The sequence below is a fragment of the Patiria miniata genome, unplaced genomic scaffold (genome assembly GCF_015706575.1).
Source record: "Patiria miniata isolate m_02_andy unplaced genomic scaffold, ASM1570657v1 HiC_scaffold_5, whole genome shotgun sequence".
Classification (NCBI taxonomy): Eukaryota; Metazoa; Echinodermata; class Asteroidea; order Valvatida; family Asterinidae; genus Patiria; species Patiria miniata.
The window spans coordinates 40,490,614-40,703,827 of NW_024037072.1; the positions used below are offsets into that span (position 1 = coordinate 40,490,614).

Here is a 213,214-nt window from a genome sequence, read left to right on the forward strand (position 1 = left end):
CCACATCGCCCCATCCCCACTTCGCCCCATCCCCACTTCGCCCCATCCCCACTTCGCCCCAGCCGTTACATGTAAAAAAAAAATCTCATCTATTTTTTTGGCTTAAAAAAACACTATTTCAATAGATTCACTAATTGCTAACCAACGGAAAGAATTAGCCCATCACCAAATGAACAATTCATAACCAACCTCTCAAGCTAGGCTCTCCCCTACCGAGAAAAAAGCTTGAAGTAAAAGATCCAACTTTGTTCCCAACCCGGCTATACCAACCCGTCTCCCACTTATCTGAGAACGACAATACCTTTGACATCCTAATTTCACTCTTGGAGGAACCAATCTCATCAATGAAGTTGTAAGTCTCACATATCAGACAAATTTTGACGGAACATTTTCCTCAAGGCAGTGAGTTCCTTTGAACTCACTGACCCATACCTACGGGATTCTTTTGAATCCAGCGGCTGATGATTTTATTTAAGCCATCATTTCTCTCATCTGTGTCTCGAGCACCTCATCAGAGAGTTTGTATTTTTCCTGAGTTTCTAGAATTGGGAGCATTTATTATCTGGGGTCTTTGGCAGTTTATTTGGTCTGCACCCCTAGCCTTCCCTTTTTTATACTACATGGGGCGAAGTGGGGATGGGGCGAAGTGGGGATGGGGCAAAGCGGGGATGGGGCGAAGTGGGGATGGGGCGAAGCGGAGATGGGGCGATGTGGGGATGGGGCGAAGTGGGGATGGGGCGAAGTGGTTAGGGGCGAAGTGACATGGGGCGACGTGGAAATGGGGCGAAGCGTCCGACACCCGCTTCAAATTAGTCATGAGGAATTTTTCTTCAAGATAGACCTTGTCTGAATGAGATATTTTGCAGCTCAGTCTTTGGTTTTGGCTGTTGGCTTGCTTTTATATAGCCATTGCGTAGACAATACATTTTAAGGACATCCATGGCCTAAATACTGTGTTGTGTCTCTAGCTGTTTTCGTTGAACAGGGAACATTTTGTCACGGTGAAGAGTCTCCACAGAACACGTTATACTGGTGATGTTTTTTTTTTTACAGTCCGAAGCTATCATTTTTGAAAGACTCTCACTTCGTCCAGTGTTGTCGTAGAGTCCATCACAAGTCCCTGCAAGTCCTCACAAGTCCATCACGAGTCCTCCAAGCTCACAAAGAGTATTTAAAGGAATTGCGACAAAAGCATTCCTTTGTAATTGGTCATCAACTGTTACTTGTGAGTGGACTTGTGAACGCCAATGGATTTGTAATTTGCAGTGGTGTGAAATCTCAGCTTTAAAGCTGATTTCAGCTTTTTATTTGTTTTGGATTTCAGCTTTTTTTTCAGCTTTTGCCCTAGCTTTTTCCCTCACCTGCTGTGTACAAAAGTATGGGAGATTTCCAAAATTCAGGTGTTTTTTTACACCTTTTCAGCTGTTTCTCAGCTATTTCTATCAGTGGTCACGCACACCCGTTTGCTTGTGATGAAACTGGTGATGGGTTGGACTACTTCACGGACTTCATATCAATTATTTTTGTTGAAATAAAGAGGAATACTCATATCTGTACTTGTGTTTTTGTCCGACAGCAGACTGTTTGGTATTGTGTCATTTTGTGTGATGTGTTGCCCTTGAAAGAAATCCAGGTTTCTGTTCTTACGTAACATTACTGTAGTTAGTTGGGGTTTTCTAGAAGTGCTGTGGTGGAGTCCATCCTCGGTCAATTCAAAACTCCAGTGACAGAAGATAAACGGTAACAAAGGAAAGCGGCCTGGGAGGGGTGGGGGTTGAGACCCCGTAACCCCCCCCCCCCCCCCCCCCCCCCCCCCCCCCCCCCCCCCCCCCCGTAGATCCGCTACTGCTTTGTCACTGTTCATTTGAAATGCTTGTGACTTCGGAATGGATGACTACTGATGGACTTGTGATGGACTTGACTAGAACACTAGTCTTCAAACACGAGTCTGTTGTGGCAGTTATGCTGTCCGAGGTTGCTAAGCCAAACAACTTTATGCAAGAGGTTTCAAAAGCAAGTGCAAAACACACAATCAGTGGATATTTCCATTTCAGATGCCAAAATGAGCAAAACATTTGTGTGCTTAGCACATTTTTACTTTGATATTGGCCATTGTTTAAACAGTAGACAAATTGCATACAAGCAGGGTCGTAACGGGTGCGATTACCGAGGGGGGGGGGGGTTCACTAATAAGGGTCTTGTTTTCAGGAGGTGACACTCGATGCATATGTTCATAAAAACAAATCGCGTTTGCCTTCCGCAAATTATGGTGGGGGGGGGGATGGACCTCCCTCCCTTATAGTTGGGCCACTATGTTTAGTCGCCCCAGGAAAGTGTACAGGCCACTCATTCTTAGCCAGTTACAAGTTAGGTGAGCTTGCAAAATCCCTTTTTTCATTATTGCATTTAAATGTCACACCATACACTTGTAAATGACTGAGTACTCGGAAGAAATAACACTTTCCAAAAAATATATTCACTAAATTGTATGCTAATCACCAATACAGTTCATTCAGTATGTGATGTGATATTTAGCGTACTTGTTGAATGCCAAGGGGACGAGGTTGGCGTTCCGATCCGGTGCATGGATAATGTTGACGGCTAATCTCTCATTGGCTAATCTCTCATTGGATAATTGTTTAATTGTAACTTGGAAGTCCACGCGTGCGCACAAAAGGTGCATATATGCCTTTACATTGCGGTCAGCTAGTTACCCACAATGGATTGCAATTCATTCAGAATATTTTGTAAATCGATTAGCGAACACCATACCAGCGCGCGATGTTGGAGACTGTGCGGTGGGCTCCTCACCGCACAGTCTAGTCCTTTGGTCTACTCTTTGGTCTACTAGTCCAACGTCGTAGGAGTAAATGCCAAAGAGTTACCGTCACCAGGCCAACGAACGTTTTTCATATGAAGTACGTGAGTCCGTATCTAGACTGATGTACATTATGCGTAGCTCAATTTATTACGTTTCATACATGTACGGACGCGACCTGCGGTACGTGCATTATGCGTGAATACAGAGCATGCACATTATGGTGACCGTTTTAGCCGATTTTCAGCTAACTTTGACATTATTTTTGTTAAAAAAAAAACGAGTTTGACAGAAATTTGACAATATATTTTTTGGCAGATTTCTGGCAGAATTCTGTATGTGTTTTTGAAAAAAAGTGGTACATATGTACATTTGTTTAAAAAAAGTTTCAATCTTTTCAAACTCTTGCATAATGGGACAGGTTGGCTGGTCTAGGTGCTGAGGTTTACTGGGAATTGGACTTCGTCGTGACGCAACCGCGTTTTGCCTGAAATTTACGCAATTTCATAACATCTTTATGTGACTATAGATTGTTAATAATGTAATTTGAACCTTAATAAAGCAATACTACAACATCTGCATGTGATTTAAGTGTTTTTATAGTGTATTTCGAGTAATTCTGGGGAATTGGCAGATTTTTGAAGTGCATTTAGCAGAGTTTGGCCATGACTTTACGGTCACCCTTACACACACGCTTTAGGATCTTTGATGAACGAACGTAAAAAAAGCATACTGTACTAGCATAAAGTACAATCGAATCACGCATAATCACGCAAGACGGATAGACGGACGCGACGAACTAGGACCGAAATTCAAGCAGAAACATTGCAAATGCTGACGCAAGCGAACATTGTGACTGGGGTTACACTCAAAGGACACCGACCTGACTGATCCGTACGTCAGATGTCCCGAAAAAGGGAGTGAAAACAGCTTGCAGGACGGATCCCACAAGGTGAGTTGCCTCGTTGCTGAAGACATTTTGTGTGCACTAGTGCTGGATGTGCGGCCCACGCCGGCCGGTCAGACGCACCGCGGCGCCACGGCGCAGTGGCCGTCGCAATAGTTGACTACTCGACAAATTCTGTAGGATAGTGTTAGACTTCGCCTGTAGGCCGTAGGCATTTTACCAAATTGTCATACTCATAGTCATACAGTCATGGAAAGAATGCAGTAACCTGATGCCAATTTTTACACATAATTTCCACATTTATGGGGGTCAGTAATATTGCAAAAATATCCCTGAATTTGGGACTAAAAATAACAGTGAGAAACATTTTCAATTCAATTTTATAGGCCTACCTTTGAAAAAAGTATAACCTTATCTGGAAAAAAAATGTTGCAACCTGATGATGTCTCTTTTTTCTTCAGATTATCATCTCAATGAACTTGAAGGTCAGCCATTGCAAAAATGATGATAAGACATGAATCTGGGACTTGGAAACATTTCCAATTTTGTTAGGAAATACTCCAAAAAAAATCTTGACTCTCCATAGACTTGTAGTTTGTACACAACCGCTGAAGTGGCGTCAGGTTGCAACACTTTTCCCCCTTGTCTTTACCTAAAGAAAAAGGTCCCAGTCTAGTCTGAATCTACAGTTAACATTCTGTAATTGATCCATACCCATTTCATTCTACTGTATTCTCTGGTAGCAGTGGAATAAAATGGGTATGGGTTCATCGTGAACACGCGTGTTCAAGATTTCCTGACATTGATATGCACGCTTTTGTACAATTTTGGGTTGTTGTTTCAGTGTATTCTTAAACTTCAGGAGTCCTTGAAATCTAGCCGCCTGGAATCCAGGAAAAATAAGCGTTTCATCAAATCTCTATTCAAGTGAAATTGTCTCATTTTTGAATAATTGTTTTAATTCCAGAGTTCCTACAAAACCTACCTTATATCAAATAAAATAGTCCAAGTTTGATGTCAAAATCATGATTTTAGACCCACATTTGATGCGATATCCTCATCAAACACACATGTTCAGTTGTGTTTGCAAATTTGATTTAATAAACTTGTAAAAGTTTAACAAATAAAAGTTTATCAAAAGTAAACTTAAGGTCAAAAGTTGTTGTGATATTCTTGAGTGAATTTTACCAACTCAAGCAAAACCAGAACCTGTGTAAAAGTTTATCAGTGGACAGTGACGTTACAAAAAATGAGAAACCATACACATACAAAATGTCCCACATACATTCATGTAATTAATGACCCACACACTGAAGCATTTGTTCACATTTACCGGTACATGTAGTACATGTAGGTTGAAATAAGATGTGGACATCACAAACTAAGTGCAGTATGTAGACTACTCTGAAACTCTTTGGCAGTAAAAGTGAAACTTCACGTTAAATACTATTACTATAGTTAAATTACTATAGGATAGTAAATCACTAAATGCCAATACACACAAAGCCATCTCAGCAATACTTGGTGAGCTATGACTTCAGGAATTTTCCAGCTATTTAACTAACAATGCCAGTGTGATGTAACACCAATGGGGGTGGGATGTTACATGCGTACACGTACGTAGTCTTTTACTCTGCCTAGAATAGATACCTGAATTTTACAGTACAGTGCGCATTCATGTTTATTTTATAACTACATGTAAGTGTGAAATTCAGAAGTTGAGAGTTAAGTCTGGAAAATACAATCTGCTACAATACAGTAGCCAATGGGCAGCATAAGCAGAAGATTTTTAGATTTGAGAATTTGTTTTCACATTTATTTAGCACAGTTATTATTTTAGTAGGCATCTATAGTGGAATCCGGCGACCAGAATGAGAAGCTTTTACTGCTGTGGTGTGACGCTCATGCGCATGCTGCGCGCGTTCTTAAATATGAGGCGCACACGCATTTTGGTATTCTTATCAATCGAAGGAGCCCGGAGTGCGTGTGTCCTACCTAAGCGTGACTCCGCGAGCCTTGCGCCACCGAAGAAAGTGGCTCCCGCCAGATTTTTAGAAAAATACAATTCAGTTGCAGAAAAACACAATTTAGTTGCATACCGTACCGGTACATGTATACAGTGTACAACATGTGTATGTATCACAAGTCATACATGCGTGTACGGTATATTGCAGTCTACGTGTGCATTACGCAGGGGTGTGAAATCTCAGCTTTAAAGCTGATGTCAGCTTTTTTTTGTTTCGGATTTCAGCCTTTTTTCAGCTTTTTTCATCTTTTTCCCAGCTTTTTTCATCTTTTTCCCTCACTTGCTGTGTACAAAAGTATAGGAGATTTCCAAAGTTCAGCTTCTTTACACTTTTTTCAGCTATTTTCAGCTATTTGTATAAGTGGTCACTCACACCCCTGATTACAGTATCATGATCGTGTTAACGCTGAATGTATACTTAAACATGTACATGTACTTTGTTTTACATGTAACATGGGTTACATTGTAAAACAATTTATTTTTGTCTGGTTCAATTATTTCCAATGGTTTGCATTTTTGGGAAGTCAAAAGACAGATTTTAAGAAAAAAACAGGGTGTGTGGATAAAATCGTCTCTTTATTTGGGGGGGGGGGGGGGGGCTGTAAATTTAAGCCCAAAAAAATAGGCCTTTTATTATTTGTAAGCATGCATTCGTAGCAGTTAACATGTGAATTTACGTCATTCTGCATGTGCTGTGCTGTTTGCTTTGCTGCACGGTGCAACAAGACCGAACTGCCGACCAATTTACAAAAAAATGAAATAAGAATTTTCAAAAATGCAGTGACGATGTCTGCAGTAACCAGGGTGGGGTGGCACCATTATTAAGGAAAAAAAAAAAAATATTCGGTCTCTGGTCAGACCAAAGTTCCGGAATTGACGCGGCGACGCAGGCTTTTTTTTCTTTTTTTTCAAGCTTGGATTGTACAGACAAGGTGGGTTACTATTTTGCTTTTTTGGTGTCCTCATGTACATTGGTGTCCTCCATAATTTGCTTTGGTGCTCTCGATCATTTGCCTTGGTGCAATTTCCCATTCCTTGGTGCTCTTTGGTAAAAAAAAATTGAGGAGGTGCGGCAATAGAGGGCGCTGTTGGAGCTACCGCGGAACATTTTTGAAAAAAAAAAGATTGACGCGCATGATTCAAATTGACGCGCGCACTGACCAGAGACCAACTTATTATTTTTTTTGGCCTAAGTTTCAATTTTATTTTATTGAAGGGATTTAGGTTACTGCTTTATTGTCCAGGTTGGGGGGGGGGGTAACCATAAACATAGGCCTTATCATGCAACTGTTTTTAATTGTGGAAGGTCAAGCAACCTGTAGAACATGTCACAAAATTGTGTTTATTTTTATGCAGATTTACTTATTGCATTATTATGGAATCAAGGGGGAAAATAACAGCCATTGTTCACCTTCAGGGGTTATTTTCATTGTGCGTAATAAGCAGGGAAAATTGTGATTACAGCAGACTTGCCTGGTTGCCAGTTTACAAAATGATTTCTACTGTTGCATCATGTGACATGATGCAACAGTACAATTTTGTGTATGTATTGGCAACATTTGACTTCTGAGAACGTGCTCAGCGGCAAAATTGGGCCTCACCAGATAAACACAGGTGACACAACTGATAGTGCAATTTGCTGACGTAAACTATACTTGTATCACCATGGTACTGTGCATTTGTGTACACGTACATGTACATGGTACATGTACCGGTACATGTACGTACAGTGAACGTAAATTGGTGTTCGGGTACATTGTACATGTCATACAAAGTTGTGTTATCAAACTCTTCTCTGCTGATGTGTAATTCCCCAAAGTTGTTGACTGAAGTCCATATTTGATGGAAGATCCCATGATGTATGTTTGATTGTACAGTACGTGTATTTTGTTCTGCAAGTACTGTGGCAAAGTACATATTGTACATGTACATACATGTACACATTGTACAAGAAATTGTTTTAAAGTTTAAGACTTGATTTTTCCTCGGTGTGGTTTCAATTTTTCATGTTTTAGCTTACATGAACTGAAGGTATTTTTTCCACTGATAAGTTCCGTGTCTTCAATTGTCTTGCAATGTACACGTGTACGTATACATGTAAATGTACCGGTAAATACATGTTCAATTTTAAAGTAATATGCCCTATAGGCCTAAAGATACATTACAAATGTGCAACATTTGCTTTTGTTGTAATTTTCAGAAACGGATGGATTTAGGGGTAAATATTATAGCAAATATTGTTACATTGACCTGTTTGTGTTTCATAGATGCTGAAAAAAACCAAGGCAAAAATGCTGTTCTTGTAGTCTGGTTTCCTGACCCTACTTCAGGCGAAACGGAGTAATGTATATGTCTGGGAATTGTCAGGTCAGGAAACCAGACTAGCTGGCTTGCACCCGTTTACGAATGTGTAACCGATTGCAAACAAAATGTGGACTAATTAAAGTTGGGGCAGTTTTTAAAAAACGTTAGTTTTTTCAAACGATGGTTAGCCGACCATCGTTGGAAATCGATACAAAAATTCCACTTTTCTTGAAAATGACAGCATTCCAGGTGCCGTGATTTCACAGGATGCTTGAGACTATTATTCACTTACAGTCAAGTGAGGTACATGTCAAACCTCAGGGGAATGGGCTCAAATTTTGAGTTAAAGGGAATATACAACATTTGCAAACATCGAAAAACAAAACTAACACATTTTTACAAAATGCCTTACTAGGATGTTCATAAATGACAGTCTAAAGCATCCTGTAAAATTATGGCACCTGGTGTGAAGTCATTTTCAAGAAAAGTGGTATTTTGTATAAATTTCCAACGGTGGTCAGCCGACCACCGTTGGAAAATCCTAACTATTTTTCAACTACTGCTCCAAATTTACAATTTTTTCAGTCCAAATTTTGTTTGCTATTGGTTACATGTTCATGAACGGGTGCAAGCCAGCTAGACTGGTTCCCTTACCTTACAATTTCCGGCATCTATAAATTGATCCATTTCATCTTGAGTGGAGTCAGGGAACCAGACTACTCGAACATTTTTGTTTTCTTGGTTTTTCCAGCATTTTTGAACACAAAACTTCAAACCTGTCAGTGTAGCAATATTTGATCTATTATACTAGCCCCTCAAATAGTTCATTTCTGAAAACTACAGCAAAAGCCAATGATGTACATTCCCTTTAAGCAGAGTTTTGAGTGAGCAAATGGAGTTTGTTTTCAACAACAATTGACGGGACTAAGTTCTTACTTAGAATTTAGAAGGGTTTTCGAGTTACCATGTTTTGACGTATCGAGATTTCACTGTAGATCGTAATAATTTGGTAGTTTTGTTTTAATTCCCCTGGCTTTTAGGCTTTTAAGCCAAGAAAGGGGGATCTTGAGATAGTGTATTCCTTCTGTGTGTCTGTGTGTTCCATTCTGGTTTAGGTTAACTGTTTAGTGTTGTCATATGAAAAGTCAGACTTCAATCTCAACCAAACTTGGCGACAATAATCTTTAGGTAAGGCATGGCTTGAGACATTTGAAGTCAAAGGTCATCTAGGGGTCAAATTAGGTCATTGTTGTTTTTGGTTAGGTAAACTGAAAAGTGCTGCCATATGAAAAGTCAGATTTTCACTCTCCACCAAACTTGGTGACAATAATCTTTGGGTAGGGGGACTTAAGATGACTTGAGACATTTGAGGGCAAAAGTCATCCAGGGGTCAAATGAGGTCATTGTTGATTTTTGTTAGGTCAACTAAAAAGTGTGCTTAAATACTAACTGACTATATAAATACTGCCAGCATGCCGGGGGATCGCGCAAGTTTAACTTCCAGTATTTTGCTGTTTGCAAATGTCATGTACCGGTATTACCTTCAAAATTTCCTGATCCTGTGAATATTGGTGCAACCTGTTTTTGTGCAGGATTCATTTGAGACAAGAGACAAAGTTCTTGTACATGTAGGTATTTGTATTCAGTTGTGTCTTTCATTTTATTGAACATTTATCTTATAAAAAGGAAGAAAGAAAGAAAACAAATGTACACACATTTTCTTGTATTTATTAACGCAAATTGGAATTTTTACATGTAACGTTGTACAGTTAATTTCAATTGGACAACTGCATCTTGTAAACAGTGTGTACAATGAATGTCCAAGTAAACTTTCAACTTTCTGGTGACTCCGTTTCTATGAATCACATCATAGCTATGACTCACAAAGCGTAGCCTCACAAATAGCCAGACAACCATTAGTAATACTCCACGTACCCCCCTTACCCTGCCGCACTCACACACACACTGGCACGCACAACCGCCTCATGATTGGTAACGGAAACCGGGCATGAGCTGGAAAGTTTTCCCACCCATTCACTGATAGGGAGTCATCATCGCACAGATTTTTTTTTTTTTTTTAACACACATGTAGTCCTTGAGGGCTGTGCTGTCTTCCACTGGAGTGGGGTTAGCTTTAAAGAACAGCCGATGACTTCAAGTAATACCGAAGGCTTAATGTAGTTGGGTGGCATTGAAGCGCAGGATCCTCGAGTGGCTGGGTACAAAAGGTGGGTTTATCGTTTTGTGACTGAGGGACTTGCGTTGAAGGACTGTGAGCTCAATACTGCACATGTGTCCGCGTGTTGCTCAGTTGGCCATGGTGTGGCCCACTGGAGTTCTTTGTCACTTGACTGTCGCACATTGAGCACACAAGAAATGCATGGTTCGTGTTCAGTACTTGCAGTAGTGTTGGGTGATGTGGTTATAGTGTACTACATGTACATTTGTATGCACATGGAAATATGCAAGTGTGAAATATGCACACTGCTTATGACTACATGTATAGATGCAGAATGAAATATTCCGCTTGTTGACTTTTTAAGTTGTAAACATGGATACATTTTGCTTTCTTACTTTTGTTGGTGCCCCTGTTAAATTAATCACACAGTGTGTATTCACAGGAACTACAAAACTTAGGCCTATCCCATTGGAAATACATGTAGGAAGCATGATATGAATCTTTGGGTGTGGTTTTCATACGTACATTGTACTTTGTAGCCTAGGAATGAACAAAGCAAGTGGAATTAGTACAGCCTACAGGGCACATTTTTCATGTACGTGGTTTCATAAAGAAATTTCCATATTTACTGCAAGTGTCTTAAATATTCACCATAACTTTTTTTTTCTATGTGTGCTGTTACATCGTGTATGTACCGGTATGTGTGCCATGTAAATGTATTGTAAGTCTGTAAATTCTAGAATTAAAAACAGTTTTGTACACGAGCTACGGTAATAAATTTCCATAATAAATAGTGCAACCCTCAAATTGGCAATTGATTCTGAAAACAAAAATTCATTCATTAGTTACTTGGGTCAGTATTGGTCAAGACCCCCATTGGTGTGTACACAGTACGCCAGGAGGTGAGATAGAAAAATTTTGACCCTTGGTGACCTCTTAAATAGTGGGAGGGTTAAAAAAAACATCTACAAAGTACAAAGTTCCGTATCTATTGGCTCATTATGTGTACGTGTACCGGTACATGTACACAATATAATGTACCTAAATGTAATGTTTTATCCGAGTTTCTTAAATTTATGTGTACAATTCATGTACAAAAAAAATAAGGACTTGCTGTGAACTTTTTGTGTTCCCGTACATGTTGGACATTGTGTGTTAATCCTTGGGATCAAAAAATGTCATAAGAAACATCACTTAGGGGCCGTTCACAATTATCAACATTTTCACAAGTGTACAAAGAGTACACTTTTTCAAGACCCCCCTCCCCCCTCCCCCCTAAAAGTGTACGAAAAAAATATTGATTTTTTTTCACACGTCTATATATAGACACTTGCATGTGATTTAAAGAGTTTTCGTAACTTTTGTAGATCAAGTTTTTGGCCATGACATGAACCCCTATTCAGTGTGAATGAAGATGTATGTATTATAATTTACCTGTAGAAGTTTCAGCTTCATACAATGTAAGTCGTGAAGTTTTTGAAAAAAAAGTGAAAATCACAGAGCAATTTTTTCCAGGAGAGTCGCGTAAATCCGTTGTACATAATTTTCTTCTCATGAGACGAAAATTATTTGCGTGAAATTGTTTTACTTGTTTCTCAAAAACTACAGCACCTCAGCAAGTAATATTTTAAGGGAAGCTTTCTACCATTATTATCTATTAGGATCGTTTGGGGGAGAGTGACCTGTCACGTGCGAGGGATTAACCAATAAAAGGGAAAAAGGGGTCCCATTTTCATAGGAGTCGGATTTTCATGTGACACCGGCCGTTAAAAACACGCAGTGGATACGGACTATACATGTACATACAATACATTTTCATGTACGTGTGTAGGACAATGCCGCGCATGCTGTACACAATACGTTCATGGGATGCAATGCGGGGCCTGGCGCGGGGCGCGACCGGCTCGGCAAGTGCTCGATCGGCATCGGTTGCGGCTGTGGCGACGGGCGAGAAAACAGATCGACATTTAAAAAAAAAAAAAGCGTTAGGCGGGCATTAACGGGCGAGAAAACATATCGACATTTAAAAGAAAAAAAGAAGCGTACGGCGGCCATTAACCCCCTCCCCCCAGCGTACGGTTTGTACGCTCGTGAAAATGTTGATAATTGTGAACGGCCCCTTACATGTAAAGCTTTAAAGATCCGTTTCCCGTGCTATTTTCGAGGTTTACTGCGGAAATTTGTTGGATTTTTTCCTATTGCTATTTTCCTAGCAATCTGAATTTTTGTTCACTTTTGAACATGACATTGAACGAAAAAAAATCCCCCAATGTTTAGTTACTGAATTTTGAATATTAGCTGCTAGACAATAATTCGGCTCTTGCAGGGCAAAATGAATTGTGTGCAAAATGAAGCCAATATCAGAATAAAGTAGTTTTTTCTGTTAAAACAAAACATCCAAATAAAATTTGTCGTTAAAGTTTTAAAAAAATCCATTTATTGAAGGGCACGGGGCATTTTGAGCTTTTTAATATTAAGATCAGCTAACAATTAAGTTGTGCTCTGAAAAAAGTTATTAGTTAATGAGCTCATCACATCAGGACATGAAGACAACTTAATATGCACGTGCCTGTATCAGGCATGCAACTTTTCCTCGGATCAGCTGATTTCCTCTTTTTTTACTTCCCATGTGTGCCATTGAAAATAGAAAAACGCTGTACAAAGTCTTGGAAAGATTTGAATTTCCTCTTTTTTGTGACTTCTTAGTTGCATGCCTGCTGTATGTGTACATGTACCCGGGTACGTCAACAAACTTTCATTACCAACTGCTGTATTTCCAAAATGTAGATGTACATGTACTCCAATGTATTTCTGTGGATTTGAAAAAAAAAAATAGGTTGGAACAAGCAAATTATTAGAAGCTCACTGTCATTAATGTTACAAGCTTATATAGAGTTTGATAGAAAAATACAGACAGCAAAATCGAATAAACAGAAGACACGGTAGTACTCATATGTGTACATGTACTGAAGCTAGCCTTGATCCAGTGTCGTACTTGCCGGTATAGGATCAATTTGCTTTTCAGGCATTTTGTTACATGTACATTGTAGTTTCCAATTTACACCACTCAAAATCCAAAGAAGAATGTTCAAAACCTAACCTGTTTTGAACTTTCAGCTCAGTGCCTATTGATTAAACCATGCACAACCTTTTGATTACGAAACCTATTTTCGTCTGTAGCACTCTTTATTTCCAAATATCATTCAACTGACTGATCATTGGAGATCACCTACATTTTCTTGATATCTTCCAAATGACAGCACACCCAGACGGAATAATTTCATGGGGTGTTTAGTACCAGTGCAATCTTGAATCCAAACTTGTCCTTTTTTTGATAGGTTACTTTTGCGATAAATGCAAATGATCAAAAGCCTTTAACAATAACAGACATACCGGTACTTTAATGTTTGTGTCACTGGCTCAGACTTTTGTCCTTCAAGGTTTCGGATTCAAAGTTATGTTCAGTGTAAATAACTCTTCATGTTGGACTACTTGTCCAAGAACCGGTACTCTGGTATGATTTCTGTCTTGCTTGAAATTCCATGCCCAGGTGTAAGTACATGACATTGAAAATAATGCAGGAACGATGACACATTTCCGTGCAAACAGGTGTACTGAATCCAGTCGCAATATTTCAAAAACATTTCCTTTGCTTTAAGTGAAATTCTTCACGATGTAAAAAGAAATTGTGTAGAATGAAAAAAGATCAAGTCAATAAACTCAATGCCTTTTAAAAAAGAAAGTACTGGTACAAAGAAAATGGAAAAGGACAACACTACAAATGTACACCCACCCACATTGTTTGGAAGAAATGGTCATTTGGCATACTATGACATTTCAAACTGAAAGCCTTGCTCTTTGCGGTGTTGTCAGAGAAAGAGAAAGGAGCTATATCAATGGCAAATGACGTCTGCATGAATAGCAGAGTACAGCGTGTGCTGTACCATAGAGCTAGCAGGTACCGTCACAGTGGAGCATGGCACAGACCATTTTCACAGAGAGTATCCGGGTATACCCAAGTCAAAATAATTGCATAGGCCCTACCGGTACTTCTTGTCAAGGCATCATTATAACATAGTCACTTAGCTACAAATGTAACTGGTTGTATGTGTACTGCATCAACAACTTTGAACTGGTCAGTTGTGAATATTAATTCATTGAAAGTACAACAATGTAGCTATCAAAACAGGGTAGTACATGTACCTGTTTCTTATGCTCTGATTTGACTAGAAGGAAAGTATGCAGTTTAAAATTATAAGAATGGAATGTTGACCTGTTATTAAAGCTATAGTCCGTCATTTGCAGCCATCTGAAAAAGTAACTGATGTATTATTGTTGAAAAACATACCTGGTTGAAAGATAGTAAGTGGACTAAACTCCCTGTGAAATTAATCTTTGTGGCAAGCTATCATTTTGAAGTAATCAACGAAAGAAGGCCTTTCCAATGGTGTGTCTTAAGACGCACCATAGGAAAATTTAAATTAGTAGTTCGTTTTGTTATTCGGCGCAGCGCGCACAAGCATTGGCACGACGCACAGGCGCGCGCGGTTGCTATAATTCGTCGGATCAGTGTGCGACATCGCGTATAGCTGCAATTCAAAACAATTCAAAACATGATTTAGCAACTTTTGATTTGAAATTGAGATCATCGAATGCTGTTTTTTTCGGAATATACAGCTGAAGCTGAGCCGGAACTTCATCAGGTTAGTTGTTCAGTATCCTTCATTAGATTTTGAACACTTTTGTTGCTTCAAACAAACAAAATGCACAAATTTCAAATGATGGACTATATCTTTAAGTTGTATTCACCCTCAAGACTTTGCCTGCATTGTACTTTGCAGGTAACCATTTCAGGTAAGTTTCACATTCCTGTACCTTCATTGTGGCTGAGCATTCTTCAAATTTTTGTTCAGCTATAAGTACAGGTATTACACATGTACCTGCTTTTATGCCCATGTTCATGTACGGGGATATGGACAAGTACTGTACCTGAACTATTGGGTAGTACAGGATTTGTCTCAGTCGGTGGAGCTCTGATGGCCCAAGGGGGCTTCTTTTGAGCATGTATGGGAGGGGCATTTTTACCGTGTTTGTGGACCATACATGTACATGTACATGCACATGTGTTTCCTTGTTTATTTGGGGGTTTGGGGTACTAAATTGCTTTTTGCAATATAGCGTTACGATGGTAACCCATGGTAGTTGACATGGGTTTTATGAGGGTAGGGGACACAGGCATGGGTTGGTACAAGCCATGTACATGTACATGTATGTACATGTACACGTACACTGTCTCCACCATAATTTTTGTGTCTGTGAACATGTGCATTTGACATACATTTAAAGAAATTTGTCTGTGCATCAGATGCACTTGTACATCAGCTGTGCAACACTTTGTTTTAGAAATTGGGAATGCAGTAGTGCATCGGGTACCCGAGCACCCGACCGCTGATGTCAGGAACCGGTTCCAGATTATGGGATCGGGTACCCGTAACCAACCTTACAAATTACTAAGTAACTTCTCAGACAATGAAAAAGAAAGGTTTTGAATGCCATTTGTCGGGAATTTTCAAATGAAAACCAGGCTACCAGTACATATGGAAAAGCAATACAGATTTCACATTTATGTGCATTTAACATACGACAGATGATGTTCGCGAAAGTTGCAGTTTATACCGTAATGCCATATAAAGCCCTTCAGACAACTTCCGGGATTTGAATTTTGGGGTTGGGTTTCTTTTACGGGTACCTGGGTACCCGCGTTTTACTTCAGTAGGGTACCTGGTTCCCGTACTACCTGTAAACTGTAAATGCACACCACTAGAATGAAAGTTCAAAGTCATATTTGGGGAAAATTCATCGACACTGAATACGGTACATTTTTGAAAGTTGGGAGAATGCACCAATTATGTGTATGAAAATTCCATTGTAGTGCGTCAGGTGTGTCAAACCATTGTACATTCCTTGCAACAGAAAAAAACATCTTGTTTACTTAAAAATATGTCTGGTATCTCTAATGAATGTTCAGGCATGTACAGTATTATGCGGGCTACACTGTACATAAATATGGCTCAATTCTTATTATGGCTGCATGTTCACTAGTGCATAGTAACAGAACATTTATTTTTATGATTTGTATGAATTGGTTGCCGAACCGGATATTCATTCATAGTCAGTCACTCTGTTTCCTGATTTGTGGGGTGTATGTTGCTGTTTTCTTCCTGCTGCAAGTGTTTGGTTGTCACTCCCACTTGAAAAGTTGGAGATGTCACCATGGAGGATTCCTACCTCCATGATGTCACCAACTAGTCAATTCAAAGTTTGTTCACATCCCCGAATGACATGGCTTTTAAAGTCATGTTATATTTTTTAAGACTTGTATGCACCTGTATCAAATGGGGATTTACAGGTCTGTTAAACTTAAAGCACGGTCAGAAGTATTTTAGTCAGTACACATAAGGTGCCTCACAGGACCAGTTATGAGCAAGTTGTGCTTTATGATATCCGCGGCTCATGGTTACCAGTGATGCAACCCTGCCCCGTGCTCTGGTTCTCGACGAGAGTCATCCAGCCATCCCTCGTTCGAGTAAAGTTAGTCCAACTATGGTTAACAATATTGTTCGCGCCCGAACATGCTCTAGGCTGTGGTTTATATGATTTCAAACTTTCTTAAATATTTGAAACACCCTTAGACAAATATTATGTTAAGCAATTGTTTAGAATGCATTGATACTTTTAATAATATAACCAAATATATGGATGTAACATGCACTGCTTCCCAACCCGATGGAATGACCCATGTACAACATGTAAGCGGTATACTTCTGTACTCCTACATTCAGTACAGTACACCATAAATGAAACCAAGTCAACACTCACACGTAACCAATGCACGTCACTCTTGTGCAACATTTTCCAACATCAGGAAGTGGGACGGGATTTCTGTGACTGAGCAATATGCATTGACTCATGGTTAAACTAGGGGAAAATAGTAAACAGGGAAATTCCCTTCCACATGAGGACAGACGCCAGTGGTATTTCCCTGTGTAACGCGGTCACCGTTAGTATGAGATCAGCTTTCTAAACTTAACCCATTCATTGTCATCGGCCGTTCCGGGTAGAGCTGCTGGAGTAGTTCCTGTTCATTCACGATCAGTACTATAGACGTGTGTGTGCAGTTTGGACGGACTATATGCCAGTGTTGCCTTGTGATTGATTTATTACTGCATTTTAGTGTTTCTATCTTATTTTGGGTGAGTTTTTGTTAGATATTGTTTACTCTTAGTTGCTTGCATTTTAGCATATGTAGTGTGCCATCTTGTGATTTTTTTTTTTTTAATTTAGACTACCCTGCACAAAATGTACGTTACATCTAAGCCAAATGTGGCAGTATTTCCTGCACTGATTCATCAGATGAATCAGTATGATGGCATGTTGTTTGTATTTTATATTTTGGAGTACATGTAATTTTACATGTACATGTTGTTTGTACATGGTATTTTGTAAAAAACAAAGTTTGTTTGACAATGATGTCAAGCAGTGTTATTTTGGAGTACACGTACTGACCAGTACATGTACAATGTACAAGTACAATGTGTTCATGCATGGTTCATGGTATTTTGACGATAAAATTTTGCAGCAGGGGAATGTCAAATGGACAGTTGTGTATACTTTAATTAATTTTGTTTGTTTATACTAGAATTACCAACCTGACTTTATTCTTTTGTATACGTTTACAATGTACACTTGTACTACGCTGCACAATTTGTACATGCATGTACATTTGTAAACCCACGCAAGTTACTTTACACATACTTGTACTGCACATGTACATGTACACTTTGTACAGGTAGCTGTCAACCCATTCAATTTTAGTTTCACAGTCGTAACCAGATTCTGTTGGGGGGAAATAAAACTCTTAGCTCACAAAAAAGTAAAGTAAATTGGTATAAAACTTGCATGCACTAAAAAGTGAACACACATACAACATGTACACCCACACGGCTTATGTACTGTACCTGTACAAAAAAGTACACTGCATGTAAAACATGTACATGTACATGTACATGTACCAGGGGGGATGCACTAGTTGATGTACATTTGTACTCTGGTTCACCCTGACCATGCTCTGACAAGGTTGAAGGTCAGGGTTTTGTACGTACATTTGTACAAGGTCCTCTTTGCTGTCAAGGCTCTTGTTGAACCAAATGGCAGAAACTCCCTAATACTAGACCTAATAAGTGGAATTTGCATTAAAGGGAATATACAACATTTGCAAACATCGAAAAAAAAAACTACCAAGTTTTTGCGAAATACCTTAATAGCATGTTGGTAAATGACAGCCTGAGCATCCTGTAAAATTATGGCACCTGGTATACTGTCATTTTCAAGAAAAGTGGTATTTTTGTATCAATTTCCAACGCTGATCGGCCGATCAGCGTTGGAAACAACTGGCTTTTTTTCAAATACTGGCCCCAATTGACCATTGCCCTTGTTTGCAATCGATTACAAACCTATGAACGGGTACGAGCCAGCTAGACTGGTTCCCTGACCTTACAATTCCCCAATGTATGTAAACTGCTCTGTTTCTTCTTATATGGAGTCAGGGAACCAGACTACAGGAAAATGATCGTTTTTCTTGGTTTTTATAGCATTTTCGAACCCAAAACCTCCAAAAAGTCAGTGCAACTATATTTGCTTTATATTTCCAACCCCCCAATTCCATCCAATTCCAATTCCCTTTAATGTACCCGTACATGTATGTACACACATGTGTTCTAGTTCATTTCCAATATTTATATAATATTTAATGGCTTTGGGGGGGATATACCGGTATGTATGCAACAATGTACGGTACTGCACGAGCTATAACAGTATTGCACAAATCGCTTTGTTCACTGGTTAACAACTGCGAGTTTCACTACTCTTGGTTGAGCGGGAAAACCTGGATGACTACAATTAAAAACATACAATATGCTGATTGAGATTTACCTCTTTAAAGCCTGATATACATGAACAATGATGAGTTATTTGTGTACTACTAATACATACATGTACCGGTACATGTACATGTACAAATAAATATACAGAGTGGAATTATATATGTAGACTAGTCCACTCTGTTAGATACATGAGGTTTACTTGTACACATTTATTAATACTCAAATGTTCTTAATAAGATGCTAGTGGTTTCGATTCCACCTTTTGAGAAACAAAAAAATCAAAGGTTAGTAGTCAGTACATTAATTATCATATTCATGTCGCATTAGGTGCAAACTACCGTATAAAAAGTTCTGTGCTTAAAACTTGCAATTTACACTTCTACTCAGGTTTTGAATCTGATTAAGAATTCACATGTTATATATAAAGTTTTCAATTTTACTGAATTTTCCTCATGATAATATACACGTATGTATGTGAACAGGTCACACGTTTGTTCTTGTAGTTGGTGTTCATTTGTGCCAGTGTTTAATATGTGCACAGTAAGCTGCTAATTAGTGCTTTATCTGCTACACAGGTACATGTACATGGCTTTAGCCATGTGTAAATATTGTAACCACACATGTGTATGTCTCTCAACTTAAGCCAGAAGGCCACCAAATACATGCAATGTACATGTACATGTACTGAGTGTGCAATTAAGGTCTGACCTAGGGCAATACCAACCATTTACAATGTACCTTATCTGTCTGAATACATGTTGTCAGGTTTGTTTTGAAGGGGATACAGTGCATACGGTATGTACATACATGTACCATGTTAATGCTATGCAATTTTGCACTTCCAATGTGGCAGCTCAAAAGGTCATTTTTTGTCAAAGAAGTTTATGTGTGCAAGTGTAATTTCATCTTTCTGTACTGTACATGTACGTGTGTGTAAAACTTGTGCGATACAGTACAGTACGTGTGTGACGTACGGTACATGTTTAGTGTACAATGCACCGGTACATAATATATGTAATACATTGTTATCAACTTCATTCACACTCATCATAAATACAGCCTTTGCTGTAATGTTGGTTTCTTTCTTGGGACGTGCACGTGCCCACTCACAAAGAGGGCCACTAGTGCATGTTCACCGTGACTAGCATAATGCTCGGCTACCGACTACCGGTAGCTGCATTTCTATATTTGGTGGGTGAGCTTGACTCCAGGAAGCATTATGAGAGTATTCACGTCACAAAGTATTTGTCCATTTTTAGTGTTATTTTTTTTACAACTGTTTGTTAAAAATAGGGTGACTTTGCATCGCTCTGTTTCCTTTTTGAAGATGACGTGTTGCTGCATTCATTTTACATTATAGCCCAAACTACAGAGCTGACAAGTTTGTTGGTTTATTTTGTCCTTTTTTTTTTTTGAAACAGGGTAACTGAAATGTTTACATGTACTTCTGTTTCTTCCCCATGTTTATCTACAGATCCATGCCGGGCCTAGTAAGCATAGGTGTCAAGCGCAAACACCATGCGCTGGACGAAGGTGGAGGGAGTGATGCCAAGGACTGCATCCCTGGTTGCCATGGCGACCCTCCTCCCCCGTCTCAAGACAAGTGGTCTTCCTATACTATGCAACGCAAATGCGTGATGAATGCCTCCATTTGTAAACTCCAAGCCACCTGCAACCTCATTGACCCCTCGCTGCGTCGCTCGGTGCTCATCCGCAACACCCTGTTGCACATTGACCATGAACTCCGCGCGGAGGGTCGACATCAGGACTCGTACCAACTCTCCACCTTTATAGCAAGCACGCAATCCACGTGCACGGACACCGCCGACAAGGACCGACTCCCGGGCGCCGACACGAACAGCGCCCTCAACTCGCCTAAGGACAACAACAGTAACCACTACAAAGATGTACACTCGCGTGACAGCGCCAAGCTGTTCAACGCACATCTTGAAAACAGTGGTCTCCTGAACAGAACTTCCATCCATTCATGTGCTAACTCTTCGTTGCTGTCGTTATCGACTGCAACAACGTTGTCAACGAGTATTTCAAACTCGAGTACAGGACAATCGAATGTACACATTACAACGAATACGGTGCTGCTAAATTCAGGAATTCATCCTGTGCCCTCGACGGCCAACTCGGAACTCATGAGACTTCCAGGAACCAACTCTGAGATACTGGACTTTGGCGACGAACTCTTCAGCAACATCGACATAGATCTCTACGACTTTGATACATGCATCGCCCCGCCTTTTGTGTCCAGTCATAAAGCATCTCCCGTCATGCCTCTCAGTAGCAGCAACAGCAGCTCGGAAGACTGGCTGAGGCCTGTCTCTGGGGAATACTCCTTCAGCTCTGATGTGAGCTCAACAACAACTAGCCAGGGTAACAATTGCCGTAGCGACATCACTTGCGACGAGCTCGATCAAATTATGCATGTATTAGTAGATGTGGGAATGTGAGAGAGAAAAAAATGTGCTTATATATCACAGCAAGAACATCACCAGTATGTCAATAATGAACCTCGCCAATTTTAGGTATAACAAATAAATTTGCATTATTAAAACAAATTACGTTGTTTTCAACACCATCTCTGTTCCAAAACCATGTGAACAGGGAAAGACTTATCGCCACGATTTTGAATACCTATGCAAGTTCTGCATATGATTGCAATAATTCAAGTCTGCAATGCAATACCTTGACATTTTGATAAAAGAGATATGATATTGTGCAAAAGAATGCACACCTGCAGAAAAAAAATGTAAAGTTCAGATTAGAGTCATGAATTTTTCAGTAAATAGATCTCATTAGACAGCTTGTTAGTGTTTGAGGTTTGATATCCTGGGTGTTACACTCAACAGCTTCTGGGTTTGTGACGCAGCAGTACTGCTGGAGCAACAGAACTCAGGCACCACCCATCGCACCTAGCCCCGACATCACAACTGTATGACTCAGGACTATGATCTGGCAACAACACATGCCACGCCAGTGTGTGCGATTTCTTGACCCTGCCACAGCGCATACGCACAGGTACACACATGTACCCTGCACAAAAAGAAAGAGTCTGGATGTATGCCAAGGCTTTTTGTTTTTTGACAAAGGCTGCGTGGCACACTGGTTGCATTACACGAAAATGCCACTCAAAAACCCGGCTGAAGATCTTTGAATACAATAGGGCTAACCGTTTGACCCGAAGATTGGGTTCTGTGTACTAAGTTGATCACAACAATCCACAGAGTCCTTGGGGGTTTCTTGTTGAGTAAAAAGTCGTTGGGTGTGCAGTGAAAAAGATAAAAACAGGCTACATTGCACTGATGTCAGTTGTTCCAAATGGTGCTGTACATATGTATACATGTAGGATACAAATAAAAACACAGAGGCCTTGTACTGCACTTTTTTATGCATCTATCGGTAGTGGTATAATCCCTATTCTGCATGTTTAATAACTCAATTATCTTTGATCTAATTGATTCCCTCCCATCAACCACTTCGAAGATCAGTCTTTCTGATGTTTGAATTGCTGGTGTTTCATGTACCGAATGACATACTGGTGATGTTCTGTTATGATTGGTTAATGTACGTACATGTAGGCCTACACTATACATACGTGCCACAGTTTTATGTCATCAACTCACAGTTGTTTTTAAAAGATCAATTAACCCTAACTCCCCAGTGTCTCTTACTAAGTACTGGACCAAGTCTGCCAAAATCCATCACTGACCCTGCTTCACATAATGCTTTAGGACCAAATCCGCTGAAATCCACCACAAGACTACCACTACTATAGGTGGATTTTGAGGGACTTGGTACTCGTGGCTTGCCTACCGAAATCCCCACAATGGGGGAATGGATTTTGATGGATTTGGGAAGGTTAGGGTTAAAGGTGAATCGTTGACAATGCTGTTGAGTCAAGTTTTCATATCTTTAATCTGATCAAAAAGTTTGGACTTGCTGAATGAACAACTTGACTAACAAATCAAAATGTGTCATTATCATTACGTCAAAACCTGGAAAAGGTTTAACTCAATTAACTCAAGATGAAGTGTCTTTTTTTGGATTGTTGGAAAAAAAACTTAGGTGCAACATGCAGACAAGACCACAATGTACAACATGCATTGACAACTGTACCATTCATTGCCTTTAATGACCATTGTAATTAAAGGAATATTCCTGAACGCTGGCATTTGTTTGGAAAGAAAAATGCAATGACATTTTTCTATGAAACAAAATTATCAACAATTTATCATTTTTTTTGCAAATCTGTGGTAAAACTTGATATACACTGTACGTGATTGTATAGTAAATTCATGTGTTCATGCATGTATTTGTACATGTACTGTATCATGTACATGTACATGTTCATGTTCACGTACATGTGTGTGCATGTGTAGGCCTCACATCTATGTATCTACATGTGTACGTATTGTGATCTAGAACTTATGTACGAACTGTATGTACATGATGTACATGTACATGCATGAGTAAAAGGACAAAACTTCCAAGTATTTTAACAAAGGATTTAGAGGAGCCAACAGTCATGTTGTCATGAGCATGCAGAGAGGAATGTTTGAGTGATTCTTTCAAAGAGTAATACAAAACGTTGTAAATATCTTTTAAAAAAAGTAAATGTAAGGTCATATTTTTATTACGGTATGCAACAGTATCTTCCGAGTCCCACTCAAATTGGCGACTCGCAGTCGGAAAAAAACAAATAATTTTATGAACTATAGTAAATTATGTAAGATACAGTAATATATTTCTCAGATAATTTAACTTATAAAAAATACAAATGTCTTTTTGTTTATTCTGTGTAGAAACAAGTTTGTGCTGCGGATCAAATAATAATCACTGATCAGTCTCTTACCATAACAGGATTTCAGTTTGAAGAAAAAAAAATAATCCACAAAAAAAAGAAATTGCCGGACAAATGTCCAGATAAATGCACATTTTAGTGTTCATTTTTAGAGGCAGAGCATTGTGATGAAAAGCTTGGTGATTTTGTTGTACATATCGTCAATGCAGTGCACGGACAATTTACATGGAACCGTGCATGTACTGTTATGTACATGTAGATTGTATTTTCCCATCACGTCAAGCTGAAGCCTTAAAGCCATCCATAACTGAAATCTGTGACCAAATTGACAAATTGTATTCTGATGACGTATATATTACGAAAAACTTAACGAACAAATTAACGTACCTAAATTTTATCAATTCAGACTGTGTCAAAGTGTCTGAATATTTTATACAGAAATGGCTGCATATCGGAAAGAGGTTGAAGGAAATGTTGAAGGTTGTTCTTTTTTTTTTTAAATTCCTTGATTTCTGAGAAAGCAAAAGTAACAATGACTTTTTATACTTCTAACCCACCACAAAAAAAGTTAAACTTAAAAATATGCAATACAGCATTTTATATCTAAAGGCTACGAATAAACTGACTTTTTTATTTTTAATTTACAGACTTCAATACCTTTCAATTATAAAACTTTTCTTTACAACATGTGAACATTAGTTTGAGACTTCCTTATAGTTTTTGTCTCAATTGTGAGCACAAATGCATTCCTTCCTTATCAATTACTAATGCACAATTGCACGTTTAGCTATTCTGATTTTGGCACAAGGAAAAAGCACAAAAATCTTTTCTGACAAAACAGTGATAGTAGGAAGTAAATAAAACTGATTTTCTGCTTTGAAACATCTGAAGCTACCTATGTGAGCATTGGTCGGGGAAGTCAAATTCAGTCTACTTGAATTTAAGCTCTTTTCCAGTGCTCCTTTGGTTCTTCCTTTGAACCATAAAGGCAAAAATTCACAAGTTTCTCTCTTTCGCCTGTGACAAAACTCACCGTGTGAATATTTGTGGATCGTGTTTACTATACACGTGCACCATTACCGGATCAACATTTCACATGCTTTGAAAATTTGTCACAAAACTCACATACAGATTGTATTCAGGACAGAAGCATCTAGAATGAAATGTAGCTGATCACTTTTAAAAAGCAGTTTGAAAATTGCTGACGTTCAATCTTCCAACCAAATGAACCAATGACTTTCAAATCCGTTCATTTAAAAAAAAAATTTTTATCTTGTTTTAGCATTCATGCACATTCATTAAATATTACAAGTGCAAACAAAAGTTTCATAAACAGCAGACAAATCAAATATAAGTAAGTGATGGATACATTTCTTTCAAAATTGTATCAATTTGTCATTATCTGGAGGGGGATTTAGCACTCCTTTTCCCGTCCTCGCAACTCGACAAGGAAGAAGCAATCATATTTTTTTTCTTCAGGAATTGAGGGACTTGTGACCCCAGAGTTAGCTGGCTTCCGCTTGTTGTCACCCCTCAAACTAAGCCCGAGGAAATTGGAATTGGCATGGCAACCTGTACACCGCTAAGCTTATTGAATACCCAAGCTTCAGAGGGTTTTTCCTGCCTTAAAACCCAGTCTGAATGTAGTTCCCTTTTGGGATCGTTATAAAGTTGGTAAATTATTTCACGTTATGACTTCCTCTATCGCGGCAATTTCATCAACAAACTTGTAGTTTTTATTTTACGTCGTCGTCACAATTTTTTGGAATTCCAAGGTGCTTTTCCTTTTTCCCAGCTTCCAATTATGGGTGAACATTGTTGCTTTTCCTTTTTCCCAGCTTCCAATTATGGGTGAACATTGTTGTAGTACTTGTCGTGTCTAGTTCTTCGTCTCATCAAGGAAGAAAAGATGAATTCGTATGAAATAGTTGTTCTCCAAAAGTTCCAATTGTAGTTGTACATATGTGTTGATTTTTAAAACCAGTGACAATTCATGTATAGATTTTCAGATAACTAACTTTTAATTTGTTTTTACCTAGGAAAAAAAACGGGTTGAGCACAATATTTTTTTTTTCTAAGACTGAAGACAAATCAGTGAATAAGTGCCTGGGAAATCTGCTCCAACTCCAAGTTAGTTTCCCCGGTGACCTTTTTGACCTGAAGGAATGTTTAGACATTCTTAGCCAATGACCAACACACAGACACACATGCAGAATTTACCCTGCATGTATGTACATGTACTTAACAATTTACACACAAGGGTTCGCACATTAAAAATTCATGGACCATAAACCCTCACCTCGCACTGAACTGTCAGAAGACTTGTTATACAATATACACATGAAGTGTATTGAATTAACAGACGGCTACTGTAACTGTACCTGTGTGTAAATTATGAAAAGAAAAGAAATAAATCATCCACTCCATTAACATGCAGAAAAATGCAGGTGCACACCACTTGGTATTCTATGCAAATTGTGTTGGAGCAGTTTCTCCCCGGTACATTGTATTTCATGAGGTCAACATGCTGATTGCCGTTTCACATATGAACTTCAAATCCTGTCTTTTAATTGATTATATAAATTCCCCTTTATCAATATTAACGGCTTTCATTGCTGTTTATTTCTGTTGAAGGGGGATACAGATTAGTTGTGGTCAGTCACTGTGATTGGGATTCGGCTGAATTTAATCAACTCCTTTGGCTTAGTAGTATAAATTCATACGCAGTGCCTGCCATTGCTCCAGGCCTCCTAATTATAATTTATGTGTGTGGACCTGTCCACGCACTGTGCATACATTTGCCTGTGGGCTGTGCCGTTGAGTGGCTTGACTAGCACAGGTTTTGCACAGTACCTGGAAAATTGCGCATCGTGTTGGTTGGAGGTGGTGGGGCAAGCAAGGCTGAATTCTTAGAATTGAATCTGGCTTTGTATTACAATCAGAAAAATCCTTACATTTTTGTCACATTTGCATATTCCAAACTATTTTGATGACCACTGATGATTTTTACCCCTCAGCCGAGAGGCTCGAGGGGTATTGTCATCGCCTAGGGCGTCCGTCCGTCCGGATGTATGTCCGTCCGTCCGTCCGTCCGTCCGGGTAGCTTGGTTTCCGGATGATAACTTGAGTTTAAAATGTCGTTTGGGGTTGTAACTTCGGTAGGGGGTTGCCCTTGGGAGTAGGCAAGTTGGGATTGGTTTTGAGGTCAAAAGGTCAAAGGTCAAGGTCACCGTGGTGAGTTAAAGGTAAATGGTTTCCGGATGATAACTTGAGTTAGAAATGATATTTTGGTGTCTAACTTTGGTAGAGGGTTGCCCTTGGGAGTAGGCAAGTTGGGATTGGTTTTGGGGTCAAAAGGTCAAAGGTCAAGGTCACCATGGTGAGTTAAAGGTAAATGGTTTCCGGATGATAACTTGAGTTAGAAATGAGATTTTGGTGTCTAACTTTGGTACAGGGTTACCCTTGGGAGTAGGCAAGTTGGGATTGGTTTTGAGGTCAAAAGGTCAAAGGTCAAGGTCACCGTGGTGAGTTAAAGGTAAATGGTTTCCTGATGATAACTTGAGTTAGAAATGAGATTTTGGTGTCTAACTTTGGTAGAGGGTTGCCCTTGGTGTTAGGCAAGTTGGGATTGGTTTTGGGGTCAAAAGGTCAAAGGTCAAGGTCACCATGGTGAGTTAAAGATAAATGGTTACAGGATGATAATTGAGTTAGAAATGAGATTTTGGGGTCTAACTTTTGTAGAGGGTTACTCTTGGGAGTAGGCAAGTTGGGATTGGTTTTGGGGTCACAAGGTCAAAGGTCAAGGTCAGCATGGTGAATTCAAGGTAAATGGTTTCCGGATGATAACTTGAGTTAGAAATAAGATTTTTATGTCTAACTTTGGTAGGGTGTTGCCCTTGGGAGTAGGCAAGTTGGGATTGGTTTTGGGGTCAAAAGGTCAAAGGTCAAGGTCACCGTGGTGAGTTAAATGTTAATGGTTCCCGGATGATAACCTGACTCTGGCTGAGGGGTTTCAACAGCAACGCTGTTATTTTTTTTTCTTAACGTACTCTTACCAGTGGTATATGAGCTGGTATTACTACCATGGGTGTGCCAATTGCCAAAAATTCTAATAATATGTTCAACAACAGACTCTGAAGTTAAACCGGGGGTGGGGGGATCAATACTGGAATGTTTTGTTACTGACACACTACGGTGGAAATCTGCATACCCATAAATTGAATTCCTGCAGAGTTGGCCTTGAAAATGCGACTAATCGCAAAGATCAGTGCGAACACAGACATGGCAATACGGTGCATCAAACAATACAGAGCTGAAATATTGATAATGAGATCCCCCTTCAACATACATTAAAAAAAATGAAAGTTATTCTCTTTACATTGTTAAGTCGACAGGTCATGATTGTTTTTTTTGGGGGGGGGAGGGGGGTTCTTTTTTTTAATCGATATACTTCAATGTATTTTATTTGAGAAGTTCCTAAGAATACATGAAATGTTACCTTCAATGTGTTATTGGTATTGATGTTTGTGATACCGGTATGCAAGGTTCGCATACAAACATGTACAAGTATGTAATGATACTTCTTTTGAAAAAGTCATCCAAATATGTGTTTTCCTGTTATTTATTGTAAAAAAAAGGCTGCAGGTTGAATCTTTGTTTGTGTTTGTTCGTAATGTAATTGGTTAGGGGTTAAAGGGAGGGGCATGGCATGCCGTGCTGATGCCGACTTGAGATTTTTGCCCTTTCTCAGGGAAAATTTCTGCTTCTCCCTTTCCTTCGTCCCTGACACGTTCCATGAATTACAAACTTGTGATTTAATAGATACAACTTTTAAAGAAAACTCTTCTGTACAGTTCTGTAGGACATATTTTCTACGTTGTTTCCACTTCTTTTTTTTGTACAACTGATGCCATTTTTGATGACTATTTATCGTCCAATTAATTTATGATTCCCCGCTTTAAAAAAGAATTTTAAAATCCAATCGTTAATTTATTTTGTTAAAGGCTACAGTGCTTTTTATGTGTAAATTATTTTAATGTAAATACGATGTTGGTGTTTCTTTTAGCAATTTTGATAGCTGCTACTTATTTTGTATTTATAAATGTTTGTGTGAGAAAAGAACAAGTGCTGAACAGTTGCTGAAGGGATGGACAAGTGACTTTGTTGTTGATTTGTAAACTGCACACATACTAGTGTATTTTGTTAGGAAGTGCTGAATAAGGGTCTGTTAGGTAGCCGAAGGCACATTGTCAAGATTGTACACAGAAGACAGTGTTGTGCTTTGGGGGCTAGTTCACTGTGTGTGGAGCAGCCAGCAACAACAGGCTTTTCATAATGACCTTGCCTGTGACATACTTGACCTTTGCCCTCTACAGTCAATTCGTTTGACCCTGACCTGTGTGCATTTACACATTTTGAGCGTGGTATCTCATGAAAAAAAAAAAATCAGAAGCACACAGTGAAGCAATCAGTCTGTGCATATGTACCTACACATTGTAACTCAACAAAAGATAAGCTGATGTCATAAAAATAAAAATTCTGATGACGCAAACTATCCCACTGTGCAGGGCAGTATACTTTTCCTTGTGTGCACTTTTGGTCTATCCTAGGGATTCCGGTATAATCAGTCCTTACATATGTGCATGCTTGCCTTTTCCTTGAATGCAAAAACAGAGTGAATTCACAGAATTGGTAGATGCCAATATTATATCGAAGGTTGTGGGACCACAGTTTCCATGATGCATTACGATGAAAATCCCTGGAGTCGACCCATAGTCATTTCCATGAATTTGCCAAGGGGAACTCAGTACAAGCATGGAGGACTATTCCTTCCTCCATGGTACAAGGGAAATCAATATACTGCTCCACACACCCGGCACATCAGAAGGGGAGATCTGTACATGCCATGAAGAGTTCAGAGATTTCTAGTAATTGCTATTGCTGAATCATGGATCGGAGGTGTTGCCTAACACAGTTTACTCACGAAATGTGCAACATTCCCTAAAATGATATGGTAAACGTGGGTTTGCGCACGTATGCTTGCCAATTGTACATGTTACTTTATTTACAAGTACAATACTATGTACATGTTTGTACAACATGGAGAGTGTCTGTTGTTTGAGTTGGTGTATGATTTTGAGAGTAGAAAACCCACTGGATGGGATTTCTTATCAGAAAATAATGAGGTTGATGTTAGGGGCATAGATGAAGTGCATCAACGACTACTGGTCTTTTGTTAACATGGCAGTGGACACAAATGATGGGAACTTGAAAAAAAGTGACTAGCTAAACTAAAATCCCAAGTTTATAATGTGAACACATCTCTCAACATGATAAAAATGTCCAAAACTAAATGTAATTGGTCTTTTGTGATTTTCAATACACGCACAATCCTACATTCAGCAATTGTGCATGTGATGTTGGTGGTTGGAAAATGGAGGTCATTTTCTGTGATGAGTGAACATCTTCATTTTAAAAACTAAAAAAAAAGAAGATGAAAAACGTCTCGTGTTGGGAGATTTCGTATTGTGCTCAACGTGCATTATCCTTATTAATTAGAGAAGTGATGGTGTAAGGGGTTGTAAATCCATAGATCATGGAACAAGCATATCACCTCTGGTGGATACTTATCTTCTGATCTGACTTGATTCGTGATTCATGTCAACTTGACACCAGAAAATGCTGCTCTACCTAGAATAACCTAAGATTAAGATTGCCAGGAAAAAAAACTATTTCCCTTTCATTTGTGTTCTCGTTATTTATTGCTTGGCTGAGTTACTGGAAATGCATTGCACTGTTGTAGTTTTGAACCTGTGGAGTGTAGAAGTACATGTATAAGGCATCTCTTTGAGATATTTGCATATTTGGATATTTATGAGATCTGTGGAAACTTGTTACAGAGAGATAAGCGCTTTCTTATTCATACTACCATTGTGGATCATGTAGCCATAAAAACAACTCTAACCCACAGGCTGACAAAATGTATTGTTCCGGTTCAGGTTTAAACACATTGGCTGTTAATTGTTTCCTTTTTTTTTTTAAATATTGAGTGCTACATTTTTATGGAACTGTTGAACTGCTTTATGGAACTGTGAAATTTCTCTAGATGTTGTACTTTGTTAAATGATTGTTAAATGAGGTACATGTATTTTATATTTACATCAAAACCTGGTCATGTTTGCATGGAACAGTGTGAATTTGTTGTATTAAAAATGCAAAGTCACCTAAAGTTGAAAAATCGGATATAAATTGGTATCAAAAGGTGCACTTTTGTAAACTTTTAAAATGCTTCATGTATTTCCTGACAACTGAGGGCGCTTTTGCTGTGATGTCACTATAGGAACACACAACTCAGATTAGTGTTTTTCTCTTCAAATTGCAAAACTCACAATTCTGCTTATTGAAAGCATTTGTGCAAAACGTGTTCCCATTGTCTAAAAGTCATGAAATGAGTCAATGAACCACTGAAAGCAGAAGCGCTAGAAACTGAAATTTCTGCCTCGAATGACATCACAGTTTTGTTCATGAATAAATTGTGCATTTGCTTAAAAATCAACAAGGCGTCCAAAACGCCCTTACAAGATTACAAAAAAGTTAAAGGCAACACACAGGTACATTTCTAGGACTACATATTTTGTTTAATCCTTTACATGGGCCCTTAAGTATTCGTTTGCTAAGTTCTTTGGGAGAAATTTTGTCTTGGGTGTGAAATAAACCAAAGCAGAACAATGTATGCCAAAGTTAGACGTCCGTTCACTCCGCAAGGTAGTTCATAAAACCATTCATTGCAATCTCCTGATATTTTGGTGTTGCCTAGTACTTCGACATGACAGTTAGTTTTGTGGTATCAATTCTGTGTCCATAGTTTACATCACTACCACACAGTATTTTTGGTCGAGAAATCGAAAAAGACAAGATACCCCAATTTTGAGGCGAGAATGTGCGGGAATAAAGGATATCCAATTTTTGTACCGTAGGCCTTTTGCATTGTAACTTATTTATTAAAACGAAGTGCCAGACAAAATTAATTTATTGATGATTTACTGTCATGTAAAGATACCGACTGTGTTTTTTCGTCTCCTAAATTTACAGTATTTCACGTGATACTTAAGTTGTAAGATGAGTTGACTGTATTGAAGCACCGCGCGTGCTTGGTCGCATTGACGTATTATCTTTGTACAGTAATAAACGCTTTGTATAATAATAATGCATAGGAATGTATACGTGACTGCCATTTTGGTGGGAAATATTATAATAAATTTTCGAAATTGAAAGTGTGTTTTGAGTGAGTTTGTTGGTGCTGGGGAATTGTGTTGTACAGGGCGAGTAAAAAAAGCGGAACCCAAACCTAAAAAAGATATTTCATATTTTGAAAATATGTACATGTAGCACCAAAAATAATAATGACTGGAAAGCCAATTTCATAAATTACTTTAAGAACTTAAATTGCTCAATTCGTTCAAAGTATATCACCATTTTAACACAATGACCCCATAGCCACTTTCGTCCGAAAATGCGATTTCAAGAATCGTCGTCACAATGTCTCCAAACGTCACCAGCATGAAACCTCAGTTTTAAAAGTTAAAAATATTCAACAAATTCTTTTTGAAGGCCCATCTTTTGAAAAAAAAATTTTGGATATTGTTGTATACCCACACTGACGACCACCAATTCAACATTTTTTGAATGATTTTGCTGTTATTGTTGTATTAAATACATATAAAGAGCTCATGAGTAATGAGCTTCTCTCCTTCCATTTCCGATGAAAAGGATCTTTTAAGACAGAAGATTGTCATTTACATGTGCTTTATCCATGTGTACTGTTTGTTTCGAAAAACACCATATGTACATGTACAGACTTAATATGGATGAAGCAACCATATTGTTAAGTTTTATTACTTCTCCTTAAGCGTGTATGGTTAAAGTTATTGTTGACCTGTAGTTACGTCTTTTCTCCTTTTCCAAGTTATAAAAGTTGTTAAACTGTTGAAGTGTTTTAATATCAACACGGATTATACGGAGATAATGATCAACGTTTTGCTTCAGGGCCATACTCGTAGTATAATTGATATCAGTTATTTGATCTTAAAGTAACTATGTAAATGTATGATTATTTGCTTGGATGTTAATGCACATTTTCACCTGGAGTTTGGGAACAGTGATAATATCCACCCGGGACGTGTGGATTCAAAGCAGGGAAGTTGTGAGGATCCCACTTTAAGTGTCAACCAAGAGGGCGCCCTTTTTAGAAAGTGCTCACTCGACTCTGCATGAAACAAGTGCAGGATGATCAGAAACGATCCGGTAAATATCCCGTCTTTATGTTGCTTTTAAATCATGATTTGGGTGTAATGAATGAACAGTGGGTATCGTAAAGGATCACAGAAGTATCTGAAACAGGAGATTGATCTTGGATTAGACCAATTTGCATTGATTTTGGATAACTTTTGTTGCCTAAACTTTGATTCACAGAACCCGCGTGTGACAACTTTCACACGTAGATTTTGTATTCAATTTGTACTTGTACTGTTGTACACTGTGAAGCGTCGCTTAGCTTTCTACACAGCATTACGCTCACGTCGTGCGCGCTGTACGTGTGGGAAGTTTTGGTCACCTTTGGGCCGGGCTCATATCCATGACAACCGCGCACGGTACATGTATGGTAGCAGACCAGTAAATAAACTTCCATAGACCCCAATGGTAAATGCTCCCACTTCAAAAATTCGGGAGAAATACTCACAACTCTCCAAGGTGTTCGAGACACACATCAAATTAAAGCTTATTTCATCATCTTTCATTTTCTTTTCAATTTTCGGGAGGTCAACTGATGACTTTTAGGAGAAATTTCCATCTGAAGATGATCACCCCTTAAAATAGTCCTGAAGCCCATCGCCATTTTGAAAAACGATGCCTACACTCCATTGCAAAATAGAGCACTTTTAGGGTCCAAATTACATCCAAATTACACAGAACTGCAAGCTCCCAGTCCTGTGCACGGCTTCCACCCATATTTTCTACAAACCCTCAAGTTCATGGCCCACAGCATGCTCAAATACCGAAGATTTTGAGGGCATGCAAATCGTGATTTGGCCTGCGCAGGCAATTTCGGACCGATTTACTGGTCTGCACCCGTATTATTTTACTATTTGAAGCTGCGCGCTGTGAAACACATGATTTTACAGGGAAGTTTGTTTATAAATGTAAACTATATTTTCATTACTTTCATGTATGCTAGGTACATTGCACACGATGATGGCACAGGCTTATAATCCATGATTGTAAACCCACAAGAGTTGGGTGAGTCAAGGTTTTATTTTGATTGTGTTTATTTAGGGCCTACTCTTATTATGTTATAGAGATTTAATTATTGAATGTCGTAGAAATTGTATGATTAACTATTTTATCAAATATTTATTTATGTTGTCATATTTCAGGGATTTGATACACGAGAGTTTTTATACACCAAGGATTTTATACATGAAGGATTTTAATAAACTAAGACCTGAATTAATTTCTTGTGTTGGGAGTCCTCTTGCCGTGAGGGCACACGCCCTCCAATCCGAAGGATCGTCAGCTCTTCAAACCCAGGGACGCTGCCGCCGGGCGTCGCCTACCCTCACAGTATAAATGACATTGTTTGCCTAAGCAGGGTTGTTAATAAAGATATTGTGTACAACAGGTGGTGACAGTTGTTAAAACAAGTATTCTGTGTCATTTTCTTTGTTGTTCCAAACAGCTAGAACACACAATCAATTGCATTTTGTTTTGACGGAACAGGTTTTTGGGTCATTGCGTTTTCAATAGTAAATGGCAATTTCAGTAATTTTGTCATCTAAAAGTAGTTTATTAAATTGGCTTTCCAGTCATTATTATTTTTGGTGCTAAATTTTTTTTTTTAAATATGAAATATATTGTTTGGGGTTTGGGTTTCTCCTTTTTGACTCGCCCTGTACATGTACAACGAGAAATATTATAGGCCTACTATATTTACATGAAATGGCGTTTCCAATTTTTGGGCCGGTGTGCAAACATAAAGTAATTTTAAATTGTTCAAGATTGAGGAGGGTATTACTACATGTACTAGTACCGCTTGTCAGGTACTGACGGCTTCATTTCCTTTTTAAAACTTAGCAAAATTTCGCCAAAGGGGAAGTTCCCCCCCCCCCCGAAAATTGCCATACCTTTGTTTGAACTGTGACACTTCAATGAGATAGCGTTTTCGAAAATCCCGCGCGGAGGAGCACCCCCACCCCAACTTCGTCCCTAGTGCTTACTTTATTTCCAACCTCGTTTCCGATAGTAAGCCCTAGATAGGAAACTTTCTTCCTGTATACTGATTCGATACCGTAATTTTCTTAAAATGGATTTATATCGTGTAGTTGGTGTTATTTCCAACGTGCATTACGTTTTTTTCGCGATCATTGTAATCATAACGTCTACACCTCAATAATACTCCTTTTCTTTCCAGTTTGCTCATATTAATATGAAATGTGATACTGCATATTGGCGGGCCAGATTGTAGCATTTTAACTTAAAAAATCGTGTTTTCATAACTCACGGTGCGACGAATTGATGTTGTTTTTACCCCAGACACCGCATACAAAAACAAACGCCAATGTAACGCACATGCAGGCACCAGACTATTCCACATTTGCATACGTGTTCAAATTCTTGCACATGCAATTTGATCCAATACCAGGGTGAGAGAGCAGGTAGTGGTGGGCGCGTACTGCTCAACACCTTGGGGACGAGGTTGACCCCACCCCAATCCTACCCGCTCCAGGCTTAACCTTCCCCCCCCCCTTTTGTACACCCATACACAGGCAGAATTTGGTGAAGGCAAAATTAGCTATTTATTGTGTAAAACGTAAAGAGTGTTCCCCCTCCAGAAAATAAACTCCCCCCCCCCGCCGCAAATTGGACACAAAATACCCCCAACCTTCATAAGCACACACTCGTTTGAGTAAAAGTACTTTCACTTTCAACTTCGGTGAACGGCTTTGTTTGAAATTTCAACCATAAGCTAACTGTCGGGATCATTTATGGATTTTTTTTACAACATCAAAACCACTCGATGCCATGTTTTCTTACCCTTTAGGGGGGGGGGGGCATGACCAAGTGGGGGGCTTCGCCCGCCAAAATAGATCGCGAAAATTTAGCTTTTCTTTTTCGCATTTGGACAGCTCGCCCATGAGCTAGGCCTACATCATGAGAATAAAACAATTCCAGGATTTTGCCTCTGTTGGGGGTGGGGCCACATTAAAAAAACAAAAAAGTGACGTCAAAAGGCTAAACAATCTAGCTGTAACGGGCAAGCTTGGTGCGTGTTTTTTTTTTTTTTTTTTTTCCATTCCAGTGTAGTGAACGGGTGGGAAATGTTTGTTCCCCTTTGGGGCGTATCACATGTTGTCACTTAAAAGGGGCATACCTTGAACAATATGAACAAAAAACAACAATCTAACCCAACCTTTACTTTTTAAGACAATAAATAGGCAAACCTATAAGGTTCGTTAATGTTTCTTTTAAATTTTAGCTGGTATGTCTTCGTTTTTTGGCGCAAAACTACGTCCAAAAGTGGTAGGAAAAGTCGGAGCGATTTTGCAAGAAAGGGCAATTTTGTCGGTTGTTTGGGTCTGAAATCAGCGAAATAAATGCTTTTTCCACTATACATCTCTAAACGTGTCTTAAAATTGCTATATGTTCATTATTTTGACTGAAACTAAAATTGACACACAATTTGATTGTTAACTAAAATTTACTAATGTCCTGTTCCTCCCCCTTCCTTATAATAATGTTTTAAAAATACTTTGTAATCCATCCGAACTTTAATTTGCCGGATTTGTTCCCCCCCCCCCCCAAAAAAAGACGTTCTAGCTCTGTTTTCTAATTTTAGTTAAACAAAATATTGTATGTCCCCTTTAAGAACAAAATTGTACCGTTATTTTTAATCATTGTCCGTTAAAAAAAAATAATGCACTTCATCTGGCATAAAACTACTGCAAAAAGTCTTGATAAATGACCCTCCTTTGGGGCTTATTTCGCCAGATTTGTTCCAAACGGACGCCCAGCCCACAAGCAAGACATTGTAAAATGGATATTTATTTTTTTGCACATTCTTCATTTTGGCTCAACTTGAAAACAACGCCGGACACAATCTCCTAGGGCAGAAAAAATGGCATCAAGTGGATTAGGGCTAGATATATTATTTCACTAATAATCGATACAATTTTCAATAATAATGGACCCGAAATTTTGACCATAAGCCAACGGACTTATAACAGGTTTGAAAGCTGTACGTACGGCTATGACGTACAAAAGGAAGGCCCATTGAGGGCGGGAAACAGTCTAAACGGCGGGGTTGGTTCAACCTCGTCCCCGCAGTGTCGAGCAGTGCGCGTCCACCCCTTACTATTGAAAACGAGATTGGAAATAAAGTCCGCACTGGGGACGACGTTGGGGTCGGTTGGAATCATCAAGCACACGAAGGAGGGCGCTGTTAACAAAATAATATTATCCTTTCTAAGGAGCGTGAGTGTTAAGCTCTCATTCGATGATTTTTACGTGTGCACTAATGCATTAATGACCGATTTTCAGAAGTGAAAGAACATTTCAGGAAATCGGCCTGGAAAACCGATACATGTATATGCTTAACAGGGAAAAGGAAGCCCTTTAACACCACCATGCATTAATCGGGTCCCTGCGATGAACTGCGCTGCGCATGCCCGGAGTTGCAAGACGAAGCCAAAGAAGCAGTCAGTCGGCCCACGAGCCAAATCGTTTTCCGTTCCGGCGGGCCTCCAAACAGTGCTAACACTCAGCAGCTAGTTAACAGCGATCGTTATTTGTGTCTAAAAAATAAAAGCACCACAGTTCATATTCGGTTGAAGAGTGTGCTGCTTCTCCTCAAGGTGACCTGGACGCCTAGAAACAGATGAAGAATTATGTGAGTTTACAGGTTGTTTAGAACAACAAAGAAAATGACACAGAATACTTGTTTCAACAACTGTCACCAACTGTAGTACACAATATTTCGATTAACATTCCTGGTTTAGGCAAACAATATGATTTATAAAATCTACTTTTTGAAAAGACGGGCCTTCAAAAGGACTTTGTTGCATATTGTTAACGTTTAAACTAAGATTTCATCGTTGGTGATGTTTGAAGACGATTGTGACGACGATTGTTCAAATCGCATTTTTGGACGAGACGGGTTTTAGGGCCATTGTGTTTAAATGGTGATATTCTTTGAACGGATCGACCAATTTCAGTACTTTTTCCATCTAAAAGTAGCTTATGAAATAGGGTTTCCAGTTATTATTTTTGGTGCTACATATGTTCTTAAATATGAAATATACTATATAGGGTTTGGGTTCCGCTTTTTTTGACTCGCCCTTTAACAATAAAGGTTGAACCGTTAAAGTCACATCTAGCGGATCTACGTGGGGTGAGGGTTGGGGGATGGTAAACACCCTTAGGCCGCAAAAACGATTAATCAAAAAAACGATTAATCAACAAAGAACTAACCCCCCCCCCCCCCCCCCTCTCTTGAGCCAAACCTTGATCCGCCCACGCATACTGGATTCTACAACAGACTGACAAACTTGCTTCGGGTTTTTCCCGTTGGATATTGTTACGTCCCCCAACTAGACACCCGGTCCCAACTTAAGCTGGGACCGTCCCAACGTACATGTTCCAGTTGGAACGCTTCAGTTGGGACGGAAACAGCTGAAGTTGGGCCGTCCCAACTAGTTGAGACCGAGGGTCTAGTGGCTCGCGCGCGCCAGATATCTCGCGACGGGCATCGCTCCGTCTGAGCTGTATTGTGCAGACAACCATGACATCAGTTGTTTGTGTGCCAGCGTTATAACGAATTCAGACAAACATGAAACGTTTCTTTATTATTAATATATTATATATTTTCTTTAAAGATACTTTTTAACATGGATGCCTTTAAGACAGCGCAGCTTTATCAGATCACACTTATTTATATGATGGCAACTAAATAATCATGTTGACAAGTAATGTTTGCAGCTATGAACTTTGGAATCTTTTGATAACAAAAAACAAAGTTTTGATAAATATCTCACATAAAACATTTGTCGACTCTCAATGTTCCACAATCTGTGGCTGCGATATTGGACATTGTCCTTTGCAAGTTGAGACCACACAGTGTTGGACTAAATCTCGCAGTTACAAGAGCTCAGCTGTTACGATCAGAATATATCCTAAAAAGGTGAGTAGTATTAACCAACATGAACGAAAACGCTTTGTTTCAAACCACGGAAAATCACTCAGTGCAACCTTGACAAACAAGCTCAAAGATCATGTTGTCAGTTATGATGAGATATATTAATCATACCAATTCAATCCTTCAAAACTCCGATGTATAAGGCACGTTTGTCCATATCCATTGGAATATTATACCTTTTGGACATTTCTGTATATGAGAAGACGATCTGTTTAGAGCGACATGCAGGTTGATATCAAAAAGCTGCGAAATTTCACGAGAATACAGCCAAAAGACAGTGCCGTGCCGAGCCAAATGGTTCTAAACACCGTGGTATCGTCCTGCCGAATTCAATAAAGTGGTGCGATGGCACGGTGAGGACTTGGCTAAGCCAGGACAATCCCGTGCTACTTCAGCGCCGAATTTAATGGAAGTGAAAGCACTTACTGCAGTTGTTACTCTAAACCTAGAGTGGAGTATGATGCCTAATGGGCCAAACTTTCAGACGTTCAACGCGATCAAACTATACATGCCAATAAACTTCTCTCCGCACGAACGACAGAAGTATACGAAAGCCCATTAGCACCACTAAAAACATAATTATGTTTGTACCGATTATTAATTCCATCCTTCCTTGTGCCGTACAAGTGGTTATGGGGAATTTTTTCAAAACCTCGCTTCTTTATAGGTTGCAGACCAGTAAATCGGTCCGGAATTGCCGGCCTACGCCGGCCAAATCACGATTTGCATGCCCTCAAAATCTTCAGTATTTGAACATGCTGTGCCCCATGAACCCTGAGGGTTTGTAAAAAAAAACTTTATAGGTGGAAGCCGTGCACAGGACTGTGAGCTTGTAGTTCCGTTCAATTTGGATGAAATTGGGGCCTTAAAGCGCTCTATTTTGCAATGGAGTGTAGGCATCGTTTTTCAAAATGGCGATGGGCTTCTGGACTATTTTCAGGGGTGATCATCTTCGCAGGGTAATTTCTCCTAAAAGTCGTTAGTTGACCCCCAAAAATTGAAAAGAAAATGAAAGATGATGAAATAAGCTATAATTTGATGTGTGATTCGAACACCTTGGAGAGTTGTGAGTATTTTCCCCGAATTTCCAAAGTGGGGGCATTTACCATTAGGGTCTATGGAAGTTTATTTACTGGTCTGTAACCTATAAGTTGCAGACGGACCAGTAAATCGGTCCGAAATTGCTGGCCTGCGCCGGCCACATCACGATTTGCATGCCCTCAAAATCTTCAGTATCATGAGCATGCTGCGCCCCATGAACTTGAGGGTTTGTAAAAAATATGGGTGAAAGCCGTGCACAGGACTGTGAGCTTGTAGTTCCGTTCAATTTGGATGAAATTGGGGCCCTTAAAGCGCTCTATTTTGCAATGGAGTGTAGGCATCGTTTTTCAGGTCTATTTTCAGGGGTGATTATCTTCGGATGGATATTTCTCCTAAAAAGTCATTACTGTCTTGACTCCCCGAAAATTGAAAAGAAAATTAAAGATGATGAAATAAGCTTTAATTTGATGTGTGTCTCGAACACCTTTGAGAGTTGTGAGAATTTTTCCCGACTTTCTGAAGTGGGAGCATTTACCATTGGGGTCTATGGAAGTTTATTTACTGGTCTGTAACCTTTCGTGAACAATAGCTGTAAAAGTCGTCCAAATTCATCGGTAGCGTCAGTATCACACTGGGAGGAAGTACACTTATCATAATTGATGCTTACGTCACCATTTCGCTCTGGAGGTCATTTCGCATCACTTTGAAGCGTGTATGATGTATAGTAGAAGTAAATTTAAGTTGCGGGTTTTTTTGTATGTAAAGTCTATTAGAACATGTACAGTGAATAGGAGTAGCACCCCTGAGTTGCCCAGCAGAAACTGCATTGTGTGTGCCCCTGTAATTGATTACATAATGGATTAAGGACCATGCAGCTTGACCAGGCGCTGAAGGCATGCATTGAGCCTGTGTCCCTTCCTCCATAAGCAAGTTAGCAGTCAGTGAGTGAACATAATACATTCTGGCTGGTGTCCAAGGCTTATTAAAAAACCAGACCTCCTGGACTTGGTGAGTTTCTTAATCTGGCAGTTGTTCTTTTATTTCGGATCTTTTGGCTACTTGTATGTTCCCTTTTGGGGGGCACAATAATATTGCAGATCGCGAATACCCCGCCACTCAATCTATCCACCTCGTAGCCGCGGCTACGGAGTCACGGTTGATTGCCCTCAATAAACCTTGCGTCCTGCTCCACTGCGCTCCCATTCCGTATCCGCGTAGGTTAGTTGGTTTGGTTGTATCTTCAATCTTGCGTAAGAATTTTCCTTTGTTCAGTCTTCCTATACTATGCCTTACTTGCCTTGTATCATGTATGCACTGAATGGTGTCTTTGTTGTAACTTTAGCTTTAACCATGGAGGTAGGAACATTTTTATTTTCTTGTTGCAGGTTTTTAGTTCATTTCTGTATCTTTAAGAGTCCTTTTCCTCTATTGCTGTGTGGGTTTCCTTTTTTCCCCGTTTTTTTCCATTGATTTTTATTCTTTTTTTAAAATCATCCCTGAATTTTATCAAATTGTTTATATTTTTATGCTTGGCAAATTCTTTTGAGTGTTTTATTCGTTGTTGATCCTGATTGTGATTTTTTGCCGTGAAATATTTCTGGAAACTAGTTTTTTGTGCTAAAGGAGAGAAGTTAGGTTTTTTTGCTGGGAGAATTTTTTTGGAGACTGAATTGAATTTATGAGAAGTGTATTTTTGTTTCCTTGATTCCTTTTCTTCTTCTTTTTTGTCCCAGCTTAATTAATAACTAAATCGCGACTTATCATTCGAACCAGGTTTTTTCTTTAAGGAACCATTTTTTTACGCTACACTTTCTGTTCAACTTTGCCCGTGGCTGTAATAATTTTTGAGTCGCCAAACGGGCTAGTTCGACCATGGAGGAATAAACCCTGCACTGGTTCGACTTGCCCGCTGCTAACTTGACGAGCAGCTTTCGGTACAAGTGCATTCATGATCTGGCACATGTCCAAACCAACAACCCTGTTGGCGGCTTCGCGGATACGCGGTGGGAGTCCCCTTGAATATGCTTGAGAATGAGAACGAAGCAACACAAAACATGCAAAAGGAATGGGAGTTGCCGGAAAAAATTTTTTAAGTCCAAACCAACTACCTGTTTGCGGATACGGAGTGGGAGTGCAATAGAGCATGACGCATCTATATATATACAAGCTGGTTTACCCGATCATAGATCGGGTAAGGCGTATAGTGTTGGGGATGAAAATGCGGGGGATATAGTTGGGGAGACATGCAGTTAAAGAATAGCAATTTCTGTGGTGTGATCTGAGGCAATTTTTGATCACTAAAACCAATTTGAGCAAAAGATCATCTGTGAAAGTTTGGAGTTTTGAGTAATTGAATCAGCTACATGTATTCTGAGCAATAGAATCATTATTGTAGGCTACAATATTTTTATTCGGGGAAGAAATAGTGTGTGGGGGGGGGGGGGGAGACCAAACAATGTCCCCCCTCAAAATGTGTGGGTGTGTGTGGGGGGGGGGGGGTTCCCCTGTCCCCCGTTGATTTACGCACATGATAATTATGTACCATGGCAACTGTCTGTAAATGTTGCCGTTGGTCTGTTAAATTGGCTTTTTGTGAGGCAGTCGCATTTGGAAAACGTAGTGAAAAGGTTACTGTAGTACACAGGCGAAGGCTGGTTGTACAGTTTGACAATAAATCATAATGCAATAAAACGTGAAGGTGTCATTTAAAATGAAAATGTTGTTACCAAAAATTGGAATCATGGAGGAAGGTCATAATTAAGTTTCAGTATTGGACTCTTCAACAAACGTAAACTTGAACTTCTTACAATTTGCGAGACCGTCTGCGATTCAACTTTTATTCAACTTCAAGTTGGTTCAACCATCTATATATAAGAGCAAGTTTTACTCGGCCTCCGAGAAATGTTTGCTTCTGAAAGGATCCGAGACCGCGGCTTCACGTCCGTGTAAAAAATGTTGGTGTCTTCCGCCGGGTCGGACACTTTTTCGTCGATTTTTTTTGTGACTTCGTTGAAGATCGCGATATTTGAAGCAATGCATCGATCCTTCGTTGACCCCAAACAGGCCCCGAAATTATAACGCGACACTGAACGCTCAGCCTTGGTGGTGGTGGAAGCATGGAGCTGTAAATACATTATGGAAGCAACAGCACTCTATCACGCGACGTCACATGCTTGCGCGTCAAATAGCGAGCACCGTAGACCCAACCTCGTTTCCAGGGTGTGGAGCAGGCTGCAGTACGCGTTGCCATCGACAGTTTTGCATAGCCCGGAAATACTACGCAGTGTAGACTTTCGATTGGTCAGACCGCGCAAGGCATACTTAATGTGTAGTCCTTCTGAGTATTCGTTGCACTCGGCGCAGGGGCGGCAAGCGAAGCATATGAAAGAATAGGGGCACTTGGTGGCCACGCACCATGGAGAAAAAATATTTTACCAAGGTCACCCCATCCACAATTTGGTGAACGCTTTTGCAGAACGGCTGAGTAGAACACGTAAACGAAACCCCTACGTTGACCTCGCTGACCTCGCACAGTCTAGACAAGCAGAAAAAGCCAGCACAGGGGGCGGCCAGGCAGTCAACGTGAAAGCGCACACGACGGCAAATTCCTGCGCAAAATGCAGTCATGAAAAATAGACGAAAAGGATCGCCGGTCCGTACGGGAAAATCAGGACGACCCGAAGTGTCCGACCCGGCGGAAGACACCCTCCGTATTTTTCCACGGACGTGGAGCGATTTTGGCGCAGCGGGAGCCCGCGGTCTCGGATCCTTTCAGGAGCAAACATCGTCTCGGAGGCCGAGTTAAACTCTCTCTTATATATATAGATATAAGAGAGAAGTTTACTCGCCCCCGAGACGATGTTTGCTCCTGAAAGGATCCGAGACCGCGGGCTCACGCGGCGCCAAAATCGCTCCGCGTCCGTGGAAAAATACGGAGGGTGTCTTCCGCCGGGTCGGACACTTCGGGTCGTCCTGATTTTCCCGTACGGACCGGCGATCCTTTTCGTCTATTTTTCGTGACTGCATTTTGCGCAGGAATTTGCCGTCGTGTGCGCTTTCACGTTGACTGCCTGGCCGCCCCCTGTGCTGGCTTTTCTGCGTGTCTAGACTGTGCGAGGTCAGCGAGGTCAACGTAGGGGTTTCGTTTACGTGTTCTATCCTACTACATGTACTCGGCCGTTCTGCAAAAGTGTCCACCAAATGGTAGATGGGGTGACCTTGGCAAAATATTTTTTCTCCATGGTGCGTGGCCATCAAGTGTCCCTATTGTTTCATGTGCTTTGCTTGCCGCCCCTGCGCCGAGTGCAACGAATACTCAGAAGGACTATACATTAGTATGCCTTGCGCGGTCTGACCAATCGAAAGTCTACACTGCATAGTATTTCCGGGCTATGCAAAACTGTCGATGGCAACGCATACTGCAGCCTGCTCCACACCCTGCAAACGAGGTTGGGTCTACGGTGCTCGCTTTTTGAAGGGCAAGCATGTGACGTCGCGTGATAGAGTGCTGTTGCTTCCATAATGTGTTTACAGCTCCACGCTTCCACCACCAAGGCTGAGCGTTGTGAGTTCGCTGCCCACCACGTATAATTCAGTGTCGCGTTATAATTTCGGGGGCCTGTTTGGGGTCAACGAAGGATCGATGCATTGCTTCAAATATCGCGATCTTAAACGAAGTCACACAAAAATCGACGAAAAAGTGTCCGACCCGGCGGAAGACACCCACATTTTTCCACGGACGTGAAGCTGCGGTCTCGGATCCTTTCAGAAGCAAACATTTCTCGGAGGCCGACTAAAACTTGCTCTTATATATAGATGGTTGAACCAACTTGAATAAAAGTTGAATCGCAGACGGTCTCGCAAATTGTAAGAAGTTCAAGTTTACGTTTGTTGAAGAGTCCAATACTGAAACTTAATTATGACCTTCCTCCATGATTCAGACCGTTTGTAATTTTATGGTAACACTCAACATTTTCATTTTAAATGACACCTTCACGCTGTTTTGCATTATGATTTATTGACAAACTGTACAACCAGCCTTCGCCTGTGTACTACAGTAACCTTTTCACTACGTTTTCCAAATGCGACTGCCTCACAAAAAGCCAATTTAACAGACCAACGGCAACATTTACAGACAGTTGCCATGGTACATAATTATCATGTGCGTAAATCGACGGGGGACAGGGGAACCCCCCCCCCCCCCCCCCCCCCACACACACACACACACACACACCCACACACACACATTTTGAGGGGGGACATTATTTGGTCCCCCCCCCCCACTTTTTCTTCCCCGAATAAAAATTGTAGCCTACAATAATGATTCTATTGCTCAAAATACATGTAGCTAATTCAATTACTCAAAACTCAAAACTTTCACAGATGATCTTTTGCTCAAATTGGTTTTAGTGATCAAAAATTGCCTCAGATCACACCACAGAAATTGCTATTCTTTAACTGCATGTCTCCCCAACTATATCCCACATTTACATTTAACTCCCCACATTTTCATCCCAAACACTACGCCCTACCCGATCTATGATCGGGTAAACCAGCTTGTACTACATACAAGTAGAGCTGAGAATGTTTATTGAGGTCAATCAACCGTGAATCCGTAGCCGGCTTCGAGGTGGATAGATTGAGTGGCGGGATATTCTGCAACTGTCCCTACCTTCCTCCCAGTCCCAGTGTGATACTGACGCTACCGAATTCATCTCGAAATTACAAGATAACTAGACCTCTGAAGGTGCCGAATTAAACGTTTTGTTGATATTAACCAGTTGCAGTGTGTGAGTACAAAGTCACAACAAATTGTGATTTCAAATGGATTTTCGGCTCCCTTAGCAACGGACTCTCCGTCCAAATAATGCACGTAGATTTGTGACGGTTAATACGGAGGTAGACCAGTATTACCGTCACATTAGGTCCTGTTTTGAGTTTTACGCACTCGCGAATTGGACAACGCACACGCATTGTCCTTCCTCCATGCTGCGCCTGCGCAAATTATGATGACTCGAGGATATAAGGACGAAAAATTCCAGTTGTGTCTTCACATTGCAACATAAAGAGAAAAAAAATGTGCAAAACAGGGTGACGAAGGGTGGAAAGATAATCAGAAATTTCCCTTAACAATACTTTCTTCAACGGTCACGTAGCAGTTTGTCTTGGAAAACGGGGGGGGGGGGGGGGGGGGGGGGTTCTGCGTGGTGTAAAGCAAACGTTGTATGCAAAGATCCTCAAGGTAGCGCCACCTAGCGGCGCTATATACATAGACCCCTGGTCACGTGGTCTCCGCGTGTGAGAATCAGAGTTAATTCGTAATAACGAATTAAATAATCCGTAATAACGAATTATAATTCGTTATAACGAGTTAATCTCTAATAACGAATTAAATAATTCATAATAACGAATTAAATAATCCGTAATAACGAATTAAATAATCCGTAATAACGAATTAAATAATCCGTAATAACGAATTAAATAATCCGTAATAACGAATTAATAACTTCCGTAATGATAAAATTTCTACTAATGCTATACATGTAATAGGGCGACTTTCCTATAGACTTGTGCACAGACCTAAAATGTCACCTAACCCAAGTTTACCTTATCCTTTCTTTACGAAATTCGGTATTTTTACTAATTGGACCACGAGGAATCGATCTAGATGGGTTGCGACGATGGAATTCATTGTTCTAAGGGTCGTTTTGACAAAAGGGCGACACCAATTTTTCATCCCAATAAGGCGTGTCGCCCTAATCCAGACGCGACTTGCAAAATCTGTCAACCGTACACGGCATTCAGTAATATAACGAATTAAAAAAATCTGTAATAACGAATTAATAATCCGTAATAACGAACTAAATAATCCGTAATAACGAATGAATAATCCGTAATAACGAATGCAATAATCTGTAACATATGTATTTGCAATGGCGCTAATGGGCTTTCGTAGGAGTATGACCCGCGGGTACGGTTAGCAAGAGTATAATGCTCTCCGTCATAATTATCCGGAGTATACTCCTTCACCGAGAGTAATGCGCACGAAACCATTTTTCTGCACGCGCGATCGCGAACGCACCCTAATTTCGCCGAGCCAAATAGTTAACCGCCGTTCACTATTATGCTTTGGTTCTGTGTGTAAGTTCTGCATATTATTTTCGGTTACTTCCAGGGAGTTCCAGCCATACCAAAGTTGAACTTATTATTTTTCTTTCAAGTTAAGTATCTCGTATAAATTATAATGTTTCTTGTGCATTTCAGTGTGAGTCGACACTCTCACTATGAACGCAACCGACATCGTCACCGGAGCCAGGTACGCACTGACGGGGTGTGCCGCGGTGGCAACGGTGGAGAATCTCTTGGTGTTAGTGGTGTTTGCTTGTACCAGCCGTCTCAGAATGAAGTACTACGGTTTCCTCATCAACCTGACGCTGGCTGACTTGTTCTACGCCGTCATGGCCATCGCATTCACTTGGGGAGGACCCGATTATTCCGGTATTCTGTTCTCTATCTTTTTCTCGGGTTACTTCGTCGGCATTTGGACGATCCTTGCCGAAGGCATCAACCGTTACCTGGCAGTGTCCTTTGTAGACACGGCTCGCTACGATGAGTTGGTCACCAGGAACCGCTTGTTGGCAGTCTGCGTTCTCATTTGGATCGTCTCACTCACGATTCAGATCGTTCCGGAATTCTCCGCGGGCGAATCCCTCTTTGAAGGAGTGATCAAGCCCACGATCGTGTACTTATTTTGGTTGATAACCGCCGGTCTTTACGTCGCTGTGTTCTGGAAGATGAAGAGTTTCACACATCAGCTTGTCACCAACCCGGCGTTGCAGCCCAGCCAGCCTGAGGATGAATTCATCGACCGAGCGCGTCAGACCCGCCGCTTGCTGGTCACTTTCACTGTCATTCTAGTCACGTCGTTCATCTGCTGGATGCCGTTCAGCGTGATGCAGATGGTGGCATACGTTCACAGAGACTTGAAGTACCAGAACGAAGTCTACTGGCTGACTGGCGTGCTCTACTGTCTGGCACCGGTGATCAACCCTTGGATCTACTGGATGCGGCTTGATAGTTTCAGAGAGGGTTGCCGCAAAGTTCTCTGCGGCTGCTTCACACGGGACTCCACTGAACTCCTCGAGTCCGTTGAAGACCCAGACGTCTTGTAGAAGAATCTTTGCCGTGGTCTTAGTCCTTGGGCGGATGAGCAGCGGCGTCGCCAGGACTTGTCTTGTTTGTAGAGGATGACAAAGGGTGAAAACTGTAAAGCGCGGAGGGAAGGCGGGGGTGGACTTCGCTTGACGCTAAATTGCCTTGTGGGCGCTCAAAATTGAATACATACATTATATACAGTCAACAAACATGGTGTGGCCTCTTTCTCGTCTGGCCGGTTTTTCGTTATCGTCACAAACCGTTTGGGGTGATGGCAGTGGCGTAGCCAGGAATTTTTCAGTGGGGGGTGCTGGGGGGGGGGGGCTGGAACATTTCATGGGGGGGGGCCGTCATGTAGATCAATGATAATTTTTTTTAGAAACTCAAATCTCAGTGGGGGGGCCGACAGGGGGAGACAAGGTTTCAAGGTTTCATGGCTGTCGCCCCCCCCACCCCCCCCCCCCCCCCCCCCCGTGGCTACGCCACTGGGGGATATCAGAGGAATGAGTGTCCACCTGGACTGGATATTCTATCCCCCTTCAGAATTGTTCCCCTGTGTGTTATGTAAAAACAGGCCATGCCCGACTGTTGCTCGACATTTTACAATGACCCTTGTTTTTTTTTCAAAAAAACGAATTAACGAATGAAAGGTTTGCGGAAACACCATGTGTGAATAATTTCTCAACTTAGATAATGGTTCCGAAAAGAACCAGAGGTCTAAACTGGACGTTCCGGTCAGTATGCTCTGATTGTCTTCAGGAGAATTTTTGCGACTGGTCTGTAATACTATTTGTGAATGTGTGGTCATGATTTCTGTTGGTTCCGAGACATTATTTCTTAAGAGAGAACAGTTTGGGCGGGGGGGGGGGGGCAATAATCCGGGAAAAACCATGAAAATCAGTCAGGGGGACGGAATATTCTGGGGGATTTTCTTCCACACCAGCAGCTTCTATTGGTAACAATACGAAAAAATATAACAGTGATAAAAAAAACACTGCTAACGAAATCGTGTTTTGTGATCTTGACCAAAGGTTGCGCATGGGTTTTCAATGTTTTCTTTAAAAGTGTTCTCGAAATCAGAAACTTGAACAGGTTAGGTTTTGAATATTCTTATGTGCATTTTGAGTGATGTTGCTGGTATGTATATAGTGCTACTTAAAACTTAACTTCTAAAGGATTTCTATATGGCAGTTACGCTATAAAAGGAATCCTATATGGCATTTACGCTAAAGGAGTTCTATATGGCAGTCAGTAACGCTATGTTGCCAGTGATGATAGATGACAATGTTTCTCAGAACTTAACCAATTTGTACCTCTCAAGCTTTACAATAATTATGTGTCACGATAGATGACCATTTGATTCATTTCCTCTGTAAACCAGAAGAAAAACAGTCGAGGATATTAAGTAAAGAGATTTAGGGTTCTCTCAAAACCTGTTAAATTAATTCAACTTAAGTTAATGGGGGATGACATATCCTGATCTTAAAACGATGGTGTGGGATTAATTTCAAGATTACAACTTTATTTTAACCCTTGGCTATAGGCTACGGGTACGGGTTGTTGAGGAGTCCACAACTTTTCCCAAAATAACAACGGAACGCAAACCTTAGCAGAACCACATGAACAGGTGATCATACTTCAAAAGAGCAAGGTTCACAAAATAGTCGGGAAAAATCTGCTGAAGTAGACTTTGGAACTAGATGAGTTAAACTGACAGAAGTAAAGTGTGAATGACATTTAGTTGCGGGGTCAGCCATATTCCCAGACTTTTCTGTGAGTTTGTTCTGAGGAAGGGAATCGAAGCAGTGTTGTAGTACTCGTACTCGAAATGACGGTACTCGTACTCGGGCAGCAAAGTACTCGTACTCGACATGTCGAAATTGTACTCGATCATTAAAATACTCGTACTCGAATAGCAGTACTCGGGGGGGGGGGGGTGTTATAGCTTCACTTACCATGGCCTTATTTGATCGATTCTTTCAGTTGGAGATTGTTGATTGGCTTGTTGAGAAATCGAGATTTCCTGATTTTCCTCTGTGCAAGTCCGGACAAACACATCTAACAGCTAGCCGTGAGTGGGTCTGTTTATCGGTGTTACTGGGCCTGGGCCAATTACGCACAATAACCATTTGCCGTATGGCCGTATTCGGAAATGCGAGTACTCGTATACTCGTAGTAGCACGTACAAGTACTCGTACTCGTACTCGTACTCGTACTCGGAGATCTGATCTTGTACTCGGAGGTACAAATACTCGTACTCGTACTCGGCAACCTAAGTACTCGGCAGTACTCGGTACTCGGAAACACGTACTCGACTACAACACTGCCAATCGAAGTCAACTATACACGTTTAGGCAGCTGTGAAATAATGAATGGAAGGACGCAACTATTTTCATCAGTTCATAGAGACATTTAATTCATTGAACTAAGTTATCACAGACACTGACGCCGAGATCCAGACTAAAACCCTGCACATTTTACAATGTAAAATCATTATAGTAAAATAAGTAAAATCGATGACCCATAAACATTAAGTGAATAGCAATAATTACTATACTTTTCTGCTATTGTTTATTCTTGAAATTAAACTAATCCACGTAATCTAATACTAATGCCCCATGGTTGAAAATTTTCTAATATTATTGTATAGCAAAAACCGTGATAAAATTATAGTACGTATAAAGGATCATTATTTTCCTTTGTGAGCATCTTTTTTTCATGTGACACTGGAAACGATGTCAAGACCAGCCAGCCATGTCTTTATCATCCGTTTAAGACCGGCCACGTGACGGGCTCTCGACCAATAGGAATGGGTAAACTGTCATAGGGAGTTTATGACTATAAAGTTTATTCACAAATTGTTAGAACTATCAAGTAAAAATACCAACTCTTTAAAGCCAAGTTAATAAACAACCATCGCAATGGCCCCGGGCGTCGGTTAGTTCAGAATGTATAGTCTGAAAACTTCGATCAGCTTAGTACAAACTCTCCGTAAATGTATGTGTAAAGGTATTGCCAACTCTCATTACAAATTTTCCCGCCATTAAGTTAGCCCGAGACTAAGTCCTCGAAAGTCGAAACATATACAAGCTTTAAACAAATTCCGTTAAATCGTTAAGAAAAAAAATATGTTTCCCGAATTTAAAACAAACAAATTTTAAATGAATCATAACCAGTGTATACTGAAGCAAGTTTGCAAGATTTGAGTCGTAAGCCACCGAAATAAGACGTCTCAACATGCACTTGACAGCAAATCCCTGCAGGATTCCATGATATTCCTGTAAACCTTTAAACTACTATGTGCAAATTCTTCAAATATTACAACTGACAATAACAACTTTGTAAACGTTTGCATCAAAGTATCCGGTTCGTTGGTAAAAACCTCGTACACGCGCACGCACCATGAATTACTAGCGCTCATTGGATAAACACTACAGTTGCGTTAGCTAGTCCGGTTCCAACTTTGGCCAGGGGGCGTTTATGGCCAGGGAACTGACGTCACACTAACGAATCGGATAGTATTAGATGATTACTACACCTCATAAACATCAGGATCAAATTGGAGCACGTCATTGGCCGATTCCGCCGCGCGTCTGGGAAGTAGAAATGAGACGCTCGCAGCTGACGTCATCCAGGTTTTTTTTCTGGTAGCACCAACAATTCCCTCTGGAACCCGCCTCGTAGACATGAAGTCTAGGGCATGTAATCCTTACGGAACCAGTCTGTTTTTGTAGTCTTTGAACTGCAGTAAAGACACATTAAAGAGTGTTGGTGTGGCAGAGCCAAGTTTGACTTGTAGTTTTTCATTGTATTTTTTTTGTGTTTTAGTATAGGAGTATCTCCCCTGAATTAATCCAGCTTTTTTTATTAGCATCTCCCATCCTTTCATAGTAGTGTATCTTCCTGATTAACTTTTCCCTCTTCCCCAGTAACATGACCCCTTAGAACAATAACCCCTTAGATAAGACCATGTGCTCTGCCACCCTATAAGTCCACAGACCCTTCACTTAGCAGACCAGCGGCATAGAAGAGTGTTGTATTATATTCGTGAGCTTCCTCTCTTTCCCCTTTTCTTGGGAGCACCTGCCCTGTGTTGTGTTTGATCTGCTTACAGTCAACTGGTGAGATTCTTGTTTATTTTATATTGTATAATCATGTTTTGAGTTTTAGTGCAGTTTTTTGAAGGTTTTTACTTAGATATGGTTTAAAGTGTGTTTTTGTCTTTGGAAAGTTTTTGTGAAAGTTTAAGTTTAAAGCATTGAGATTTTCCTTTCACATGATGGTCAGTGATTTCGGATTCTGCACAATTATGATTTCTTTCTTACCATTTTGATATTTTTGGATTAGGGAACGAGTACTGTTTTTATAGGAATTCGGTTTTCTTTGATTAGTTTTACAGGCTGGACGAATGTTTTTCATGAGTTTAATATGTTGATCAAGTTTTGTTTTATAAGTAATGGTTTCTCTTTGAAAGATGACATGATTTGCTCGGAGGAATGATTTCTGTCGAGAAAGATTCATATTTTACCCCTAGAACATGTAGATTGATTGACTTTTTTTAGTGTATCTCTACCATTGTTTAAGTTAGGAGGTTTGACTTTCCCACAGATCTAGAGACCCAAGTGTATAAATTCCTTTCTTAGAAGATCACAACAATGTGTGTTCATGAAATTAGACTTGTCTTAGTCCCATTTCCTTCACTGCATTTTCCTTTATGTTAATCTCCACTTTTACCACCTGTTTGAAACCTTGAGGCATAGTTTGATTGTCTTAGACTTGGTGAAGTCTACTTAGAAGTTATGTGGAACTGAGGATGCAACAGTGCAAATAAATTCCCACAGACACAAGTGCTAAATGCCCATACTTCAAAATTCTTTTAAAAATACTCAGAACTCTCACAGGTATTCAAGCTGCACAGAAAAATGATGATCAACATGTCGTCTTCTTTTTCTTTTCATTTTTGGGTGGGGGTTGACCATTGACTTTTCGAGATATTCTCACCCAAAGAAGACCACCCCTATTTTCCCCAAAGCGGAAAAGTAGCCATCTTGAAAAACGATCCCTCCACAACATGGCAAAATAGCGCCACTTTCGAGCCTAATAGCATCCAAAATGCTCAGAATTGGAAGCCCCAAGTCCGGGCCAGAGGTTCATTACCATATCTCTTCAATTTCCCAACTTTACGGCGCTCAGAACTCTCTAATATAGAATATTTTGTCGGTATAACTTTTATTCATGAGCTTGGCGGATTTACGGGTGTGCACCCATAAGGTACATGGATTAGTACTCATTAGATATTCAACCAGAAACTTGTGTTGCCATTGTGTATATGTTGGGTATTAGTGACCTTGTGTATAAACATGCTGTACATAATAGAGTTAGACTGTACTATATAACCAATTTAACTTTCTTTTGATAAATTTCTTAATTGTATTCTTTTCTTTTCTTAATTGCCTTTTCTTTATTCTTAGGTTTCAGTCAGAGTGCATTTATGGTCCATTATATTGATGCTCTGTGTTGGTTATAGTTTATGCTATGGGTTTTGCTCTTTTCGTTTCAGTTTTTGGTCATCAGCTTTTCATGGTTAGTTTGGTCTCAAGTTTGTTTCATTTTAAAATCCTTTAATTAATAAAATAGTTCGCGACTTGTTCTTAGATCCTGGTCTTGTATTAAATTCTTTGTGTCGAGTTGAATCCCCAAGTGTGTCATTTTTCCAGGTTACATTAGCACCAGATTATTTCATTGACTGACGACGAACTTGAATATCTTGTGCTGAATAAAGATGCAAAACTACGAAGGCCGTTTAAAATCGACAAGTCAGGAGGCTACTTAAAAGGCAGCGAGGCCGCACTAAATATTTATGAGGATAAGTAAAAGAAATACATCAGCATGGTATATTTCTGGAGGATAGTTGGAATTACTGTGTAGGTCAGCTGGATTACCTCCCGACGCGAAGCTGACCTACACTGGCTCGGAACCAGTAATTCCCACTTTTCCCCATCAAACCATGCTGTATTTGCATGTTCTACGTAGGCCTATGCCACAAATGTTTCTTTACAGGCCAGTTTCTGAGACAGTTTCATCCACTGGAAGGAACTCCCGATTGAAACACCCACAGAAAATGTGGCGGGAGCCCTCTCTGAAACCATCCAGTCGCATCCAGTAGATCCAAGGGTTGATCATCGGGGCCAGGCAGTAGACCGTTGCAGTGATCCAGAAGACCGCATCTTGATACTCCAAATCTCTGTGAAGGTGGGCCACCACCTGCATCACGCTAAACGGCATCCAGCAGATGAATGACGTGATTAGAATCAGAGTGAAAGTGACCAGCAAGCGGCGGGTCTGACGCACTCGGGTGCGGACCTGATCCTCGATGCATGAAGCTTGCAATGGCGGGCTGGATGCGAGAGGAGTAGTATAACCCTTGATCTTACGGAAAACGACGATGTAAAGACCGGCGGTTATCAGCCAAAAGATGAACACAGTCAGGGGCTTGATCACTCCGTCAAAGAGGGATTCAAAGTCAGAGTCCGGCAGGACAGCCAGCAGGATGTGGACCGCGACTGAGACGACCCAAATGAGAACGCAAACTGCCACCAAGCGGTTCCTGGTGACCAACACGTCGTAGCGAGCAGTGTCCACAAAGGACACTGCCAGGTAGCGGTTGATGCCTTCGGCAAGGATCGTCCAAACGCCGACGAAGTAGCCTGAGATGAAGATAGAGAAGAGTATTTCAGATCCTCCCCAAGTGAATGCGATGGCCATGACGGCGTAGAACAAGTCAGCCAGCGTCAGGTTGATGAGGAAGCCGTAGTACTTCATTCTGAGACGGCTGGTACAAGCAAACACCACTAACACCAAGAGATTCTCCACCGTGGCCACCGCGGCACACCCCGTCAACGCGTACTTGGCCCCAGTGATGATGTCGATGGCGCTCATGGTTTCAACGTACGTCGTTCCCTTACTATAGATGAACTATCTGGAATAACAAAAACGTAAACGCCCAATTTCAAATTAGTGTTTGTTTAATTAATTCACGGATTCTACACAGGAGGATTGAACGACTGTTCTGAGCTGTAGTACCAAATGCACTGAACGGATTTGCCTTAATTGGTTGGATGCGTGATAACGGGCCTTATAGTACATGTACATAAACCGCTTAACCAAACGAAATCATCCATGGTACAGGGCCAGTATTGGGTTCAATGCTCTGTAACCCGGTTCTCGAAAAGATTGGACTCGCGGTTCCGGTTCTCATATTGGAACCGGGTAGAACCGGGGAAGCGAGGGAATTACCTCGCAATACTACCCTAGACCCGTTGGCATGTTAATCGCCAACACCTGGCGCCCTACATGAAATCTCGTTAAAACCCGCCAGATCTCGCGACAATCCTCGAGCTCGTTAATAGAAAGATCGTAAGAAAAGTCACAATTTTGAGTTGGGCACATGCCGCACATAATTTCTTAAAAAAAGGCTGTAAGAAGGAGAACATACGTGATTTTCAAGGTATAGGGTAAATGAACATACCCAGGTAGCAAGCCCATATGGGTGGCATATGGGCCCCATCGGGGCCAAGATATGGGTCCCATATGGGAGGACCCAGATGGGCCCCAGAAAATTTTGCACCCAAGATTCTTATGGGACCCACATGGGCCAGCCAAGATAACCCATATGGGTTATGTCTGGGGCCCACCTGGGCCAACATACGGGTACAATATGGTGAGCTGTTATGGGTCCCATCTGGGCTAAGATATGGGTCCCATATGGGCGGACCCATATGGGCCCCAGATAACTTTGCACCAAAGATCCTTATGGGACTCACATGGGCCAGCCCAAATAACCCATATGGGTTAGCTTTAGGGCCCACCTGGGCAAACATACGGGTACAATATGGGGTAGCTGTTATGGGTCCCATCTGGGCCAGGATATGGGCCCCATATGAGTGGACCCATATGGGCCCCAAATAATTTTGTACCCAAGATCCTTATGGGACCCACATGCACCCAAGATTCTTATGGGACCCACATGGGCCAGCCAAGATAACCCATATGGGTTATGTCTGGGGCCCACCTGGGCAAACATCTGGGTAACATATGGGGAAGCTCTTATGGGTCTTAATTAACTTATTAATTCCCTACTTTTAATTAATCCCTACAAATAACATCTACAACCATATACCCCGTAATCACATCCCCTATACCCATAATCACATCCCCCATAACCATCCCTCTCGCTGTCCTCACATCTTTAGTGTGCACACTTCCTATATATATGCCCAATAATTACAATTTCCCTAAATCACTGTTAGCAATTCTCAAGCTCTTCCCAAATTATTGTTTCACAAGTGAGAATGCTCAGTTACGTTATAAATATTCATGACCTATTTGCATGCCAACTCTACCATGTTCAACAAGGCATTTTTCTAAACAACTTATAGCTCTTGACCAACACCGTCGATCTTGTTCATACTTTCCCATTCCATAGAAAATTCATTGAACAACAACTTGGCAGTATACACGACTTCGTTTGACCTTAACTTCTGGCTCTACCGGATGTTCGAAATATGATCAATTATTTCTCTTACAACTCTTCAACAATATCACCAATCGTGTTCATACTTTGCAATTACCTCCTTTGACATTTACTTCCGGCTCGACCGGAAGTTCAAACTTAGATCAGGTTTTTTCCCATGTAACACCCATATGGGCCAGCCCATATTTTGCCCACATGAGTTTGCCCAGGTTTTTCCATGTGACACCCACATGAGCCCGCCCGCATTCCACCCACAGTGGATTGCCGCTTTTCCCCATATGACATCCATAATGGGCCAGGCGGTGTTCTGCCCACTTGGCTTTGCCCACGGTTTTCCCATTTGATACCCTCATGGGCCAGCCAGTATTCCGCCCACATGGGTTTGCCCAGCTTTTTCCCTAATGACACTCATGAGCCAGCCCGTATTCTGCCCACATACCCGGTTTTTACCCATATACCGCCATATGGGTCAGTCTGTATTCTGCGCACATGGAGTTGCCCAGATTATGACACCCATATGGGCCAGCCCGTATTCTGCCCACACGGGCTTGCCCAGTTTTTACCCATATGATACCCATATGGGACAGCCGTATGCTGCCCATATGGGTTTGCCCAGGTTTTTCCCTAATGACACCCATATGGGCCAGCCCGTAATCTGCCCACATGGGCTTGCCCAGTTTCTACCCATATGACACTCATATGGGCCAGCCCGTATTCTGCCCATATGGGCTTGCCCAGGATGTTTCCATATGACACCCATATGGAAAAGCCCAGGTAGACCCCCACATGGTATAACCCATGTGGGTCCCATATGGGATACATAGAGGTTAGCCCGTTCCCAGGTTCCCCAGGTATTTCCCATATGGGCCCCACATGGGCTTGCTACCTTGGATATGTCATCATTTTGGATGACTTTTATTTCGACACTTGGACATCGCAAATGTTCCACGTGTGCCATTTTGTTTGTTTTTCGCATGACATCTGAAACGTGAATGTTCATTAAAAAATCAGTAAAACCTCTACTTTGGAAAGATATACTTGCTACATTTGTTTAAAAAAAACAAATACTCCAGGATAAAACAGATGGTATTGTGTAGTTTTGGTCGTCATGGATGAAGTATTTACCCGAGGAAAAAAGTCCAACGTGACACCTAGCTTTTTCGATGTTTCTTTTAAAGATTCTATTCGTATTACATTGTCTTTGTTGATACAAAATGCCTCTTTTTTTTTCTTTTTCTTTTTAGATTTTGTGTGTATACGAAAACAAGTGTTTGTTGGAATTAAGTTTTTGATGATTTTTTTTACTGTGGTTATTCATATGTTTTTATTAAAAATTTTATTCCTCCTTTATTTTTTATAAGATTCACAATGAGAACACCGTTTACCCAAATCTCGTTTCATTAAAAGTACTTCATGACACTAATGTTACAATAATGTCCACCTCAACCCGCAATATTTTTTCTTTCAAGTTAAGCCCTTCTATAGAACGGGGTTGGCTTATATGATACCGTGTCCTTCATTTTCACGTTCAGGCAACTTTCAAAATAGAGAGGTTAAGTTACGCGTTCTCGCAAGAACGCGTACGCCTACGACACTCGCTGCCATAGTTGTTCCCGTACGAACACGTACTTCAGCAGGGTCTCGGACAACTTAAACTCTTTATCGCGTCCTCGAACGGCAACGCGTACTGGACATACTGGAAGAAGCTTCCAGTATGCGTTGCCGTACGCGTTCAGTAAAAACGCTTAACTTAATCTCTCTATTATTGAATTTGTCTTGCCTTGTTGGTGCCAAACATGCATACATGTATTCGCGGTAGACAGACGGGGAGGCACAATGTGTCCCATAATGTTGACTTGAAATGCAAATCTGAAGTATAAATAAAGAACACGCGTTCTTTATAGTGCGATTTTAAGCACTATAGGCCCAATTTATAGTCGGTTTAACATTGATATGAATGCAAAAATATGAATGCCTACGGTATAACTTAAGTAAATAATTTATGAGCTAGCGTATAGGCCTACAATTAGTGGAGCTGCTAAGCGAAAAATCGTGCACTTTGTGGTAAAAGCATGAAATTTGGCATGTGGGGTCAAAATGGGCTAAAAATCATTTTAAGATCGGGACCCATCCTGGATCTTGCCCATTTTGGGGGCGGAGCTTGATTTTTCAAAAAAAGGGGGTGCAAACAATACAAACTCATGAAAACTGTATTTAAAATCAAATTTCCTTGTTTTTTTACGCTTTGAAATAAACTTAAACATGAAATAAGACATTTTAGCATTCTAACACCTGTTAATTTTCCACCCATTTTGTGGGCGTGGTCTAAATGGTAAAAGAGGCGGTATATATTAGCAGTTTGGTTCTAATATGGAAAACATCATTCAGTTTGGTGGTAAAATTCTGAAATTGGCATGTCAAATTGAAATGGGCGAACATAATTTTTAGAGGTGAACGCATCTTGGATCTTGCCCATTTGGGGGGCGGAGCTTGATTTTTCAAAAAGGGGAGTGCAAAAAAAAGAAAACTCAGAAAACTGTTTTTTACATTCACTTTGTAAATTCTAACATTCTAACGTGTTATTTTCACCCTTTTGCGGGCGTGGCCTAAATATGTAAAGAGGCGGTACATTAGAGCAGCTTGATTCAAACGAGGGAAAATCATCATTTTTGCTGGTAAATCACAACTTTTCCATCGGTTAACTATGTTTACCATACACTGTAAAGATAAGTTTAAACGGTTGCAAAACTAATTAAAAAATCATATCTAAATTGTTATGATTGTCTACAAGTAACTTACACAGGGTGAGTCAAAAAAAGGAAACCCAAATGGCAAGACAAATTTTTTTAATGAAGTTCTGCATGTAGCACTATCAAAATCAAGATATGAAAGCCCAATTTATAAGCTTTGTTTTAGTACAAGAGTCATTCAAATCACTTATGTACTTTGCAAGTTACAGAATTTTAAACACAAACACCGTCTTAAAAGTTCTGTCAGCAAAACGAAAACAATTCACATATAGGGGGATGCGCTGGAATTGTTTTCGTTTTGCTGAAAGAACACACACCATTTTTTGTGATACGTGGACAGAACTTTAAAACAGTGGTTGTGTTTAAAATTCCGTAACTTGAAAAGTACATATGAGTGATTTGAATGATTCTTGTACTAAAAGAAAGCTTATGAATCGGCTTTCATATCCTAGATTTTGAAAGTACTACATGCAAAACGTTATTAAGAAAATGGTCCCGCCATTTGGGTTTCCTTTTTTGTTCACTCACCCTGTATACTTACAATGGTGGCATGTCCTAATTGTGCATGTATTATAAACACTATGGGGATCACAAGGAGAGGGAGGGGAATTAGGGGCGGCCCAATGAAGGATTTCTTGAAAGTGCTCTTCTAACTTTCTTGGACGTGCTAGGGGGTGCCCTTTCAGGTGCTTTTATGCCCCGCGGCGAAGCCGAAGGGGCATACTGTTTCCGCCTTGTCCTTCCGTGGGTGGGATTCCCTATGTGGACTTGTGAACAAAAGATGTCCACATAATGCAGGTTGTGTTAACGTTATGTGGACTAAGCCGTGTCCACATAACGTTTTGCCCTTTCTGGAAAACAGGTTTAGAGGCATTTTTGGGTTAGGTTTATCTGTAGCAGAATGAAGAGAAACACTATAGGGAATCATAGAAAAAAATTGGGTTGAAAGAGTTTTCACAGTTTAAGTGAAGTTATTTTTTGTACCGAGTTTTCTTAACTACACGAAAACAAAGGAATGTCCACACAAGGTATGTAACGTAAACCTGGGTGTGTGTGTGTCCGGACAAATCTTGTCAGCGCGATAACTTGAGAAATACTTAAACATATGAACTTCAAATTTGGTTCGTGTATTGTTCTTGGTAATCCTAAAAAGCCTTTTGCATTTGGGACCGAAAGGTCAAGGGTCAATGTCACAGTGGCTGAAACAATAGAAATGTTGTCAGCGCGATAACTTGAGAAAAACTTTACATATGAACTTCAAATTTGGTTTGTGGATTGTCCTTGGCAATCCTAAGACGCCTTTGCATTTGGGGCCAAAAGGTCAAGGGTCAAGGTCACAGTGGCTAAAACAAAAGAAATTTTGTCAGCGCGATAACTTGAGAAATACTTTACATGTGAACTTCAAATTTGGTTTGTGGATCGTTCTTGGTCATAGGCCTATCGCATTGGGGGTCGAAAGGTCAAGGGTCAAGGTCACAGTGGCTAAAACAATAGAAATCTTGTATTTATTCTGAGATCATAGAGTTTAGGGATTAATTCATATAAAACCTACACGAACGTGTTTGCCTAATTTTCATTCATACAGATGCGAGTAAATGCTTCAAAATTGGAAGTACCAGTAAAAGCAAATGCCATGTTTTATTCATACGAACATGGTATCATTTGTACTTTATGAACTTTGTTAATATTAATTTTTCGCGATTAACATATAATAAATGCTGTAGCTTTGCGCAGAATTATTTGCTTTTTAATTTCAAGGTTGCCCCAACCCAGCCCTGTGAATGACAAGTGCAAATTTGAAATCTGAAGCATTTACTCCTTTATATTCATACGAAACGTACAGATGGGAATAATGCAAATGCCAGTTTTTAGTCATACGAACTACCGTATGGTATTATTTGTACTTTTTCGCGATTAACATTAATAAATGCAGTAATTTTTGCGCATAATTATATGCTTTCATATTTTCGAGGTAGCCCCAACCCAACCTTGAAATATGACAAGTAAATATTTAAAATTTGTAGCATTTACTCCTTTTTATTCATAAGAAACGAAGTAAACGCTTATAGTGTAGCAAAAGCTAAAAGGTAAAAGTAATTATTTTCAGAATTTAGCAAATGGTTTTTAGTAAAAGTGTTTGCTTAATTTTCATTCATACAGATGCGAGTAAATGCTTTAAAATGGTAGCAAAAGCATGTGCCATGTTTTATTCATACGAACATGGTATCATTTGTACTTTATGAACTTTAATAAATGCAATATTTTTGGCGCAGAAGTATTTTACTTTATAATTTCAAGGTTGCCCCAACCCAGCCTAGTAAATGACAAGTGCATATTTGAAATCTGAAGCATTTACTCCTTTATATTCATACGAAACGAAGTAAACGATAAATAATTTTTTTCTGGTAATGAAACCAAGGATCCTCAAAAGTGCATGCCCCAGGCACTGTAGCTCGCAAACCCCGAAAAAAAACGTAGAGAGAAGACAATGAGAAGAAATTACAGTTTTAGAGGTGGGAGGAAAACCCCAGAAGAATAGTCTGGGGAAAACCCACGGAATCAGGTAGGGACTGAAAATTGAATGCGCAATTACCCACTGCAGCGATAACCCGCCACCGCGAGAGAGCGCCGCATAACGACCGCACCGCTGCGTTGAGCGCGAATCACGTGTTGCCGGGGCACCCTATACGAAGTTGTTTGCTTGGAGTTCATGCATACATGACTGGTCGTCAGCCAATTGCGAATATTCTTCATGTTGCGGTCAGGCGCGGATATCCGGGGAAAGGGAGCGGGGGTATGTAGGGTTCGTCAAAACAGCGTCAAAATGCTCGTCAAAACAGCGGGGATCCTCATACTATTTGGTAAGGAGCCCTGTTGGCGAGTCAAAAATTATTGGGATATGGCAAAGATGAAAGTACAGGAAGAAAGAAATCATAACATTCAGAAAGCAAACCGGTATAAATTTGTGTATAGTAAACGGTTGAAATGATTAGATGGGGTTATTTGAAACAATGACAAATTTTCTTCAGGATGTATGTTTTTACATGTATGCCCAACCTTGGGTTATGGTTAGCCTGAACATGAATTATAAAAGATGAGTGAAATAAAAGAGAGAGCCTTGAGTCATGATAAAAAGCACTACAAGGTAGACGCCCAAGTTAAGTGACATTAAACAGCCGTCAGATTGAAACTCCATCATAACTGGTTGTCTAACTATAGGGCTTGGCAAGGACTTCGTACTTTTTAGAATGCATGATTCACATTGCGAAGGAGGACGGTTCAACAATGATATTTACAAGATGCAAGGTCAAACGTTCACAATGCGAAGGTATATGGTTCATATTGCGAAGAAGCAAGGTGCAACGTTGATATCAATGGTGTACATTGATAAGATCCAACGTGAATTTTAACAAGTTGGAACATTCACATTAAGAAGGAACAACTTCCAAAATGCGATATTAAGCCACGTGCAACGTGCATATTGCGAAGGTATAACGTCAATATTAAAAGGTTACAAGGTTCACATTAAAAAGGTCAATATTAAAATGTCGTTCCAGGGCCACCGTAGAAAACCCAATCCACATGTAGATCATGGGTACCGGGTGCCGATGCACAGCGCATTGTGCACGTAAACGGCATTACGTTCGTCGCGTTTGATGCGCTTTTTTTGTATCCGTCCTCCAGCACGTGACCCTCCCCGGTGCCGCTTTCCGTTTCGGTTATGATAGTGTTATTTTCTGCAAACTTATAAACATGTAAAGCTTTACATTTTGCAGGCCATTTACTCAAGAGCAAATGGTATTTAGTAAAAGTGTTTGCTTAATTTTCATTCATACTGATGCGAGTAAATGCTTCGAAAGTGGTAGAAAAAGCAAATGCCATGCTTTATTCATACAAACATATGGTATAATGAACTTTAATAAATGCAGTAGTTTTTGCGCAGAATTATTTTGCTTTATAATTTCAAGGTTGCCCTAACCCAGCCTTGTAAATGACAAGTGCATATTTGAAATCTGAAGCATTTACTCCTTTTTATTCATACAAAACGAAGAAAACGATTATTAGGCCAAAAAACGCTCTGGTTTCTGGTATGCGCGCGCGTCGCCATAGCCATGCACGTCGGCAATGTAAGATGATGTCTTTCAATGTAAGATGATGTCTCAAACCACCAAACTCACTGGTTCGATGATCCTGCTGCTGCACAATTTTAACGTGTTATTTCTCATAAAGTTATTTTTCATGTCTAAGTTTATTTCAAGCATGAAGAACAAAGGAAAATGGATGTTAAATACAGTTTTTTGAGTTTTTTATTTTTTGCACTCCCCTTTTTGAAAAATCAAGCTCCGCCCCCCAAAATTGTGCAAGATCCAAGATGTGTTCACCTCTTATAATAATTTTCAGCCCATTTTAACTAGACCTGCCAATTTTCAGGATTTTACTACCAAACCGAATAATGTTTTCTATATTAGAACCAAACTGCTAATATATACCGCCTCTTTTGTACATTTAGGCCACGCCCACAAAATGGGTGGAAATTAACTGGTGTTCGAAAGCAAGAATGTTATATTTTATGTTTAAGTTTATTTCAAACAATAGAAAAACAAGGAAAATGGATGTTAAATACAGTTTTCATGAGTTTGTATTGTTTGCACCCCCTTTAAAAAAAATCAAGCTCCGCCCCCAAAATGGGCAAGATCCAGGATGGGTCCCGATCTTAAAATGAATTCTAGCCCATTGGGACCCCACCTGCCAAATTTCATGCTTTTACCACAAAGTGCACGATTTGGGCCAAAAATGGACCTAAGCAGCTCCACTAAATATGGTAAACTTGAAATTATGTGTAGTAGTCCAGCGGATAAGTGACTTTTTTTTCTCATGAGTATTAATGTCTGTGGGAATTAGCTTCATTCGTTTATGAGATGTGGACACATTTTTTTCCATGTTGGGCATAATAAGAACCCCGCCCCCTTTTTTTCAATATGGCTGCCACGCCCCTAAAACGGTGTGTTCGAGATGGCTCCACATCTGGAATTGTTTTTCTCATGAATGTCAATGACTGTGGAAAGTTCCATTTCTCTATGAATGTGGGCACATTTTTCCCATGTTGGGCAGTATGAGAACCCGCCCCCCTTTTTTTCAATATGGCTGCCACGCGATGGCTCCACATCTGGAATTGTTTTTCTCATGAATGTCAATGTTTGTGGAAAGTTCCATTTCTCTATGAGTGTGGGAACAATATTTCCAGGGTGGGCATAATGAAAACCCCGCCCCCTTTTTTTTTCTGATACGGTTGCCACGACCCTAAAAGGGTGTGTTCGATATGGCTCCACATCTGGAATTTTTTTCCTCATAAATATAAACGTCTGTGGGACGTTTTATTCGTTCATGAAATATGGGCACAATGTTTTCCAAAGTGGGCATAATAATTAAACCCCCCTTTTCTTTTAATGGCTGCCACGCCCCCAAAAAGGTACTATTGTGGTGGCTCCGAATCTGGAAAACACTAATAATCTATATAATTATGTCTTTGTGAAGTTTCCTGCTTTTGTAACAAGTGGGAAAAACCATTTTCACTGCGGGCACAAGTCCCGCCCCCCTTTTTTAAATGGATGCCACGCCCCTAAAAGGGTAAATTTGCGATGGCTTCACATCTAAAACATTTTCTCGCATGAATATAAACATCTATGCCAAGTTTCAGGCTTTTATGCAAAAGTGCACAATTTTTTCACATATCCGCTGGACTAGGTCAGTGCGGCACGGGATTAAGAATAAATGAATTAATGAATAAAACTAGAAATGTGTTTGTGGACAAACACAAGCTGTTTCGGATATTTAAAATACTCTGTGCACATGATGAACACTTGATGAAGTCACTTCGAATGTCATCTGCCAAGTGAAAAGTCAATCAGACATATAGTGCCAAAGTATGACTTGAAGAAAAACGTGTACAAAACCTACGGGGAAAAATGCATCTTTAATGTGAAGTAACCTTACACCTGATGATGTCACGATCACGAATTTCTTCTAGGACCATCTGTGGGTGGTAGTCTAAGTGTGCACCAAGTCTAACGTGGATCGGATTTACAAAAGTGCCAAAGTAGAATGTTTTAAAACGTGTACAAACCCTATGGGGAAAAATGCTTCTTTAATGTGACGTAACCCAACACCTGATGACGTCACGATCACAAATTTCTTCTAGGACCATCTGTGGGTGGTGGTCTAAGTATGTATCAAGTCTGAGGTCGATCGGATTTACAAAAGTGCCAAAGTGGAGTGTTTTATAACGTGTACAAACCCTATGGGGAAAAATGCATCTTTAATGTGACGTAACCCAACACCTGATGACGTCACGATCACAAATTTCTTCTAGGACCATCTGTGGGTGGTGGTCTAAGTATGTATCAAGTCTGAGGTCGATCGGATTTACAAAAGTGCCAAAGTAGAATGTTTTAAAACGTGTACAAACCCTATGGGGAAAAATGCATCTTTAATGTGACGTAACCCAACACCTGATGACGTCACGATCACAAATTTCTTCTAGGACCATCTGTGGGTGGTGGTCTAAGTATGTATCAAGTCTGAGGTCGATCGGATTTACAAAAGTGCCAAAGTAGAATGTTTTAAAACGTGTACAGACCCTATGGGGAAAAATGCATCTTTAATGTGACGTAACCCAACACCTGATGACGTCACGATCACAAATTTCTTCTAGGACCATCTGTGGGTGGTGGTCTAAGTATGTATCAAGTCTGAGGTCGATCGGATTTACGAAGAGGCCAAAGTGGAGTGTTTTAAATCGTGTACAAAACATATGGGGAAAAATGCATCTTTAATGTGACGTAACCCGACACCTGATGACGTCACGGTCACGAATTTCTTCTAGGACCATCTGTGGGTGGTGGTCTAAGTATGTATCAAGTCTGAAATCAATCGGATTTGAAAAAGTGGCAAAGTGGACTGGTGGAAGAAACGTGTGTTAAACCTATGGAGAAAAAGTCTGAAAAAGGAGAGAAAAAAAAAAAAGAAAAAAAAAAATCTTAACGAAAACAAGAGCTGTTTCGGTGTGTCACCGAAACAGCTAATGAATACCTAAGGTAGCTATAAAATGAGACAGAGTAATTCATAGTGCAAGAGTTCGTGTCACGTGGTGTTTTTTTGCCATAGTATTGTACTTGCACTGCAAGTATTATCATCAGAACATAGTGCAGCTGCAATGTGAATTCATACCTACTCGTTTAAATTAAAACACCGTAAGACAACCCTCATCGTGTAAACATAATTTAACACAAGGAACACTTTAGTCCATAGTGGTACCACAAATTAACCAACTGTCCTCAGCTACGTTATTTAACATTTCTTATTATGAACGACTGCTAACGCACATATAAATATAACTGTGCCCACGGGCAGACTTTCTGAAACCACGTGCAATGATTGTTTTCTTCCGAATGAATGATACCACTTCAGGCGCAATCATCTCACAGGGTAGGCCCTCCCTATTTGGTACCAGTCCTATCTTCACTTTGCGTAAGGATTTTCTCGTTAAAACGATACGGTACGGTTGCGGGTGATTGCAAATGTTCCTACCTGCCTCTAAAACATCAATTCAGTGGAGCATCACTGAGATTGTCACCTGGAATGATACTGATCACCCCCCTCAAAAAAGAAAAGAAGTTAGTTTCGTTTTGGTAACTCACCTTCCAATTAAGCCGATCCTTAACTGATCTAATTGCGCCAAAAGTTCGTGTGTAGTTTCCTAAACCGACGTCGGTGGATGAGTGATTACAGTTGTGGTTCTGTTTCACAGTAACATCTATCTAGTGCTTATGTTTTATTCAACATGTGGGAGGGGGATAGGAAAGAGATAAATAAGGTTCGCTCGTGCGAAGGCGCTCCTGACCTGTAAATCCTAGTCTGGTTCCCAGACCAAAAGATTCTGACTATTCCTGATGAATCTAAGGTCAGGCAGCCTCCGTGGCTAAAAATAAACATGACGACATTGATCGCCCTTTTTTAAAGCTCGGCTTCGTTTCCGATTTCGAATTATCAATTTTAGCTTTTAATGTTCTGATCAAATTTTTAAATAAATCTGTTGCTTCTATAATATCATACATTTATGATAATACAGTTTGATGTTTCTGTAAGATAACATTGACTAATAATGATCTGGAATCTTCAAAATTATTGGCACCCAAATAGCACTGTTTGTAGGCGTACCGAATGAAGACCGAGTTTTGGAAAATCTCGGTAACGGTCGTCAAATTCAAAATTGTACATGACGCAGCAAAAAGTTCGCCCATTCGATCCGAGTATATTTGATGCAAAAATCGTCGTTGAATTTCAAGTTTTCTAAATGAAAACAATGAATATTAATTATCAACTCATTTAAAAAAAAATTAATAAGCAATTTGCAGTTAATTAAACCTATACATGTATTATACTCGGAAATACTCGAGCGCTATCCGATTGTCGACGAAACGAATTCGGCAAACTTCGGAAATTTTCGGAAAAAGGAGGAATTTCTCCCGTTTCAGTCACGTTATGTAAATTGTAATACAATGTATTACCGGAGGCTACCAGACCTAAGATTCATCATTTAAAATGTTTCAAAGGTGTGGAGATGATTTTTGAATGTGGGCGCTCTGTTGTATTACCGGTTGAAATCACATGGAGATCAGAGGTGGACGTTATAGACAAATCAAGAGTTGGCCAACAGAGTTATGTTGTCAAATGAAATTTGGACTCCTAAAAATCCAGTGCTTCTTACTGTTTTATTGGTTGAACGTTCACAATCCTCACGTTGGTGCGCAACGGGCTCCGTGCGCCAACAAAGAGGGCGCCCTTTTACTTTTTGAACTTATTACAAATACCGACGCTTAAACATCTAGACCATATAACCCCGCACATTTATAATGCAAAATCATTATAGTAAAATCCAAGACCCACTGATTTTTAATTGAATTACAATAATTACTATAGCTTTCTGCTATTGTATATCCTTGAAATTAATCTAATCCACGTAATCCAATAATACCCCATGGTTAAATATTTTCTAATTGTATAGCAAAAACCGTGTTAAAATTAAAAGAACGTATAAAAGATCATTATTTTCTTTCATGTGCATTTTTTTCCTTTGATTGAAACAACACTAGTGCTAACAATCTTAACTAATCAGTAGAAGTTTTAAACTCAGTGGATGCTATAAATTTTGAGAAAACGGAGAAAACTGAGGCATGAAAAAGTTAAACAATTATTTATTGTTTGTTAGTTTAAATACATATGATTGTATAGATGTATAATAATAACGTAAACACTACGAAGTTTTAATAAGGGAATAAATGTGTGCTTCGGAGGTTTTAATCACTCTGTTTAAGACCGCTTGGAGTCCGAGTGCTTATAATTACCCGAGCCGAAGGTAATTATCAGCACCCAGACTCCAAGCGGTCTTATAAACAGAGTGATTAATACCGACCAAGCACATATTAATTTATTATAGGGACACGGGAAACGACCTGCCCGCCATCTATGACGATCTGCTCTCACGTGACCGCCCCAAAGGTGTGTTGCATTCATAATCGGTCTGTGCACTAAATCCACTCACAGCGCATATCGCAAACGTCCTTACAGTACATAACGCGCGCCCCCATGCGTCGAATCCGGACCATCATGTTAAAAACGTACATGTACATGTACGTGTTATTTTCAAGTGATGCAGCATGGAGGGGGGGGGTTGCTGATGGCAAATTGATCAAGTCGGAATTGCTAACTTTTGTACCACATGTATATACATGCTCTGCAATACATGCACACACATGTACGTGTAATCGCGTGCTGTACAATGTACATGCAGTGTGTGCGCATTGTTATACGGCACTGAAGTGGAATGCGCGCTGAAGTGTACCTTAATTGTCGGGCGTCTGAAAAGACGTAACCTAAATGATTTTTGCTACTTTTATTTAAGATACCGACTTAAAGGGAATATACATCATTTGCTTTTGCTGTAATTTTCAGAAATGGATGGAATTGGGGGGTTGGAAATATAAAGCAAATATAGTTTCACTGACTTTTTGGAGGTTTTGGGTTCGAAAATGCTATAAAACCAAGAAAAACGATCATTTTCCTGTAGTCTGGTTCCCTGACTCCATATAGGAAGAAACAGAGCAGTTTACATACATTGGGGAATTGTAAGGTCAGGGAACCAGTCTAGCTGGCCCGTACCCGTTCATAGGTTTGTAATCGATTGCAAACAAGTGCAATGGTCAATTGGGGCCTGTATTTGAAAAAAAAGCCAGTTGTTTCCAACGCTGATCGGCCGATCAGCGTTGGAAATTGATACAAAAATACCACTTTTCTTGAAAATGACAGTGTACCAGGTGCCATAATTTTACAGGATGCTTTAGACTGTCATTTACCAACATCCTATTAAGGTATTTCGCAAAAACTTGGTAGTTTTATTTTTCGATGTTTGCAAATGTTGTATATTCCCTTTAAAGCAATTCCAACTTGAGTCAAGTCTAGCTGAAGAACGGACGCAAACTCCGTTCTCTCTTCATTTTTTAAGTGCACTGAGGCAGGGCATGAGTTACGAAAATACGATTTTGTTTTAAACTGTTACGATTTTAACGAGACAACATGCATTATCAAATGTCATATTAATAGGAACAAATTTGAAAGGAAATGAATATCTTAAAGAAGGCGTGGACGAATGATCGCGAAAACACGTACTGCACGTTGTGAATAACAACACCAAGTACACGATATATCCATTTCTAGCCAATTGCGGGTATCGAATCAGGATACAGGAAGAAAGTTGCAGGGCTTACTTTTGGAAACGAAGTTGGAAATAAAGTAAGCACTGGGGACGAGGTTGCATTCATAAATACCCTTTCGGTCATCTTAGTACAAACTCTTCGTAAATGTATGTGTAAATGTATTGCCAACGGAAAGATTTCCATATACGAAGTTCACTCAACACCCTGTGTACAAACCCTATGAGATTGGACTGAAAAAAATCTAAGTGTTTTCTAAGAAAATGCTTGTATTTTCTCACTGCTCAAATTGACTTTGATGACATGAAATTGCTGTCTGGGGGCTTGTTATTCAATACAGAGGAAAATTATAGAACTTCGTATATGGAAATCTTTCCATTGCCAACTCTCATTACAAATTTTCCCGCCATAATTGAACCGAGACTCAGTCCTCGAAAGTCGAAACCTGTACACGCTTTAAACAAATTCCGTTAAATCGCTAAGAAAAACTCCCTGTTTTCCCGAATTTGTGCGACAACAAAAATTTCATACGAATCATAACTGTATATAAACTGAAGCAAGCTTGCAAGTTTGAAGAGGTAAGAAGCCGTCTCACCATGCACTCGACAGCGAATTCCTTGATTCCATTGTATTCGTGTCACCTTAATACACTACTAAATATGCAAAACCTTCAAATAATACAACTGAAAATAACAACAGTGTAAACGTTTGAATCAAAGTAAAGTATTGGAATCTCTTTTGTCAGCTACGTATTCCACAATGTAATGTTCTTTTACAGGCCAGTTTCTGAGACAGTCTCATCGACTGGAAGAGACTCCCGATTACAGAACACTTGGCGTGCTCCCTCTCTGAAACCAGGCACCAGCATCCAGTAGATCCAAGGGTTGATAATCGGGGCCAGACAGTAGACCGTTCCAGTGATCCAGAAGACCGCATTTTGATACTCCAAATCTCTGTGAAGGTAGGACACCACCTGCATCACGCTAAACGGCATCCAGCAGATGAATGACGTGATTAGAATCAGAGTGAAAGTGACCAGCAAGCGGCGGGTCTGACGCACTCGGGTGCGGACCTGATCCTTCCTGCATGATGTTTGCAATGGCGGGCTGGATGCGAGACGAGTAGTATAGTATGCCTTGATCTTACGGAAAACGACGATGTAAAGACCGGCGGTTATCAGCCAAAAGACAAACACAGTCAGGGGCTTGATCACTCCGTCAAAGAGGGATTCAAAGTCAGAGTCCGGCAGGACAGCCAGCAGGATGTGGACCGCGACTGAGACGACCCAAATGAGAACGCAAACTGCCACCAAGCGGTTCCTGGTGACCAACACGTCGTAGCGAGCAGTGTCCACAAAGGACACAAGCAGGTAGCGGTTGATGCCTTCGGCAAGGATCGTCCAAATGCCGACGAAGTAACCTGAGATGAAGATAGAGAAGAGAATATCGGAATAATCGGGTCCTCCCCAAGTGAATGCGTTGGCCATGACGGCGTAGAACAGGTCAGCCAGCGTCAGATTGATGAGGAAGCCGTAGTACTTCATTCTGAGACGGCTGGTACAAGCAAACACCACTAACACCAAGAGATTCTCCACCGTGGCCACCGCGGCACACCCCGTCAGTGCGTACCTGGCTCCAGTGATGATGTCGCTGGCGTTCATGGTTTCAACGTACGTCGTTCCCTTACTAGATGAATATCTGGAATGACAAACACATAGACGCCCAATTGCAAATGAGTGTTTGTGTAAATAGCGTTCATGCGTTTTGATCGAACGTGCGTTGGTACGTACACATGGCAGGCAAAGGGATACAAGTATTTACTGACCCCGCCCTCAACTCCGCTCAAACAGAACGGCCACAAAGCAAGAGAACTGAACTGACATAAAGATTGCTACATTCCTTCGATCATTGAACGACTTCTTGTGCGGATTAACAATTACCACTCTGCCCCCAGATAGACTCCACTCAACTAGAACGATGACAACAAAAATGAGTTGTTAGGGTCTGCTTTTAATCTGAGTAGATCAAGAGGAAAGGATTTTCAATCAGTTTGCTCACGGTTGATAAAGCCATCTCCCGCATGCTAGGCTACATTCTTTGAAAGGATTATTGTCCTTCAAAGCTCATTTAAAGCTCATTCTTCCTCACCATTATGACGTCACTCCAGAGATTACGTGAGATAGCGCTCACCAGCCAGCCTTTATTGTGCGAGATCTAACCAGCTGAAGAATAGACTTTGCCAAGTCTGGGTTGCGCTCGGTCTGTGCCTATATACTAAACCCACTCACAGCGCATATTGCAAACGTCCTTACAGTACATAACGCGCGCCTCCATGCGTCGAATCCGGACCATCATGTTAAAAACGTACATGTACATGTACATGTTATTTTCAAGTGATGCAGCAAGGGGGGGGGGTGCTGATGGCAAATTGATCAAGTCAGAATTGGTAACTTTTGCACCACATGTATATATACATGCACGTGTAATACGCGTGCTGTACAATGTACATGCAGTGTGTGCGCATTGTTATACGGCCTGAAGTGGAATGCGCGCTGAAGTGTACCTTGTCGGGCGTCTGGATTCTGGAAAGACTTAACCTAAGTGATTTTTGCTACTTTATTTTAAGATACCGACTTCAACGATTATTAACACTCATTACAGAATGGCGTACAGTATTTTGAACAGGCGGACATTAGACCAGTATAATTTTTGGGGTGGTGTCACGGGGGGGGGGGGGGTTCGACTTATTTTTTAGGAATTTGTATGAGATTTTTTTGGGACAGAGCTGGGGGGTGACACCCCCCCCCCCCCCTCTGGATCCGCGCCTGTTTCTGCACCTAAAGACATGATTGAAGATGGCTTAATAGCCGAATTCCGAACCTTCCGAAACAGAAGTTCAAAAACCATTGAACACTGCAAGGGAAAAGTCTTTGAAGGGTAAAGGTAGGCGAAATTGTCTAAACATGCGCACACTTCCCCTTATGCAACCTCAGTCAGTCAGCCCTTACAGGGCGTAGCCGAGCAAGCCTCGATGTCCGCATCCACTCAACCGTGGCAGGAGTTAAATACATGTAATACCTTAACACATGCAATTCAAGCGGGCTTTGAACAACTTCCCAACTGAATTCCTGGAGGCAGCTCACAAAGGATATAATGCAAGCAAAGCTCCTCGAGCGCCAATGTGCCCGAGCCGAAACTCAAACGACTGAAATCAGTCGTGGTTGTTCCTGACTCCGTCACCAACTCAGAGTCTTCTTTCGGAAGGTGAACCAAATTGCTCGTCAAATGACGACCTATTGGGTGACATTCAATTCAATGGCGAAGCCATGGGATCCCCATGGGACACCCATGGGACACCATGGCGTTTCTTTAGCTGTCCATGGTGTTCCCATGGGACACCATGGTGTTTTAAGAGATCTCCATGGTGTTTTAAAGACCACCATGTGTATCCCTTTGATTCCCATGGGTTCCCCATGGGGTCCCATGGGGATTCCATGGCTTCACCGTGGGACATTTTTGTAAGGGTGATGACCTACTAGTACGGCTCATCAAAGAATTTGCAACTGAACTGGCAGATCCTTTGACGCGTATACAGCCCGTCTAAAAAAAAATGGTACAATCGAAAACGATTTTGTTTTCAATATTAAATCCCAACATAAGTAAGTCATTTTGAGCATCACATTAAAGAAAAAAGACCAGGCTTTCCAATACTTTTTGTTTCATCTCATTTGCTTTTGTCAATCCAGAGATAACTCCAGTTTACTGCGGAACACAAAAATCGAGTTTGTGCCACTTTCTGGTTGCAATCTTTTGTGAGCTTCAAGACAGCATGGCACATTACTCGAAACAACTCTGCCCATGCATAAAAGTGGCACAAAATCGATTTTGGTGTATCGCACTAAATTGATTATATCTCTGAATTGACAAAAGCAAATAAGATCAAACAAACACTATTGGAAAGCCCAGTCTTTGTTCTTTAATATTATGCTAAGTAAGAATGACTTATTTTGAAATTTCATATTTAACCAATTTTTTTCTGATTGTACCATTTTTTTTTAGACGGGCTGTATTCAATTCTTGCATTGCTGATGGTATTTTCCCTGATCATAAACAATGGAAAACTGCTACGGTTGTTCCAGTCGCCAAAAAAAAGAATATAACATCTCTTGATCAGCTTCGCCCTATCTCACTAACTCCAACATTCGCACGTATTTTTGAATCCTTTTTAGCAAATTGGATCCAAAAGGATATTTCCGCAAAGTTAGACTCGCAACAGTATGGTAACATGATGGAAGGCTGTTCCACCACGCATTATCTTGTTGACTGTTAGATCATTATGCTCGACTTTGCACAATTGATTTCACCTAGGCATTCGACCCTGTTAACCGCACTATTCTGATACAAAAGCTTGTTAATCTTGGTGTCAGACGATCAATAGTTCCCATAGTCTGCAGCTTTCTCTCAGGTCGCACACAAAATGCAAAGCTCAATCATCATCTCTCCACAACCCAGTCAATATCCTGTGGTGTCCCTCAGGTAACAAAATAAGGTCCAATTCCTTTTCTTGCACTTGTCAACGATGTGTCTGAGGATTGCTGCAGACGATGGAAATATGTGGACGATCTGACTTTGGCTGAAATTGTTAAATATGACGAAGGGCCAAAACTTCAAACTCACCTTGATAATCTCTCTGTCTGCTGTAATAACAATTAACGATGTTTTGCCTAAACCTCTAAATGTCAATCCATAATAGTTAGTTTGAAACGTGAAATACCTAGAGAATCACTTTCAATTAACTCGGTCAATTTGAATGATGTGTCGCTTATGAAATTATTAGGTATTAGCATACAGAAGGATTTGAAGTGGAATTTACACATTACTGACATTGTTTCTAGAGCCTCTCGTAGATTATATACGTTGTGCATCCTTAAGAAGGCTAAAGTTGCTGTAGATGCCATGCTTACAGTATTTATTTGCTACATCAGACCTATCCTGGAATATGCCGGTCAAGTTTGGCACACATCAATCAGTATTGAGCTAAGTAATTCTGTTGAACGTGTCCAGAAGCGTGCCTGTCGCATCATTTTAGGCAGTGAATATAATACTTATTCCCATGCTCTTGCCAGACTTGACATTCAAAACAGACAGAAGATCCAGAAGAGTTTGGACTTGTTGCACAACTTTGGAAGCAAACTTTTGTACTCGACCAGATTTTGACATATGCTCCCACCAGAAAATAATAACAAGCAAGGTAGAAAACTAAGGTCCACAACCGTTTCTGGTCTTGTCATACCCAGATTTTAAGAGAATTTTAAAATAATAAGTGTAATATGCGTCTGTGATCCACGTCTTTTAATAAGGGAATAAATGTGTGCTCCGGAGGTTTTTATCACTCTGTTTAAGACCGCTCGAGAATGGGTGCTGATAATTACCCGAGCCGGAGGCGAGGGTAATTATCAGCACCCAGAAGCGGTCTTAAACAGAGTGATAAATACCGACCGAGCACATATTTATTCCCATTCATAAATACCTTTTCAGTAAAAAATATCAAATATTTCGTTCAAAAAATCACGATTTTGTTCAACAAGTTCACTTTATGCTTTTTGAAACATCCCTCTAGCAAAATAATGGAGTGTTCAGCTGGCGAGTAAGATGTAAATAACCCTTTTATGGAGATTGACGCGCGCGTAGCATGTTCTGCATGATGTCGCGCAGAAGGCACCTGGGGCGTTGCGTTTTGAATTGAGAACTATAAAATTCTGACTCGCTGGTAGTGTTGCGCATGCCTAAGTGAGGATTGTGAACGTTCAACCAATGAAACAGTAAGAGGCACTGGATTTTTAGGAGTCCACATTTTATTGTGACACTGGAAAAATGTTTAAGACCAGCTAGCCATGTCTTTATCATCCGTTTATTGAGACCGGCCACGTGACGGGGTCTCGACCAATAGGAATAGCTAAACTGTCTGAGGTATTTATGAATGATAATTTTAAATAAATTTTCACTCCAGTTTTAATAAGCAATTTCTTGTCTAGCTTAGCAAGTCTTTAGTGATCTGTCCTCTGTGATCCACTCTCTTTTTTATGATTTTTTAAAATAGTTTTACCATGGTTTTACACTCAGTCTTAGAAGTCTGTTAATAATAATGAATAATTTCTCCCGTTATGATTCGTACCTTTTAATTTACAATTCATAAATAGATCAGACAGTTTAGCTATTCCTATTGGTCGACAGCACGTCACGTGGCCGGTCTTAAACGGATGATAAGAACATGGCTAGGTGGACACCTAAAAATCCAGTGCCTCTTACCGTTTTATTGGTTGAACGTTCACAGTCCCCACGTAGGCATGCGCAACACTACCAGCGAGTCAGAATTTTATAGTTCTCAATTCAAAACGCAACGCCCCAGGTGCCTTCTGCGCGACATCACGCAGAAAATGCTACGCGCGCGTCAATCTCCATAAAAGGGTTGTTTACTTCTTACTCTCCAGCTAAACATTCCATTATTTTGCTAGAGGGATGTTTCAAAAAGCATGAAGTGAACTTCTTGACCAAACTCAGGATTTTTGAACGAATTGTTTGATTTTTTTACCGAAAAGGTATTTATGAATGGGAATAAATGTGTGCTCGGTCGGTATTTATCACTCTGTTTAAGACCGCTTAGAGTCTGGGTGCTGATAATTACCCTCGCCTCCGGCTCGGGTAATTATCAGCACCCATTCTCGAGCGGTCTTAAACAGAGTGATTAAAACCTCCGGAGCACACATTTATTACCTTATTCATAAATACCTCAGACAGTTTTGCTATTCCTATTGGTCGAGAGTCCGTCACGTGGCCGGTCTTAAACGGATGATAAAAAGTTCACAATCCTCACATAGTAGGCATGTGCAAGGCATGATGGGAAACAACATGGCGCAGCAAGATCGTACCCACGGGGCACGAGGTTGTTCAAGGGGTTAAGATCGCGCAAGGCATGATGGGAAACAACATGGCGCAGCAAGATCTCGTACCCATGGGAACGAGGTTGTGAATTCAGCGTCCGATCCGACACACGTTCCCACTGAGCCGATATAGACATATAATAATGGCCGATTGCAGCTACGCGATGTCGCGCTCTTATCCGACGAATTATGAGCTCCGTGCGCGACCAAAAGACTGCGCATTTTTACCGCTTTTGAGAGCTCCGTGGACGGGGGACACAGCGTGCGCGTACTTTACTGTACTGTACTGGTTCGTGCGCAAAGTACGCACGACTTCCTGAGTGTGCAAAAGCTATAGCAACCGCGTCTTCGCGTGAGCGTCAGGCGTCGTCGGCGCGCGAATACATTCGAATTCAACTTGCAATGGTCTCCGAGACTAATTTCCGCCTCCAATAACTTTGGAGACATTCGAAATACGCAGTGGATGGATCGGGAACCAGTCTAGATCACCCCAACTCTTCTTTTCTGGCCGTTGATGGGGTACTTGTGCACGGAGCGGATAGCAACCGCGCGCATCGTTTGAAGGTCTTCTTTCGTGGATTACTTCAACATGACAGCATGCCAGAAAGAATTATTTCATAAGGAGTTTAGTCCCCTTTAAAAGGAATGTACATCATTGGCTTTTGCTGTAATTTTCAGAAATGAACTAGTTGAGGGGTTAGTATAATAGATCAAAATATTGTTACACTGACATGTTTGAAGTTTTGTGTTCGAAAATGCTGGAAAAACCAAGAAAAACAAAAATGTTCAAGTAGTCTGGTTCCCTGACTCCACTATTATGAAATATATCAATTTATGGATGCCGGAAAATTGTACAGTAAGGGAACCAGTCTAGCTGGCCTGCACCCGTTCATGAACATGTAACCAATAGCAAACAAAATTTGGACTGAAAAAAGAGGTAAATTTGGAGCAGTAGTTAAAAAATGGTTAGGTTTTTCCAACGGTGGTTGGCCGACCAACGTTGGAAATTTATACAAAAATACAAATTTTCTTGAAAATGACTTCACACCAGGTGCCATAATTTTACAGGATGCTTTAGACTGTCATTTACCAACATCCTAGTAAGGTATTTCGTAAAAATTTGGTAGTTTTGTTTTTCGATGTTTGCAAATGTTGTATATTCCCTTTAATACCATCTTTCAACCAAGCTTGTTTTTCAACAAAAAATACGTCAGTTACTTTTTGGAAAGCTGCAAATGATGGACTGTAGCTTTAAACAGAATTCATAAATACCTAAGACAGTTAACCCATTCCTATTGGTCGAGAGTCCGTCACGTGGCAGGTCTTAAACGGATGATAAAGACATGGCTGGCTGGTCTGAAATACTTTTCCAGCGTCACATGAAATTTGGACTCCTAAAAGTCCAGTGCGCTCACCGTTTTATTGGTTGAACGTTCACAATCATCACGTTGGTGCGCAATGGGCTCCGTGCGCCAACAACCAAGAGGGCGCCCTTTTACCTTGCAACGACGTCCCATGGGCGGGACATTTAGTAGTCTGGTTCCCAGACCTGACAATTTCCCCCGCCGTCCACACGTTTAAAAGATTCATCTGGTTGCAGACAAGTAAATAGGCCCCAAATCGCCTACGCCGGCCAAATCACGATTTACATGCCCTCAAAATCTTCAGTATTTGAGATTATTGTGGGCCATGATCTTAAGGGTTTGTAAAAGATGTGGGTGGAAGCCGTGCACAGGACTGGGAGCTTGCAGTTCTGTGTAATTTTGATGTAATTTGAACCCTAAAAGCGCTCTATTTTGCAATGGAGTGTAGGCATCGTTTTTCAAAATGGCGATGGGCTTCAGGACTATTTGAAGGGGTGATAATATTCGGATGGAAATTTCTCCTAAAAGTCATCAGTTGACCCCCCGACAATTGAAAAGAAAATGAAAGGTGATGAAATAAGCTTTAATTTGATGTGTGTTTCGAACACCTTGGAGAGTTGTGAATATTTTTCCCGAATTTACCAATGGGGTCTATGGAAGTTTATTTACTTGTATGGAACTATCAGGAATAGTCAGAATCTTTTGGTCTGGGAACCAGACTAGACATTTAGCTGGTTGCCACGCACCGTTCCTTGTGTGTGGCCAATGTGTGTGACACACGTGCACCAGGGGATTTGTACTATGTAGACGCAGTTGTACGGCCGCGCCTATGGGCCGCGAGTCGCGGCATAGACCTTTCTGCGCTTGGTGTCTGGGCGCTGATAATTACCCTCCCCTTCAGTTTAGGCAACTTATCAACACCCAGACTCCAAGTGAAAAACAGAGTGATTAAAACCTTCCAAGCACACATTTATTCCCTTAGTAAAGTTTGAATGGCACTTGCGGGGTTATGTTCACAGGCTATTCCATGAGTGTGTTCTGGGAAAAGGAATCGAAGTCAACTATACATGTGTAGGCAGTGAAATTACGTATGAATGGAAGGACGCAACTATTTTTTCATCAGTAAATAAAGACATTTAATTCAAATAAACTTGCTGAGATACTGACGCTTAAAAATCTAGACCATTATAACCCTGCACAATATTTCCTAATTGTATAGCAAAAACCGTGTTAAAATTAAAAGTAGGTATAAAAGATCATTATTTTCCTTCATGTGCATTTTTTCCTTTGTTTGAAGCAACAAAACTGCTAAAAATCTTAACTAATCAGTAGAACGGTTATACACCTCAGTGGATGCTATACATTTTGGAAAAAAATGAGGCATGAAAAAGTTAAACATTATTAAACATGTTGTTTGTTAGTTTAAATACATATGATTGTACATATATAATAACGTAAACACTACGAAGTTTTAATAAGGGAATAAATGTGTGCTTCGGAGGTTTTAATCACTCTGATTAAGACCGCTTGGAGTCTGAGTGCTTATAATTACCCGAGCCGAAGGCGAGGGTAATTATCAGCACCCAGACTCCAAGCGGTCTTATAAACAGAGTGGTTAATACTGACCAACAAGCACACATGAATTTATTATAGAGACACGGGATACGACCTGCCCGTCATCTATGACGATCTGCTCTCACGTGACCGCCCCAAAGTTGGTCACGTGAGCGGAAGGATTTGGCCACAACACTGAATGAAGAGGTCATGCTGACCTCGCAAGCTACGTCATGCAGTCATGCTTAACAAAATCAGACTCTGAAACAGATAACTATTATTTCTATATCAATATGACAGAGTCCAATATCAGTATCCATGCTGCTAAGTTCACTCTGTGTTTTTTTTTGTGTATTACATTTGCATTTGTTTTTATAAGCGGTGTCTGGGGTAAAAACAGATTCAATTCGTCGCAGCCGCAAACGCGGGCAGGGCATGAGTTACGAAAATACGATTTTATTTTAATTAAACTGTTACGATCTTAACGAGACAACATGCATTATTAAATTTCATATTAATATTAACAAATTTGAAAGGAAATGAATATTTTAAGGAAGGCGTGGACGAATGATCGCGAAAACACGTACTGCACGTTGTGAATAACAACACCAAGTACACGATATAGCCTATATCCATTTCTAGCCAATTGCGGTATCGAATCAGGATACAGGAAGAAGGTTGCAGGGCTTACTTTTGGAAACGAAGTTGGAAATAAAGTAAGCACTGGGGACGAGGTTGCATTCATAAATACCTTTTCGGTCATCTTAGTACAAACTCTTGGTAAATGTATGTGTAAATGTATTGCCAACTCTCATTACAAATTTTCCCGCCATAATTTGCCCGAGACTCAGTCCTGGAAAGTCGAAACCGATACACGCTTTAAACAAATTCCGTTAAATCGCTAAGAAAAACTCCCTGTTTTCCCGAATTTGTGCGACAACAAAAAATTCATATGAATCATAACTGTATATATACTGAAGCAAGCTTGCAAGATTGGAGAGGTACGAAGCCGTCTCGCCATGCACTCGACAGCGAATTCCTTGATTCTATTGTATTCATGTAACCTTTACACTACTAAATATGTAGCCCCATAAATGTGGCCAATTTACTGGACTACCTCCGTAAACATAGGCCACACTTCCACGTGTACAAAAACGTGTCGAGCTTGATTTTCACATTAAGGCTTAGTTTGTGGGGTTTTTCTGCTTTAGAAGCATGCTCACCCTCTTTATAGGCTAATGAGAAAGTGCTGCCTTTTTCAGATGTCTATTTTTTGTGAAATTTCATGTTGAAATTTTGATACGCAAACGTGTGCAAATGAATCTGGAAATTTCACGAAAAATAGACATCTGAAAAAGGCAGCACTTTCTGATTAGCCTATAAAGAGGATGAGTATGCTTCTACAGCAAAAAACTGTACAAACTAAGCCTAAATGTGAAAAACAAAATTTGACACAGTTGGACACGTTTTTGTACATGTGGAAGTGTGGCCTAGGTAGTCCAGCAAAAAGGCCACATTTACGGGGCTACTAAATATGCAAAACCTTCAAATATTACAACTGACGATAACAACAGCGTAAACCTTTAAATCAAAGTATAGTATTGGAAACTCTTTTGTCAACTACGTATACCACAATTTAATGTTCTTTTACATGCCAGTTTCTAAGACAGTCTCATCGCCTGCAGGAACCTCACGATTGAAACACCTGCAGAACATTTGGCGTGATCCCTCTCTGAAACCAGGCACCAGCATCCAGTAGATCCAAGGGTTGATCATCGGTGCCACACAGTAGACCGTTCCAGTGAGCCAGAAGACTGCATTTTGATACTCCAAATCTCTGTGAATGTGGGCCACCATATTCATCACGCTTAACGGCATCCAGCAGATGAATGACGTGATTAGAATCAGAGTGAAAGTGACCAGCAAGCGGCGGGTCTGACGCACTCGGGTGCTGACCTGCTCTTCGATGCATGATGTCTCCAATGACGGGCTGGATTCGAGACGAGTAGTGTAACCCTTGATCTTACGGAAAACGACGATGTAAAGAACGGCGGTTATCAGCCAAAAGACGAACACAGTCACTGGCTTGATCACTCCGTCAAAGTTGGATTCAAAGTCAGAGTCCGGCAGGATAGCCAGCAGGACATGGATCGCGACTGAGACGACCCAAATGAGGACGCAAACTGCCACCAAGCGGTTCCTGGTGACCAACACGTCGTAGCGAGCCGTGTCCACAAAGGACACAGCCAGGTAGCGGTTGATGCCTTCGGCAAGGATCGTCCAAACGCCGACAAAGTAGCCCGAGATGAAGATAGAGAAGAGAATTTCAGATCCTCCCCAAGTGAATGCGATGGCCATGACGGCGTAAAACAGGTCAGCCAACGTCAGGTTGATGAGGAAGCCGTAGTACTTCATTCTGAGACGGCTGGTACAAGCAAACACCACTAACACCAAGAGATTCTCCACCGTGGCCACCGCGGCAATCCCCGTCAGTGCGTACCTTGCTCCAGTGATGATGTCGCTGGCGTTCATGGTTTCAACGTACGTCGTTCCCTTACTAGATGAATATCTGGAATGACAAACACATAGACGCCCAATTGCAAATTGAGTGCTTGTGTAAATAGTGTTCATGCGTTTTTGACGAACGTGCGTTGGTACGTACACATGGCAGGCAATGGGATACAAGTATTTACTGACCCCGCCCTCAACTCCGCTCAAACAGAACGGCCACAAAGCAAGAGAACTGAACTGACAATAGGCCGTAGGAAGCGGTACGGCAGGTACGGCTATGGCCGTACCAATAATAACAGGCATATCTGTAAAGGATAATGCCCGAGGTACGCGACATTCGTGGGTAAGAATGGCCCGAGGGCGAAGCCCGAGGGCCATTCTTACCCACGAATGGCGCGGTACCGAGCGGCATTATTCGACTTAAACTCCACCCGTGACGTCACCCTATTGTCCTAGCGCTCCATTATTTTGCACGAATGGAGCGACTTTGTTTCATACAAAGACACACGTTTTGTCTTATTGCGTAACTGTAAAATGCATTCAAAGGAATTGTACAGAATTGGACTGCGAATAGTATGTTAGCATAATGTTCTTACGTAACCAATACAATGCTGGATTCTAGGCGCGCTTGGTATAAATGCTAAACCCCACCAAGGCACCATGCATTCGTTCTTGACTAGCGTGTCTGACACGCAGTTTTCAATCTCAAGACGTTAGGACTGTTATGATAAAAATACGTGAGATACAGTGGAATTAAAGCGTGCCAGGGAACTGTCTTTGATACGGTGCTGATACTAGCTCCATGGATATATCGGATAATAATTTGCCGGCCGCTTCAAATTTTGCCTGGAAGATATGAAAGACCATTTCGACACTCCAAATGAATATGAAGATTGCATGAATGAGTATAAAGGTAAGAAGTACCCTTTTTGTTAAGTAGAAATAACAGCTAATAAAATCAGAAAAATTTAAATGTTGTATTTTGAGCACGATAATGTCAGATACATTAAGCTCTTCTTTAATTTGCTATCTGATAAAGTTTATTCAGACATCGTGTTTGCACTAAAACTGTTCTAATTCGAAGCTTTCTGTGTCGTCACTTTGTAATTGTAAAAGGTACCTGTGCTTTTAACGGCTTTGTGAGACTTAAGTAGATTTACAGGAATATGAACTTATGCTTCCGTCTTATTGTTTGACCCCAAAAACTAATTTTCTGATTTTGTTTTCTCCTAGTTCTGCCTGTGGATAGTGTCACGAAGAAGGTCAAAACTAGCGGGCAGTCTCCAGTCGGACTACTTCGTCGACGGCATTACCAACGTAACTCGAGACTAGTAAAACTACTCATCGTTGGACAAGGAAGGACGAGCTAAAACCACTCAAAATTGCAAGACTAAGATTTTGGTGGTTTTTTTTTTGTGTGCAAAATGGCTACAAGTGTTCCAGGCCGGATTTACATTGCACGAACTTGTGATTTTCCTTCAACTTTTCTTGGACACCATGGAAAAGACCTACACATTTCTTCAGGATGTTGAGTTCTTGCCGATCAAGAATTTCTAGGACTGCATGCTAGGCATTGAAACCCAGGAACAAGATTGAGAAATAAATTGCACTGCGAACCTTGTCAAAACATTTGCTTTCAATGTGAAACATATCACTGAAACGTTTATATTGTTACATGTAACATTACTTTGTGCAAACATTATGAACAAGAAAAAAATGGTTCTTGACTTTCGCCTCAACACTAAGAAATTGTATACGAGAATGCATAACATTCTATTTGCAAAACGGTGTAGCATACTGTATAAAAAATATGGTTATATTGACTTTCACGTAAAGAATGATGCCTAAAATTCCATTTAAGAAACGGTGTAGGGCCTACGAAAAAAATCTGTATGAGAAAAAAAATGGTTCTCGACTAACGTAAGCATTGTACGAAATGTATAAGAAAATGCATAAAATCATCATTGAGAAACGGTGTAAGACTATAACTGTGTCATTTTTGGTGTTTCTTTATTTCCCGCTCCATTATTTTGTAGGAATGGAGTGATGGAGGCTTTATTACCTTCCAAAAGAATGGAGAGGTATCGCCTCCAACGCTCCATTCGGGCAAAATAATGGAGCGCTAGGACAATAGGGTGACGTCACGGGTGGAGTTTAATTGTTTTTAATGTATACAAGGCCTTGCATGGCCCCAAGGGTGAATTTTTTTTTTTTTGGTTTCTAGATGCTTTGTTGTGCGATCTGAGGCAATTTCGGACCACTTTAACCATTTTTTTTTTAAAGGAAAAGATGGTGGTGTATGCAGTACCTGCCTCGATTGCGACGACACTGAAAAAAAAAATGGGTTCCATTTTTTTTTTGGGGGGGGGGGGCATGGCCCCCGTTGCCCTCCCCCAAATTTTTCTTGTGTTGTTTTTGTGTTTTGTTTTGTTTTTGTGTTTGTGTTTAAAGGGAAAGGGCGTAATCATACATGTCGCCACTAGGCCTACATGTTAAGTTAAACGGAATGGCGATTGGCCGCCACCATGAATTTTAGTTGTCCTCAGACTAGTACTTGTGTTTTCTTAGAAAGAAGTGGTTTTCTAAATGAAAAAATAGCAAGGTAGAACCGGTTTTGTGCAAGCAAAATTCAGGGAATAATCCGTTGAAGTTAATATCTTGTTGGAAAATTCCAAAATCATTCAAAGAAAGTAATTACCGCTGTGAATCAGAGTTTATGAAGGGACGGAAAGTGGGATTTGCTATCAACAAGACCGTTCGTCATTCTTTACCTGATGGGATGTGAATCAATTGGAGGATGAGAGACTCTGCGAGCTGATGTATTTTTTTTTTATAAAAAAAAAATGCTCGGCAGTTCAATCATGTACGTACACTGGTATCCATACCGGTGAATTAAATTTCTAAAAAATACATCAGCCCGCAGAGCCTCTCGTCCTCCAATTTGATTCACATCCCATAAAAGGTAAATAATAAGGAACGGCCCTGTTGATGCTGATAGCAAATCCCACTTTCCGTCCCTTCTTAAACTCTGATTCACGGCGGCAATTTTCTTGAAATGATTTTGGAATTTTCCAACAAGATATTAGTATCAACGGATTATTCCCTGAATTTTGCTTGCACAATACCGGTTCTTCCTTGCTATTTAAAACCACTTCTTTTAAAGAAAACACAAGTACAAGTCTGAGGAAATCTAAAATTCATGGTTAAATTCCATTTAACTTAACGTGTAGTGCATGGCGACATGTATGATTACGCCCTTTCCCTGTAAACACAATCATGGATCAAGCTAGAAACAAATCTAGAAAGAGAGTCAAGCTACAGTTTTGATGTGATGCTTGTGATGTAATTTATCATCTTTGATGACCCACCCACTAAAACACGAATACATTTCATTCAAAAAGTCAGGGGAAAGTGGCCAAGAAATGCCTCAGATTGCACTACAGAGCATCTAGATCCAAAAAAGTTTTGCGATGAGCAAATGTCCAAAACTTTTTACTACGATAGGCTAAATTGTGACGAATTAATTTTGACGATTTATGTAAAGTTCATCAAGTGATATATACTGGTTAAACTTGCAGATGTGCAGTGCTCCAAAATGTGTCTTGTACAAATTACGAAGAATAAAATTCCCTGTATACATGCATAGTGTTGGGGGGGGGGGGACTGGCTTTTGTTCAGATTGCGCAATCACGAAACTCTCACTAGTTACTGGCTTGTGTGGGATTATACTTTTGTTCCCCAGTATCGCCTCAGTACGAATGGGCTTTCGTACCTCAGTACTAGTGTTCTCATACCATTGAGGGTTGGACTGGCTACGGTCTTGTATGTGTGGCGGTAGTGGTGGGGCTTCAATGACTTTTAGTGTTGCATCAATCATTTTGGTCCCCAGTGGTTTGCTGGTCTTTTTCAAAGCAAGGACTTTCTGCCCATTCTCGAAAGAGGGTGGGGTTGGATTTGTAGATTCTTTAGCATCCAACTTCTGGCCGAGTTCTTGAATGGCAGTGATAGTTTTTGTTGTGTTCATTTCAACTGATTGCATGAACATTTGCATTTGGTTTGCGAGCATAGTGATTGCTTTAGCGGTTTCATTTGTGTCTGTGCTGCTTTGGCTGTTTTCGCCATTTTGGTCAGGCAGGTTATCGGCGTATTTCAGGATTAGGCAAAAAAAAAAAAAATATTCGGTCTCTGGTCAGACCAAAGTTCCGGAATTGACGCGGCCACGCGGCTTTTTTTTTTTCTTCTTCAAGCTTGGATTGTACAGACAAGGTAGGTACTATTTTGCTATTTTGGTGTCCTCATGTACATTGGTGTCCTCCATAATTTGCCTTGGTGCTTTCGATCATTTGCCTTGGTGCAATTTCCCATTGCTTGGTGCTCTTTGGTAAAAAAAAATTGAGGAGGTGCGGAAATAGAGGGCGCTGTTGGAGTTACCGTGGAACATTTTGGGGGAAAAAAAAGATCGACGCGCATGATTAAAATCGACGCGCGCGCTGACCAGAGACCGACTTATTTTTATTTTGTTTGCCTTATCGATTGGTTGTCAGTGTCACAAGATCCCCTTCAACCAGGAGGACCCCGGAATGGTACTTTAGATCAAACTCTGATGGTAAAGACTCAACTCAGACAAAATGAAAGAAGGACAGATCTGTATATAATTTCAAGATTAATTTAATTCACAATATCACCAATATTAACATACACTTAAATTTCATCCTACAAAGAAACTAAATAAATACATCATTATTAATACATTACAAAACAATCAACGAAAGTGGGCCCAAATCAACGGTCCGTGTGAAGTGTTCGGATTGGTGTGGTTGTGGTGCACCGGTGCCTGCATGCCCTGGTAGTATACCGTCTGTGTCCGTAGCGTCCTCTGCCCACGTGTGACCTTGCTGACAATCCTGCTGGTATGGTCGACTTGAGTTCGGCCCGCCGAGGATGTCTATCTCACAGTGTGCGGAGATCCCAAAACCAGACGTTACGTCCCAAAAACCCTGGTTTAGATCTGGATTTTATACCCAAGACTGATGGTCTAAAAGTATTTCAAAACCTCAAAACATGTTAAGTTAATCTACTGACAGGCACGGACTGCTCAGTTAAATCCCACCATTGTAAAATACTTATAGGATTAACAGCTTATACATTGTAATGCCAAAGTGTTCAACTGGAGTCAAGTCATGATAAGATTACCCCAATTCCAACTTCGTGGACTTCTAATACATCAAAAAAATTAGGTTGGGTCTCTCCCTTAATACAATCACACAAAACAGTTTCACAGTATGTGAATAAGCCACTTGCGTGTTAGATTTGAATAAAATCTGGAACGCTGACTTAATACAATGCTTTGCACGTTTTAACCTAGCATTCTCCCGACCAAAGAGACTGTTACTATATCACGTCATTCAATGAGCAACCCCCAGCTCCGGCATGGTCTGGTGTCTTTGTGCCATTCTCACCCATTGTGAACGATGTATTGGTGCTGAGCGTCTCTTACGTAACTATGCAAGAGCTTGCCCCGAATCATGTGATTAGCAACAGTGTCTTTGGTCTGGAGAATTCACAGTTAAAATGTGCCAAGCATTCTGAGCAAGTCATTGTACCAGACGTTTTTCAAATGTAAATCCCAAAGGGTATAGGTTACACGCAAATGGCTTATTAGGTTGAGGTCTCTCCCGTAAGACAATCACAAAAAGTTTCACAGTATATATATCAATTAGGTTGGGGTCGCTTCCCCGTAATACAATCACAAAAAGAAAAAGCTATACAGTATAAGTCTGGAAATTAAATATTCACAAGACCTTTTAAAATCAACTTGTGACAGTCAGCTAGTCCGTTTAGTTTGGATTGCAAGGTGGGGGTCTCATGAAAGCCGTCTATGGTTACGAAGTTACGAACCCTTTTTCTTCCCTGAAGGATATTATGGCTTGATCCCAATCTCTGGCAAGGTAGTGAGTTCCTTAACAGAGGCCTTATTGATGTTTATACTCATGATGAATCATAGCCCCATAAATGTGACCAATTTACTGTACTTCCTCCGTAAACATAGGCCACACGTCCACATGTACAAAAACATGTCGAACTTTGTCAAATCTTGATTTTCACATTTAGGCCTAATTTGTAGGATTTTTTGCTTTAGAAGCATACTTACTCTCTTTAAAGGCTAATCAGAAAGTGCTGCCTTTTTAGATGTCTATTTTTTGTGAAACTTTAAGATTTGTTTTCCCACGTTTTCGTATCAAAATTTCAACATGAAATTTCACAAAAATTAGACATCTGAAAAGGGCAGCACTTTCTGATTAGCCTATAAAGAGGGTGAGTATGCTTCTAGAGCAAAAATAAACTACAAACTAAGCCTAAATGTGAAAATGAAAATTTGACAAAGTTCGACATGTTTTTGTACATGGTGGACGTGTGGCCTATGTTTACGGAGGTAGTCCAGTAAACTGGCCACATTTATGGGGCTAACCAAAACTATGTCCTGAAAGGTATTAAATTTACTTGACAATATTAGGGAATAAAACTGCTCAGCAATGTCCGTCTATGGACAGTCACTCGCTTTTACTGTTAACGCCTTCTGTTGGGAGTGACGCACAGCAGTTTGACCAGATTAACAGTAATTACGTTGGTTTGGAAATTGTTTGCTCGGTAAATGTCCCGGTAATGCGGAAAAACGCACTACGCAAAGCAGCGGTTTAAGCAGTTTTATTATTTATACAATAATAAAGGTATTCATACAACACATTAATAAGTACATATATACACAAATGGTATCGACAATAATTGGTACTTCCAACAAATGCAGAAAATACCGGCACTTTTGTTTTATTTATCGCTTGTTCTGAAACACAGAAATAGCGAACCTTAAATCGCTAACTTTAACAACAAGAATTGATTAATTTATACTATGAATTCTTTTCTTGTTGAAAAATTTGTGTCTTGAATTTTCAAGACGACCCAAAAAGAATCCTAAACCGTACTTACATAACCGAAACGTAATGTTGCAATGCACGCACTGAATTATCCCCGTCGCCAATGTTGTATTGGCCGCAAGCGTCGCTTAGGCCAAAAAAAAAGTCTCCGGTTTCTGGTATGGAGCTTGCCCAAAAAGTGGTGCGGCGACGCGGCTTTTTTTTTTTTTACCTGATTTTTTTGCTTCAAATGTGTGCTGATGACTGCAAATGGTGCCCGACTAAACTTAGTGCAAATATATGGGAGTCTAGAGAGGCCACATAAAGCTTATTCTCGACCATAACCCAATCTAAAAACACGTTAAAATTGTGCAGCAGCAGAATTCCAGTCAAACCAGTGAGTTTGGCGGTTTTGAGACATCATCTTTCATTGAAAAAAAAACTTTTTTATTTTGCCGACGCGCATGGCTACGGCGACGCGCGCGCATACCAGAAACCGGAGACTTTTTTTTGGCCTTACCTAGTAGCTGGCTGGCGGCGTGTTGAGTCTCGTACACAGGACAGAACAACCATGAACGTCTTTACTCAAGTGTGCTATGTTTCGGACTGCCCTCGTGTCTGTGTGGGTGAACCGCACAGCCACGGACACGCGGGTGGTTTATTACGTAACTCAGCTCACTACATTACGGAAATGTCTGTGAAATGGCTTGACTGTTAATCCTCGGGATGAACAATCTGATCTTGAATTTAAAGTCGTTAAATCGACATGTGAATTACCACCATTTTAAGATGGAAACATTGCAATCGGCGATAAATGTAACGACAAATGGCTGTTTCATTGCATCGATCGGTCTGAGAGACGCATAGTATTCAGTGCCAATTGCAACTGAACATAGAACATTTCTGAAATGTCAGTGGGGTGATAAAATGTATCAGTACAGCTGTCTCCCAAACGGGCTTGCTTCAGCTCCACGTTTATTTACCCAACTAGTGAAACCCATCTACTCGGCTCTCAGAAGCCAAGGTTTTCAATCAGTTGCGTACATTGATGATTCTTTATTGTTTGGGAAAACATACGAAGAATGTTATGAGAATGTGATGGCGACAAAACAACTCATGGCCCAAGCAGGCTTTGTAGTTCACGACAAAATTCGGGATTTATTCCCGAACAGGAAATAACTTTCCTAGGTTTCATGTTTAAATCCAAAGATATGTTGATTTCCCCAACATCACATAAAGCAGAAAAACAACTCATGGCCCAAGCAGGCTTTGTAGTTCACGACAAAACTCGGGATTTATTCCCGAACAGGAAATAACTTTCCTAGGTTTCATGTTTAAATCCAAAGATATGTTGATTTCCCCAACATCACATAAAGCAGAAAAAACTTCAGGGAAAATGTCAACATTTGATTGCAAAAGAGTCTGTGCTTATACGAGAAGTGGCTCAGGTTGTTGGCACTATCCAATTTCCCAGGTGTAATGTTTGGCCAACTGTATTACCGGCATGTCGAAAAAGACAAAATAAGAGCATTACAACAAAGTGACGGACATTTCGATACTCAAATGAGTTTGTCACAAGAGGCATTAAACGACCTCAACTGGTGGATTGAAAATACTCCACTGAAGCCAGTAGAAGTTTACGTGTAATAAACTCAAAGCCAAATGTTTTCATTACTTCAGATGCATCCCTTTCAGGATGGGGCGCTGTTTGTAATGGCATACGAACAGGGGGTCATTGGACACCTCAAGAAGGTAATAAGGCTCACATAAACACTCTGGAAATTCTTGCCTCTTTCTTTGCATTAAAGTCTTTTGCAAAGAAATGCAGGAATGTACATGTGCGTTTATAATTGATAACATACGAAAGCCCGTTAGTGCCAACTTTTTTCTTTTTTTTAAATTTTTTTCCTACCTGCCGTCAGCGGCGCCCTTCCCCTGAGTAGTCTGGTTCCCAGACCAAAAGATTCTGACTATTCCTGATGAATCTAAGATTCTGACTACGGAAGCGTATTTAGGACATGACCGAAAATATTTTTTTAGGCCCACTTTTTCGCCCGGGCGGATTACTATTTCGCCCGGGCGGATTACTATTTCGCCCGGGCGGATTACTATTTCGCCCGGGCGGATTACTATTTCGCCCGGGCGGATTACTATTTCGCCCGGGCGGATTACTATTTCGCCCGGGCGGATTACTATTTCGCCCGGCTTCCTCATCAACCTGACGCTGGCTGACTTGTTCTTCGCCGTCATGGCCATCGCATTCACTTGGGGAAGATCCTTTTGTTTACATTATAAAAAAAATATTATATAATGATATTTAACAGAAGAAAAAATAAATTTCTGTTTTATTTTGCAAACTTTTTCTTTTTCTCCAAATGTATATTTTATCCACAGAGCTGCAATTTCAACATATTGGTTGTTTCGCACGCTACTCGGTGACTGTTTTGGTCGAGATCTTGAGAAATATTGTTTCTTCAAATCAAAGAAATGCAAATGAGGGCAAATAATTATCATATACATGTTAACGCACTTCCAATTGAAATCGGCTTTTGGTATACATTAAAAAGTATTCAATTGTGGGGTATTATTACATGACCTGCATTAGAATGAATTAAATTTAAAAAAAACAATAGCAGAAAGGTATACTAATTATTGTAATTCACCTTATATAGTTAGTGGGTCTTGGATTTAACTTATCAATGTGCAGGGTTTTAGTTCAGATCGTAGCGTCAGCAGCTGTATACTATGTTCAATTGAATTAAATGTCTTTATTATCTAATGTCAATACTTGCGTCCTTCAATATCACTGCCGTATAGTTGACATCATATCCTTTCACTCATGGAATAGCCTGTGAACATAACCCCGCAAGTACCATTCAAACTTTACTTTCACTCATCTTGTTCTTCCAAAGTCTATTTTACAGATTCTTCCCTATTATTCACTTAATTTGTGAATATATACTGCAGGTTTTTTTAAAAAGTATGTTCAGTTGTTCATCTTGTTCTGCGAATGTTTGTGTTCAGTTTCTTATTTGAAGGAAAGTTGTGGAGGATGACAAAAGAGGTGACAAGAAACTTAACTTTCTTCTGCTGTTGTTAATTCTGTCTCTGACTAGTACGAAATTCCTGAAGTTAGTTTGTTTTCTAACGTGAAAATTAAAGAAACGGGCAAAAATCGTATGTTGTATATAAATCTAAGTAAATTCATAAACTATAGACGTTAAAAAATATGATTTTATAAAAATTAATGAAGTTTTAATCATGACATTTAATCCGACGCCATCATTTTAGATCAGGATATGTCATCCACCATTATGTCCAACCCCCTCCGCCTCCCCGCTTTACAATAATGCCATCATCCTCTACAAACATGACAAGTCCTGGCGACGCCCATGCTCATCCACCAAGGACTAAGACCACGGCAAAGATTCTTCTACAAGACGTCTGTGTCTACGACGGACTCGAGGACTGCACTAGAGTCCCGTGTGAAGCAACCGCAGAAAACTTTGCGGCAACCCTCTCTGAAACTATCCAGTCGTATCCAGTAGATCCAAGGGTTGATCACCGGGGCCAGACAGTAGAACACGCCAGTCAGCCAGTAGACTTCCTCCTGGTACTTCAAGTCTTCGTGAAAGTGTGTTACCATCTGCATCACGCTGAACGGCATCCAGCAGAAGAACGACGTGACTAGAATGACAGTGAAAGTGACCAGCAAGCGGCGGGTCTGACGCGCTCGGTCGATGAATTCATCCTGGCTGGGCTGCAATGCCGGGCTGGTGACACGTTGTGTGAAACTCTTGATCTTCCAGAACACAGCGACGTAAAGACCGGCGGTTATCAACCAAAATAAGTACACAATCGTGGGCTTGATCACTCCTTCAAAGAGGGCTTCACCTGGGCCGTGCGGCACGAATTCCGGAACGATCTGGATCGTGAGTGACACGATCCAAATGAGAACGCAGACTGCCACCAAGCGGTTCCTGGTGACCAACACATCGTAGCGAGCCGTGTCCACAAAGGACACAGCCAGGTAGCGGTTGATGCCTTCGGCAAGGATCGTCCAAATGCCGACGAAATAACCTGAGAAGAAGATAGAGAAGAGAATTTCGGTTCCTCCCCAAGTGAATGCGATGGCCATGACGGCGTAGAACAAGTCAGCCAGCGTCAGGTTGATGAGGAAGCCGTAATACTTCATTCTGAGACGGCTGGTACAAGCAAACAAGAGATTCTCCACCGTGGCCACCGCGGCACACCCCGTCAATGCGTACCTGCAGGGCTCCGGTGACAATGTCGGTTGCGTTCATAGTGAGAGTGTTGACGCACAACTGAAATGCACAAGAACCATAATACGAGATACAGAAAGACAAATAATAAGATAAACTTTGGAATGACTGGAAGGAACCGAAAATAAAATGCAGAACTTCATGCAGAACCAAAGCATAAACTGTAGCCCGTTGTACATTATCTAGACATGATTGTATATAACCCTGCATGTACCCGCGTGCGTGTCCCAGTCACAAGTATCTCAATAAAATTCAGTCCACCAAGATTTTTGGCTGGCAAAACAAAACACCAACAGTGACCCAGAAATCTAATCCGCTAAGACTAAACCAAGAAAATTACAATTGGGTAGAATTTAGAAAATGCCAGTTAAACAAAGTGCCAAGTTCCATTTAACTACTCCATTTAACAAAACTCAGGCCTGTTCTATATACGCCGTGCCACTTATTTGAATTCGGCATGGATAGCATGTAATGGCGTAGTTTTAAAATAATACCATTTGGCTTGTTGAGTATTTCGCTCGTTCCCCCCGCCCTGCAAACAGGACGCTGGGATACTCTGATGAATTCACGCTCTGATTGGTTGGATTTTGCGTGACCAGTGACCTGCGCGTCATCAAGGTCATGACTCTGCAAGGTTTGAAACGGCCGTTTAGACTGATTCATTTCTCTTTTATTCCAGTTGAGAGATGTTTTTCTCGTTGAAAAGCGTAATAATGTGGGAAATTCTGTAAAACTTATCTGTGTTGTAAATTTACAATTCCCGTCACTTGCTCAGGATCCGTTTAAATCACGAACGGTCGGATTGCATTATACGACGCTCATAATGTTGTCCACATGGTCCGCAATGAAACAGAAATCACATCCGGTATGGAATGTGCGCATTTTTATGGGAAGTTTTCGGATAGTATTTGCGCACATTGTCCAACTGCGGTCTTGAACAGCTAGCTGCAGCCAGATGCTTTTTACATAGGTCATAGGCCACTTCCTTCACAAGATTTTGTGAAGCTCATCAGAGTATCCCAGCGTCCTGTTTGCAGGGCGGGGGGGGGGGGGGGTACGAGCGAAGTTAGGTATTCGAGGTCAGCTTGTCTTCTTGTAGTCATAATGTGTACAAGGTATAATATTCCACACGCGGCTAGTACTAAGGCCTACATCGGAAGTTTTCAAACGGTTGCATTGGCATAATGAATATCTCACCAATCGTAGCTGGAAAATGATCTTTGCCGCTTGTTTGTCTAGGTTACACTGAGTGATTTAGCGTAGTTTTTCACATGGAGAAAACAAATTGTTTTCGTCGATGTTGTTTATACTACTCACCTTAGACCCTATTGCATGATATTAAAATTAACAGCTGAGCTCTTGTAGCATACTGCGCGATTTACTCCAAACGCTTTATGTGTGGTCTCAAAACCAACGACAGTGCCACTGATCGCAGCCATAGATTTTGGACAAACCGAGAATCAACCAATGCTTAACGTTCAATTTATATCTTAAGTTCGTAATTCCAAAGTTCATTGATGTTAACAACGTGACAATATTGGCCTGTGCAGTCGAGCAAGGTCCAAGGGACATCGGCTGTACCCTTGTGTATTTGAACATTATAAAGTTGCGCTGTTATAGGCCCGTAGGCCTACATATTAAAAAGAATTAAAGACATTTGATATCAAATTCTATAATAAAGAAAGGTTCGTGAGTTTGTCTAAATTCTTTATACCGTTGGAACACAAACAGTTCCTGATGTCTGAACAGACGAAGCGATGCCCGTCGCAGTGCTCTGGCGCGGCATGCAGTCACAGTGTTATTTTGTTCCGCTCCAGCCAGTAGACTAAGCTTCGGTTCCAACTTTAGGACGGCCCAACGTACCTAAGCTGGATCGATTCGTCCCAACTAAGGGGCCATTCAGAATTTTCAATGTTTTAAAATTTCGACTTTTTTTCCAAATTATTTTGACCCACCCACCCACCCCTAATTTCGATTAATAAAAAACTGAACATGTACATGTACATGCACTTGCATGTACATGTACTTGAACACCATGTACATGTGTGTCTAGTTCAGTGACGGCGTGAAGTTGTCGGTCTTCCTCTTTTGCACTGGTGACCTTCAGTTTTCTTGTGTCTTGCCAGCTGATATGCTGTTGGAAATGACAGGTTGCAGTTTTGGAAGCCACAAAGATGACCGTGGTTTTGTCGTTTTCTGGATGAGGTGGATGACATGTGACATACGAGGTTGTGCCTGTCACGTGAGATAGCTGAGAAAAACATTCGCTCGTACCCCCCCCCCCCCCCCCCCCCCCCCACAGGCTGCGGTCCTCGTAGTCGTGGAGTCCAGTGGTTGAATAGTCCATTTTTTTATAGCGATTGGATACACGTAGGCCTACATGACGTACATGTACAGTACACAGTGGCGTAGCCACAGGGGGGGGGGGGGGGGCATGGGGGGGGGGCGACAGCGACAGCATGAAACCTTGTCGCCACCCAGTCGCCCCCCCCCCCCCACTGAGATTTTGAGTTTCTAAAAAGATTATCATTGATCTACATGACGCCCCCCCCCCCCATGAAATGTTCCAGTGTGGGTTAGTGTTAGTGTGGGTATTTAATGTGAGTGTAGACCTATGTATGTCAACTAGGTTGTTTGTTTTTATGGTTTGCATTTTTCTCTCTGGGGAATGGGATTGCTTTTGTTTCTCGGTTTTGTTTTGTTTTGTTTGTAATAATCTTTTTAGCCCGTTTGTCATTCATTCCCGTTATTGAGTCTGGTTGTTTGTTTTGTTTGTTTGTTTGTTTGTTTGTTGGGTTGTAAGAGTATTTATTTATTAGTTCGTATTTATTTATTAGATCTGGAAGGCTCATGTCACGGAATGTCCCATTAAATTGTTTAGAAATTATGTTGAAAATAACATCTTCATGGATTCCCAGCACAACTCCTCACAATAAGCCCAGTGTTAACAATATTTCTCGTTGTGGGTCTGAACATGAAAATTGTCGGTTTGTGTATTATGAATATGATCAAGTGAAATTATTTATGCACTATTTTGCCCATTTCCCTCAAAATTGCATATTGCAATATTGTACATTTTTATCAATTTGCTAGAATATGTGATACCTCACCAACAAGTATCTTTTAACGAAATTCAATCAGAATATTTATCAATTTTTTTTTTAATTTTTTAGTTGTTGTGTAACTTGTTGGTGTCCCTGCCACACTGTACGATGGTGTAGCCATGCGTTGTGCACGTTGATTACTTTCGTTTTGACGGAGACTTTACTGAATAAAGTCTGGTGACTGTACAAAGAAATTTCTTTGAATAAAAGTCGAATCGTTCATTCATGTGTACTTGTTATGCAAAGCAGGGGCAGTGGTTCAAGGATATCTATGTCGACTTGCAGAAAGTGTGCAAGAACGCGACTTGAATGCTTTTATGTGTTCACAATACAACGACGCTGTTTAGTTATTTCACTGTGTGACCCAGTGAAAAATTTTGGAATCATAATGGCGTCAGCGATACTTGCTGGGGAGCTCTTGCGTACGACGTTCTGTACTTTGGTACTGTTGTTTCCAGGACAATTGTTTGTACGGTAACCCGACGTACCCAGATTTTTAAAGACGAAATTGCCGACCTCAAACTTGTTAGTGCCATATTTGGCAACTATATGTGCGTTATTAGTTTAATTAAACAAATGAACAGGTTAATTAAACATAGTACCATTGAAGGTAAACAGTAAACATAACAGCATAGAAGACCGACAGACGACCATAAAATGTTACCAAATAAACATATTTGTATGGATAATTTGTTAGGGCGTTACCGGCAAGTTAACACAAACTTGGTGTCAAATAGATGACTTTTCATACAAGTTTACATTAACTTTAACTGTATGACCTGCAGTGACGTAGCCACGGGCGGGGGGGGGGGGGCCGTGGGGGGCGACAGCCCCCCCCCCCCCCCATGAAACCTTGTCCCCCCCAGTCGCCTCCCCCACTGAGATTTTGAGTTTCTAAAAAAATTATCATTGATCTACATGACGCCCCCCCCCCCATGAAATGTTCCAGCCCCCCGAGCCCCCCCCCCTGAAAAATTCCTGGCTACACCACTGACAGTACATACAGGGGACGAAGTTGGAAAAGAAACACGCATCGCGATATCGGAACGCTTGTGCGTAGTTCAGGCAAGTCAAAAGATCTATCTTTCTTTGTTTTTTTATCTTTTTTTTCCATGGAAAGTGAATTTCGATTTTCAATTATTTAGCTTGACCCACCCACCCACAATTTGGAAAAAAGATCGAAATTGTAAAACATTGAAAATTCTGAATAGCCCCTAAAGTGTTCCAACAGGGACACATTATGTTGGTACAGTCCCAGCTTAACTTGGTTGAGACCATGACCTATGACGAAACAATATAAATCTGACCATTCAAACCCGAAGCAAGTTTGCAGATCAGGTTTGGCTGGGGGCGCCAGGAGGGGAAAGGGTTAGCATTAATTCCCGTGCTATTTTTTTTATTATTATTATTTTGCGGCCTAAGGGGGGGGGGGTGTAAACGTTTCTGTTTAACTCTCGGGTCGTGACTATATAGCGGGTGGATAGGATGCCACTGTAATAAGTCTCGGTTCCTGTGTTTACCGACATTATTGTCCCAAACCGATCATTGCATTATTCTCCATCTTCTGCAGTGTCTGCTCAACCGGACCTGCGCCTTGCCCGGCGCGGCGGGGCCGTGAGGCCACACCATCGGCCCCAGCATCTGTATCAATGGCTACATTTAACGTTCGCACCGTCACCAACTTACGAATTTCTGCAAAGAACAACATATTGACATATCATGCATCCAGGAACATCGACGAGTTTTAACAGACGAAACATCCGCAATTGACGTTGGCAAGGGCTGGAACTCCTATCTGGCCTCAGCTCGAACTGGAGGACACGGAGGTGTAGCATTTGAAATTTCCCACGGCCCGTCAATTATTTTGATTTTCAGAGTCATCCCCCATCACCACCCCCCCCCCCCCTTTCAGCCCCGGCACAGATATACGCCACTGCATGTGGGCGGAACTAGACTATGCCGGAATACATTTTTCTATAGTTAGTCAATTGTAGGCCTACGTTATTTTTATAATGTTACAAAATCCATTCCATGTTATTAGCTGTTTCGGTGTACACACCGAAACAGCTCTTGTTTTTGTTATTGGCTTTTCCGCAAAGTTGCGGAAAAGCCTTTGTTTTTGTTCTCATTTTTTTTTTTTTTTTTGGCTTCTTCTTTTTGTCGCCTAAATGCCATAGACTTTGTGCACGTTTTTTCTCAACGCCACTTTTGGCATTAATCTTTGTCCTACATCATTCAAAGTTAGCATAAGCATAGTCCCTATAGCAAAGATGTGTCCCGAAGATTGACGTCATGGTGACGTCATCGACTAATTTATTATAGATTTTTGAATATTTAATTTTTCCCATAGACTTTGTACACAGAAGATTAAAAAAAATTGTCGATTTGCAAAGGGCATTTTTGACTCTTTGCCAGTAATTCATTTACACCAATCTTTGTCTAAGCAAAGACCCTAATTTAAACAACATTGTGTAATGATGACGTCATGATGACGTCATCAGGTGTGTATTTATAGGCAATTAAATTGTGACGCTTTTAATATTCAAAAATGCATAAGAAATCAACCGTACGCGTCCGCAGCATTTTGTTGCCGGCAAGTGGTAGAATAGGTTGAGGTCTTTATTTTATTCAGTGTGCGTGAAATCACGTGACCCTTGCTTCCGGTCGAAAAAGGCCCAAACCGGAAGTGGCTTATCATTTGAAAGTGGTAATAGATATAAACTTGCTTTTAACGGTGTTAGTCTCTTGGCCAATAGTATTCTTCAAATCATCTACCGATGACGTCATGCAATCTTCGAGCGCCCTCTAGCGACGGGTTGAAAATTAGCAAAAATGTATTTTGAATAGATGTCTGTGGCGAAGTTTGTCGTAATCGCCTAAATATTGGTGTATATGATGACCTTGACCCACTTAAGACGTGTGCGAAGTTTTAGGCAAATGACGTCATCAGACCAGAAGTTACAATAAAAAGACCCTTTTTTATTTGAAAATTCCTGAAAAATCAACCATGGCAGTTTTTATATTTGTTTTTACTTTAATTGTCGATTGAAGGGTAGGTCTAAAACATTTCAAAGTTTCGAGGCGATAAGCAAACTTGAACATACCCTGTGCACGCTTAAAACTTCACGTTGACAACACCTCTGCTTCAAAACATGCACAGGACAGGACGTCCACAATGTACATGTACATGTACATGCACGTACGTTGTACATAGGCACGTACATCGTATGTCAGTCAGCCTGCAGCGCACGTGTTGCTGAGGTCAAATCCTGTCCACAGTGACCGTTTTAGCCGATTTTCGGCTAACTTTGACAGATTTTATGTTCATGCATGCGCATAGACATGGACGTATTATAGCACTTTTGGCATTAATCTTTTTAGGATATCATTGAAAGTTGCCATAAGCATAGTCCCTATAGCCAAGACGTGTCCCGAAGAGTGACGTCATGGTGACGTCATCAAGTGATTTATTATGGATTTATGAATAATTAATTTTTCTCATAGACTTTGTACACAGCTTTCTCCACAAGTCTTTCCCTATACAACACTGATATATCTTACTGAGTAGTTCTGAATTTCGGCTGAGAATTACTATGAGAAGGAAAAAGAAATCGTATTTTTTTACGCCTTTCATTTGATTGAAAATATTCCCAAGAGTTAGAATAGCAAGTAATATTTTATAAAAATGTTTCAGTTTAAAGGAAAATCACGCATTTAAAGGTGCAGTTTTTCTGCTGTGGGATTTTTAACCTATTGACTTTGTACACGTTTTCAAGCCACCATTTTCGTATTTTGGCGATCTGGAATCGTCATCAAAGTTACAGCCAAGAAAGACCCTCATACAAAAATTATGCCAAGACTATGACTCACGATGACGTCATCACCTAATTCTTTATTGATTTTTGAAAATTTACGTACATATTGTGAAGTCTTATATCTACAGAAATGTAAGTCCGATTGGGTTGAAACTTGGTATGTGGCTATACCAGGATGTGTTATAGATTAAAAATGAGGTGACGTCATGATGACGTCATCCTGAGATTTTATATGAATATTTATTTGTTTGGACTTTTAGCCATATCTCCCGAACGCAACATGCAAAATGCAAAATTCTTTTTTGCATTTGGTCTGTTATGTAATAGCTATTTGCACAAAACTTGAAAAAAAATGTGTGACGTCATCATGACGTCATCAAAATGCGATTTTGCAAAACTCATATAAGGAAAGGTCCAATTGTCATGAAACTTGGTGGGTAGGTAGTTAATCATACTAGTATGCAAAGTTCGAAGTGACGTCACGATGACGTCATCAACAAATTTAAAAATATTTGTCGATTTTCAAAGTGCGTTTTCGACTCTTTGCCAGTAATTTATTTAGATCACTCTTTGTCCAAGCAAAGACCTTGTGCACACGCACATACATCGTATTGCCGAGGTCAAATCCTGTCCACAGTGACCGTTTTAGCCGATTTTTCGGCTAACTTTGACAGATTTTATGTTCATGCATATTCAGGGCATATTATTGATTAAAAAAAATCATAATGCGGAAAAGCCCTATGTTCTGTTGCAAACAGACATAGATCTCTAGTCTTCTTCTTCTTCTTCTTCTTTTTTCCCCAAAACCCCATAGACTTTGTACACGTTTATTCTACACGCCACTTTTGGCATTAATCTTTGTCATACATCATTCAAAGTTAGCATAAGCATAGCCCCTATAGCAAAGATGTGTCCCGAAGATTGACGTCATGGTGACGTCATCGACTAATTTATTATAGATTTTTGAATATTTAATTTTTCCCATAGACTTTGTACACAGAAATTAAAAAGTAATTGTCGATTTTCAAAGGGCATTTTTGACTCTTTGCCAGTAATTCATTTACACCAATCTTTGTCCAAGCAAAGACCCTAATTCAAACAACATTGTGGAATGATGACGTCATGATGACGTCATCCTGTGTTTATTTATAGGCAATTAAATTGTGACACTTTTAATATTTAAAAATGCATAAGAAATCAACCGTACACGTCCGCAGCATTCTGTTGCCGGCAAGTTGTAGAGCAGGTTAAGGTCTTCATTTTATTCAGTGTGCGTGCAATCACGTGACCCTTGCTTCCGGTCGAAAAAGGCCCAAACCGGAAGTGGCTTATTATTTGAAAATGGTAATAGAAATGAACTTGCTTTTAACGGTGTTAGTCTCTTGGCCAATAGAATTCTTCAAATCATCTATCGATGACGTCATGCAATCTTCGAGCGCCCTCTAGCGACAGGTTGAAAATTAGCAAAAATGTATTTTGAATAGATGTCTGTGGCGAAGTTTGTCGGAATCGCCTAAATATTGGTGTATATAATGACCTTGACCCACTTAAGACGTGTGCGAAGTTTTGGGCTAATGACGTCATTAGACCGGAAGTTATAATAAAAAGACCCTTTTTCATTTGAAAATTCCTGAAAAATCAACCATGGCAGTTTTTATATTTGTTTTTACTTTAATTGTCGATTGAAGGGTAGGTCTAAAACATTTCAAAGTTTCGAGGCGATAAGCGAACTCGAACATACCCTGCGCACGCTTAAAACTTCACGTTGACAATACCTCTGCTTCAAAACATGCACAGGACAGGACGTCCACAATGTACATGTACATGTACATGCTCGTACGTTGTACATAGGTACATACATCGTATGTCAGTCAGCCTGCAGCGCACGTGTTGCTGAGGTCAAATCCTGTCCACAGTGACCGTTTTAGCCGATTTTCAGCTATCTTTGACAGATTTTATGTTCATGCATGCGCGTAGACAGGGACGTATTATATCACTTTTGGCATTAATCTTTGTCAGACATCATTGAAAGTTGGCATAAGCATAGTCCCTATAGCCAAGATGTGTCCCGAAAAGTGACGTCATGATGACATCATCAAGTGATTTATTATGGATTTATGAAAAATTAATTTTTCTCATAGACTTTGTACCCAGCTTTCTCCACAAGTCTTTCCCTATACAACACTGATATATCTTACTGAGTAGTTCTGAACTTCGGCTGAGAATTACTATGAGAAGGAAAAAGAAATCGTATTTTTTTGACGTCTGTCATTTGATTGAAAATATTCCCAAGATTTAGAATAGCAAGTAATATTTGATAAAAATGTTTCAGTTTAAAGGAAAATCACTAATTTAAAGGTGCAGTTTTTTAACCTATTGACTTTGTACACGTTTTCTAGCCACCATTTTCATAACTTGGCGATCTGGAATCGTCATCAAAGTTACAGCCAAGAAAGACCCTCATACAAAAATTAGGCCAAGACTATGACATCATGATGATGTCATCATCAAATGATTTATTATGGATTCATGAATAATTAATTTTTCTCATAGACTTTGTACACAGCTTTCTCCACAAGTCTTTTCCTATACAACACTGATATATCTTACTGAGTAGTTCTGAACTTCGGCTGAGAATAACTATGAGAAGGAAAAAGAAATCGTATTTTTTTACGCCTGTCATTTGATTGAAAATATTCCCAAGAGTCAGAATATCAAGTAATATTTGATAAAAATGTTTCAGTTTAAAGGCAAATCACTAATTTAAAGGTGCAGTTTCTCTGCTGTGGGATTTTTAACCTATTGACTTTGTACACGTTTTCAAGCCACCATTTTTATAACTTGGCGATCTGGAATCGTCATCAAAGTTACAGCCAAGGAAGACCCTCGTAAAAAATTCTGCCTAGACTATGACGTCACGATGACGTCATCACCTAATTTTTTATTGATTTTTGAAAATTCACGTTCATATTGTGAAGTCTTAAATCTACAGAAATGTAAGTCCGATTGGGTTGAAACTTGTTATTTGGCTATACCAGGATGTGTTATAGATTAAAAATGAGGTGACGTCATGATGACGTCATCCTGAGATTTTATATGAATATTTATTTGTTTGGACCTTTTAGCCATATCTCCCGAACGCAACATGCAAAATGCAAAATTCTTTTGACAGATTTTATGTTCATGAATATTCAGGGCATATTATTGATTAAAAAAAATCATAATGCGGAAAAGCCCTATGTTCTGTTGCAAACAGACATAGACCTCTAGTTTTTTTTCTCTTTTTTTTCTTCCACTTTTTTTCCCATAGGATAACACATGTTTTCGTTCTACAACGCACTTTTGGACTTTTTTCAAATCCGATCGACTTCAAACCTGGCACACATTTAGACCACCATCTGAAGATGTATGCCGAAACTTTTCGTCATGCTGACGTCATCACGTGTCACGTGACGTCATCCTCAAAGAGCATACTTTAAGGCCCTATATCTACAGAACCGGAAGTCCGATTTGGTTCAAACTTGGTATGCAAGTATTCCGGGACGTGTTATAGACGAAAATTGCAGTGACGTCGTGATGACGTCATCATGTGATTTTATATGAATTATTCAATTTTTGGACCTTTTACTCATATCTCATAAACGGAATGTGGTAAAATCGAAATTCTTTTTGTAACAGGTTTGTTAGGTCATAGATAGATGCACACAATTTCGTAAAATGTGTGACGTCATCATGACGTCATCAAAAACGTGATTTTTTGATTCACATATAAGGGTATGTCCGATCGTTATGAAACTTGGTGGGTAGGTAGGTATAGATAACAGCATTCAAAATCTGAAGTGACGTCATCATGACGTCATCATCTGATTTTTTATGAATTTTTCAAATTTTAATATTTTCTTCAAATTTTGCAAAAAATGTATAAAATACGGTCCGATCGACTTCAAACCTGGCACACACTTAGACCACCATCTGAAGATTCAGGTCGAAACATGACGGCATCATGACGTCATCACGTGTCACTTGACATCATCCTAAATCTGCATAGTTTAAGTCACTATATCTAGAGAACCTGAGGTCCGATTGGGTTCAATCTCGGTATGCAGATATTCCAGGAAGTGTTATAGACAAAAATTGCAGTGACGTCACGATGACGTCATCTTTTGAATTTATATGAATTGTTCAATTTTTGGACCTTTTACTCATATCTCACCAATGGAACGTGGTTAATTCGAAATTCTTTTTTGCAAAAAGTTTGTTAGGTCGTAGATAGTTACAGAATTTTTTTTTAAATGTGTGCCGTCATCATGACGTCATAAAAAATGTTTGTTTGTTTTTACATAGGATGGACACTTTTTGTATAGAATACGCATGTACATGTTCATTCGACCTGGATGAAACTCCTTTACAGCAGTCATTAATAAAACGGTCGAAACAGCTCAGTGTTTGTCCACAAACACATTTCTAGTTTCTCTTTTTTTTTTCTTCCACTTTTTTTCCCATAGGATAACACGTGTTTTCGTTCTACAACGCACTTTTGGACTTTTTTCAAATCCGATCGACTTCAAACCTGGCACACATTTAGACCACCATCTGAAGATGTATGCCGAAACTTTTCGTCATGCTGACGTCATCACGTGTCACGTGACGTCATCCTCAAAGAGCATACTTTAAGGCCCTATATCTACAGAACCGGAAGTCCGATTTGGTTCAAACTTGGTATGCAAGTATTCCGGGACGTGTTATAGACGAAAATTGCAGTGACGTCATGATGACGTCATCATGTGATTTTATATGAATTATTCAATTTTTGGACCTTTTACTCATATCTCATAAACGGAATGTGGTAAAATCGAAATTCTTTTTGTAACAGGTTTGTTAGGTCATAGATAGATGCACAAAATTTCGTAAAATGTGCGACGTCATCATGACGTCATCAAAAACGTGATTTTTTAATTCACATATAAGGGTATGTCCGATCGTTATGAAACTTGGTGGGTAGGTAGGTATAGATAACAGCATTCAAAATCTGAAGTGACGTCATCATGACGTCATCATCTGATTTTTTATGAATTTTTCAAATTTTAATATTTTCTTCAAATTTTGCAAAAAATGTATAAAATACGGTCCGATCGACTTCAAACCTGGCACACACTTAGACCACCATCTGAAGATTCAGGTCGAATCATGACGGCATCATGACGTCATCACGTGTCACTTGACATCATCCTAAATCTGCATAGTTTAAGTCACTATATCTAGAGAACCTGAGGTCCGATTGGGTTCAATCTCGGTATGCAGATATTCCAGGAAGTGTTATAGACAAAAATTGCAGTGACGTCACGATGACGTCATCATGTGATTTTATATGAATTATTCAATTTTTGGACCTTTTACTCATATCTCACCAATGGAACGTGGTTAATTCGAAATTCTTTTTTGCAAAAAGTTTGTTAGGTCGTAAATAGTTACAGAATTTTTTTTTAAATGTGTGCCGTCATCATGACGTCATAAAAAATGTTTGTTTTTACATAAGATGGACACTTTTTGTATAGAATACGCATGTACATGTTCATTCGACCTGGATGAAACTCCTTTACGGCAGTCATTAATAAAACGGTCGAAACAGCTCAGTGTTTGTCCACAAACACATTTCTAGTATTAATTGTGTTCTTATCATTATTTTTTAATAATGCGGAAGACGTCGCAGAGAAAAACAACCACTGCGTACACGTACACCACCACCTTTTGTTTGAAAAATAAATGGTTAAAAGTGGTGAGAATTAGAACTTGCCCGAGCAGATTGCGCCACACAGCATCTAGAATCCAACTTTTTGGGGGGCTCTTCAGCGGGCCCCGATTCCCACGCCATAAATTTGTGTACCCACTTTTTGGGGGGGAAAACTTATTTTTTGCCCCCCCCCCCCCCACACACACACACACACACACACACACTCACCCACATACTTGTTTCACATGACTAGTGTGGACTTTCCATTGCTTTCGTGTAGTTAAGAAAAACCAGTGAAAAAAATCATTTTTCTCAAACTGTGAAAACTCTTTCAACCCAATTTTTTTTCTATGATTCCCTTTAGTGTTTCTCTTCATTCTGCTACAGATAAACCTAACCCAAAAATGCCTCTAAACCTGTTTTCCAGAAATGGGGAAACACTGTGTGGACGTGGGGTAAGTCCACACAACGTCGGTGCTACCTACATTATGTGGACGTCTTTTGTTCGGAAGTCCACACTGCGTATGTAAGACAAGCTCACACCCACACACACACAAAATTGGGTTCTGGATCCGCCCTTGCTAACCGCGCGCGCTGTAAGCAAAGGATCTGCCTCTTGGTGGCGCTAGCTCAACAAACAGAAGTTGTGCTTATGAAATAACGCACTAGAATTACGTGTGGACGCGACTTCACTGTTTATAATTAAAGTGGAAATTCATTTGTATTCGTCATGTCTATCGGTTGAACAGGCCGTGCAGGAACGTGTCGAGCCTTCTGTCCTCAATACCGGCTCATCAGTGACTCAGTCATCACCACTCTCACTGTCATGTCAGTGTCACGTACTGAGCACATCACGTCAGACCACCAAGGCCCAAGCCGTTTTTCAACTGCCTCCATATTTATAGCTCCAAACTCAAGTTGAAAGTGGTCGGCACCTACATAGTCCTAGTTCTTAATCCTATGGCGTAACGCGTTAATACTACAGTAGGCCTACATTCATCTGTAGCCCTAACTGCCGTAGGAAACTTTTGGAAACAACCCGGCATCATTTCAGTTATTGGGCAAAAGAAGTCGCAATGTATGCCTGGCCACTTTTGCAGAGTGCCCATTGCAAACGGGGCATCATGAGATTTTTAAAAATTCGGATGCTTGTTCCAAGCGGATCCAGATGTCAGGCCGCCACCAGACAACTCCATTCCTCAATCTTGTTTTCAAAACCGCAATCGGTAACCAAACAGCTACCAAAGTGTTTAAGTTTACCCTACACTAAACGGTTACCCTTGGCAACCTGTTTGGGGTCATGGAGGACGTATTCATCTTCCGATGAGAAATCGGACTTGGATTCGTCAGTTGCTACCAAGGAGGAGACTGCAAAAGCTGTGGTGCCTAAACTATCAGAAATGACAAGGCTCATGTCTCTGGCTAAACCAGAGGCATCACGATTAGGCGGTATGTAGCAGTTTGTGCATTTATTAATTGTCATTGTTTACTCTAAACTTAAGTCTAAAGAGGTCTGGGATGTAGATGAGGCATTACATAAAGCCCCCCCCCCCCCCCACAAAAAATTCTGCTTCTGATTACATGGCATTTGAAAAAAGGGTAGGTAGGTTGGGATATATTTGTTTTTTGGCCTTTTTTTTTTGTATGATCAAATGGAGGTGTCGCGCGTGTAGTCAAGGGTAAAAGTTAATGCTGGTAATCCTTACTTTTAGGACCCCATTCCTATTATAAGGTCAAAACAGCTGACTAAATCAGTAAATGACACTCAAAAGTGACATTCTGATATTTCTTGACACATGATTTGAACAGTTGGCAAGACACCTTGAATAACAGCAGGTTTAATTTTGTGGAAAGAGGGCAAGGCTTTGATTTGTGAGAGGTAAAGACGATGGTGACAAACAGAAAATATATTTAAAAAGCAAGATGGCGAACTGCAAAACAAAAGGTAGGAAAGTCACATTTTCTTTGAAAGTGCTTTCAAAATTACAACTAAAATCAATTTACCTGAAGAAAAAAGACTGATTTAGCGTGCAAAAGTCACTTTGGTACTGGACAGTCAACTGCAAAAGTCAGTTTTGAACAGAAGTCGTAAAAATAGAGGTGTCCTAAAGATAAGGATTACCGTGTCCGTAATGCTAATAATTGATGATTTTCGGGGTTTTTTCCACACAAAAAAAACAATTAGGGTAGAGGCTGTCAAAATAGGGTACCTAGGTAGGGTAACCAGAAGCAGAGCTGTTATTTTGTTCTTGCCTAAGAAGTTACCAAATTTCCACACCCATCGATACTTGAAGAGACCCTATGGGCAATTCCGGCGTTATGACAGGAAGTGTAACATGTCGTAGTCCGAAAATTTGGGACTCTCAATACTGTGTAAGAGAGTCCCAAAACTTATCACCTAGGGATGTGTGTGAATTGTTTTCGTTTTGCTGAAAGAACGCACACCTTTTTTGTGATCCATGGACAGAACTTTAAAATGGTGGGTGTGTTTAAAAAATCTGTTACATGAAAAGCACATGAGTGATTCTTGCACTAAAAGAAAGATTAAGAATTGGGCTGTCATATCCTAGATTTTGAAAGGGCTACATGCAGAACTTCACTAGAACAATAATCCTGACATTTGGCATGTTTGGGTTTTGTTTGTTTTTTTACTCGCCCTGTCACAGCCTGTGACCTGACTTTGGACTGGGTTACTTGTGATTGACTGGTGAGGACCTGTGATGGACCTGACACTGATATGTAGCGTAACCAGCACATGATTCACTACATGTAGATGTGTTGTAAACTTTCTCCCATTTCTTGATCAGTTGCCATAGCCCTGTTGGCTTTCTCCAGTGGTGTGACCATGTTGGTGCCCTTTGCCCTCGGCAAGGTGATCGATGTCATCTACAGTGGGTCTTACGATAGCCTTGGTAGCGGTGTCATGATGACTAATCTCACCTATCTGTGCGGTGTCCTGTCTGCTGTGTTCCTGCTGGGAGCTGGCGCCAACTTTGGCCGTGTGTACCTGATGTACACCTCTGGTACGAGAAACTTTCTCTCTTTTTTTTTGGGGGGGGGGGGTTGCCATTTAACAATTGTTGACTGCTGTGATGTGGATATGACATTTTGAACACCCGAGGGGCGCATAGCACCCGAGGCGAAGCAAGTGGTCTGTTCATCTTTCAGAATTATAGCTTACATACCCTTAGGCCCCCAAAAAAGTCTCCGGTTTCTGGTATGCGCGCGCGTCGCCGTAGCCATGCGCGTCGGCAAAATTAAAAAGTTTTTTTTTCAATAAAAGATGATGTCTCAAAACCGCCAAACTCACTGGTTTGACTGGAATCATGCTGCTGCACAATTTTAACGTGTTTTTAGATTGGGTTATGGTCGAGAATAAGCTTTATGTGGCCTCTCTGGACTCCCATATATTTGCACTAAGTTTAGTCGGGCACCATTTGCAGTCATCAGCCGACATTTGAAGCAAAAAAATCAGGTAAAAAAAAAAAAAAAAAGCCGCGTCGCCACACTACTTTTTGGGCAAGCTCCATACCAGAAACCAGAGACTTTTTTTTGGCCTTAGAAGACAAACGAAGGACGCTCACAGGGGGAACGGAATGATAGAAACGCGTTAAAGGGAATGAAACGAACTCCAGTGATGTGCACTGAATGAGACACAATAGCATGAATCTGGCAAAGGGACAGAGACAATGAGCATACAGGATGGAATAATACTTTATTTATTCAGATTAATTGGTAAAAACACCTGTCTCCCAAAAATACAACTATCCAATTAAAAGTAGTATACCAAATTTGATTAAAAACCGTCCAACAGAGTAAAAATACATTAACAACAATAATTCCCTTAATTACAATAATTCCCTGAATAATATGAAAAATCTGTGCGACAATTACATGTAGTCGTGTATATTATAATTATTTTGAGTTGCATTATAACAGTGTGTTAATTATCTCAAATTTCTGAAAGATTAACGAAATACAAAGTCAATTGCAAGACTGAGCGGGAAAATATATACTAGAAAAACTGCATAGTTATATTTCTACAGAAATTCTATTGATAGAGGATAGTCGTTGTGTTTTCCAAGCTTTTGATAGCATTTTTGAATACAACCGTTGAATGTCAATGAATCGAAAAATAAAAGTTTTGAATTTATGGGACAGAGCAGCGTTTTGTGCATTTTCACTTTGACGTAGGCCATGATGACATTTCATGCCAGATTGACTTATTCCTTAAACTTGAGCACCCTTCGTATTTCTTAGACCTCATGGGTAGACTTTATGAATATAGCGGCCGTCTTATAGGGCATCCTTCGTTATTTTAATTCAGTAACAATGAGTGCTTAAAAGGTTTATTTCTGGTATGTCACAGCAAGACAAATGTATTGCCTTGATGACTGCTACCTATAAGGTCCATATACGCCTTTTTTGAAATATTGTGGGCAAGAGAGAGCGCTTTTTTTTCAGTGGGTGACCTCTCTTGTATATTCACCCCGCAAATGTATTATATTATGTTATTCATTTTTTAAAAACTATTTCATTGAAAATAAAACATGACAGAAAATAATTCTGGTATGCGCGCGCGTCGCCGTTGCCATGCGCGTCGGCGAAATGAAACAAAAAATTTTTCAATGAAAGATGATGTCTCAAAACCGCCAAACTCACTGGTTTGACTGGAATCATGCTGCTGCACAATTTTAACGTGTTTTTAGATTGGGTTATGGTCGAGAATAAGCTTTATGTGGCCTCTCTGGACTCCCATATATTTGCACTAAGTTTAGTCGGGCACCATTTGCAGTCATCAGCCGACATTTTAAGCAAAAAAATCAGGTAAAAAAAAAAAAAAGCCGCGTCGCCGCACCACTTTTTGGGCAAGCTCCATACCAGAAACCGGAGACTTTTTTGGGGGGCCTTAACTAGCCTCATAAATGTGGCCTAAGTACTGGACATCCAGTAAGCCATACAGCCGTTAAATGCGTGGAAAGGTCCGTTGTTAGGGTAGCAGAAAATAAAATCAACATTGGAATTCTTTTGTCAGTTGATAATCGCCCATATCGTTACTTAACTGCAAAAAAAACCTGTTGAATTCAGTATCTTCAGAGGTCTAGTTATCCTGTAATTTCAGGCAGATTTTAGACAGCTTTCGGCCACACACAAACACGATGGCGTCCATAGTCCTGTAATCTGCTTGAGGTCATCATCTTCATCATCTTCCTATACTGTGCAGAAACCTCCGCTGGAGTATACTCGCACATTGGTTGAAGTGCAAACAATCAGGTGCAGACATAACTCGAGGCATAAAAAGGCAAATAAGTGCAATTAAAAACAGCTATTTTCGGACAGGCTGGTTATCTGAAGGTGACACCGTTCACTCTGGTCTTGAAGACATCCAGGGTTGGTGACTCAACAACTTGCTGGGGCAGTGAGTTCCACAGGCGGATGGTGTCTGGGAAGAAGGAGCCCTCCAGTAAGGTTGTACGGGTGGGTGGGATGAGGAATTTCTGGCTGTTGCCTCTGGTAGATGAGTCGACCGGGATAAGGTGGTTGTCTGGGATGTCGATGAGTTTGTTGGTGATCCGGTACATCATTGCAACTTTGGAGATGGCTCTTCGGTGTTGTAGAGACTCCCAACCCAGTTTACTCAGTATGGTGTTGACACTGCTGTCTCTGGAGTAGTTATTCATAATGTACTGGGCAGCACTATCATGGGTCATGATAATCGTGCTTTCCACTGAGCGTGCGTCAACTTTGCCAAAGTGCATCGACGGCTGTTGCCTGTCATTCAATTCTAGTCAACAGCGCACTTCAAACCAATGATAACTGAACGACAGGCAACAGCCACTGATGAGGATGTCCAGTACTTAGGCCACATTAGCCCCATAAATGTGGCCTATTTACTGGACTGCCTCCTTAAACATAGGCCACACATCCACATGTACAAAAACGTGTCACACTTTGCCAAATTTTGATTTTCACATTTAGGCTTAGTTTGTAGGATTTTTTTGCTTTAGAAGCATTTTCACCCTCTTTATAGGCTAATCAGAAAGTGCTGCCTTTTTCAGATGTATATTTTTCGTGAAATTTCCAGATTCATTTTTACACGTTTGCGTATCAAAATTTCAACATGAAATTTCACAAAAATTAGACATCTGAAAAAGGCAGCACTTTCTGACTAGCCTATAAAGAGGATGAGTATGCTTCTAAAGCAAAAAAATCCTACAAACTAAGCCTAAATGTGAAAATCAAAATTTGGCAAAGTGCGACACGTTTTTGTACATGTGGATGTGTGGCCTGTGTTTACGGAGGCAGTCCAGTAAATAGGCCACATTTATGGGGCTAAGGCCACATTTATAAGGCTACATATAGCTATAGGGGCATGTTACAAGCCATAATTCTGAAAGATAAAGAGACCACTTGCTTATTAAATCCCCTCCTTATTTGAGTTGAAGAAGACAAGTTTGCATCTTTTCTCAGGCGAGCGTGTGATCAAACGTTTGCGGGAGTCCATCTTCAACTCCATCATGAAGCAAGAGATTGCCTTCTTTGATAAGACGCGGACCGGGGAGCTGGTCAACAGGCTGTCCACTGACACCACGGTCATCGGCAATGCGGTCACAACCAACATCTCAGACGGACTGAGGGCTCTGGCCCAGGCCATAGGAGGAGTGGGCATGATGGTACATTGAAAACCAGCAAAATTCATTAATCAGTTTAGTCCATTGATCTATCCACACAATTTGCTTACCACAAAATTCCACGCCTGCGATCACTATTGTATGTTATACAACACCTGAATACATCCCCGTCATCTGATTGATGGATCATTGATCACATGTTATTGAATTATTCTTCCCAACACACGGCGCGCTAATGGCGCGCAGCGCACAGTGCAATGGAAGTTCCATTGCACAGTGAATAGAACTTCCATTGCACGGTGTCATCGCTGGTGGCTGTGGCACTGTTTTAAATCGGGATTACTTGTATATGATGGTTCTCTACCTGTTGAACAGTTTGCATAAATTAAATATGAAGAACTTCCTTGTCAGACATTCAAACAGTTTTTAATCTGAATAAATTGGCAGTTAAAAGTCAACCAATCAGATGACAAGGATTTATTCAGGTATTAAATAAAACAAATAATGAATGTTTCACGTTCGTGCAATGGAAAGAATAATTTTCATGAGGTGACAGATGAAATGTTCCATTCCACAAGGCGAAGCCGAGTGGAATGGAACATTTCATGAAATTATTCTTACCATTGCACTCACAAACATTCAATATTTGTATACTATCTGCACAAGCAGAAAATTCTGTGCTAACCCTGTAAGCACAGAATCTTCAGTTATGGGAGTTACGCATACACAAAAGCCAAAATTCCTTGCAAACCTGTGAAATACGCTAACCCTAAGCACGGAATTGTAATAAGGAGGGGGTTTTTTTGCCCTCAAATTGGGCCCAACTTTCCAACCCCTTATTGTTAACCCTTTCAAATATTTGAATAACATTTTCCCCTTATTTTGTCTTTATTGCTGTGACAGTTCTATACTTCAGTTAAACTTGCTACCATTGTCATCAGCATAGTGCCCCCAGTGGCCGTCATTGCCGTTGTCTATGGGAGATTCCTTCGTAGTATCTCCAAGCAAGTGCAGGACGCACTGGCCAAGTCTACCGAAGTAAGAAGTGATTCAATGTTGCATTCATCCCTGTATTAGAGTAGTGAACATAGACCCACAAAACGATCTACAAATGAAATCAAAATTGCCTTTTTTCCAATCTGTTTTCATTAGATATAACTTTTGTCCAATAATCTTACCCAAAAATTTGATTTTTTTTTTTTTTTGATTTTTATTATTATTACATGTATACGTGTAATGGTACCATTAAGGAGACACGGTATCGTAATTTCTTCACACGATGGGAGACATCGGTCATTAGGGAGACATTTTCATGTCTCCCTAATGTCACAGCCACCCTTTAGAGGCAAGACTTTATCGTCGCAATTAGGTTATTTTTGTGGCTCGTGGTCTAATTAGTAAACATACCGAAATTCATGGGAAAAGGACAAAGGAATATTGGGTTAGGGCACATTTCAGTTTAAAAAAATTTGTGCACAAGTCTATGGGAATGTCTCCCAAATGTCCAATCCAAGGTAATTATTATTATTTTTATTATTATTATTTACATCTGGTAAAGAAACCAAGGAATCCTCAAAAGAGCCCTAGGCACTGTAGCTTGCAAGCAATAAGAAACATGTAGAGAGAAGACAATGAGAAGAAATTACAGTTTTAGAGGTGGGAGGAAAAAGCCCAGAAGAATATTCTGAGGAAAACCCACGGAATCAGGTAGGGACTGAGAACCCAATCCACATGTGGACCAGGGCAGGAATCGAACCACTTTTAGGTAGAAGGCGAGGAAAGGACCACTTCACCATCCTGACTCCCCATAGTGAGCCATTTACAGCACTTTTATCAACTTTGCTGTTCACTTACCTGTACATGTACTGTAAAGTCGTCAACATCGTTGTGTGAGAAACCTTTAGGTTATGATGTGCTATCAACTCATGCAGCTATTAAGAGTGCAGGCGCGGTTCTAGAGCCAATATTTGGGGGGGGGGGAGGGGCTAGCAGGGCGGATCCAGAATTTTTTTCAGGGAGGCGTGCGGAAATGTAGACCGGTTATTTTTTCCGGACACTTAGGCCTCCGAAAATCAATAGGTGTGTGTGGGGAGGAGGGGGGGCTTGTGCCATATTTTCAATGGGGAGTGCCAATAAAATCCTACAATCAGGCACAATATATTAACTACAAATGCACCCTTGTCACGACTATTTCTTTAGGGGGAGACCGTTCACATACTATGTCAAATTCCTTCTTTTTGCTAATGCAATTTTTTTTATGGAATTTTTTTTTGGGGGGGGGCTAAAACTAGTGCTTTATATTCTTTGGAGTCGGGCGCATTTGCTATTGGCACAAGGACTAGCTGCACTGAACTTACTGCTTCGCGTCACTAGATACCGTCCCTTCTCAAATTGAAGCGATACCACAACTAATTCAGTGCTGAATAAGTGTGTATTGCCTGTGTGTTCAGGTCGCTGAAGAGAAGATCAGCAGCGTCCGGACTGTGAGGGCGTTTGCGCAGGAAAACCGTGAGAAACGGGCGTACTCTAGCAGCGTACAACACGTTCTGGATCTAGCGACGAAGGAGTCCTTGCTTTGGGGCGCCTTCTATGCTGCGGTAAGTACCCAGGATAAACCTGGTCGCGTTTCTTTCCCGTCTTCAGATTCCACACCAGGAATGTTTTAACAGAACTGATGCATGTGTTATCTCTCACTCTTTGGAGTTCTCGCATGGAACACGTACCCCTCGTCACGCAGGTCCATCCTCTTGCAAAGGCGGTGCTAGTTTGCGTGGTTGCATTCTTCATGCCAATCTGTGACGGGATGCACCTGTGCCCTTCATTTACTGGCATTGTTGAGTAGGCCACGCATCCAGGGCGAAATTTGTCAGGATTTATCCTGATTTCAGGGTTTCTTGTCAGGATTTTTTTCCCCTTATTTCAGGATTTTTAAAGACTCCCTTTAATAGATAAATAGTAAAACAATTGTTCGCAACACATGCAACATGTGAGCTCTTTTCCAATGACCCGATAGATGTTCACCATACATCTTGACCTTTGACTTGTTGACCTTTGACCTATGTAGATGGGGCTGTCCAGCAACTTGATCATCCTAGCTGTGTTGTATAATGGCGGTGCCATGATGACTGACGCACAGATCACTGTTGGGAGCCTGTCGGCATTCCTGCTATACGCTGCCTATGTTGGTATATCTGTAGGAGGTATGTAAAGACTTTATCCAGTCAGTGTTATCTGGCTGATTTGTTCAATCTGGCTGATTTGTTCGGCTGGCTGGTCTTAAACACTTTTCCAGTGTCACATGAAATTTGGAGCCCTATGAAATTTGGTGCCTTTTACCGTTTTAATGGTTGAACGTTCACAATCCTTACGTAGGCAAGCGCAACACTACCAGTGAGTCAGCATTTCATAGTCCTAAATTCACAACACCGGCACAGCTGCATTCTGCGCCACATCCCGCAGGACGGCAATGCGTGTGCCAATCTCCATATAAAGAAGTTGTTTACCACTACTCGCGAGACCGGACATACCATAATATAGCTAGAGGGGTGTCCCGAAAAACATGACGTAAACTTGTTGAACAAAATCGTTGGAAATTTATAATGTTTGACTTGCTTATATTTTTAGACCGAAAAGTTTTGATTTTTTTTGACCGAAATGGTATTTATGAATGGGAATAAATATTAGTTGGGCCGGTATTATACACTATGTTTAAGACCAGTTGAAGTCTGGATGCTGATAATTCCCCTCGCTTTCAGCTCAGGTAATTATCAGCATCCAGACTCCAACCGGTATTAAACATAGTGTTTAAAAGGTACATGAAGCACACATTTATTCCCTCATTTAAGACATTGCTTTCCTAACAACTTAAATAGGTGTCACTGCCTTGTATAAATACAGCGTGAGTAAAATAGGAATTGAGCTAACACATCCCCCCCCCCCAGATATCTCAAATGAATTCCTGAGATTCTGGTAACACAATGACCAACACAAAAGGGGGGGGGTTCCCTCTGTCACATATCGTGCTACATGTTATGTTTTCTTATACAGGACTAACATCACAGTAATTTGATTTCCTGTTTTATACAGGCATAAGCTCTTTCTATTCTGAGATGATGAAAGGTCTTGGGGCCAGCACTCGGCTCTGGGAAATCCTGGACAGAACACCGACAATTCCTCTCACAGGTAAACAAATGCAGCATTTTCTTTCACCAGTGATTCCCAAAGAATGTCGGTGTGTTGTAGTAACTGAAGTAGAAAAATTAAAGGGACATTACGGCCTTGAATGCGCCCAATTGGGCTGCAAAACACGTTGTAAATGAAATGATATTAAAGGGAATGTACATCATTAGCTTATGCTTTAATTTTCAGAAATGAACTATTTGAGGGGTTAGTATAATAGATCAAATTATTGTTACACTGACATGTTTGAAGTTTTGTTTTCGAAAATGCTGGAAAAACCAAGAAAAACAAAAATGTTCAAGTAGTCTGATTCCCTGACTCCACTGAAGATGAAATGGATCAATTTACAGATGCCGGAAAATTGTACGCAAAGGGAACCAGTCTAGCTGACCTGCACCCATTCATGAACATAAAACCAATTAGCAAACAAAATTGGACTGAAAAAAATGGTAAATTTGGAGCAGTAGTGAAAAATAGTTAGGTTTTTCCTACAGTGGTCGGCCGACCACCGTTGGAAATGTAAACAAAAATATAATTTTTCAAAATGACTTCACACCAGGTGCCATAATTTTACAGGATGCTTTAGACTGTCATTTACCAACATCCTGTAAGGTATTTCGTAAAAACTTGGTCATTTTTTTTTCGATGTTTGCAAATGTTGTATTTTCCCTATTGAAAGAGCATTTAAAAGTAGAATATATACGTCCCCACAACCATCCTTTAAAAACTGGGCATTTTTGTGTTATTCTTGCGAGAATCATGCAAGAACGAATATCGGGGGTCAAAATTTTGTTCCACGAAAAATAGAGCTGTTCGGTGCTAGTTGTGATCCAGCCAAACAGTGGTTCGCACTCTGCGGACGTGTAAAGAAACCTTTTTTGTATTTGTAATGTGTGTATTGTGTACCACGCTCACAATAGACACGACTTGAACTACGTATGGGTATGCCACAAAATGTCCGTCGCGTCCGATGTAAACAACTGTTTATTTTCGTCTTCTCTCAGGAACGGTAAGACATTAGGTTAGTTTCCTTTCAACCAGACCTTTGAAATGGTATAAGTAAACAATCCAAACCACAAACTTTTCAGGGATTCCAGGTTGTAATGGCCCTTTAAAGGGAATATACATCATTGGCTTTTGCTGTAATTTTCAGAAATGAACTATTTGAGGGGTTAGTATAATAGATCAAATATTGTTACACTGACGTGTTTGAAGGTTTGTGTTCGAAAATGCTGGAGAAATCAAGAAAAACAAAAATGTTTAAGTGGTCTGGTTCCCTGACTCCACTAAAGATAAAATGGATCAATTTATAGATGTCGGAAAATTGTAAGGTAAGGGAACCAGTCTAGCTGGCCTGCACCCGTTCATAAACATGTAACCAATAGCAAACAACATTTGGACTGAAAAAAAGTTTGTAAATTATGAGCAGTAGTTGAAAAATAGTTAGGTTTTTCCAACGGTGGTCGGCCGACCACCGTTGCAAATGTATACAAAAATACCATTTTCTTGAAAATGACTTGACACCAGGTGCCATAATTTTACAGGTTGCTTGAGACTGTCATTTACCAACATCCTAGTAAGGTATTTCGTAAAAACTTGGTAGTTTTATTCTTCGAGGTTTGCAAATGTTGTATTTTCCCTTTAAGCTTACTACCTGTACACCTTGCAAAATAACTTTTTTTAAAATGTCTACACCTCTTTACCTTCAGACGGTCTTGTCCCAAATACCTCCGCTCTTCAGGGGCACATTGATTTCAAGAACCTCCATTTTGCCTACCCACTGAGGATAGACCAGCCCATCTTTAAGGAGCTGAGTCTCACAGTGCCTGCAGGCTCAGTCACGGCTGTCGTTGGATCCAGCGGGTCGGGGAAATCTACACTTGGGTCGCTTTTACTACGATACTATGACGCAGATCAAGGTACTGGCAAGGTTTTACTATGGTTAATTTGTATAATTAGTTTTGTTACACCTCTGTCTTGACTACTGTAATTTCATTGGCTGAGAACGATCACGTGTAAAGTTGATAAAAAGTCATGGCACACTCCCTGTGGGATATCACGTGATATCCCACAGGGAGTGTGCTATGATTTTGTACTTACAGTAAGTGTACTAGGTGTAAAACACTTGTTTCCTTGGTACCCACGCTATTTTCACCATGTTTTCACACATGAGTGGGAGCAGGGAACTAGCAGACAATCACTGAGCTGTTTCGAACATGTGACGGCGACATGATGTGAGTTGGCGTTTGATTGTCATGATTAATTGCGTTTTCTGCTGTTTGCTTTCGTGATTTTTACATCAAAATCCAAAGAAACCAAGACAGAGGTATAACAAAACAATTGTTGACTGCTTCGCCTCGGGTGCTATGCGCCCCTTGGGTGTTCGAAACGTCACATCCCACATCACAGCGGTCAACAATTGTTAATTATACAATAAGTGTAATATTACTGTTTAATAAAATATATATCATATGAGATATTGTTAGTTGTCCTACGAACAAAGAACATGGGCTAATGTAGTGCGTCTATTTCCCACATGACACTGGGCTGAAGGCCGAGTGGTATAGCGGACACAGTCACATTTTATTTTCCTTGTTCCACGAGCATGAGTAGTCTATTATTATGCGCGAACAGATTTGCTGATTAATTAGGCAAGACCCCGCCTCTTGACTTCCTAGATTTTGACCAATCAGCAGGCGCTTTCTACAGGTGTATCGCGTCTTCGGTCATTCACCCGTTGTGCATCATAGACATGGATTTTAAAAAAAATGTCGCGGCGCTCGGTATCATGCAGGTATCATGTTACCATGTTACGCGAATGCGCTTCCGGCTGTTGTTGTATTACAAAACGCTGCATTCGAATTGACCAATCACAGCGTTAGTCCTGATTTTGGGATGAAATGACGTCACGATTTATAGTAAAGTCGACTCTGATTGGCTGTCGCGCTGCTTGCATAAATCTGCATGCTTTGACATATCAGACGTTAGACAGGAGATGGCTCCGTGGATAACGGGTGATACTCAGACTAGAGCATGAGTGGGATAACAAATTTGTCTTCAAGCAAGCTTGACAAACGGAAAAGTTGGAACTTTGTAGCAGCCTCCTTTTTATTCCCCTGGCTTCAGCCATAAAGGGGCATATTTCAATAGTGTATTCCTTCTGTGTGTATGTGTGTGTGTCCGTCCGTCTGTCCATGTGTTCCATTTTGGTAAGGTCAACTGCAGGCATGCAACTTTTCCTCGGATCAGCTGATTTCCTCTTTTTTACCTTCCATGTGTGCCATTAAAATTTGAAAAACACTGCACAAAGTCTTCGAAAGATTTGAATTTCCTCTTTTTTTGTGACTTCCCAGTTGCATGCCTGCAACTGTTCAGTGCTGTCATATGAAAAGTCAGACTTCAATCTCAACCAAACTTGGTGACAATAATCTTTGGGTAGTGGGACTTCAGATGACTTGAGACATTTGAGGTCAAAGGTCGTCTAGGGATCAAATGAGGTCATTGTTGATTTTGGTCAGGTACACTGAAAAGTGTGCTTACTAACTGATTGTATAAATAATGCCAGGGGGATCGCGCAAGTTTAAATTGCCATATTTGTTTCCTCTAAATTCATTAATATAAAGCTTTTAACCCTATATATATCAATATAAAACCTCTGATTGTTTGTGTGTAATCAAGGTCAAATTTTGCTGGACGGAACGGACGTCAGAACACTGAGCCCTGAGTGGCTGAGATGCCAAATAGGAACAGTCAGCCAGGTAAATCTCTCATTAGGATGTCTTTCATTTTGTCTTGGTCTTGATGATGGCTTCAAAAGGAAGTTTATTTCCCTAAAATGTAGGTTATGGCCAAGTCATATTCCAGACTGGGAACTGACCTTCAGAAAAAAAAACTCTATATAAAAATTTAGGCTTCTGCAATTTGCTTCTTCATAATTTTAGTACCAAGATCTCTTTGTGACAGGCAATTCAAGTGAACAGTGCCGAAAGCATTTCTTAGCAGTGGTCTTGTGGCCTGACTTGTGATCAACTTGAATTGTGATTGACTTGTCATTGAATTGCCACTGGCTTGTCATTGACTTGTCACTGAATTTGTCACTGACTTGTCCTTGATTGACATGTCATTTACTTGTCATTGCCTTGCCATTGAATTATCATTGGCTTGTCATTGACTTGTCATTGGATTGTCACTAACTTGTCATTGACTTCTCATTGACTTGATTGACTCGTCACTGACTTGTCCTTGACATGTCATTTACTTGTCATTGCCTTGTCATTGGCTTGCCATTGATTTATCATTGGCTTGTCATTGGCTTGTTATTGACTTGTCAACAACTTGTCATTGACTCGTCATTGACTTGTCATTGATTTGTCCTTGCCTCAGCATTGACTTGTCATTGACTTGTCATTGATTTGACCGTAATTCTGGCATCTGTTGGTTGGCAGGAACCGATTCTATTCTCAACAACCATCGGTGAGAACATTGCCTATGGTGCCAACAATCCAGAATCAGTCACATCGGAGGAATTAGTGGCAGCAGCACGGACGGCCAACGCGCTTGGTTTCATCCAGGCTTTCCCGGACAAGTTTGACACCTTGGTCGGGGAACGAGGTCTCATGCTTTCAGGTATGTGCTGTAGTTTCAAGCCCCAGAGATTCACTTGCAATTTGATGTTAACATAAGCCTAGCTCAACTGAGATTATGTTTACAACTTACCAAAGTGCATGTGCATCTTAAATTTAAAGGTGTGCTTTAGTCCGAAGATCGCCAAAAGTTTGCATTTCATATTGTTTACTAGCCATATTTTAAAGTTCCTTGTCACAGAAAGAAACTTGTGTGAATGGAATGACCACTAGCGTTGTAACAACTCCAATTTTGAAGGACTAAAACTTTGTACCTCAAATTCGTCCACGTGATGATTACATGAAAACCGCAAATCTTTGGAATGTAGTTGTTTGAACGTTTGTATTCTACTTTAAAATATCTTTCATATCCATAGATGCAATGTGTTAGGACCCAATTTGATGCATTCAGATCGTGAGGTTGTGGGTTCGAGCCCCAACGTGGACATGCGTGTTGTGCCCTTGAGTAAGGGGCTTTACCTCAATTACTCCTCTCAACCCAGGTGTTGAATGGGTATCGGCATTATTCAATGCTGGGAAGGTAACAGACTCGCTGTGGAGGAGGTGTGGCGATCCCCCCACAGCAGCATAATGAGTCTGGCCCAATCGCTAATGAAAGAGAGATGGGCACTCCATTCCTGTGAACGCAGGTTCACAGGTGACGGCTCCTTAGGACACAAAAGTATTGGCAAAAGAGTCAAGGAGATGGAAGAATCCATCTTGGAAAAATCCGCCATCTTGAGGAGAAAAAAATGGGCCGCTCCTCCCTTTTAAAAAAAATCCCAGACGAGAAACCTGTTTTTTTTTTTACTTGGCCAAATGTCTGCTAATGGTTGCTGGATTCATCTTTGCTTCATATTTATGTATCACATCAGAATTGTTTTTCCAAAAAGAAGCTTTGTAAAAGTTGTGGTTGGTGAGTGAAAGTTTCTTTTGAATAGGTTTTTTTTTTCCCTTCTCTTGAAAGGGGGTCAGAAGCAGCGCATTGCCCTGGCCAGAGCAATACTCAAGAACCCCAAGATTCTCATACTGGATGAAGCCACAAGGTATGAAATGTTGACGCTTTGAGCACAGCGAGTCTATGTATTGATGGTGTTCCCTAACGTGATGCGGCCCCCTAACGTGGCGCACGTGCTTGGGCTCTGTTGCGGGAAAGACAATACATACATATACCTAGGGTACCCGAGTGTACCCATGAAGGCAACAGCTGGCTCGTGGTCATTTAACGGATGTTGTATTTTAGAAAAATGTTTGCTCTCAGCAATGGTTAGGTCTTAACACTCTTTAGTACTGATACAAAATTCCTCTTTTTCTTGAGAATGACAGCAAACCAGGCTGAACGATTTTACAGGATTGTTTATACTATTATTTACTTAAATGAGACTTGAGGGTTTGCGTGGTGCAAAGATCAATATAAACACCAGCAGTCTACCCCAGTATTCAGGATCCTACTTAGCATCCAGTCAGAATTGTCCACCTGTATGGTTCACCGAACACACAGCACCCTGGCAGTACTTAAACCAATATTCCAGCTAGAGTCCGGCATTCTCCTGATGATGAACAGAGCATACTTTTTGAAACGTCGAGTTAAACCAACAGGCTCTCTTCAGAACCACACATACTCACAAAAGAGAGAGTTCCACATGGTGTTACCGCAAACCTCTCACTTATTATTTACTTACAATCAAGTGGGCTTTTTATGCCCCGCGGCGAAGCTGAAGGGGCATACTGTTTCCGCCTTGTCCTTCCGTGGGTGGGTGTGTGTGTCCGGATAAATCTTGTCAGTGCGATAACTTGAGAAATACTTTACATGTGAACTTCAAATTTGGTTTGTGGATTGTTCTTGGTAATTCGAAGAGCCTATTGCATTGGGGGTCGAAAGGTCAAGGTACAAGGTCACAGTGGCTAAAACAATAGAAATCTTGTATTTATTCTAAGATCATAGGGATTAATTCATATAAAACCCACAGAAAACACTAATGCTGTCAATGAACGTTCCATGTGACCAAGGTACATGTAAGTTGATGTTAAAAGAGTTGTGTTATGTCATGGGAACAGTCACGGTTGCGGGGCATTTGTGTTTGTAAACACACCTGACTTGTTTCATAATATTTTGGCAGTTTCATTTTAGAGTGTTTGCAAATGATCCCATATGCCTTTAAACTTGTCTGTGTGTTTCTTTTATCAGCGCCCTTGATGCAGAGAGTGAATACTTGGTTCAGGAAGCGCTGCAGCGTCTCATGGTTGGCAGGACGGTTATCACCATCGCCCACCGTCTGTCCACCATCAAACGGGCCGACAACATCGCCGTGCTGGACAAAGGCAGCGTGGTGGAGCTAGGGTCCTACGAAGAACTGATGCGAGTTGAAGACGGCGTGTTTAGGAAGCTGGTAGAGCGACAGACGGTCATGAACTGACCGTAGTGTCTTTATCCCATTGGGACCACTGATCTCTATGTAACAACACTGGATAGCTCGTTGGACTTTCCAAGCTGTACAAACAAGTGAAGCTACGCACTGGTTCCCGATCCTACCATTCGAATGTGGGGAGGGAACCAGTCGCAACCACTCCCAGCGTTCAAAGATTCTAAAATAGAACGTCTTAAAGTATACAAAAAAAACAAATTTCTAAACAGAAAATTTACATTAAATATATTTTAATTGGTGCCATTGGGTTTTTTTTTATACATAAAAATAATATGTTGAGTGAAACTGAGAGAAGTGTACATATAAATTAAATGAGATGTCTTTCTTTACAAATCTACTGTTCTTGGAGTGGTAATATGGCAGACGGTGACTTCACTTCTAACGGCCCTTGGGCCATCCAGATTTTTGTATTTGGAGATCAGTGATTGGGATGTCAGGAGGGGCAGGTGCGACCACAAAGACTTCCTCAAGAAGTCAGAACATCTTCGTAACCTAGTACTAGTGAATGGTTTTGGCAAGATTAATAGTGACTCTGTAGAGGAACTGTTGAGCGTGTTTTGTGCAGTTTACTCACAACAGCTACTACTACTACAACTCAGACGACCACAGTCCAGCTTTGCAACGGATCCACCGATCATCACGATCTTCCATACAGGAGGCAAATTCACAAGTATTATCGGTCCAGTGTCCCTTGAGCACCCTTACAGAGGAGCTTTGTCTGCTACCTCCTCTGCAGGCAGTTCACGGTGACGTTGACACTGTCTGGCTCAATGCATCCTCCGATAAGTCACATGTCTTCACTCTTTGGAACGTCTCCATAAATGACAGAGTGGGGCACATGGTCTCCACAATAGCGTCCATTGAGTTAGGGTTGACTCACATCAGCCAAGGAATTGATACATCATGTGCCTGCGCATTACTGCATGTGTGTGCGCATTACTGCATGTGTGTGCGCATTACTGCATGTGTGTGCGCATTACTGCATGTGTGTGCGCATTACTGTGCAGGTTATCCTTTCCCGATTGTGGACTTGGAAGAAAGGGTTACCTGATATAAGGCCAAAAAAAAAAAATATTCGGTCTCTGGTCAGACCAAAGTTCCGGAATTGACGCGGCCACGCGGCTTCTTTTTTTTTGTTTTTTTTTGGCTTTTTTTTTTTTTCTTCAAGCTTGGATTGTACAGACAAGGTGGGGTACTATTTTGCTTTTTTGGTGTCCTCATGTACATTGGTGTCCTCCATAATTTGCCTTGGTGCTTTCGATCATTTGCCTTGGTGCAATTTCCCATTCCTTGGTGCTCTTTGGTAAAAAAAAATTGAGGAGGTGCGAAAATAGAGGGCGCTGTTGGAGCTACCGCGGAACATTTTGGAAAAAAAAAGATCGACGCGCATGATTAAAATCGACGCCCGTGCTGACCAGAGACCGACTTATTTTTTTTTTTGGCCTAATGACAACTCTGTGAAGTGCCGTGGCCTATCTAGTGGTGGTCTGGAACATTGAATTTGTGGCCTGTGGGTAATTCTGCAGGTTGTTGGTTTGAGTCTAGCGTGGGGTCATGGTGGGTGCACCCTTGGGCAAAGCACTTTGTCACTCATTGCTTCTCCCCACCCAAGAGTAAATATTGTACCGTTACTGTCCTCGGACGTCTGCCCTGGCCAAGATCGGTGAACGGCCTAACTCTCTGGCTGGAACCGCAGACACATTTTGACAGAAGTTTACTGCCAGGCCCACAGCAGACTGCCCAAAGTAACACCCTATCACGCATTCACTGGTGGGGGGGGGGGGGGGGGTCCCTCCACTGCGACTTGCTGCCTAGGTGATTGGTTAATGCCTAGGTGATTGGTTAATTGTGGGAGGTTAATTAGTGCTACATCAGAGACTTCACAGAGACCGCGCTCTGGTTACAGGCCACAGCAGAAAGAGAGCGAAGCTGAGCGTGGCCGCTTACATACACTGGCGCTGTTGGTTGGGTCCCTCACAACCCGAGTAAGTGTAGAATGTAGAATAACAAGCAATGGCAGCCATTTTGAAAATTCTGAAAATTGCTTGTTATTCCACCTATATTTTTCAAAGAACAAATCTGCGATGTCCCTTTAGCCAAATATCTTTCTCATGACATAGTCTGACAGTGTGCCAAATTCCATGCTTGTATCATCAAAGGCACAATTCCCCCCAAATATTTCCCCTATCTGCCCCACTGATATAGACAAGACAGATTCTAAACTATTGCCATGCACACTGTGACAACAAACCTTAGCAAATTTAATTTTTAGTCAACTTGGAAAATTCATCAGAAGGAGAAAGTAAACTTTTTTAGTGATGTTCTTGATGTGTGTAGTTGCATTATCATCCCAATATCTCATCTTAAGCATAGGTAAGGGACTGTAGTTTTCCGAATTCCCAGATATTCCAGGCAGCTAGTTTGTAATTTGTTCTGCAAGCAGATTGTTTTAGAACTCAAAACAGGCATATTTTTCCCCATTGCTTAAAGTTGCTTTTCCTGTGATGTTTTTGAGTTTTCACTGTAAAAAAAAATGTATTTTTTTAAGTGGTATTTTTTGGGGGGGGGGGGGAGGGGGGCAATAAAAAAGTCTTTTGAATGAGACATCAAATCAAAAATCTCCCAGCATTTAGTTATGTACTATTTACTTTTTACAAATTTTGAATTATTTGTGACCCGAATTTTGAATTATTTTAGACGTATCTTTTTGTTTGTTAAATTGACCCAAAAATAAAACCATTATTTTTAGAGGGTTGAAAACGTACAAAACAAGAAACAGTAGCTTTTTCCGTTTAACTTAAACATACAAATTGAAAGTTTGTTTGAAAAAACTTGAATATGTTTAATAGCATGGGTAGAGAATGGTGTTGGACATTGAAGGCTTCAAAATGATTCTAGAGCCAAAACCTGCTGTAGCTGAACCTGAGACAAAACTGTGGTTTCATAACCTCCATCCAAGTTTCGGAATCCAAGTTTCAGATTTAGACATCGACAACTGGAATAATCAGAACTAGAATGATAATTTATCGTACCAAAATGAGAAATTCATTTTATTATTTTCTTTGATACATTATTAAAACCTAGATATGTTTTTTTGTTCTATTGAATTTAAATGCATAGCAGCTGCATTTTCAATTAACACAATTGAATGTATACAATGTAACGAGATATGCAATAAAACAATTTTAGTGAAAAACATGTGTATCATGGTCAAAAGAAATTTCCCTTCACAATATTTTTTTTCAAAATCCAAAACTAGCAAGTATACATCTTTCTGTACGCTGAGAACTATTGCAATGTTTATTTCCAAAACGAAATATATCCATTTAAAAAAAAGTGAAAAATTTGCACTTTTATGAAATTTTTAAGAATAAAAAAAAATACATAAAACAGCTGTTTCTAAAAATCATTTTCTTTTTGCATTATTGTATTCTTAACCTGTACATGTATTTTACTATGTAACAGCTGTCAAAACTGACTTTGGCAGATAGGAGAGAGTGAGATTCTAAAAAGGGATTTGGCATTTATCGCAGTTTGGAAATAAACTCTTTGTATACTAACTAGACTGGCTTACAATAAGGGGATAAATGTGTGTTTGGCCAGTTTTAAACACTCTTTTTAAGACCGGTTGGTAATTATCAGCATCCAGACTCCAACCGGTCTTAAACAGAGTGTTTAATACCGGCCAAGCACACATTTATTCCCATTCATAAATACCTTTTCAGTCAAAAATATCAAAACTTTTCAGTCCAAATGTAAAAACAAGACACAAGTTACATATTTCCAACAACTGTTTTACTTTGTTTTTCGGGACACCCCTCTAGCTACATTATGGATTGTCTCCGCTCGCAAAGAAGACGTAAACAACTCCTTAAATGGAGGTTGGCGCGCATGTCGCGCGTACTGCGCGATGTGGCGCAAGAACGCAGCTGATCCAGTGTACAGTATTTTGAATTTGGGACTATGAAATACTGACTCACTGGTAGAATTGCGCATGCCTGCACGAGGATTGTGAATGTTCAACCAATAAAACGGTAAAAGACACAGGATTTCACAGAAGCCAAATTTCGTTTAAAACCGGCCACGTGACGAACTCTCAACCATGGGTAAACTGTCTTAGGTATTTATGAATGAGAACATAGTGAAGCAGCAGTGGACCATGCATGTACGTTCACCCGTGACGTATAACCCAACATACACAGTTACATATCTTCAAATCTGCAATTTTTGGGATTATCATTGTTTTTTTCTCCCTATTTATTACTTTTCATATTTTTTTGTTTTATTTTTAAAAAAAATTCGAGTTTTTTTTTTTTCTTTTACTTTTTTTTTTTTTTAGTTCCTTTTTTAAATTTATAATTTTTTTTCTTCAGGCAACTGCAAGTGTATTGCAACAGACACTATGCTTTTGGAAAGATGGCAATACCTTAACTTTTTTTTGTTGTATAAATTACTTAAGTGTTCTGAATTTTGGGGATTTTTCCTCCCTCTTTTTTACTGATTTTTTTTTTCTACTGTTCCAGGTTCTCTTTTTTTTTCAAGTTCGTTTTTTAATTTTGTAATTTTTTTTTTTTTTTTTTTTTAAGGCAACTGCAAGTGTATTACAACAATCACACATGCCTTGGGTAAGATGGAAAAACAGCATCGATTGCATCGAAGCAATTCAGCCAATCAGCATTCAGCAGCCAGTCTAGTGGTTGTCTACATGTACCATACTTATTCCAATTTAAAATTCACTCCCCATAATTGTCCAAAATCTTACTTTGAGATTTCTCAATCAAAGATCCAAGCACAAAACCATCATTCTGAGATTTGTATACATTTAAATATAGTTTTTTTTAATAATGAATGGTTTTTTTTAAGTCCAATGGTAAAAATATTTTCATAAGGCGACAGATGGAATGTTTCATTTCAAGAGGCGAGTGGAATGGAACATTCCATCTGTCGCCTTATTAAATTATTCTTTCAATTGTACGAATGTGAAACATTTTATACAATACTTGAATAAATCCACCTCATCTGATTGATCAGAGCGCCACCAATCATGGAATAGAACATCTATTTTCGCAGAGCATCCGGGCCGTGGGATGGGACGAATAAACCAATGACACATGATCAACGACCCACCAATCAGACGACGGGGATTTCTTCAGGTTTTGTATAACACATGATCCTGAATAATACAGTGCGAGTCACAAAAAAAACTATACACTTTTAAAATTGGCCATAGTTTTTTTCTGTAGTAATGTAGATAAGATATTTCCATATGTGACCCGCTCTGCAAAAATGAGTCTGATGTCGCATAATTTGAATTCAAGCTTTTGCAAGATATTTCCATATGTGACCCGCTCTGCTAAAATGAGTCTGATGTCGCATAATTTGAATTCAAGCTTTTGCCATTTTGAAATGGAAACAGGAAAAATTTGCTCAAAATTTTGATTTTTTGTTTTTGTTTTATTTTGGTTGTTTGATAGTTTTAGTTCAAATATCTTACACAGAAATGTAAATATTGTAAGAAAAAGAAAAAAATCATGAATCTTTGGTGCTTTTCTTGGTTAGCTACAGTGTATTTGTCTTTTTTCAAAGCCTTTTTTCTCCATTGAGACACTTCTAGCTTTGCAAAACCTTTACAGAATGAAACAAGCACAACAATGCAACCAAATGTCCTAGAGAGGTCCATGATATACCAAATGAAAGCTTATTTCATTCCCATTTTATTAATGTAGTTAACTCAAAATGTCAGTTTTGCCACAACAGACTCATTTTTGCGGAGCGGGTCACATATGTACTTTATCCAGCCCTGACCAGTTGGGCGCAAGTCAGATTTCACCCGACCCCTTTAATTGTCTCCTGTGCAGTCATGCATGAAAACTAATCCAGTGAAAATGTCACCAAAAGAAGCAGGAAGAGTTACTCGAAAAGTACATATTAAAATATCTTATCTATATTGCTACAGAATCAAACTATGGCCGATTTTTAAATTGTATAGTTTTTTTTTACTCGCACTGTAGTCTGGTAGTGTGGGGGTAAATATTGGTCAGTACTTGTGAACTGTCGATATATAATAATTATATACACATTTTATTCATATATACACTGTACATCTACAGATTTAAACGTTCCAAAAGCTTATCGGTAGATACTGTATCGTTATATTATTACTCCCCTTTTTATTGGAGATACCATGAACCCCAAAATGTTTGAAATCTCCCGTTCGGTCTGAAATGGTGCTCCAATTACAGACACGCCCCTGAAAGGTCATAAATGTGAAAAATATCAGATACAATCAATCCCAAAGGAAAACATTTCAAACATTTTTGGATCCTGAAGCGTTGCCATTTTGTTTAGTTGCAGATGTAATGAAGGCCAAAACTGAGATGGTATTACATGAAGACGGTATCATCATGTGATACCGTCTTCAAACATGAAGGTTGAAGACAGAATTCTTAAAAATACAAACCCAAAAAATCATTTCATCATTTAAGGTGGGGTTTAGCAAAGCTACATCTAACACAAAACGATTGACTTGTTTTCATCAAAACGAACTCAATAATAATGCTTAACAGGAATCATCAGGCTAGATCATGAACATTTCATCAATGTGGCAAGCTTTGAAAACAAAATTAAAACAATTACTTAAAACATACAGGCATTTATGATGTGATCCATTGAATATCCTTCACTTGGCATATATCAAGATTTTGATGCATATAGCCATTATATCTCGTGTTACTGCATAACAGGCATTTTTTTTTAAATCTTCAACTTCCAACTTTTATTGTGGTAATTGTCATCAGTATTAAAATACATGCCCTAGAAAACTCTGTGGTTATAAAAAAATCTTTAAAACTTGAAAATATTCACCATGTGAAGGATTTTTGCAGGTCACATATTTACACAACCGACTTCTTAAAGAAGTGTACCCAGTGGACACAAGTAAAAAAAGTATTATGTAACCAGCACATGATTCACAAGAGCAACTTGTGAAGACGCATTTCAAATGTCATGCACAAGCCTATTTTAGTGCACCCTACATGACCAACTGACCATCATTTAGCAGATCAAGATTACAGTGATTAATAAACAGACATCAGTCAAGTCAAGAACTAACATGAATATAGTGACTGGCAATTCATATGTGACTAAACACAAAGAGTTTGGATTTTTTTCCAAAGGAAATACAATGTATGTTTCATTTTTTGGTTATCAACTGGCTGGAAGGGAAATACATCAGTATTTAAAAAATGCCATGATATCCCATGGAAAACAACTGAGTACAACTTAGTCTGGTTCCCTAACCAGACAATTATTCCCTACCCCCATACGTCTAAATTGTAGGTCAGGCAATCTTTGAATAGTAGAAACATTTATTTCAATGTTGCCATTTCCACACAATAAAATGTTACAATGCCGTGTAAACATATTATACAGAGCAAAATGCAAGGAGTTATGTAATTGTGTATAATAATGTACATGGATCAATACTAGAACAAATTTACGACAACATTTAGGTATAAGGTGAAGCGTCACGCTTTTGTACCCTAACCTATCGACAGACAAGTGGACATGACCGAGAAAAACAGAGACAGTGACAAAGGACAAAATGGACAACAGTGAGACACACAAAGACACAACCTAGAAAAACACAAACTGGTATGAGACGAGGGCATACATCTAGGTTCATAAATTGTAACTAGTTATTCGAATAAACGTAGCAATCTCAGCGGTTAAATATCAACATGACGGCCCTTTTTCAAAGCTTGGCTTCGTTGCCGGTTTGGCATTATCATTTATAGCTTTTGATTATGTTCCAATCAAATTAACAAAATAAATAATTCGTTTCATGTCACACAGTTTGATATTTCTGTCAGAAAACATTGACTAATGTCGACCTTAAATCTTAAAAGTTATCGACCCAAATAGCACTGCTAGCAGGCGACGCCAAATTGGAGACCTTGCCGAGTTTTGGAAAATCCTGGTAACAGTCGTCAGATTCAAAATAGTACATGACGCAGCAAAGCTCGCCCCTCATAAGATACAAGTGCATATACTTGATGCACAAAATCGTCATTGAATTTCAAGTTTTCAAAATGCAAGTAATGAATATTAATTATCAACTCATTTTTTTATTTTTTAGTAAGCAAAGCAGGTAAATAAAATTTAATATTTTACACCTGGAAATACCCAGGCGATATCCAAGGTTGTCAGCGAATTACATACAGCAAAGTTACGACATTTTCGGAAACCTGACCTAATATTCAACAGAAATAGTCGGAATCTTTTGGTCTGGGAACCAGACTAACTACATCTTCATTCCCTTTTTCCATTCTACATGGGAATGGAAAAGTAAGAATGGTCACGTGACCATTTTTTAGCCAATCAGTATGGGAACTTGCGTAGTTCAGTGGTTGAAGCTCTCAAACTCGTTGAGAAATTGTGTATGAACTGAGCTATTAAAGTCAGTGTCCCACACCTTTGGATGTGACCATTTAATCCCCTAAATATATTAACCCAGAATTCACATATGTTCGAATTGAACGGTAGCATAACAATACTGGAAAATATAAAATAGTTTGTCGGGACACTGTACGTTGTTAATGTTGAAAGAACATTACTTTTCAGAAAATTACAATACTTTACTTTTTTCCACGGATTAAATATTTCAGTATCTGAAGAAAAAAAAAATGCAACTTTTGTAAAGTTATTTTTTTTTATATTTCCAGTACCAAAATATGTAAGTCGCCTGAAAACATCCCCAGTTTCCGGTAGCTATGTAAAATAACACAATAAAATGGGATGTAAACTTTGCGTAGTGTTAATGTACAATTTGGGAATCTCTGTAAAAATGGACCGTCCAGTTTTTTTTGGTTAAAACATTCAGAACATTATCAAACCATCTTCTATTTCAAAACCATTTAAACGTGTAAGGGTAACAGCCTTGACCAGTTCACGTCGGACGTGTATACACGCAAAGGTTTTGCAGTATTCAGAACGGATTACAGATAAACACGCAACAAGCGAGGCCAGAAATATCTGTCAGCGACCCGCTCGCAGTGAGCGAGGCCGGAAATATCAGGGTGTGCTACCCGCAGATGACGGCCTGAACCCGTCTGGCATCGAGGTTCGTGAAAAACAATATTGCGCCTGGGTCTGGTCACTGTCAAAATAATCCCGGCGCGAAGTGGTTAAGGCTGATTCATACCTGGAGCAAAAGCAAATGTAAACGCAAAGTTGTGACATCATGGGCAAGTTCACGTGCTTAAAATTGTCAACAGTTGCAGGCAATTTCAGCTCAGTCAAAATGTTTTGTGATGTCAAACATGCTTTGCGTTTGCATTTACATATAGACGCGCTCCCCGTGCCCTTCAACAAATTGGATTTCCTTTTTTGGACGTCTACAACCCTCTGAAAAACAGGCTTTTGTTTTGGCACAAACAGATCCGCTTTGCGAGCAGACTGACTCCCGCCCTTAGCGATTACGGGGCGATTACGGGGCGGGAACCAGCCTACCCTGCGAGAATGGGAATTCAGGCAGCCAATAATTCAAAATTCGGGTGATTCACAATGCAGTGCGCCACCAAGAGTTTGCCATGGAGAGTCCTTTTTTCAAGTTTACTGTCGACAAAACATCACCCATTTGAACAAGTGTCATTAGACAACTTTAGTTAATTTGTTATAGATTGGGGCACAGCGTTCTGTCGCCTTACAAAAATAACCCACCATATTGATAAAAAGAAAAGAAAAGGGCAAACATGTACTCGAATCATACGCGTACGAAACTACTGACCGGACAAACTAACAATTTCAAATGTCCCGCGCTGCGAATTTGTCGACCATCTCCCACAATGCACTGGGAAAAATGAACTTTCCGTGGCAAACTCTTGGTGGCGCACTTTATTGTGAATCACCCGAATTGTAAAGTAATAATTCAATAACTGAACATGGGCTGATTTTCTCGGTCGATGCCTCATTCAGAACTGAATAACTTTTGCATTGCTAGAAAAATAGCAATTTGGAAAAGGAATCTACTTTTCGAGCTGAAACTCGAAAATAGCCCAGGGAGCGCATCTTTAATAGCCCTTCTCAGTCAAGTATTTTAGGACGTCGAATCGGACGATCACCCTTAAGGCATCCTTAAAGTCCTCCACTGTCACCGCCTTGTTCTCGGAATTCAGCCACTCAATCAGGTTCTCCGTCGGCGAGCTGTTGCCCTGGGTGGACATCATGCCCTTCCAGTAAGTGATGAGCTCACTGGGTACCTTGAACTGGCTGGCCAGGTCCCGCCAGTCCGAGATGGCCGACTTGATGGGGTCCAGACGGAGCTCCAGGCCTCGCATGACTGGCTTGGGGAAGGTGATGGAGGGCACCGGGCCTGCGGCTTCTTGGTCCGTCTCAGCCTGGGCGGAGGGGAGGCTGCTTTCACCTGAGAAAAGAAAGACCAGAAGATAGCTTGAAAAGTTTGTTTTTGCCATTATTAATCTTAATTTAGTAAAAAAAAACTTCCTGCCATTATAGACCATAATCTTCTGTGACATCATGCTAATATAGGGAACTGACAGGCTACAGCAAACACCTAAAGGCCCTGTCAGACTGTCTGCGATCATATATGCGCTCTCACTGCGTCCTTGAAAAATGGCTGGTGCGCAACAACAGCTACTAGATGGCAGCGACAACTACATAGGTCGCCAGATGGGCACCTTAAGGGTCTCCGATGAGTGCCAAAGTGTTTGAACATGCTCAAAACAATCGCAACACCTCTGCGCTCTGGCCAGGGCTCCGTAATGACGCATCTCGGGCGCTGTGCAAGCGTGATTAATTGTGCAACATTGACGTGGCAATGACGCAGCCTATAGGCACAAGGCAGTCGATGTAGTTTCCATGACAAAGTAACCTGATTGCGATAAACTTGTAGAATAAATTTGAAACTCAACTGCGAATTGACCGTTTTGTCGTGGTATTTATACAGCGCAAGTGAGGTCACGTGAACGTAGTTTGGTCGGATAGAGAGCGCGAGCTACAAGGACGTATTAACAGCGAGTAGAGCGTAGTGTGAGCACAGTGACAGCAGAGCGGCACCAACTAGATCAAGTAATTGGGCTCGACAGGGGCGCATCGAGAGCGGGTTGAGCGCATCGTAAGCGTGGGATGAGCGCAGTATGAGCGTAGCTTGAGCTACTTTCTGGCCACTTGAGACAGAAAATTGTCATTTTCTTGCATCCTCGCTGCGATGGTTAAATTGATTAAATACTTTTGGTCGCTGTAAGGTCTTCTATGAGAGCGCATATAATGTGACTGGCCCATAAGAATTGTTTTTGCCTGCATTAAAACAATAAATGCAAACACTTTTAAAACACTCATATTTCCGAGAGATGTACATGCAGTGCAGAATGGAACAGCTGATTAAACACGGCATCACATGACAATATCTTAATTTTGGTAAACAGGTACTAAGATATGGTTTATTAAACCGAGTAGGATTGTAGTCAAATCCCAGGAACACAAGTGGCTCTGACATTTTCAGGGAATTTGAGGTATGCAAGTCAAGTATATGATGGCAATGCATTATCAGCAATTTAAAGTTTTAGTATTATGCATAATTTCTTGCTTTAGCTTTGCATGAAACATGCTGTAAAGATGGAGCTTTATTAATTGACTGGACCACACCAACAGGCCAGCGACCAAAAGAATTAATATAAATCATTTATGTCTAGTACCATTCTGCATTGGGTTGGCTCCTTCTGCAACCGACTGTAATTCAGAACTTGGGACGCTGGATGCAGGGGACATTTCAGGCATGCTCTGAGAAGCTAGAGGGAGAAAAACGTAATCACTCTTATGAATCGCCAAGAAAACCGGTATAAAGAAATAGGAGACGTAGCACTATTATCTGTCGTCAATTCAAATGCAAAATATGTTATTGTAATTTCCAATGTCAAGTTGTAGCTACGGGCACAATGTGGGTCCTAATAAGTCACATGTCCTTGCAAATACTTGTAATTAGATCTTACTTCCAGAACTCTAAGGTTTTTACAAACCTTAGGCAAAAAAAAAAAATAGTCGGTCTCTGGTCAGCGTGCGCGTCGATTTTAATCATGCGCATTACCTATTTTTTTTCTTCAAATTGTCCGCGGTAGCTACAACAGCGCCCTCTAATGCCGCACCTCCTCAAATTGTTGTACCAAGGAATGGGGAAATTGCACCAAGGCAAATGATGGGGGGCACAAAGGCAAATTATGGAGGACACTAATGTATATGAGAACACAAACCAGCAAAAAATAGTACCCACCTTGTCTGTACAATCCAAGCTTGAAAAAAAAAGCTCCCCCCCCAAAAAAAAACGCGTTGCCGCATCAATTCTGGAACTTTGGTCTGACCAGAGATTTTTTTTTTTTTTTGCCTTACAGAAAGACTAATTGAAGTTGCTGTGTAGCAGAAAATTCTCAATTTTTTCCGACCTCCAAACTCTCTTTCTGTCAAGAAATGTTCGGCCTCAATATTTCACAAGTATTATCTTGATGTGGATAGGTACCTCTAGGGTGGGTTGAAATCCCTTAAATGTCAAATAAACGTGTGAAATTTACCACAATTTTGTTCACCAGGATCATTGGAGTCTCGCACTCGGCTGCCTGTTATCATTTGCCGTCGACTGAGGGCGCTTTAATTCTCTTGACCAACTACAGCACGGCTTTTATTTCATCGCGCCAGGCATGGAAATATTCTCGGAATGAAAGCTGAGAGTTTAGAGGTCGGAATTTTTTTTAAGAATCTAAAGCAACTTCAATCGGTCTTTCTGTAAGGTTTGTTAAAAAAACCTTAACAAATCTGGAAGTAATTAGATATAAAGGAATATATCTTGGAGTTTTATCAACTTTCGGAGGGGGAAATATGACTGGAATCAAGAAAAATGGTTTTTACACAGGAACTCTCTGGTTTTGATGGGACCCAAAAACGCAGTCCATTTTGGTTAATTTTTTAATTACTCCGACATTGCCTTAGGCCAAAAAAAAAAGTCTCCGGTTTCTGGTATGGAGCTTGCCCAAAAAGTGGTGCAGCGACGCGGCTTTTTTTTTTTTTTTACCTGATTTTTTGTGGCTGATGTCGGCTGATGACTGCAAATGGTGCCCGACTAAACTTAGTGCAAATATATGGGAGTCCAGAGAGGCCACATAAAGCTTATTCTCGACCATAACCCAATCTAAAAACACGTTAAAATTGTGCAGCAGCAGGATTCCAGTCAAACCAGTGAGTTTGGCGGTTTTGAGACATCATCTTTCATTGAAAAAAAAAACTTTTTCATTTTGCCGACGCGCATGGCTACGGCGACGCGCGCGCATACCAGAAACCGGAGACTTTTTTTTTTTTGGCCTTATCATGTATTTTAGTTTTTCCCAAGTTCCTAATCTATAGCAAAATAAGGCTGTGAGTGCCCCTTTAGCCTAGGTTGAAGTACTGACCCTGAAAATCCAAGCCAATCACCAGCCCCTCCAACAACCACCATGCGTCTAACTATCCAAATATGTAGGCCTACTGCAAACTGCAGTATGACTGTGGAACCGTCGATGTAGAAGTGGATTGTGCAGTGCAGAGCAATGTACATTAAACAGGGTGGTATTAAAAATGGAATGGCATACTTCCACTACCCTGAGACTCAAACCACATACCAATGCATGGAGAATCTTTTTAGAAGAAAAATAAAACCAAAATCGCCCGATTCGGTCCAGTAGTTCTTGTTCTAGAACCTATTATGTGAAGCAAGGTGGGGGTCATTTTTGTCCTGATGAATTACTAAACCACGCCCTGGAATTCAACTTAGCCTGTAGTTGATAGAGGGATTGTTTATGTAATTATACCCACATGAAAGAAGTGCGCTTCACAAAATAGGCTCTGCAGCAAAAGCTACTGGACCAAATCGGGATATTTTTGGTATCATAATTCTTCTAAAAGGATTCTCCATCATTTGGTACAGGTGGTTTGAGTCTCAAGGTAGTGGGAGTATGCCGTTTGGTTTTGGGGTGGTTTTTTTTACCACCCTGTATAATGTTCATGCTCTTGAAAACAAAGTTAATTTTTTTCTTCTAATGAATTTTCATGTAATTTGTTTTAATTTAAAGGGAATATACAACATTTGCAAACATCAAAAAATAAAACTACCAAATCATTTTGAAATACCTTGCTGGACTGTTAGTGAATGACAATGTAAAGCATCCTGTAAAATCATGGCACCTGGTATACTGTCATTTTCAAGAAAAGTGGTATTTTTGTATCAATATCCAACGCTGATCGGCCGATCAGCGTTGGAAACAACTGGCTTTTTTTTCAAATACTGGCCCCAATTGGCCATCGCACTTGTTTGCAATCGATTACAAACCTATGAACGGGTACGAGCCAGCTAGACTGGTTCCCTGACCTTACAATTCCCCAATGTATGTAAACTGCTCTGTTTCTTCTTATATGGAGTCAGGCGGGAACCAGACTACAGGAAAATGATTGTTTTTCTTGGTTTTTATAGCATTTTCGAACCCAAAACCTCAAAAAAGTCAGTGTAACTATATTTGCTATATATTTCCAACCCCCCAATTCCATCCATTTCTGAAAATTACAGCAAAAGCAAATGATGTATATTCCCTTTAACAAAAATACTACTTGTTTTTTTTTCTGTTCATTTTAGGCATCTCCTATACCGAGCTGCTTTTGTACTTAAAATGCACAAACAGATTCACCCATTAATATATGACGGCATATACATGATATTCAAAATGTGTAAAGCAACTATTCAACATTTAAACGAGGGCAGATTTTGTTTTCATTCCTTGTCTCATTCAAAAGAGAGTGATATTTGTATTGCTATGAAAAAGGACATTGGAAACAAATCTTTTTAAAGCTGAAAATAACTTGGACAATTACTTACTGCTCATTACAGACGCAGTGTCCTGGTCTTGTGCACTCTGTTGTCCCATTGATGGAAAACTCTGCCGATTACCTAACAAAAAAATAAAAACCTTTGATGATTATGTAAGGATATGGTTAACCCATTACCAACCATACAATACTGTTAATTATATCAATGGAAAGATACCTTTTTCAAGACTTGAGTTGAAGAGCTCGTAGCAGGAGCTTGCGATACCAACTCGGTGTCTTTATCAACTGCGTTACCGAGGCCCTGCTACGAGCTACAAGCTCCTCTACTCAAGTCCAAAAAGGTAGCTTTCCATTGATTTGATTCAATACTGGGACTGGAATAGAACTTTCAAATGCTTGAACATTGTACTACATTGCACTTATTCCCTGACGTATCCATAAAACAATATACAGTCGAGTCTCGTTAATACAAACTCGTTCGGACCTAGCCAAATTGTTTGTTATATCAGAATTTTGTATTAAGAGGAACATCAGTCCCATTCATTGTGCACATAAATGCACAGTCGGGACTAAGGCATTATGTTTGTTATAACCAGAATTTTGTATTAACAGAGTTTGTACTAACGAGATTCGACTGTAGTGTAGGGGCGGTTTGGGGCAGTACAAGAATTAACTTGTGTGTTGGTGGCAGTGCAGTATAATAACTTGCCTGTGGTGAAGTTAAATAACTACGTCTGTAAATTGATCGGCCGTTGATAAAATAGCAATTTTTGGGGGGCAATTTCCCGCGTTCCAACCAGATGACTATTTCATTATCGTCTCAGAATTATTTTCTTCACTGCCTGTGTACATGGTGTTTGTTTAAATGCACTTTCATGTACTGAAAAAATGTGAAACAGAATTTTTCAGCCTGAAACAGAAGTTAGGATTTTTGAAAACAGAATTTGCACTTTTCTGAAACTGAAAATCATTGGCCCTATGTCCTTGAGTCTATTTCACAATATGAAGCTGTGGAAATAAGCAGCGACACGAAAATTGGGCCCCGGTTGGATTGTGTTTACTTACTTGTCAATGCAGATGCTCTGTCCTGCCCATGCATGCTCTGGTTTCCAACAGACGGAAAACCCACAGTACCTAAAAACCACACACACACACACATGCAAAAGAACTGGATTTTTTAAAGAGTTTCAAATCTTGGTTGATGTTAAATGGAACGCCAGGTTTTACCCCTCAGTTGTATAATACAGACCTTTATCATGCTACCACCATTTCAGTCATGTTCCCTGAATCCAATAACAGTACTGAATGATGTTTTTTGTGCTAAAAGAAACCAGACTATTTTTCCTTCCAGCCTCGCTTTGGTTACGTTGATTTGAATGGGGAAAAAAATCAAGATGGCTGCAGCATGATAATGGTCTATTATAAGCAATGCATGTTGAGTGCTTCCTGGGAGTTTGTGGAGAAAAATCATTCACATGCTTTACCCGGGTGGGACTTGAACCTGCAACCTTGAACCTGGAACCTTCTGCTCGGTTAAATGTTCTTGTTTAAAACCGGCCAAGCACGGCCATATTTTCAATGGGGAGCGCCAATAAAATCCTAAGATCATTCACACTATATTAACTACAAATGCACCCTTGTCACGACTATTTCTTTAGGGGGAGACTGTTCGCATGTACACATGTACATCACAATCTTTCTTTTTGCTAATACAATTTTTTTACGGAATTTATTTTGGGGGGGCTAGGCAAAATTTGGGGGGGGGGGGCTGTAGCCCCCCCTCCCATAGAACCGCGCCTGCCGGATGTGCTGGGGTTCTGCTAAGGTTGTACTACAGATATCCACGCTTTATCCGTGCCCCAATTGCAGACAACCGTGGCGTTAACGTCATTATTCTCAGTAATATCGTCGATATTCTTCACCAATCCGTCCATATTCTTGATAAACCGTAGTGTATTCGTAGAGAAACCTCCACGAAACTTGATGGTTCATCGTGATTGTTTGATTCTTGGTAAACCGTCGATATTCGTAGCTCCAACGAAAATGGGTGACTGGGGCTTTATCAGAGTAGCTTGTCACTTGACTACGTACTGGAATACACAGGTCTTACTCGTGATGACTTGTGATTGACTTGTGAGAACGTGTGCCGATTTCGCTACAGCTCTGCAAACTGGCTAATGCTAATCAAATTGGCTTAATGGTTCTTACACAAGCTCATCTCCACATCCAACTCTTGGGCTGCGTCGGACGAGAGCCGGACGGGGTTCTGCTGCAGGGACAGGGTACTATCTCCGTGACGCATGGCCGGCTCAGATGAACCAGACACATTGCCGCCAACGGTACCCGTCGCATCTAATGGGACAAACAAATTAGCCGAGAAAATTTAAGTGGTTTAAAAAAATTGACTGGAATTGTAAAGAAAATTTGATGGACTTGTGATGGACTGGACTACAGAACTGTCAATAGCCTTTGATTCACATCTTTTAATATCCCCAAACTGGTATTGTTACATCTGAGCAATTTGTCCTTGTTACAATCTGCTGGGGCTGTCCAGGGCCCAATTTCACGGCGCTGGTAAGCACACGGTTTTCTGCTAACAGAGCCTCCGTCTATTTCACGGAGACCGTAAGCATAAGCACAGCAAAAGGCATGCTTACCTCAGAGGGAAAATTTGCTTAACTTAGTGACGTAACAATAGAAATCTCCATGCACGCGCGACCGTTAGCACACACACGCCGTGAAATAGTGCTTAAGGTTAGCACGTTTTTCCGCTATGCTAAACACAACTTTTCTGCTAACTGTTAAGCAGCGCCGTGAAATTGGGCCCAGTTTGGAATAGTTTAGTATTCGGTTGCACGAAACTGCGTTTGGCCGAGTATTTGGATATTTGAAACTGCCTGCTACAACTGCGTGCTGCACCAGTAAAAAGTTGAACAAAGAGTGTGCCAGTTAAGATGGACTTGAAGTGATCGATATGGGGTGCTTGAGTGTTTTGCAGTTAGTATTTTTTAACTGTATAACGGCTTTAACCTGCTATTGTAAACAATGAACCACCGTCGACAATAAAATTATCGTCGACCAAAAAAGTGGCACCTGACAGTAAAGCGCCACAACTTTACAATAAAATGTTTGGTTATTTTTTCCATTCAAACAGGCAACAAGCTATTTAAATATTCGTTTGATGCCCGAATATTTGATATATTCGGGACAGCTCTACAATCTGCTCAGTGTACCTGATGCAGCCCGGCTGGTCGGTTCTTGGCCCGTAGAGGAAGCGTTAGATCTCAGGCTGTCGATAGCCTGCGACTGGAACCCACTTGGGGCAAACTTGTTCTGGCCTGAATTGGCTCTGCTGACCGGCTGGTGGGGCTGTGCCGTGATGCGCTGATCCCCGGCTAGGGATCCTGGCACTGACCCAGGGGGTAGCGAGACTGCACCTCGGTGGGCTACGCCTTGTGGGCCTGTGAGGTTGGGGAAACGGAAAGGGGCGACGTGCTTTGAATATTGACAATACGATTCAGTACATCACCAAGTATCTGCCTCTAATGGGATTATTTCAGCTTCCTCAACCATCTTTCTTTTTGACATGTTGAACTGCACAAATCCTTGTTTTAGCCTTGTGAATAAAAGCATTCTTTATTCGCAAACAAAGGATCTTAAAAATGTAAAACACTGCTGAATCATTTTTTTTCACACTGGGTTTGCCCATCACTGACACAATGTTATAAGTTCTCAGTGATGTCTTCAAAAGTTCACAAGTTTGCTCGGAAGGGAATCGAACCCTCGACCTTCTGTTCACTACTGCAGACATCCTAAAGAATTGATTACCAAGCCTGCCGTTATCTGCTGGCCAGTTCAAATCGTACAAGATAATGCTGAGGCCTTCCATTCAAGTACAAAATAATCACTTTATGGCAAAAATTCCAAACAGATGTCAACTGTGTTAACTGTGGATAAAGCAGGATGTACGATGCTTGAAGACAACAAGCTAATGTATCAATCGAGCATTGTGTTAATTCCGTCGAATCAAGGAAATAAATTCCATAACAAAATAGATAAGCTGTCACAAAATGAAGGGCACTGTAGTTACATTACCTGAAGCAGGAACCTGCATGTGCCCAAACTGGCTATCCACAGAGACGGACTGTATACCGCAGGTGGCCAGCCGGTTCTGGCCCCTGGATCCCGGCATGGGCTGCTGGACTGGGCCCTGCTGTTGCCCCGGGTCAGCCCCCGGCTCCCCTCTGGGACTGCAGAGACTCCAGTTCCCCGGTGGGTTGGAGCATCCGTCAGACTGTGACTCCCGGGACTTGTTGGCCGAGGCCACGAGCCCGAGGTCCCAGGACTCACCGTCAGTGAGTAGCCGATCCTTCGTGGAGGAGTCGGCCGACCGCAGAGCTTTGCCCGTCTGCTGGGTGCGGTTTACTTCGTTCTGGTCCAGGGAGTCGCCGTTCATGACCAGGTGATGCCCGTTCTGGTTCTGCTGGGGTTGGAACTGATCGGAGTGGCGCCGAGTCGAGCCTGACGTGGTTTGAGAAATATCTTCCAAGGAGGTCATGGTTGGGTCTAAGGACTCCTCTGGGCTCTTCGGCTCTCTTGAGCCTGCAAAAAAAAACCCAAAGAATCCTAGTGAACAAAAAGTGGGGTATTTTTATCCTAACCCTCTAAAATATTTCACAGTGTACTGGGAGGTACATGTACCAGAGGATTTCGTAGAACAGAAAAAAAAGGTGCAGCCCAGCCACTTCCACATTTTCAAGGGGGTTAATACCCCTTTCAAGTTGAAATGATTTTGGTAGAGTTTGGATGATATAGGAAGGTCTGTAACAAAATAAGCTGGAAATGATCTCGGAAGCTGCGGCCAAACTGTAGATCTGCTGTAGCCTATACGTCATGTACATGTTGTAAAAGCCTGTTCTTATAATGCACAACTACTCACGTGGTCGTGACTGTCAATTGAAAAGGATTCCCATTTATTAAACGTCAGTTGGTGCATGGAGCGTTTTATAGCATGTGGAACACCCAATTTGTGTGCAGCACAGTGCTAGCCCCAATGCGAAATGAGTGCCCTCTATAGTACAGTTTTCAGTACAAACATCTGGTTTTTGACTCCAGTGACCCAACTTTCCACGACTGCAATAAGACCTGGAGCACGTGTTGTTGCGAGTGCCTAAGGGAACAAGGTGATTGATGGCCAAAAAAGGCATGAGCTGACGTTTGTTACTAACCAACCAATGGAGGGACAAAATGACTTCTAGAGCCGCTTTCCGCAGCTAGAAATGAAGCTTGGGTTGACGGTGTTGGACTGTGGTGTAGTGACAGGATCTTCCTAACCAAAATGTAAGAATCAACGTCCTGGTGTCCCTCAGCAAGACACTTGACTGTGACAGCATCTCTCCAGTCAAGGACAATTGGATCTGCCCAAGGGTGATGAGGGGAAATAAATTCCAAGGCTGCTAAAATCCTATGCTTGATGAGAGGCCGATCCTTTCCAAGGGAGCAGAGTCAACGTACCTGCCCAGCTTCTCAGAAAGATGCTGGCATAAGGATTGTAGTCCACGTTGGGTGCTTCTAGCTGTGCGGCATCAATGTAGGCCATGTGTTTGTGGATGGCCAGGAACGTCCAGAACTGCTGGGAGAATCGCTGCATCTGCTGCCTCTCCACACCAAACAGGAAGTGGGCAAACAGTTTCTTGGGCTGGGTGTCGTTGCACAGCATTTCTAAAATAAAACATTGAAAGCGCATATATGTAACTGAATTTTGTCAAAATGCAATCCTTGAAATGTACCTGTTAACTTGATATTGGCATTTCCCGGGCGTTCTAGTCCCTTGTTGGTTTTCATGCTAATGTATATTTCCACATTCATGAGCAACATCATGAGGGTACATAGGGTTAATAGAAACTAAGGAGCCTCTTTCTTTTGGTACGCTGCACTGGTTTGTCGGTCATGTCAAACTATGCAAGCACTTGCTATCTTCCAAATCACAAGCAAATGTGGCTCAGCTAGTGAATGACTGGGAAATTCTCCCTACTGGCTAACTAAATGACCAAACACTATCCGTAGCTGTATGCACAAAGTGATGGACTACATTTCACCAAACTGAAACAAATGGTTAATCACGTTTGATTCAGGGACACTACATCTCTAGTTGAGTCTATCACTGCTGTGACAAAATCAAGTGTGTGGTGGTAGTTTGTGTTCTTGAGCAAGCCACTTTACAACAATCACCACTCTCTACCCAGGAGTATAAATGGGTACCTGTGATGGTAATAATAATACTAACAATGTGGTGCATATATTGCGCTTTATACCAAAGGTCTCAAAGCGCTTCACAATTATTACCCCTGTTCATCAGGCCATGAGACTAGTTTTCTACAGCAACTTGAGATCAGCACAATTGGGTTTCCTCCCTCAAAGGTACCCATTTATACTGGGTGGAGAGAGGCATTTGTAGTAAAGTGTCTTGCCCAAGAACACAAGCACCATGTTCCCAGTCAGGGTTCGAACCCAAGTACCATTGCACATGAGTCAAACACCGTAACCATTGGATCACAGCACTAAGGGTAGACACCAGATTGCAGTGATCTTCGAGCTGCAGAAAAACTGGTCTAACGGTCTGATGAACAGGGCTAATAATTGTGAAGCACCTATAAAGTGCTACATAAGTACCACATTAATACAAGGCAAGTCACAAGGCAGGTCTCAAGGCAGATCACAAGGCAGGTCGCAAGTCAGGCCACATGGCAGGTCACAAGTCAGGTCACAAGTCTGGTCACAAGTCAAGTCACCAGTTAGGTCACAAGGCAGGTTGCAAGGCAGGTCACATCTCAGGTCATAAGGCAGGTCACAAGGCAGGTAACAAGTCAGGTCAAATGTCAGGTAACAAGTCAGGTCAAATGTCAGGTCACAAGTCTGGTCACAAGTCAAGTCACAAGTTAGGTCACAATGCAGGTCACAAGGCAGGTCACAAGGCAAGTCGCACAGGTAACAGGGAAAGAACACTGGCAAACGAATTGACTTTGTTGCAGTTTATTTGAATAACTTGTGATTTGACTGAAGACCTGATCATATTTTACTGAATTGAGAGGATTGCCATGACTTGATTGTAACTCTGGAGAGAAACAAAAGCAAACTTTGGACAGATCTCCCTGTTAACTTTCAGATGAACTCACCGATGACCTTTGCCTTAGCTGCTGGATCTTGATTGAGGGAGGCAAGCATGTTAGAGCACCAAATCACCACAGCGTTGATCTTCTTTATTTCAGCACACCTCCTGAAGCCTTCCACGTCCCCAAGTACCGTCTGTGCCACACTGCTTTGCCCTAAAATACCACAGAGATGAAAGATCTTGAATTAAATGTACACATGTTTATATCTATTTTCACTTGATTCTTTTCCCCTTCAATTTTTAATGCCAAATAAACAAAGATGTAAAACACAATTCCGTATTAACTTCACAATGTCAAAATATCAATAAAGCTCTCAATAACAAACCTATGTAACTGGGGTTAAAAAAAATATCATTGTGCAATAAATTTTAAAATACCATCCCCTTCCCCCCCCCCCCAAAAAAATTACTACCAATAGATTGCCTGTCCCATCAGACACAAACACAATGAGTTTTGCACATGACTCTGGACCTAACGAGGGGCAACTATGTTGATTTTACTGATGACGTAACATAACCTGTGTTTTTTCTGGCACTAGGACTTTTTTGTTCAGGTCCGAGTCTTGGAAATATCTAAGCACAAGTTTTTCAAAACTTTTATACCATAATAATAATAATAATAATAATAATTTGGGAGGCTAATCATCCTTACTCGCAGCTGGTATGCTGAATTGCAAAGGACGCGGCTACAACCTGGTTGGGCCGCTGGCACGTAAAGGCGCCTACGGCTGCCGGCCACATCAACCCATATATGACCACAGAGCACAGCCTGAGATCGAAAGTGTTGGATTTTTCCGGAAGGAGGAAAACCGGAGGGCCCGGAGAAAACCCTCGTGGCACAGGAGAGAACCAACGCACAACTCTACTCACATGTGATCCGCGGCCAGGATTCCAACCGTGGTCACCTTGGTGAGAGGCGAGCGCTTTACGCACAAGCCACCCATGCCACCCATATGTATTCCTCATTGTTTCAGAGTCATTTGTTGCATTGTTTCAATTTCCACTACTGACAACCTTTCAGATTGAGTGTGTTAAATTGATTGATTGACTGACGGGAAACAGAATGTTCTATATTTTAATACATGTGTAACATGTAGATATTATAAGTTTCAATTACAACACAGCATTTTAACACTAACCTTCCCAAATCCTCCTAAATCCTCCTTGCAAAATGGAGCATTTTGCAGGATTGAGGCTATGTGGCAAAAGTGTGTGGCTGATTTTGGAGGATGCACTGTGTCAAGCTCTTAAGCCCGGTTCATACTTCACGCGAAAGCATGTGCGAAGCGAAATTCATGTCGTCACAATCGTGGACGCGCTTCCAATGTATTGTTGACGTCACAATTTTCGCTTCGCTTTCGCTTTCGCGTGAAGTATGAACCGGGCTTTAGGCTGGACCTTGAGTTGTTTATGCTCAGCCATGCAGAAATTTAGGCCTATATTATTACTTGAAATTACAAGGATGTCACTGGCTCTGCCTCCACATATTGACAGTGCTTGCCGGAGGATTTTGCAGGATTGAGGCAGTGGTCACCTCTAAGGACCACATACATCTTCACTCTCCTGAAGACGGTCAGAGCATACTGACCGGAACGTCGAGTTAATACCTCTGGTTCTATAGAACTATGATTCATAATGTAATCTTTTCCTTTACTTTGCAGCCGCTGTTGTCATTGGTTGATGACTAATAAACACTACACGAACTATCAACTAAAGAGTTATACTTATTGATGACAACAGCGACAATCTAGACTCTCTGACACGCTCTACCCCTCCCAATGGCTCACGTCAACTGCTCGGCTCCTGACTGTGAGGCATCCTGGCCTAGCAACACACCCCCAGAGGTGCTGCTCGCCTTGATCAACCTACACGCCCGCACCGCCCACCCAACCGTTCCTGCCCCTGCACCTACTCCCGCCTCATGCGCCGCCAAAGTGGAGAAGGTCAGGCGACCTATGGTCATGGCTGCCGGCACGAGTGAAGAATGGTCCTACTTCGAGCTACGATGGTCCGAATACAAAGAAGCCACGCATCTCACAGGAACCGATATAGTCTACCAACTGCTTGAGTGCTGCGACGACCGACTCAGGAAAGACCTGACCAGAACATTCGGTGCCCTGACGTCGCAGGATGAACCGACCATCCTCAAAAACATCAAGAGCTTGGCAGTTCGCCGAGAGAACATCATGGTGGCTCGTGTGCAGCTCCAGCAAATGCGACAGGACCGCGACGAACCAGTGAGGGCCTTTGCCGCCCGCCTTCGTGGCCAGGCTAGCGTCTGTAACTACAAGAAGGACTGTACGTGCTCTCTAGTCGTTGACTTCAGTGACATCATGGTCAGGGACACCCTCATCCGTGGACTAGAGGATGAGGAGATCCGCCTGGATGTCCTCGGACAATCCAAACAGGACATGCATTTGGACCAAGTGCTTCAATTTGTCGAAGCGAAAGAGAGTGGCAAACGCTCTGCCGGCCGCCTCCTCGAGGGTGGTGCCACTGCCACTACGACTGCTGCAGCTGCCAGCTCCTACAAACGAAGGGAGAGATCCAAGCCACAGCCCCGCGACATTAAACCTCAGGTGTGTGACTACTGTGGCAAGGCGGGCCATGAACGTAACAAACAGGAGCGCGTGAGGAAGTGCCCCGCGTACAATCACACATGCGCGAAGTGTGGCATACTCCACCACCACGAGAGTGTGTGCCGCCAATCCCAGCGGAGACAGCAGCCAGCCACGCCCAAGGCACAGGAGTCACCTCACAATGCCACCGCAGTCTTCGAAACCCTGTGCTCTGTCGACGACGCCCCACCCATGGACGCGAATGCAATCACTCTAGAGCACCACATCTACAATCAGTTCTGCGACGCATGGGAGAGGCGAGGATCTGACCCCCAACCCATGGTGGACGTCTCTCTCAAAGCAACTCCTGAGGATGCTCGTGACCTCGGCCTCCCTACCCCCCTGCTCAGCACCACCTCCTCAGCCATCTACCCTGCTATGGCTGACACTGGCTGCCAGTCCTGCCTGGCTGGCACGAAACTCCTATCCAAACTGGGGCTTGAAAGGAAACACCTCATCCCTGTCACAATGAAAATGAATGCTGCCAACAACTGCCGCATCGACATAGCAGGTGCCCTGGTCCTCCGCATCTCTGGCACCTCCCAATCTGGAGAGAAACTCGAGACCCGGCAGATAGTGTACTTCACCGACTCATCCGACCGGCTGTTCTTGTCTAAGCAAGCCTGCGTCGCCCTGGGCATGATCTCTACCAGGTTCCCCACCATTGGCGAGGCAATCAGGCCCGACAGTGCCAGCGTCGCATCCTCTGCCACATCCCCGACGCCCACACCAGCAGCCTGCCTCACACCAACATGCGAGTGCCCACGACGCCAGATGCCACCGTCTCCCCCAGCAGACCTCCCATTCCCAGCCACTGAGGAGAACCGGGAGAAGCTTGAGACATGGCTGCTGGAATACTACAAGTCGAGCACCTTCAATGTATGTGAGCACCAACTACTCCCCATGATGGCTGGCCCCCCACTGCGACTCATGGTGGACCCTGACGCTCGGCCTGTCGCCTGTCACACACCTATCCCTGTCCCTGTCCACTGGCAGGACAATGTAAAGGCAGGCCTTGACCGCGACGTCCGCCTCGGCGTCATCGAGCCAGTCCCAGTCGGTACACCTGTCACATGGTGCCACAAGATGGTGATCTGCCCCAAGAAGTCAGGCCAGCCCAGACGGACGGTTGACCTCCAGTCACTCAATCGTCACGCTGTTCGTGAGACCCACCACACACAATCACCATTCCACCAAGCACGTGCAGTCCCTCCCCAGACTCGCAAGACTGTGTTCGATGCATGGAACGGCTATCACAGCATTGCCTTAGCTGAGGAGGACCGCCACCTCACCACATTCATCACACCTTGGGGCCGCTACCGATACTGTGTCGCCCCACAGGGGTACATCGCCTCCGGTGATGGCTACAGCCGCCGCTTTGATGAGATTGTGTCTGACATCCCGAAAAAGACCAAGTGCGTGGATGATACCCTGGTATGGTCTGACTCCATCGAGGAGGCCTTCTTCCAGGCAGTTGAGTGGCTCGACACTTGTGGCAGACATGGCGTCACCTTGAACCCCAAAAAGTTCGCCTTCGCCAAGATGACTGTCAAGTTTGCTGGCTTTGAGATCACCCCGACCTCTGTACGCCCCTGCCCTGAGTACCTTGAGGCGATCCAGAATTTCCCAACGCCCCGTAATATCACAGACGTGCGCAGCTGGTTCGGGCTTATCAACCAGGTCTCCTATGCCTTCGCCATGACTGACCGCATGCTGCCCTTCCGCAAACTCCTCAAACCTGGTACCCCCTTCTCGTGGACCGATGAGCTGGACTGCCTATTCGAGGAATCAAAGGCCCTCATCGTCAGCGAAATCCACAAAGGGGTGGAGATATTCGACAAGACCAAGCCGACCTGCCTTGCAACTGACTGGAGCAAAGATGGTCTGGGATTTTGGCTGCTCCAGAAGCACTGCGACTGCCCCTCCTCAAAACCCTTCTGCTGCAAGACTGGTTGGAGGGTGACTCTGGTTGGGAGCCGCTTCACTTCAGGTGCCGAGTCCCGCTACGCCCCAGTGGAGGGGGAGGCCCTTGCTGTCATCGATGCACTTGACAAGGCCCGCCACTTTGTCCTTGGCTGCTCTGACCTCATAGTGGCGGTGGATCACAAGCCCCTCCTGAAGGTGTTCGGTGACCGCTCACTTGAGGACATCCCAAACCCTCGCCTCCGCAACCTCAAGGAGAAGTCCTTGCGCTACCACTTCCGCATCGTCCACATACCTGGTGCACGCCACGCTGCAGCTGATGGGGTATCCCGCCACCCCGTGGGTAAAGGCGCACCGCTACAGCTCCCTGATGATGTCGCACCTGTGCACTATGACTCAAGCGAACCAACGACCACTGTGCTGCCACATGACTTCCTCACTGCTGTCCGCACCAGTGGCCCAGACCCTGTCGAAGTATGCAGTCAGTCTGCCACCACAGCTGCTAAGATGATCAAATCAGTCACATGGAATGATGTCCGCCTCGCCACATCCAGTGATCCAAACATGTGCAGACTGATTGAGATGATACAAGGGGGCTTCCCCACTCTCCCTGGTGACCTCCCCCGTGAGCTCCGGCCATACCACCAATTCCGTGAGAATCTGTCAGAGTTTGATGGCGTATGCCTGTACAATGACCGTGTCATCATTCCCTCGTCCCTCCGTGCCCGGGTCCTTGAAGCACTACACTCGGCCCACCAGAGCATCACCATGATGTGCGCACGAGCTCAGTCCTCATTCTTCTGGCCAGGTATGACCCCCGCCATCACCGATACACGGGCACGCTGCTCTCCCTGCAACCGTATGGCGCCATCACAGCCAGGCGCACCGCCAACGCCTCCCGTCCAGCCCGATTATCCATTCCAATGCATTGCCGCTGACTACTTCACCTACCGCGGCTGTCACTACCTGGTGGTGGTGGATAGGTACAGCAACTGGCCAATCGTCGAACAGGCAGCCAACGGCGCCAATGGACTCATTACTGCATTGCGCCGCACCTTCGTGACCTATGGAATCAGCGATGAACTGTCCTCAGACGGTGGCCCAGAGTTCACCGCAGGGTCCACCCGCGCTTTCCTCCGCAACTGGGGCGTGTGTCACCGCATCTCATCCGTCGCCTTCCCCCACAGCAACTGCCGTGCTGAAGTGGGCGTCAAGACTGTGAAGCGCCTCATCACTGACAATACTGACGCTGAAGGCACACTTAACACTGATGAATTTCAGCGTGCCATGCTCCAGTACCGCAACACGCCCGACCATGACACACACCTCTCCCCTGCTATGTGCGTCTTCGGGCGTCCCATCCGTGACTTCATACCCATCCACCCTGGGAAGTACAACCCACACAGCACATGGCGGGAGACACTCACATCCCGCGAGGAGGCACTGCGCAACCGGCACATGCGCGCTGCAGAGCGTCTCTCAGAGCACACCCGTCCCCTCACGCCACTGATTGTCAGCGACTGCGTGCGTATCCAAAACCAGACCGGACCGCACCCGACCAAATGGGACAAGACCGGGGTTGTGGTGGAGGTGAGGCAATTCGACCAGTATGTCGTGAGGGTTGATGGATCTGGTCGAGTCACCCTACGCAACAGGCGATTCTTGCGGAAGTACTTGCCTGTCGTTCCACGTGCGCCCCTCCTAATGGCACCCAGCCCAACACCTTTGCTGCCGGGGTCGCATGCAGCTAGCCAGCACCCGAAAGCAACCCCTCTGGTGCAGGCCAACAACCGGTTACCACAGGACGCCTCAGCCACACCACCTGCGATGCTTCCAGCCGTCTCCCAGCCAACCCGCACCAACCATCCTCCAACCCCGGATGGCTTGGAACCGACTCCCACCTCACCTGTGACACCCACCGTGGCCACCACGCGTCCACCCAATAGCCAGTCCCACCCAGGCTCCGTTCCCCGTGCACTCCGCGGCCTCCTGCCACACAATACTCCTGGTCTGAAGGAACACCTGGCCCCGACCGTGGATCTGCCACCCCTGGACTGCTCCTTGACTGCCCCTCGCCGATCCACTCGCTTGTCACGACCGCCGGCCAGGCTTAGGGATGAACTATAGGACACCCATATACTCTGGACCTTTTTTTTTTCTTCTTTTTTTTTATATAGCCAAAGTTACAGCTACAGTTTACTTCCTATAACCTATGCTTATTCTTGTTTCGATCTTTGCTTATTGTTCATGTTCACGCCTTTGCAATCTGTGCATTTCTTTAGGTTACTTAGTTATGTCTGTTACATTTGGAATCTTTTCTTCCTAGAATTGTTAGCCTTTGTTATTCCCAAAGACTTGGGGGGCATATAGAACTATGATTCATAATGTAATCTTTTCCTTTACTTTGCAGCCGCTGTTGTCATTGGTTGATGACTAATAAACACTACACGAACTATCAACTAAAGAGTTATACTTATTGAGGTTCTTTTTCAGAACCATTCTCTTAGTTGAGAAATTATTCGCACATGGTGTTTCCGCAAACCTTTCATTATTCACATACAAGAAATAAGGGAGGATTTTGGTGGATTGAGGCTGTATGCTATTTTTACACGGAGGTAGATGGAGCATTTTGCAGGATTGAGGTTGCATCCTAGCAAAAAATGCCTAGGGAGTTAGGGTTCAAGCAGCAAGGAGACTGGTGAGCTTACTGAAGTGCAGTCTTGCTTGAGTTGTGTTTTCAGGATTGGCAACGTCCTCAATCGCAGAGCCGATCTTTCCCCAGTACCTCTGTCGATGCTCTGGTCTGGTCATTGCATGGATTATCTTCACTAGAAAATACAAAGAAAATAAAAAAAAGAGTCCAGAAAATTAAAAACTTGTACTGTTGTCATGATTGTTTCAACCCAACGCTGTGTTTTTCTCACAGTCTTTTGCCATCCATCACAGCGTTGAAGTGGAGTGCTGTGGCCTCGTGGTTAAGGGCACTGATTCGTGGTCTGTGGGTAAAGCTGCAGGTTGTGGGTTCGAGTCCTGGCGGGGTCATGGTGTGTGCGCCCTAGGGCAAGGCACTTTGTCACTCATTGCTTCTCTCCACCCAGGAGTAAATGGGTACCTGTGAGGGCAGAGATGGTTATTGTGATTGAAGCAGCTTCCTTGCGCCTAACATGCAGCATCGAGCTGTATACTCCCCAGGGAGCTGAGATGGTATATGGAATGTTTAATTGGCCCAATGATTAGGGATAATAATAATAATGTAAAGCGCTTTGATCTTAGTTAAAAGTGCTATATAAGAACCTGTTATTATTGCCTACTGCATGGTGCGCTATATAATCCTTGCCTACTGCAATGGAAATGCCGACTGTCTGGTGGCCAGGTATAGGCTGGGTCACGTGGGTGAGAGAGCCCTCTTTATGCCACCTACTTTTACAATAAACGGGGATTCACAATCACTTTTGGCGGGGACGATGGAATGTGATTCACTGAAGTTTCAACCGGATTGGGGGAAAATGGGGGAAGAATTCTGCACAATAATACATGCAACCCTACCTTTGTCCAGAGTGAATTCTTCAGCAGCATGAGAAGTTAGGGGCAGGTTCTGCATGCTCAGCTGTGCCTGGGATGCCAGGGTGGCCTGAGGGCCTGCCAAGATAACAACACCATTGCAAATAATAGTAATAGCATTAATAATGACGCCTCTGTGCAATACAGCACAGTGTTATTACAATTACAGTAAGAAAAGCCATGAAAGAGTTGTCATGTGTAAACCACATTGCCTCTACATGAATCAGCCTGGACAAGGGTTAACAAAGTCAAAACCAAAAAAATTGTGACACTTGGTTTTTTTGTACACCAATGCTCCCTTACTCACCAAACCACTCCTTGAAGATGGCCTCAGCCACATTGCCCCCCTCCATATTATTGACAAAGTTGTCCAAGATGATGCATCTTAGACCGGCCAACTGTGCCGGCAGAGCGCTCGGACAAACCACGGCAAACTTTGAATTGGTGCTGGGTCGAGATAGGAGCTTGCCTATGAAAATATGAAGAAGAACAAATTAAGGAGGGCAAGCTTAGACACAAATAACTGCTCAGGCAAAATGAACAAGCACAGTCAATGTATAGCTGTCAGATGTAGGGTGTCAAATTTCCTCACTAATTCTAATGTTCTGAGAGCACTCACACATGTACATGTACATGTATGTAAACACGCATGTCTACATTACATACCTAGTGTGGACATTCCATTGCTTTCGCATAGTTAAGAAAAACCAGTGAAAAAAAAATCATTTTTCTCAAACTGTGAAAACTCTTTCAACCCAATTTTTTCTTCTTCTATGATTCCCTTGAGTGTTTTCCAGAAACAGTGTTTCCCCGTTTCCAGAAATGGGGAAACACTGAGTGGACTTGCCCAAGTCCACACAACGTCTCCTCTACCGGTTCATGTGGACCTCTTTTGTTCGGAAGTCCACACAGTGAATGTAATGCCTACCCACATGTACATGTATGAGCGGGCCATCACCGCGTTATGGGGAAGTTGTTTATTGTTAGGCAAATTAGGACCGAGTTATGGGGACTTTCTGCTGTCCCCACAGCATCTTTGATACCCATAGTACCATGGGACAACTCGTGTGTAGTCCCCACAACTATGAAACAAGTATGTTGGTCATTCTTCGTTAAGTGTCTACTTTCATGTCCCGATACTTTGACGCCATATAGACAGAAAATGCGTAAATTTATGATACATTTTTGTGGATTTATGTTAATAAACATAATTCTGATAATAAATTATCATAAAAAGCTAGAGAATAAAGTTTATATTGTTCTTTATTTTCTGATGTGTGATGTCGACCCAGGAAAACCCATGTCCGGAAAACCCATATTGTCATTTCCGTCGCAAAAGGTGTGACGGATACGACTTTTGCATTTTTTTCCTATGCTACAACACTGAAAATTGAATCTTGATAAAATGGTTAAAACTCCCCTAAAGATTGCGCCGTGCGTTAATTACAGTTGCCGTGATACATAATGATCACATCCCATGAAAGAAATTCAACGCTTGAAAAAACAATTTTCAAAATTTTCAAAAGGCCCAAAGACACTTACTGAAGAATGCCCCATGTGTGTAGAGTGTCGTGTTCTTTCACTAATCCCAATGTACTGAGAGCACTAACACATGTGCATGTATAAGTGTAAGCATCTGCAGGCTGAACATTCAACATTAAACAGACATTTTACTCCAAGAATAATGGAAATATTCATGTGAAAACTTGTTGCTATGGTGGCTTTGAAGGGACATCGCAAATCACGACAATTCACATTCATGACTTGCCCCAATTCGTGAATATTGACATCAATATTCATGACAAAAAATTCACGTTGCGCTCTCTGGTTGCAAATATTGACATTCATATTTGTGTAAAAAAAAAATTGACGTTTCGCTCTCCGGTCGCAATATCGACGTCAATATTTGCGTCAAAGATGTCACATCCAGCTCTCCGGTCGCAAATACTGACGTCAATATTCATGTCAAAAATTTCATGACTTGTTCCCTGATCTCAAATATTGACGTCAATATTCCTGGCAAAAAAATGCACGTCTCACTCTCCGGTCCCAAATATTGATATCAATATTCGCATAAAAAAAATGTCACATTTAGCTCTCCGGTCGCAAATACTGACGTCAATTTTCACATCAAAAATTTCAAGACTTGTTCCCTGATCTCAAATATTGACACCAATATTCGTGTCAAAAAATTCACGTCTTGCACTCCAGTCGCAAATATTGATGTCACTTTTTGCGTCAAAAATGTCACATCTTGCTCTCAGATAACAAATACTGACATCAATATTCGTGTCAAAAATATCATGACTTGTTCTCAGTCTCAGGAAACTTCCAGCAAGTTGGCTGGGCAGGCTGATACATCAGGTCGAAGTGCACACTGAGGTATACCTGTAAGACTTCTGACTGACATCATGTGTCAGTAATTGGCTGAGTTGTGTTTGCACAATGCGCTACACTTAGCAATCGGGCTGTGTGTGGGTTGAAATCTGAGGTTGTTTCTAGTTCTACTTACTCTTTATTTCACGGAAAGCTGATGGGCTGGTTGCATACTTTGCGACAAAAATTTCACTGAGGACTACGACCAGTCGTGTGTGTTCCTCTGGATGGTCTTCAAGCATCGCTTTTCGTATATAATCAGCAACATCTGTTCCTATTTTAAAAAGTAAAGAAATGGAAATGTACAACAAAATTGCTGCCAATTTTTTTACTTTTTTGCTCTTTAACCTTTATATCAATATTTGAATTAATGAATATTCAGTGAAGTGATAAAGAGGGCCCTTTTCCTGTCCTAACTTCACTAATTCCCATACTGTCCGTCTGTCTAGCCTATTTCACTCCACTGCAGAAGGTAAGCCTCTTCGACTATTTTTCATCCCTCCATCTACTGTTTTGTCTCCCTCCTTTCCTGATTTGATTTCTTGGAGTCCAATTGGTCGTTTTGCATGTCCACCGTTGTCATACCTCCTTGCCAGCTGACCTGCCCACCTCCACTTCTTTGATTTAATGGTCTTAATAATGTCCTGCACTCCTGATTTCTTTCTTAGATTCTCATTTGTCACCCTGTCCTTCTTTGTTACTCCTGTCATTATTCCTTCCATAGCACTCTCTGTCACCCTTAGTTTTTTCTCCAGGCGTTTGTTGGTAGTCCATGTCTCGGCACCATACGATAGGACAGGTAGGATGCACTGATCGAATACCGGCCTTTTCAGGGATATGGGAAAGGTGTGGTCTCGAAAGATGTAGCCGAGTGTGCCAAACTTCACCCAACCTAACTGGATTCTTCTCTTTATCGCCTCCCCAGTATCACTGTAGAGGCTGATCTTCTTTCCTAGATAGATGTAATGGTCTACTGTCTCCAATTCTTTTTCATCAATTGCTATTTTAAAGTTCCTTCAATATTACATAATAAAATGCACAGTTTCAGTGACGACAAAGAGAAGAACGATTACTTTGATTACCTGGTCTGAAATTCCTCTTGTAATCTGCTTGTTCGCCCAGTTTGAGGCGCTGTTCTAAGATGGATGCCAGGGGTCGTATAGTCTTGTCCAGATCCTCTCCTGCATGGACTATGACAACTGAAGGAAAGAAACACCAGCAGATTAGAAATATTATGATTTCTCAAGAAATTTTTAGTCTGCCATCTTAAAATCCAGTGTTACCAAATGTTAAAGAGACATGGATCACAACGGGCTGTATTTTGGAGACAGAGCTTTGTGAATGAGCTGGATGCAACTATTTGTCCTTTTTGCCCTCACAGTTACAGCTACATAGGCTATATAACATTGAATATGGCGACTCCAACAAACGATACTGCTAAAAATAAGAAGGCACACAGGTGCCTTTACATGTACAGTCGTTTTACTAGTTCCGGAGTTTTTCCTAGTTCCAGATCGCTTCAAAGGAAAACCTACGTCTTGTGAATTGGTCTCCAATAACCTATTTTTTTTCAGACGAAGTGCGTGTTGAAAAGTAAATGTAATCTTCTTGATACACATATATCTTAAAAATCTCTAGAAAAGGAATTTCGGTCAGATTTCCTACTCGCATTTCGACACGTTTGTAGAAAATCACAGGAGCCAAGAATCGACAATAAAGTTCTGCTCAGCTGATCACTCACAGTGTGTGATTTTATATATTTTTTTCGTACTCTACACTCTACAATATTTAGAAAATGTGATTACCATACACAGCACGCGCACCAGTCACACTTGCCAACTGCATGGCGCAGCGCGGCATGGCGCTGAAGCGCACACCCAACGACTGTTTGTCAGCCGTGATGCGAGTGACGCTTCATAGTTAGTGCAGCAGTAGTGCATCAAACAATCGTCAGGTTTGCGCAATTCAGCGCCATGCCGCACCGCAACATGCAGTTGGCAAGTGTGACTGGTGCGCGCGCTGTGCATGGTGATCGACCGCGCATTGCCATTTCTTTAATTTGTACACGCATTTTGTTTGTGCACCAATCAATGGTAACTCTGGCCGCCAACAAAGTCGCACTTAATCAACGACTGTTTTAGGTACTGACATGTGCCCGGCGCCAAAAGCCCATACTGTCAGACGGCGCGGGGCACTATGACTACATGAAACAGTCGTTGATTAAGCGCGACTTGTTTTTCTTCAATAGCGACGTCACACACGCGCTCGATGATCGATTTCAGTCATGTCAGTGAAATGGACTGCACAACTCGGCATCTATCCAGGGTTACTGTCTTTCTCATTTGTATTCTCTTCTCCAGTTTTTAGGGGGGGCCTTTTGTCCTCGCAAGGGTATGCACAAAATGCATACCGTGTACATGCCCCCAAAGTAAGCCAAATCGGTGGAGGGTTAGTATGGAGGGTACCGTAGTTCAATGCTCCATTCAAGTCGTCAGTAGAGCTAATGTCTTATCATCACTTTTGCAATGAATGACCTTCATTGAGATGATATTTATACATGTATATCATCTCAATGAAGGTACCGTAGTTCAACAAGTGGTGTCAGGTTGCAAATTTTTTTCCCAACACTGATAACTACGAGCACATTTTCTGAGACTGCAGAGTTTGGGGAGCGACAAAACTTTTTTTATTATTATTATTATTATTATTTATTCGGCCAAAACATTCAAAATACAAACATGTACATGTACATACAATGTAAGAAATGTCATACATCAAGGACAGTCAAGATGAAAGATAAATTGTGTAACAAATACCAATCAAAAAGAATAGATGTGTATAGGTACAGTAGGTAAGAATGAGATGGGGAAGAAATGGGGGTGGGGATGAGGAATGTATAGAAGGGGAGCGGATTGGGGAAGAGTGGAAGTGGGAGGGAGTTCAACAAGCAGAGTAAAGACAATCCAATCTAAGATGGCCAGGATGAACAAAAGTGAAAACACTGTGACTCAAAAGCCTGTTCATCCAATCCTAGGTTGGTAACATGAAATAAGTTTAAAATATAACTATTAAATACAAGTAATATGAGAAGTTAAAAAATAAATCTGGAAATTAAAAATGCTATAATAATGGAGGGTAATATATATGAATAAAAAAATGGGTAAATAAATATCTGCTAAATATGTAAATGAATTTAAATGAAAATAAAAAAGTAGCATAAATAAAATAATTCAGTAAGAAACACAATAAGTGATAAACAAGTAAGCAATGAAACATACAAACGAGTTGAAAAAAGCTTTTAACAAAGACAAGAACAATCAGATAAAACCATACAGAAAAAACATAACAGATACCGTACACATGCAAACAGACAAGCAAAGTTACAATTATACGAACAGTCTAATACATGTACAAACGTAACACACACACTAAAAACATATTAACAAAAAACAAACAAACGACAAACAGCCCAACACCCCAACAAACAAACAAACAAACAAACCAAAAGTTAATAAGAGAACTTTATACGAAAAAAAAAATTAAATGATTCATGAAGGAAAGAAAACTGACTGGTATAATTTGAAATGAATATTAGTTGAGCAAAGAAATCTGTTCGAACCAGGACCCGAACCCGAGACCCCTGGACTACCGTTCCAGCGCTGGAACAGCAATACAGAGGTCCCGGGCCCGAATCCCGACTCGGACAAACCTCCCCGCTCATCCAATATCCAAAACACAATTTAGATCAAAAGCAATAAATAGACAAAACATTACAGGCATTTAACCATCAATAAAATGAGCACATAATTCACGATTAAAACACTGAAATGAATCAAGTATCAATGAGTCCTTAACGTGGATTGGGAGATTACTCCATATACGAGGAAAAGCATGAACAGGGGAATTCCTTAAACTTAGGGTTCTGGCGTAATGGTGATTAAATGAAACTGTGTCCAGGTGACGGGTATTGACTACTGTATGGGATGTAATACTGAGACAATCAATGAGGCCAAACAAACATTTAATGGTAAATTGAACAGTGAGTTTGTGTCGTCTAGTTTCAAGGCTTAACCAGTTCAGTGTATGCAGTCTGTCCTCATAGGTCATGGCTCCTCTCTGTTGCTTTTAAGAATAACAAAAAACGGGGGAGTCCTGAGCTACACAAACCCCGGGCTAAGAACGCTCCAGTCTGCCTAGCTTGAGTAACTCCAGCTGACATGCTCATAATCATTCACATGTAGCGCTGGAGACATAACTAGGGAGTTAGAGTGTGGTAGCAAGAGACCCTTCCAGAATGGCCTCCCAAAAATAGTCCTTTTTCATCTCTAATATCCCTCCCCAGATTTCATTTACATACCTCATACATTCGGCAGTCATTCATGAAGCTAATGATCGACTTGAAACAGACCACCAAAAAAAACAAATGTGAAAAATCTTGACGATTTCGGTGGCTTGTCCGTAAAAAAATGTCCAGTTCCAACAGCTGTCGTCCATTTTGTTTGGTTTATTATGTAAATGCATGCATCACGTGATGACATCGAAAAAAAATCTGCGCGCGCGATGTATGTGGATACCACACCGCTTTCAGGCGCCGCAAGTGAGTCCAATTTTCGTCTGGTGTGTTGTCGTGGAAAGCATTCTCATCTTGCTTTCCGCAACAACGCACCCCAGTGCGATTCCCGTTCCCGACTGCAATTCCGTTACCGGGCGCGCGCCATGCAACCAAGTGCGCGCGATGCATCAATTATGATAATGAGTAGACTGGATCACATTTGTAAACACAGGTGCATTTCGAACGATAATAGGGAGTCGGGAACTAGGGCAGATTTTATGGACGGAAACCGGTTCAAGCTAGTTCCCGAGTCCCTTTCATTGTTCGAAATACATTTGTGTTTACAAACGTGATCCAGTCTGCTCATTATCATAATCGATGCATTGCGTAATGCTCGGTAACGGAATCGCACCCGGGATACGGGGGACCATCAAATGAACGCTGGGCATGAAGACCACATCGCAATTCAAACACGAGTCGGAAATTTAACGTGTTCACAATTGAACGGGAAATGTCCCTTTTCATCCGGATCGCAAGTAAACTTCAGTACAACCATCTTAATTATCGATGTCTACTTGTACCTCAGGTGGTGTATCTAGTAATTTGGAGGCCATTTTGAGGGTGAAATCTGATGTTTTTGTTGGGCAATGTTGGATTTTTGGGTCAATGACAGAATTGTGTTGCTCGGCATATAACCATTAGCTTGGACCCCACTATCATGACTATCGCCAGACCATGTCCGAATGTTAAAATGGCGATAAGTTGGGTCCAAGTTACTCAGACTAGGTCTGTTTCAAGTAGATCATTAACTTTGTGAATGACTGCTGAATGTATGAAGTATGTAAATGAAATCTGGGGTGGGATATTAGAGATGAAAAAGGACTATTTTTGGGAGGCCATTCTGGAAGGGTCTCTTGCTACCACACTCTAACTCCCTAGTTATGTCTCCAGCGCTACATGTGAAGGGAATGTCGGACACTTCGCCCCATTTCCACGTCGCCCCATGTCACTTTGCCCCTAACCACTTCGCCCCATCCCCACTTCGCCCCATTCCCACATCGCCCCATCCCCACTTCGCCCCATTCCCACTTCGCCCCATCCCCACTTCGCCCCATCCCCACTTCGCCCCATCCCACTTCACGCCAGCCGTTACATGTAAAAAAAAAATCTCATCTATTTTATTGGCTTAAAAAACAATTTCAACAGATTCAGTAATTGCTTACCAACGGAAAGCAAGGCTCTCCCCTACCGAGAAAAAAGCTTGAAGTAAAACTTTAGATCCAACTTTGTATACCAACCCGTCTCCCACTTATCTGAGAACGACAATACCTTTGACATCCTAATTTCACTCTTGGAGGAACCAATCTCATCTTAATGAAGTTGTAAGTGTCATCAGATGAATTTTGACGGAACATTTTCCTCAAGGCAGTGAGTTCCTTTTAACTCGGACCCATACCTACGGATTCTTTTGAATCCAGCGGCTGATGAGTCCCAGAAGGGACGAATATGCATTCTGCTATTGCCCTCAGGTAAAACCTAACCCACTCCACTGCCTGGGTAAACTTGGCTACGGTCAAAACTTCCATTGAATATGAATATGACTGAGCATGGAGCAAAACTCCATGGACTGAGCATGTCAGCTGGATTTACTCAATCAAGCTATCTGCCCAAAAAACAAGAGTTGAACATAAATACTCACCCTTTTCAACCCTGGGTTGCTCTCGGTCATGATTCTCAATTCCAGCCATCATGATTTTTCAATCTTGGTTGAAAAAAGACGTGTCTAAAGTTACGAATGACATTTGAGAATGTGTGCGTAATATGACTATGAGCTCTGCTCATAGTTTGCAAACAACATGTCTGAAAATGCACACGATGACGTATTTTTATATACTACGGTGGTATACATAGAGGGCGCGCTATGCGATCATGGGAAATCCCCATTTTTACTCTTTCACTTTGATTCAGTGACTCGACAAAAGTATTATGGAGGGCATTCACTGGCAAGGTGGAATATTTTGTTAAAAAAGAAAGTGACTTGCCCATCTATACAAACAGAGGCGTAGCCAGGATTTTTATTTTAATAGGGGAGGGGGAAACTCTGAGGGAAACGGGAGGGGTACCAGTATCTTATTGAGGGGCACTCAGTATAGTCATGGAGAGTGCTTAATTGGTGGATCGAAATTTGGGGAAATTTTGTTGTGGATCCACAACAAAATTTCCCCAAATTTTCAGGGGCTTGAAAGTCCGATTCATCCAGCGGGGGGCATGGGAGAAACCCCCACCCCACCCCACCCCACATATGGTGGTGTACCCTAACGTGGCGCACTTCGAAGCATACCCAAATTTCCTTGTGTAGTGTTGCCAAACCTCTTTGTTGACAAACCTCAAATTCATGCAGTAAAATACTAGTACTTTTACCTTATTAATGCTTGCTGTTTAACCTCTGTGAACAATTTCGGTTTCATAAAATTTAAGCCGAAATTAAAAAACGGTGGCGTCCGGAAATTGGGCACAATTTGGCGGAGTGTTCCCTAACGTGGCGCACTTAAATAAATCTCGGGAAATTCCAAATTAACATTTAAGAATTTCTGAAAAATTGATAAATTCTGATAAATCATTATTATCTCTACTTACATACCCAGCCAGATGTTTGTCACAAAATTATTTTCTTATTTTTCGGGGCATTTTCAAAGGGTTCACTTTGCACTTGAAAATAAAATCGGAAAATCACGCCAAAATAAGTTTTTCTTTTAACTTTGTAGCGGGTAAATAAATTCGCGATTTATGAACGGGAGTGTTTATAACTTGATGAAATTTCACTTTCTGTGAAATTTCAGTTAAAACTTTTGCTCTAGCTAGGCGCTACAGGCGAAAAATCAAAGTGCGCCACGTTAGGGGGCGCGCCACGTTAGGGTACATCAACAATACACACACAGGTGAGTATTCGCCTGCAATCAGGGGTCCCTCTGCTTTGTTTGTACTCTAATTTTTTAGGAAGACCTCCTTGGTACACGATTGCCATATCCTTGGGGAATTTTCGCTATATTGCTAAACGTTTAATATTGAATTCAGAAAACAAACTCACACATACAATGTACTAGCACACCCGCCGCATTTTTGTTTCAAAGACAGTTCAGACGTCGATGCGATGTACAGTCAAGTCATTGTTGCCACCCACCCCCCCCCCTCCTAAAAAGCTGGATACGCTAGTGCGCCAATAAATAAGCCTCTGTATTGATGACGTCACACTTTGTGTACCTGTCATTTTTTTCGATTGGGCTACGAAACAGTCGTCCCCGGTTCAGGCTCCCATGAAAGCCTATACAGATGCTAGTTTATTGCGCAAAGTTGAAAAGCGGCCAATCGTCTAGTTTAACTACTTAAACATTTCCTCTCAGGAGAGGGGCCAATTTTCATTATGGGGGCACCTGAGGCATGGGGCGTGCCCCCCCCCCCCCGTGCCACGTAACTGCCTATAAATTTCTGCAGATGACTATTCCCGGAGACTAGGCCCCTCCCCAAAAGGGTCTTTTTATTTTTTAATTAACATGTTTAATTAACAGACGATCGAGAAGTGCAGATTACAGTTTTGAAATCGATTCTCCAATATTGAGTCCCCTTTCCATCTACAGATTATATTCCGATTCGTGAAAAATTGAAAGAACACCCCCTCATTTTGACACCCTCTGTGGAAACAACATCCCCAACCCCTTCCCGCCTGGTATATCAGCAGATCTTGAATCGCTGTGGTGACAACCTGACATTGTTATGAGATTCGTGCATTTGACCTTGTACATGATTTCCTTCCTCCGGCGATATCCGGTATCGAGCCGGATAACCGGGGTGGGTAAACTTGCACGTGAACGTGTTTACGGCGACCGGTAAACCTGCCGGAGATGAGTCAGTAATAAGTGTGTAGCACGGTTGACAAATGTTTTCGTGAGTCATTGGTTCAAGCATAATAGTGATTCAATAGTGATTAAAGCTGCTCTCTCCGTGCTATTGTCGAGTCTCCAAAAAAATAGAGTTTGTTTTTCTTAAAACTGCTAGTTTCCTAGCAACGCAAAAGTTGTTTTCTTCTGAATAAGACACCGAACCCAAAAAATCCACCCACGTTTAGTATTATGTGGACTTACTAGACGACTTTCGAATTATTTGTAGCCCGACAATAATGCAGTCATTATGCTTTGTGTGCATTACGTGCGCAAGCAACCTAAAGTGCATTTTCAGAGGGAAACCTCCAATACACACACAAAAAAAAGGAAGGGTTTGTTCGATTTTAAGCTGTTCGGGAGCACATGGATAGCAACTTTAAGTTAAGTTTAGGTATAGACTTATAGGCCTAGTTGATTTGTTTACTTGGTTGGAAATGACGATACCTGACACTGACTTGTTGACACCGCTGGGCGTGGAGTTTAAGGAAGGAAATGCGGTTTTTTCAAGGTCGTCCAAAGGCCCGACAATATTTCAGGGAAACAAAACAGCTTCACTTTTTGGAAGACCGATTACTGATTTGACTGGTTTTTCTTTATTCCCACTTTGGTTTGACTAGGTTCCAAACAAAACTTGGTTCTACAGCAGAAAAAAAAGTAACGACGGAGAAGAATGTACATGATACCAAATGAAGTAAAACAATTAAAAGACTGTGCAGCATGAACGATGGTAACTTTTTCGTGCGTTGAAAATTGACTGCATTTCAATTAAATTAATTATAAGGCTTACAAAATAAATTGTCACTGACGAATGCATGAATACAAATGCAGTGTATGTGTCTACGAAACATAGGATTTGAGGTCATATTCACACAAAACTAAGTCTTTGACGAAACGCATGAAAGTTCTGGGTCTATGGGATTTTGATACTACCAAATCAAGTCTTCAACAAACAAAGCAACTGATCTGAATGGCATGAAGCAAAGTCACTGAGGCACAAAGTCCGAATCAATTATTAATCCCAAATTAGCTTGTGCATGCAAATCTCCACGGAGACGGAACCATAATTAAAAATGTAAACAAACTCCAGTTGTGTTTTGAAAAGAAGAATATCAGTATGAAAACGGGGGCCTGTGACGAAATACAGGACTGATTTTTTCAGATTACGTGATATTCAGACAGTCAAACAAGAAGCAAAACAACTGAACCCGGACGCAAGGTCACCGATGAGGCAGCAGCTAACGTTTTTTTATCAAACCCAAAACGGCATGTGCATATCTCCACAGAGACGGAAGTGGTTTTCTAAATTGTCGTTTGTGTTTGTTTTGACAATTGTGAAGAAAATGCAGTTATGTTTTTGGGGGAAAAAAACCCTTAAATATCAGTATGAAACGGGGTCTCTGTGACGAATGTAGGACCGTTTTTTCCGGACCTACATGATTTTGACATCTCATACAAACCTAAGCAACTGAACCCAATGACGCAAGTCACCGAGGGGCAAAGTTTATCAATCTGAAATTGGCTTGAGCAGTTCTCCAAAGAGACGGAAGTGGTTTTCCCAAAAATACCGAAATTGTAAACAAACTCCAGTCGCGTTTTGGAAAAAAAAATGACAAAAGAGTCGGTGATGTCAAAATGAAGGACAGGGGTGGGTGATATTCACACAAAACCCAGTCTGCAAGCAACAAAGCAACTGAAATCCATGACTCAGAATCACTGAGGCGCAAAGTCACGTCACGTTTTATAATCTCCATAGAAACGTTTGTCCGTAATACCGCTGAGCCAAATAAAAAAAAATCCGAATTTGTAAACAAACTTGTGTCATGTTTTGAAATAAAGGTGTCACACCATTTGCTAAAAACAACCTTTTTGCCGAATCAAAGTATACAATATAAGCAGGTAATTAAAAAACCGACTTGTCGAAACTTATTTCAGGTCACTATCATACTTTTGGGGAAAACTGAAACGCACCTTCAGTTTTCTCGACGCAAAAGAATTCGGTACGTGTCCGTTGAAAGCGCGATGATTCTAAAAAAAAATCGTGAGGAAATTATGGTAATTTCTTTATTTTCAAAAACGACGGCAATCATACTCTCGGGTGCACTTCACAGGATGCTTCATCCTATTATATTGTATTGACTTACAATCCATTTACATTATTTTGTCCACCAATGAATGGGGTCTCGCTGATGGCACTAACCATAACGAATTACCACCATAATAACAGAATGAACAAAATGTGAAATTTCGAAATCGGAAACAACGGAGTTACGATTGTCATGTTGAAATCAGTATAGGCCTATATTTTGTTTATTTTTATTTATTTATTTTTTTTGGGGGGGGGAGAGTTGGGAAACAACAACTGCAACAGCACTTGTCTCTCCGCAATTTCATAACTTTGCTTGCACTACATTTTGTTGCGTTAAGTCTTATGCTGTCTCGTACACTGCATTCAGGCCCAATTCCAAACATGACTCGGCAACTTTCGATTTAAAGTCGAAGTCCTAGAATATTTTTTTCTCGAAATATGCAGCATTCACTGAGCTGAAACTTCATCAGGTTTAGTTGTTCAGCACCCTTCTTTAGATGTTGAGCACTTTTGTTGCTTCAAACGAACATAATGCACAAATTACAAATCATGCACAATTACACGATTCCCCTTCAATAAGGTCAATAGTAGTGCTTTGATAAGGGGACGACTCTATAGTCCGAAGTACAATTGGTCCGAAGTACCATTGGTCCGAAGTCCCATTGGTCCGAAGTCCCATTGGTCCGAAGTCCCATTGGTCCACGGTCCCATTGGTCCGAAGTCCCATTGGTCCGAAGTCCCATTGGTCCGACGTCCCATTGGTCCGAAGTTCCATTGGTCCGACAGTCCATTGAAGTCCCATTGGTCCGAAGCCCCATTGGTCCGACGGCTCATTGGTCCGAAGTCCCATTGGTCCGACGCCCTATAGAATTAGGGTAAGGGTTAATAGGATTAGGGTTAGGGTTAGGGTCAGTCAACCTGAACAAGAGGAACTGCACAGTATTATGTTTCAGACCAATATGGGACTTGGGACCAATGGGGCTTCGGACCAATGGGGCTTCGGACCAATGGGGCTTCGGACCAATGGGTCTTCGGACCAATGGGACTTCGGACTATCGAGACGTAACCCTTTGATAAAAGCATTAACCCCAACCCCGCCAAATGCAACAGAAAGCAACAAAGGTAAAAAGTGTTTGCACATTGTTGTATTTAGCAGCCAACTCAAGTCCCTTTGCTCTGTTGCAGCTTGTTGCATTTAGCAGGAATACAGGAAATACAGGAATGCATTTTCCAGATTACGTGATATTGACAGTCTACAAAACCAAGTAAAGCAACAACAAAAAAACTTGAACCCGGAAGCAAGGTCACTGAGGCAGCAGCTCACGTTTTTATCCATCAAAATGGTGCATATCTCCACAGACTGAGACCGTGCGGAAGTGGTTTTCCAAAACAAACAAAACTAAAATTGTAAAGAAAATCCAGTCATGTTTAAAAAAAAAAAACTCTTGACTGATATCAGTTTGAAAACTTGGTGTTTCAAACTGTTACGAAATGTACTGGACAGATTTCCCAACCTACACGATGTTGACATCAGATCTGGTTGACATTCATAGAAAACAAAGCAACTGAACCCTTAATAACACAAATTCAAAGGCAGAAGGGCGAAGTTTATCCATCTGAAATAATTGGCGTGTGCAGATCTCCACCAGTGGCGTATATAGCCACGTACGGGGGGGGGGGGAGGGGGGGGCTGGGGCTGGGGGAACGTACCCCCGACAAATTGTCCGTGCCCCCCCCCCAAAAAAAAAATACTGATAAATACCCCTTTTCCTTCCCGGCAACCAAAAATGGTTTTTGTAAGTTGTATTTTTTCTGTTAGCCAAAGGCTTACTGTTTACAATTTCTTATGTCAATGGATATAGCATTATAGGGCCCAACTGGGAAAAACTGTCAAAGGATGTTTGCGATAATTATGTGCCCCCCATGATATTTTGATTCCCCCCTCCCCCCCCCACCCTGTACCCCACTAAAAAAAATCCTAGCAACGCCACTGATCTGCACAGAGACGGAAGTGGTTTTCCCCAAAAATACCGAAATTGTAAACAAACTCCAGTCGTGTTTTGAAAAAGAATATCACTATGTGAAAAAGAGAGTGGGTGACGTCAAAATGTAGGACCGAGGCAGGTGACATTAAACCATGTCTGCGTGTAACAAGGCAAACCTATCACAGTCATTGAGGCGCGAAGTCCACGCACGTCAGTCTCCATACAAACGTGTGTGTCACTATGTGTAATACCATACATGCACGGCTTAATTGCCAAAAAACACACCAAATTTGTAAACAAACTCGTCATGTTTTGAAAAATATATATAACACCATTTGCAAAAAAAACCACGATCTGAAGCAGGTTATTAAAAAACTAACTTGTCGAAATTTCAGCTCAGTCTCATACTTTTTGGAAAACTGAAAATGCACCTTCAGTTTTCTCGACGAAAAGCATATAGGTGTCCGTTGAACGCGCGATGATTCTACAAAAAAAATCGTGAGGAATTGGAGGTTATTTCCCTATTTACGAAAACGACGCCATAACAGAGTAAACAAAATGTGAAATTTCGAAATAATTACAATTATTGGAAACAATAGCGGGACGTCATGTTGAAATCACATTTATTTTTTTTTTTTTGGGGGGGGGGGGGGGAGTAGTAGGAAAGCAACATCTGCAGCAGCGCTTGTCTTTCCGCAATTTCATAACTTTGCTTGCACTACATTTTGTTGCGCAGGTCTTATGCCACTATTAGCTAGTGAGGTGTTTGGGTATAACGCCATGCATGGAAGAGTCTCTTTTGATTTGGTTCTGAAAAGAACCGGTTGCTTGTGAAACTCAAAGTTGCGCAGAATGCTCTGATCATCTTTAGGAGAAAGCTGGACAACCTTATTTCCAATTTTCATTTTGCCGTTTTCAAAGGTATTTTGGTGCCCTTTTGGTTTTTATGCTAATGTCAATTTCCATATTCATGAGCAAAAACGTGACGTGTTAGGCAGAGACCGAGTTGCAATAGGTTTGTGCACAAAAAGTTGCCAGAATTTTTTCTTCTTCGGTGATTCGTTGTTAGTGTATTAAGCCAATAAGCAAACATTTCTCATATATTTGTCAATGAGCAGATTTTTTGGTTCAAATTTGTACACAAACCCCCTAAACTGAACGTGTCTCCCTGAGACGACATCACGGCAACAGCGCCCTCAGTTGTCCCAAAAAGCAAAAGAAAATTCTAAATGTTTCAAGAAGTGCACTTTTGAATAAAAAAAACCAAAGAGAGACGTCAAATAATCCCTTTTCCCGGTTATTTTGTATCACAAGAATTCCCTTTATCGATACTTTAATTTCGTCCCCGAACATCGCCAAGCTCGATCAGTTCTCAATTTGAATTTCACAGAAAGCACTAGATTTTATTGAAGATTCACTCAATTTTTCTAGCATACCGATTCGTACTAAAATTTGCAAAAATTCGTCTCGTGTAGCACTAAAAATCGGCGGTGAATTGAAAAAGCAATTCGTGTTTGTTTTTTTTGTTTTTTTGTCATTTTTGTCAATACATTTCGTTTCTGGTGACTTAAACGTTATGATTAGAAAATGTGCCCAATATTTGGACTTATTTGAAGAATTGTGCCCAGTTTAACAAAAATTATAATTTCAACATATATTTCATTCATTTCATTCGGTAACATGTTTCCTCTTCATGGTCAAGTTAAAAAGAGGAGGCAAAACCTAAAAAGCAAAAGCTTATGCAAACATTTCCTTATAAATATATTGTACAAATAAAAGTAGTTAGCTGTAAGTTTCGAATATTCTTTTCTTCAGTGTTTCACAATTAAACATTAGAATCAGGAAGACCTTTCGCAATATGCTCTTTATTATACCATGGAAATAAGGCATGCCGCATTCAGATCAATTTTGCTCTTTGATAAACGTGTAATATGAATACAACCCAAAACCACAGAAGTTAGGTCTGTCTATCAAAGAGCAATATTACGAAGGTGTTTGATCTTACTGCTTAACATGTACAACTACATTTGCTTCTGATGTAATTTTCAGTAATAAATGGATTTGGAGGATTAGTATGTTATAGCAAAATATTGTTAAACGGACTTGTTTCACGTTTTGGGCTGGTAGATGCTGGAAAAACAAACAAAAAAACAATCATGTTCATGTCGTCTCGTTCCCTGACCCCAAGATGAAACGAAGCAATTTATAGACTTTGGGGAATTGTAAGGTCAGAGAATCAGCCTAGCAGGCTTGTGCCCCTTCACAGGTGTGTACATGCCATCAATTGCAAAGAAAATGCGGAATAACTTAATATGAAAAAGTAGGAGCATTTAAACAAACAAAAATCAGTTTTCTCCAACGCTGAAAAAGCCAGTTTTTTCCAACGCTGGTCGATCCACCCCACACCTTGTCCCTCCACTCTCGGCTGGAGAAGGCAATAAAAGCTCTTGATTGTTTGAAACCCCACAAATTCCCCCATTATAGAACCCCAAAATCCCGCCCCCACCCAATCTCCTGTCAAAATGGGCCCTATTTATGCCACAGCTTACAACATAGCTCAAGAAAAACGATAGTACGATGTGATACAATTAAGTTTGGGTTTTAAAAGTAAAGTACGTGTATGCAATTCTCAAAATGAAAGATGAAGGGGTTAGACTATCAAGCTTACTGGGGTCAGCATGTACCGCAATCAATGACTTGTGACAGAAATCTAAGACAGGGTGACCACAAATTCGTATCCTTGTGGAGACACACACACAATAGGGAACAAAACATTGTAAATGTCTCCACAGGGCAATTTCTATAGATGAATAGGTCTCCACAAGGCTTTCACGAAATAGATATATGGGTTTTACTCAAAAACTAGGAATTTCCAAGGTGGGTTGATCCGTCGCAAATGGAAGAGTTTTAAAAAAGGGATATTAATTCCAAATTTCAGCCAAGGAAACTAATTCTGGTTAAAATAAGAGCATTTTGAAACTTCACTTTCAAAATTGAACACTTTACTACATGAGAACAAAGAATTGTCTCCACAAGGATACAAATTTTAGAATGTGTGATTTTATGTGGTGTTTATTTGTGCCCAAAAGCAGCCAAAAAATAAAGCCTTCTTCAGAGAGTTGCCAAAGCCTAAATAAAATTTAAAAGGGTTTTTTAATCAAATTGAAACATGCACGTTTGCAAATTCTTAAGGAAGAGAAAAAAAATTATTTATTGAAGTTCAGATAGTCTTTAAAGGTACAGTCCATCATTTGCAGCTATCCAAAAAGTAACTTACGTAATTATTGTTGAAAAGCTTAATTGGTTTAAAGATGGTAATGAAAATAACTCCCTGTGAAATTATTCTTTCTGGCAAGCCGTCATTTTGAAGAAATCAACGAAAGAAGGCTTCCAACATCTTTGGAAATTTCCATTAGTAGTTCCTTTTTTTTATTCAGCAAAGTGCGCGCAAGCGTTGACACGACGCACACACGCACGGTTGCTATAATTCGTCGGTTCACTGAGCCACATCGCGTAGCTGCAATCGGCTCAGTGAGAACATGTCTGGGACTCTGAATTCAGGCCCAATTCCAAACATGACTCGGCAACTTTTGATTTGAAATCGAGATCTCGAAATATACAGCATTTACTGAGGCGAAACTTCATCAGGTTAGTTGTTAAGCACCCTTCTTTAGATGTTGAGTATTTTTGTTGCCTCAAATGACAAAATGCACAAATTACAAGTGATGGAAGCAACCTTTAATACACAATCCCCCTTCATTAACATACTTCATTAACATAAGTATGAACTAGTTTATGGTACAGGGTCCAAAGTAGTGCAATGACAAAAGCAATAAACCGAAACCCCGCCAAATGCAACAAAAAGCAACAAAGGTACAAAGTTGTTGCACACTGTCATATTTAGCAGGCAACTCAAGTCCCTGTGCTTTGTTGCATCTTGTTGCATTTCGCAGGGTAACTGCTCATATAGCCGAGGCTGACACAACAGGATCCACTGTTGCATTTGGTTGCATTTAGAAGGGCAACTGCTTGGTGCCAAGGCTGATATGTACTGGATTCACTGCACAATGCAACAAAATCCACTGTTGCAGTTGGTTGCATTTCGCAGGGTAACTGCTCGGTGCCAAGGCTGGTATGCACTGGGTTCACTGCACAATGCAACACAATCCACTGTTGCAGTTGGTTGCATTTAGCAGGGTAACTGCTTGGTGCCAAGGCTGGTATGTACTGGATTCACTGCACAATGCAACAGAATCCACTGTTGCAGTTGGTTGCATTTAGCAGGGTAACTGCTTGGTGCCAAGGCTGGTATGCACTGGATTCACTGCACAATGCAACAGAATCCACTGTTGCAGTTGGTTGCATTTAGCAGGGTAACTGCTTGGTGCCAAAGCTGGTGTGCACTGGGTTCACTGCATGATGCAACATAATCCACTGTTACAATTTGTTGCATTTAGCAGGGTTCTCATTTCAGCCAAGTTGCATTTTGTTGCATTTGGCAGGGTGCCTAGAGAAAACCTGTTGGGGGTTAGGGTTAAGCGTCTTTAAAATAAAAGTAAAGATGCTTTCAAATTTTTCCTCGTAAAATCTCTGACATTTATACAAATCCAACTGTACAGTTCTCTGTTGCACGTCTTAAGCATCAGGTTCTGGTATACAGTAAGTGGTACACAAGTATTCTTGCAAGATCTAGCAAGAAAGTGCCGACAACTATCGCCATGGTGATGGTCAGCCATGACCAGGATTCGGGAGGCTCCGGAGTCTGAAGAATCTGAAGAAATAAAGAAGAAAACAAGACAGAGTTCACATCAGATCTTAGCTCCTTCCACTAAATTGTCGCAGTTGCCTGTGAGCTTTCAAAAATTTTGGCAAAGTGACAAAAATCGTCGTAATTTGGGCCATTCACAATGCAGTGCGCCACCAAGAGTTTGCCACGGAGAGTTCATTTTTCCCAGTGCATTGTGGGAGATGGTCGACAAATTCACAGTGCGGGACATTTGAGATTGTTACTTTTTTCTGGTCAGTAGTTTCGTAAGTGTATAATTCGAGTACATGTTTGCCCTTTTTTTTTCTTTTTATCAATATGGTGTTTTTTGTAAGGCGGCAGAACGCTATGCCCCAATCTATAACAAATTAGCTCAAGTTGTGTTCTGACACTCGTTCAAATTTTGTCGACCGTAAACTTGAAAAATGGACTCTCCTTGGCAATTTCTTGGTGGCGCACTGCATTGTGAATCGCCCGAATTATAAAGCCATATAATCATTTAAAAGGTACTGGGCACCATTTGCCTAAAAATGTGTTTTTGCCGATTCAAAGAATAACACCACAATAAATATGAAGCAGGTTATTACAAAAACTATTATGTGGAAATTTCAGCTCAGTAGATATCCTACGTTTTAAGAAAACTGTGAACACGCATCTTCATATTTCTTGACGCAAAGCATAGGCTTTATGTTGAAAGGGCAATGGTTTGGTCCTAAACATCGTGAGGAAATGATGATAATTACTCTTTTCTCAGAAATAGCAGCATACTAAGCGCAACAATTCCACAGGGTGCATGCTCCTTTTATTCACATGTACTTACAATCAAGTAGGATATACTTCATAATATTTTGACATTTCCTTAAGTCCCGACAATGGACCTATCGCGGTAGAATCGCGGTAGAATCACATCAACGGAGCTTGTGAAATATTGTCTAATTGCATGATATACAAATGGACAAGGAACGGGCAGCATCTGAGACAAACAAAACTTCGGCTTGAGATTACGATGGAGGGGCACCCAAAAATTTCATCCGTGCTGAAAGGTAGACAGGGCTTTTTTCATTGGACACAATGTCAGAGTCTAATGGCACACAGCACACAGATTTACTCAGTTTTTCTTAGCCAAAATGGATTCTGGGCACTGATTTCTATAAAAAAAGACTGGATAGCGTATGCCCATACGCGGTACATTAACTTATTTTCACTTTCGAACCACTGATTATACACAAGAGTCTTATTAATATGCTCCATCAAAATGAAACACTCGTGTTAGGTACTTTTTGAGAAATTGAACGATATCTGCTGGCACAACTTTTTCGGGTCACCCGGTAGTGTTCCTGTGAAGAGGGCACTGGTTATAGTTCCTCTGGAGTTCATAGAAAACCGAGTCGTGATTGGTCGCTTACATGTGGTATGCCCGATATCTGTCCGTGGGCAAGAGGTTGCGCTATGGACGGCGTGATCACGTCTGCTTCATCCCCCACCAGTTGGCCCTTCAAGAAGTGTTTGCCAGTCTCGACGATGATGACTTCCATCATTTTGCCCATGTACTCTTCCTTCTTGGGGACCAGCACCTGGACAGTGACAAATGGGACGATTTGGCATTTCGCATGTAGATGAAAGATCTTGAAATAACCAAATTAGACAATTTGGACAAAAAGTCGACTTTAGGCCTTTTCGTAAAACTGACTTCAAGAAACGTTTGCAGTGGAAGGTGTTACACTTTGTGAATATCCAAGAAGAAATACTGCCATTAGGTCACAAATTCAGACAACAAAAAGTAACATCAATTTTAAACCAATAAAAGCAATACAGGGTGGTAAAAAAAATGCAACCTCATACTGCCGATATCCAGAGACCTTAACTATTGATATGTATGGCTAGGACATGTTGTTAGAAGGAAAATGATACCAAGAACTCCTGATTCGGTTCAGTAGTTTTAATTCCAGCACCATTTTTGTGAACCAAAGTTGGGGGTTAAGATAATCCTTTTGTTCACTGTGTGCGTTAATCCTAGTTAGAGCCCCTGACTTTGGCACACAAAAATGGTGCTGGAGTCAAGACTACTGGACCGAATCGGGAGTTCTTGGTATCATTTTCCTTCCAACAAAATTTCCTAACCATATACATGTATATCAATAGTGGAAGTATAAGGCCAAAAAAAAAAAGTCTCCGGTTTCTGGTATGCGCGCGCGTCGCCGTAGCCATGCGCGTCGGCAAAATGAAAAAGTTTTTTTTTTCAAAAGATGATGTCTCAAAACCGCCAAACTCACTGGTTTGACTGGAATCCTGCTGCTGCACAGTTTTAACGTGTTTTTAGATGGGGTTATGATCGAGAATAAGCTTTATGTGGCCTCTCTGGACTTCCATATATTTGCACTAAGTTTAGTTGGGCACCATTTGCAGTCATCAGCCGGCATTTGAAGCAAAAAAAACAGGTAAAAAAAAAAAGCGGCGTCGCCGCACCACTTTTTGGGCAAGCTCCATACCAGAAACCAAAGACTTTTTGGGGGGCCTTAGGTTGTGTTTGTTTGTTTTTCAACCATTTTTGACCACCCTGTATAGATTTATTAGGCCACTGTTTATCGTCAGCTTCCCTTGCAAGGGATGTCAATGTTCCACAGGTTACTTTGCAGCAAATACCAGTACTCATTTCTAATCTTGGGTGGAGAGAGACAACTTGGGTATCATGGCTTGCCCAAGGACACAACAAAACATGTACACAACAAAACATGGGGTTCCCCCCAAAAAAAACTTACAATGAAATTCCAGGACTTTTCCAGGAAAAAATTAGGGCTTTCCATGACCAATTCCAGTACTAATTTATAATCTTGGGTGCAGAGAGACAAGTGGGATTCAGCATAAAGACACAACATAACACAGCATTCCCGAGGAAACATTTAAATTAAATTCCAAGAACTTTTCCAGGACTTTTCCAGGACAAAATTAGGGCTTTCCATGACCAATTCCAGTACTCGTTTATAATCTTGGGTGGAGAGAGACAAGCAGGGTATCATGGTTTGCCCAAGGACACAGAATATGGACACAAACAAAACATAGCATTCTCAAAGAAACCTTAAAAATGAAATTCCATTACTATTCCCATGACTTTTCCAGGACAAAATTAGGGCTTTCCATGACAAATTCCTATGCTGTTTTCAGGCGCGGTTCTAGAACCAATATTTATTTTGGGGGGGCTAGCACGGTGGATCCAGAATTTTTTCAGGGAGGCGTGCTGAAGTGTAGACCGGTTATTTTTTCCAGACACTTAGGCGTCCGAAAATCAATAGTTTGGAGGGGGGTGGCTCATGCCATATTTTCAATGGGGAGCGCCAATAAAATCCTAAAATCATTCACAATATATTAACTAATGCACCCTTGTCACGGCTATTTCTTCTTTAGGGGGAGACCGTTCGCATGTACATCACAATCCTTCTTTTTGCTAATGCAATTTTTTTTTTATGGAATTTATTTTGGGGGGGCTAGACAAATTTGGGGGGGGGGGGGCTACAGCCCCCCCTAAGCCCCCCCCCCCCCCAGCCCCCCCGTAGAACCGCGCCTGGCTGTTTTGGCATATTAGGAGCCTATTTGAAATAGACTGGCCGGTTCTTACACTGAGGCAAGACACCACTCCCTTTCAGCCTTCCAGTTTGACACAAGAACACTGAGCACCACAAAAGCATCACAATGGCTCAATGAACATGCAACAAGCATAGAGCACAGATGCAGAAAGAGGAAGTATAGTAGAATGCAAACTGGAAAACTGCCATACCGGTTGCTAAATACTACACATCATCTTGTATGGGTCAGCAGGATTCCATGACTTTTTACCTGGAATAGCAACTTTCCATGCACCTCTTGAATTACAAATTCCAAGTCTTTCAATGACAAAGCGTTAAATTCCAGGATTTTCCAAGATTGTTTCCATGACTATGGGAAACCCTGCTTAGGACTGAACCTACCTGATCGTAGTATTTATTGTGTGCTACGTAGTATTGCTTGTCATGTGACACCTCCGTAACTAAGACCTGCTGCCTTTGCCCCAGTTTGTGGTCGTACGGTCGGTAGCTTTGAAACAAAGTAGAGATCTTTTTCGTTCTTGCCTTTTTCTGAGAAAAGGGAAAAAAAATTAAACATAAGTTGCGTTCAGCAGCCACCTTTTAGGTGTTCCGTGTGTATCAGAACATTACAACTATCAGTAAATTGACTGATCATTGGAAATCAGCTACATTTCTTGATTTCTCAAAATGACAACAAGCCAGATGGAATAATTTCACGGGGTGTTTAGTACCAGTACGATCTCCAATCCAAGTATGCTTTTTGGTAATATTTCGCTAGGTTACTTTTGGTATAAATGCAAATGATCCTATATGCCTTTAATATACCTGCATGATAATATGAGATCAGCAGCCAATTTCACGAAACCGTGCATAACATACGCCCTGCGTAGGACTTACGCAACAACTTTATTGAGCAAAAAACTATAGCTGCAAAACGTTTCAAATAATCCAGACACCTTTGACCAAGATAATCACAGCATTTACAACGGCTGTTTGTATATGATTTCGATTTTTTTCACAAAACAGTCATTGAAACACCTCAGCCCTCCATTTTGAAAAAACTTTTTGTCCGACTTTCTTCGGAACTGTGAAGCAACTTTAAACATTCTGTCACAAGTAAAATAGCAATTCTTTTGTTTCAAACACAAAGCTGTGTCTTGTATCATATTATGGCGTAACTTGCACTTGATACGTTGAGCAATAACAGGCTCCTGATATTAAGCCATAATTTGTGACTTACGCAGTACAAAACTTTTGTAAAATTGCCATAACTGAAATTTTGCGCAGCGCGAAATGTTGCGCATCTTGCGCAATAAATTGTGGCGCAAGTGGACTTATGCCATTGTGTAAAGTTTCGTGAAATCAGCAGCAGCTCCACAGTCTGTATGTACTATCTATACTAGCTTTTATATAACCGACATACAGATCCTTGTCATTTGATTGGTGGAACTCACATCACGTGACATTCGTTATTGCTCCCATTCACGCCGCGGCTCAAAAAGTACTATCCGCCCATGGGGAATGGGAAACAGTTAGGATCATTCTTGTTCCATGACGCGGTATTTGTGTGCAAATGCATGCTGGTGTGCACTTCCAGCGTTGCGCGTAGCACGTATTGTTCCAAAGAGCCAGCGCTACAGCGTTGGGTTCAAACATTTCCGTTAAGGGGTGGTCTGGAAGAGAGAAATTCATTTTCCTCCAGTATTTATTGAAATAAAAGTTCAAATATATCAAATGACAAGGATCTATATGTCAGTTATATAAAACAAATATTGAGTGGCTTTAAATTGTGAAAATGGGAGGAATATTATCGCTCGGTAAAATCTGGACTTTTCCAGTTCACTCGGCTTCGCCTCATGAAATGGAAAAGTCCAGATTTTACCTTGCGATAATATTCCTCCCATTCCACGCTGAGCCACTCAATATTTGTATAACATCACAGGTACATAGAAGTCCCTATCCTCACCAGTCTTGCTTTTCATTACGTGAACTTGCACGCTCTACTGTGTAAGTTATAAATCCTACATTATGTGGCGTCATTATATTCACAGACACGATCAAACCGATATGGACTCACCGCCTGGGCAGGTACTTGAGGCATTTTGGCGGCCGGTGTGCCAGGCCGAGGGAAGAACTGGTTGATGAAGAGAGACGGGAACTTGTAGTGCTCTACTAGACTCATGGTCTCCTCAAAGTCCTAATGATGCAAAGGAAAGAGTGTTCAATTGATTATTAAAATTATTTATATAATTTAACCCTGACCCCCAAGGCACTTGTGCTAATAACCTTTTGATAATGCTGGTCGACTTTCCTCATGCAGTGTTGCCAAACCTCTTTGTTGACATTGACGAGCTTCAAATTCATTCAGTTAAATACTGGTAGTATTACTTAAAATTGCTTGATGTTGAACCCTTGTGAACATTTTTAGTGTCATGAATTGTTAGTCCGAATTTCAAAAACGGTGGCGTCCCGAAATTGGACACAAAATTTGCTGAGTGTTCCCTAACTTGGCACACTTTAACAAATCTTGGAAATTCCTGAGTGGACTTTTAAGAATTTCTTTAAAGTTGACAATTTCTTTGATAAACCAATATTGTCTTTACTCACGTACGTGTTTGTCAAAAAATTATTTTTTTATATTTGGGCACATCTTAAAAAAGTTCACTGCGCAGTGCCCACTTCAAAATACAATCAGAACATCGCATCAAAGTAAAGTTTGTCTTAACTTTGTAACAGGTAGGTTTACTCAAGGCTTATGAACGGAAATGTTTAGGGTTTGATGAAATTTCAGTTACTGTGAAATTAAGGTAAAACTTGCTCTAACAAGGCACTAGAGGGGAAAAATCAAAGTGCGCCACGTTAGGGGCCGCGCCACGTTAGGGTACATCAATACCGTCAAACTTATACAAAGTTTGAAAATGTTGATAACTTTCAAGGAGCAAACGGCAATGTTGGGCTTGAAAAACACATTGGCTATCATTAGGCCAAAAAAAAAAAGTCTCCGGTTTCTGGTATGCGCGCGCGTCGCCGTAGCTATGCGCGTTGACAAAATGAAACAGGTTTTTTTTCAATGAAAGATGATGTCTCAAAACCGCCAAACTCACTGGTTTGACTGGAATCCTGCTGCTGCACAATTTTAACGTGTTTTTAGATTGGGTTATCGTCGAGAATAAGCTTTACGTGGCCTCTCTGGACTCCCATATATTTGCACTAAGTTTAGTCGGGCTCCATTTGCAGTCATCAGCCGACATTTGAAGCAAAAAAATTAGGTAAAAAAAAAAAAAAGCTGCGTCGCCGCACCACTTTTTGGGCAAGCTCCATACCAGAAACCGGAGACCTTTTTTTTTGGCCTTATCAGAAGTGAAATATTCATGAATTTATTCTCTCATGAAATCCAGAAGGCATCGACACAGATGACAAGCAGCATAATAATTCTCTGCCCACACAGTTAATGAAAGGCCCGATTACTCCATCTTGTTTTGATCATGTATTAGACTTACGTCACACCTTCCCCTAACCTTCTCTCTGACATTTACGTGCAGAATCTGGGATGTCAGGCCTAGACAATTCATCATATTTTTCTGAAATTCAGAAACTTCTTAGAAACTTCTTAGACATCTTCTTAGAAATTCTTACAGAACGACTCAGAAATCTGTGAAACTTCTTACCTCTTCAGTTTCGGTTGGGAATCCACATATTATATCTGTGGCTATTGTAATCCCTGGAACTCTGAAAATAAAAATTATACAAAAAGGTAATAAATGAAAGACTTTCCAGGAGTGGTAGACAACTTGAACAGTTGAGTGAAAAACTTCAACCCTACATGATGTGTATGAAACCCGTTTTCAAAACAAAACCAATTTAAGATTTATATCCACAAAAAATAATATTCTGAAATTCATTATCAATAAAAGAGTAAACAAAGACCCTCGTCATGAATACAATGCTGTTGATTAAGGATGCGACATTTAAACGCTTAAATGGGGAAAAAAAAAAGTCGACAGATTTTCCAAAATGTTTTAACGCCCGAATTATTAAAACAGGGACCTACACTCACGCGATCTTCCTCAGAGTTAAACATACATAGCACAAATAATTACGATGTTTTCAAACCTATTAGCGGGTACTTAGAAGCGCTGCAGTACGTGATTATTCAGGGTACATGCAGTTTAAGTATATTTCTTTTTCATTGACTGCTCGCTATTTATTATGTCAATCAGCATTGTTGATATATAAATGTAAATCTTGCCGGTCTGCAGGCATAATGAGCAGGCTTCAGCCTTTGTGAAATGGCTAAATGTTGAAACATTTAGAAGGTTCTTAAAAATTTAAATACTTGCTAAGCGTTTACAACATTAAATGCAATGTCATATCCTTAGTGCTGATGTCTGCTGATCTGTTTCCCCAGTCTAACTTGTTCAGACTAATTTCTTCATCCTTAAATGTGATGCGATCAAGCTAAATGAGTTGTTTCTCGGGCATTTTTATGTAGAGATTCAGGCCAAAATAGGGCCACTTCATCACATCACTTCATCACATCTCTTGGTGTTCTGACCTCCATAATTTTTTGACTAGAGATGGTATCTGCATGCGGTTTTCACAGCAGTAATGCTGAGATTGTGCTCTTTTGCTATCTGTAATAAAAAAATTGACAAACGACTCATGTAGCTCGATCGCATCACAAATACTCTCCTGTTTTTGTACTTATTTCGCACAGTGACAAAGAACCCAATTTTAATTTAGAAAATTATTTTTCGTAATACCTCTCCCTAAGAAAGTCTACGACGTGTCTGAAGTCATCAATGCTGTATTCCCGCTTCATGTCCAGCAATACATTATCCGAGCCGGCTTGAACTGGTACATGGAGGAATGAGTAGACTCGGGGATGCTGTAAGATCTTGGCCATTTCCTAAAGAGAAAAATAATATGCTAAAGACTTAAGTATAAAATATGCAGACTTTTATGAAGACCCCTTCAGAAGTAGTTTTAAAAGCTAAACAGTAGGCTTGGACTATATTTCAATACCATACGGTGACAATATTTTGAATTGCTAGAAAAACAGCAATTTAGAAAAGGAATAACGGGGAATACATCTTTAACTTTCTAAAATTGTTGGCTCTCTTACCTCGAGGTGTTCCAGGATATAGGGAGGATTGGTCATTCCAATCCGCATTCTGCATCCTTCCGGAATGACCTCTACCAGTTGCCATAGCAGCTCGGTGATGGTGACCCCAATGTCTCTCCCATAGGCACCAGTGTCTTCGCTTGTCAGCCATATCTCACACACACCCTCTGACGAGCACATCATAAAAATCCAAAAGAATCAAAACGTGACTCACAAGTGGCAAATGGTTGAACAGTTTATTTTGGAGTGCTAGAGACTGGAGTCAAGTGTGTTAACCCTAACTCCCTAGGCCTTTTTGCTAGGAAGTAGCCTCAATCCTGCAAAATCCTCCGGCAGTGACTGTCAATATGTTGAGGCTTGGCCAGTGACATCCTGGAGCAGTACGGAGGATTTCAAGCATAATCCAGGCCTATGTTTATGCGTGGCTGAGCAAAAACAACGCAAGGTCCGGCCCAACACCTTGACAAAGTGCATCCTACGAAATCAGTAATGCACTTTTGCCATGTAACCTTAATCCTCAAAGTGGAAGCAGTTTGGCAAAGAGGATTGAAGGATTCAGTGCGGTTAGGGTTAATCTAGATTGTTCATTTGGAAAAAGTTGTTGGATTGGGATGCTCCTTATAGGGCTGTCTCACAACCCGGCCTACATGTACATCGGGGAACCGGGAAGTCAGCGTCACCATTGTAGTAGGCAAAGATTGTATAGGCCACATCGCAGTAGGTAGTAGGCAAGCCTTCAAAGCTGTGATGAATGGCAAAAACTGAGAGAAAACGCAGGCCCAACAACAAAATAGTATACAAATATTAACTGCTTCGAGTGGTGTAGTAAAACTAAAACTAGCCTCCCGAGATGATCCATGAAGCATTTTATTTTTCCTGAAGTTGAAGGGAAAATAGAATGCTCCATGGATCACTGAGGGAGGCTAGTTTTACACCACGAGATAAAGCAGTCAATATTTGTTTTATAACACCTGTCCGACAGATTGTGCTTGATTTTCAGCGATAACTGATTAATTTCATCTAAATACAAGTAAAATGTACTCCTATTTTAATACAAATTAGTTAAAAATTTACTTGCACTTTTCAAAAACTACCCATTCACAAAATGTTTGAACCCAGCTCTGTTGAACTAGCTCTGTTTGGCACAATACCCGCAACGCGCACACCTATATGTATTTGAACAAAATACCGGTTCTGGGTAAAGTACTTTGGTTGCTACGGGTATAGTACATTTGGCAGTGCACAGCAAGATAGCAAAAATAGCAAATGCCATGCTCTAGACCAATCAAGATACAGAATCTGTAGGGTGAGGTGTTATAATGACCATTATGCCATTTGATAAAGAATTTGTGCTTATTTAATATGAAAATAAGCCCTACTGTCTAGTTTACAACACATGACATGGTTGCTAACCAAACGCTTGTCTACTGCGATGGTGGCCGATCACGAAGAAACCGGATGGTCACGTTATATTTTGAGGTCTTACGATCAAAACCTTTTATAAGGAGGTTTGGACTCACAGTGTGACCAACTTAATGCTGTGCATTTTCGAATAATTTAGTATTCAATTATTATTGGAACTTGGGATTTGATCGAATATTTAAACAAAATACTTTTTCGAGATATCTTATGAGTTCTGACCTTGGAAAGACTGCCTAGCCCTCTCCACCAGCTCCTCGGGCTGATAGCTCCCAAGCTCCCCACGAGCATGCTTGGTCTTACAGTAGGTACACTGATTCAAACAACTACAAGAGAATAAGTGAATAACAGAGAAAAGTGAATTTGTGCGATTCACAATGCAGTGCGCCACCAAGAGTTTGTCACGGAGAGTTCATTTTTTTCTAGTGCATTGTGGGAGATGGTCGACAAAGTCGCAGCGCGGGACATTTGAAGTTGTTAGTGTTTTCGGTCAGTAGTTTTGTAAGCGTATGATTTGAGTATCTGTTTGCCCTTTTCTTCTCTTTTTATCAATATTGTGTTTTTGGAAGGCGACAGAACGCTATGCCCCAATCTATAACAAATTAGCTCAAGTTGTCTACTGACACTCATTCAAATGGCCTGTGTTTTGTCGACCGTAAAGTTGAAAAATGGACTCTCCATGGCAAACTCTTGATGGCGCACTGCATTGTGAATCGTCCCAATTCACAGGAACATGCTTGCTCATTTGTATGCTGTTTACAACTATTTCAGCTTTTTAATAAATCTTCGCTTCTGTGTTTCTCGAATCCCTACCTGTTTTCTTACTTCCACTAACGAAGAACTACTGCCTATTTTTGTCAGGAACTTGAATGCTGATTTGCTTTAATCTGTATCTATTATATTCATATCATTCAATTAATATTGACATAGCGGTACAATTGCGTTTACATTTAATCAGATGTCTCTAAAAAAATATGCAGAATATCTTGGTAATGTGTTATAAAAAAAAATCGCCAAATATTGACTGATTTTCGTGGTACAGTAAAACTAGCCTCCTTCTGTGATCCGTGAAGCATTCCATTTGTTTTAAATGACTGACATATCACATCGAGAAGCTAGTTTTAACGTACAACAAAAACTATCAATATAAAACAAACTGTACTGTGTACTGTACATAGTACATACTGTATACAGCCAACCCCGACAAGTGAGGTGGTCGAGTGGTATAAGACATCTGCACTAGTAAGCAGGAGGTCGTGGGTTTGAGTCCCACCCCAAGTAGTTTGTGAGTTTTTTCTCACAATTACTCACGACAACACAGAGTATACAGTGTTTATAAAAATACGTTGGTGAAGGGCAGAACCCTATACTGAACGCAGCAGATTCTAAATTTTAGCCCTGGAGAAGAGGTCTTTTAAAGGGAATGTACAACATTTGCTTTTGCTGCAATTTTTGGAGGATTACTATGTTATAGCAAATATTGTTACACTGACTTGTTTCACGTTTTGGGTTCGTAGATGCTGGAAAAACCAAGAAAACCAATCATATTCTTGTAGTCTGGTTCCCAGACCCCACTTAAGATGAAACGGAGCAATTTATACACTTTGGGGAATTGTACGATCAGAGAATCAGTCTAGCAGGCTTGTAGTCTTCACAGGTGTGTAATCAATTGCAAAGAAAATGCAGACGAACTAAATATGAAAAACTAGGAGCAATTTTTGAAGAAAAATCTCCAACGTTGGTCGGCCGACCAGCATTGGAAAAATACAGTTTTTCTTGAAAATGTCAGCACACCGGGAGCCACAACTTTACAGGATGCTTTAGACTGCATTCCCTAACAATCCAGTAAGATATTTCGTGATAATTTTATCATTTCGTTTTTGATGTTTGCAAATGTTGTATCTTCCCTTTAACAGAAATATGTTCGGCGATGCTGTGAAAATGTTAACCACTCTTACCCAGTGTTGATGGCCAGTATTTCGATGAGTGGGTTCTTTCTGATCTTGGGAAGATCTAGCGGTGCTCCCCCGATCTTCTTGCCTTCGTGTTTCTTCTGCTTCAGAAGTCGGACTGTGTGCCCTGCCAACGTAAGAATGTGGATTATCAGTGTGTCTTTACGGACGCAGTGAGTGTCACTTAACAATTGTTGACTGCTGTGATGTGGGAGATGACATTTTCAAAACTGAGGGGTGCCAACAACTTTGCTTACAAAATCTAATCATAACTAGACTGGTAAATCTTCAAATTGTGTTTTTCTCTTCTTTATCTCAAGAAGTGGCCACTTTTATGTCCAAAGTATGGTTGGGCATCGTCATGACTATAGTCAGGATGATCCTGGCCTCAGTTGGGACGGTACCAACTATACTAGGGTTGGTCCCAACCACTGATCTCTATATAAAGACTGGATAGCTAATAAAGAGCCGCACAATGTACGAATTTGACGCCATATTGGTGAGACCGGCTGGTGATCTACAAAGGACAAGTTGCCGTCTTTATAGACAGCATGATTTCTTTTGTAACGTCGCGGTTCACTTGACTTATATTTTGGCCACCACCACTGACCAACTGACCAAGGTTTACTACAATTTTTCTAACGTCGTGGTTACTTTTATAATGCCGCAAATCACTTTTTCGGCGTTTTTGAAATAATAATCACTACGGAAATGTGTCCTTTTTAGAACATCATAATATGTGTACGTGACCAAAATGCGCGTCAACTGTTGATACAACGCACGCGTATTTACGCGTAGAACGTTCGTATATATGCGGCCATCTTCGTGAGACCGAGGGCGAATTGGTCAATATGCAAAGTCTACTGTGTGAATGTTGTATGCATATCCGCTATCCAGTCTTTATATAGAGATCAGTGGTCCCAACATGGGCCCAATTTCATGGCGCTGCTTAACAGTTAGCAGAAAAGTTGTGTTTAGCATAGCAGAAAAATTTGCTAACCTTAAGCACTATTTCACAGCGTGGACGTGCTAACGGTCACGCGTGCATGGAGATTTCTGTTGTTACATCACTACGTTAAGCAAATTTTCCCCCCCGAGGTTAGCGTGCCTTTTGCTGTGCTTATGCTTACGGTCTCCGTGAAATAGACAAAGACTCTGATAGCATAAAATCGTGTGCTTAGCAGCGCCGTGAAATTGGGCCATGGTTGGGGCTGTCCAGACTATAGTTGGGCCCACTGCTGCAGTTGGGGCGTAACGCCACCATTGCCCTCCATACCTTTCAGTGTTTCCTCCACAACCTCCACCACCCTGTCGATTTGCTGCACCCCGACCACACTGATGCCGCCGATGTAACCCAGCTTGGGTTGGCCCTGGGGCACGCAGCCAGCCACCACCAGGTGCTTGCCCAACCGCTGGGCATGCTTGACGTCGTTACGGAAGTGATCCTCAGCCGGGTTCTTGACTGTACAGCTGTTCAGAAGCCAGAGGTCCGCCTCTTCTTGATTGCCTTGATTAGGGTTGGTGAGAAGGCCAGGTTTTGAAATGAAAAAAAAAACAATTGCTTGGTTTAAAACCTCCCCTTTGGTTGATCATTCACAGACAGGCAAAAATCTTTTCCACTTCCACTGTCACTCCATTTTAAAGAGGCTAGTAAAATACAACAGAGGCTAGTAAAATACAGTCAGATCACATTTGTGTTAACACTGTGACTAGTCAAATTCCAGGTACAGACAAAAGATGTAACTCGTAGATACAGTTGACATATCAATCGCCTCTGCAGTCAAAGCATAGCTATATCAAATTACCAAACTTGGGAATTTTTGAAAATCCGTGAAAAACCACGCACAACCTTTGATCACAAAACACAATTTCATTTATTAGTTACTAATAATTTCCAATGATCAGTCATAAATGACCGATCGTTAGAAACTACCTACATTTCTTGATTTCTTCTAAATGACAGCAAACCAGGCAGAATAATTTCACTGAACGTTTGGTACCAGTATGATCTTTAATCCAAATAAGTTTCTTGGATGATAATTCGCTAGGTTATCTTTTGGATAAGTGCAAATGATCCTATAAGCCTTTAACATTTAACAGCACAACAATGTTCAGGCATGCAACTGGGAAGTCACAAAAAAAGAGGAAATTCAAATCTTTCCAAGACTTTGTACACTGTTTTTCTATTTTCAATGGCACACATGGGAAGTGAAAAAAGAGGAAATCAGCTGATCCGAGGAAAAGTTGCATGCCTGAATGTTTCTGGGTATAAGATTTGAGGCTCTGCATGGTGGAGTATCGGTATCGTTTTGGTTTGCGGTAACACCATGTGGTAATAACTACTGCTCAGAAGATATTTAGTTCTGAAAAGAACTTGTCCTGCTTATTATCAACTTTGCTTAGTCATTTTTTGTTCTGATAAGAACAGTCCTGCTTTAAGTTCTAAAAGAACTTGTCTTTGGTCTCAACGTTTCGACTAGCCTGCTCTAGTCATTGTCAGGAGAATGTTTCTGGGTATTGTTTCAATACCTAGATTCAAGTACCTGTTATTTTGTACCCGTAGGCAGCCAGCTGACCTGCCATGTACTCCCCATCTGAATTGTTGTGAGAGCAGCCCCACGTCTTCACATAGATCTTCTGTGTACCAGGGATGATGCTACAGTGTTTAACCAGCAGACAGAGAGAAAAGGAACGCATGATCAAACAGTTTAAATATCATGTTTGAAGTTAAGGCCCATAAAATAATAATAGATTAAGTTTTATATCATCCGTATCTGACATGTTTTCATAAAGTTTCAAAACACATATTTATCATTAATACTTCTAGAACAAGAACTTTAGTAGAACGGGGGGGGCTTCTAGGCCAAGAAAAAAGTAGAAATTCAATAACCAGTTATATAGGTAGAGATGTTCTTAATCGCAAATTGTGATTAAACTTTTGGATTTTTTCCGGCTCACTTTAGTGTTCCATATTAATTTGAATATCAGAATTTTTTAAAACCAAAATTAAAGTAATGCAAAAACTGTATTCGAAAAGTTTATGTATGACTCAACATCACTGAAATTAATTCATGTAATTATAAATCACCTGAGTGATAACCCTAGGCTACAACTCAAAAGTACTCCTAGAACTATGATGCTCCGCCCTAAATTTTAGTTACCCAGCCCTAAATTTTATCGTTGGGCTTTTAATGACAACCCAATGATACAATTTAGGGCTGGGTTAGCCCCATAAATGTGGCCAATTTACTGGACTTCCTCCGTAAATAAAGGCCACACTTCCACCATGTACAAAAACATGTTGAACTTTGTCAAATTTTGATTTTCACATTTAGACTTAGTTTGTAGTTTATTTTTGCTCTAGAAGCATACTCACCCTGTTTATAGGCTAATCAGAAAGTGCTGCCTTTCAGATGTCTAATTTTAGTGAAATTTCCAGATTCGTTTGCACATGTTTGCGTATCAAAATTTCAACATGAAATTTCACGAAAATTAGACATCTGAAAAAGGGTGAGTATGCTTCTAAGTTCTAGACATGCGAGAGCAAAAATAAACTACAAACTAAGCCTAAATGTGAAAATCAAAATTTGACAAAGTTCGACATGTTTTTGTACATGGTGGAAGTGTGGCCTTAGTAAATTGGCCACATTTATTTTATGGGGCTAGGGCTGGGTAACTCCAGCTAGTACAAAACCGAAGAAGTGGCGTCTTGATAATGATACAATATTCTGGTAAAGATAAGGATTACCAATATTCTCTCCTTAATATGTCAATATGTATTACTTCCCAACAACCTTTTGCGAAACTGATCAAAAGAGGGACTAAAACTCTTGGTTAACAAATCACCTTTTATTGCAGTTCACTTCGTCTTGCAAGTCTTGTGTTGACAAACTGTTCGTTGTAGCACTAGCAGGCTGTGTACGACGATCAACATCTCTCTTGCTCTTTTTTCTCAACCTTACTTTAGGCACTACTTCCGATTTGTTGCCGTATCTTTCGACTGGAGTGACATCATTTGAACCAATGATGTCTTCTATGTCATCCACTCTCTGCTGCTCACACGCCGGCATGATTAAGGAAACCGAAGAAATAAAGGAAAATAAGTAAAGTAGTCTTTCGTTTCTTGCCGAAAATTACGCTTGTTGCTACTGGTCTGATTGCCAGACTCTGACAACATTAATATCGGTGCGTTGTATTGGAACTTTGGAACCAGCCTATGCACGCCATACCCAAAGAACTGTAGAGGGCGCTGTGTTACTTGTACAGCTAGCTGCAGGGGCAGTATAAACTATGTAAGGAAAAAAATAACAATTCAGGCGTATCCATGGACGCAAAAGTAGCCAAAAAAAATCAAACGCATTTTCAAAACAAAAAACAGTAGTTTTTTCCGCTTAAATAGAACACAGATAAATGAAAAATCGAATAAGCCCAATCGAAGAGCGAAGATTTTGTAATCTATGATAAACAATAACAAGTCATCCCAGTCTCAGGTCCGATCCCGCCTGCGGTCCATTTGCTTTCCCGACTGATGATCCTATCCCCGTTTTCTACAAAGATATTGACGAAAATGAGGAACCGGAGCCGACTGGATAGCTGGGTTTGTAGAACGCCGGTACGGCGGTTCAGGAGGTCGCACTCGCTCCAGTCAATTTCTTTGTTCAACCGTTTTTAAGTAGTTATAATATTAAGCACCTTTATACAATATTTTAGGGGCTTGATGAGCACTAATGCGAGCGCGTAGCGCGAAGCCCTAACGGCGTGAGGTTAACAATAAGTTGGATTCTCTTGGGGGGTCAGACAAGTCGACCGTTGAGACAACTCGACTCGGGACAAGTCGACCGTTGAGACAACTCGACCGTTGAGACAACTCGCCCGTATGTGCGATAAATGGAAAGACAAGTCGACCATTGAGACAAGTCGCCTCGCATGTTTTGGGCCTAGTTTTGGGGATAGTACCGGTGATTTTGACGGCGGCTGATCGCCGTTTGGGAGTGATGACACATGATTTTTTTTTTGTTGCATATAACAGAGCCGATACAGCGCAGCGTGATTGTCCGTGCACATCGTTCATTTTTTTCAAGGCCATGTGCGTGCATCCCCGGTCAACGTGGCTGTACCGTGCACGGTGGCATCGTTTTTGCCGGGCCTGTGCGCCCATTTGCCGCCCCGGTCGACGTGCCCGCGTGCCGGGCCCGGCCCGGTCCTCGCGGGCGGGCGGGGCGCACCGGTCCGACGCGACATCGAGTATGCCCGCGCACGCCGCACCCGTGATCGGTCTTGCCACAGATTTGTGCAACTTTTTCTGCTCAACGTGTATTCATTTCCATTAAAATCGAGCAGTCTCAACGGTCGAGTTGTCCCGAGTCGAGTTGTCTCAACGGTCGACCTGTCTCAACGGTCGAGTTGTCTCAACGGTCGACTTGTCCCGAGTCGAGTTGTCTCAACGGTCGACTTGTCTGACATTCGGATTCTTGATGCTCTGTGGTGCGATCTGATGCAATTCTTGTCCACTAAAACCATTTTCTTTTTAGCGAAAGATCATCTTTAAACACCGTTTTCGACGGTTTGGAGTCATTGAATCGGCTATTCTTAGCTTTAGAATCATTATAGTAGTCTACAATTTTGATTCAGGGACGGAAAAGGATATGATATCCCCCCCCCCCCCCGTCCCCCACCGATTGACGCCCATGGTCAATTTCCCTAATTGAACTGAAGGAGAAATGTTTCATTATGAACACATTATGTCTTGGATAAGGATGCGCCTGGATTAGTTTGAATGCTCTGTATAACAACTCAATCACAAAAGTCTCGATTTAAATAAAAATGAACCAAACTGAAACTTCATTTCATAATGGGCCGAAATTGCCATATAAGCATCTCTGCATATCATAAACAGTCTGTGTATACTCGGGTCGACAAATTTGAAAACAAAGGAGGGTCCTAGCCGTACCTTATGCATTGGAGAATGAATGGTAGGACTGTTTGGAGAGGTAAATTGTTGCTTTGGGAGGTCCTTCATCAGGTTCTTGACTTAAAACCCTTCTATAATAGAGTTCGATGTCCGTGCGGCTCATAACCTCGTCGTGAAACCAAGAGGTTGTGATCAAAAGGTAAGTACAAATTGTAGGTATCCTAAGGCCAAAAAAGGTCGTAAAAATGCGCAACGATATAGTGAAACAACAATCTCCAGACATAGCTCAAGGAACGAGCAAACAACCTGCCAGGGTAACTACCAGGTGAAATATAAAATTGCGCTGGAAAATATTTGCCCATGTTTGAATTCGTTGCATAGAAGACCGGTCTTTTGTCTCCGCTCACAGAGTTCATTGCCATGGAACTTTGAACTTTGATTAGTTGTTTTCGCAGACGGTAAAATTCTTTGAGTTCTATTTTTGCAGTTTCTGTTTGCATACGTTCGCTGATTATTTTCTAAGTGCACCGGAGGTTTTGTGACTATCTGATGTGTGTTTTAATCAGCGTAGATAGTAGCGGGCAATTTGATACTGGATTTGGTGACCGTACCAGTGCCCAATTTTGTGTACTTCAGATAGGCCTACCACTTTTTGTTGCGGCATGTGCACGTAGGTCAGGACTTCCCACCAACAGAGGACGGTGTATTACAAGCAAGTGCACGTTTTTAGCTGAAAGTACATGTCCTTCGAGTATTTTCTTGTGGACAAAACAGACATTTCAGAGACTACACACGTCCAGTGAGCTGGGATACTAAAAATGTCAGTGTGGCTGACGGTGGTTGCCGTAGTGCTGTCGGGTAAGTTTCTTGTATCTCGCACTTTGTGGTTACTTTGCACGATTAGCCATCACTGTCGGTGTGCGGGTGTCTCTAGAGTGGGTGTGGAGGGGGTGTGACCTCCTCCCCCAAGTAGAATACTATGTGTCCACATTCCCGGATCTGCCGCCGCACATCCCCATGTATAACATTGATGTCCACTCCGTTCCTCCTCTTGTACACACTGCCCTCTAGGGTTTGGTATACTTTTTGGTCACGCACGAAACTTCTATACTGTTGGCACACTACTGGCAACTTAGTTTAGGGCGCCCCATCCATGCATGTTGAAGACTGTCACTTAAAGTTTGCCCCAGGGGTAAGCATTTCGTCATTTCAAAAGTGACAGTCCCCACATGATCCTGGGTGGGGCAGCCGGGGGATGCTATTGATACTGCGCGCACATGTAAACTACCAGGTACACTTTCTATATAGAGTTATGGGTGAAGACCAGAATTCGCACTGACTCCAATATTAATAGCCCTCACAACTCTTACACGTGTTCAAGATATGTTTCATTACAAAAGTCATAATATAAATGCCTCTTTCTTACATAATGAGGGTATTAGTATGCAATTTTTGGCAAAATCTGTTGACATCCACGGCTTCAATTTATTTTCTTGTGGCAACCTTACAAAATGGCGCTCAATGGTTACAAAATGAAAGAAAGGTCTATATTGCTGCACGTTTTGATGAATTCAATGATCTTCCCGACCAGGGTTCATCTTGTCTATATGGCGTCTGCGGAGGTTTATAGCCGGAGGACGGTGCTACAGCGAAGCCCGTCTGGACGGTAAGGCGGTCATCATCACGGGAGCAAACACCGGCATAGGCAGGGAGACGGCAAGAGATCTCGCTAGGAGAGGTAAGCGACCAAAGATTTGCCGAGAAAGAGAGATAATTGTAATATACCTTTTCGTTTTAACAGTTTGATATATTGCATTTCTGTTTTAAAGGCGTAAGAAAGAAACTTATTTCAAACAGAAAAGAAACTTACCTCACCTACAGCTACAAAAAACTACAATAGTATTAAACTGTAGTACGAATTACTTCAGCATATCCAAGTGTGCACAACACTCATAGTATTCTGTAGTACTCAGTTCTTTATCCCAAAGTGATGGCTAGGACGTTAGGTTAATTTACGAAATTAATCAATACAATTTTGTCAGAACCAATTTCTCTTAATTCAGGAACAGATGAAACTTAAACCTCACACGTAAAAAGTGGCTCTATTTCCATCCAGAGTTTGCAACATAAGTTGACGAGCGTTGACTAATTATTTGTACCCTTAAGTTGGTAATAATTTGTGTTTCTGATAAACAGGTGCACGAGTGATTCTGGCATGTCGAGACGTGGCCAAGGCTACGGAAGCCAGAGCTGACATACGAAGGGCGACCTCTAGAGGCCAGTTGGTGATTCGCAAGTTAGACCTGGCCTCTCTGGCCTCGGTGAGGGCGTTCGCTGACAAGATCAAGGAGGAGGAGTCCCAGCTGCACATTCTGATCAATAACGCAGGTCCGTATATACGTGTTGGGTCTCATTTCACAAAATATTATCAAGGGAACGCAAAGCATTATGGGAATACTGCCATAGGCCTTCTACGGACAGCCGCCCTACCAGAAATATAATATGTAGGAAAATGTGTTGCATATTGTGGGGCAGTTAGCTCTACCACAAAATCTACATAACATGCACCATAGCAATCAGTCTCACAATGCAGTGCGTCATAAACCATCACTGCCCCCCGATGGAACCTGAAAATTCACCCCTTGTGGCACTTCCGTGACCTTTTAATAGGAAAATTAACGGGTAAAAATTCTAGAATTTTACTTTAATTTAAAGAATACCAAGATCAAACTCTCAGTTATATTGTTGGGGTGGTTACGGGTAGAAATTATTCTGCCAATAATGATAGAGGGTGATCTGAAAGGGCAACCGAATTTAAACTGCCCATTATATACACGCGGGCTGTATGAGGTTCCAGGAAGCTCGCCGCGTGTTGACCTTTTACTTCCATGCTCTATTTGCAAAAGTATGATGAGAAATGGGCAGAATGAGAAATGATGCGAACACTATCCGGCTCGGGGAAAAGTTGACAAATACATAACTTTGTTGTGTGGTTGTACCAGTTCCAGATTATCTGCGTTTTACCAAATGACGTAAGATGACATTGCCAATACGTGCAAGTGACTGAAGACACCACAAAACGGTTCAGAAGTATATCAGCAATATTTTCCAGGCCGCATACGTTTCTCATACTCGCACCATGGTCCCTATGGTTCCTATTACAAGAATTATTTTTTCCATGTCCTAATGACCGATTTAGGCGTGATGATGTGTCCTCGGCAGTCAACGGAAGACGGCTTTGAGATGCAGTTTGGTGTCAACCATCTGGGCCCTTTCCTTCTGACTAACCTCCTGTTGGATCTCCTCAAGTCTTCAGCCCCAGCCCGCATCGTCAACGTGTCCTCCGTGGCTCACGGCAGCGGCAAGATTCACTGGGACGACGTGAACATGACCACCGAGTACGACCGCTTCGACGCGTACGGTCAGAGCAAGCTCGCCGTCGTGCTCTTCACGCGGGAACTGAGCAGACGACTCGAAGGTTGGACCTACCATATAATGTGGGGGGGGGGGGCTGGACACCGTTTTTTTTCAATGGGGGCGCATTCAAAACCGAATGGTCATTGTCAGACAATAGGTTTCGCTATACACGTTCAACGGGACGTGACAATAAACAGCCTATCGCGAAAAAAACTGGTTTTAGTCAAAAATAAATTTAACTTGTGAAAAAAGGCACTTCATGGTACACCCACCAAATCATGGTTTCGTGATTTTCTCCGATTACCAAATTTCCAGGGGGGGGGGGGTTGACTGGGGACGATTTTGTTATGGGGCGCCCCCCCCCCCCCAGCTACGCCGCTGGTGACAGTGTTTTTTATGTGCTAAAACAATGGGACCAGTGACCTTGTATACCTAGTCACGTCAGTAACTTAGTTTTTCGTATATCTTGGTGGTTGGCCCTCTAAATGTTTGGAGGGCTAAGATCGTTCCTCGTCAAGATCGTTCCGGACAAAATAAGGAGCAAGTGTTGGGTGAATATCGAATATTATTATTTGCAAAGAGGTGCTCACAAGTCAGGTTATAAAAGTCATATCACAAGTCCCAAGTTTGTCCACGGACAACAGGGGATGAGGTTCCAGAGATTAATTATTTATAATGACTTGACTTGAGACTGGACTTGCGCTGTGACTTGTGACAGACTTTGAGTTTGACTGACTTGTCAAGTTGTGTTCATTTTATAACAACCCTGCTGTGTAGAGCGGTACCACCTAAGTGAAAAAACCCTCCTTCAACTGCCCCTACATTTTCGCTCTTTTGACTTTGACCGGCCAGGTACGGGAGTGACAGCCAACTGCCTACACCCGGGCGTGGTTCAGACCGAGCTCTTCCGTCACATCATGGAGGAGAAACCAGACGGCGTGATCGGTCTGGCCATGCGCCTTATCAGCCTCACCCCGGGCTTCTTCTTCAAGAGTGCCGTTGAGGGCGCCCAGACCTCCATCTACTGCGCCGTGGCCCCGGAACTGGCCGAAATTTCGGGGATGTACTTCGCGTGAGTTGCTGTTAGCACGTGGTTGCAACTTTCAACACTGAGAAAAAAGTTTTCTTTTTAAAGTTTCACATCAGTTTCGACAGGAAACTATTACGTGGAAAGCTATTTGAATATGTGAAACACAGCATCATACACTCAACCAAAACAGAAAGTCCCCCCCCCCAATACTTCTTTGTCTAACTCAAAAACTACTGAGCACCTCCTTTCAAATAACGACTAATCAGTACAGAAATTCCTTAGCAATCCAGCCATATTCTATATTTGGTCAAAAAACAGTGATAATGTGTACGAATTTATGCAATTTATGACAAATGATCCCGAAAACGGTTGCACTTTTTGTATACGTGCAGGTTGTGGTTAACACTCACCTTGCACGTATACAAAAGTGCAACTTTTTTCGGTACCATTTTGTCATAAATTGCATAATTTTGTACACATTATCAATGTTTTGGGCCCAACAAAGAGTATGGCTGGATTGCTAAGGAATTTCTGTACTGATTAGTCGTACTTTGAGTAAAATGTGTTCAGTAGTTTTTGAGTTAGACAAAAAGTATTAAGGGGGGAACTTTCTTTTTTGGTTGAGTGTAGTACAAGACTTTCAATAACCGGTTGCATAACATTGAGTCAATTTTCCAAAGGAACATGTAAACTCGGTAGACATTGTTATTCTTTCCATTATTTTTCTGTTTGTAAGACAATGATAAACGGTTCTACAGTTTATTTAGAGATAGAGCAGAAATACATAAACAAAAAGGACAACCATCCGGTAATTAGGCATTACGGTGGATAACTTTAAACATTTTGTTCCCTCAAACTGCATTGATACCTTCTCACCTTGTTGATTTTATTCTGACCAGTGACTGTGCTCCGAGAATGCCGTCCGCTGGAGCACAGAACGAGGAGGAGGCCCGCCGTCTATGGGCGCTGAGTTACCGCATGGTGGGCTTGGAGAGAAGAGTGGACTGGAAGAAGGAAGCGACACGTCACAGCTCAAAAGATTGAACATCTCATGGTCATGTTTCGTCTTGATACAAACAAGCTTGTCGAATCTACTTTAGAAAATAAAGTAAACCATGTGCCCGTCCCCGTTATCCCATTTAACAATGTTCAAAGGCATAATTATAGGATCGTTTGCTTTAATCCCGAATTTACGTAACCTACCGAATTATGTTAAATCAGATTACTTGGATTAAATATTTAACTGGTACTAAACACCCCGTGATGTTATTCCGTCTGGCTTCTGTCATTTAGGACAAATCAAGAAATGTAGATTTCTAACGATCACTCAACTGACTGATTTTTGGAAATAAACAGTGCTTTGGACGAAATCGTGTTTCATCACCAAAAGGTCGTGCATGGTTTCTCACTGTTTTCTCAAAAGTTTAATATCCACTGAGCTGAAACTTTAGGTTGGGTTTTGAACATTCTTCTTTGGGTTTTGAGAGGTGTTATTATTGGAAACGAACAGCTTGCATGAAAAGCAAATGGTCCTTTGGTTATAATATGCCTCGAAAGATAAAGTTGATTGCTAACGATTTTTATATGAAACTTGTTCGATCGCAAATTAGACCGATATGTACAATGTCACAGTGCCATTTTGTGTGCGTTTAATACGCTCGCTTTATCAACCGTAGATATAACAATTAATTTTCGCTAATTTCCTTTGCTGGGCACCCCGCAAAAGTGAAAAAAACAGTCTTCCGTTCCTTAAGACAAACTTCAAGAAGTCATGACGTCACAGGTAAGGCTCGGATATCAAACGACTGTTTGCTGCTACGACTGAAACATGCAGCAATACGGCCCAAAAACAATCAAACCAAAATCCATTATGTGACGTCATTTTGCGTTGGACCCAGCCGTAACGTTGTTTTTTAGACAATGGAACAAGCGGCTTTAGAGGGTCATTAAACTACAGCTCTCAACATTATTTTTTGGGTTATTACCCCAGAAGTTGTTTATTTTAATACGCCTTAATTAAGGTTATTTTTTTAAAGTCAAAATCTCCTTTAATGATTTATGTTCATTTGTAATTATTGTGTATTTTCGGTACTCGTTTAATGAAGGTAATGACAGCCGTACACTTTTGTCGACATCAGTCTCTATTCTTTATGTATAAGAAATCCTACAACTTTTTGCAGTGGGGAATTTGAACAGCATACATGTTATTATACCATTAATGATTGAAGTAAAGAGCTTGATAAACGCAATCATTCGACACGGTGAAATGTTGCCGACACGATTGAAAAGAAGCCATGAAAAAACAGGTTTTTTTCCATATTCATTGTGGAAAATTACTTTGTGGTCAAGCAGTGATGTCATCTTTAAATAAGAGGCTTGAGAAAGAAAGCTAGGTTGTAAAAAATAGTGTTTGATGTCAATTTTTTCCTTGGAATTTTTGTTTGGGGTGGCATTCTTTGTTTTATGGGAAACAAATCACTATTTATCAAACTTTGTTCACAAATTGTTTCAAAACACTTTACACAGAAAACCTCAAAAATGCCACAGCGCTACGGTTGAAAAACTTCACTTAAGAACAAATCATAAAAGAAAGACGGTTGTCCTATTTTTTCTCCCAGTTCAGAAGCATGCATTTGAGCGCAAAATATGTGTTAGTGTGACATTTATTTCATTGCTACAAAAACGACATAGAGTGTGAACTAACTGCTCGGGTCTAATCCTTCATCTATAGTGCGTCCGTCAGTAATGCGTTTTCATGGTCAACGTGCGAACCAAACCACAGCAGGTTGTCATCGATTAATGTTTGTTTCTCATTTATACAAGAATCGATTCCTGGGTTGTAGCAGGCGGTTTAACCTAGTCGAACATTGAGAGGCCGTTATAAATATTATGCTTCAATAGATAGATTATATCGATTAGTGACTGCTCATTTTCCGGTTAGAGTCTAGACTGGCTCGATCTTTCGTGGGACGGATGAATAACGAGGGCGCGTGGTATAAAACCTCTACGGCCATGCAGGATTTTGGAGTCTTCCTCCAAGTAAAAAGACACTGTACTTAATCTTGAGAACATCCGAAGACTATAGTGTCCATGCACTTTTAGTGTGTTTTATTTGTGTTTATAAAATCGCACGTATCAACTATTATTGGTGCTGTGCTCAAGGCGCTACATTGTTCATCATTATTACTGCTCAATGGGCCAATGAAAACATTCCAAAAACAATCTCAGCTCCCTGGGGAGTATACAGCTTAATGCTGTCACGCATTTCAGCGCAAAACAACTACAAATTAACCATAATAACCACCTCTTCCCTCACGGGTGCGCATTTACTCCGAGAAGCAATGAGTGACAAAGGGCTTTGCATAAGGTCGTGCATCACAACCCCAGGCTGGACTCGAACCCACAACCTGCAGAATGGCCGGTAGACCATGAGTCCAATGCTCTAGACTACAAGACCATGGCAATCCACTTTTAAGGTAACTTAAGTTCAAATCAATATTAAATAAATAGACAGAACCGTGAGAAGTGAATCGCTCCATCCTGAAACTAACAAAAATCCTAACAAAACTAATATGGCCTGACGAGTGGCTTCTGTGTAGCTCGTTGTGAATTGAACAAAGCCATGGCAGCGACTGGGACAAGTCTAACACGCCTGGCCTGGCCTTGCCAAGACAAGAGAAACTAATGAGGACGAGCAACTGGTTTTCGGTGCTTTGTTTTTACCCTTTACTGAGAATCACCGGTACTTACTTTCAATGAACGATAAACGATGTTCACTTCACAAGACGATATTATTAGAACAATCGAAGCCGAGGGAGTTTTGTGGACGGGGTTACTCGGTGTCAAGCCACTGCCCCTGACGAATGGCTTCGTGAGGGACGGGTGTGTGTTGGCCTCTGTCCCCTACCTTCAAGGTCCACCCCAGAGATATTAGGCCAGAAATTTGCTTATTTTTTTTCCTTTTTTTTTTAAATGCAGTCAGATTAAAAACAGTTTACTATTATTGTTATTATTATTATGTTATATTGTTTTTACTTTTGTTTTGTTTTATTTATAGGTTTTCTACGCTATTTTAAAACGTTTATCATTCGAATTCACCGTTTCTAATCAAATTCGTCTATCAACATCGATTTAGTGCACTTCCAGTGTTTAGATTCGTCTTTTCTCAGACAATTTTAAATTCACTTCCAGCAAATTCAAACAATGAGCACACGTTTTCGTAACGGAGCACTCGATTTCCTCTCGTCTATGCCAAACCTTGTTATTCAGAAATCAAATTCGTCTATATAATTGATTTTTTTTTTATATAAGACGAATTCGATCTCTGAATGCTGCCATTCAGCAACAGCTTAGACGAATTGGATCTGTAATGACGAATATTCTAGACCCGGTGGCTAAAGAGGGTGACCAAACTTTGCAATTGAATGGTAAATGACTAAATTGGGTTTGTTAAAAGCGTGTGATTTTTTTCTCGGTCGAAACTGAATGTTACAGTTGGTGAATTTGAATGATTTTTTTTTAAATAACTGGGAAAACCTATCCACAAAGGAAAATTAGTACAGTCGACTGCTCAATAAAAAAGTAAAAACATCACAGATTTCCAATTGTATTTACAGATATTCAAAAGGCAAAAATATCCAAGGATTCAAGTAAAACACAAACATGACATCAGAGAGACAGTTGAGTAAAGTTGCTCTTCCGTGCTCTTCAAGGAATTCGATTTTGTTTTCTTTTAACGAGTTTTTACTTTGTATGCTTTGAAGAAAAAAAAGATACCAATATTTTCTACTTGTGGCGTCTGCAACCCTCTGAAAAAAAGAGGTTTTTTTAGAGGGTTACTTTTGCGCCTCTGGCGCAGAAGAATTATTATTGTGGACCACAAATAATTCACAATTTGGGAAGTAAAAACTCACAGGGTGAGTCAAAAAACTGAAACCCAAATGGCAGGCCCAGTTGTTTTTACTGAAGTTCTGCATGTGGCACTATAAAAATCTAGGATATAAAAGCCCAATTCATAAGCTTTCTTTTAGTGCAAGAATCAGTCAAATCACGCATGTACTTTTCAAGTTACGGAATTTTAAACACAACCACCGTTTTAAAGTTTTGTCCACGGATCACCAAAAAAGGTAACTGGTTTTTTTTTCAGCAAAACAAAAAAACCGCATAGAGTGGGTGTGATGGGTTTTCTATTTGCTGAAAGAACACGCACCTTGTCTGTGACCCGTGGACAGAACTTTAAAACGGAGGTTGTGTTCAAAATTCCGTAACTTGAAAAGTACATATGTGATTTAAATGATTGTTATACTAAAAGAAAGCTAATATATTGGGCTTTTATATCCTAGATTTTGAAAGTGCTACATGCAGAACATTATTAAGAAAATGGTCCTGTCATTTGGGTGTCCTTTTTTTTTTACTGACCCTTACGTAGAAAAGAATTGCTTTTGAGTTCGTCGCCAGACCAATTCGAATGGGGAATATGACAACAAATTCTCGACCAGACCACTCCGTGCTGGATGCTAGCCGGATTTTTTTCTCAGCTTACCGGCCACCACAAAATAGAAACAGGAACAGTAAGCGGGAGGCTGGACACCATCTGACTAACGGGACGATGTTCAAAGCGGACAATCTTGGACACTTTCGGACAAAAGGTCCTGCTATTCGTTGCGGCATCATTTGTGATGACAATACGATTTTGCTGGAAAAACGAGCGATGCGGTTGTGACACCCCCGCCCCCACCCCACTAGCGACGCCCCTGCTTGAGATGAGCCTACAAGAAGTCCCTGTCAGCCCAGGGCTGCACTGTTCACGGAGAAATGAATAAGGCTTGAGAGCAGATTGATCGTCCGCATCCCCAGTCATTGATAACAGCAGCTGATTCTTGTGACAATTCTATTCTGCGAACTCTCCCGCTGCCCAACCCAACGCAGAGCAGAAAAATAGGCGGTTTGTGTAAGATCCTAGCGAAGTTCTTACACAACCGGTTTCATCAACAACACATTTTCTAATTATCAGAGGGGATTTAAGGAATCAATGACTTTGAACGAGTTTGGTAACATTTTGAAGATCATTAGCTGAAAGAAAAGCCCATGTATGGGGGTTGTATAAGTGCCACACTCTTTGTTTCTTTGTTGAAACGGGCACGTGTTTTTGTACGAGTGTCGTTCTCTGTTCAACCGAACAGAGAACGACATTCGTGCAAAAACACGTGCCCGTTTCAATTCAGACCGCAGACCGTGCTGTTGTTAAAGCCACTATGATCATTTGCAATTGCTCGGATAAGTACCTCCCGATTTAAAACCTTGCTCTAACGGAAGATGGGACTGGTATCAAATACCCTGTGAAAAATTCCGTCTGACTAATTGGTGTCATTTGAATGGCGTGGAAGGTGGTTTAAAAACAGAAAGCCGTGGGTACAATTTTTTTTTTCTTACGAGCGTTTATAGCAACAGAATCCCGCAACTAGACCTAAACAATTTTCCCAAAATGTATAGTCAGTTTCCACTTCAACGGGTTAGCAATCTTGTTGCTTCAAACGAACAAAAAATAATCACAAAAAGCAAACGATCCTACTATCGTAAAGGGGGATTAGAGTGGTGCCAGGCGGACGCCACAAAACCTAACTGTGCCTATGAAACAGAATAACAGCGTTACATCAGATAATGCCTGTAAAATTGCACATTCTGAGAAGGTCTTCTTCAGAGTGCTGCGAGCAATGGTAACCTAACTACAGTCAACTATTGATGAGCGGTGAGGCGTATAAACACGAGGCCCGGTACATGCCAAGTACCGTCTTTGGGCCGACTGTCGCTCACGCACCAGTGGGTAGGTCCTAGCTCTATTAAGTATCCATCTGACTGTTTTTAAAATAACTACAAAACCATGCGGTCAATTTTGAAAATTTTAAGTTGTGCAGATACTTCCAAGCCTTGGCCTTAACCCCTTTAGAGTTCATTTCATTTCAGTCACGCATCACTGCACAATTGTCAATTGAGCACAACAACATTTTTTGACACTGTGACCAAGTTCCACACCTTAATCAATTTCATTGCTGTTTTATGTACAAGCTATGTAAAATCCTCCTGTTGAGAAAAAAAGGCTGATGTGGTTTGGGATTGGAATCATTTGCTCTTGAGCTTAAGACTGATGTCTTGCCATGATGACTGATAGCCAGGCAAAAAGCACATCCCAAATGCAACCCTTTTCCCAACATGAATGATTTCAAAAAGCTTACTTATTAAACACAGTACTGAAATTGAATAAGGCAAGGAACTTGGTCACAGTGTCCAGAAATGCTGGTGTGATCAATTGACAATTGTGTAGTGATGCGTCACTAAAATTAAATGAAACTCGTAGGGGTTGAGGCCAAGGCTTAGGGGTGTCTGCACAGCCAAAAAAAATATCAAAATGTATCACATGGTGTTGTAGTTATTTTTTAAAATAGCCAGACGGACACTTTTTTGGGGACATAGTTTAAGCTTCGTACAGGTTGACTCAACTACGGGACCGGATTAATAAAATGTACATTTTTTTCCAGTGGATGTAAGCAATACAACATTTCTTTTCCTCTGCGATATAACATTCAAAACAACTCGACCCATCCTCCCAAACAATGCCCCGTTATGATGCCCTCATCCCAAATAGGGGCAGGCTACGGATCTCGAAGAAGTGTTCGTGTTTGATTCACACATTTTGAAGGCCTATAAGTGATCGATATGAACGCGCTGTCACATGCTGTTTTCTCTAGAACTGGAGGGCGGATTCGCCGTAGGGAGGCTGACAAACAACATCTTAACACAATCCTCATCTTTTAAACAGTTAAGCCACGTACTTACCCAGGGGGAAAAATGGGTTTTGTCCTGGCAAGATTTATCAAACGAATACTAAGGTTTCTACTGAAAAAAAGAACAATCACTCATTGGGCGAAGTGAAGTCTAGAGTTTGCATGCCTTATAAACGATTTTAAAATTTTCAAAACTTTCATCATTCTATAGAAATATGAATTTCTCAATGGTACAAGGAACCCTGAGCCACTTTTTATTAACCGATTTCTTGTACTTGTTAATCGAAAGACACCGTAAAAGCAATGGCCGCTTTTTCCGCACCGATAGGACAAGCCACAACCACGTAAGCCTTTTTGGAGTAGACATCGCACCTTTACCACTGAGGAGCGAGATGTTGCGAGAATACTGGAGTTCCAGGCAATATCTTCTTTTTCTTGCTGAGATAATCTGGTGAGATTGGTTCGCTAAAAGACAAGGAAATGTTTGACAAAATACAGTAATTGTTGCAATCTCACAGCCAAGAAAGAGAATTTGACGTAGATTTCACTTGATCACAATACACCAATACTTATACAGGTTAATACCAAAACGACGTCCCTGAACAACCTAGGGATCTTTCAAAGGTATTTGCAGCTCCATAATTTTTTTCTACACACTTTTTATTTACTTCACGTCCCTATTGAGTACCGGGTAGCTTTTTTAAGATGCCGAGGGGGAGGTTTAGACTTTCACTACGTGACCCATTCTCACTGAAGGTGAAACAAGATTCAAACAATCCGTCGACGACACCACGAATTAACACTCATGTACATACCCGTAAAAAACTAGCAATCGGAGAAAACGGCATCTTAAGTTAAACGCCTTCTTAAGCAACACTTTGCGTCAAAACGGCAGAGTATTTTTAGTTGGGTTTCTCGTTGTGGACACTTGATGTATTAATGTTATTAAATTTGCTGTTTTTTGACCCGTTTGTATATTTAAACAACAAGAAATAAGAGAAAAAAGGTGAGTATTAGTTCGTGAAAAGCTGCGAAACCCCCTGTAAATTTTCGTTTGCACGAAGTAGCACGCTTCAATGTATTACAACACTGGGAGAGTGTTAGGCCTACTTCGTGGAAACGGAGGTCAGCGCGCGGGCGCTCAAACAAGGAGAGTGTTACTTCGTGAAAACGTTTTTGCTCGCATTTTGAGCAGAGTGCGCGCAATGGTAGACCTTGATGAATAATGTTTAAAAATGTAAACAACTGAAACCGAAAAAATATGGTTTAACACGTGGAGTGTTACTTCGTGGTGTCGGTGACGAATCATATGACACATATTTTGCTGTTTTATTTTAACCGAGTTGAACTTGCAATCTGTATTTACACCACGCACGTGGATTGACATGTGCTTGTGGCAGATAGCAACCTCCACCTTTCTTCCCAAAGTAAACGAAGTGCACCTTAATTACTCCGACCACATCACCAAAAGTCTATTCACTGAGGATTTATACGTTACAAAAACCGAACTTTTATTCCCAAAGGCGACTGCAGCATTCAACTCTAGTGATTACCAAGCAAGTTTGTTCCAGAAAGACTTGTCTTAGTCCTGCACCGATCGTGAAGTGTGACTGCATGGCGTCTCAAGGGCCGGGTTCAGTGGCGCTGCTTGAATGCAGGCGAAGTACTCGGGCAAGTTTATTTCTATATGGTTGTTCCCCAGACTCATCTGCCGGTATTAGTTGCGGTCCAGTGCCCCAATCTCTCCTGTGGTTACTGCCGCTGTCCCGTTAACAAAAGGTGCACCCTCTCCTGGCTGGTTCAGTCCTGTCCGGGCTACATGGACAGTAATTAGCCTCGTGGGGGAGCGTAAGCCTCAATTTTATTGGCCAGCTTAGTTGTAGAAAGAAAGATGCACTGACTTTCAGGTCTGGTGCTCTTAACATATAATTCATAATAAGACCAGGAGAATATGTCAACAGAGGCATTAGACAGTAGAATTGTGGAGAGACGAATACTGTTACCTTTCGTCCTTCAAAATTGTAACTCAGTCAAATAAGAGTCGAAAAATCAGTGAAAATTTTCTCGATCTCATGATCTTCTGTACTTCTATTTACCTGCGCACACAAACAAATTAGACCACACGGCAGGTCGGCAGAACGCAACGATTACAAAAGACTAGCAAAGGATGGCTGACCAAACCTCAAAAGATTCGCCGTGCACCTGCGTCAGCATGATAATCAAATTGGACCCGAATTTGCTGCAGAGAAGGGAGTCTTTATTCGCGAGCTCTGAAGCTCAGTCCATCATCGAGCAGATGACGGGGGTCTCCGGCAACGGGCAGGTCATCCTCAAGAAATCTACCAAATCGGAGGCTGAAAAACCCGCGGAGAAAGCACCTACGGACGAGGCACCATCGTCCGCGGAGGGCACAGAGGAATCCAATCGAGTCACCGAGAACAAAAAGGCCAAGCCGAGTAAGGCGCAACCAAAAAACTCCATTGCTGATGTTGCCTCGAAAGTGATGAATACCAACAAGTTGTACACTAACGACAGGACCGCCCGTGCGGTCAATAAGTGGCGAGCATTCCGCGAAAGGGGGGAAAAAACCGGATTGGCCGATGAAGCGGGGCGGGAGCAGAGCGGAGCCCAAGACGAAGAGGACCAGAAAGCTGAGGAAGGAGAGTCGAACGACAAGACCACGGACTCCGCACCGTCGAACCTGCCTACCTCTGCTTCGAAGACACCCATCCATGCTAACGCCGTGGAAGCTAACATAGAAGATGATAAAGAAACCGACGATGACAGCGACAGTGACAACGACACGAAATCCACCAACAAGCCGCGAGTCGCGTCCCCAACTCCCCCGATATCCCCAGTCCTGAACAGACCGGCTCGTGCCCGATTCGGTCGCCGGTACTCCATGCCGTTAAACGCGTTACCGACCACCGGTGCTCCGCAACCATCTCCGGCCGGCTCACCCCAGCACGGCACCCCGAGAGCCTCCAGGGACTCCTCGCCCCTCAGCGCCCACCGTCCGCACCTGACGGCTGCCATCACGCACCTGCAGAACAACCGGGAGAAGTTGTCCACGCTCTTCGACAAGAGGTCGGCGATGATCTCCACTTTGGACAGGGGACACGAAGTCACGGGGGCAGGGGGAGAGCGAAAGGTGACGCGGCTGTGTCGCCGTCGTGCCTCGGACTCCACTGCCACTCTGTCCGACTTCCTCCAACAACAACAGGTATTTCCAAAGCAGTGGTGCTTGTCTAACTCTGCATTAAATGTCTGTATGTTAATGTTTGTCGTTTCTTTTCTTTTTTTGTCTGCTTGCAGTGGTCGATTTCCTTATCAAAATCTTCTCTAATTCCTCTTTTTTTCTCTGCATAAAAAGATTTCTCAAAACAATATTTAACATACTTTAAAAAACGAGAAGTTTATCCAGTACCATCCACTGTATACTGTTTCTCTCTCTTGAAAGGGGCACGTGTAATCCCTTATCCTCAACATCAACGCTGAAACATTTCAAGTTGATGATGGCAGCCGCAAATTTGGTTTTATGTATGTCTGTATGTATATGTGCAACCCTTAAAAATACTGACACTCGAAAAAGTTCCGTATTGACTGAAAACAATGTAAACCAAAGTGTTGTGCAATGTATTATGCAGACGTGATTGCTTATTCATTGTTAATGCTGTACACTTGTCTCTCGCCGGACAACGAGTTACGTTGACTCAAATTGGCTCTGCTTTCGACCCAGCCAAATTCATCTTCGTACAGCCTAAATTTAATTAATATTTTAACATCTTTTTCCAGATCAAACTGACTGGGAACGGTACGGGTAGACTTTTACAGCGGCGCGGGTCCGTCTGCACTACCGGCCTCCGTAACCGACAGACGCCCAGTCAGAGCCCAAGAGGTGCCCCGATCTTAAACGACCATCGACCCCAGCTCAAAAGCCGAAGCTGCGAAGATGTCGCAGCGCAGAATCAGCGCGCTCAGCCTCACCCTCCATGGCCGTACACCAGTGGCAGGCGGGGGTCTATCTGCGTTGGCCAGATCGCACATGCAAAAGACGAGTCCTTACCCGGTGCAAAATCCCCACAGAAGCCGGTAGACAGGGAGGCTTCACTCGGACCGATTTGTTCGGTCAAAAAGACTCTCCAGGATAAAACTACGGATGAAACATGTGGAACGAACAATGATTCTGTGAACAACAAGCCACCAGAACAAGGACCGTCTCATCAGTACATGAACCGAAGACGAGGTTCGGTAAGCACGGCACAGATCGCCCGTACTCGAGAGATGATGCAGGAGCGACAAGCACTGGCCAACAGCGACCCTAAGAAGAACGAACTAAGCAAGAGCGTGCCGCTGACCGTGGCCAACATCAAGACCCACAATTCGCTGCTGTCTCCGTACTCATTGCAGCTCTACAACGAGCGGATATCATCATCATCAGCAGGACTGACTAAGACTGGAGATTCCACTAAATCAGCTGAGATTGTAGACAAATCGTCTGCCCCTGACGGAGCTGACCAAGCTCGGAGGAGCTGGGAGAAACGAGAGCCCAAGCGGGAGGAAGCGGTTGGAGGGAAGGAGGCAGGCTCCTCACCACGCCGTGCTTCAACCCCGGCCGTACTCATGCCTGATTCCACCAATCAGCAGAGCTACTCATTGTTCCTGCGGACAGAAAGCGAGATCAAAGAAGACGTAGAGCGAGAGATTCAGGAGAGGGTGGCCCGCAGGAGACGCGAGCTCCTGGCGGTCCGATGCGTCAGCGCCAAGGGGGCTCAGCGGCTCGAGGCCCGGGCTCTTGCACAGTCGGCGGCAGGTCGACTCAAGAGGAACCTTCAAGAGGTGACCAAGCAGCGAAAGACCAAAGAACTCATGCAGATTGAGGAAGAAAGGAATCGGCTTTTCAAACAGATGCTGCTGCTGTCTTGATATTGAGACTGAAAAGTCAAGTTATGTAGGTCAATCTTGACTTTACAAAAATAGTCCGTCAAAACTCCCGTCTTATTTCTTCTAACATAATCAGACTCTCATTTGCTCATTATCTTCTCAAAGAAAAGTTAATCTGGTGCAGTCATTCATGTTGGCAAGCCCGGTATGATTACCACAAGGATCGCTTTTGGGTTTCAGTTGTCATCTACAATCGATGAGTCTATACTCAAACAGTGCTGTCTCCTGCCAATTCCAAGTTGGATCTTGGCTTAGAAGAAACCAATGTCTTTCTAGAACACAAATATGTGAATACACCTCCGCAATGGATTTGGGGAGTTCAACATTATCCAAGGGAACACAATCCGAAATTAGGATTCCTTTTCATTCGTTTAATTTCACCAATCCCAGTTAATACGGCAGCTTGTTTTGAGGACAAACTCGAGCATTATACGTTACTTTGGTTTAGTCTTAAACATTCTTAGAATTTGCATCCGTTAGTGTTCGGTCAAACTTTCAATTTCGCGTAACGAACATTCGTAATAATTTAATTTTATTATATTTTTGTTAGTAAAGTGTTTTCGAGCGCTATAAATGATATTGGAGTATTTCCGTTCAGTTACTCAACTTTTACCAAATTTGTAATGTTAACTCATTAACAGATTATGAATGACATAATTCGACTCCGAATGCTGATGATGATAATTGGGTTCTAGGTATTACATGGATAAATAAAAAGATGTAGGCCTCTTTTTTGATAACATAATTATATTTTATACATTTTGTATAAAATTTATGATTTTTTGTATTTCTCCATGCATGTTCTTAGCATTTCCCTGTCATTATGTACAGTTTCTCAGGATATGTATATATATCGTGGTACATTTGGATCTTATTTGGGGAACGGGCGCAGGGAATTTCAACAGCAGGAATTTTGCTTCTTGGAGGTAGATTGAATCTAACGAAGATATGCTGTAGCCTAAATTCTCCGGACTTAAACAATTCAAAAAGGGGGTAAAGGGGAAGGGAGGATTGGGCGCCATTGATGCGCTGTTTAGAAGTAGAAACTTGTTAAGTACAGTACATGTACCTAGTACGACAGATAGGTGACGGGATTGTGCATTTGATGAGACAAGCATTGAGTTTGGCACACTGTCAAAGTATGTCATGAGAAAGATATTTGGCAATAGGGCCATCGAAGATTTATCCTTTGAAAAAAAATAGGGTAGAATAACACGCAATGGCAGCTATTTTGAACATTTTGAATATTGCTTATTATTCTACCTTTATTTTGTCAAAGGACAAATCTGCAATGGCCCTATAGCCAAATATCTTTCTCATGACATGCTCTGACTGTGTGTCATCAAATGCCATGCTTGTACATGTATCATCAAACGAATAATTCCCCCAAAAATGTCCCCTGTCTGCCCCACTAACCCAGCAATGTGGTTCGGGTGCTTTATTCACTGTTTTCCAGTGAAACTTTAACGTCTTTGTAATAGTCATGTTGACAACCGGATATCATGATCGCCATGTTGAGCGACCACAAACAAAAACCTAGGAGTGCAGTCAATCATTGGAACATCTTCTCGGTGAAAAAGTAGAGGGATATAGTCTTCCCACAACAGGGATACTTGTGAGACGTCTTAGATGTCAGTTATGTTCTTCTGCGGATACATGTACGGTACACGTACTCATATTTTATGCATACAGGGTGAGTACAAAAAAAATATAGGAAACCCAAATGGCAGGACCAATTTTTTTAATGAAGTTCTGCATGTAGCAGGTTCAAAATCTAGGATATAAAAGCCCAATTAATAAGCTTTCTTTTAGTACAGGAATCATTCAAATTACTCATGTACTTTTTAGTGTGCACTGTTTTCGTTTTGCTGAAAGAACACTTACCTTTTTTGTAATCCGTGGACAGAACTTTAAAAACGGTGTTTGTGTTTAAAACTCCGTAACTTGAAAAGTACATGAGTGATTTGAATAATTCCTGTATACTAAACGAAAGATTATTAATTGGGCTTTCATATCCCAGATTTTGAAAGCGCTACATGCAGAACTTCATTAACAAATTGGTCCTGTCATTTGGGTTTACTTTTTTTTTTATACTCACCCTGTATTGTGCATATTATGTACTTATGTTGAGGGTATTTAGTTTATTATATGCATGTTAATGTATCTTTAATATGAGTGCGAATTGTATATAATACTATTTTATAGCATTATATGTGACTATTTAAAAAAAATGTATAAAATCAATTTGATGCTGTTTTAATAAATTTAAAAAAATGAACAAGAAAATAATGCGGCCGCTCACTATTTTATGTTTTACTTTTTCTGTATAAAGAAAAAAATCATCACTTCAGTTTAGTATTTATCATACAAAAGTAAGGCTTTTGAGTTTCGCGCAACGATATTACTTTCAATGAAAGGCAAAATGTCATGCACGCACCTTGCTGAGGTTTTTGTCAAAATGAGTTCTTTTGCAAGATTAAGTTTTTAATTATCTGCGAATCCTACAGCGATATTAATCTTATTATTAAAATTTATGCTAAACTGAAACAACGTGAAGCAGAAGACCGAACTTTGTCCAAACGATCAAAGACCTCAATACCTAGTAAACACTAAGAGCCCCGGGGGGCCGGGGGTGGGGGGGGGGAGAAAATACAATACACAAACACATCAGGGCTATAGTGAAAACGTCAAATGGTTCCGGAAGCTGTTCTAACTTAACTTACAAATTTGTGATAGATAAGATGAAGCAAATTAAGCTTCTTATCTACTCTCGCTTTTATCAAATTTTTCTACGCCACTTGGTCACAAAAAGCCAGTTAACTTTCGCTTGTTAGCCCATTTTATATATCCCGGTTTTATGACCTCTGCTCAGTATTTCGTGCATGACTAAAACAGATCTAATGGCCGCAGTATTTGTCTATTTGTTTGTCTCAAATTTTGACGACGACTATTGCGTGACTATTTTTGGAAGTTTAACCGCCAGTCCTGGAGCTCGATTGATCCAAGATAAAAAACGTCACCCTATATAGACCGTGAGTTCTTTCCATGACAAAGATGGCCGGGCTCCAACCCTACTCCAAGATTGTTCGCATTTTGCCAACAGGCCGTTTAGATTGTTTGGGTGAATGCTGACAACAGAATTAAGGGATGATGTCCAGTCGGTTTACTCCGTCATTCATCGGTTTGTTGAATAATAGTGCCGTGCAGGCAGACTCAACACCGGCGACCATTTATGCCCCATTATTGTTCCCCGAAATGTTTCGCATGGATGAGCAAGTGTGCAACAGGGCAGTAACCTGATAATTTGTAACCTGCCATATCACAATGAGAGATAACCCCCACCTTTGATTTTTCACGTTATGTACATCATGTTAAAGCGCAAATCATTGGCTTTCAAATGATACCAAATTTATTTCTGTATCTTAATTTATTCCAAAGATAAGCCGCAGGAACTTCAACAGTGTCCTGCCGAATTTCGCTAACCTCATTTCGAGAAAAACGGCTTTGGAAAAACAGACGGACATTGCGCCGCCAACATCAGTAAAAAAAAAAGTTCTTCGGTATTTCCACTTTTTTGGTAATTTTTTTTCCAACCAAAATTCATAGTGTGCATCTTGGAAACCTTGACTACACAAAAATACATAACATATCCGACTTCAGGCGTCGATTACTCAAAACAAGGTTTT

The 213,214-nt window shown here is 41.2% G+C and overlaps 11 protein-coding genes and 1 long non-coding RNA gene across 18 annotated transcripts; 6 read left to right on the top strand and 6 right to left on the bottom strand.

Moving 5' to 3' along the window:
- The first annotated feature begins 3,532 nt into the window (after positions 1 to 3,532).
- On the top strand, positions 3,533 to 25,254 carry LOC119741872 (SERTA domain-containing protein 2-like). 3 transcript variants are annotated; one of them, XM_038217795.1, is made up of 2 exons: positions 3,533 to 3,770; positions 20,651 to 25,254. In XM_038217795.1, exon 2 carries the CDS (start codon positions 20,655 to 20,657, stop codon positions 21,636 to 21,638), a length of 984 nt encoding a protein of 327 aa, XP_038073723.1. In that variant the 5' UTR covers positions 3,533 to 3,770; positions 20,651 to 20,654; the 3' UTR covers positions 21,639 to 25,254. The 3 variants fall into 3 exon arrangements, with proteins under 3 accessions (XP_038073723.1, XP_038073725.1, XP_038073724.1); XM_038217797.1 differs by lacking the exon at positions 3,533 to 3,770 and adding an exon at positions 10,134 to 10,283; XM_038217796.1 differs by lacking the exon at positions 3,533 to 3,770 and adding an exon at positions 17,382 to 17,487.
- A 7,970-nt stretch (positions 25,255 to 33,224) lies between these two features.
- On the top strand, positions 33,225 to 48,720 carry LOC119741873 (G-protein coupled receptor 12-like). 4 transcript variants are annotated; one of them, XM_038217799.1, is made up of 3 exons: positions 33,225 to 33,292; positions 34,224 to 34,285; positions 47,541 to 48,720. In XM_038217799.1, the coding sequence occupies exon 3, from the start codon at positions 47,561 to 47,563 to the stop codon at positions 48,446 to 48,448; it is 888 nt and encodes a 295-aa protein (XP_038073727.1). In that variant the 5' UTR covers positions 33,225 to 33,292; positions 34,224 to 34,285; positions 47,541 to 47,560; the 3' UTR covers positions 48,449 to 48,720. The 4 variants fall into 4 exon arrangements, with proteins under 4 accessions (XP_038073727.1, XP_038073728.1, XP_038073726.1 ...); XM_038217800.1 differs by lacking the exon at positions 34,224 to 34,285 and having other exon boundaries at positions 33,238 to 33,292; XM_038217798.1 differs by lacking the exons at positions 33,225 to 33,292; positions 34,224 to 34,285 and adding an exon at positions 41,126 to 41,285.
- A 5,619-nt stretch (positions 48,721 to 54,339) lies between these two features.
- LOC119742183 (neuropeptides capa receptor-like) lies at positions 54,340 to 55,385 on the bottom strand. The gene has a single exon (XM_038218223.1). It carries the CDS (start codon positions 55,368 to 55,370, stop codon positions 54,486 to 54,488), a length of 885 nt encoding a protein of 294 aa, XP_038074151.1. The 5' UTR covers positions 55,371 to 55,385; the 3' UTR covers positions 54,340 to 54,485.
- A 15,724-nt stretch (positions 55,386 to 71,109) lies between these two features.
- Positions 71,110 to 72,552, bottom strand: LOC119740474 (neuropeptides capa receptor-like). Its single transcript, XM_038215801.1, has one exon. It carries the CDS (start codon positions 72,141 to 72,143, stop codon positions 71,256 to 71,258), a length of 888 nt encoding a protein of 295 aa, XP_038071729.1. The 5' UTR covers positions 72,144 to 72,552; the 3' UTR covers positions 71,110 to 71,255.
- Positions 72,553 to 81,687: 9,135 nt separating this feature from the next.
- LOC119740473 (histamine H2 receptor-like) lies at positions 81,688 to 87,853 on the bottom strand. 2 transcript variants are annotated; one of them, XM_038215800.1, is made up of 2 exons: positions 87,608 to 87,853; positions 81,688 to 82,910 (listed from the first exon to the last, which is right to left on the bottom strand). In XM_038215800.1, exon 2 carries the CDS (start codon positions 82,871 to 82,873, stop codon positions 81,989 to 81,991), a length of 885 nt encoding a protein of 294 aa, XP_038071728.1. In that variant the 5' UTR covers positions 82,874 to 82,910; positions 87,608 to 87,853; the 3' UTR covers positions 81,688 to 81,988. The 2 variants fall into 2 exon arrangements, with proteins under 2 accessions (XP_038071728.1, XP_038071727.1); XM_038215799.1 differs by lacking the exon at positions 87,608 to 87,853 and adding an exon at positions 83,039 to 83,233 and having other exon boundaries at positions 81,690 to 82,910.
- On the top strand, positions 83,266 to 85,005 carry LOC119740475. Its single transcript, XR_005272685.1, has 2 exons — positions 83,266 to 83,765; positions 84,086 to 85,005. It is a non-coding gene; the product is annotated as an uncharacterized LOC119740475 (long non-coding RNA).
- A 4,905-nt stretch (positions 87,854 to 92,758) lies between the features above and the next one.
- On the bottom strand, positions 92,759 to 98,858 carry LOC119741442 (adenosine receptor A2b-like). The gene is made up of 2 exons (XM_038217191.1): positions 98,749 to 98,858; positions 92,759 to 94,031 (listed from the first exon to the last, which is right to left on the bottom strand). Exons 1-2 carry the CDS (start codon positions 98,856 to 98,858, stop codon positions 93,197 to 93,199), a joined length of 945 nt encoding a protein of 314 aa, XP_038073119.1. The 3' UTR covers positions 92,759 to 93,196.
- Positions 98,859 to 107,313: 8,455 nt separating this feature from the next.
- Positions 107,314 to 125,608, top strand: LOC119741970 (ATP-binding cassette sub-family B member 10, mitochondrial-like). Its single transcript, XM_038217942.1, has 12 exons — positions 107,314 to 108,145; positions 109,504 to 109,719; positions 113,168 to 113,370; positions 114,232 to 114,366; positions 115,779 to 115,925; positions 116,393 to 116,528; positions 117,415 to 117,510; positions 119,217 to 119,426; positions 121,186 to 121,265; positions 121,953 to 122,133; positions 123,097 to 123,175; positions 124,318 to 125,608. The coding sequence occupies exons 1-12, from the start codon at positions 107,773 to 107,775 to the stop codon at positions 124,544 to 124,546; spliced, it is 2,085 nt and encodes a 694-aa protein (XP_038073870.1). The 5' UTR covers positions 107,314 to 107,772; the 3' UTR covers positions 124,547 to 125,608.
- Positions 125,609 to 134,405: 8,797 nt separating this feature from the next.
- On the bottom strand, positions 134,406 to 163,483 carry LOC119741971. Its single transcript, XM_038217943.1, has 15 exons — positions 163,315 to 163,483; positions 158,146 to 158,262; positions 157,200 to 157,337; positions 154,995 to 155,156; positions 154,673 to 154,765; positions 153,835 to 153,954; positions 146,590 to 146,739; positions 144,929 to 145,135; positions 143,510 to 144,016; positions 142,648 to 142,875; positions 141,623 to 141,766; positions 140,480 to 140,548; positions 139,464 to 139,535; positions 136,270 to 136,362; positions 134,406 to 134,978 (listed from the first exon to the last, which is right to left on the bottom strand). Exons 1-15 carry the CDS (start codon positions 163,364 to 163,366, stop codon positions 134,626 to 134,628), a joined length of 2,505 nt encoding a protein of 834 aa, XP_038073871.1. The 5' UTR covers positions 163,367 to 163,483; the 3' UTR covers positions 134,406 to 134,625.
- A 10,610-nt stretch (positions 163,484 to 174,093) lies between these two features.
- Positions 174,094 to 190,568, bottom strand: LOC119741474 (threonylcarbamoyladenosine tRNA methylthiotransferase-like). Its single transcript, XM_038217232.1, has 12 exons — positions 190,292 to 190,568; positions 188,989 to 189,101; positions 187,722 to 187,952; positions 186,452 to 186,572; positions 184,716 to 184,819; positions 183,075 to 183,241; positions 182,713 to 182,858; positions 181,618 to 181,678; positions 180,027 to 180,146; positions 178,352 to 178,498; positions 175,796 to 175,963; positions 174,094 to 174,395 (listed from the first exon to the last, which is right to left on the bottom strand). The coding sequence occupies exons 1-12, from the start codon at positions 190,513 to 190,515 to the stop codon at positions 174,267 to 174,269; spliced, it is 1,731 nt and encodes a 576-aa protein (XP_038073160.1). The 5' UTR covers positions 190,516 to 190,568; the 3' UTR covers positions 174,094 to 174,266.
- Positions 190,569 to 192,815: 2,247 nt separating this feature from the next.
- Positions 192,816 to 198,105, top strand: LOC119741475 (retinol dehydrogenase 12-like). Its single transcript, XM_038217233.1, has 6 exons — positions 192,816 to 193,214; positions 193,948 to 194,094; positions 194,553 to 194,744; positions 195,556 to 195,834; positions 196,626 to 196,845; positions 197,703 to 198,105. The coding sequence occupies exons 1-6, from the start codon at positions 193,175 to 193,177 to the stop codon at positions 197,845 to 197,847; spliced, it is 1,023 nt and encodes a 340-aa protein (XP_038073161.1). The 5' UTR covers positions 192,816 to 193,174; the 3' UTR covers positions 197,848 to 198,105.
- Positions 198,106 to 206,240: 8,135 nt separating this feature from the next.
- LOC119741142 lies at positions 206,241 to 210,273 on the top strand. Its single transcript, XM_038216840.1, has 2 exons — positions 206,241 to 207,807; positions 208,380 to 210,273. Exons 1-2 carry the CDS (start codon positions 206,752 to 206,754, stop codon positions 209,508 to 209,510), a joined length of 2,187 nt encoding a protein of 728 aa, XP_038072768.1. The 5' UTR covers positions 206,241 to 206,751; the 3' UTR covers positions 209,511 to 210,273.
- Positions 210,274 to 213,214: the final 2,941 nt, after the last annotated feature.

Excerpts from the sequence above, each read along its gene's own strand:
- LOC119741872 (XM_038217795.1), top strand. The coding sequence starts at position 20,655 with ATGCCGGGCCTAGTAAGCATAGGTGTCAAGCGCAAACACCATGCGCTG.
- LOC119741873 (XM_038217799.1), top strand. The coding sequence starts at position 47,561 with ATGAACGCAACCGACATCGTCACCGGAGCCAGGTACGCACTGACGGGG.
- LOC119742183 (XM_038218223.1), bottom strand. The coding sequence starts at position 55,370 with ATGAGCGCCATCGACATCATCACTGGGGCCAAGTACGCGTTGACGGGG.
- LOC119740474 (XM_038215801.1), bottom strand. The coding sequence starts at position 72,143 with ATGAACGCCAGCGACATCATCACTGGAGCCAGGTACGCACTGACGGGG.
- LOC119740473 (XM_038215800.1), bottom strand. The coding sequence starts at position 82,873 with ATGAACGCCAGCGACATCATCACTGGAGCAAGGTACGCACTGACGGGG.
- LOC119741442 (XM_038217191.1), bottom strand. The coding sequence starts at position 98,858 with ATGTTGTTCTTTGCAGAAATTCGTAAGTTGGTGACGGTGCGAACGTTA. Across the intron at positions 94,032-98,748 it reads TCACGGCCCCGCCGCGCCGG|GTACGCATTGACGGGGTGTG; the intron begins GCAAGGCGCAGG and ends GGAGCCCTGCAG.
- LOC119741970 (XM_038217942.1), top strand. The coding sequence starts at position 107,773 with ATGTATGCCTGGCCACTTTTGCAGAGTGCCCATTGCAAACGGGGCATC. Across the intron at positions 121,266-121,952 it reads AAATAGGAACAGTCAGCCAG|GAACCGATTCTATTCTCAAC; the intron begins GTAAATCTCTCA and ends GTTGGTTGGCAG. Across the intron at positions 123,176-124,317 it reads ATACTGGATGAAGCCACAAG|CGCCCTTGATGCAGAGAGTG; the intron begins GTATGAAATGTT and ends TTCTTTTATCAG.
- LOC119741971 (XM_038217943.1), bottom strand. The coding sequence starts at position 163,366 with ATGATGGCTGGAATTGAGAATCATGACCGAGAGCAACCCAGGGTTGAA. Across the intron at positions 146,740-153,834 it reads TCAAGCAAGACTGCACTTCA|GGCAAAGCAGTGTGGCACAG; the intron begins GTAAGCTCACCA and ends GTGGTATTTTAG. Across the intron at positions 136,363-139,463 it reads CACTGCGTCTGTAATGAGCA|CTTCTCAGAGCATGCCTGAA; the intron begins GTAAGTAATTGT and ends TTCTCCCTCTAG.
- LOC119741474 (XM_038217232.1), bottom strand. The coding sequence starts at position 190,515 with ATGCCGGCGTGTGAGCAGCAGAGAGTGGATGACATAGAAGACATCATT. Across the intron at positions 189,102-190,291 it reads GAAGTGAACTGCAATAAAAG|CATCATCCCTGGTACACAGA; the intron begins GTGATTTGTTAA and ends TAAACACTGTAG. Across the intron at positions 180,147-181,617 it reads TCCCAACCGAAACTGAAGAG|GACTTTGAGGAGACCATGAG; the intron begins GTAAGAAGTTTC and ends TTGCATCATTAG.
- LOC119741475 (XM_038217233.1), top strand. The coding sequence starts at position 193,175 with ATGTCAGTGTGGCTGACGGTGGTTGCCGTAGTGCTGTCGG. Across the intron at positions 194,745-195,555 it reads CATTCTGATCAATAACGCAG|GCGTGATGATGTGTCCTCGG; the intron begins GTCCGTATATAC and ends TGACCGATTTAG. Across the intron at positions 195,835-196,625 it reads ACTGAGCAGACGACTCGAAG|GTACGGGAGTGACAGCCAAC; the intron begins GTTGGACCTACC and ends TTGACCGGCCAG.
- LOC119741142 (XM_038216840.1), top strand. The coding sequence starts at position 206,752 with ATGGCTGACCAAACCTCAAAAGATTCGCCGTGCACCTGCGTCAGCATG. Across the intron at positions 207,808-208,379 it reads ACTTCCTCCAACAACAACAG|ATCAAACTGACTGGGAACGG; the intron begins GTATTTCCAAAG and ends ATCTTTTTCCAG.